At 48.8% G+C, this 288358-nt stretch overlaps 1 protein-coding gene and 1 long non-coding RNA gene across 7 annotated transcripts; both read left to right on the top strand.

The window, feature by feature from the left end:
* The first annotated feature begins 70945 nt into the window (after positions 1 to 70945).
* Positions 70946 to 74844, top strand: LOC140404285 (uncharacterized). Its single transcript, XR_011938487.1, has 2 exons — positions 70946 to 71027; positions 72402 to 74844. It is a non-coding gene; the product is annotated as an uncharacterized lncRNA (long non-coding RNA).
* Positions 74845 to 98159: 23315 nt separating this feature from the next.
* slc12a1 (solute carrier family 12 member 1) lies at positions 98160 to 278495 on the top strand. Of its 6 annotated transcripts, none has more exons than XM_072493016.1 (27): positions 98160 to 98210; positions 138550 to 138675; positions 142214 to 142289; positions 155149 to 155244; positions 156117 to 156212; positions 170372 to 170511; positions 170608 to 170718; positions 170889 to 171000; positions 171116 to 171243; positions 171326 to 171410; positions 174738 to 174889; positions 179541 to 179648; positions 186408 to 186531; positions 191859 to 191960; positions 192194 to 192349; positions 204202 to 204301; positions 205686 to 205797; positions 212627 to 212767; positions 219385 to 219491; positions 224268 to 224350; positions 232478 to 232627; positions 244658 to 244780; positions 245945 to 246056; positions 269911 to 269997; positions 276573 to 276708; positions 276820 to 276887; positions 277517 to 278495. In XM_072493016.1, the coding sequence occupies exons 1-27, from the start codon at positions 98175 to 98177 to the stop codon at positions 277650 to 277652; spliced, it is 3003 nt and encodes a 1000-aa protein (XP_072349117.1). In that variant the 5' UTR covers positions 98160 to 98174; the 3' UTR covers positions 277653 to 278495. The 6 variants fall into 6 exon arrangements, with proteins under 6 accessions (XP_072349117.1, XP_072349112.1, XP_072349113.1 ...); XM_072493011.1 differs by lacking the exon at positions 98160 to 98210 and adding an exon at positions 101106 to 101483; XM_072493012.1 differs by lacking the exons at positions 98160 to 98210; positions 155149 to 155244 and adding an exon at positions 101106 to 101483.
* The last annotated feature ends 9863 nt before the right edge of the window (positions 278496 to 288358 follow it).

The raw sequence follows: 288358 nt of genomic DNA, 5'->3' as shown, positions 1-288358 counted from the left end.
CGGCGCCCACGGGTCGCACGTGGGGGGTACAGGGACAATAGCGGCGATCGAGCGGGCCTGGCACACAGCAGCGAAATGGTCTTTCTTCCCGCAGGCCTTGCAGAGCGCGCTCCGCGCCGGGCAGCGCTGCTGGGGGTGTTTTGTCTGTCCGCAGAAGTAGCACTTGGGTCCCCCGGGGTTGGTTGGCTGATGCGCGGCGCAGGCCTGGGGTTGGCTGGGGGAGGTCACTGATGGGGTCCACGATGGGGTGTTCGCTGGCGGGTCCACGATGCGCAGGAGGGGTGGGCCGTGCAGTCGGGGGCATACGCCTGTATATTGCGTGAGGCGACTGTGAGCGAGAGCGCTAGTTTCTTGGTCACTGCGAGGTCGAGGGTAGCCCCTACTAAGAGGCGCTGGCGGATGTAGGCCGACCCTATGCCCATAATGAACGCGTCTCTCATTAGCAGGTTCGAATGTTCAACGGCCGAAATGGCCTGGCAATCGCAGTCTCTCACCAGGACGTGCGGGGCACGCCAGAAATCTTCCACAGACTCACCGGGGAGTTGGTGCCGCGTGGACAGGAGGTGCCTGGCGTAGATCTTGTTGGTCTGCCGAGTGTAGTTCTCCTTCAGTAGTGCCATGGCCTCAGCGTAGGTCGCCGCGTCCCGGACGAGGGGAAAGATATCGGAGCTCAGCCGCGTGTAGAGGATCTGGAGCTTCTGTGCCTCTGAGGGTGGGTTTGTCGCAGATCCGATGTATCCTTCAAAGCAAGCTAGCCAATGTGCAAAGGCCGACTTGGCATTGTCTGCTTGAGGGTGCAGCTGCAGGCGATCAGGCTTGATGCAGAGATCCATCGTTGTAAAATCTCTGCGTATTAAATTGATGCGCAATCAATTACGACGAGACGAGAGTAGAGAGTAATCGAGGCTTTATTACGCAGAGATGTGGAGCCTCCCGCAGCTGCTGCCGAAATGGCTGCTGCTCGGAGAGCCCACACATTTATACTCCGCCTACTGGGCGGAGCCAGCAGGCAGGGATCTACCCCCGTACATGTAGTACAGGAGCCTTACCGTAATACCCCTCGTATGCGGTATATACAATACAACAGTGGTGACTACCACATAGAGTTTGCACTTTCTCCCCGTGGATTTCCTCCTGGTGCTCCGGTTTCCTCCCACAGTCCAAAAGTGGACAGGTTAGGTGGATTGGCCATGATCAATTGACCCTTAGTGTCCAAAGATGTGAGGGTTAGGTGGGGCTACGGGGATAGGGCGGCGGGGGGTGGGGGGGTGGGAGCATAGGTCAGGTGCTCCTTCAGAGGGTTGGTGCAGACACGATGGGCTGAATGTCCTCCTGCTGCACTATAGGAATTCCTCTGCTTTAAAAACAATCTTAACTTCTTCCTTTGTTTCTTTAGCAATGATTTACTAATTAAAATAGTGGAGATCATTCCAAACTGTTTTAGGATAAGTATTGTTCATTCATTCCAGGATTTATTTTGTTTATTACTCTTTCATCTTGCATTACAACAGTAACTACATTTCAAAGATATTTAATTGGCTGTGAAGATGTCCTGGGACAGCTGCAAGCTATGAAATGTGCTCAATAAATGCAAGACTCTCTCTCTTTCCACCTGGGCGGTACATGTGTAATGAGGGATTTTAATTACCCAGTTATTGAGGAATCTAATGATGGGCAGCCAAGTATGACTGTGGGAGAGAAATCTTTTGTTAGACTCATTCCTTAACAATTACCCTGAGATAGTATCAGACCTCCGTGTGGAGAAACATCTGTGCAATTGTAATTAAAACCATTCAACATTTAAGTTGATTAGCCAACTTACCGCTACATATAACTCATTGCTCATGGCAGATGTTAAGACAGAGAAACTAATAACATTGGATCTGGGCAAGGATGATAGGACGCAGGCACTAGAGATATCTGCAGTACAGATTACACATAGAGCATTTTGAAGGCTTTATTGAGAAAGTAACCATTTCTGTCTTTCAGAGTAAACAGCCTTTAGATTCTTTGGTAACTGGGTAATAAAAATGCTCCATTATATGGGTAGCACGGTGGCACAGTGGTTAGCACTGTTGCCTCACAGCGACTGGGACCCAGGTTCAATTCCGACCTCGGGTGACTGTCTGTGTGGAGTTTGCACATCCTCCCCGTGTCTGGGTGCGTTTCCTCCGGGTGCTCCGGTTTCCTCCCACAGTCCAAAGATGTGCCGGTTAGGTGGATTGCCTCTTGGTGTCCAAAGGTTAGATGGGGTTACGGGGATAGGGTGGGGTTTTGAGCCTAGGCAGGGTGCTCTTTCGAAGGGTCGGTGCAAACGCAATGGGCCGAATGGTCTCCTCCTGTAGGGATTCTATGATTCTAAACCAAAATGATTTAACGGCGATAAACAACAGCGAATTAATCCTGAGCAAAATTATTTGACCAGTTTTTCTTCCCATTCATTCAAGGGATGTGTCGCCTATCCCTAATTGCCCTTGAGGAGCTGGTGGTGAGCTGCCTTCTTGAACCGCTGCAGTCCATGTGATGTAGGTACACCCACAGTGCTGTTAGGGAGGGAGTTCTGGAAATTTGACCTAGCGACAGTGAAGGAGCGTCTGATATATTTCTAAATCAGGATGGTGATTGGCTACAAGAAAATAACTTGCCAAGTGATTAGAGTAGATATAAGATTCAACTGGTGGCCGCAAAAGATTGTGGCAGTAATAACAAGGCTGTCCTCTGGTGGCGCGAAGAGTCACAGACCGAACAAGGCTTTGCGAGATCCCACAGGACACATTTAAGGAAAGTCCCACGGAATTGTCAAAGTGTTTCAGAGTTGTTTTTCACTGCTGAAGTAGATGGCGAGTTGCCAGAGCTGATAGAGAGGGTGTGAGGCTGAAATTGGGCAAATGGATGAATGCCTTGGATTTAAATTCTTAAGGCGGATAGAGCTGCTGGTCCTGACCAAATTAAATGGCGGCCAACAAGCCACGTCCTTACAAGCTGAGGTTTGGGATTCTCTTGATGGACTGAAGGGAAGCCCATGACACTGTTAGAAATGCAGTTCCATAGGGCAGCACGGTGGCACAGTGGTTAGCACTACTGCCTCAGGGTGCCGAGGTCCCAGGTTCGATCCCGGCCCTGGGTCACTGTCCGTGTGGAGTTTGCACATTCTCCCCGTGTCTGCGTGGGTTTCACCCCCACAACCCAAAGATGCGCAGGGTAGGTGGATTGGCCACGCTAAATTGCCCCTTAATTGGAAAAATGTATTGGGTACTCTAAATTTATTTTTAACAAACTAAGAATTTAAGGATATGGAATGTGGATAAATCGTGATTTTCCGGGCCCGCACTGGCAGACCGAGTCCAGTGACTTTTCGCAGGTCCAGAAAATTCCGGTGGCGGGCACGGCTAGAAGGTCCCCGCCACCAGATTCTAACCCTAAAGAGATCAATTGGGTACTCCAAATGAAAAAAAAAAAGCAAAAAAAAGAAATGCAGTTCCATGTCAAAGTCAATATATTCCCGCTTCTGTGGTAGAAAAATTCAACACACTCGTTAAGACCGAATAACAAGCTTTATTTTCGAAAACAACTGCCTGTAGTAATGGCTGAAACTTGAAGTCAGAGGGCAGTCAACAAAACTGCTCCGTCTTTCACAAGTTCCGCGCTTTCGCAGAGAATTAGCTCAATATTTATACATTAACTTGATCAAGATTATGTGACAACAGTATGGTCAGGAGTTTGATCGGAAATACAAACGGAAGCAAAGACCAGACCATGTTTGGTCATATCACTCATACCATTATTTAGTCCTCGGAGGGAGTATTGAAAGGTCGGAATAGACTTGTTTCTTCCTGAATTATCTTTGTTTTAAATTCCTACGGCCCTGGGTTATGACGAGTTAGTTTTATCAGGAGTTGCCGAGGTCCGGTGTTTTGGAATGGCTCAACCTTCGCTGATCTTTTCAGACTTCAAGTTATGCAGAGTTGGCCCACGGCCATACAGCTCTGAAAATGGTTAGGGCAGCATTCTTTACCTGGGCCTGGGGAGCTGGAATGAGTAGTTTCAGCCTTTCTTATATTGTATCAAACCTTTTGACCAGTCTTCCCATTGACCAGTTTTCCCATCATGCCATTACTTAATTCGTACCATATCACATCCATTTAAGAATGAACTAGGGGTGGAATTTTGCGGCCGATCCCACTGGCCGGATCGTCCAGTCCCACCGAAGGCGACCACTCTGTGCAGGATTCCCCAGCGATGGGAGGGGTGTGCCACACAAAACGCTGGAGACACGACAGGGCTGAAAGGTCCAGCTCATTTTAAAAAGAGTTTCAGGTGGCGCAGTGGTTAGCACTGCTGCCTCACGGCTCTGAGGACTCGGGTTCGATCCTGGCCCCGGGTCACTGTCCGTGTGGAGTTTGCACATTCTCCCTGTGTCTGCGTGGGTCTCAGCACCACAACCCAAAGAGGTAGGTGGATTACACCTGATCTCATGCTTGATCCTTCGCTTGATCTTAACTTCCTCCGCTGCCGTAAAACAGGCCCCGGGGACTGAAACATCCCAGCCCAGGTCTTGCTTCAGAGAGAGTTGAGAGCAGGTGACGCTCATTGAAGCTTGTATTTAAGAGCTGAGCTTTTCCCCAGTGAGGGAGTTGATCCCAGGAGAGGGTGAGGATCCAGAGAATAGAGAGGAGCAGACACCGTTCCTCAAGTGTTCACTAAAACCATCAGAATGTCGTCTGCTGCCTAACCAGGGACACGGATATTCACCTGTGTAAAGTTGTGCCATTGTTCAAGGGGAGGCTCAAATCACAAAGTTAGTTCCATGTTTTAAGAGGTCCCAGAGTTGGTGGATGTTGGTAGCCCATGCACATGCACTTTTTTAAAGTAAGATTGCATCCTGCATAGTGGTTGAATCTGAAGCTAGATTGCAAAAGCCGATTGCATTCGGGAATGGTTATCAGGGGCGAAATTCTCCGTAATCGGCGCGATGTCCGCCGACCGGCGCCAAAAACGGCGCAAGTCAGTCCGGCATTGCGCTGCCCCAAAGATGCGGAATCCTCCGCATCTTGAGCGGCCGAGCCCTAACCTTGAGGGGCTAGGCCCGCGCCGGACTGATTTCCGCCCCGCCAGCTGGCGGGAAAGGCCTTTGGTGCCCCGCCAGCTGGCGCAGAAATGATATTGCCGGGCGGCACATGCGCGGGAGCGTCAGCGGCCGCTCACGGCATTTCCGCGCATGCGCAGTGGAGGGGGTCTCTTCCGCCTCCGCCATGGTCTCCATCATGGCGAAGGCGGAAGGAAAAGAGTGCCCCCACGGCACAGGCCCGCCCGCGGATCGGTGGGCCCCGATCGCAGCCCAGGCCACCCTGGGGGCACCCCCCGGGGCCAGATCCCCCAGGACCCCGGAGTCCGCCCGCGCCGCCTTGTCCCGCCGGTAAGAGAGGTGGTTTAATCCACGCCGGCAGGACAGGCATTCTAGCAGCAGGACTTCGGCCCATCCGGGCCGGAGAATCGCCAGGGGGGGCCCGCCAACCGGCGCGGCGCGATTCCCGCCCCCGCCGAATCTCCGGTGCCGGAGAATTCGACAACCGGCGGGGGCGGGATTCACGCCAGCCCCCGGCGATTCTCCGACCCGGCCGGGGGGGGGGGGGGGTCGGAGAATCTCGCCCGTGCCGTTAGGTGAATTGGACATTCTGAATTCTCCCTCCGTGTACCCGAACAGGCGCCGGAATATGGCAACTAGGGGATTTTCACAGTAACTTCATTGCAGTGCTAATGTAAGCCTACTCGTGGCACTAATAAAGATGATTATTATTATGTTGACTAAAGGTATCAAAATGCAATACAGTAGTTTGCTGATGGCTCAAAGGCCTGGGCGGGAGTCAGAGGACTCCAACCAAAAGAAATTGTCGAATTGAAATCCAACTTGGCCAAATGTGCTCAGTGTCCTTCAATGTGGAGCAAGGCAGCTCGATTCCATGGGGTGTATTTTACGTTGCTTGGTGGTGGGTGGGAATCTGACCCAGAAGTGGATGGATCACCAATTCCTGGTCCCACCTTTGGGAATTCCAATTCTCTTCCCGCACCGAGCGGTGCACAAAGGCAGAATTTTGTCCATTTCCATAGCAAGTGATTCCCGGAACAAGTTGCTCGTCTGTCATCAGGGGCTTATAGCTTTAGGGGTGCCACTCCACATCAAGCGAGGCTGACCAGGAGTCTCTCCCGCTCTTACTGCCAGTCATTGGCGTGCTTGGAAGGATTTAGCAGGTTGCCGCCCAACCTGATCAGCCGGGTTACGAACTCACCTTCCTTGGCCGTCAAGTCCTGGGGTGGGACCCCAACCCGGAGTTTCTGGCTCGGAGGCAGGGGCGCTTAACCCACTGCACCACAAGCCTCTGTCACCTTGGAAAGGTGCCCGATAGTCTGTCTTTCATCCATTGACAGCTAATTGGCAGGACACTGGCCAACCAGCAGCAAGCGATGGCGGGCAACACGCCAATCAGGGATGGGAAATCAGGGCAGACCATGAACTGGAAATCGCTCACATAGATACATACATAGAAGATAGGGGCAGGAGGAGGCCTTTTGGCCCTTCGAGCCTGCTCAGCCATTCATCACGATCATGGCTGATCATCCAACTCAATAGCCTAATCCTGCTTTCTCCCCATAGCCTTTGGTCCCATTCTCCCCAAGTGCTATATCCAGCCGCCTCTTGGATATATTCAAAGTTTTTGCATCCACTACTTCCTGTGGCAATGAATTCCACAGGCCCACCACTCTGTGTGGAGAAGTGTCTCCTTATCCCTGTCCGAAATGGTTTACCCTGAATCCTCAGGCTGTGACCCCTGGTTCTGGACACGTCCATCATGGCCTCCCATTTATTGACACCCCGCCACTGTGGCAGCTGCACTACAAATCTTAACGCACAGCCTGAAACGTTTTACGTGAATCAATTGAGCTATTGCAGTGGGTAAGAGCTTGATTTTAAACGTGGATGATTTTGGTACTCATGGTGACTCATTCAGAACCTCAGCCAGGGAAGAAGTTTGAATACAGCTGACCCATTCCCTTCTGAAAAAGTGTTTGTGAAACGACTCAAATGTAGCCCTTTCACTCTCTGTCTCTCCGCTAATGGAGGACAGAATGGAGCCAACAGCTGATCAAAGGTCCAAACCCAGGAGGGTCCCACAGTTTGAGGCTGACTCCCTGTGAGTCCTCCTCCAGGATGTGTGTGCTCATCCGGAGGTCTTCATGCCCGAAGATGAGAAGATGGGCTTCTCAGTCAGACAAGAGCAGCTTGGGGAGAGGTCGCAGCCGAGGTCAGCAGCCATGGTGTCACCAGGCAAAGTTGATAGTTAATTAAAACCTATCTTTTACTCTGACACGAGTCCTTGAGTGAATTGATGGTCGCATCAATTTAATTAACCATCTGAACAAAATTCCCGTACCAGCCTCCCCGAACAGGCGCCGGAATGTGGCGACTAGGGGCTTTTCACAGTAACTTCATTTGAAGCCTACTTGTGACAATAAGCGATTTTCATTTCATTTTCAAAAACGATTATGGAGTCAGCCCTCAAACCTGACAGACTGGAGCTCGATCCACAGGCCACGGAGGCGAAGGAAATGTTTTCACACTGGCTGCGCTGTTTCAAGGCCGACCTTGCCGCGTCGTCGACGCCATCCATCACGGATTAACAAAAATTGAGTCTCCTCCACGCACGGGTGAGTCACCGCATTTCCGTGCAACTCGAAGAGGCCACCTCATATACCGCCGCTCTCGCAATCCTCGCGCGCATCTACGTGCGGCCTGTGAACGAGGTCTATGTGTGATATATTCTCACTACTCGACGCCAGCGCCCCGGGGAGACGCTCGGCGACTATCTGCGCGACCTCAAAGCCCTCGCGCGCAACTGCAACTATCAGGCCGTTACGGCCACTCAGCACATGGAGCTCGCCGTCCGAGACGTCTTTGTTGCGGGGGTCAGATCAAATTACGTGCGGCAGCGACTGCTCGAGAAAGGGGCCTAGGACCTGGACGAGACGGTGAAACTGGCGACTTCACTGGAGGTCGCTTTCCAGAGCCTCACTGCATTTCCGGCCGAACACTCAACCCCCTCGTGGGCCCCCGACCAGAGACTACCCCAGGCCTGTGCTGCGCGCCCACCCACTCATCATGGGGGGTTGCCTTGTTATTTTTGCGGCCACTCTCGGCAGTACTGCCCGGCCCGCAACGCGCACTGCAACAGTTGTGGCCGAGAAGGGCACTTCGCCAAGGTCTGCCTCGCCAAGCCTCAGCACGCGAACTCTCCGACCCGGACTACCGGCTCTCAGGCCCGCAGGCCTCGCAATGTGGCAGCGTTCCTGCCGACTCCGCACAGCACGTGCGACTCACGGGGGCCGCCATTTTGGCCATCCTCTCCCACGCGGCCGGCCACGTGCGATCCATGGGAGCCGCCATCTTGGACGCCATCTTCCTCGCGCCCGCCTCGCTTGATCAACGGGGACCTGCTCGGACAGTCACCGGGGGGCCGCCCCTGCACAACTGACCACGCCGCCGGTTACCTTCAACTCAGCGCAGTCACCTTGGACCAGTCGCGACCCAAGCACCTCAAGAGCTCCATGATGGCCGTCCGGGTTAACGGGTACGGGACACCTTGCCTGTTCGACTCCGGGAACACCGAGAGTTTCATCCACCCGGATCTGGTAAGCCGCTGCTCGCTCCCGATATTCCCGGCGCAACAAAAAATTGCACTCGGTACAAATCCGAGGGTGCACTACGGTGACCTTAGCGGTACAGGGCGCTGAGTACACTAATTTCCAGCTGTACGTGCTCCCAGACCCCTGCGCCCCCCCCCTCCTTTTAGGGCTCGATTTTCAATGTGATCTCAAGAGCCTGATGCTTCGCTTTGCCGGACCCCTGCCCCCACTCACCCTGTGTGCAGCCTAGCCACTCTGAAAGTCGACCCTCCTTCCCCCTTCGCTAATCTCACCGCTGATTGCAAGCCAGTAGCCACTCGCAGCAGGCGATATAACATGCAGGACAGAATATTTACTAGGTCTGAGGTCCTGCGTCTCTTGCGGGAAGGAGTCATAGAGGCCAGCAATAGCCCCTGGAGAGCTCAGGTGGTGGTCGTCAAGACCGGGGAGAAGCTCCGGATGGTGGCCGATTACAGCCAGACCATTAACCGGTTTACGCAACTTGATGCGTACCCCCTTCCCCGGATTGCAGACATGGTCAATCAGATCGCTCACTACCGCGTGTTCTCCACGGTGGATCTGAAGTCTGCATACGACCAGCTCCCAATCCGTCCGGAGGATCGCCACTACACGGCGTTTGAGGAAGACGGCCGCCCTTTTCATTTCCTCCGGGTACCTTTTGGCGTCACGAACAGGGTTTCGGTGTTCCAACGAGCAATGGACCGAATGGTGGACTAGTACGGGCTGCGGGCCAAGTTTCCGTACTTGGACAATGTCACCATCTGCGGCCATGATCAGCAGGACCACGACGCCAACCTCCACCGATTTCTCCAAACCGCCCAAAAACTTAATCTCACCTATAATAAGGAGAAATGCGTTTTCCGCACCACCAGGCTAGCCCTCCTCGGCTACGTCCTAGGACCCGACCCTGACCGTCTGCGCCCACTCCTACAACTCCCTCTCCCTCACTGTCCCAAGGCCCTCAAGAGGTGCCTTGGATTTTTTTCCTACGAGGCCCAGTGGGTCCCCCAGTATGCGGACAAAGCCCGTCCACTATTTAAGGCCACCCTTTTCCCTCTGGCAGCCGAGGCCCGCCAGGCCTTCAACTGCATCAAGGCGGACATCGCCAAAGCCACGATGCGCGCGGTGGACGAGTCTGTCCCCTTTCAGGTGGAGAGCGACGCATCAGAGGTCGCTCTCGCCGCCACTCTCAATCAAGCAGGCAGACCGGTTGGTTTTTTTTCCCGCACCCTCACCGCCTCTGAACTTCGACACTCCTCGGTCGAAAAAGAGGCTCAAGCCATCATGGAAGCCGTGCGGCACTGGAGGCACTACCTCACTGACCAACGATCGGTTGCCTTCATGTTCAACAATACACAGCGGGCAAAATCAAGAACGATAAGATCTTGAGGTGGAGAATCGAACTCTCCACCTATAATTACGATATCGTGTATCGTCCCCAGATGCCCTGTCCCGCGGCACATGCGCCAGTGCTCAAGAGGACCGACTACGGGCTATCCACTATGACCTCTGCCACCCGGGGGTCACCCGGCTCGCCCATTATATCAAGGCCCACAACCTGCCCTACTCCACCGAGGAGGTCAGAGCTGTAACCAGGGACTGCCCAATCTGTGCGGAGTGTAAACCGCACTTCTATCGACCAGATAAGGCCCACCTGGTGAAGGCGTCCCGGCCCTTTGAACGCCTTAGTATCGATTTCAAAGGGCCCCTCCCCTCGAATAATCGCAATACCTGCTTTCTCAATATTATTGATGAGTTCTCCCGTTTCCCGTTTGCCATCCCGTGCCCCGATATGACCACCCCCACTGTTATCAGAGCCCTGCACAGTGTCTTCACCCGGTTTGGTTTCCCCAACTACGTCCACAGCGACAGGGGCTCGTCGTTCATGAGCGACGAACTGGGTCAGTACCTGCTCAGTAAAGGCATCGCCTCGAGCAGGACGACCAGTTACAATCCCCGGGGAAACGGACAGGTGGAGAGGGAGAACGCGACGGTCTGGAAGACCGTCCTACTGACCCTACGGTCCAGGAATCTCTCGGGTTCCCACTGGCAGGAGGTCCTCCCCGATGCGCTCCATGCAAAAAGGTCCCTCCTTTGCACAGCCACAAACCAGACTCCTCATGATCGCTTGTTTATTTTCACTAGGGGGACTACCTCAGGGGCCTCGCTGATGACACCGGGCCCGGTTCTCCTCCGGAAACACGTTCGGACCCATAAGACCGATCCCCTGGTAGAGAGGGTCCAGCTCCTGCACTCAAACCCGCACTACGCATATGTTGAGCACTCCGATGGTCGACAGGATACCGTCTCCCTCCGAGACCTTGCGCCCGCAGGCTCCGCCACCACTATGTCCACAGTAACCCCCGCGCTGTACCCCGCTCTTTCTCCCATGCCCAGCGCCCCCGCGCCCATCTGGCTCCCGCGCTCCCTTCCACCCGGCACACCAGTCCGCAGGAATGAAGCTCAGGAAGAGCCGCTCCCGGAGTCCACCCCTGGGGCTGCACCGGACCCACTTTCCCAGCCACCTGAAGCGGCTGCAACACCAGCGCTTCGGCGGTCGCAGCGCACGATCCGGGCGCCGGACCGGCTGAGCTTGTGACCCATCACCCCCGCCGGACTTTATTTTTTTACAGGGGGTAAATGTGGTGAATGTAAATACAGTTCATAGAGTTCATAGAATTTACAGAGCAGAAGGAGGTCATCCGGCCCATCGAGTCTGCACCGGCTCTTGGAAAGAGCACCCTACCCAAGGTCAACACCTCCATCCTATCCCCATAACCCAGCAACCCCACCCAACACTAAGGGCAATTTTGGACACTAAGGGCAATTTAGCATGGCCAATCCACCTAACCTGCACATCTTTGGACTATTTAGCACGGTAGCATTGTGGATAGCACAATTGCTTCACAGCTCCAGGGTCCCAGGTTCGATTCCGGCTTGGGTCACTGACTGTGCGGCGTCTGCACGTCCTCCCCGTGTCTGCGTGGGTTTCCTCCGGGTGCTCCGGTTTCCTCCCACAATCCAAAGATGTGCAGGTTAGGTGAATTGGCCAATGATAAATTGCCCTTAATGTCCAAATTGCCCTTGGTGTTGGGTGAAGGTGTTGAGTTTGGGTAGGGTGCTCTTTCCAAGAGCCGGTGCAGACTCAAAGGGCCGAATGGCCTCCTTCTGCACTGTAAATTCAATGATAATCAATGATTAATCTAGGACAAAGGTTCGGCACAACATCGTGGGCCGAAGGGCCTGTTCTGTGCTGTATTTTCTATGTTCTATTAATTCACCAGTTATGTTCTATGTTATTAACCCTGTGGGTTTTATCTGTGGGCCATTGTATGGCTTCTCCCACAGGGGGAGACGTTGGAGGATGTTGGAGCATGTCCGGGCTCAGCCCATGGCTCCGCCCCTTTGAAGGAGTATAAGAGTAGCTGGCCTGTGGGACTGTCCTCAGCATCACTGCCCAAGAGTAGAAGGCAGCGGACTTCAGGTTGCGGCTATGCCTAGGTAGGTCGCACGTTCGGCAGCTCCCGCCGAGAACGGACTTTTGGGCTCACTAGAGGGGCCCCAACGGCAATTGTTCGACGGCTTCCAGTGTGGGAAGGTGACAGCAGGGTCCCCCCGGCAGTATATGGATTGGACCAGGAGTGGAGCTGTGAAAAAAGTGATTTTGGAGCAGCGGAAAGTGAGAGGGGGAAAAAGCAAGATGGCGGCGGGTGGAGACCAAGCAGCATGGGCGCAGTGGTCGCAGGAGCAGCAGGGGTTTCTGAGACGCTGCTTTGAGGAGCTGAAGACAGAAATGCTGGCGCCAATGAAGGCGGCGATTGAGAAGCTAGTGGAGACCCAGAAGGCCCAAGGGGCGGCGATCCGGGAGGTGCGGCAAAAAGCCTCGGAGAACGAGGATGAGATCTTGGGCCTGGCGGTGAAGGTGGAGGCACACGAGGCGCTGCACAAGAGGTGGGCCGAAAGATTTGAGGACCTGGAAAATAGGTCGAGGAGGAAGAATCTTCGAATTCTGGGTCTCCCTGAAGGAGTTGAGGGGTCCGATGCCGGGGCATATGTGAGCACGATGCTCAATTCGCTGATGGGCGCGGGAGCCTTCCCGAGCCCCCTGGAGCTAGATGGGGCTCACCGGGTCCTGGCGAGGAGACCCAAGGCCAACGAGCCGCCAAGGGATGTAGTGGTGAGGTTTCACCGCTGCATGGACAGAGAGTGTGTCCTGAGATGGGCCAAGAATGAGCGGAGCAGCAGGTGGGAGAACACGGAGATCCGAATCTACCAGGACTGGAGTGCGGAGGTGGCCAAGAAGAGAGCTGGCTTTAACTGGGCTAAGGCGGTGCTACATCGGAAGGGGGTGAAGTTCGGTATGCTGCAGCCAGCGCGATTGTGGGTCACATTCCAAGATCGGCACCGCTATTTTGAAATGCCCGAGGAGGCTTGGAGCTTCATACAGGCAGAAAAGTTGGACTCAAATTGAGAGACTGGGGTTGTGGGTGGATGTCTGCTGTATATATGGTTTTAACTGCGTGTGGGAATGTTCGGTTGGTTGGGTGCTGGATGGGGATGGGTGAAGGGATTTGATGGAGAGGCTGTGGGGGAATGTGGGCGCCGGTGGTGGAGGGAGGGGAGGCCCAGGGATGGGGGAATTGGGATAAGGCCGCAAAAAGATCTGCGCCAGAGGGGGCGGGGCCGGCTCAGAAAACGCGGGCTTTTTCCCGCGCTAGGGAAGGACGGCGGTGGGGGTCGGAGGAGCGCACACTGACTGAGGGGGAGGGGGGATTCCCACACTGGGGGGGTCGATGGAAAGGCGGGAGAGGCCGGGGTCAGCAGGAGTCAGCTGACTTACGCGAGTGTTATGGGGGGAGCGAAGAGCTAGATACTGATCTAGCGGGGGGGGGGGGGGGGGGTTATCCAAGTTATCCAAGCTGATAACTTGGAATGTGAGGGGCCTGAATGGGCCGATCAAGAGGGCCCGGGTGTTCGCGCACTTAAATGGACTGAAGGCAGATGTGGTCATGCTCCAGGAGACACATTTGAAGGTGGCAGATCAGGTTAGGCTGAGAAAGGGATGGGTAGGACAGGTATTCCATTCGGGGCTGGATGCGAAGAATAGAGGGGTGGCAATACTGGTGCAGAAGCGGGTGTCGTTTGAGGCCAAGAATATTGTAGTGGATAATGGAGGTCGATATGTGATGGTGAGTGGTAGGTTGCAGGTGGTTTGGGTGGTACTGGTGAACGTATATGCCCCGAATTGGGATGATGCCGGATTTATGAAGCGCATGCTGGGTCGGATTCCGGACCTGGAGGTAGGAAGCTTGATAATGGGGGGGGATTTCAACACGGTGCTGGATCCAGCATTAGATCGCTCCAGATCTAGGACGGGGAAGAGGCTGGCTGCAGCCAAGGTGCTTAGAGGGCTTATGGACCAGATGGGGGGAGTGGATCCGTGGAGGTTTGCTAGACCCCTGGCCAGGGAATTCTCATTCTTTTCCCATGTACAAAGAGCTTACTCCCGGATAGATTTTTTTGTTTTGAATAGGGCGCTAATCCCGAAAGTGGAAGGAACGGATTATTTGGCCATAGCCATCTCGGACCATGCCCCGCACTGGGCGGAGCTAGAGTTAGGAGAAGAGAGGGACCAACGTCTGGATGTGGGATTACTGGCGGATGAGGAGGTGTGCGGGAGGGTGCGGAGGTGCATTGAGAGATACTTGGAGGCCAATGACAACGGAGAGGTGCAAGTAGGGGTAGTCTGGGAGTCGTTGAAGGCGGTGGTCAGGGGAGAGTTAATCTCCATTAGGGCCCACAGGGAGAAGAGAGAGGGCAGGGAGAGGGAGAGGCTGATGGGGGAGATCTTAAGAGTGGACAGGAGATATGCAGAGGCCCCCGAGGAGGGGCTACTTAGGGAGCGGCGAAGCCTCCAGACGGAGTTTGATCTGTTGACCACAGGGAAAGCAGAGGCATAGTGGAGGAAAGCACAGGGGCGGCGTACGAGTATGGAGAGAAGGCGAGCCGGATGCTGGCACACCAGCTTCGTAAGAGGGTGGCAGCGAGGGAGATAGGTGGAGTTAAGGATGGCAGGGGAAATACGGTGCGGAGTGCGGCGAGAGTGAATGAGGTATTTAAGGACTTCTATGAGGAGCTGGATAGATCTGAGCCCCCAGTGGGGGAAGAGGGGATGCAACGATTTTTGGATCAACTGAGGTTCCCGAGGGGGGAGGAGCAGGAGGTGGCTGGTTTGGGGGTGCCAATTGGGTCGGAAGAGCTGATTAAAGGATTGAGGAACATGCAGGCGGGGAAGGCCCCGGGACCTGGTGTATTCCCGGTTGAGTTTTATAGGAAGTATGTGGACCTGCTAGGCACGTTGTTAGTAAGGACTTTCAATGAGGCAAGGTAGGGAAGGACCCTGCCCCCGACAATGTCCGAGGCGCTTATCTCGCTGATTTTGAAGAGGGAGAAGGACCCACTGCAATGTGGGTCGTATAGACCGATCTCGCTCCTCATCGTGGATGCTCAATTGCTGGCAAAAGTGCTGGCTATGAGAATTGAGGACTGTGTCCCTGGAGTGATCCATGAGGACCAGACAGGATTTGTAAAGGGCAGGCAGCTAAACACCAATGTGCGGAGGCTCCTCACCGTGATTATGATGCTATCGGTGGAGGGAGAGGCGGAGGTAGTGGCAGCTATGGCCTTCGACCGGGTGGAGTGGGAGTATCTGTGGGAAGTGTTGCGGAGGTTTGGGTTCGGGGAGGGGTTTATCAGGTGGGTCAGGCTCCTATATAGAGCCCCGGTGGCAAGTGTGGCTACAAATCGGCGGAGGTCGGAGTACTTTCGGCTATACCGAGGGACGAGGCAGGGGTGCCCCTGTCCCCCTTGTTGTTCGCGTTGGCAATCGAGCCTTTGACCATGGCACTAAGGGAGTCCAGGAAATGGAGGGGGTTGGTTCGAGAGGGTGAGGAACACCGGGTGTCGCTGTATGCGGACGACCTGTTGCTGTACGTGGCAGATCCAGTGGGGATGGTGGAGGTCATGCGGATCCGAAGGGAGTTTGGGGACTTTTTGGGCAATAAGCTTAACATAGGGAAAAGTGAACTCTTTGTGGTGCACCCAGGGGACCAGGGAAGGGGGATAGATGACCCACCATTGAAGAGGGCAGAAAGGAACTTTCGGTACCTAGGGATTCAGGTGGCGGGGAGCTGGGGGGCCCTGCACAAGCTCAATTTGACGCGGTTGGTGGAGCAGATGGAGGAGGATTTCAAAAGATGGGATGTGCTGCCACTCTCGTTAGCGGGCAGGGTATAGTCGGTTAAAATGATGGTCCTCCCGAGGTTTCTTTTTGTGTTCCAGTGCCTTCCTATTATGATCACCAAGGCCTTTTTTAAACAGGTAGGTAGGAGCATCATGGGTTTCGTGTGGGCAAATAAGACCCCAAGGGTAAAGAGGGTGTTTCTGGAGCGTAGTAGGGATAGAGGAGGGCTGGCGCTGCCGAATCTGTGTGGCTACTACTGGGCAGCCAACGTGGCAATGATCCGTAAGTGGGTAACGGAGGGAGAGGGGGGAGGCGTGGAAGAGGTTGGAGATGGCGTCCTGCAGGGGCACGAGCCTGAGGGTGCTGGTGACGGCACCGCTGCCGCTCTCGCCGACAAGGTACACCACGAACCCGGTGGTGGCGAGAACGTTGAAGATCTGGGGGCAGTGGAGACGACACAGGGGCGAGATGGGAGCCTCAGCCTGGTCCCCGATTAGGGAGAACCATCGGTTCGTCCCGGGAAAGATGGATGGGGGGTTTCGGAGCTGGCATAGGGCAGGGATCAGAAAAATGGGGGACCTGTTTATAGACGGGATGTTTGCGAGCCTAGGGGCGCTGGAGGAGAAGTTTGGGTTACCCCCGGGAAATGCGTTCAGGTACATGCAAGTGAGGGCATTTGTGAGGCGGCAGGTGAGGGTATTCCCGTTGCTTCCGGCACAGAGGATTCAGGACAGGGTGATTACGGGTGTATGGGTTGGAGAGGGCAGGGTCTCGGCGATCTACCAGGAGCTGAAAGAAGAGGAGGAGGCCGCGGTAGAGGAGTTAAAGGGCAAGTGGGAGGAGAAGCTTGGGGAGGAGATAGATGAGGGTCTGTGGGCTGATGCCCTGAGTAGGGTTAATTCTTCCTCCTCTTGCGCCAGGCTCAGCCTAATACAATTTAAGGTTACTCACAGAGCGCATATGACAGGGGCGAGGATGAGTAGGTTCTTTGGGGTGGAGGACAGATGTGGGAGGTGCTCGGGGTGTCCGGCAAATCACGTCCACATGTTCTGGTCGTGCCCGGCACTGGATGGGTTTTGGAGGGGTTTCGCGAGGACTATGTCCAAGGTGGTGAAAGTCCAGGTCAAGCCGAGTTGGGGGTTGGCACTATTTGGGGTAATGGACGAGCCGGGAGTGCAGGAGGCGAAAGAGGCCGGTATCCTGGCCTTTGCGTCCCTGGTAGCCCGGCGGAGGAGCTTGCTATTATGGAAGGACGTGAAGCCCCCCAGTGTGGAAGCCTGGATAAATGACATGGCAGAGTTCATTAAACTGGAGAGGATAAAGTTTGCCTTGCGAGGGTCTGCGCAGGGGTTCTTCAGGCGGTGGCAACCGTTCCTAGACTATCTCGCGGAGCGTTAGGAGGAGGTCAGCAGCAGCAGCAGCCCAAGGGGAGAAGGGGGGGTGCCTCTTTCGAGGGGGTATTTGGGCAGGGGGGGGGGGGTTATTTTTGAATGTGGGGTTTGTGTTCTTTCTTCCTTTTGTTATGGGTGGGGGGGGGGGGTTGTTTGTTATTAAAAATTGTTGGAAACATTTGAATAAAAATATATTTTTAAAAAGAGTAGAAGGCAGCATTGAGCAGATATGCTACTGTCATGGCAACAGGGGTTTGTGGGAAGGAGGGGGTGGGGAAAGATGGTACTGTAGCACCTGTTAGCTGGCAAATCGCTTAGGAAATGTCAGTTCCTGACAAAGTACATTCTGGCCACACATTCGATTGCAGCCCAGCATAGTCGTTCCAATGTCCTTTATTATTTCCAGGAGACGGCAGCGTACAATGAAAGTGAAGGGATCAGAACCGGAGGTGGCCTGCTCAACCTGCCCATCCTCATCCCGCCAGAGGAGGGCGTCCCAGAGCTGGCTGCCCAGGGCTGGAACCATTCCATTAGCCAAGTTTCCAAGGGTGCATAGCTCCACATCTGGAGTACTGTGTACATTATCGGTCTCCTTATTTCAGGAAGGATGTGAACGCGTTGGAAGTGAGCAGCATGGTGGCACAGTGGTTAGCACCGCCACCTCCCAGCGCTGAGGACCGGGTTCAAACCCTGGCCCTGGGTCACCGTCCGTGTGGAGTTTGCACATTCTCCCCGAGTCTGCGTGGGTCTCACCCCCACAACCCAAAGATGTGCAGGGTAGGTGGATTGGCCACGCTAAATTGCCCTTTAAATGGGAAAAAAAAAAGAATTGTGTACTCTAAAAGTATTTTCTTTTAAAAACGCGTTGCAAGTAGTTTACAGAATGTTTATAAGACTAATGTCTGGAATGGGTGAATTGCCATATAAGGAAAGCTTGGAGAGGTTAAACTTGTATCTGCCGCAGTTTAGAAGAGTAAGAGGCAACTTGATTGAAACACACAAGATCCTGAGGGGTATTGACAGGGTGGATGTGGAGAGGATGTTTCCTCTTGTGGGAGAATCTAGAACTAGGGGTCACTGTTTAAAGATAAGGGGCGAGATTCTCGACCCCCCGCCGGGTCGGAGAATCACCGGGGGCAGGCGTGAATCCCGCCCCCGCCGGTTGCCGAATTCTCCAGCACCGGATATTCGGCGGGGGCGGGAATCGCCCCCCCGCGATTCTCCGGCCCGATTGGGCCGAAGTCCCGCTGCTAGAATGCCTGTCCCGTCGGCGTAGATTAAACCACCGACCTTACCGGCGGGACAAGGCGGCGCGGGCGGGCTCCGGGGTCCTGGGGTGGGGCGCGGGGCGATCTGGCCCCGGGGGGTGCCCCCACGGTGGCCTGGCCCGCGATCGGGGCCCACCGATCCGCGGGCGGGCCTGTGCCGTGGGGGCACTCTTTTCCTTCCGCCTTTGCCACGGTCTCCACCATGGCGGAGGCGGAAGAGACTCCCTCCACTGCGCAGGCGCGGGGATGCCGTGAGCGGCCGCTGACGCTCCCGCGCACGCGCCGCCCGGAGATGTCATTTCCGCGCCAGCTGGCGGGGCACCAAAGGCCTTTCCCGCCAGCTGGTGGGGCGGAAATCAGTCCAGCGCCGACCTAGCCCCTTAAGGTTGGGGCTCGGTCCCCCAAGGTGCGGAGGATTCCGCACCTTTGGGGCGGCGCGATGCCCGACTGATTTGCGCCGTTTTGGGCGCCAGTCGGCGGACATCGCGCCGATACCGGAGAATTTTGCCCAGGAGGTTTTCCTTTAAAACAATGACGAGGAACATTTTTTCGTGGATGGGCGAGATGGTGTGAAAGGAGATTCTGTTCTTTGCAGCAACATTTGTTGACTCCATGTAACTCTGAACAGTTGCAGCCTCGGGATTGAAGACTGGATGATTGGACTAGAAAGTATCAAAGGCCAAGAGAGTATTGTTCTGTCGCAAAAGCATTGCTCATGGTAGAATCCTCTCATTGTCAGTGACTCTCTTGTCTCCCTGGCACCCAGTTCCTCCTGTGTATTGGCATGCTCACTTGGTTGACATCGCTCATCCTCCTCTTCAGCAAAGGAAGGGGCTCTCTCCATCAAACTGTCCTCTGCCAGAACTTCGCCCTCTGCAGGACCAGATTATTCAATGCACAGCATTCCACAAAAATAAGTGACGATCTCGCAGGTGCACACTGCAGAGCACCACCTGGTGTCAAGACATCGGAACAGCGGTTAGAGGAGGGCAGTGGTTTGCTCAATGAGTGGATTAATGGCTTTTATTGTACCTCCTCTCAGGCTCTGTCTGCGGACTGCGTACTGGTGTCATCTCCGAAGGAGATATCGGTGTCACAGTGGTTATAATAATAATCTTTATTATTGTCACAAGTAGGCTTACATTAACACTGCAATGAAGTTACTGTCAAAATCCCCTCGTTGCCACATTCCGGCGCCTGTCTGGGTACACAGAGGGAGAGTTCAGAATGTCCAAATTACCTAACAGTCTTTCGGGACTTGTGGGAGGAAACCGGAGCACCCGGAGGAAACCCACGCAGACACGGGGAGAACGTGCAGACTCCGCACAGACTGTGACCTCAGCCGGGAATCGAACCTGGGACCCTGGAGCTGTGAAGTAACAGTGCTAACCACTGTGCTACCATGCCGCCCATAGCACTGGTTAGCACTGCTGCCTCACAGCGCCAGGGACCCGGGTTCGATCCAACCTTGGGTGATTGGCTTTAAACAGGACAATGGAAGTTTCACCTTAGCAAAGCAAAGGAATCCTGGGAAAAGTTAGTAACTTTGAGAAAGGAACATTTCGAAACAAATTGGACTTTAAATTTAAGACTACTATAAACAAGGCTCTCATAGTGTTCAGTTAAAGAGAGGGATAACCTTTCTGTTGTTCAGTGTATTGCCAACTAAGTGGTGTTTATTTGATGTAGATTTCAGTTGGTTTGTTACAGTAAAAGTCTTAAAATGTGGAATCTTGTTGTGCAGTTCCTTGCATAGGTCACTGAGGATATCACAATTAACTGTCCCTCCAGGGGCCACAACACCTCTTACAGTTCTAGCATTTAAAAAGCTTGTTGCCATATTATCGTGCCTACAGATATCTTCATCCCAGCCTCTTAAAATGTGATTCCGACAGTTCCTGTCGGAGGGAGTACAGTCAGAAACCCAGTTGGTTCTCCTGTTTTCTCCCCTCCTTTCCTTTGGGTGGTTGGCATCACAGTGGGGTCAAACTGCTTTGTATAGGTTCAGCAAAACCTCTTGGCTTTTGTAGGTCTTTATCTATAAAACCCATCACAAGCGAAGGTGTCCGGATGATGCACTCTGTGATGATAGGCATAAGCAATCATGTAAATGGTAATGTATACAACCTCCAACCAGCAGGTGGCAGTAGAGAGCAACCACGTGCCTCTGTTACCTCGAGGAATCTGGAGATAGTTGGTGTAGTGCATACTCGTAGCTCTTGGAAGCTGCTTACGGACCGGTGCAAATGTGGCAGAAAAATATGATGAACATCAAAACGAAAAGAAAAACCTGAAACAATAATTAATTAACAAGACCCTGAATCACTCACTTATTCCCACTGCAATAAAATAGGGCGCCGAATGTGATAATAGTTAGTAGTTTCTGAGAATTCACTCATGTTTATCTAACCATGTATTTATTTAATAATAAACATTGAACTAGTCAAAGAACTAGATGTTCTCTAGTGCATGATTCCTACCGGCCAAGCACCAGAATGTAACAGACTCCATGCCCTTGCCATACAATTACACACAACTTGGTCATTCATTTGTTACACTTGCCATTCTCCGTGTATCTTTAATATTTGGGGTTTGGATTGCCGTGTTGATCACTTTAGGGTTAGAACCTGGTGGCCGGGACCTTCTAGCCGTGCCTGCCACCGGAATTTTCTGGACCTGCCGAAAGTCACTGGACTCGGTCTGCCAGTGCGGGCCGTAAAATCACAATTTATCTGTGGTGATATACATCATTGTAAGTACACAAAGGGCTAATGTACATACACTACACCTAGCTAGACACTAGAGGGAACACCAGAGACATGACACACAGGCAGTCAACCAATAGGTCAGTAAGATAGGACACGACCAATGGGCAGTCACGATACACACAGAGGTGACACTACCACAGGAGGGCATTATGCCAATCCATATAAAAGAACATATCACACATGCTCAGTCTCTTTCCAGTGGAGACTCTCAGTGAGTACAGACACGGGGTTGATTGAAACACATTACTCCCACCACGTGGATTGTAGCAGACTGGTTCGTCAGTCTGAGTAGCTATAGAAGGATTAACAGTAGTGTTGAATCCAAGTAGGAGAATTGTTAAAAGTTTAATAAACGTGTTAAAGCTATCTCCAAGTCTGAACCTTCCTTTGTCAGAGTGCACATCAAGGAAGCAGCTTCTGCTACGTCAAGAGCATAACAAAACATATCCACATTCCATATCCTTAACTTCTTAGGTTTTTAAAAAATAAATTTAGTGTACACAATTCATTTTTCCAATTAAGGGACAATTTAGCATGGCCAATCCACCTACCCTGCACATCTTTGTGCTGTGGGGGTGAAATGTGGGGGTAAATTCAATGATAATCTATGATTAATCTAGGACAAAGGTTCGGCACAACATCGTGGGCCGAAGGGCCTGTTCTGTGCTGTATTTTTTTATGTTCTATGGTCTCTGTTCTAAACACGGGAGAATGTGCAAACTCCACACAGACAGTGACCCAGAGCCAGGATCGAACCTCGGTGTCGTGAGGCAGCAGTGCTAACCACTGTGCCGCCGTGCTGCCCCTTTAAATTCTTAGTTAATCGACATCCTATGCAATACCTCTTTCGTTTGCCCCCCGCCAGAGCAGTGTGAAATAATTCCACCCGAAGTGAGATTTGTTTTCTCATATATCCTCCTTTCCTCATTCTCTTGACGTTGTCCACTTTGAAAATTATACTTGCGCGCAATTCCTCCCAATCCTGGACCCCATAATCCTGCTGCCTCATGAATAAACCTGCACGCTCCACATTCGTCGCCCTATTTTATTGCAGTGAGAATAAGTGAGTCATTCAGGGTCTTGTTAATTAATTATTGTTTCAGGTTTTTATTTTATTTTTGATGTTCATCGTATTTTTCTGCCACATTTGCACCGGTCCGTAAACAGCTTCCAGTGTGCAATGGGCATGAAATGGATTTATATTCCCTGGTAGCCTTTTTAAAAACAATTTTCAGCCTCCCATTGATTTTTATGCTGTTTACTAATAAAAGGCAATTACTTTTTAGTATCATTCTCCTGATAGATTATCAATTTTACAGTATTTACAGCGACCATTCAAAATAACTATGAACAAATCTGTCCTGCGGGGGGCTGCCTGATGAACAGTAGGCTATTGAATGAATGAATGATTACACACACACATGGATAGATTCAGGAGGTATTTCCATTGACCACGCGCACCAGAACTTGTCCCCCGCTGGTAAATAGGCGATACTGAACAATTCCAGTCAGTAGGTGGGTCAGCAGCATTGCAAACCATCTTATTCTGTTGCAAAGTGTGATTTGAAAAGCGACACTGAGTCTAGGTAATAAAAATGCGAATCAATTCCTATTCTAATTCTAAATGAAACGTCTGACATTATTTACGGGTGGCATGTTTAGCACACTCTGCTAAATCGCTGGCTTTTAAAGCAGACCAAGGCAGCCCAGCAGCCGTACCGGCCTCCCCGAACAGGCACCGGAATGTGGCGACTAGGGGCTTTTCACAGTAACTTCATTGAAGCCTACTTGTGACAATAAGCGATTTTCATTTCTGGGTAACACGGATCTGTACTCATAGGCTCAACTTTCTTTTTGCAAGTCCCAACTTTGACTTTATTCAAAATGAACAATTTGGATACAAGATATCACATGGTTGCCATATCCTGAAGGACAGCAGACGTTAAATCATAAAAACTGTCAGTCCTTTTCTTAGTGATTATTTTTCCCCCCAATTAACGGACAATTTAGTGTGTCCAATCCACCTACCCTGAACATCTGCAGGTTGTGAGCGTGAGACCCACGCAGACATGGGGAGAATGTGCAAACTCCACACGGACAGTGACCCGGTCACCCAGTGAGGCAGCAGTGCTAACCACTGCTCCACCATGCCGCCGCCCCCCGAGTGATTATTTTTTGCTTTGAACCTTTGGTGCTCCCTTTTGCTGTCATTGTGTTTCTCGGGAACTTTGAATCAACTCGTCCTTTCTCAAGGGTTCAAACCGATGATTAATAACTGGGCTTTTTGAGCCAATTACTGTGCCAATTACTGGACTGATTGTGGTTGGTCTGATTCTAGGATTTGGCCATGACGCTTAGACTGATCTCCTGAGCCCCTCTCCTTCACTACCAGCACCCAATTTTGAAGCTCGTCAAAAAACCCACTCAAAATGTGTTTAACTACGAGTATGGGAAGAAGTGGTTACACCTCAACTGCTGTGACATGTTGGGAACAGCATGTACATATACAAATTGTAGTCTGCAATACTGACATGATTGAGGTCATTCCGGAATTCTGGGGCAAGATTACAAGGACATAATCTGAGGGACTCGGCCACCTCACTAACCACACAAACTCAAGCTACTTGGAATGTCCATTTGATTTACGTTAGGCCTGTCATTAAATTTATAAACTTCTTTCCTCTGTCGGCAGCACGGTGGGGCAGTGGTTAGCACTGCTGTCTCACGGCGCCGAGGTCCCAGGTTCGATCCCAGCCCCGGGTCACTGTCTGTGTGGAGTTTTGCACGTTCTCCCCGTGTCTGCGTGAGTTTCGCCCCCACAACCCAAAGATGTGCAGGGTGGGTGGATTGGCCGCGCTAAATTGCCCCTTAATTGCGAAAATAAATAATTGCGTACTCTACATTTATCAAAAGAAACCTCTTTCATCTATGTAAAACATGTAAATTTCCCATGGCGCTGCTCCAGGATAAATCTAGAACCTGGACTGGCAAATGTTGGCCGCCTACTGCAATCCTTCTTCAGCCAATTGCCATCGGAGGTGCTTTTTGACGTGTGGTGTCTGAGGTCATGTGTTCAAGAGATGAGGCTTTTGGCCAGGTACATGGCAATAAGTGGTGAACAAGGTGCAAGTTTCTATAGGATATAGGTATCACTGACTAGGCCAGCTTTTATTGCCCATCCCTAATTGCCCCTGAGGAGGTGATGACGAGCCATTTTCTTCGACTGCTACAGTCCATTATTAAGGTTGTTAGTGTTGCTGCAAAGAACATGCAGACTTTGTACTTAATCAATGTCAATTTATTTACACTACGCTATCACAGTAATTTCATTGCCGTGTTAATGTAAGCCTACTGGTGACAATGATGCGCAATCAATTACACTCAAGACCAAGTGATTCCATAACTGAAGGCTTTAATCTGCTAGAACCTTTTCCCCAGCAGCTTCGATACAGGAAGTGAAGGCTGCTGGGACGGCACCATCTCTTATACCCCGCCTTCAGGGCGGAGCTACGTAATACAGCCAATGGTAGACTCCTGGGTCTAACCAATAGTCATCAGCCTCTCAGGTACCGCAATACCTGGTACTACCACATTCACCCCCTGTTAGAAAAGAGCCCGGCGGGGGTGGTGGCCAGCCTTAATAGTCGCCTTTAGCATGGTATGACCAGGTATGGAGGTACCGTGATGTCGAGGATCTGTACAAAGTGTTCATCGTGCAGCAATCAGTCGATCGGGCGGCCTGGTCATCCTTCTAGAGCATCTGGGCTTCGGCAGTGATTCTGACGAGGGTCCCGGCGGTTGTGACTCCGGGAGCGTGGCGTTGTCCTCCTTGGCAGCTTCATCACCCCTAGGCGGCGGTGTAGGGGCAAAAGATTGACAGGGAGGGGGGCGCCTGTAGGGGGCGCCATTGGGTGGTCGGGCCTAGGCAGGAGCGCCAGCAGTACTGACCCTCCAGTGAGATGCTGTGGGGGAGGTGGGGGTGGGGGCAATGGTTCGGGTGCGCGTGGGGTTCCGGCTGGCGCCAGGTCCTGAAGAGAGACCATGTCTTGCCGGCCGTCAGGGAACGCCACGTAGGCGTACTGGAGGTTAGCGTGCAGCATGTGGACCCTCGCGACCAACGGGTCCAACTTGTGCACCCGCACGTGCTTCCGAAGCAGGATGGGTCCGGGTGTCGCTAGCCAGGTTGGGAGCGAGGTCCCGGAGGTGGACTTTCTGGGGAAAACAAGGAGACGTTCATGAGGTGCCTGATTTGTGGTTGTACAGAGCAGCGACCGGATGGCGTGGAGGGCCATCGGGAGGACCTCGTGCCAGCGGGAGACTGGGAGATTCCTGGACCGTAGGGCCAGTAGAACAGTCTTCCAGACCGTTCCGTTCTCCCTCTCTACCTGCCCGTTTCCCCGGGGGTTGTAACTGGTCGTCCTGCTCGAGGCGATGCCCTTGCTGAGCAGGAATTGAAGCAGTTCGTCGCTCATAAAGGAGGACCCCCTATTACTGTGAATAGTATGCGGGGAAACCGAACAATGTAAAGATACCCTGGAGATTTAAAAAGATCGCGGCCTAGTTTCGGGAGCCGTTTGGAGGAGGAGAGAGTCCGGTCTCTGTCCGGGAGAGAACCTGAGAACATCTGAGACCCTCAGAAGGTAAGAAGGTGCTATCGTGCAGGGCGCAGAGGTTGCTGAGTGAGTGCTTGCTGAAAAGGGGAGTGAATAACAGGTAAGCTCGTTCTTTCTTTTTCTTTTTTTATCCAGAGGGGATGGCAGGGAAGGTAGCGCAATGTTCCTCCTGCAGGATGTTTGAGGTGAGGGACGCCGTCAGTGTCCCTGCTGATTTCATCTGTGGGAAGTGCACCCATCTACAGCTCCTCAGAAACCACGCTAGAGAACTGGAGCTGGAGCTGGATGAACTTCGGATCATTCGGGAGGCAGAGGTGGTCATAGATAGAAGCTTCAGGGATGTAGTCACTCCGAAGAATAAAGATAGATGGGTGACGGTGAGAGGGGCTGGGAGGAAGCAGTCAGTACAGGGATCCCTTGTGGTCGTTCCCCTTAGTAACAAGTATACCGCTTTGGATACTGTTGGGGGGGGGGGACTTACCAGAGGTAAGCCCCCCCCCAGGTCTCTGGCACAGAGTCTGTTCCTGTTGCTCAGAAGGGAAGGGGGGAGAGGAGTAGAGCATTAGTCATTGGAGACTTCATAGTTAGGGGGATAGATAGGAGATTCTGTGGGAACGAGAGAGACTCACGGTTGGTGTGTTGCCTCCCAGGTGCCAGGGTGCGTGATGTCTCGTATCGTGTTTTCGGGATCCTTAAGCGGGAGGGGGAGCAGCCCCAAGTCGTGGTCCACATAGGTACCAATGACATAGGTAGGAAAAGGGATAGGGATGTAAGGCAGGAATTCAGGGAGCTAGGGTGGAAACTTAGATCGAGGACAAACAGAGTTATTATCTCTGGGTTGTTACCCGTGCCACGTGATAGCGAGACGAGGAATAGGGAAAGAGGGGAGTTGAACACGTGGCTACAGGGATGGTGCAGGAGGGAGGGTTTCAGATTCCTGGATAATTGGGGCTCATTCTGGGGTCGATGGGACCTCTACAAACGGGATGGTCTACACCTGGACCAGAGGGGTACCAATATACTGGGGGGGAAATTTGCTAATGCTCTTCGGGAGGGTTTAAACTAGTTCAGCAGGGGCTTGGGAACCTGAATTGTAGCTCCAGTATATAGGAGGTTGAGGGTAGTGAGGTCATGAGTAAGGTTTCAAAGTTGCAGGAGTGTACCGGCAGGCAGGAAGGTGATTTAAAGTGTGTCTTCTTCTATGGCAGGAGCATGCGGAATAAGGTGGGTGAACTTGCGGCATGGGTTGGTACCTGGGACTTCGATGTTGTGGCCATTTTGGAGACATGGATAGAGCAGGGACAAGAATGGTTGTTGCAGGTGCCGGGGTTTAGATATTTCAATAAGCTCAGGGAAGGTGGTAAAAGAGGGGGAGGGGTGGCATTGTTAGTCAAGGACAGTATTACGGTGGCAGAAAGGACGTTTGATGAGGACTCGTCTACTGAGGTAGTATGGGCTGAGGTTAGAAACAGGAAGGGAGAGGTCACCCTGTTAGGGGTTTTCTATAGGCCTCCGAAAAGTTCCAGAGTTGTAGAGCAAAGGATTGCAAAGATGATTCTGGATAGGAGCGAAAGCAACAGGGTAGTTGTTATGGGGGACTTTAACTTCCCAAATATTGACTAGAAACACTATAGTTCGAGTACTTTAGATGGGTCCGTTTTTGTCCAATGTGTGCAGGAGGGTTTCCTGACACAGTATGTAGATAGGCCAACGGGAGGCGAGGCCGTATTGGATTTGGTACTGGGTAATGAACCAGGACAGGTGTTAGATTTGGAGGTAGGTGAGCACTTTGGTGATAGTGACCACAATTCAATTACGTTTACTTTAGTGATGGAAAGGGATAGGTATATACCGCAGGGCAAGAGTTATATCTGGGGCAAAGGCAATTATGATGCGATGAGGCAGGACTTAGGATGCATCGGATGGAGAGGAAAACTGCAGGGGATGGGCACAATGGAAATGTGGAGCTTGTTCAAGGAACAGCTACTGCGTGTCCTTGATAAGTATGTACCTGTCAGGCAGGGAGGAAGTGGCCGAGTGAGGGAACCGTGGTTTACTAAAGCAGTCGAAACACTTGTCAAGAGGAAGAAGGAGGCTTATGTAAAGCTGAGACATGAAAGTTCAATTAGGGCGCTCGAGAGTTACAAGTTAGCTAGGAAGGACCTAAAGAGAGAGCTAAGAAGAGCCAGGAGAGGACATGAGAAGTCTTTGGCAGGTAGGATCAAGGATAACCCTAAAGCTTTCTATAGATATGTCAGGAATAAAAGAATGACTCGGGTAAGAGTAGGGCCAGTCAAGGACAGTAGTGGGAAGTTGTGCTTGGAGTCCGAGGAGATAGGAGATGTGCTAAATGAATATTTTTCGTCAGTATTCACACAGGAAAAAGACAATGTTGGCGAGGAGAATACTGAGATTCAGGCTACTAGACTAGAAGGGCTTGAGGTTCATAAGGAGGAGGTGTTAACAATTCTGGAAAGTGTGAAAATAGATAAGTCCCCTGGGCTGGATGGGATTTATCCTAGGATTCTCTGGGAAGCTAGGGAAGAGATTTCTGAGCCTTTGGCTTTGATCTTTAAGTCATCTTTCTCTACAGGAATAGTGCCAGAAGACTGGAGGATAGCAAATGTTGTCCCCTTGTTCAAGAACGGGAGTAGAGACAACCCCGGTAACTATAGGCCAGTGAGCTTTCTTCTGTTGTGGGCAAAATCTTGGAAAGGTTTATAAGAGATAGGGGGTATAATCATCTGGAAAGGAATAATTTGATTAGACATAGTCAACACAGTTTTGTGAAGGGTAGGTCGTGCCTCACAAACCTTATTGAGTTCTTTGAGAAGGTGAGCAAACATGTGGATGAGGGTAAAGCAGTTGATGTGGTGTATATGGATTTCAGTAAAGCGTTTGATAAGGTTCCCCACGGTAGGCTACTGCAGAAAATACGGAAGCATGGGATTCAGGGAGATTTAGCAGTTTGGATCAGAAATTGGCTAGCTGGAAGAAGACAAAGGGTGGTGGTTGATAGGAAGTGTTCAGACTGGAGTCCAGTTACTAGTGGTGTACCACAAGGATCTGTTTTGGGGCCACTGCTGTTTGTCATTTTTATAAATGACCTGGAGGAGGGCGTAGAAGGATGGGTGAGTAAATTTGCAGGTGAGTTGTGGACAGTGCGGAAGGTTGTTACAAGTTACAGAGGGACATAGATAAGCTGCAGCGCTGGGCTGAGAGGTGGCAAATGGAGTTTAATGCAGAAAAGTGTGAGGTGATTCATTTTGGAAGGAATAACAGGAAGACAGAGTACTGGGCTAATGGTAAGATTCTTGGCAGTGTGGATGAGCAGAGAGATCTCGGTGTCCATGTACATAGATCCCTGAAAGTTGCCACTCAGGTTGAGAGGGTTGTTAAGAAGGTGTACGGTGTGTTAGCTTTTATTGGTAGAGGGATTGAGTTTCGGAGCCATGAGGTCATGTTGCAACTGTACAAAACTCTGGTGCGGCCGCATTTGGAGTATTGCGTGCAATTCTGGTCGCCGCATTATAGGAAGGATGTGGAAGCATTGGAAAGGGTGCAGAGGAAATTTACCAGAATGTTGCCTGGTTTGGAGGGAAGATCTTATGAGGGAAGGCTGAGGGACTTGAGGCTGTTTTCGTTAGAGAGAAGAAGGTTAAGAGGTGACTTGATTGAGGCATACAAGATGATCAGAGGATTGGATAGGGTGGACAGTGAGAGCCTTTTTCCTTGGATGGTGATGTCTAGCACTAGGGGACATAGCTTTAAATTGAGGTGAGATAGATATGGGACAGATGTCAGAGGTAGGTTCTTTACTCGGAGAGTAGTAAGGGAGTGGAATGCCCTGCCTGCAACAGAAGTGGACTCGCCAACACTAAGGGCATTCAAATGATCATTGGATAGACATATGGACGATAAGGGAATACTGTAGATGGGCTTTCGAGTCGTTTCACAGGTCGGCGCAACATCGAGGGCCGAAGGGCCTGTACTGCGCTGTAATATTCTATGTTCTATGTTCTATGGAGGGCCTTGATGACGATGGTTGTGGTCATGTCTGGGCAGGGGATGGCGAATGGGAACTGGGAGTACTCATCAATCACGTTCAGGAAGTACGTGTTGTGGTCGGTGGAGGGGAGGGGGCCTTTGAAATCCATGCTGAGGCGTTCAAAGGGACGGGAAGCCTTTATCAGGTGCGCCCTCTCTGGCCGGTAGAAGTGCGGTTTGCACTCCACACAGATTTGGCAGTCCATGGTGACTGTCCTGACCTCCTCGATGGAGTAGGGCAGCTTGCGGGTCTTGACGAAATGGAAAAAACGAGTGACCCCTAGGTGGCAGAGGTCCTTGTGGAGGGCTCGGAGGCGGTCCACTTGTGCAGTGGCACAAGTGTCGCGGGACAGGGCGGTACAAGATCTCGTAGTTGAAGGTGGAGAGTTCTATCCTCCACCGCAAGATCTTGTCGTTTTTAATCTCGCCCCGCTGTGCATTATTGAACATGAAGGCAACTGACCGTTGGTCCGTGAGGAGAGCGAATCTCCTGCCGGCCAGGTAATGCCTCCAATGTCTCACAGCTTCGACTATGGCTTGTGCTTCCTTTTCGACCGAGGAGTGGCGAATTTCGGAAGCATGGAGGGTTCGGGAGAAGAAAGCCACAGGCCTGCCCGCTTGGTTGAGTGTGGCGGCCACAGCTACACCGGACGCATCGCTCTCGACCTGGAAGGGGAGTGACTCGTCGATGGCACGCATCGTGGCCTTTGCGATGTCTGCTTTGATGCGGCTGAAGACCTGGTGGGCCTCCGTCGACAGGGGGAAGGTTGAGTACTGGATCAGGGGTCGGGCTTTGTCTGTGTAATTGGGGACCCACTGTGCGTAATAGCTGAAGAACCCGAGGCAGCGCTTCAGGGCCTTGGGGCAGTGAGGGAGGGGGAACTCCATGAGGGGGCACATGCGCTCAGGGTCGGGGCCTATGATCCCACTTCGCACTACGTAGCCTAGAATGGCTAGACGGTCGGTGCTAAACACGTATTTATCCTTATTGTATGCCAGATTAAGGATTTTCGCGGTCTGGAGGAAGTTGCAGAGGTTGGTGTCGTGGTCCTGCTGGTCATGACCGCAGGTGGTGACGCTATCCAGATACGGGAACGTTGCGTGTAAGCCGTACCGGTCAACCATTCGGTCCACCTCTCGCTGGAAGACCGAGACCCCATTAGTGACACCAAAGGGAACTCTTAAAAATTGATAGAGCCACCCATCTGCTTCGAAGGCAGTGTACTTGCGGTCACTAGTGCGGAGGGGTAGCTGGTGGTCGGCGGACTTGAGGTCCACCGTGGAGAAGACCTTGTATTGTGCGATCCTGTTTACCTGATCGGATATGCGGGGGAGAGGGTACGCATCCAGCTGCGTAAACCTGTTGATGGTCTGACTGTAGTCAATGACCATCCTATGTTTCTCCCCGGTCTTTACCACCATTACCTGAGCCCTCCAGGGACTGTTGCTCGCTTCGATGACCCCTTCCCCCAGCAGCCTTTGGACCTCTGACCTGATGAAGGTCCAGTCCTGGGCACTGTACCGTCTGCGACGGGTTTGCAATCCGGGGTGAGGTTCGCAAACAAGGAAGGCGGGTCGACCTTAAGGGTCGCGAGGCTGCAGACAGTAAGGGGAGGGATAGGGCCGCCGAATTTAAAAGTCAGGCTTTGCAAGTTACATTGGAAGTCCAGTCCCAGGAGGGTAGCCGCGCAGAGGTGCGGCAGGACATACAGGCGGAAATTGTTGAATTTCCTACCTTGGACAGTGAGGTTTGCTAGGCAGAACCCCTGTATCTCCACCGAGTGTGACCCGGAGGTCAGGGAGATCCTTTGATTTACAGGGTGTGTGACAAGTGAACAGCGCCTTACCGTATCGGGGTGAACAGCTTTCCGTGCTCCCAGAGTCAATCAGGCACGACGTCTCGTGGCCGTTGATGAGGACCGTCGTTGTAGCCGTTGCGAGTGTCCGGGGTCGACGCCAGATGAAGCAATTGCGAGTTCTGGTCGGGCAGCGTGTAGCCGGACGTGCTGGGGGCCTGGGGCCTCATCCAAGATGGCGTCACCCATGGGTCACACATGGTGTACGGGGATGAAGAAGATGGCGGCGGCGATGGACAAAATGGCGGCGCCCACCCGCCCAGCGTGGAGTCCGGGGGGCAAGGTGGCCATGCCCGTGTGTCCATAAGACCATAAGACCATAAGACATAGGAGCGGAAGTAAGGCCATTCGGCCCATCGAGTCCGCTCCACCATTCAATCATGGCTGATTTCAACTCCATTTACCCGCTCTCTCTCCATAGCCCTTAATTCCTCGAGAAATCAAGAATTTATCAACTTCTGTCTTAAAGACACTCAACGTCCCGGCCTCCACCGCCCTCTGTGGCAATGAATTCCACAGACCCACCACTCTCTGGCTGAAGACATTTCTCCTCATCTCTGTTCTAAAGTGACTCCCTTTTATTCTAAGGCTGTGCCCCCGGGTCCTAGTCTCCCCTGCTAATGGAAACAACTTCCATACGTCCACCCTATCTAAGCCATTCATTATCTTGTAAGTTTCTATTAGATCTCCCCTCAACCTCCTAAACTCCAATGAATATAATCCCAGGATCCTCAGACGTTCATCGTATGTTAGGCCTACCATTCCTGGGATCATCCGTGTGAATCTCCCCTGGACCCGCTCCAGTATGTCCTTCCTGAGGTGTGGGGCCCAAAATTGCTCACAGTATTCTAAATGGGGGCTAACTAATGTTTTATAAAGCTTCAGAAGTACATCCCTGCTTTTATATTCCAAACCTCTTGAGATGAATGACAACATTGCATTTGCTTTCTTAATTACGGACTCAACCTGCAAGTTTACCTTTAGAGAATCCTGGACTAGGACTCCCAAGTACCTTTGCACTTCAGCATTATGAATTTTGTCACTGTTTAGAAAATAGTCCTATTCTTTTTTCCAAAGTGCAAGACCTCACACTTGCCCACGTTGAATTTCATCAGCCATTTCTTGGACCACTCCCCTAAACTGTCTAAATCTTTCTGCAGCCTCCCCACCTCCTCCATACTACCTGCCCCTCCACCTATCTTTGTATCATCGGCAAACTTAACCAGAATGCCCCCAGTCCCGTCATCTAGATCGTTAATATATAAAGAGAACAGCTGTGGCCCCAACACTGAACCCTGCGGGACACCACTCGTCACCGGTTGCCATTCCGAAAAATAACCTTTTATCCCAACTCTCTGCCTTCTGCCTGACAGCCAATCGTCAATCCATGTTAGTACCTTGCCTCGAATACCATGGGCCCTTATTTTACTCATCAGTCTCCTGTGAGGCACCTTATCAAAGGGTCGCACGTGGCGCTAGGATCAGGGGGTGGCGGTGAGCGCTGGCCGGTCGGGGCCTGAAGAGGGGGTTGCCGCGGCGGTCCATAGTCGCTGGAGACCGCGGCCACGGAGTGGGCCTGGCAGACGCCCACAAAGTGGCCCTTCTTGCTGCACCCTTTGCAGGCGGTGGTGCGGGCCGGGCAGCGCGGGCGGGGATGGTTCGCCTGCCCGCAGAAGAAACAGCGGGGCCCAGGGGCATTAGCGGGCCGTCTCGATGCGGGAAGGTCTGAGGGGCTGCCGCTGCGGGATGGCCGCCGTGCGATCAGGTGCAAAAGACAGCGCATTTTTGTAGGCAACGTCCATGGACCCTGCCAGGGCCCGTGCCTCTGTAAGTCCCAGAGTGTCCCTTTCTAGGAGTCTTTGGTGGATATCGGGGGAGCTCATACCTGCAACGGAGGCATCCCTGATTAAAAGTTCCATATGCTCGCTCCCCGAAACTTGCGGGCAGCCACAGCTTCGGCCCAGGACCAGTAGCGCCCGGTATAAATCTTCCAACGTTTCCGCGGGGCTTTGTCGCCTAGTCGCAAGCAGGTGACGAGCGTAGACCTGGTTTACAGGGCGGATGTAATGTCCTTCTCGCAGTTCGATAGCGGCAGCATAGTTCTCCGCCTCCTCGATAAGGGGATAGATCCCAGGGCTGACCCGGTAGCGCAGGAGATGCAACTTCTGTCCTTCCGTGGGGGTGCCTACGGCCGTGTCGAGGTAGCCCTTAAAGCACGGCAGCCAGTGTTTAAAAATAGCAGCAGAGTTATCCGCGTGGGGGCTGAGCTGGAGGCACTCCGGTTTGATTCAGAGATCCATCCTTCCAACTTAAATTGTAGCAGATTAAATTGATGTGCAATCAATTACACTGAAGACGAAGTGATTCCATAACTGACGGCTTTAATCTGCTAGAACCTTTTCCCCAGCAGCTTTGATACAGAAAGTGAAGGCTGCTGGGACGGCACCATCTCTTATACCCCGCCTTCAGGGCGGAGCTACGGATTATAGCCAGTGGTAGACTCCTGGGTCTAACCAATGGTCATCAGCCTCTCAGGTACCGCAATACCTGGTACTACCACAGACAATAAAGATTATTATTCTAACTCCCCTGCTGAGCCCCTTAACTCATACAGGTCATACAGGTCACCCAACCAAGCCGCTACCCGCGGTGGCGATGCCGACCGCCACTCTAGCAAAATTTGGCGCCGTGCAATCAGAGAGACGAAGGCCACGACATCGGCCTTCCTCCACCCCATGAGCTCCGGCTTCTCTGAAACACCAAATATCGCCACCAATTAGAAAACCACCTTAATGTGGTCATTCAGCCAACACAGACACAGGGGTTATTTGGAGTTAAAGTGAGAAACAAAATAGAGACATCTGAATTTGTCTCTGAGCAAGCCTATCCCACTGGCACTATAGCTGTGAGGTGGACACGTAAATGGATCCCTGATGTACTGTTTGCATGATGAAATAAAGAAGCCACAAAATTGAGGGGAAAGCAGCCTTGCATTGAAACATCAGGAACAAGTCAATCAATTTCTGTTCCAACATTCAATTAGATCCACTGCATTGAGCTTGTCTCGGTTTCATATCCCTTGATGTCCTTGGCCCACACACAATCTATCAACTTCAGCCTCACGATAGATTTTCTTCTTTCAAATCCAGTTTTTTTTTTTAAAGTTTCCACAAGTAAACAATTACCATTAACTAATCATGGAATTGGCTTCTCATTTGACATTAAGAGATCTTTCTCCTTCACATCAAGCAGTGGCCCCATGAAGGGCACGGGAAGGTTTGAGGTTATTCGGTGTAATAAGCCAGCATGTTAGCTTTATAATGAGGCTACTTGTGTGTTTGAAATGGAATGTTTCTAATAGCAATGTTCAAGGTGTGCACTTATGATCGTAAAACCAACCCACAAGTTTTTTGGTGAGATCCAATTAGAGACTAATAACGTTTTGGGTTAAAGTAGAAAGTTTAAGATCCAGGACTGCTGTTCTGTGAATAAAGCCAGAAGAATCCATGGATTTTCAAGAAACAAATAATAAACTTCACTGTACAAGGTCGTATTTATCCTATACTCTTAATATGAGGTACATCAGAATGAACAGGTGATCATACCATACTGTATAACACTTTAAAAAAATATATCTTCATGAAAAAATTTTCATAACAAACACAACATCAACATCAAACAGCCCAGGGGCGGCACGGCGGTGCAGTGGTTAGCACTGCTGCCTCACAGCACTGAGGACCCAGGTTCGATCCCGGCCCCGGGCACGGTCCGTGTGGAGTTTGCACATTCTCCCTGTCTCTGCGTGGATCTCACCCCCACAATCCAAAGCTGTGCCGGGTAGGGGGATTGGCCGCGCTAAATTGCCCCTTAATTGGAAAAAAAGAATTAGGTACTCTAAATTTTTACAGGCTGGTTTAGCTCAGTGGGCTAGATAGCTGATTTGTGATGCAGAACAAAGCCAGCAGCGCGGGTTGAATTCCCGTACCAGCTGACCCGAACAGGCGCCAGAATGTGCGACTAGGGGCTTTTCACAGTAACTTCATACTTGTGACAATAAGAGGGTATTATTATTATTATTAAATTTATATTAAAAAAAACATCAAACAGCCCAGAAAGCGGCTCCGACATAGTACAGTGTCATAATAACAGTATATAGTTTTAAAAACCAACAATAAAAAACCCAACCGATCTTGTAACTCCCACTAGCCCAACGAAAGTTACCCACCCCCAACAATAATAATATCCACCGCCTCCCGCTCCCTCCCCCCTTCTAACAGCTGATGGTGACTAATTATTTTTTCAAGATCAAAACATGTATTGACAAGAATTTTACAACCACTGTAGTTTTAACTATTATACACAGGGTGAATGTCCTCGACCCACAGGGCCTGTCATTCAAGGTTCAAAGGTTGAGGGTCACAAGGTGATTGAGACAAATACTGGCCGTGGCCCAGAGTATGTCCACTCGGTCATGTAGGGGGGCCAGGGAGGCCCTGTGAGTGGGAGCCCCCGGTGGTCGGCCGTCGCCACTGTGCGGTCTGCCCCCCGCCCTCGTTACTGCACTTAACCATGCGGGGGGGGGGGATTGGGGGGGGGGTGCTTTCGTTCTTTTGTTGACCTTTGTCTCCTGAGGGTCTCCACTTTCCTACTTGCCCTGCATTTTCCCTTGGTGCTTTTATCCCCTCATACACCCCCCACCTTGCCTTGTCCCCCTCCTTACGAACAGGTCTTGGAAAAAGTTGGTGAATCAAGCGCTCCTGGTCTGTCCTATATGTGACTTCCAGGCCCTCAGCAATGTGGTTGACTCGTAACTGTCCTTTGAAATGGCCTAACCTGCCACTCAGCTCAAGGGCAATCAGGGATGGGCGATTAATGCTGGCCCACGAATAAAAAGAAAATTGGGACCATTGGCAGTTCCCGGGTCTGCATGGGTGGGCATCGGGGCCACAGCGGCAATCCTCCTGGAGGCAGCCTCTTAATTGCCCACCACTGGGCCCGCTGTCCAATGGAGAGACAGCGACCTGGCTCTCTGACGCATGATCAATTACACAAAGACAAGAGTTGAATGCAACTGAGGCTTTATTACACTAAGATGTGTGGCCTCCTACAGCAGCTGACGAAATGGCTGCTGTATGGGGAGCACACATATTTATACTCTGCCTACTGGGCGGAGCCAGCAGGCAGGGAACTACCCCCGTACTGTAGTACAGGGCCTTACCACAAATCACTTAATATATACATCAGTGGTGACTACCACATTCACCCCCTGTTAAAATTGAGTCCAGTGGGGGTGGTGGAGAACTATATACAAGTACATGTTTTAACTACAGAGAAAAAATGGAGTCCCGATCAAGTTGCAAGTTCAGTCAGTCCGGAGCCTTGATCTGCCGTTGGGAGCGCCGCAGTGGTGGTGGCGATTCCGGTGTTGGTCTGGTCCTCGGTGACTCTGGGAGCGTGCCGAAATCCTCGTCATCCTCGGGCGTGGGCAGGGGGAGGATGGATTGTCCTGGGGCGGGGTCTGCGGTGGGGCGTGCCGGGCAAGGGGAGGGTGGCACTGGGTTGGAGGGGTGTGTGTGTGTGGAACCAGCTGGTGCCAGGTCCCTGAGGGAGACAGTATCTTGCCGGCCGTCAGGGTACGCTACGTAGGTGTACTGCGGAGTATCTGTACCCTTTCAACCAACGGGTCCGCCTTGTGGAGTCGTACGTGCCGACGGAGGAGTATGGGTCCTGGAGCTGCGAGCCAAGTCGGGAGCGACACCCCGGAAGTGGACTTCCTCGGGAAGGCAAAGAGACGTTCATGGGGTGTGTCATTAGTCGTAGTGCATAGGAGCGACCAAATGGAGTGCAGTGCGTCGGGGAGGATCTTCTGCCAATGGGAGGCTGGGAGATTTCTGGACCGTAGGGCCAGCTGGACAGCCCTCCAGACCGTCCCATTCTCCTTCTCCACCTGCCCGTTTCCCCGGGAGTTATATCTGGTCGTCCTGCTCGAGGCGATACCCTTGCTGAGCAGGAACTGATGCAGCTCATCGCTTATGAATGAGGATCCCCTGTCGCTGTGGACATAGGCGGGGAAGCCAAACAGAGCGAACATGGTGTTGAGGGCTATGATGATGGTGGCAGACATCATGTCGGGGCATGGGATGGCAAAGGGGGATCTGGAGTACTCATCGACCACACTGAGGAAGTACGTGTTACGGTTGGTGGAGGGGAGGGGCCCTTTGAAGTCCACGCTGAGGCGTTCAAAGGGGCGGGAGGCCTTCACCAGGCGCGCACGGTCTGGCTGGTAGAAGTGCGGTTTGCACTCCGCACAGACCTGGCAGTCTCTGGTGACAGCCCTGACTTCCTCGATGGAGTAGGGTAGATTGCGGGCCTTGATGAAGTGGTACAAACGTGTGACTCCCGGGTGACAAAGGTTTGCATGCAGCTGGCACATGCACCTCGGGATAGGGCATCGGGGGGCCCGTTACAAAATTTCGTAGTTGTAGGTGGAGAGCTCGATCCTCCACCTCAAGATTTTATCGTTTTTAATCTTGCCCCGCTGTGTGTTGTTAAACATGAAAGCTACCGACCGTTGGTCAGTGAGGAGAGTGAATCTCCTGCCGGCCAGGTAATGCCTCCAATGCCGCACAGCTTCAACGATGACTTGGGCCTCTTTTTCGACGGAGGAGTACCGAATTTCGGAGGCATGAAGAGTTTGTGAAAAGAATGCCACGGGCCCGCCTGCCTGGTTGAGGGTGGCGGCCAGAGCAATGTCCGATGCGTCGCTCTCGACTTGGAAGGGGAGCGTCTCGACGACTGCGTGCATCGTGGCCTTGGCGATGTCGGCCTTAATACTGTTGAAGGCCTGGTGAGCCTCGGCCATTAGGGGAAAAAGAGTGGATTGGATGAGTGGGCGGGCCTTGTCTGCATAATTTGGGACCCACTGAGCGTAGTAAGAAAAGAACCCCAGGCAACGTTTGAGGGCCTTGGGGCAGTGGGGGAGGGGGAGTTCCATGAGGGGGCGCATGCGGTCGGGATCGGGCCCCAGAACTCCGTTCTGAACCACATATCTGAGGATGGCTAAGCGGTTCTTGCTGAACACATACTTCTCCTTGTTGTAAGTGAGGTTGAGGAGAGTGGCGGTGCGGAGAAATTTGGCGAGGTTGGCGTCATGGTCCTGCTGATCGTGACCGCAGATGGTGACATTGTCCAGGTACGGGAAAGTGGCCCGCAGCCCGTACCGGTCGACCATTCGGTCCATTTCCTGTTGGAAAACCGAGACTCCATTGGTGACGCCGAAAGGAACCCTGAGAAAGTGGTAAAGGCGGCCATCTGCCTCGAAGGCAGTGCATGGGTGGTCCGCCTTATGGATGGGGAGGTGGTGGTAGGCAGATTTCAGGTCCACAGTTGAGAAGACCCGGTACTGTGCAATCTGATTGACCATATCAGATATGCGTCGGCGGGGGTACGCGTCGAGCTGCTTGTACCGATTGATGGTCAGGCTGTAGTCCACGTCCATTCTGTGTTTCTCCCCAGTTTTCACCACTAACACTTGGACTCTCCGGGAGCTGTTGCTGGACTCGATGATGCCTTCCCGAAGCAGTCGCTGGACTTCAGACCTGATGAAGGTCCTGTCCTGGGCGCTGTACCGTCAGCTCCTGGTGGCGACGGGTTTGCAATCTGGGGTTAAGTTTGCAAATAGGGAAGGTGGGTCGACCTTTAGGGTCGCGAGGCCGCACACAGTAAGGGGTGGTAGGGGCCCGCCGAATTTCAATGTTAGGCTCTGGAGGTTGCACTGGAAGTCCAGGCCGGGTAGTGAGGCAGCGCAGAGGTTGGGGAGGACGTAGCGGCGGAAGCCGGTAAACCCCACGCCCTGGACAGTGAGAGTGGCTATGCAATACCCCCGGATCGCCACGGAGTGGGACCCAGAGGCCAGGGTGATTCTCTGAGTGGCGGGGAGTACCGCGAGGGAGCAACGCCTTACCGTATCGGGATGAATGAAGCTCTCGGTGCTCCCGGAGTCCAGCAGGCAGGAGATCTCGTGCCCATTGATTTTCACATTTGTAGAGGCGGTTGCTAGGTTGTGTGGGCGAGACTGGTCAATCGTGACCGAGGCGAGACGCAGCTGATCGTCGATGGCGGCAGACGATGGGGTGCCCGGGGGGCATGGGTCCTGGTAAGATGGCGGCGCCCACGGGCCGCACGTGCCGTGGGGGAGACAAGATGGCGGCGCTTGATGTTCCTGGGAGGACACGATGGCGGCGCCCACTGGCCACACGTGGTGGGGGTTGAACAAGATGGCGGCACCCATGGGCCGCACGTGGTCCGAGGAGGGGAAGATGGCGGCCCCCACTGACCGTGCGTGGTCCGAGGAGGGGAAGATGGCGGCGCCTACTGGCCGTACGGGGGGGGGGGGGGGTCGGAACAATAGCGCCGACTGAACGAGCCTGGCACACCGCAGCAAAGTGCCCCTTCTTGCCGCAGGCCTTGCAAAGGGCGCTCCGGGCCGGGCAGCGTTATCAGGGGTGCTTTGGCTGCCCACAGAAGTAACGTTTGGGGCCCCCGGGGTTGGTTGGCTGCCGCGCGGCACAGGCGTGGGGTTGGCTGAGTGGGGTCCCCGATGGAGCGGCCATCTGTGGAGTCCACAATGCGTAGGAGGGGTTGGCCGCGCGGCCGGGGGTGTAGGTCTGGATGTTGCGCGAGGCGACCGTCAGCGAGAGCGCAAGCATTTTGGTTGCCGCGAGGTCGAGCGTGGCCCCTTCTAAAAGACGTTGGCAGATGTAATCTGACCCTATCCCCGTAACAAAAGCGTCTCTCATAAGCAAGTTCGAGTGTTCCGTGGCCGTGACGGCCTGACAGTCACAGTCTCTGACTAGGGGAATTAGAGCACGCCAGAAATCTTCCACTGACTCACCAGGGAGTTGACTGCTCGTGGAGAGGATGTGCCTGGCGTAAAATGTGTTAGTCCGCTGAGCGTAGTTTTCCTTCAGTAGCGCCATGTCTTCGTCATAGTTCGGCGTGTCCTGGATAAGCGGAAAGACGTTGGAGCTCAGCCGCGTGTAGAGGATCTGAATCTTCTGAGCTTCCGGAATTGGGTCTGGTGCAGACCTGATGTAAGCTTCGAAACAGGCTAGCCAGTGTTCAAAGTCCTTTTTGGCGTTGCCTGATTGCGGATCCAGCTGCAGGCGATCCGGCTTGATGCGGAGGTCCATCATCTGAAAACTTTAGTGTAATAAATTGATGCACGATCAATTACACAAAGATGAGAGTTGAATGCAACTGAGCCTTTATTACACTAAGATCTGTGGCCTCCTACAGCAGCTGGCGAAATGGCTGCTGTATGGGGAGCACACATATTTATACTCCGCCTACTGGGCGGAGCCAGCAGGCTCGGACTACCCCCGTACCTGTAGTACAGGGGCCTTACCACAAATCACCTAATATATACATCAGTGGTGATTACCACACTCTCCTCGCTGTTGGCCCAATCAGAGAGCTTGCAGCTCTGCAACCTCGGCCGCACCACTGAGAGGAGTGGCCCCTGCTGAGGTCCCAAGGCGAATGACAGGGTGCCTCCTAACTGAGGCATCCTGGCAGCAGAGCTTTTCTCTGGCGTTGTGGGTTCCAATCCCACTCCTGGAAGTTGGTTAAATTCAATTAACCAAATCAAGAATGTAAAACTAGGTTTAGCAATGGCGCCCACGGTACTGTCACCGGTTGTTGTACAATTCCATCAGGTTCACGAGAAGGGCATCTGCCGTCCTTACCCGGTCTGGCAAGGACGCGTGACTCCAGACCCACAGCAGTGTGGTTGACTCTTAACTGCCTTCTGTCGGGCGGCACCAGGGCGCAGTGGTTAGCACTGCTGCCCCACGGTGCCAAGGGCCCGGGTCACTGTCCGTGTGGAGTTTGCACATTCTCCCGGTGCCTGGGTGGGTCCCAAAAAGGTGTCAGGGTAGGTGGATTGGACGCTAAATTGCCCCTTAATTGGTAATTTCTGTTAGAAATTGCCCTCTGAAGTGGCCGAGCAAGTGACTCAGTTCAAGGGCATTTAGGGATGGGCCCAGCCCAGCGACGCCCACATCCTATAAAAGAATAAAAAGAAAAAAGTCACCCCAATACATCTCCTCAGCATTTGCCCAGCCCTCCACCCCCCCCCCCCCCCACCCCCCCAACGACCCTGGCTTCCCCACCCCACCGCTCCTGCCCCCTTAGCTCGCCGCCGGTAAAATTCCCCCTGCTCCGAATGTTTGTCCACCCTCACTGTTACTCTTTCAGCGCAGTCAATCAGGTTGGCTCAGCGTGACTCTCCTTTTTGAAATCAGGACTGACATCTCGATTACATTTCAGCTTCGAGATGTATTTCTGTTATACCTTGACAGTAAGAATTCCATTATCTTTCCTATCACGGAAGTGAAGCTAATTGGCCTATAGATCCATGTATTTGCTCCATCTAAGTACAAGAATCCCATTAATGGGCAGCACGGTAGCATTGTGGTTAGCACAATTGCTTCACAGCTCCAGGGTCCCAGGTTCGATTCCAGCTTGGGTCACCGTCTGTGCGGAGTCTGCACATTCTCCCCGTGTGTGCGTGGGTTTCCTCCGGGTGCTCCGGTTTGCTCCCACAGTCCAAAGATGTTCAGGTTAGGTGTTAAATTGCCCCTTGGTGTCCAAAATTGCCCTTAGTGTTGGGTAGGGTTACTGGGTTGTGCGGGTAGGGTGGAGGTGTTGACCTTGGGTAGGGTGCTCTTTCCAAGAGCCGGTGCAGACTCGATGGGCCGAATGGCCTCCTTCTGCACTGTAAATTCTATGAAATTACAGTCCACAGTCCTCTAGCGCTAGTCGCCTCTTTAGTAAATACTGGGGCAAAAGAATTCTCTCGGAGTCTGTTGATCATTGTTTTACATTGCCGATGAGTTGGGTGCAGTAGCACAGTGGTTACCTCAACAACAATAGTTTATATTTATCTAGTACATTTCGAATCATAGAAAAGTTTTGATGCTGAAAGAGGCCATTCTGCCCATCGTGTCTGTGCTGGCCAAGAAAGAAGAAATCAGCCGTTGATTTTAATCCCACTTTGCAGCACCTGGTGCGTGGCCTTCCAAGCTACAGCACTTCAGATGTTGGAATGATTTGAGCGTTTCAACCAGCAGCTTAGGTAGTCAATTCCAGAACCTACCAGCCTCTGGTGCAAAACCTTTCCCTCATGCCGCCTCTATCCTTTCACCAATCACAGTAAATCTTTGCCCCCCTCGTAATTAATCTCTCCGTTAGGGAAACCAAGCTTTTCCTGCCCGCCCTGTCTAAGCCCCTCATAATTTTGTGCACTTCAGTTAGGCCATGTTTGACCTCCTCTTAACCTTTCCAATCTCTCCTCATTGCTGCAATTTTCAAGCCCTGGCAGCATTGTAGTAAATCTCCTCGGCACTCTCTCCGGAGTCATTATGTCCTTGTTGTAATGTGGTGACCAGAACTGTACACAAAACTCCAGCTATCTAACATAATAAAATGCCCCAACACGGAAGCTTTACAAAACAAAGTATAACACCAAGCCAAAACCAAGTTTGACCGCCCATTTAAATATTGTGACTACCAGAGCAGGTCCGCGGCTGGGAATCCTGTGGCGAGGAGCTCACTTCCTGACCCCCAAAGCCTGTCCACCATCTACAAGTCAGGTGTATGATTGAATACTCTTCACTTGCCTGGATGAATGCAGCTCCAACAACACTCAAGAAGCTCAAACCATCCAGAACAAAGCAACCCACTTGATTGGCACCCCTTTCACAAACATTCACTCCACCACAAATGAACAGTGGCAGCCGTGTGTACCATCTACAAGATGCACTGCAGGAACTCACCGAGGCTCCTTAGGCAGCACCTTCCAAACTCATGACCTCAACATCTAGAAGGACAAGAGCAGCAGATACATGGGAACCCCACCACCTGGAGGCTCCCCTCCAAGCCACTCAACACCCTGACTTGGAAATATATCTCCGGTCCTTCACTGTCATTGGGTCAAACTTCCTCTCTAACAGCACCAACGGTGTATCTACACCACAAGGACTTCAGCAGTTCCAGAAGGCAGCACACCTCATACGTTTCAAGGACAATTAGGGATTGGCAATAAATGCTGGCTCAGCCTGGGATGGCCTCATCCCATAAATGAATAAATGAAAAGGTCAGATGACCAGAAGATTTGTCAAAGAGGAAGGCTTGAAGAGGTGTGGTGAAAGAAGGAAAGTGAGGTAGAGAGGGACAGGGAGGGGATCCTGGATGTTGAGGTCCAGGCCACTGAAGGTACAGTCACCACTAGTGGAACAATTCCAACTGGGAATGCACAAGTGGCCCGATTTCGAGGAGCACGGATATCTTGGAGGATTGTGGGACTGGCAGAGAAGGGGGGGGGGGGGGGGGGGAGGGCAAGGCCATGGAGGGATTTGAGAACGAAGGTGAGAATTTTAGTCACAAGACGTTGTTTGACAGTGAGGCAATTAAGATTACGCGCACAGGGGAACAGGACAGTGCAAGTTAAGACACCGGCAGCAGAGTTTTCAGAGGGTAGAATGTGAGAGTGTGTTGGAATAGCCAAGACTAAAAGGAAGACATGGGTGAGGGCTTCAGCAGCAGATGAACTGAGGCAGGGGTGACACTGGGCGTTGTTACAGAAATTGTTACAGGAAATTACTAATTCAGATTATTCAGACAATTAATCCTGAGATTGTTGAATTCATGGCAGTTTGTGAATTTGAATCCAGTTTAAAACGAGAACCAGGCTTCCTTTGGATTGACATATAAACACCAGCAGGTTCAGAAATATCCTTCCAATGTGGTTGTCCTTATATAACACCAGCCCCACACCAAAGGGTGGCACAGCAGCAGTGGTTAGTACTGTTGCTTCACAGCGCCAGGGACCCGGGTTCAATTCCCTGCTTGGGTCACTGTCTGTGCGGAGTCTGCACATTCTCCCCGTGTCTGCGTGGGTTTCCTCCGGGTGCTCCGGTTTCCTCCCACAAGTCCCTAAAGACGTGCTTATTAGGTGAATTGGGCATTCTGAATTCTCCCTCTGTGTACTATCATGTGAGAGCACCTTTAAGAAATGGGTGTTTAAGAAATGTACCTTTAAGAAATGGGTGTTTATCAGTGATGTCAGAGTGTGGGTGGAGCTGGGCTGTCTGTCAGCTTTTTACTTTCATTTTAGGCTGTTTGCTGCAGTGTGTGTTTTAGTTTCGTTTTCAGAGCTGGATAGCTGCAGTCACAGCCAGAAAGTGTGTTAGAGTCTCTCTGTAATCTAAAGACTGTAAATCGACCCTTTGGTGATTTAAAACTAGTAACTGCTCTCAGTAGTTACTTTAACCTGATGTGCTTTTGTTAAAAAAACGTTTTTTAAGTCTTATGGATGTTAAAAGGACAGCTTAAGGATTACTTAGTGTTGTATTCTTTGGGGGTTGTATTTGAATTGATGGTTGCTAAGATGTTCACTGTATGTTTTAAAAAGGTTAACTTGAGTTCATAGAATAAACATTGTTTTGCTTTAAAAAAAACTTTCCATTTCTGTTGTACCACACCTGTAGAGTGGGCCGTGTGCTCCCCATACCACAATCTATTAAAAGTTGTGGGTCAGGTGAACTCCATGATACACTTTGAGGTTCTCTAAACCCTGGCCCATAACAGTACCCAAACAGGCGCCGGAGTGTGGCGACTAGGGGATTTTCACAGTAACTTCATTGCAGTGTTAATGTAAGCCTACTTCTGACAATAATAAAGATTATTAAGTGGCTGGCGATTAACCGAGCAAACTTTTGATTCATATCAACCTATTTCAGAAAGTGGACAAAGCTGAACAGTCCACTTGGCTTTGATTGAGACATCCATTTTGATGTTTTATGTCTCTAAGCCATGGAGATTGCAAACATCGTTGGGTAATGGGGGTGATCACTGACCCTCTAACAGTGCTGTAGGTATTTAATAATTATTGCACGGGATGTGGGCGTTGCTGGCTGGGCCTGCATTTATTGCCCTTGGAGTGAGTGGTCACTGGGACATTTCAGAGGGCATTATAAGAGTCAACTGCATCGCTGTGGGTCTGAAGTCACGTGTAGGCCAGACCGGGTAAGGACGGCAGATTTCCTTCCCAGCTGTTGTGGTGGGGCCTGAACCTGGGTCCCCCAGAGCCTGGTCTTGGGTTTCTGGATGACTAGAACGGTGACAAGACCATTACTCCATCTCCTCCCCCATTGGACGCGGGGGACTTCATTTGGACTGTACATTCTGCTCGATTGCATGGAAATTATTTTTCATCTTGTCTGTGAGGAAAAGAGTTTGATTCAATCATACCCAAGCAGCCGTCCATCTTTATTCTGAGTTCAATCGGTCAGCGTGCCTCAGAGTGGAATAGTTGACGCTAAATAAAGAATGTTTCAAAGCCGGAATTCCAAATTTTAATTGAATAGAGGCTGACTGGGCCGCCTCCTCAATAAACCTCCTGTAACTGCGCAATTATTGAGGATCACTCTTCAACCTCTCAGAAAAGGATCATTGGTTTTATTTTGTACCCAGCAGATTATAAACAGTGATATACAATCAAAACACCTCAGATGTTGGGGATCGGAAGTGAAAATAGAAAGCGCTGGAAAAGCTCAGCAGGTCAGGCAGCATCTGCGGAGAGAGGAACAGGGTTAATGTGATGTGTTGTGCTGCCAGCTGTTTGATTCTGCATTATCGAGAGAGTTTGCAGCATTTTCGTTTGATGCGAATGTCGTTGGAACGTTGCTGCAGCTCCCTGAGGCAGCCTGCAGGGGGCTCGCTGGAAAGGGCCACCTATACCGTCACTTGCCTCAGCGCCCTCCCCGGCAACGCTCGGTCTTTCAGAGCGTGTGTTTCACTCTGGTTGGCCGTTAATGAGCCAGCTGGCGCGAAATCGCACTTCAAATGTATTTTATTCCGAACATCTGTGAAAAGTTACAACACATAAACAATTCGGAAAACAAACTTCCCAACACACAACAAATTTGTACAAATGTTTCCCCTTTTTCGCCTTCCCCTCCCCCCCCCCCCCCTCACCCCCTCACGATGAACAACTCCTCAAACATGGTCACGAACATCCCCCACCTTGCCTCGAACCCCTTAACTCGTATTTAATCTTTTCCAGCCAAAGAATGCCATATAAGTCACCCAGGCAGGCTGCCACCCCCCAGCTGCTCCAATAAGATTGGTCGCCGGGTAATCAGAGAGGCGAAGGCCACAACATCGGCATTCCTCCCCTCCATCAGCTCCGGCTTCACCAATACTCCAAATATCGCCCACTATCCTTGCTAGCGCCGCGAACACTCCCGCTAAGAATCTCTCCAGCTTTTCGCAGCCCCAGAACATGTGCGCGTGATTCACTGGTCCCCGCCCACACCCCTCACACTCATCTGCCACCCCCTGAAAGAACCCACTCATTCATGCCCACGTCATGTGCACCCTGTGTGTCACCTTGAACTCTCATCCTTGCGCACATGGTGGCCGCATTTACCCTTTGTCGCGCCTCCCTCCCAGCTCCCCTTCCCCTTTCTGAAATCGCACGCCAGGGCCGATTGCAGCCAGAAGCCTGTTTCGGGCCCTCCCGCAGACCCTGCAATCCAAAGCTATCAGGGGGGGGTGGGGGTTACAACAAAGCTCTCTGATTGTCCCAAACTGGTTTGAGAAAAGGGAAGCTGCCATCTTTATTCTGCAAATAATTCCAGGCCCACGCTCTGGGTGACTGGTACCTGCCCTGTGAAATGGCGCAGTGAGCTATTCAGCTGTCTCAAGCCTGCTGGGATAAAGAATAAAACCAGATGGCCCACTTGGCTGTGACCAAATTCAGACATGATGGAGGCACACCCCAGCCCAGTCGCCTTGTAACGTCTCATTCTTGGGAAACGTTTTAGCAGCTACATGACATCCTTTTCAAGGAGTTGCTTTTTTCTATCTGTATAGGTCAACGAGTGATTGGATCGAGGGGAATCTCATTCAGTCTAGATAACGACTGCAATCCCTATGTAGCAGGTGAACAATAAGCAAAAGAGGCCTTGGTCACAATTCAGGTGGCCCACCACTTTCAAAAAGGACAAACTCAATGACAGGGTCACGCTCGACTGAAGGTTGCACATTCCGTTCTGTGCTCCCTTCCGACTTCCTCCTGTGTTGTCTCTGGGTCAGTGTACTGTTCGCAACGCACTTGCAAATGATTCAACCCCGTCTGGTGATGTGGGTAGAAAGGGCGAGGAGAAAATGGTGAGAAAATGAGGGTGACGAATCACAGAAAGCTGGCACACAGTGCAGCAGATAATCGGGAAGGCCAATGGAATGTTGGCCCTTATTTCAAGGGGGTTGGAGTATAAGAATCGGGAAGTCTTGCTGCAACTGTACCAGGTACGGGCGGGATTCTCCGCGAACCGGCGGGGTGGGCCACTCCAGTGCCAAGGAGTGGCGTGAACCACTCCGGCGTCGCGTCGCCCTGGAGGTGCGGAATCCGGTGCCGGAGTGTTTGGCGCCGCGCCAGCTGGCGCGGAAGGGCTTGGCGTCACGCCAACCGGCACCGAAGGGCCTCCGCCGGCGAGTTGGCGAATACGCGGGAGCGCCAGCATGTGCCAGCGTCATACCAGCGCATGCGCAGGGGGGTTCTTCTCCGCAACGGGCATGGCGGAAGTTGACAGTGGCCGTTGCGGAGGGAAAGAGTGCCCCCATGGCACAGGCCCGCCCACAGATCGGTGGGCCCCGATCGCGGGCCAGGCCACCTTGGGGGCATCCCCCCCGGGGCCAGATCCCCCCCCCCCCCCCCCCGTGCCCCCCCGAGGACTCTGCAGGCCGCCCGTGGAGCCAGGTCCCGCCGGTAAGGACCTGTTGCGATTTACGATTTACGCCGGCGGGAGCGGCCGAAAACGGGCGGTCACTCGGCCCATCGCGGGCCGGAGAATCGCCGCGTGATTCCCGCCCCCGACAAAACCCGGGCGCCAGAGAATTCGGCAGCCGGCGGGGGCGGGATTCAGGCCGCCCCCCCGGCGATTCTCCAACCCGGCGGGGCGGGGGCGGAGGGGGGGTGGGGTGGAGAATCCCGCCCCTCTGGAGCACTGTGAGCAGTTTTGGCCCCCTTATTTAAGGAACAATATTATTTCATTCAAGATGGTCAGAGAAGGGTCACTAGGATGATCCCCGGTTTGGAGGGTGAGTCTTTTGAGCAAAGGTCAAACAGGTTGGGGCTTTACTCATTGGAATTTAGAAGAATGAGAGGTGATCTCATTGAAACATGTAGGATCGGTACGGAGTTTGACAGGGTAAATGCTGAGAGGAAGTTTCCCCCCAATGGAAGAGTCTAGGACCAGAGGGCAGAGTCTCAGAATAAAGGAGTGCCAATTTATAACTGAGATGCGGAGGAATTTCTTCCCTCAGAGGGTTGTGAGTCTTTGGAACTCCTTGCCTCAGAGTCCTTGGGCAAGATCGATCGGCCTCCTCGCGCCCAACTCGGTGACACGACAGGGGGGCCGTTAAATCTTGTGAGAGGCCTCTTCTGAGACTTGCGACTCTCGGACGCCCTCGCGAGGCCCAGCAAAATCTCCCAAGACATAGTGATCTGGATCTCGCCCCCGCTGGGAAATTACCCTGCGGCCCGAGGTCGAACGGCCAACGCCTGGGAGACCTCGCCATGCAGGGCACCACCACAGCGGCCGAGGCGCCGGAACCGCATTTTCAGCTGTCCGATGCACCGCTCAATGACAGATGGGTGGTCACATGGGCCTCCTTGTACGTGGTCTCCACATCGGTCAACGGCTTCCATGCTGGCGTCAATAGCCAGGTCCTCAGTAGATACCCCATATCCCCCGAAAGCCAATGAAAAAATGAAAAATGAAATGAAAATCGCTAATTGTCACAAGTAGGCTTCAAATGAAGTTACTGTGAAAAGCCCCTCGTCGCCACATTCCGGCGCCTGTTCGGGGAGGCTGGTATGGGAATTGAACCGTGCTGCTGGCCTGCCTTGATCTGCTTTCAAAGCCAGCGATTTAACCCTGTGCTAAACAGCCCCTAACCCTAACCCAATTGGCCATCCTGGGATAGCCCTCGAAGAGTCCGGGGAGGTCTGATTACCCCAGGATGTCATTGTCGTGCACACTCCCCGGGAAGAGTGCACACACGTGTATGGCCCTCAAGTTTTGGTCACACACGAGCTGGATGTTTAGGGATATCCTGTTGGTGTAGGGCACTCCCTTATGGCCTGGTGCGCGCAAGGCAACATGCGTGTCATTTATTACCCACTGGACCTGGGGCATCCTGTCGATGGCGGAGAATCCTGCTGCCTGATCACCTTGAGGGGCCTGGTCTATGTCAAAGTTGATATAGTTTGCTGCCCGGGCCAACGGGAGCAGGCCAGGTAGATCGTAATCCGATCGCCATTTGCCACGGTTCTCAATCTTGGCCTCTCCCACAATCTAACGGTCGTGTTGCGCTTTTGCTCAAGCGAGATGCAGTCGTAAAATCGCACCCAAGGAATTATTTTCATCACTGGGGAGCTGAACTCGCTGGCCGGACGGAACTCGCTGGCCGGACGGAACGCGCTGGCCGGACGGAACTCGCTGGCCGGACGGAACGCGCTGGCCGGACGGAACGCGCTGGCCGGACGGAACTCGCTGGCCGGACGGAACGCGCTGGCCGGACGGAACTCGCTGCCCGGACGGAACTCGCTGCCCGGACGGAACTCGCTGCCCGGACGGAACGCGCTGGCCGGACGGAACGCGCTGGCCGGACGGAACGCGCTGGCCGGACGGAACGCGCTGGCCGGACGGAACTCGCTGCCCGGACGGAACTCGCTGCCCGGACGGAACTCGCCGGCTGGACGGAACTCGCTGCCCGGACGGAACCCGCTGACCGGACGGAACTCGCTGCCCGGACGGAACTCGCTGCCCGGACGGAGCGCGCTGCCCGGACGGAACCCGCTGCCCGGACGGAACTCGCTGGCCGGACGGAACGCGCTGGCCGGACGGAACTCGCTGCCCGGACGGAGCGCGCGGCCCGGACGGAACTCGCTGCCCGGACGGAACTCGCTGCCCGGACGGAACGCGCTGCCCGGACGGAACTCGCTGGCCGGACGCAACTCGCTGGCCGGACGCAACGCGCTGGCCGGACGGAACCCGCTGCCCGGATGGAACTCGCCGGCCGGACGGAACGCGCTGGCCGGACGGAACCCGCTGGCCGGACGGAACGCGCTGCCCGGACGGAACCCGCTGGCCGGACGGAACCCGCTGCCCGGATGGAACTCGCCGGCCGGACGGAACTCGCTGCCCGGACGGAACGCGCTGCCCGGACGGATCTCGCTGGCCGGACGGAACTCGCTGCCCGGACGGAACCCGCTGCCCGGACGGAACTCGCTGCCCGGACGGAACTCGCTGCCCGGACGGAACGCGCTGCCCGGACGGATCTCGCTGGCCGGACGGAACTCGCTGCCCGGACGGAACCCGCTGGCCGGACGGAACCCGCTGCCCGGATGGAACTCGCCGGCCGGACGGAACGCGCTGGCCGGACGGAACCCGCTGGCCGGACGGAACTCGCTGCCCGGACGGAACTCGCTGCCCGGACGGAACTCGCTGGCCGGACGGCTCCACAGAAATCAGTCCCCCATTTGGAAATGACGCCCAATCTCTGAGTGAGCTTGAGTGGGCCCCACACCCCCTCCAGGTGAGGACACCCTGCTATGGGGTCCCTGAGGGTCATCATCCTCTTCAGCCCCCACCCCCACACCCCCTTACAGGCCCCTTTCCAGGAACCCAACCCTTCACCCCCCCCGACATTCCAAAGGCCCCGACTTAACTGCCCTACACCCCCCCCACCCTTCATACCTCCCCTCACTCTCCTTTCATGGGCATGGCCCCCCCCCTCAGGCCCTGATCCATGGCAGTGCCACCATGGCACCCGGGCACCCTGATACAGCCACCCTGGCAGTGCTCCTGCTGGATTTGCAGTGCCAGAGTGGCAGTGCCAAGTTGCCAGTGTTTCAATGGGAGAGCTAGGGGGCCACCCTGCCCTATCCCTGACAAACCAGGAGGACCCCTGAGTGCCAGTCCATCTGGTCCATGTTTGTATGGACCAGCACTGAATGGCATCCAGCTGAGGCATCCCTGGGGAGGCCGGTGGATCTCAGGTCAAAACACATAATTAGGTTTAAAACCTACTTAAGCGCGTACGGCCTGGTGCCGTCCATCGTGGGTGGGATTCTGGTTGAGCCACCTCGCTGGACTTAGGTAGATCCTGTGAGGCTTTGCGGCTGTCGGGAAACCCGTGGGAGGCTTCACCCGGCTTCCATCGGCCACGCCGCACTCCTGGTCGGGCGCGACGTGGTTGGTAGATCACGCCCTATACATCTGCCAAAGCCGTGACTAAGGGGTTAACAGCTAGGCAGGTTGGATGTTACTCATGGGAGGGACTGGGTCTGTTTTTAGTTTCGTTTTCAGCCCTGCCCTGTGACTGTGTTTAGTTTCATATTGAGAGTTCTGCTCTGGGTTCTGAGGTTCTGAGTTGTGTTTCTCAGACTGACCTCTGAAAGCTTCCCTCAGAGGACTTTGTGAATAAATCTGTAAGCCACTTAGTGTTAACTTTATTAATAAGGGGCATTTGAGCCTTGTGCGCGGATTTTGCTTAATTGAAACTTTAGAAGTAGATGGGAAAGTAAGCTCAAAGACCTTTTTTTTAAAAGAACTGTTTAACATTCAAGGCTATGGGCCAAGTGCTGGCCAATGGGATTGGGTCGGCAGCTCAGGTTTCTTGCATGTGTCGGTGCAGACTCGATGGGCTGAAGGGCCTCTTCTCTGCTGTATTATTCTCTGATTCTGTGAACTGTTCTTTGAAAAGCTGTTTCTCCCTTGGATGTTAATGGGGTTAATCCTGTGTTAATGATGAAGTTTGTTTTAATACAACAAATTCCTATTTGCCAGTGGAATTACTCCTGGGGGTGAAGTATCCTTTCCTCACAGTTTAGAAATTGAAAAATTGTTGGGGTCTCTCGTCTGGTGTCCTGATATAAATTGGGGGTCTGGCCAGTACTGTAACAGTATTCACCTGCCTCCGTGTTTTGCCCACAAGATTCTTTAAGCCTAATTGTGACAGAGGAAAATCTCCATTTGGAGTATTGTGAGCAGTTTTGAGCCCCATATCTAAGGAAGGATGTGCTGGCCTTGGAAAGGGTCCAGAGGAGGTTCACAAGAATGATCCCTGGAATGAAGAGCTTGTCATATGAGGAACGGTTGAGGACTCTGGGTCTGTACTCGTTTAGGAGTTTAGAAGGATGAGCATGGATATTATTGAAACTTAGAGGATACTGCGAGGCCTGGATAGAGTGGACTTGGAGAGGATGTTTCCACTAGTAGGAGAAACTGGAACCAGAGGGCACAGTCTCAGACTGAAGGGGCGAGCCTTTAAAACAGAGATGAGGAGAACCTTCTTCAGCCAGAGGGTGGTGAATCTGTGGAACTCTTTGCCGCAGCAAGCGGTGGAGGTCGAATTACTGAGTGTCTTTAAGACAGAGATAGAAGGGAAGCACAGTGGCTAGCACTGTTGCCTCATGGCACCGAGTTCCCAGGTTCGATCCCGGCTCTGGGTCACTGTCCGTGTGGAGTTTGTACATTCTCCCCGTGTTTGCATGGGTTTCAACCCAAAGATGTGCAGGGTAGGTGGATTGGCCACGCTAAATTGCCCCTTAATTGGAAAAATGAATTGGGTACTCTAAACTTATTTTTAAAAAGACAGAGATGGATAGGCCCTTGATTAATAAGGGGATCAGGCGTTATGGGGAGAAGGCAGGAGAATGGGGATGAGAAACATATCAGCCATGATTGAATGGCGGAGCAGACTCGATGGGCCGAGTGGCCTAATTCTGCTCCTATGTCTTGTGGTCTTATGCCCTCTATTACCTCCGACACATACAAGAAAAACGTGTTTGATGGACAGAAAGCTTGCTGATGCATTCTGGACATGAATTCGGTTAATGTCAGAGAATGAATACGTTGAAGGCCACCTCACTAATGAGCTTAGTGACATCCTCCAAGAAGCCTGTGTTTACACTTCAAAAGGTCAAATTGCTTCACTCAAAAGGTAGAGCCCTTATTACCAAACAGATATGACATTTCAAGGATAAATCTAATATTTATTCTTCAAATTTGGAGAACACTTGTCTGCCAGTTTTTATTTCCCATGCCTAATTGTCCTGAAAACGCTAAGAGTCAACGCTGTCGCGAGGTGGTCTTACATAGATACATAGAAGATAAGAGCAGGAGGAGACCTTTTGGCCCTTCGAACCTGCTCCGACATTCATCACTTTTGATCCCATTCTCCCCAAGTGCTATATCCAGCCGCCTCTTGAATATATTCAAAGTTTTAGCATCAACTACTTCCTGTGGTAATGAATTCCACAGGCTCACCCTCTTTGTGTGAAGAAGTGTCTCCTCATCTCTGTCCGAAATGGTTTACCCTGAATCCTCAGGCTGTGACCCCTGGTTCTGGACACACCTATCATTGGTAACATCTTCCCTGCATCTACCCTGTCTAGTCCTGTTAGAATTTTATAAGTCTCTTTGAGATTCCCCCTCATTCTTCTGAACTCCAGCGTGAACAATCCCAACCTAGTCAATCTCCTCATATGACAGTTCCGCCATCCCTGGAATCAGTCTGGTAAACCTTCGCTGCACTCCCTCGAGAGCAAGAACATCCTTCCTCAGAGAAGGAGACCAAAACTGCACACAATACTCCAGGTGTGGCCTCACCAAGGCCCTGTACAATTGCAGCAACACATTCCTGCTTCTATACTCGAAACCTCTCGCAATGAAGGCCAACATACCATTAGCCTTCTTTACCGCCTGTTGCACCTGCATGCTTACCTTCAGCGAATGGTGCACAAGGACACCCAGGTCCCGCTGCTCACTCCCCTCTCCCAATTTACAACCATTCAGGTAGTAATCTGCCTTCCTGTTTTTGCTTCCAAAATGAATAACCTCACACTTATCCAAATTATACTGCATCTGCCATTGGTTTGCCCACTCGCCCAACCTGTCCAGATCTTGCTGTAGGATCCCTGCATCCTCGTCACAATTCACCCTACCACCTAATTTGGTATCATCTGCAAACTTTGAGATGTTACATTTTGTTCCCTCGTCCAAATCATTAATATATATTGTGAATAGCTGGGGTCTCAGCACCGATCCCTGTGGTACCCCACTGGTTACTGCCTGCCAATTTGAAAAGGACCCATTAATCCCTACTCTTTGTTTTCTCTCTGCCAACCAGTTTTCTATCCACCTCAACACATTTCCCCCAATCCCATGCGCTTTAATTTTACACAATAATCTCTTATGTGGGACTTTGTCAAACGCTTTCTGAAAGTCCAAATATACCACATCGACTGGCTCCCCCTTGTCGACTGTACTGTACTGGTTACCTCTTCAAAGAATTCCAACAGATTTGTCAAGCATGATTTTCCCTTCATAAATCCATGCTGACTGACTGATCCTGCCACTGCTTTCTCAATGTTCCGCTATAAAGTCCTTGATAATGGATTCAAGCATTTTCCCCACTACCGATGTTAGGCTTACTGGTCTATAATTCCATGCTTTCTCTCTACCCCCTTTTTGAAAATTGGAGTAACGTGAGCTACCCTCCAATCTGCAGGGACAGTTCCAGAGAATCCCGCCCCCGCCGGTTGCAGAATTCTCTGGCACCGGATATTCAGCAGGGGCGGGAATCGCGTCGCGCCGGTTGGTGGCCCCCCCCCCCTGCGATTCTCCGGCCCGCATGGGCCGAAGTCCCGCCGCTAAAATGCCTGTCCCGCCGGCGTAGATTAAACCACCTACCTTACCGGCGGGACAAGGTGGCGCGGGCGGGCTCCGGGGTCCTGGGGGGGCGTGGGGCGATCTGGCCCCGGGGGGTGCCCCCACGGTGGCCTGGCCCGCGATCGGGGCCCACCGATCCGCGGGCGGGCCTGTGCCGTGGGGGCACTCTTTCCCTTCCGCCCTTGCCACTGTCTCCACCATGGCCGAGGCGGAAGAGACTCCCTCCACTGCGCATGCGCGGGAATGCCGTCAGCGGCCGCTAACGCTCCCGCGCATGCGCCGCCCGGAGATGTCATTTCCGCGCCCGCTGGCGGGGCACCAAAGGCCTTTTCCGCCAGCTGGCGGGGAGGAAATTCGTCCGGCGCGGGCCTAGCCCCTTAAGGTTGGGGTTCGGCCCCCCAAGATGTGGAGGATTCCCCACCTTTGGGGCGGCGCGATGCCCGGCTGATTTGCGCCATTTTGGGAGAATTTCGCCCCTGATTTCTGTCCTCATTTGTGAAGCCAGAACCAAAGTATGTATTTAATTGCTCAGCCAATTCTTTGTCCCTTATTATGCATTCCCCTGTTTCTATCTGCAGTGGGCCTACATTTCTCTTTACCAATCTCTTTCTCTTCACATATCTGTAGAAACTCTTAGTGTCAGTCTTTATGTTCCCTCCAAGCTTCCTTTCGTACTGTACTTTCTCCTTCTTAATCAATCCCTTTGTCCTTCTTTGCTGAATTCTAAACTGCTCCCAATTCACAGACCTATTATTTTTCTTGGCCAATCTGTATGCTTCTTCCTTGGATCGGATACTATTTCTAATTTCCTTTGTAAGCCATGGATTGGCCCTCTTACCCCCTTTGCTTTTGTGCCAGACAGGAATGAACAGTTGCTATAGTTCCCCCATGCGTTCCTTGAATGTTTGCCATTGTCTATCCACCGTCATCCCTTTAAGTAACTCTCCCAAATCTATCAAGACCAACTCACGCCTCATATCTTCATAGTTCCCTTTATTAAGATTCAGCACCATAGTCTCCGAATCAACTACTTCACTCTCCATCTGGATAAAAAATTCTATCATGTTATGGTCGCTCATCCCCAAGGGGTCTCGTACAGCCAGATTGGCAATGATTCCCTTCTCATTACACAGTACCCAGTCTAAGATGGTCTGCTCTCTAGTTGGTTCCTCCACATATTGGTCAAGAAAACCATCCCGTAGACACTCCAGGAATTCCTCCTCGACGGCATTGTGGCTAATTTGATTTGCCCAATCTATGTGAAGATTAAAATCACCCATGATCACCGATATTCCCTTATTACATGCATCACTAATTTCTTGTTTAATGCCATTCCCAACCTCACCAGTGCAGTTTGGGGGTCTATATATGACGCCCACTAATGTTTTTTGTCCCTTGGTATTTCTCAACTCTACCCATACAGATTCCACACTGTCAGAGCTAATATCCTTTCTCACTGTTGTGTTAATTTCCTCTTTACCCAGCAGTGCCACACCACTACCCTTTCTCTTATGCCTGTCCTTCCTAAATACTGAGAACCCTGGGACATCCCATCCCTGTTCACCCTGCAGCCATGTCTCCGTAATCCCAATTATATCATAACCATGTATATCCATCTGCGCGATTAGTTCATCCACTTTATTGCAAATGCTCCGTGCATTAAGGCACCGAGCCTTTAAGTTTGTCTTTTTCACAATGCTTGTCTTGCTCCCAATATTTTTCTCTCCGGCCCTGTTTGAATTTTGTCCTTGGTTTCTCCACCTGTCACTTTTTTAATTCACTTTTCTACCTTTTGCATTCGTCCTTGCTCCCTCTTTCTCTGACTCCTTGCGTAGGTTCCCATCCCCCTGGAATTTTAGTTTAAACCCTCCCCAACCGCTCTAGCAAATACACAGTACCAGTCCTGCCCAGGTGTTACCCGTCCAGTTTGTACAGGTCCCGCCTCCCCAGAACCGGTCCCAATGCCCCAGGAATCTGAAACCCTCCCCCGACACCATCCCTTCAACCATGTATTCATCCGATATATCCTGTCATTTCTACTCTGACTAGCACGTGGCACTGGTAGTAATCCTGAGATCACTACCTTTGAGGTCCGATTTCTTAACTTCCTTCCTCGCTCCCTGTACTCTGCCTTTAGGACCTCATCCCCTTTTTTACCGATGTCGTTTGTACCGATGTGTACCACGACCACTGGCTGTTCACCCTCCCCCTCCAGAATGTCCTGTACCCGCTCCGAGACGCCCTTGACCCCAGCACCAGGGAGGCAACATACCATCCTGGAGTCTCGTTTGCGGCCACAGAAATGCCTGTCTTGTGGCGCAGTGGGTAACGTCCCTGCCTCTGAGCCCCGAGCTCTGAGTTCGAGTCCCACTCCAGGGTTTGTTGGCCCATCAGAGCCCATGCAAGATGGGGCCAAACGGATCGACTGTCAATCTGCAAATCTTTCCAGTACATCCACGGCAGGCGGTTAGAGCAGGAGCGACCTTTGATCAGCCGTTCCTGATGCTCAGTGGCACATTCCAAAGGGATAGCCTCCACAGGCAGGCCATCTATTCCAGGAGAAACACGTTACGGAAGCAAACTCAAGCATGTCCTTGATCTGCCTTGTGCGTCATTTGATGCAGAAAGCGTCAAAGTCAACATTGTCGTGTGGGACTGGAGTCACATGTAGGCTAGGCTGGATGGAGATAGCAGGTTCCAATTCCAGAAGGATATTAGTGAACCAGTTAGATTTCTCTGGTAATCTATCAGTTTTTACGGTCATTTTATGGTGCGGTTTTACCAGATTTATTGAATTTAATTTCACAATGTGGCAAGGTACGAATTTAACTCAACCTCTGGGTTATTAGTCCAGTAGTACAGGTTAATCATTAACATAATAATAATCTTTATTATTGTCACAAGTAGGCTTACATTAACACTGCAATGAAGTTCCTGTGAAAAGCCCCTAGTTGCCACATTCCGGCGCCTGTTCGGGCACACTGAGGGAGAATTCAGAATGTCCAATTTCACCTAATGAATGTGACATTGAATGTTAGTTACGTTGTAAATGTATACCAGGCTCGTCCATACCCAGGCCGCAGGCCAGGTGTGACGTACTAAGTCGCCCTCACTGCCCCGCACCAACACATATTCACACCCACCCTCACAGTGGCTGAGTGTGAGTAAGTGAGCACAATGAGACGGGGGGTCAGCTGGACACACTGACCCTCTCACACTCTAACAATCACCTTTGCTCATTTCTCTTTCTTAAAAAGTATCAATTTATTGCTTTGACATTGCTTTATTTTTCCTCAGCAAGTTGTTTCTTTTCTTCGTGTTTAAATATCGCGCCAAGCCGTATCTTTTCAAAATCTGCCCATTGGCCTCTTGGGTGAGAAAATGTAACACCCCCCTCCCCCACACATGAAACGTTGAACAAGCCTAATGTATAGAAAGCTCTAAAGTACTTACTCAGGCTTTGTATAAATGCAGCGTTAGTAATTCAGTGTGGCTAGCTTTTCATGTTGTCTAATAATATGTTGAAAACACACAAGTGGACCTTCCAATTCATTTGTTGGAGCAGTAATGCTGAGAATTTCCGTGTTTTACTTTTAAGCAGAGCAATAACATCACTCTCTGCACTGAAGGACACTTGGGTGGAATTTAAAGCTCCTCCCTATCATCCCCCCCCCCCCTGAATTACATGTCCAGTCTTTTGGGTGGTCTGATTGTCCGTGTTGACCTTCTCAGCTCCGGCGGTGGTGTGGCGGACACGGTCGTCTTCAGTGGGGGTATATCCGGGAGCACGGTGGTCTGAACCTTTGCCCGTGTTGGAGCAGGGGGAGGGTGTCCGGGGTGACTAGGGTGATTGGTGCCGGCGCCAGCGGGGGGGGGGGGGGAAGGGGGCGCTGGGTGGGTGCTGTCGGGGTCAGCAGCAGGTGCAGGGAGGGGAGCGTCGGTAGAAGGGGGGCGTCAGTGGGCGAGCCAGCGGGTGCCAGGTCTCGTACGGAAACTGTGTCTTGCCTTCCATCGAGGTGCTCGGCGTAGGCGTATTGAGGGTTTGCATGCAGCAGCTGGACCCTCTCAACTAGAGGGTCCGTCTTATGGCTCCTCGCGTGCCTCCGGAGTAGAACTGGTCCCGGAGTCGTCAGCCAATGTGGAAGCGAGACCCCAGAGGTGGACTTCCAGGGGACAACAAACAAACGATTGTGAGGGGTCTCGTTCGTGGCCGTGCAGAGGAGCGACCTAATGGAGTGTAGGGCATCGGGTCGGACCCCCTGCCAGCGGGCAGTTGGGAGACTTCTTGACCGTAGGGCTAGAAGGACAGCCTTCCAAACTGTCGCGTTCTCCCTCTCCACCTGCCCATTTCCTCGTGGGTTATAGCTGGTCGTTCTGCTCGAGGCGATGCCCTTGTTGAGCAGGTACCGATGCAGCTCATTGTTCAGGAATGATGTACCCCGGTCGCTGTGGATATAAGCGGGGAAACCAAACAGCGTGAAGATGCTGTGCAGTGCCTTGATTACGGTGGCTGAGGTCATATCGGGGCAGGGGACAGCACAGATCTGGCAAACCTTGATCATGGCCTTGACCTCCTCGCTGGAGTAAGGTAGGTTGCGAGACTTGATGAAATGAGCAAGCCGGGTGACCCCCGGGTAACAGGTCATCGTGAATGACCCGCAGACGGTCTTTCTGCGCGTTGACATACGTGCCGCGGGACAGGGCATCTGGGGACTCATTGAGCTTCTCCGGACGATATGTAATGTCATACGTATAGGTGGAGAGTGCGATCCTCCACCTCAAAATGTTATCATTTTTTATTTTGCCCCGTTGTGCGTTATCAAACATGAAGGCTACCGACCATTGGTCGATGACGAGGGCGAACCTCCTACCGGCTAGGTAGTGCCTCCAGTGCCGCACGGCCTCCACAATGACTTGTGCCTCCTTCTCGACTGCAGAGTGCCGAATTTCTGAGGCGGTGAGGGTTCGGGAGAAAAAGGTTACTGGCCTGCCTGCCTAGTTGAGGGTAGCAGCCAGGGCGACGTCTGATGCATCGCATTCTACCTGGAAGGGGATGGTCCACCGCGTGCATGGCGACCTTGACAATATCGGCCTTGATACGACTGAAGGCCGTCTGAGCCTCAGCCCTCAGGGGAAAAACCGTGATCTTAATGAGTGGTTAGGCTTTATCCGCATATCTGGGGACCCACTGGGCATAATAGGAAAAGAGCCCCAAGCAATGTTTGAGTGCCTTGAGGCAACGGGGGAGGGGAAGTTCCTTTAGGGGGCGCATACGGTCGGGGTCTGGGCCTAGGACCCAGTTTTCCACGACGTAGCCGAGGATGGCTAGTCGGGTTGTGTGGAAAACGCATTTCTCTTTGTTGTCAGATTGAGGGCCCGGGCAGTCTGGAGGAACTTCCTCAGGTTTGCGTCGTGGTCCTGCTGGTCATGGCCGCAGATGGTGACATTGTCCAAGTACGGGTATGTAGCCAGTAAGCAGTACTGGTCCACCATTTGATCCATCGCCCTTTGAAAAACGGAGACCCCATTTGTGGCGCCAAAAGGGACCCTGAGGAAGTGAAAAAGCCGGACGGCTGCTTCAAAGGCAGTATAGGGGCGGTCCTCCGGGCGGATAGGGAGCTGATGATAGGCGGATTTTAGATCAATCGTGGAGAATACCCGGTACTGGGCGATCTGGTTAACCATTTCTGCTATGCGGGGAAGGGGGTACGCATCGAGTTGCGTAAAACGGTTTATAGAACATAGAACGATACAGCGCAGTACAGGCCCTTCGGCCCACGATGTTGCACCGAAACAAAAGCCATCTAACCTACACTATGCCATTATCATCCATATGCTTATCCAATAAACTTTTAAATGCCCTCAATGTTGGTTTATGGTCTGACTATAGTCCACCACCATTCGTTGCTTTTCCCCAGACCGGACTACCAATACTTGTGCTCTCCAGGGGCTGTTGCTGGCCTCTATGACCCCTTCTTTCAGTAACCGCTGAACCCCTGACTTGATGAAAGTCATATCTTGGGCACTGTACCGCCGACTCCTGGTGGCGACGGGCTTACAGTCGGGAGTGAGGTTTGCGAAGAGGGGGGTGGTGCAACTTTAAGTGTCGCCAGGCTACATACTGTGAGTGGGGGCAGGGGTCCGCCGAACTTCAGTGTCTGGCTTCAGTGGCTACACTGAAAGTCCAGACCGAGTAGCAGGGGGGCACAGAGGTGAGGGAGGATATAAAGTTTTAAATGGGTGTATTCGGCGCCCTGGATCGCGAGGTTCACGACACAATACCCCGTGATTTGGACCAAGTGGGACCCAGATGCAAGGGCGATAGTTTGGGAGGTGGGATAGGTGCGAAAGGAGCAGCGTCTTACCGTTTCTGGGTGAATAAAGCTCTCCGTGCTCCCAGAGTCGAAAAGGCAGGGGGTGTCGAGCCAGTTGATTTGGACCTGCATCATGGAGTTCCACAGGTGCTTTGGCCGTGATTGATCGAGAGTGATCGCTCCCAGTTGCGGGTAGTCAGAGTCCTCAGTTGAGTCGGACTCACAAAATGGCCACCCGGAGTCACAAAATGGCCACCGCCGTCGGTTGCACGTGTCGGATTTTGAAGATGGCCGCCGCCAAGATGGCTGCCCCATGACTCGCATGAGGCCGATGATGCGTCAGAAGGGGGCGTGTCCAGCTGGCGCGCAGCCGCGTTGCAGGGCCTGTGGGCCTGGGAGCTCGATTTTTGGTTCCAATGAGATTTTTGTTTCTGGACTTCGGGCCCAGCTAGGCCGACCTTCGCGAAATGTCCCTTCTTTCTGCAGTCGTTGCAGATAGTGGAGCGGGCTGGGCAACGCTGACGTGGGTGCTGGCCTTGCCCACAGAAATAGCATGCTGTGCCCTCGGTGTGAGCGGGTCGCCGCGCGGCGCAGGCCTGCGTGGCCGAGTCTGGAGGGGATCGAGAGGGGTTCGCAAGGTCCAGGGAGTACGTGCGGAGATTATGGTGGGCCGTTTCCAGAGAAGAGGCGAGCGTTACCGTGCCTTGGAGGTCCTTTGCTCCGTCTTTGAGGAGTGGCTGCCTGATGTATGTGGATCGTATACCGGACACGAAAGCATCTCGAATGTGCAAGTTCATATGAACTTCTGCTGTCACCTCCTTGTAGTCGCAGTTCCTAGCGAGCGCGGTGAGTCTCTCCATGTACTCGTCCAACGTTTCCCCGGAGCGCTGCCAGCAGGTCGAGAGCAAATGCCGGGCGTGTACCTTGTTTATTGGCTTAACGAAACGCTTCTGCAGGATTGCGACCGCCTTTTCGTACGTGGTGGCCTTTTCGATCACGGAGGAGAGTCTGTGGCTCACCCGGGCATGTAGCAAGCTCAGCTTGCGAGGTCTGTCGACTGGAGTGTCTGAGGAGTTCAGGTAGGACTCAAAACACCAGAGCCAGTATTTAAAAATTTCAACAGCCTCCGGCGACCGAGCGTCCAAATTGAGCTTCTCCAGCTTTAGACCGCTGTCCATCTTGAAGTAATCTGCTAATTAAATTGAGATACCCTCAATTACAACTCGAGAGAGATGATTGGTAATACAAAGGCTTTAATTAGCAGAGAACCAGACAGCTGCCGAGAAGTGTGCTCACTGCACACTGCCCACTGAACATGACCTTATATATGGCTCCCTGGGGGGGCGGAGCTGGAGGCGGAGTCCCCCAGGGTTCCAAACCCGGTCTTAAAGGGATCATGACATTAAAGGTACAGTTATCATTCATCACAGTCACTGTCTGTGCGGAGTCTGTACGCTCTCCCCGTGTGTACGTGGGTTTCCTCCGGGTGCTCCGGTTTCCTCCCACAGTCCAAAGATGTGCACGTTGGGTGAATTGACCACGCTAAATTGCCCTTAGTGTTCAAAAAGGTTAGGTGGGGTTACGGGGATAAAGGGGATAGGGTGGAGGTGTGGGGCTTAAGTGGGGTGCTCTTTCCAAGAGCCGGTGCAGACTCGATGGGCCGAATGGCCTCCTTCTGCACTGTAAATTCTATGATTCTATGAGACTCCAATCTACCGCAAACGTGCCTGCTGCAATCTCTATGGTCTCATGGTGTGTGCCCTGCCCTCGAGAGAGGTATAATCAGATTCCCACAATGCAGTCGGGAGGCTGATTTAAATGTAACCCTCTTGGTAAAAGCTGGCAGCCAATTGAGATGCAGGGGTAGCTGGAACAAGCAGTTTTTATGAATGCTGTTTTTATTGCACTGCTTGTGAGCCTGGAGGAGCTGGAGTGCACCCAAAGGCCCCTCAAGCAAATCGTCCGCCGCAGTCTCTCCCCCCACCCCCCTCCCTTGGTGTCAGGACGGCTCTCACCCAATTGCTTGGGACCGTCCTCCTTGGTCCTGGCTCTGATGTCTTGACCAGGCTGCCAGTCTGGCTGCCTATGAGGAAATGGGGCCTTAAATAAAATGCCCCAAAAAAGTCCTGCCATTAAATTTACCAGAAAATCCACGTTTACGGGATTTCTGGATTATTTTCCGGAACAGTTATATTTCTGACCTTTGAACTGTGTCAGCCTGGTTCAGGTAGTGGCACATTTGCTTCTGAATCACAAGGTTTTGGGTTCAATTCCCAATCTAGGGTCAAAACCATTCATGCTGACACTCCACAGCAGTACTGAGAGAGTGCTGTAACTTTGGGGATGTTCAGTCAAGATGTTAAACCAGTGACGGACAACCTGGGCCAGTGAGTGGGCCACAAGAGTGACCCTCCTTCATCTCAGTGGGCCGCAAGATTGAGATCGGGGCTTGTTCACTGACCATGACCCCAAGGATAAGATTAAATTTAATATATGCCGAATATTTCATTACGAGTTATAGAAAATGCTTAATTATTTATACATTAATAAAACTGTCATCAACTTCACACAGTAAAAACAAAAGGAATATTTTGTTTGGACGCAGAGGGAGCGCCCGGCTCTCACAGTCAATGTTGTGGGCGCTCGTGAGCACACCCCTCACTTCACTCGCCCTCGCTTTACGTGCGAATCACTTCAGTCGCACCGGTAGGGAAACAAACCACACGGACGGGAATCAGCGGAATGTGGCGACCCCGCCCATGGGCAACAGTCAACAAAATGTCTGGTGGGGGCCGCACTCAGAACCCAGATGGGTCGCAGGTTTCCCACCGCTGTGTTAAAGTGAGGCTCTATCTGCCTGCTCGGGGCGGATGTAAAAGATCCCACGGCACCGTTTCGAAAAAGAGGAGCGGAGTTTTCCGCAGCGTCTCGGCCAATATTTATCCCCCAATCAACATGACAAAAAAAACAGTTGAACTAGTTATTGTCACATAACTGATTGTGGAGATTTTGCTGTGTGCAAATTGAATGCTGCATTTCAAACACTACAATAGTGTTGACACTTCAATCAGTATGGATGGCACGGTAGCACAGTGGTTAACACTGTTGCTTCACAGCGCGAGGGACCCGGGTTCGATCCCCCACTTGGGTCCCATGTGTGTATGGGTTTCCTCCGGTTTCCTCCTGAAAGACGGGCTTGTTAGGTGAATTGGAGATTCAGAATTCTCCCTCTGTGTATCTGAACAGGCGCTGGAATGGGACGACTGGGGGCTTTTCACAGTAACTTCATTGCGGTGTTAATGTAAACTTACTTGTGACACAACTGTAGCGCACAAAGACTCCGTGAGACGAATAGAGTGAAGTCGATGAGGCTTTATTAAGCGTGTCTGTTCCCCCGCAGCTCGATAGTAGAATGGCCTGCGGGGGAGGACTCCGGCTTCTTATACTCCGCCTTCAGGGCGGAGCTAGAGGTCAATGGCCAACCAGGACCCGGGATCTGTCAGCCAATGACATTAGGGCTTCCAGTCCCACATGACCCCTAATACATACTACCACATTCACCCCTTGTCAAAAATGAACCCGGCGGGGTGATGCTTCGCATGGTGGTAAGGGTTTACAGGGCTGGTCCTGGGAGGAAAACATTCACATGGCAATACAGTATGTACAATTTTGTCCTGTTTCAGCTATTTACAGAAGGTATCGGGAGAAAAGCAAAATGTTCTTGTGAAAAGTCCATATATTGATTTAGATCGACGCCACGAGTCGGTCGGGCGGTCTGGTCGTCCGTGTCGATCGCCTCGGCCCCGGTGGTGGTGGTGGGCTTGTACCGGTGTTGTCGTCTCCGGGAGCCTTACGGTTTCAGCTTGGGCTTTATTCTTGGTCGGGCCTGAGGGGAGGGGAACCGATCCTCCTGGGAAGGGGGCGGTCGCGGGGTGCAGCGATGGCAGGAAGGGGGGGGGGTTGGGTGAATGGTGTCGGGGGGGTGTGTGTGTTGCCGGCGGGCGCCAGATCCCGCAGGGAGACCGTGTCCTGTCGGCCGTCGGGGTACTCCACGTAAGCGTACTGCGGGTTCGCGTGGAGGAGGTGAACCCTTTCGACCAACGGGTCCGCCTTGTGTGCCCGCACGTGCTTTCGGAGCAAGATGGGTCCTGGGGCCGCCAGCTAGGTCGGCAGCGACGTTCCAGAGGAGGACCTCCTAGGGAAGACAAGGAGACGCTCATGAGGCGTTTGATTAGTGCTCGTACATAATAGCGACCGGATGGAGTGGAGAGCGTCCGGGAGGACCTCCTGCCACCGTGAAACTGGGAGGTCCCTGGACCGTGCCGTTCTCCCTCTCTACTTGCCCGTTCCCCCGGGGGTTGTAGCTGGTCGTCCTGCTTGAGGCTATGCCCTTGCTGAGCAGGAACTGGCGCAGCTCGTCACTCATGAAAGAGGACCCCCTGTCACTGTGGACGTATGCGGGGCAACCGAACAGTGTGAAGATGGTGTTCAGGGCTTTAATGACTGTGGCCGCGGTCATGTCAGAGCAGGGAATGGCGAATGGGAAGCGGGAGTATTCGTCCACCACATTAAGAAAGTATGTGTTGCGGTCGGTGGAGGGGAGGGGCCCTTTGAAATCCAGACTAAGGCGTTCAAAGTGGCGGGAAGCCTTAATCAGGTGCGCACCATCCGGCCTGAAAAAATGCGGTTTGCATTCCGCGCAGATGTGGCAGTCCCTTGTGACTGTACGGACCTCCTCTAAAGAGTATGGGAGATTGCGGGACTTGATAAAGTGGAAAAACCGAGTGACCCCCGGGTGGCAGAGGTCCTCGTGGAGGGCTTGGAGACGGTCTATTTGTGCGTTGGCACATGTGCCGCAGGATAGGGCATCGGATGGCTCGTTCAGCTTTCCGGGACGATACAAAATCTCGTAGTTGAAGTTGGAGAGCTCGATCCTCCACCTTAAGATCTTGTCATTTTTGATTTTGCCCCGCAGTGCATTATCGAACATGAAGGCTACCGACCGTTGGTCGGTGAGGAGAGTGAATCTCCTGCCGGCCAGGTAATGCCTCCAATGTCGCACAGCTTCCACTATGGCTTGGGCTTCCTTTTCCACTGAGGAGTGGCGGATTTCTGAAGCGTGGAGGGTCCGGGAGAAAAAGGCCACGGGTCTGCCCGCTTGGTTAAGGGTGGCCACTAGAGCTACGTCGGAGGCGTCGCTCTCGACCTGGAAGGGGAGGGACTCGTCGATGGCGCGCATCGTGGCCTTTGCGATATCCGCTTTGATGCGGCTGAAGGCCTGGCAAGCCTCTGTCGACAGAGGGAAGGTCGTGGTCTGTATTAGGGGGCGGGCCTTGTCTGCGTACTGGGGGACCCACTGGGCGTAGTATGAAAAAAACCCCAGGCAGCGTTTCAGGGCTTTTGAGCAGTGCGGGAGGGGAAATTCCATGAGGGCGCGCATACGTTCGGGGTCGGGGCCTATTATCCCATTGTGCACTACGTAGCCCAGAATGGCTAGCCGGTTGGTGCTAAAAACGCACTTGTCCTCGTTGTACATGAGGTTCAAGGCTTTGGCGGTCTGGAGGAATTTTTGGAGGTTGGCGTTGTGGTCCTGCTGGTCGTGGCCGCAGATGGTTACATTGTCGAGATACGGGAACGTGGCCCGCAACCCATGTTGATCAACCATTCGGTCCATCTCCCGTTGGAAGACCGAGACCCCGTTTGTGACGCCAAATGGGACCCTTAGGAAATGGTATAATCGCCCGTCTGCCTTGAAGGCTGTGTACTTGCGGTCACTTGGGCGGATGGGGAGCTGATGGTAGGCGGACTTGAGGTCCACGGTGGAGAAGACTTTATATTGGGCAATCCGATTGACCATGTCGGATATGCGGGGGAGAGGGTACGCGTCTAGCTGTGTGTACCTGTTGATGGTCTGGCTATAGTCTATGACCATCCTTTGTTTCTCCCCTGTCTTCACTACTACCACCTGTGCTCTCCAGGGACTATTGCTGGCCTGGATTATGCCTTCCTTTAGTAGCTGCTGGACTTAGGGCTGAATGAAGGTCCAGTCCTGGGCGCTGTACCGTCTGCTCCTAGTGGCGACGGGTTTGCAATCCGGGGTGAGGTTCGCAAACAAGGACGGGGGTTGCACCTTGAGGGTTGCGAGGCCGCAGATAGTGAGTGGGGGTATTGGGCCGCCGAATTTGAACGTAAGGCTCTGTAGATTGCACTGGAAATCTAATCCCAGTAAAGTGGGGGCGCAGAGTTGGGGAAGGACGTGTAGTTTGTAGTTTTTGAACACCCTCCCCTGCACCGTTAGGGTAACTATGCAGAAACCTTGGATCTGTACGGAGTGGGATCCTGCAGCTAGGGGAATCTTTTGTGCGCTGGGATAGGTGGTCAAGAAACAGCGTCTTACCGTGTCGGGGTGGATAAAGCTCTCCGTGCTCCTGGAGTCGACTAGGCATGGTGTCTCGTGGCCGTTTATTAGCACCGTTGTCGTCGTCGTCTGGAGTGTCCGGGGCCGAGCTTGATCGAGCGTAATTGAAGCGAGACGTGGTTGTAGTAGTGGAGTGGGGTCCGTTGTTGCCGTCCAAGATGGCGTCGGGGATGGACAAAATGGCCGCCCCCATACATCGCACATGGCTGGGGGGTCACAAGATGGCGGCGGGGGTGGACAAAATGGCCACCCCCACGCGTCGTACAGGTCTGGGGTGGTCCAAGATGATGGCGCCCTTCCTCCCCTCGTGGTGGCCGGGACCCAAAATGGCGGCGTCTGCGGGTCGCACATGGGGCGCTGGGGGGGGGTTGGGGAGCGTTAGGACCGCGCGGGGCTCCCTCATCTCTGGGGACCGCGGTGGTCGGGACCCAAGTTGGTAGCGCCGGCGGGTCAGACGTGGGGCGCGGGGGGGGGTTTGGGGGGCGTTAGAGATGCGCAGAACTCCCTCTTCTCCGGGGAGAGCGGTGGTTGGGACCCAAAGTGGTAGCGCCGGCGGGTCATACATCGGGCGCGGGGGGGGGGGGGTTGGGGAGCGTAAGCGGCGTGCAGGGCTCCCTGTTCTCCCGGGACCGCAGTGGTCGGGACCCAGAGCGGCTGCGCCTGCGGGTCGTACATGGGGCACTGGGGGGGTTGGGGAGCGTAAACGGCTTGCAGGGCTCCCTGTTCTCCCGGGACAGCGGCGACCTCGCGGGAACGGCACACAACCGCGAAATGGCCCTTTTTCCCGCAGCTCTTGCAGATTGCTGTGCGGGCCGGGCAGCACTGCCGGGGGTGTTTCGCCTGGCTGCAGAAATAGCAGCGGGCGCCCCCGGTGCGACTTGGCGTTTGGACCGCGCAAGCCTGTGGGGTGTCCGGGGGGGGTGGGTTTGTCGCGACGGGTACGTATGGAGCCCAATGGGCTGCCGCGCGGTCGGGGCCGTAGGCGCGGGTATTACGCGCGGCCACGTCTAGGGAGGCTGCTAGGGCCCGTGCCTCTGAGAGTCCTAGCGACTCTCTTTCTAGAAGTCTTTGGCGGATTTGGGAGGAATTCATACCTGCCACAAAAGCATCGCGCATTAACATGTCCGTGTGTTCATTTGCGTTCACCGAAGGGTGAAGGCTCGTCCCAAAATCAGCAGCGCGGCGTATAATTCGTCCATCGATTCTCCGGGACCTTGCCGTCTCGTCGCGAGCTGGTAACGAGTAGATTTGGTTAACTGGGCGGACATAGAGACTTTTCAGTGCTGCGAACGCCGTCTGGAAATCCTCCGCGTCTTTGATGAGGGAGAAAATCTCCGTGCTTACCCTCGAGTGCAGGAACTGTAGTTTTTGGTCTTCTGTGACCCGGCTGGTGGCCGTTCTGAGGTAGGCCTCGAAACAAGTCTGCCAGTGCTTGAAGGCTGCTGCCGCGTTCACTGCGTGGGGGCTGATCCCCAGGCATTCCGGAATGATCCTGAGCTCCATAGTCCTTTTTAGGCACGCTTAATAAATTGTAGCGCACAAAGACTCCGTGAGACAAATAGAGTGAAGTCGATGAGGCTTTATTAAGCGTGTCTGTTCCCCCGCAGCTCGATAGTAGAATGGCCTGCGGGGGAGGACTCCGGCTTCTTATATTCCGCCTTCAGGGCGGAGCTAGAGGTCAACGGCCAACCAGGACCCGGGATCTGTCAGCCAATGACATTAGGGCTTCCAGTCCCACATGACCCCTAATACATACTACCACAACGACTAAAGATTATTATCACTTAATTGGCAGTAATGTGCTTTTGAGACTATATTAATGCAAGTCTTTTTTTTAAATTCTCTAGAGCAAACATTTATAAATGTACCTGGTGCGAATACATGTCAACCTAGATTGTGACTGCACTGTAATACTTTTCAAACTTGCTAGTCAAAAGTGCAATTACTCAGTCTAAGTGTTGCCAGATTGTTTGTTCCATTATTTACAAAGAACCAAAGTTAGTCCAGTAGCTCATCTCAGTTATGCCTTTTACGCCGGTGTGTGTTTATACTGCAACAATGCTATTTTTTACACTGAAAACCTCTTGTATAAAGGATTTTTATTTATTTAAATATAAATTTAGAGTACCCAACTCATTTTTCCAATTAAGGGGCAATTTAGTGTGGCCAATCCACCTACCCTGCGCATCTTTGGGTTATGGGGGCGAAAACCACGCAAACACGGGGAAAATGTATAAACTCCACACGGACAATGACCCAGGGCCAGGATCGAACCCGGGACCTCGGCGCCGTGAGACAGCGATGCTAACCACTGCGCCACTGTGCTGCCCCGCAGATTTTTATTTATGCGTGCTGGTGCATGTGTTGTAATGGTGCTTGAAGAACAGCTATTTCTTAAAAAATAGATCCAAAATCCCTCTGTGAATAATAAAATACACATTAAGGGCTTAATGAACAGGAACCAAACCGGTCATAGGATTAACAGCACTCTCCCAAACAAAACTATTAACCTGTCAAACACGAATAAACAGCAAGGAACTGAAATCTCAAATAAATCTGCTGGAATGCAGAACATGTTCGTTAGGTTGTGTAAGGAGAAAAGGTAGTTACAAGAGATTTTCAATGTAAAAAGTAGCGGCGCAAAAGGCGTTAGAACAGAATGAGGTTGAGGAAGCACTGATAGCCCTTGTGAACCACATGGAGAAAGAGATAAGTATTAAAGAACTCCATGGGAGGTGTCCTCCCAACGGAGAAAGAGGTACGTGGGAATTGCAAGGCGCGGAGAAGGGTAGTGATGGAGTTTGGCGAAAGGATAACCGGGTGATAAGCCCCCAAATGTATTCAACATACATTATTGGAGCTCTACCACGGGCTTGGACACTCAGGCAGGGAAGCCATGATAGGGAGCCTGGGAAGGGAGTGGGGCGAGATGTTGCACAATTCTGTCATCGGTGCGTCACCTGTGCCCAGCATAATCCGGGGAGACCCATAAAAGTCAGAATGGGAAACCAACCCAGACCGCGGGCACCATGGGAACACTGGCAGATAGGTTTTACAGATCCCCTGCCACCATCACATGGCAAAACATACTGCCGAGTGATTATCGATCAATTCGCCCGATGGGTGGAGGCTTTCCCAACGCGGAATTGTATCGCTTTGACAGTCGCCAGAGTCTTAGCTGAAGACGTAATTCCCTGATGGGGAGTGCCTATTCAAATAGACTCAGACCACGGAGCCCATTTTACTGCAAGTGTATAAAAACGGTGTGCCGATTAATAGGAATAAAGCAGAAATTCCACATTCCCTATCATCCCCAAAGCTCGGGAATGGTGGAGCGGATGAATCGACCTCTTAAAAATGCGCTAGCAAAGGCAATACAGACATCAGGAAAAACCTGGACCGAAGTATTGCCTGTTATCTTAATGAAACTGCGGGCCACGGGAAACCGAACCACAGGCTTAAACACTTCTGAACTAATGACAGGAAGAGCGATACATTTACTAGAGGGCATCATAACAGGCGGGGCCGATGTGGGTCCCCGAAAAGACAGATTAAAACGGTACGTTCTGGAAATGAGTACACAACTCAAAACGATGCGATTGTTCGTGACAATCAGGAAAATAAGGACCGGGCACAAGAGCTCGCGATGGCGGCTTACGTTTCCCCGGCGGGTAGTACGGTCATGGTAAAATCCCTGCCCAGTAAACCAGGGTTCGCCCCAAAATGGAGCGGGCCTTACGAGATTATAATTAGTGGAGACACCTGTGCCTGCCTGCACATAAGGGGAAACGAAGTGTGGAAACATTGGACACAATTAAAATTATATGAGGAAAAGACGACCTCATAGGGCTTCTCTCATTCATACCGGCTATGCGCAGATGAAAAGTTGGACGCGGTTGCTTAAGTCTAAATCAGATAACCAAGCTACGAAGTAATGGATGAAGAACTGATGCTTGCTTTTGTATTTATCTTCCAGATCGTTCAATTTATGATTATGTCATTTGTATCTATCGGGATCCTTGTATTGTTCTCGTTGCTTGCCTTCGGGATAAGCTAAGGGAGTGAATAGCGATAAGGATGGGAAGCAAGATGATGTGCTTCCCCAGTCTTCTAAGGAAGGTAGTTGCGTTAATATGTATTGTCACGGGTGTAAGGGTGATGGAATTGGAAGACAATCTTTTTTATAAAACTCATATACGATTGTACGCAAAGCAGTTTGTGTGTTACCCGTTGGCCAAGTCTGTACAGGCCTCGTTTGTGGCCAATCTGTACAGGTCACGTTTGTGGCCAATCTGTACAGGCCTCGTTTGTGGCCAATCTGTACAGGCCTCGTTTGTGGCCAATCTGTACAGGCCTCGTTTGTGGCCAATCTGTACAGGCCTCGTTTGTGGCCAATCTGTACAGGCCTTGTTTGTGGCCAATCTGTACAGGCCTCGTTTGTGGCCAATCTGTACAGGCTTCGTTTGTGGCCAATCTGTGCAGGCCTCGTTTATGGCCAATCTGTACAGGCCTTGTTTGTGGTTACCCCGAGTTGGACCCCCCTCCAACTATACACTGCAGACACGTCAGGTAGACCCTGTGTGGGACAGATGGGCAGCTACAGTAGGAGCATACAAGAAAGATGCGTGAAACTAATAAACTCCATGCATCCCACTTGCCAGGGAATACAGGGGACTGGAGGGACAAGATGTTCAGAGAAGACGGAGTATCCCCTATGTTTTACGGGGCAGGGGTGGGGATGTGTCTATGCCCTTGTCCCCCACAATTCCACATGTGTACAGAAACAGTGTGCTCACCAACATTGTCGAGTACATCGGGGCCAGTTCGTCTGTACTTGCGATAAGGAAAGATGCTTTAACAATTTATTTGCGGCCACTGTAACGGAACCCATGTAACATCCGCTGCCTGGGCGTACCCATTCGTTCTTACCAATTGATCGGTTCTAATGGGAAATCAGACAACCCCCGCAATTGGTGGTATGCACAGTCTGTACAGACCAATAACCGAGCCGTTAAATGTTCCAAGCCAAAGAGGGATTTATGTTCCTCCTCAATGGTACGTTCACCACGGCGACACCTACCCTCCCGGTCCTTTTTGCGGTGGGAGCAATAGGGCCGCTTACCGTCCCATTCCCTCAAGCGGATCATATCCTTAGGAGAATAGTGACTCGGGCAATTGGCACGGAATTCTGCGCTGATTGGAGAGATCCTGTTATTTCAGGCTCATCACTCGGCTACGGGCTCCTTAGTTCCATATCGTTGGGAGGATCGGTGGGGGTGATCAGTGTGAAAAATAGGAATTATCTTATTTGCGGCCTGACCATCCTGGGCGATAATACTCGAAAGGGATTAGAGGCCATTAACCGGGAGTTGGCTGAGTTGAGATTGTACATCAAGCAAACCCTTTATGCAGTAGACTAGCCCAGCAAGGGGGAGTATGTACCATTGTGGGGAATAAATGTATGACCCATGTTACAGATGGGTCTTACAATATCACAGAAGCTATCGACGCAATAAAAAAACAACTCAATGACTTTAAGCAAGGCCCAGGGGGGGGGGCTCCATTGGCCTTTTGGAACATGGATCATGCATTCGCTGATTTGCCTTTTTTGCTGACTTATAAGCATAGTAAAGCTATGTTGCGCTAAGATAATGGGACAGGTCCTACCAGTCACGCCCGTGCAGAACAAGAATGCCTACGATGAATTACTACTGCAGAGAGACCCCTCCGACGAGCCCGTCCCCCGACATCCCGGACGGGGAAATATCGAGATGGATGTGAAGAGCCCAACTGGAGATGTGGTCAGCTTGGGACATCGGGATGTCCAAGGACCAACAGGGGGGGAGTGAGGAGGTAGAATTCCGAACGGACTACAGAAGATACAAAATGGATGCCGCCTGATATAAAATGGACTCTGTCAATGTTCTTGACCCCTATGTTATTATCAGTGTCTGCTGCTGAAGTAAAGCTTTGTGCAAAACAAGTGATCCCCAGTTGGCAACCTTTGCCCAACGTCTGTATTTTTAGCTATTTGTAACTGACAAAGGGGCCCCAAATTAAGGAACTAGCAAGGAATGAGGAAGGACATGTTTCAACGTGCTGGACTATTGACCCCATGACTTTATGTAACCGTCATCTATGTAATTAATTAATTGGGTAATGCAAACTGCCAATTAGAGGCTATAGGAGCTAACTTGTAGCCATTTATGGCATTGAAGATGCATGTTATGAATTGTGACGCGAACAGAATTGATTGGGCATATGTAAATGCGAATGCATACTAGTTCCGCTTTCCTTCTGTATATTAACTCAGTGCGACCTCAGCTCAGGCGAGAAAAGGTGCTGCACAGACCGTGGGGGTCATAGGCCTTTCTCCCAGAGCTCTGAAAATTAATAAATTGCTTCTTTACTCACTCAAAGGTCTATTCGTGAATATTTTCACCTACAGGTACACTGAGGGAAAATTCAGAATGTCCAATTCACCTAACAAGCACGTCGTTCAGGACTGTGGGAGGAAACCGGAGCACCCGGAGGAAACCCACACAGAGACGCGGGGAGAACGTGCCGACTCCGCACAAACCGTGACCCAAGCCGGGAATCGAACCTGGGACCCTGCAGCTGTGAAACAACAGTGCTAACCACTGTGCTACTGTGCCGCCCATAACCCGGCTACACGGAGGCAAAGGGATGCCCTTTATCCCCGTTACTGTTTGCTCTGGCAATTGAGCCACTAGCAATAGCTCTCAGAGTGGCGACGGCTGGAGAGTGTCCAAAGGGGAGTCAGAAAGCTTAGAGTCTCGCTATATGTGGATGACCTTCTCCTCTACATCTTGAACCCGCACCACCGCATCAAAGGCACCTGACCTGCCAGTCCTAATCCCATTGGCCAGCACTTGGCCCATAGCCACGAATGTCGTGACCTGCCAAGTGCTCATCCAGCTACTTTTTAAAGGATGTGAGGCAACCCGCCTCTACCCCCCTCCCAGGCAGCGCGTCCCAGACCGTCTCCACCCTCTGGGAAAAAGGTTTGTCCTCAAATCCCCCTTGAACCTCCTGCCCCTCAGCTTGAACTTGTGTCCCCTCGTAACCGACCCTTCCAAAAATAACCTTTGTAAGAGCAAAATCTTCCCTGTAAACCCCAGGGGGAGGAGCAGAGCTGGAGAGACTGCCGGTCAAACTGGCCCAGACCAAATTCTGATAGCCGGGATCCAAATAGCCGATGACTGCACACTGATCCACAAATAGAACCTGCCGGGTCTGGTGGAAGAGGTAAGAAATGACCTGCAGAGTCACTCACTCTTCCCGATGTTTAAGATAAACATACTCCCCAGGTTCCTCTTGCTGTTCAGACCCCTCCCAATTAGGACTGGTTTAGCACAGTGGGCTAAACAGCTGGCTTGTGAAGCCTGTAATGCAGAACAAGGCCAGCAGTGCGGGTTCAATTCCTGTACCGGCCTCCCCGAATAGACACCGGAATGTGGCAACTAGGGGCTTTTCACAATAACTTCAATGAAACCTACTTGTGACAGTAAGCGATTATTATTATCTTCATTCCCAACACCTTTTTCACCAAATCGATGAACTAATTGTGACCTTTGTTTTTGTTGAAAGGGGGGGGGGGGAGTCTGAGGATCAGGAAGAAGATCCTACGAAGAAGGATAAACGTGGGAGGCCTGTCCTCCCAAACCTCCAGCTCTGCACCTGGGTGGCCACCGCTGAAAGGGTACGGGGATGGGTCACGGAACCGAGAGCAGAATGGAGCAGGGTTCCTGCACAGGGACATCCCTCCAATCACGGGCCACGACCACACTCCCATTCCACCCCCCCCCCCCCCCAACCAAATGCTCAAAAAAACCAGTGGTAGTTGCCACATTCGAATGTGGAACCAAATGCGACACCACTTTGGTCTGGCTGAGATGTCCACCATGGTCCCCGTCTGCAGAAACCACAAGTTCACCCCCGCGAACAATGGACGCCTCCTACAAAAGGTGGAGATGGGGGGGAGGGGGGATAAAAGCACCAAGGGAAAACGCAAGGCAAGTAGGAAAGGGGAGAACCCAAACACCACCAGCTCCGAATACTTTCGGCTGCACAGAGGAACGAGGCAGAGATGCCCACTATCCCCGCTCCTGTTTGCACTAGCAATGGAGCTATTGCCCTTCGATTGGCAGATTGGTGGATATGCATCTGAGGAGGGGACAAAGAGCATGGAGTTTCACTCTACGCAGATTACCTACTCCTCTATGTGAGGAACCCCCTAGGCAGCATGGGAAAGATAACCGGCCTCCTCAAGGAGTTCAGCCCCTTCTCATGTTACAAACTCAACCTGGATAACAGTAAAATCTTCCCATAAACCCCTGAGAGGGAGGAGCGGAGCTGCAAGAACTGCCGTTTAAAGTGACCCAAACCAAGTTCAGGTACCTGGGGATACAAGTGGCCCACACCTGGAAGAGGCTCCACAAGGGAACCTCGCCAGCTGCAAAGATGGGACTCACTCCCTCTTTCGCTGGCAGTGAACAAAGAACAAAGAACAAAGAAAAGTACAGCACAGGAACAGGCCCTTCGGCCCTCCAAGCCCGTGCCGACCGTGCTGCCCGACTAAACTACAAACTTCTACACTTACTGGGTCCATATCCTTCTATTCCCATCCTATTCATGTATTTGTCAAGATGCCCCTTAAACGTCACTATCGGCTCTGCTTCCACCACCTCCTCCGGCAGCGAGTTCCAGGCACCCACTACCCTCTGTGTAAAAAAACTTGCCTCGTACATCTCCTCTAAACCTTGCCCCTCGCACCTAAACCTATGCCCCCTAGTAATTGACCCCTCTACCTGGGGAAAAGCTTCTGACTATCCATTCTGTCTATGCCACTCATAATTTTGTAGACCTCTATCAGGTCGCCCCTCAACCTCCGTCGTTCCAGTGAGATCAAACCGAGTTTATTCAACCTCTCCTCATAGCTAATGCCATCCATACCAGGCAACATCCTGGTAAATCTCTTCTGCACCCTCTCTAAAGCCTCCACGTCCTTCTGGTAGTGTGGTGACCAGAATTGAACACTATACTTACTCCAAGTGTGGCCTAACTAAGATTCTATACAGCTGCAACATGACTTGCCAATTCTTATACTCAATGCCCCAGCCAATGAAGGCAAGCATGCCATATGCCTTCTTGACTACCTTCTCCACATGTGTTGCCCCTTTCAGTGACCTGTGGACCTGTACACCTAGACCTCTCTGACTTTCAATACTCTTGAGGGTTCTACCATTCACTGTATATTCCCTACCTGCATTAGACCTTCCAAAATGCATTACCTCACATTTGTCCGGATTAAACTCCATCTGCCATCTCTCCGCCCAAGTCTCCAGACAATCTAAATCCTGCTGTATCCTCCGACAGTCCTCATCGCTATCCGCAATTCCACCAACCTTTGTGTCGTCTGCAAACTTACTAATCAGACCAGTTACATTTTCCTCCAAATCATTTATATATACTACAAACAGCAAAGGTCCCAGCACTGATCCCTGCAGAACATCACTAGTCACAGCCCTCCAATCAGAAAAGCACCCTTCCATTGCTACTCTCTGCCTTCTATGAGCGAGCCAGTTCTGTATCCACCTTGCCAGCTCACCCCTGATCCCGTGTGACTTCACAGACGGTCAAAATGAACATGCTACCTCGGTTCCTCTTCATTTTTAGATTGCTCCCGATCTTTATTCCCAAATCCTTCTTCACCAAGGTTGGCAAACTACTCACAGAGGGTAGCATAGAACATAGAACATAGAAAAATACAGCACAGAACAGGCCCTTCGGCCCACGATGTTGTGCTGAACCTTTGTCCTAGATTAATCATAGATTATCATAGAATTTACAGTGCAGAAGGAGGCCTTTCGGCCCATTGAGTCTGCACCGGCTCTTGGAAAGAGCACCCCACCCAAGGTCAACACCTCCACCCAACACTAAGGGCAATTTTGGACACTAAGGGCAATTTATCATGGCCAATCCACCTAACCTGCACATCTTTGGACTGTGGGAGGAAACCGGAGCACCCAGAGGAAACCCACGCACACACGGGGAGGATGTGCAGACTCCGCACAGACAGTAACCCAAGCCGGAATCGAACCTGGGACCCTGGAGCTGTGAAGCAATTGTGCTATCCACAATGCTACCGTGCTGCCCTTAAGAACAAATTAATCTACATTATATCATTCTACCGTAATCCATGTACCTATCCGATAGCTGCTTGAAGGTCCCTAATGTTTCCGACTCAACTACTTCCACAGGCAGTGCATTCCATGCCCCCACTACTCTCTGTGTAAAGAACCTACCTCTGACATCCCCCCTATATCTTCCACCATTCACCTTAAATTTATGTCCCCTTGTAATGGTTTGTTCCACCCGGGGTAAAAGTCTCTGACTGTCTACTCTATCTATTCCCCTGATCATCTTATGAACCTCTATCAAGTCGCCCCTCATCCTTCTCCGTTCTAATGAGAAAAGGCCTAGCACCCTCAACCTTTCCTCGTAAGACCTACTCTCCATTCCAGGCAACATCCTGGTAAATCTCCTTTGCACCTTTTCCAAAGCTTCCACATCCTTCCTAAAATGAGGCGACCAGAACTGTAAACAGTCCTCCAAAAGTGGCCTTACCAAAGTTTTGCACAGCTGCATCATCACCTCACGGCTCTTAAATTCAATCCCTCTGTTAATGAACGCTAGCACACCATAGGCCTTCTTCACAGCTCTATCCACTTGAGTGGCAACTTTCAAAGATGTATGAACATAGACCCCAAGATCTCTCTGCTCCTACACATTGCCAAGAACTCTACCGTTAACCCTGTATTCCGCATTCATATTTGTCCTTCCAAAATGGACAACCTCACACTTTTCAGGGTTAAACTCCATCTGCCACTTCTCAGCCCAGCTCTGCATCCTATCTATGTCTCTTTGCAGCTGACAACAGCCCTCCTCACTATCCACAACTCCACCAATCTTCATATCATCTGCAAATTTACTGACCCACCCTTCAACTCCCTCATCCAAGTCATTAATGAAAATCACAAACAGCAGAGGACCCAGAACTGATCCCTGCGGTACACCACCGGTAACTGAGATCCAGGCTGAATATTTGCCATCCACCACCACTCTCTGACTTCTATCGGTTAGCCAGTTCGTTATCCAACTGGCCAAATTTCCCACTATCCCATGCCTCCTTATTTTAAGCATAAGCCTACCATGGAGAACCTTATCAAATGCCTTACTAAAATCCATGTACACTACATCCACTGCTTTACTTTCATCCACATGCTTGGTCACCTCCTCAAAGAATTCAATAAGACTTGTAAGGCAAGACCTACCCCTCACAAATCCATGCTGACTATCCCTAATCAAACAGTGTCTTTCCAGATGCTCAGAAATCCTATCCTTCAGTACCCTTTCCATGACTTTGCCTACCACCGAAGTAAGACTAACTGGCCTGTAATTCCCAGGGTTATCCCTAGTCCCTTTTTTGAACAGGGGCACGACAGTCGCCACTCTCCAATCCCCTGGTACCACCCCTGTGGACAGTGAGGACAAAAAGATCATTGCCAACGGCTCTGCAATTTCATCTCTTGCTTCCCATAGAATCCTTGGCTATATCCCGTCAGGCCCGGGGGACTTGTCTATCCTCAAGTTTTTCAAAATGCCCATGTGGGGGACCTGGCCTACTAAATCTTCTGTTCTCCCACTGGGCAGAGAGGATGAGGGGGTGGCTAAGGGAGTTGGAGGCGATTGTGTCCGAATGGAGGAGGCCTCCTGCACGGGGACCTCTCACCGAGCACTGGCCACTGCACCACTCCCGGCCCTCCTACACACACTCCGGGAGCTCGGTGCTAGTGGCCACTCTTAGGACGTGGAACCAGTTTGGACGCTATTTTGAACCGGGGTCCTCATCTGCAGTGACCACAAGGTCGCACCGGCAGGGATGGACGCTACCTTTGGGACGTGGGGAGAGGACGGAGGAACACTGACGGTAGAGGACATGTATGTGGCTGACAGACTGGTGACCCTGGGGGAACTCACAGAGAAACTCCAACTCTCGAAAGGGAACAAGCTCAGATATCTGCAGCTACTTAACTTTCTCCGCAAGGAGATGAAAGAATTCCCCCAAAGACCCGCGCACAACTCCTGGTGGGATGAGACTGGGTAGGGAATGACAAGTCTGGTGACACTTACAGGAGGCTCATGGGAAAGATTAGGACCCCACGGATGAGACCAGACGAAAGTCGGAGATAGGGGAGGGCTCTGGCTCAGGCACTCGAGGCACTGCACAGAGACAACTCCACCTCCTCCTGCACCGGGCTAAGCCTAATGCAGCTCAAGGTGGTGCACAGAGCATACCTCACCAAGACATACCTGAGCAGTTTCTTCCTGGAGATGGAGGACAAGTGTGAAAGGTGCCGGGGGGGGGGGGGGCGCTCCGGTCAACCACACCCACATGTTCTGGACGTGCCCCTGACTCAGGGAATTCTGGATGGCCTTCTTCGAGGCTATGTCCAAGGTGGTGGGGGTCAAGATGGTGCTGTGCCCGTTTGTGGCAGTCTTTGAGATATCAGAGCACCCAGAGCTCTGGACAGGAAAAGAGGCAGACACCTTGGCCTTCGCCTCACTGATCGCCAGGCGGAGGTTTCTGCTAGGTTGGAAGCTGGCAGCACCGCCCCAGGCCTCAGGATGGCTCTCGGACCTGGCCAAATTCCCGAGGCTGGAAAAAAGATCAAATTTGAAATAAGAAGGTCCGAACCGAGGTTCCACGCCACGTGGGGCAGATTCACGAACTTATTCACAGACCTTTGCAATCAACAGCCAGTCAGGGGTGAGGGTGTGGGGGTGGTAGGGGGATGGGTGCTAGCTAGGGGGGGGGGAGGGGAAGTAGGGAGGGGAAGAGGGATCAGAAAGGGGGGATAGGGATAGCTGCCCACAGAGAGAAGAACTAGAGAAGAATAGGGAAGGAAGGAAGAGAAAGGCCCTCGACTGGAGGGAGCACAGGCCTCTCCTATATGGGGAGAAACAGGGGTAATAATAATAATCTTTATTGTCACAATTAGGCTTACATTAACACTGCAATGAAGTTACTGTGAAAATCCCCTTGTCACCACACTCTGGCGCCTGTTCGGGTACACGGAGGGAGAATTCAGAATGTCCAAATTACCTAACAGCACATCTTTCGGGACTTGAGAGAGGAAACCGGAGCACCCGGAGGAAACCCACGCAGACACGGGGAGAACGTGCCGACTCCGTACAGACAGTGACCCAAGCCAGGAATCAAACCTGGGACCCTGGCGCTGTGAAGCAACAGTGCTAACCACTGTGCTACCATGCCGGCCCACGGTAACAAGCAGATCCCCCCTGTCGTGTTGGGTGTTCCGATACACAAACGAACCAACACGGTTGTAGATGGTACAACTCTGTTTTATTATTCTGTACAATAATAACTATTAACTTCTGACTGTGGTTCGTACTTCACCAGCTAACCTGTGGACCCAGCCCTGCACTATCTTAGAGAGGCACTCAGCACATGGTGTATGTCTGAGTGGCGCGCTGTGAGCTCTGTGCTCTGAGCTATCTCTTGGTAGAATGAGCGGGAACTGTGGTGTTCCCTGTTTTACAGTGCGTGTGCTCTCACTGATGATTGGCTGCGATGTTGTGTGTGTGTTGGTTGGTCCAACTACCTGTCCATCAGTGTGTGTGTGTGATTGCGCCATGATATGTTAATATGGATATCATGATGACGAATGTGATATAAAATAGTTACTTTAGAGTTACTAGTTAATGTAATGTAGAAATAAGCCACTTTGATTTTTGCAGTTAGGGACAAAGGAATTTGAGACCGCATGGAAAAAGCAGGAAGAGGTGTGTCTATGAGGGTGATGCTTCATTGATAGGGGCCAGAGAAAGGGATTGGAAGTGAGCCAATCAGAATAGATCGAACAGGTCAGGAGGGACATAGGCTGACCTATGTCCGTCGAGTATGTGAAACTTGATACCATTTGAACTGATTTTGCAGAGATCCCTTTGTCTGTTAGTTCAGTCGTTTTCTGGAATGAAAGAGGCTGGATGTCTCTTACATTTCTGTAAGATGATTAAGCTTGCAAGCTAAATAAATAACTTCTGTTTACGTGCGAATCCGTCTCAACTTTTATTGAGGCCAGACTGACAGAGAAAGAAATTTGGAGATCAACATTTGGTGCCGAAAACCGGGATTTCTCTGGGCGATCCTGTTCCAACTGCGAAATCAGAATTAGACTGATTATGAACAGGAGGACGGGAACAAAGGGCCCTCAATGTAGAAATGGAAAACGACCAGCATTGATTGTTCCCCTCTTCTTATCGTCTGATTAGTCTGGTCACTCGCGGTTGGCACAGAAAGACCGCCTCGACGAAATCACAGGTCAGTCTGGGGATTAGCACTTTAATTGATGGGATTTCATATTGTTGTTTCGGCTTGGGTTAGGGTTTTGGGCTGATGTGACTTTAAATAATAAAGGTTCAGTCTATTATCGGGGTTCAGAGGCTGATGTGACTTAAATAATAAAGGTTCAGTCTATTATCGGGGTTCAGAGGCTGATGTGACTTAAATAATAAAGGTTCAGTCTATTATTAGGGTTCAGAGGCTGATGGGACTTTAAATAATAAAGGTTCAGTCTATTATATGGGTTCAGGGGCTGATGGGACTTCAATAGATGGGGGTTCAGTCCAGTATAACTGTTTTTAAATCTGAAGATGGTTCAACTCTATGTGTGAGTGTTTTAAATATACAGTTGATTAAGCTAAAATTGTCTCCTTGGACTGTAAAGTTCCGAGGTCTAGTTGAGATTGTGAGGTTGAAGCAGAAGTCTCTCAAAGGGTTAACAGCAGCAGGCGGAGTTGAAAACAGACAGTGCTTCTCACTCAGGCCTTGAGATAACAGTCTGCAGTGTAATCGGATACCTTTCCTTTGAGTCAGTGAACACCAGCAAAGTTACGTTTTGAATTAATTAAAGGAAACCAGTGGGTTTCTCCACCTCTTTGATAAAAGTTATTATTTTCGAAAGCAATTGATTGAAATTGCCAGAATCTTAAATTTTACTTACTTGAAATAAGGTTTATCTCATTTTATCTGGAGATTAATAGAAACTTAAAGAAGATCATGGACACCATTTTAAAAAGTGTCAATCTGAAGATGATAATTGATTTTGCTAATACTTATGATAGTTGATTTTGCTAATACTTATGTGTATGTAACAGAAAAAAAACTTGTTAAAAGAAAAAATTGTTAAGATAAAGAAATAATTAAGTTGTAAATGTTATACAAGTTTGTGTTAAGCAAATTGTAAATTTAGTTCTGAGTTGAGATCAGAGCTAAGCTTGCAAGTTGCAGTAATTCAATTTGAATTTTCAAACATTTTTAAGTTTTAAAAAAAAAGAGAGCAAATAGAGAAAAGAAGGACACAGATCTTGAATGCGTTGAATAGCACATTTCAAAGGCCCATAAATCTTTCTGTTATCTTAGACCTAAAACCTAGGAAGATTGATGAGCGATAGGAATGTCTGGGGCGTTTTAATGAAATCTACCGGGGGCAGTCAGGCGATTTGCTGTATCAAAATGGTCAGAATTCCCCTCAATACTGTGCTATGTTAATGCATTGCCTACCACCTTCTGTGGTTACTGCTGTGAAATGTAATAACATGAATTGGACAGAGAACGACCCTTCCCAGATGGCAAGGGCAGTCAGATTTTACTGGAAGGAGGGTGTAGGCCAAGAAGGAGGCTCAGTTACAAAGGTTAAGACTGAGTATGTAATGAAAAAGGATGATCTGCGATCCCAACAAGCGGCAGAAATGGTAGTTTACCAGCAGGAGCTCCAATATAGTGACTTTGGGTGGGTGGATCAGCGAAGAGGAGGATGAGACAACAGTGCTATATTTCTATCACCCCCCCAGTGGTGGACGTTAGACATTGAACAGCCACTATCACTGCATCACGTTACCCTGGCCTATGACAGAACTGGACGAAACAGGGAGTTGGAGGACAAATACTGGCCATCACTTGAGACCGAATGGCCAGTCAAGGTTACAGCCACAGTCACGGGAAAAGAAGGTACAGCCGATTTTGTTACAATATCACCACATTTATGGCCACAGTCAGCTTCGGTAAGCCCTCATATTACACGTCAGGTCCATGACCAGTACCATGCCAGGGATATGGGGCGAATGGTCAGCATCTTACCGCAGCTCGTCAGAATAGGTATGAGATATACCTTTTGAACAATCCACGTCTGACATTTAAATACTGTACCACTATCAATCCAGCCTGTTTTCTTAGTGGTCCCCCTGTCCATGAAGACGCACCTGGCCACGACTGTTTAGCCTTGATTCAGGAAACTACCACAATAAGGGGCGATTTGAGTGACATTTCGTCAGAACAACCTGACATGATTATGTGTGGTCAAATATCCCACCGGGGTTTAGTTAATGACCTACTGCAGGCCCTCCTTCTGCCAGCGCAGATTTCCGTTATTAAATGTGCTGCCCACACGAATGGTAAGACCCCAGTTGACGTTGGTAATGAACGAGCAGATTGTGCAGCGCGGACAGCCGCACAAATTCAGCAAGTGATGGTGCCTAAAATGTTAAGTCAGACTAAACGATCTACTATGAATGTGTCTGCTTCTGACAAGCCAATGCCAACCATCCAAGACGTCATAAGGTTACAGGAGGACGCTCCTGAGAGTGATAAACAAATGTGGAAACGGTTAGGTTGTACATATGATTCTGTTTCCTCTTTATGGACCACGCCTGCACATCAGACTTGTATGTCTGATGTACTGGCTTTATGGGTCATCGAATGTGTACACTTTGCAACTCATTGTGGGGCTCGGGGGACTAGTGATTTGTTGCTGGACACTTGGTGGCACCCTAAAATGCAGGGGTTGGCCCAAAGTATCAGTAATCGGTGTTTGATTTGTCAGCAATATAACACCGGAAAAGGTATCCCTTGTGGGAAGGGGCAAACCCCGTTGCCCAGTGGTCCCTTTGAGACGCTCCAAATGGATTACATTGAGTTGGAAAGGTGTCAATGTTATAAATATGTTTTGGTCATTGTGGATGTGTTCAGCAGATGGGTTGAGGCGTATCCGACTATCTATAGTAAAGCTGCTACTGTGGTTAAAGTCTTGATGAGGGAAATCATTCCCCGGTGCGGTATACCAGCTCAGTTAAGTTCTGATAATGGGCCTCATTTTATTGGACAAATTAACAAGGAGTTTTGCTCCCAGTTGGGCATACGCCAGCAGTTACACTGTGCTTACAGACCACAGGCAGCCGGGGTGGTTGAAAGACACAATCAGACCCTCAAAACTAAATTGGCTAAATTAAGAGCAGACACGGGACTGACATGGCTTAAGTTGCTCCCCGTTGCCCTCTTCCAGCTGCGGGTTACACCTGCGGGACCGGCCCGGCTCTCTCCCGCCGAGATTCTCTATGGCAGGCCTCTTAGAACTCCCTGGAGCCTGCAGGTTCCCAGACGGGTTCAGTTTCATCAGATGACTGAGGAAATGACCACCTATGTTCTAGCCCTTACGCAAGTGCTCAAGGAACTCCATGGCCAAGTCCGCGCGGCTCACGAGCCATTGCCCAGTACCTAGCTCACTTTCAGTCCAGCCCGGTAGTTATGTAATGGTCAAAAAATTGGACTAGGAAGGGGTCGGAGCCGCGATGGGACGGGCCCTTCCAAGTTCTCCTTACCACCCCCACAGCAGTTAAAGTGGAGGGGCGAAGTGCTTGGGTCCACCTACATCACTGTAAATTGAGCCCATCTCCACTACTGTAAAAGGTCGGATACTAACCTGCCTCCCTTCTCCAGTGCTATTTTACAGGTGTGGAGCATGATGGAGTGGCTACGCATCGTCTGTCTGATATTTGGCCTCACTTCGCTTGGCGTGTTATTGGCGATGGACATGGAAAAGGGGAATATTATGTATCTGTGTAGCCCCAACCAATCTACAAGGATACATCACCTATGCACAGGTGATGTTCTTCACTGCCCCCATATACGAGGACATGGTATCGACTCATGGAAGGTCATCAAAGTTAAGGAGAATGCGGGAGTCATGAAGCAGCTGCACCGGCCCCGGCGATGGGAAGGGAACATTATATGGACATTGCCTTGTTTTTGGAATACATGTAAATTTGATTTTGGATGTGTTAAAAGTGGTACAATAAAGGTAACATCAGGCTGTCAGAAGAGTGTAGGAAGAGACCATGAGAAAGAGAAAGGGACTAGAGAGAGGACGGGGCGTGTGAGAAGGGAAGTACAGCTAGAACGTAGGTTACCGGGAGATGCACTTAAGTTAATTAAAGGCCAAACTGAGGAAAACCCGGGTAGTATGAATCTCTTCTACCAGATTTACCACCGTCTGTATGGCCAGGGACGGGTTGTCTGCTACCCAAACCCCGCAGCGGTGTCTAGGTTATTTTCTGTTTCACCGCTTTGGGGCACTCCCCAAACGGTGGTTCATTGTCAGCGTTCCGAGCCATTGCCCGAGCAAGTCACTCTTCCTTACGATCCGGATTCAGCACCACCGGCTATTTGCCTTCCCCTCCCTCGGGATAATTCCCATTCACAGTACGATAGGCTGCGACGGTGGAGGGCGTACATACCTAGCCACTTCACTCCCAATAGGGATTCCCGGTCGTACGAGAATTGCTTCAGCAGTGAAGGATATGGCTGTTTGCTGGTAGAGGTGGACACAAATATAACATGTCTGTTTCCCACCTGTACGGACAGGAGGTGCCATATCACCCAGGCATCTGGCCAATGCGTTTGTTATAGCACCACTTGCGTTCCATTGAACGCTGGCCTCCAGCTCCTTTGTGGCTGGGCGAATGTCTCTCATATCACTGTTGGGAATAGGGCTTTCTGCATTGCTGGGCGGCCCGAATGGGCATTTCAAAATTGGATAAACTGGGCTACTGGGAGGTCCTTACGCAACCGGTATGCTCTTGACTATCTTCTGGCCCGTGAGGGTGGGGTATGCGCCATAGTACAGGGCAAGTGTATTATGGGGATTCAGGACTTGACTGCTAACATTACTAAATTTATGGATCGCATACGGGATCACTTGGACGGGATGCAGGATCCTGACTCTTGGGGTAACTGGGGATTTGGAGGATGGAAGGACTGGTTGATAAATATGGCCATGTATCTGGTGGTAGCTATCGGCTGCATCTTTGTGGGCCTGGCCATCCTTAAATGTGTGATGGGTAGAATGCTGGGTGCACTGGATCAGATCACCGCCCCAATCACCGAGAAAAAAATTTAACTGTTAAAATCCATGAGGGTGAAGCAGATGAAGGGGGGCTAAGACAGGAATTGGAAATGCAGCGACGAATCTTTTTAGATGAGGAACCGTAGCTATAGATTGGATAGTTCGGTTATCATGGAATGATAAAAGGAGGGAATGACGAATGTGATATAAAATAGTTACTTTAGAGTTACTAGTTAATGTAATGTAGAAATAAGCCACTTTGATTTTTGCAGTTAGGGACAAAGGAATTTGAGACCGCATGGAAAAAGCAGGAAGAGGTGTGTCTATGAGGGTGATGCTTCATTGATAGGGGCCAGAGAAAGGGATTGGAAGTGAGCCAATCAGAATAGATCGAACAGGTCAGGAGGGACATAGGCTGACCTATGTCCGTCGAGTATGTGAAACTTGATACCATTTGAACTGATTTTGCAGAGATCCCTTTGTCTGTTAGTTCAGTCGTTTTCTGGAATGAAAGAGGCTGGATGTCTCTTACATTTCTGTAAGATGATTAAGCTTGCAAGCTAAATAAATAACTTCTGTTTACGTGCGAATCCGTCTCAACTTTTATTGAGGCCAGACTGACAGAGAAAGAAATTTGGAGATCAACAATGACAGCCCCCCTTTTCACAAGGATATGTGCTTACGTGGTAATAAATATTGGTGTGTACTGAGTGCATCTGAGTATGTGTGTGCAATATTTACAACATGTACATGAGGCTAAACTATATACATAGGAAGGTGTCAGGTGCAACAGAGCAACGAGGTTGTACCACAAACAAAACAAGTGCAATCATCAAATATCGAAAGAGAACTTCTGGAAAGACAAGAAAGAAACACGTTAACATTAATGCACAACAAATCAGTGAGTCCAATGTGCAAACAGGCTCATAAGTCCAGTCTATTAGGTGGGCGACGAATTTGGGTTGACCGTTAGGGTGGCACACCATTCATCGCCCGGATTAATGCTGTGCACTGGCAACGGCTGGTGGGTCCTACTTGGGGACATCCGGTTCCTGTCTATTACCGCAACGCGGAAGGGTTCCCGGTCGTTGGTATCACCTGTCTGCACGTCGTCAGGGTATGACTCAGTGTATGTGGGCTGAATGGCCCGCACGTCCCTGCGAGGCTGGCGGAATTGCAGGGTTGGCAGGTTGAGCTGCTCGACAGCAGGCAGCGTAGTGGCCCACCCTGCCACAGCGGAGGCATTGTCGCGTTTCGTGCCCCTGTTCAAAAATAAAAATATTTTTAAAAATAAAAAATAAACAACTTGATCACTTCTTTTTCACAGACACACCCTAGAGGATAGTTCTTGAATATTATGATATGCAGTACACACTTGTCTCCGCTTTCATTAGTGCCGACATCTTTGTCAGATCATTGAAGCCTTCCACATGACATAGAGTCATGACTACGCAGGTTGCCACCTCCTTCCCAACTGACTTAATTCCCCCACCCTGTGCCTACATTTTTCCGGGTTTTCCAGGGATGCTGTCTATGTCCTGCCCAGCTTTATCCAAATGTCCCAGAATTCCTTGACAACACCTGCGTGCTGCCCAGAGCATCATGGGGCTCAAAGATTTTGAGGCCATTATGTAAAGCAATGGATTTGAACATCCCCTCTTGTAACTTTTTCTTATAATCAAACACTAAGATAACATATCATTTATTAAAACATTCTCTTTTCAAACTTGTTCTTGAGTAAGCAATCTCCCATGGTGTCTCATCTCGGGCTTTCTGGTCAATCAGAAAGCAAAATTGACTCTTATCTCTGCTTCTTAGCCACGATTTCATGGCCAATTTCAACTTAATGAAGCAGCTTAATCCAGTATTCTAGCAGAGGCGACTGGCGCCTGTTTTTGTTTTTATAACCTATGATTCGAAACTCGAGGTACATTTATGTTGCCACTTTGTGACCTCTATTTGAAAAGGCGAATCAGTGATGTGAAGGAGGTGGGGTTGCTGACTCACAGGGAACTGGTTTTAACCAGTGCCTCCAGGGAGCTGTCCACTTTCAATGTCATTATAACCAGATTGCGGAGTCATGATCAGGGGCTGTGTGATCTGGTCTCTGGCACATTGAGCAACCGTGCCTATTTGAACCAGTCACTTTGCAGTCTGGAATTCATGCAACTGTAATTAAATGTGGCCCATATTTTATAGAAACCGCCTCAGCATCTGCCTGCATTGTCAAAAGGAGCATTGCACACCTGATTCAGGGGCAATTCTTAAAGATAAAGTGCTCGAAGGGAACTGCGCCGAGAAACACACGGTAATTCAACGCAATTTGCATTGTATAAGGGGCCTCAGCGGGGAATGCGCAGCCGAGGCTGCACCAGCCACAGTTTGTACACTGAGGATCTCCGCTCCCTGGAACTCCTCAGTATAGTGAGAGATCCGAACGCCATTTTTAAATGACATCCCAATCTCTGAGGCCCCCGAAGCGATCCTCGACCCTTCGCCTCAGCGCACTATGTGGGCACTGCACAGGGCAAACTTCACTTCCCCATGCACAGGGCTGAGCCTAATGAAGCTAAAGGTGGTGCACAGGGTGCACTTGACAAGAACATGCATGAGCGGGTCCTTCCTGAAGGGGAGGACAAATGCGAATGGTGCCAGGCAGCCTGGCCAACCTCGTCCACATGTTCTGGTCCTGTCCCAGACTTGTTGGGTATTGGACCGCCTTCTTCGAGGCCATGTCCAGGGTTGTGGGTGTGAGGGTGGAGCCGTGCCCAAAAGTGGCGGTCTTCAGGGTATCAGAGCTCATCACAGGGAGAGGGGCGGACTCCCTAACCTTTGCCTCCCTAGTCACCCGCCGGAGAATTGTGTTCAATTGGAGATCATCAGCCGCGGACTGGCTGTCCGATCTAGCAGAATTCCTCAAATTGGAAAAAAATAAAATTCGCCATCAGAGGATCGGAAGAGGGTTTCCACTAAACGTGGAAACAATTTACCAACTTGTTTGAGGACCTGTTCGTAACCAGCAAACAATAGGGAAGGGGGGGAAGGACCAAAATAGACAAAGAAGGAGGGGGGAGGAGGGAGCGGGGGGGTGATCTAAGAAGGGGGGAAGGAGATATAACCCAGAGTACAGGGGAAGTAGGGCAGAGCGGCCAAAATGGCACGGAGGAAAGGAGGACAGCCCAGGAAGGATGCCCAGAACAGCAAGAGGTAGGGAACATCTGGGAACCGCAAGCATGCCCCTGGTATGTATCAATACCAGGGAGCCACACATAAATTGTAGAACAGAGAGGTCGGGTACCTGACCATCAGAGCCTAAAGCAAACAGCACCCCCCCCCCCCCCCAAAACCTGCACATATGTCATCCAGGTATTGGCAACAAAATACGTTAACTCCCAGCTTGCACTGTAGTTTGTACTAAACACTTGTCATGTTGGGTGTTCTGATGCACAAATGATCCAGCACGGCTGTAGATGGTACAACTCTGTTTTATTGTCTAAACAACGGTAACAACTAACTGCTGGCTTGGGTACGTGCTTCACCAGCTAACCTGTGGACCCAGCCCGAGCACTATCTGGGTGAGGCACTCAGCACATGGTGTATGTCTGAGTGGCGCGCTGTGAGCTCTGTGCTCTGAGCTATCTCCTGGTAGAATGAGCGGGAACTGTGGTGTTCCCTGTTTTATAGTGCGTGTGCTCTCACTGGTGATTGGCTGCAATGTTATGTGTGTGTTGGTTGGTCCAACTGCCTGTCCATCAGTGTGTGCATGATTGCACCATGATATGCTGATGTGGATATCATGACAACACTCTCAATACCTTGTTACTTGTACTTGCTTCTTGTATGTTTGTAGTTGTCAAGATGCCCCTTAAATGTCACTATCGTCCCTACTTCCACCACCTCTTCCGGCAGCGAGTTCCAGATACCCACTACCCTCTGCGTAAAATCTTACCTCGTACATCTCCTCTAAACCTTGCCCCTCGCACCTTAAACCTATGCCCCCTAGTAATTGACCCCTCTACCCTGCGAAAAAGTCTCTGACTATCCACTCTATCTATGCTCCTCATAATTGTGTAGACCTCTATCAGGTCGCCCCTCAACCTCCTTCGTTCCAGTGAGAATAAACCAAGTTTATTCAACCAATAAACACGGAGGGAGAATTCAGAATGTCCAAATGACCTAACAAGCACATCTTTCGGGACTTGTGGGAGGAAACCGGAGCACCCGGAAGAAACCCACGCAGCCACGGGGAGAACATGCAGACTCCACACAGACAGTGACCCAAGCCGGGAATCGATCCTGGGACCTGCCGCTGTGAAGCAACAGTGCTAACCACAGAGGGACAATTCAGTTTAGTGAAGGTGAACTGAGAAGGTTTCTAAAGAAACACAGCCAGAGATTCTCATTATTCTGACAGGGTATCAGGTTGTTTTCTTTAAGCAGTCTCAAAAGATCTCTCTTTCTGAAAGTGCAGTATGCAAGACATCTCTTTGCAGTGAGTATTCCTGAGTGTTAATTGTATTTAAAAGTGGATTGGGACCTGAGGTGGGTTTTTTGTTGTTGTTTGAGTGGAAGTAAAGATAGCAGTTAAGGGTTATTGTGTCACCCTATTGAGTAGCATTGTTTAAAGGGTATTTGTATGTTATTTTCTTGTGTGATGTGAAAGATATTTTAATGCTCTGTGAACAATGAAGTTTGTTTGAATATATCACATCCTCATTTTGTGTGAAATCACTCCTGGAGCGAAGTATCCTTTCCTCACACTCTTATGAAATTAAAATAAAATATTGGGGTTTCTGTCCAGTATTCTCGCCATTTTTGGAGTCTGGTCCAGGATCGTAATACTCAAACTTAGTTCAATATACTCTATTAGGAATTTAGGAACATTGCATCAAGAGTAGGCCCATTTTTTAAAAATATAATCTTTATTGTCACAAGTAGGCTTACATTAACACTGCAATGAAAATCCCCTGGTCGCCACATTCCGGCATCTGTTCGGGTACAAAGAACAAAGAAAAGTACAGCACTGGAACAGGCCCTTCGGCCCTCCAAGCCTGCACTGACCATGCTGCCCGACTAAACTACAATCTTCTACATTTCCTGGGTCCGTATCCCTCTATTCCCATCCTATTCATGTATTTGTCAAAATGCCCCTTAAATGCCACTATCGTCCCTGCTTCCACCACCTCCTCCGGCAGCGGGTTCCAGGCACCCACTACCCTCTGTGTAAAAACTTGCCTCGTACATCTCCTCTAAACCTTGCCCCTCTCACCTTAAACCTATGCCCCCAAGTAATTGACCCCTCTACCCCGGGGAAAAAGCCTCTGACTATCCACTCTGTCTATGCCCCTCAGAATTTTGTAGACCTCTATCAGGTCGCCCCTCAACCTCCGTCGTTCCAGTGAGAACAAACCGAGTTTATTCAACCAATAAACACAGGGGGAGAATTCAGAATGTCCAAATTACCTAACTAGCACGTCTTTCGGGACTTGTGGGAGGAAACCGGAGCACCCGGAGGAAACTCACGCAGACACAGGGAGAACATGCAGACTCCACACAGACAGTGACCCAAGCCGGGAATCGATCCTGGGACCCTGCCGCTGTGAAGCAACAGTGCTAACCACTGTGCTACCGTGCCGCCCACTCGAGCCTGCTCTGCCATTTAAACAGATCATGGCTGATTCACTGCCTGTATGCCATTTTCCATTCTACACCCTTATCCCTTGATGTCTCACTCCAATATGTAGATTTGCCAAAAGGTGATCCTGCCCACAATGGATAGATTCATACTGTGACGTCTCATGAGGTTGCGTTAGATCTCGTGAGGCGCAGTGAGCCATCACCCGGCTCCTGGTCGCAGGGCGCTGCGCCATACCACGCTGCCTTTCTGGTGCAACGCAGCTGGTAGATCTCGCCCTACATCTATCAACCCATCGCTCATGTTAATAATATCATCTATGGGCACTTTCTCTACTAGATTCACTACATCATCTTCAACATCACAGTTTTTATCATTTACATTTCATGATCTGAAAATTGTCTCTGTCCATCAGCTGGATTAATGACATTACGTTGTTGTGGGGGAGGGGTGCACTGTTTGGGGAGAGTGGCGGGGCTGTCACTGGTTAGTGGAAGAGCAATAAACCACTTAGAGGGGTCAAATGTGGTTCTGTGTTGCCATTGGGTCGGCAGGGGCTACCTGCTGTATATTAAAGTGAATTGTTAATACAGAATGTCTGGGATTCCATGCCAATCCTTTACGTAACTCAAATTTGCACCACAGGGTGCACTTTATTATCAGTGCAAAGCGATTTACAACTTGTACAAAAGTTGATCCTAAATCCTGAATTAGGACTTGGATCTAGAGAAGGGAATGGGTGAAAACTCCTTACTTGTGTCCATCTTTTTGCTGTCTGACCTTGCATTGCAAATTCTGAATTGTGTTAATGTCAAGTATGGGAACTGAAGTAAGGTGTGTGTGTGTGTGTGTTTGGGGGGAGGGGGGGTGGCGGGGCGGGGGGGGGGGGGGGGGGGGGGGTTGCCCTGGCATGGACTCCTCATCACGGATCAGCCTTAGTTCTTAGTTCAGTGATAGCAGTCTTGTTTCCGAGTCTGAAGGTTCGATCCCAGAGACTGGAATGCAGGATCTAGGCTGACACTTCAGTGCAGTCCTGGGAGAGCCTTCTTTCAGATGAGGTATTAATCCAAGATCCATTGGGTGGACATAAAATATTATTTTGTTGGAGGAGCGGTTTCCGATGTGTCATCAATATTTATCCCTCAAACAATGTCTCAAACAACCAACCTGGCTATTAACTCATTTGTTTGTGGGAATTGGCTGTGTGTTTATTGCTGCTGTCATTTCTTCATAACAAGACAAATGTTATCTCTATCAAGAGAAATTAATTGGCCATAAAGTACTTTTGCAAAGGTCCTGATGTTGTGTCGATGGTGGAGGGAATGAATGTTTGTGTAAGGGGTGCCAATCAAGTGGGTTGCTTTGTCCTGGATGCTGTTGAGCTTCTTGAGTGTTGTTGGAGCTGCGCTCATTCAGGCAAGTGGAGAGTATTCCATCACACTCCTGACTTGTAGATGGTGGGCAGGCTTTGGGGAGTCAGGAGGTGAATTACTCACCACATGATTCCTAGCCTCTGAATTGCTCTTGTAGCCATAGTATTTATATGGCTAGTCCAGTTCAGTTTCTGGTCAATGGTAATCCCCAGGTTGTTGACAGTGTGGGATTCAGTGATGGTTAGGGGCGATGGATAGATTCTCTCTTGTTGGAGATGGTCATTGCCTGGCATTTGTGTGGTGCGAGTCAGGACTGGTCTTTTATACATCAAAGTTGCAATAATGGGGGTCCACAGCTCGCTATTGTAAATAGCTGCTTCATTTTAAAATGTTGACTGGGACCCATATCCAAATTGTGTGAAGATGTAGGGGTGGAGTGGCATTAAATATTTCACACTTAGAACATACAACATAGAACATTACAACGCAGTACAGGCCCTTTGGCCCTCGATGTTGCGCCGACCTGTGAAATTTGACAAGTAGTGCACTCCCTGCCTGAAACTGACTTCGTTCCCAGTGCAATTAACGAGCAATTTGATGCAGTTGGACAAATGCACACTATAGGGGTATCAATATATGTAGAAAGTGGGTGAGGGATGAATGCTGGAGTCGGGCAATTTATATTGATTTTTTTAACATATATATGTCAGACTGTTTGTCTAACCTGAAATGTATATTGTAAACATCAAGAGAATTAGAATATCATTGCGGCATCTATGAGTGGAACATACTGTTTGGAGCCAAGTCAAATATTACTGCATTTTACCAATGCACAAAATAGGAACAGCAGGAGGCCATTCGGCCCCTCAAGCCTGCTTGCCATTCAATAAGATCACGGCTGATTTGATTGTGTTCTATATTCCCATCCAAGTTCTACACTTACATCTAACCTCCCTGTAATCTTTTGATTCATTTGTTTAAAAAGAATCTATCTACCTCCGTCTCAAAAATATTCAGTGACCCCCACCCCCACCTCCAGAGGCAGCGTTCCAAAGCCACACAACCATAGAATAGTGCAGAAGGAGGCCATTTGGCCCATTGAGTCTGCACCAACCCTACCTAGGCCCACTTCCTCCACCTTATCCCCGTAACCCCACTTAATCTACGCATCTTTGGACACTAAGGGACAATTTTAGCATGGCCAGTCCACCTAACCCTGAACATTTTTGGACTGTGGGAGGAAACCGGAGCACTTGGAGGAAACCCATGCAGACACTATCCTATCCTATCCCCGTAACCCAGCAACCCCACCAAACTTTTCGACACCACTGGGCAATTTAGCGCGACCAATCGGCCTAACCTGCACATCTTTGGACTATGGGTGGAAAACGGAGCACCCGGAGGAAACCCACGCAGACACGGGGAGAACTCCGCACAGACAGTGACCCAAGCCAGGAATCAAACCTGAGTTCCTGGTGCTGTGAAGCAACAATGCTAACCACTGTGCTATCATGCTGCCCTCATTGAAATGTTTTGCAATGTACTTTTACAATTGTTATGAATAAAGTATACTTTTGGGGGAAAAGTGTTTTACTTCAAAACTTAACTCAGTTGAGTTGAAGTGATTGGGCCTGGGCATTGAGTATTTTGTTTTGGAATTTCCCAAACTCTCAGAACGAGGTTAGGGGCCATGGGGGTCAGGATTGAAAGAACAGTGTGTGTGAAATTTAAATGTATATGTCAAGTTAATAGCATACTAATGGCCTGAGTCAGAACGCCGGAGGAACTGTAAACCCGTGATTTGAGTTCAGTTTTACCCTCCCCACTCTCAAATTACCCCACGACATTCCAAGAATTCAGCCACAAATGGAAAAGAGACGTGTTCACCCATTGGAAATTCACTTCCCGGTGAAATGTAAATAAGCAATGATTCCGATGTTAAATCTTTGCAGGGCGCTGTAATAACAGTACCCGTGATGGGGGTGCACATTTAAAAGAAAAAAGAAAATCGAAGTATCGATTTTTGTGTTTTTAAACTCCCTTGGCGGCCTATTTTCGCCTGCAAATAATTGGAAGCGAGATCAGTAGAGAACACTCGAACACACTGCTGGTTGATACTGCAACAACCCACAAACTTTTATCTCAAACACTCAAATAGGGTCATGTTGGGCTCGAAACTTGTTTCTCTCTCCACAGAGGGATTTCAGTGCAACTGTGCTCAGCGTTTGCATTTCTGGGGATATTAACATTTCCTAGAAATTGCTACTAAATGACACAATAGAAATTGGCCGGGCATTGTTACACATTGTCATCTTGGTTCCCAGTGGATGAGAGACAAAAGCGGTGTTAATTTTAAAAAAAAGAAACATTGGAAACACAAACAGAAAATACTGGACAATCTCAGCAGGGCTGACAGCATCTGTGGGGAGAGAAGGGAGCTGACGTTTCGAGTCTGGGTGACTCTCAACGCATTGGAAACACAACTTGATTGGGTTTGATATTGAGTCGCCATCTCTCCCTCTCCCGATCGATCTCATTCCTCGTCTACTTTTGTCAAACTTCCCATTTCTGACAATAAGTTGGTAATTTTTTACATTGTCAGAATGTGCCCGAGTTGTACTGGAGTTAATTCATTCAAGTTACAACTTTCTGCTCAAATTCCTCTCCATCTTTCCCTCTTCTCTCCCCAAAATGCACAAATGATTTTGCTAAACTTCACGCCAACGCTATCTCTCAGCTGAATTTTCTCAATAAAACCCCGTCGATGGTTATTATATATTAGATTACATGATCATATCAGTCCCTGGTCTATATTGCGTCGCGTACCCCATTCATCACTCGGTTTGTACATCTTTAAAATTTATTTTGATGATATTCCGCCTGTCATTTGGGATCTCTCCAAAGCAGCGTTACCGAACATGCCCGGTCAAACAGAGCAGAATATCTTTTAAAGTTTGCAGACCAGATTAATAACACATCTGCAGCTGAAAGTGGACTTTTGAGTAGCGAGAGAGCTACTCTCAGCGTGTTCCACTCCAGAACAGGCTTCCAAGGTTTAGATTTCCTTTCCAAAAAAGTAAATATGTGCTGACATAATAACAGTCACAAAAATGAGAGAAAACTAAATAAACGCCTCATGGAAAGCAGGTGTATTTGTGTATATAACAATAGTTTATATCCACGTATTCGTTGTTTTGTACATAATGAGCATTTCTCATAGGCGGCAACTGGGATAAGTTACCAGGTGTGGTTGAGGAACGGGTTTTGGGTTAGTCGAAGTTTGTTTTGTCCGAGGAATTGCGAATTAATGCCCACAGTCATTTGAGATTTGAGCAGTTTTAGTGAATGCGCTGTGGAGTTGTCAGGGAATTTGAATTTAATCAGACAATCCCTTGACTGTTTTCTTGCTGATTATGCACTTGGATTGAGAGATCATTAAAGGATTGTGTCCATGGATGGGACGTAGACCTTGGATTTCCTCTACAAAAACAGTAGGTTATATCTTCCATTTAAGTGTGTTTTGAAACCGCTGCTTTGACTGAACAGTAAACATTTACATTATTGTTCTTGTAGATCTGCGGGGTTTATATATCAGATGTTAAACATCAAGAGACAGAGAAGTTGAAACAACACTCACATTATTACCCCCTGTCTCCGAATTAAAAGGTTTTTTTTTACGGGAAGTACTCAAGTTTTTTAGAGTCAAACATAACGGCAATTAATGTATTGTGCGTCTTAAAATTTTAAGGCTGAGGGTATTAATCAAACTGTATTAAAGGTGTCAGATACAATGGATCTTAATGTTTAAAATGCTCGGTTAAATTGCAATACAAGAGAATGCACGACTTTGTATAGGCGGCTGAAGTTGCAAATGAATTTCACATAAATCGTCTTTGGAAAGTAAAATCAACCTCGCGTTTTAATATGCGTCCAGATCGGTAGATGGGGCATTTAGACTCGAAACGTTAACCCCTTTTCTCTCCACAGACTTGTGGAGTTTCTGTTTTTACTTTAATATGTCATTTGCACATAGACAAGATACAATGAGAACCCATTTTCTATTTGATTCCTTGGTTGTGTTTGGTTCTGCCCCAATATCATTCATTGTCTCATTACTTTAGTCAAGAATGGCAAAATATATCCGCAAGATATTAAATCACATTTTGTTTAGCGATACCAGAATTGCAACTTTACATCACAGCCTCCCCGAAAAGGCGCCGGAATGTGGCGACTTGGGGCTTTTCACAGTAACTTCATTTGAAGCCTACTTGTGACAATAAGCGATTTTCATTTTCATTACATGTGGCGGGAGAGATAATTAAAGGTTAGTCCTCCAACGCTTTCGAAAAAGGATTAACACTCTTGTACGTTGAGCTTATGCTATCAAAATAAAGTTTAATTGTTAGGATTCCAACACTCTGCCTCAACGGTGGAAGCAGATTCAATAGTAACTTTCAAATGGGAGTTGGCCAAATTCTCGAAATGAAACATTTGCAGAAGGATTGGGTGGATGGTTGGTGGGGCGAGTGGGAGGGTGGGATAGTTCTTTCAAAGCGCTGGCATATAGATGATGGGCCGAATGGGCTCCTGTTGTGCTGTATGCAGTTTTCAAATAGTTTCCCCAACATTTCATCCGGTAAATATCAGCAATTCAGTATTTTTAAAATACCTCTTGACTTGAGTATATCAATGCTTTGGAAAAGCATTCGGATGTTGTTAAATGATAGGCAGGCATATTTCGGAAATGAAACCATTTGATTGGAGATAAAAGGAATTTACTGCAGGTGCTGGAATCTGAAGCAAAAACAGAAAATACTGGGCAATCTCAGCAGGTCTGACAGCATCTGTGGAGTGGGAAGGGAGCTGACCCGAGAGTCTGGGTAACTCTTCCTCAAAGCCCGATAGAAGTCTACAGAACTACGAGGGACAGAGTGGATAGTCAGAAGCTTTTTCCCAGGGTGTAAGAGTCAATTTCTAGGGGACATAGGTTTAAGGTGCAAGGGGCAAAGTTTAGAGATGTGCGAGGGAAGATTTTTTACATAGTGGGTGCCTAGAACTCACTGCCGTAGGAGGTGGTGGAAGCCGCTGTGATAGTGACGTTTAAGGGGTGACATGAATAGGGTGGGAGTAGAGGATACGGACCCCGGAAGTGTAGAAGGTCTGGATAGAGTGGTCGTGGAGAGGATGTTTCCACTTGTAGGAAAAACTAGAACCAGAGAACACAATCTGAGACTAAAGGGACGATCGTTAAAACAGAGATGAGGAGGAATTTCTTCTGCCAGAGGGTGGGATCATAGAATTTACAGTGCAGAAGGTGAACATTCAGTCCATTGAGTCTGCACCGGCCCTTGGAAAGAGCATCCCATTCAAGCCTCACTCCTCTGCCCTTTATCCTCACCTATCCTTTTTGGACACTAAGGGCAATTTAGAATGGCTAATCCACCTAACCTGCACATCTTTGGTGGAATGTGGGAGGAAACTGGAGCACCCGGAGGAAACCCACGCACACGTGGGGAGAACGTGCAGCCTCCACGCAGATAGTGACCCAAACCGGGAATCGAACCTGGGACCCTGGAGCTGTGAAGCAATTGTGCTAACCACTGTGCTATCGTGCTGCCCATGAATCCGTGGTGAATCTGTGGAACTCTTTGCTTCAGAAGGCTGAGGAGGGCAAATCACTGAGTGTCTTTAAGACAGAGATAGATAGGTTCTTGATTAATAAGAGGATCAAGGGTTATGGGTAGAAGTCAGGAGAATGGGGATGAGAAAAATAACAGCCGTGATTGAATGGCGGAGCAGGATCGATTGTCCGAGTGACCCAATTCTACTTCTATGTCTTATGGTCTTTAGGTTGGCCGGGCAGCATGGTTGGCACTGGCTTGGAGGGCCCAAAGGCCTATTCCTGTGCTGTACTTTTTTTTTGTTCTTGGTCCCTTGTCCCTCCCCCCCCCCCCCCCCCCCACCACCTCTCTGAAATGGATCAGCAAGCCACTCAGTTCAAGGGCAATTGGGGGATGGGCATCAAAGGGTGGCCCAGCCAGCCAGCCAGATTGCCAGTCAGTCATGCGCATTGCACTGGGCGCTTTCGGCCAATCACGGGGCGCCGGATGACGCGCATGCGCGAACCGGACCCGGCGCTTATAAAATGAGCGGGAAAGCGCCCAAAGCGCTTATTCGCCGTTGGACGCGGCTGAGGGAAGGTGTGTGCGCGCGGGGGGAGCGTCGCTAACACCACACATCAGCAATAACAGCGGCAGCAACGTCAACAACGAGGGGGTCCGGGTCGGCGGGCAGTGGTATTAGTGAGAGTGCCGGGGACCCGGAGGCGGTTGCCAGGAGCGACGAGCGCGAGGCCCGGCCGCCATTTTGCCCCCCCCCCCCCCCCTCGGGCAGCGGGGACGATGGAGAGAGATTTCAACCCGAGCGGGGCGGACGAGGCCGGCACCCCGTGCAGCCGCTTCCACGTGAGGCTGGTGGACGAGCCGCCCGAGTACGCCCCTTCCTCGGCCTTCGGGGGCACCGAGGACGGCGTGAGCCGCCTCCAGCGCTTCGAATTCAGCTTCCAGAACCGCGGCGGCGACTCCCTCCGAGCCGACGGCATCTTCCAGTCGTGTGACACCCTCAGCAACTCCTACCTGAAGACCTTTGGGCACAACACCGTGGACAGGGTGCCCAGGATCGACTTCTACCGCAACACCAGCAGCTTCAGCGGCGTCAAGGTCAACCGACCCTCCCTGGCCGATCTTCATGAAGACCTAAAGAGGGTGAGGGCAAGTTTTCCCCACTCCACTTATTTTACAAATTTGTCTTTGGGGATGTGGGCATTGTTGTTGCCCATCCCTGATTGCCCTTGAACTAAGTAACTTGCTGGGCCACTTCAGCAGGGGCTAGTTAAGTCAACTGCATGGCTGTGTGGATCTGGAGTCACACGTAGGCCAGACCGGGTAAGGACCGCAGATTTCCTTCCCTGAAGGACATTAGTGAACCAGATGGGTTTTTACCACAATCGGCAATCGTTCCATGGTCATCGTTAGACTTTTAATTCCAGATTTGTTTATTACTGAACTCTAATTTTGCCATCTGCCATGGTGATTTCAAACCTAGGACCCCAGAGCATTACCCTGGGTCTCTGGATTACTAGTCCAGTGACAACACCATAACGCCACCATGGGGGATGGTAATGTTAGTGTTTGCATCTAGAACAAGGGGGCCCTCACACTTTTGAAGACTTGAGCGCCTAGCCTCACTCAACTTGCCTTCCCAATGTGTGCCGGTTCTGACTTGGTGCCACTCTTGAGTCACCAGCTTTGTAGGCTCAAACTCCGGAGAATCACAAAACCAAGGCTGACACCCAGGGTGTCGTACTGAGGGACGATGCTAGCTTTCAGATAAGGCACTGAACTAAAACCCCTCATCTAGGCATTGAAGGAATTACGGAACTATTTTGAAGACGAGCAGTGTCCTGGCCGTATTGGATGGCACGGCGGCAGAGTGGTTAGCACTGCTGCTTCACCCGGGTTCAATTCCGGCCTTGTCCACTTGAATTTGTACGTTCTTGTGTCTGCGTGGGTTTCCTCCAGGTGCTCAGGTTTCCTCACGCAGTCCAAAGATGTGCAGGTTAGGTGGATTGGCCATGCTACATTGCCCTTTTGTGTCCAAGGATGTGCAGATTGGGTGGGGTTGCAGACATGATGGGCCGAATTGCCTCCTTCTGCATTGTAGGGATTCTATGATTTATACCTCGACCAATATCACTGAAATAGATTAACTGCTCTTTGCTGGCAAGTTTGTTATTACACTTTAATCTTTATTATTGTCACAAGTAGGCTTATATTAACACTCCAATGAAGTTACTTGGAAAATCCCCTAGTTGCCACGCTCCCTGTTACAGGGATGGGACCTGGGTGGAGAGCTCTTTCAGAGGGTTGGTGCAGATGCAATGGGCTGAATGGTTTTCTGTAGGGAATCTATATTCTTTATTCATGTAAAGGGTGACACGGTAGCACTGTTGGTTCATAGCACCAGGGACCCGGGTTTGATTTCCGGCTTGGGTCACTGTGCGGAGTCTGCACGTTCTCCCCGTGTCTGCGTGGGCTTCCTCCGGGTGCTCTGGTTTCCACCCACAGTCCAAAGATGTGAAGGTTAGGATAGGTCGCACTAAATTGCCCCGTAGTATCCAGGTTAGGTTTAGTTACAAGGATAGGGTGGAGATGTGGGCTTAGGTAGGGAGGCCAGTGTAGACTCGATGGGCGAACGGCCTCCTTCTGCATTGTCAATTCTATGATTCATTGAGAAACCTTCCGGTGGTAAAAGGTAGTGCCTATATAAAAACGCAAGTTTTCTTTCCCTTCAAGGATGTCTGGGTACTGTAATTTCTGTTCCATCTCTGATTGAAATATTTAGCAACTTAGTAAACATTTAAAGGTATAACCCTTGTAGCAATCCTGCCATCTGCTCTAATGCAAGTACCATGCAGAAGGCTGTGTGTGACTTGGAACAACACTTGATCAGCACTGTGAAGATTGGCTCTTCACCTATTCTGAAAGATGATTTGCAAGCATTGGCAATTAATTATATATTAAGTAGTTGTCTTTTAGAGAGGAATTTTTCTGATACTCTTCTTTCCACTGTTATAGTAAAATGTTTTAGATATGCTGTAGCAATGCACAGCTGTTGGTGTTTCCTTTTCTTGAGGTTTTGGCACTTATTTGTTTGCTAGATTAATCTTCTGCCTAATACCCCGAGTCCACACACATGCACACACTCTTGTCCCATTGTTGTAAATTGGGTTCCTTGCAGAAAGCCATTTCTGTAACCTAGGGCGAGATTCTCCGACCCCCCCGCCGGGTCGTAGAATCGCCGGGGGCTGGCGTGTATCCTGCCCCTGCCGGTTGCCGAATTCTCTGGCACCGGAGATTCGGCGGGGGCGGGAATCGCGCTGCGTTGGTTGGCACCCCCCCCCCCCCTGCGATTCTCCGGCCCGGATGGGCCGAAGTCCTGCTACTAGGATGCCTGTCCCGCCGGCATGGATTAAACTCTTACAGGCGGGACACGGCGGCGCGGGCGGGCTCCTGGGGTGGCGTGGGGCAATCTGGCCCCGGGGGGGTTCCCCCACGGTGGCCTGGCCCGCGATCTCCACCATGGCGGAAGAGACTCCCTCCACAGTGCGTGCGCGGGGATGCCGTGAGCGGCCGTTAACGCTCCCGTGCATGCGCCGCCCGGCAATGTCATTTCCGCGCCAGCTGGCGGGGCACCAAAGGCCTTTTCCGCCAGCTGGAGGGGCGGAAATCAGTCCTGCGCGGGCCTAGCCCCTCGAGGTTAGGGCTGGGCCCCCCAAGATGCGGAGGATTCCGCACCTTTGGGGCGGCGCGATGCCGGACTGATTAGCGCCGGTCGGCGGACATCGCGCCGATACCAGAGAATTTTGCCCCAATTGTAGTAGCAGTCGAGAATTATGCCAGAAAGGAGAAATCTGCTACATCTTCAACTAGGCATCCAAACTGCACAAAGGTCATTGAAGCTGTTCAGACATACACTATAGATTCATCACACTACCAAGGATGAAAGATTGCAATTACAAGAGATGTGAGAAACTGGGACTATTTCCACTGGAGCAGAGAAGATTGAGGAGATTTATTCAAGATTTTTAAAATTATGAAAGCATTTACACAATCTGACAGTACAGTCCATTAAACATATCGTACACATTTATGGTTGTTTTAACAGAAGCAGATATTGAATATATAAAACTGATGTGAAAAATTCAATTTTCTACATAATGGTGGGCAGCCTATAATCATTTGGGGCACAAAATATGCTGGCCAGATTTAGGTGGAATGCTGTACTTGTATTTTATATTTATTTTAGGAAAACATACATTTTCAGCTCTTGGGGAGCAGGAGTGCAGTATAAGTGGATCAGTGCTGGTTACACGTGGGTATTTTGGGTCACTGCTATGCAACTCTAGATGCTTTTTAATTCCTTATATCCTCTTTTTGGGACTGTTTGTTGCAGATCTTCGTAATTACATATATGCTTCTTTCATTAACAATATTGTGTGTTGTTGCAGTCGTTCTGTTATGCCGATGTGGGACATGCAGATTGGCAATATCAAACTATCTAAATTCTGGAATTGACTAGATTTGACTTCCTAAAACAATTCTGCCTGCCAAAAGTATGTATTTTTGCCTCTTTCTTTTGGAGTCCAGGAATTCCATAGACATTTTGTTGCTCTATATATTTATCTCCGTGAACCACAAGCCTTTCCCTTATATCGATCAAATGACAACACAACCAGCTAGTTAGTTCAAAAGATGGTTTATTTACATACACAAGAGTTATCTCAACATGCAAACACAATATCTACTACTGCACCTATCGGCTACAATAACCTATACTTAACTTCAGGGTGACTGGCACTGTGCAAATGGATAAGGCCTTTATCTGGATTTCACTTGGCTGGTTCGAAGAAAGTGGCTCTGTCTCAGCTGGGCTCATCTGTAAGGTAGCGATCGTTGGTCTTGAATTTAACTGGCTGTTCCTGCTGCAATTGGGTGGCACAGACCGGATCCACGAGAGACAGAACACATGGCTGTGCTCTCTTTTATCCCCCTGGGATTTTGCGCTCTTTAGGGCGGTCCTTAACCTTAAGACCGAATAGTTCGACAGGACTCTGAACATTCTCTTCGATTTCGGCCAATAAAGGGGCAGGTGCCTTGGTAGTTGGGCGGGTCCTGAGCGGTCATTGACCTTGGCAGTTGTGCTTTCTGAGCAAGGGAGTGGTGCCGATCAGTCTGTGGCGGTACCGGTTGCTTGATTGGAGTTCTATTGTCCTGGGAAAATGGGCCATTAAAATGTAAACAAGCGGGGGTTTCGGTCAGGTCTGGTTACCTGTGTTTTGGATACACATAGGCTGTGTATCTGTCCTGAGTCCTGGGTTGGCCATACTTCCCATGGTTCTTTGCAGGTGGCCATCTTAGATAGCTACAATTTCATTGCTATCTTTGCAATGGGTTGGTCATGTCTCCTGGAAGCTAAACTTGACTTGCTTCTTTCCCATAAAACATTTGTGAGACTGCAGTTTGCACATTCTCCCCGTGTCAGTGTGGGTCTCCCCCCACAACTCAAAAGATGTGTAGGTAGGTGGATTAGCCACACTGCAATTGCCTCTTAATTAGAAAAAAAAGAATTGGGTACTTTAAATTTATTTTAAAAACACATTTGTGGTACCTTTGGTTGAGCACTTCCACAATTATTGGTAACTGCATGCAGTTTTAATAATCAATGGTCATTGGGGAATGCAACCCTGTTAATCCGCTTCTTCAGCTAGCCTTGTATACCAGGTTGTGATGGAAAATGTTATTTTTTGCCAGTGTCATACAAAGGTTGACCGTATGCAATTGACTTCTCGTGGCTTTGTCTGAGTTCTCTTCATGACCTCTAGGCATTATTTGACTGGTGGACACCACCGGGAGTGGAGTGTATTGAACATGGGGGAAGTAATGTTTTATTGTCAACTTCCCTTCCCCTTTCTGAGGATTTATTAATTGTAGTGCTCTTTTTTATTTAAAAAAAGCCCCATTTTTTAATTGATCTATTTTGAGTTGATCCAGTGTCGTCATGTAGGTTAAGTTTACCAATTGATTTAATTGTCTTCTATTGTTGCCCATTAGCACCCTGAAGGAGATAACTACAATAGCTCCTTTTATTTGACACCGAGTGTGTCATCTTGCTTCCTCCTGCTATGAGACCCCAAATTTACTTCCCATAGCTGATACTGGACTTGGATATAGCTGTTGAGATGCAGACTCTTTCCACATTGCTTTTTGATGACGTCAGGTAAGTGATCCATTGGCACTGGGTAGCAGGTGAAGAATGCTAATCTGGATAGTGCCTTTCACATTTTAAGAATGGCTATCAAGTGTTTTGGGACAATGAATTATCATTGAGGTATAGGCAATGTTATGTCGGTAAGCACAATAGTCCATTTTCTTTCAGCAATGAGCACTATTTAACACATTAATTTCTTTTGGTGATATTAATAATGAAGAAATTTCCAAAATTGTTTACGTCAGGGGTGTCCAGACTTTAGTGACTTGAGATCTACTTTTTCAACAGTTATCCTAACACGATCTACCAGCCTGGTCTTCCCACTCTCCCCCACCGGGACATTCAAACATGTTGCACAATACAGGCCTTACACAGCCTGCCTATGGATAAAAAGAGGAAAAATACACCAAGAATGCTCCTGCAGATTTCCTCCCCCTATAGGGCATTAGTGAAGCATGTGGAGTTTTACAACAATCTGGTACTTTTTTGTGGTCAACAATTCAGAATTGTAACCTAGTTTAATTCATTGAATTTGAATTCTTCAACTGCGTGATGGGATTTAAACTCTTGTCCTCCGGATCAATAATTCAGGCATCTGGCTTACAAATCCTGTGACATGGCCTATGCTTCTGTACCCTAACTTGCAAAGGTTTAATGTGTAATATTCAGTTGGCACTGGGCCCAGGTTGTATTTTATTTTAAAAATGAATGCCACGGAGGTCAGTTTTGCACTGTCAATCCTTGCCCACTAGGAATTGGGGTGGGACCCAAGGATAAAATCTTACAATAATGCAGTAAAGTCTACTTGTATTGCATAATACTTTTGCAGTCAACAGTGGTAGGTGGGAGTTATATTTCATCAGCCTGGGCAAAACAATAAGTATCTAATTTAGTTTCTTTTGTGTCGTATGAATTTCACTCTTCCATTGAGAAAGCGGGTGCAGAAAGTACACAACGAGCATGTGCTGGCTCTGTACATAGTATAAAGTGCTCAGAATTGCGGGCGCTGGGAAATGAGCTCCCGGACGATTGTGATCAATGTTTTAAGCACCTCTGGCCATCCACTTGAACAGGCTGGAGTTTTGGCTTAACATCTCTTCTAAAAGATGGCATCTCTGACAACGTAGTATTCCCTAATACTGCACCAAAAGGACAGCCTTTATTTGTATGGCCAAGCCCTTGAGTGAAGCTTCAGATTCCGAGGCGAAGCTTCTTACTACTGAATTAGGCTGATGGGATTGATTGCATTGTCTTTGAGCTCCTGAATCAGGATCTCTTTCTCATAGCTAGTATTGCCTGACTTTTTTTTAATAAACATTTTATTGAGGTATTTTTTGGCATTGTAACAGCAGCACTATAAACAATGTACATGAAAATATAAACATAGTGCAAATACCACCTCCCTCCCCAACAGGTCCCACCATTAATTAATCCCCTAATCTAACCCCCCTGCTGACGATTAATTCTCCGCGAAGAAGTCGATGAATGGTTGTCATCTCCGGGCGAACCCTAACAGTGACCCTTTCAAGGCAAACTTAATTTTCTCCAGACAGAGAAAACTAGCCATGTCCGATAGCCAGGTCTCCGACTTCGGGGGCCTGGAGTCCCTCCATGCTAGTAATATCCACATCCAGGCTACCAGGGAAGCAAAGGCCAGACGTCTGCCTCTTTCTCCTGGATTCCCCAATCCTGCAACACCCAGAAAATCGCCACCTCTGGACTCAAAGCCACCCTTGATTTTAACACCTTGGACATGACGTCCGCAAACCCCTGCCAGAATCCCCTCAGCTTTGAACATGCCCAGAACATGTGGACGTGGTTCGCTGGTCCTTCCGCACATTTTGCGCACCTATCTTCCACCCCAAAGAATCTGCTCATCCAGGCCACTGTCATGTGAGCCCGGTGAACGAGCTTGGATTGAATCTGGCTGAGTCTGGCACAAGTTGCGGATGCGTTGACTCCACTCAATGCGTCTGCCCAAAGGCCTTCCTTTATCTCTCCCCCCAGCGTCTCCTCACACTTTCGCTTCAGCTCCTCAGTCTGCGTCTCCTCTGATCCCATAAGCTCCTTATAAATGTCAGAAACGCTCCCCTCATCTATCCATCCTCTGGAAACTATCCTGTCCTGAATCCCCCTTAGCGGCAGGAGTGGGAAAGTTTGTACCTGCCTCCGCAGAAAGTCCCGCACCTGCAGATATCGAAATTCGTTTCCCCCCGCCAATGCAAACTTCTCTTCCAGCGCCCTCATATTCGTAGTATTGTCTGACTTAAGGAGACATTTATGCTTCACTGAAAGACTTTATCAGATGGGTTGCATCCCAGGTTGCTGAGCAAAGCAAAGGTCCAATAAGAGAAACTGACCACACACTCAAACCTCCTTGTAAACGGGAGAGGGCTGGAGGAATGCTTTGCACGTGGTATCTAAATAATCTGCGCTTGGTCATGGGAGTATAATTTTAAAGCTTGTGGATGATACAAAATTGGAAACATAGTAAATATGAGAAAGATAGCATAATTCAGAAGCACGTACTCTGAGCAGATGTAACTTATGGCTAAGTGTGAAATAATGCACTTTGGGAGAAACAACGTGGAGACGTAATATAATTTTTTTTCTTGGGGGAGGTGGGGAAGTGCACATTGAGAGGTTTGAAGGTGGCAGGGAAGGTTGACAAGGTCAATGAGAACGCATTTGGATATTGGGCTTTGTAAATAGGGGCATTGAATACAAATTAAGTAAGAACATAAGAACTAGGAGCAGGAGTAGGCCATCTGGCCCCTCGAGCCTGCTCCACCATTCAATGAGATCATGGCTGATCTTTTGTGGACTCAGCTCCACTTTCCGGCCCGAACACCATAACCCTTTAATCCCTTTATTCTTCAAAAAACTATCTATCTTTATCTTAAAAACATTTAATGAAGGAGCCTCTACTGCTTCACTGGGCAAGGAATTCCATAGATTCACAACCCTTTGGGTGAAAAAGTTCCTCCTAAACTCAGTCCTAAATCTACTTCCCCTTATTTTGAGGCTATGTCCCCTAGTTCTGCTTTCACCCGCCAGTGGAAACAACCTGCCCGCATCTATCCTATCTATTCCCTTCATAATCTTATATGTTTCTATAAGATCCCCCCTCATCCTTCTAAATTCCAACGAGTACAGTCCCAGTCTACTCAACCTCCTCGTAATCCAACCCCTTCAGCTCTGGGATTAACCTAGTGAATCTCCTCTGCACACCCTCCAGTGCCAGTACGTCCTTTCTCAAGTAAGGAGACCAAAACTGAACACAATACTCCAGGTGTGGCCTCACTAACACCTTATACAATTGCATCAGAACCTCTCTAGTCTTAAACTCCATCCCTCTAGCAATGAAGGACAAAATTCCATTTGCCTTCTTAATCACCTGTTGCACCTGAAAACCAACTTTTTGCGACTCATGCACTAGCACACCCAGGTCTCTCTGCACAGCAGCATGTTTTAATATTTAATCATTTAAATAATAATCCCTTTTGCTGTTATTCCTACCAAAATGGATAACCTCTGAATGTGCACTTCCCCACCTCCCCCAAGAAAAAAACCAATTTGTCAACATTGTATTCCATCTGCCAGACCCTAGCCCATTCACTTAGCCTATCCAAATCCCGCTGCAGACTTCCAGTATCCTCAGCACTTTTTGCTTTACCACTTATCTTAGTGTCGTCTGCAAACTTGGACACATTGCCCTTGGTCCCAACTCCAAATCATCTATGTAAATTGTGAACAGTTGTGGGCCCAACACTGATCCCTGAGGGACACCACTAGCTACTGATTGCCAACCAGAGAAACAACCCATTAATCCCCATTCTTTGCTTTCTATTAATTAACCAATCCTCTATCCATGCTACTACTTTCCCCTTAATGCCATGCATCTTTATCTTATGCAACAACCTTTTGTGTGGCACCTTGTCAAAGGCTTTCTGGAAATCCAGATATACCACATCCATTGGCTCCCCGCACTGTTAATGTCCTCAAAAAATTCCACTAAATTAGTTAGGCACGACCTGCCCTTCATGAACCCATGCTGCGTCTGTCCAATGGGACAATTTCCATCCAGATGCCTCGCTATTTCTTCCTTGATGATAGATTCCAGCATCTTCCCTACTACCGAAGTTAAGCTCACTGGCCTATAATTACCCGCTTTCTGCCTACCTCCTTTTTTAAACAGTGGTGTCACGTTTGCTAATTTCCAATCCGCCAGGACCACCCTAGAGTCTAGTGAATTTTTGTAAATTATCACTAGTGCATTTGCAATTTCCCTAGCCATCTCTTTTTAAAAAAAAAAAAAAATATTTTATTGAAAATTTTTGGCCAACCATGACAGTACATTGTGTATCCTTTACACAGTAATATAACAATATAAATAACAATGGCCAGTTTTATAAACAAGAAATAAATAATATATAAACAAAAACAAAACTAAATGGCAACTGCCTTGTCCCAGATAAATATTCTCCAAAAATATGTTTTAACAGTCCAATATACAATTATCTATAACAACAACCTATACATATGATACTTATATATTAACATCCCTGAGAATCCCTCTGGTCTCTCCCCCCCAGGCTGCTGCTGCTGTCTTCTTCTTTTCCATTCCCGCTATCTTCCTGTGAGGTATTCGACGAACGGTTGCCACCGCCTTGAGCCGATCCCCTTAGGACGAACTTAATCCGTTCCAGCTTTATAAACCCTGCCATGTCATTTATCCAGGTCTCCACACCCGGGGGCTTGGCTTCCTTCCACATCAACAGTATCCTGCGCCGGGCTACTAGGGACGCAAAGGCCAAAACATCAGCCTCTCTCGCCTCCTGCACTCCCGGCTCTTCTGCAACCCCAAATATAGCCAACCCCCAGCTTGGTTCGACCTGGACCCCCACTACCTTTGAAAGCACCTTTGTCACCCCCACCCAAAACCCCTGTAGTGCCGGACATGACCAGAACATGTGGGTGTGATTCGCTGGGCTTTTCGAGCATCTCGCACACCTATCCTCTACTCCAAAAAATTTGCTAAGCCGTGTTCCAGTCATATGCGCCCTGTGTAACACCTTAAATTGTATCAGGCTTCGCCTGGCACACGAGGACGATGAGTTTACCCTACTTATGGCATCAGCCCACAGCCCCTCCTCAATCTCCTCCCCCAGCTCTTCCCATTTCCCTTTCAGCTCGTCTACCATAATCTCCCCCTCGTCTCTCATCTCCCTATATATGTCTGACACCTTACCGTCCCCCACCCATGTCTTTGAGATCACTCTGTCCTGCACCTCCTGCGCCGATAGCTGCGGGAATTCCCTCACCTGTTGCCCCGTAAAAGCCCTCAGTTGCATATACCGGAATGCATTCCCTTGGGGCAACCCATATTTTTCGGTCAGCGCTCCCAGACTTGCAAACGTCCCATCTACAAACAGATCTCTCAATTGTGTTACTCCTGTTCTTTGCCATGTTCCAAATCCCCCATCCATTCTCCCCGGAGCAAACCTATGATTATTTCCTATCGGGGACCACACCGAGGCTCCAGTCTTTCCCCTATGCCGTCTCCATTGCCCCCAAATTTTCAGAGTAGCCACCACCACCGGGCTTGTGGTGTATTTCTTCGGTGAGAACGGCAACGGCGCTGTCACCATGGCTTGTAGGCAAGTCCCCCTACAGGACGCCTTCTTCAATCTCTTCCACGCCGCTCCCTCCTCTTCTCCCATCCACTTACATACCATTGAGATGTTGGCGGCCCAGTAGTACTCACTCAGGCTCGGTAGCGCCAGCCCCCCCCCCCCCCCCCCCCCCCCCCCCCCCCCCTATCCCTACTACGCTGCAAAAATCCCTTCCTCACTCTCGGGGTCTTCCCGGCCCACACAAAACTCATGATACTCTTCTCAATCCTTTTGAAAAAAGCCTTCGTGATCACCACCGGGAGGCACTGAAACACAAAGAGGAATCTCGGGAGGACCACCATTTTAACCGCTTGTACCCTCCCTGCCAGTGACAGGGATACCATGTCCCATCTCTTGAAGTCCTCCTCCATCTGTTCCACCAACCGCGTTAAGTTTAACCTATGCAATGTACCCCAATTCTTGACTATCTGGATCCCCAAGTAGCGAAAGTCCCTTGTTACCTTCCTCAGCGGTAAGTCCTCTATTTCTCTGCTCTGCTCCCCTGGATGCACCACAAACAGCTCACATTTCCCCATGTTCAGCTTATATCCTGAAAATTCTCCAAACTCCCCAAGTATCCGCATTATCTCTGGCATCCCCTCCGCCGGGTCCGCCACATACACCAATAAATCGTCCGTGTAAAGAGATACCCGGTGTTCCTCTCCTCCCCTGAGTACTCCCCTCCACTTCCTGGAACCCCTCAATGCTATTGCCAGGGGCTCAATCGGACAGAGGACATCCCTGCCTCGTCCCTCTATGGAGCCGAAAATACGCAGACCCCCGTCCATTCGTGACCACGCTCGCCATCGGGGCCCTATACAGCAACTGTACCCACCTGATACACCCGGCCCCAAAGCCAAATCTCCTCAACACCTCCCACAAATAATCCCACTCCACTCTATCAAATGCTTTCTCGGCATCCATCGCCACCTCTATCTCCGCTTCCCCCTCTGGTGGGGGCATCATCATTACCCCTAGCAGCCTCCGTATATTCGTATTCAGCTGTCTCCCCTTCACAAACCCAGTTTGGTCCTCATGGACTACCCCCGGGGCACAATCCTCTATCCTCATTGCCATTACCTTGGCCAGAATCTTAGCGTCTACATTTAGGAGGGAAATAGGTCTATAGGACCCGCATTGCAGCGGGTCTTTTTCTTTCTTTAGGAGAAGCGATATTGTTGCCTCCGACATAGTCGGGGGCAGCTGTCCCCTTTCCTTCGCCTCATTAAAGGTTCTCATCAGTATCGGGGCAAGCAAGTCCACATATTTCCTATAAAATTCGACTGGAAATACATCCGGTCCCGGAGCCTTCCCCGCCTGCATACTCCTAATTCCTTTCACTACTTCCTCTATCTCGATCTGTGCTCCCAGTCCCACCCTCTCCTGCTCCTCCACCTTAGGAAATTCCAGCCGGTCCAGGAAGCACATCATTCTCTCCTTCCCATCCGGGGGCCGAGCTTCGTATAATCTTTTATAGAATGCCTTGAACACTCCATTCACTCTCTCCGCTCCCCGCTCTATCTCTCCTTCCTCATCCCTCACTCCCCCTATTTCCCTCGCTGCTCCCCTTTTCCTCAATTGATGGGCCAGCAACCTACTCGCCTTCTCCCCATACTCATACCTGTGCCTTCCTCCACTGTGCTTCTGCAGTACCTGTTGTCAGCAAGTCAAATTCTACGTGTAACCTTTGCCTTTCCCTGTACAGTCCCTCCTCCGGTGCCTCCGCATATTGCCTGTCCACCCTCAGAAGTTCTTGCAGCAACCGCTCCCGTTCCCTACTCTCCTTTCCTTTATGTGCCCTTATTGATATCAGCTCCCCTCTAACCACTGCCTTCAGCGCCTCCCAGACCACTCCCACCTGGACCTCCCCGTTATCATTGAGTTCCAAGTATTTTTCAATGCACCCCCTCACCCTTAGACACACCCCTTCATCTGCCATTAGTCCCATGTCCATTCTCCAGGATGGACGCCCTTCTGTTTCCTCCCCTATCTCCAAGTCTACACAATGTGGAGCGTGATCCGAAATGGCTATAGCCGTATACTCCGTCCCCCTCACCTTCGGGATCAACGCCCTTCCCAAAACACAAAAGTCTATTCGCGAATAAACTTTGTGGACATAGGAGAAAAACGAAAACTCCTTACTCCTAGGTCTGCTAAATCTCCACTGGTCTACTCCCACCTGCTCCATAAAATCTTTAAGCACCTTGGCTGCAGCCGGCCTCCTTCCAGTCCTGGATCTCGACCTGTCCAGCCCTGGCTCCAGCACCGTATTAAAATCTCCCCCCATTACCAACTTTCCCACCTCTAGGTCCGGGATGTGTCCTAGCATGCACCTCATAAAATTGGCATCATCCCAGTTCGGGGCATATACGTTTACCAAGACCACCGCCTCCCCCTGTAATTTGCCACTCACCATCACGTATCTGCCCCCGCTATCCGCCACTATGGTCTTTGCCTCAAACATAACCCGCTTCCCCACTAGTATAGCCACCCCCCTGTTTTTCGCATCTAGCCCCGAATGAAACACCTGCCCCACCCATCCTTTGCGTAGTCTAACCTGGAACCTGGTCTATAAGTTTCAAGTGCCTCTCTTGTAACATAACCACGTCTGCCTTAATTTTCTTAAGGTGTGCGAGTACTCGTGCCATCTTTATCGGCCCGTTCAGCCCTCTCACATTCCACGTGATCAACCGGGTTGGGGGGCTTTTTACCCCCCCCCCCCCCCTTCCCCCCCCCCCCCCCCCCCCCCCCCCTTGTCGATGAGCCATCCCCTTTTTCCAGCTCCTCACCCGGTTCCCACGCAGCTGTGTCCCCCCCAGGCAGTGCCCCCCCCGCCCACCCCACCCCATTCCGGCTCTCCCCTCTCCCCAGCAGCAGCAACCCAGTAACTCCCCCCCCCCCCCCCCCCCCCCCCACCCCTCCCGCTAGATCCCCCACTAGCGTAGTTACACCCCCCATGTTGCTCCCAGAAGTCAGCAAACTCTGGCCGACCTCGGCTTCCCCCCGTTACCTCGGCTCGCACCGTGCGACGCCCCCTCCTTCCTGCTTCCCTATTCCCGCCATGATTATCATAGCGCGGGAACAAAGCCCGCGCTTCCCTTTTGGCCCCTCCCCCCATGGCCAACGCCCCATCTCCTCCACCTCCCCTCCTCCCTCCACCACCACCTGTGGAAGAGAGAAAAGTTACCGCATCGCAGGATTAATAACATAAAACTCATCTTTTTCCCCCCCCTTTTTCCCCCCTCTTCGCCCCCCATACTCGCCCCACCACTTTGTTTCAAACGTTCTTTTTTAATAACCCGCTTAGTCCAGTTTTTCTTACACAATAAAAGTCCACGCCTCATCCAACGTCTCAAAGTAGTGGTGCCTCCCTTGATATGTGACCCACAGTCTTGCCGGTTGCAGCATTCCAAATTTTATCTTCTTTTTGTGAAGCACCGCCTTGGCCCGATTAAAGCTCGCCCTCCTTCTCGCCACCTCCGCACTCCAGTCTTGATATACGCGGATCACCGTGTTCTCCCACCTACTGCTCCGAGTTTTCTTTGCCCATCTAAGGACCATCTCTTTGTCCTTAAAACGGAGGAATCTCACCACTATGGCTCTAGGAATTTCTCCTGCTCTCGGTCCTCGCGCCATCACTCTGTATGCTCCCTCCACCTCCAGCGGACCCGCCGGGGCCTCCGCTCCCATTAACGAGTGCAGCATCGTGCTCACATGTGCCCCGACGTCTGCTCCTTCTGCACCTTCAGGAAGACCAAGAATCCTCAGGTTGTTCCTCCTTGCGTTATTCTCCAGCCAATCCAGTCTTTCCACACATCGTTTATGGTGTGCCTCGTGCATCTCCGTCTTCACCACCAGGCCCTGTATATCGTCCTCATTCTCGGCAGCCTTTGCCTTCACGACCCGAAACTCCCGCTCCTGGGTCTTTTGCTCATCCTTTAGCCCTTCGATCGCATGTAATATTGGGGCCAGCAGCTCCTTCTTCATTTCCTTTTTAAGTTCTTCCACGCAACATTTCAAAAACTCTTGTTGTTCAGGGCCCCATGTTAAACTGCCACCTTCCGTCGCCATCTTGGTTCTTGCTTGCCTTCCTTGCCGCTGCTCCAAAGGATCCACTGCAATCTGGCCACTTCCCTCCTTTTTCCATCCGTTTCCAGGGGGGATTCCCTTCTGGTTTACCGCACAGTGCTTCTAGCCGTTAAAATTGCCGTTGGGGCTCTTATTAAGAGCCCAAAAGTCCGTTCCACCTGGAGCTGCCGAAACGTGCGACTTAGCTGGTCATCGCCGCACCCGGACGTCCCTAGCCATCTCTTTTAGCACTCTGGGATGCATTCCATCAGGGCCAGGAGACTTGTCTACCTTTAGCCCCATTAGCTTGCCCATCACTACCTCCTTGGTGATAACAATCCTCTCAAGGTCCTCACCTGTCATAGCCTCATTTCCATCAGTCACTGGCATGCTATTTGTGTCTTCTACTGTGAAGACCGACCCAAAAAACCTGTTCAGTTCCTCAGCCACTTCCTCATCTCCCATTATTAAATCTCCCTTCTCATCCTCTAAAGGACCAATTACCGTAGCCACTCTTTTTTTTGTTTTATGTATTTGTAGAAACAAAATGAATATTGCTCATTGTTGCAAGAAGGCTTCAAATGAAGTTACTGTGAAAAGCCCCTAGTCACCACATTCTGGTGCCTGTTCGGGGAGGCTGGCACAGGAATTGAACCGTGCTGCTGGCCTTCCTTAGTCTGCTTTCAAAGTCAGCAATTTAGCCCAGTGTGCTAAAGCAGCCCCCTTACAAAGACTTACAAACCATTATCATAATCTTTATTGGCACAAGTAGGCATACATTAACACTGCAAAGAAGTTACTGTGAAAAGCCCCTAGTCGCCACATTCCAGCGCCTGTTCGGGTACACTGAGGGAGAATTCAGAATGTCTAAATTACCTAACCGCATGGGCGGGATTCTCCTTTCCGGGGACTAAGTCCCCACGTTGGCTGGAAAATCGGCGCCAACCACTCCGGTGGCAACAGCCCCCGAAAATGCGGAATTCTACGCACTTCTGGGGGCTAGGTGGACGGTGGAGGGGTTGGCACCGCGCCATCTGGCACTGAAGGGACTGCGCGAGTTTGCACATGCGCGGAACTGCCGGCGTATTTTGGCGCATGCGCGGGGGTTCTCTTCTCCGCGTCGGCCATGGCGGAGCCCTTCAGGGGCCGGTGTGGATGGAAGAAGTGCCCCCACGGCACAGACCTGCCTGCAGATCGGTGGGCCCCGATCACGTGCCAGACCACCGCTGCCGATGTCCCCTGACCGGCGTGGCGTGAAACCTGCACAAAAAATGGCGCCGGAGAATACAGCAGCCGGCGGCAGGGCAGGATTCGCGTCCCCTCCCCGGGGATTCTCCGACCCGGCGGGGTTTGGAGAATCCTGCTGCATGTCTTTCGGGACTTGTGGGAGGAAACCGGAGCACCCGGAGGAAACCCACGCAGACACGGGGAGAGCGTGCAAACTCTGCACAGTCAGTGACCCAAGCTGGGAATCGTACCTGGGACCCTGGTGCTGTGAAGCAACCGTGCTAACCACCGTGCTGCCATGCCGCCCCTAATTCATTGGTTGGGAACAGTTATGGGCGCAGCACTTGGAAGATGTTTTAATCTTGAAGTGACTACGTATCAGATTTGTTAGGAAGATAGGGATGTGTAACTTTAGTTATGTAAAGTGATTGGGGAAACTTGGATTGTTCTTGGAGAATGGAAGTAAAGGAGAGAAGGAGTGATTCAAAACAGTGATTTGATGTAGCGATAAGGGAGGAACCGTTTCCTGCAGAAACTGTTTCTAGAGTTACTAACTAGAAGCTATAAATTTAACATAATTGACAAAAGAACTAGAAAGGAAATGAGGAATAGTTTTCAGTGTATTCTAGCTCTTAATACTATTTGAAAGTATGGTAGAGTCAAATTCTGTAAACTTTGAAAAGGCAGTTGCAGATCTACAATAATTTGCAGGGTTATGGGGAAAATGCTGGGGTGCTATTTCCAACAACTGACACTGGCTGAATGACCTTCTGTGCTCTTAGGATTCTGTAGGGAAGCTTCCGGTTGCTGCGATGTCCAGCTAAGCCGCACGTTTCGGCGGCTCCAGCTCAAACGGACCTTCGGGCTCTTTTAAGAGCCCCAGCGGGGAATTTTTTCAGGACGAAACCCGGTGTGGGGTGAGACAACAGGGAGTGTGTCCCCCCCCAACGAAAGAGAAAATTATCGGCGGCGGCGGCCAGATCGCGAAGAATCCTCGAAGATAGGGACAGGAGAAAAAAGGAGCAAGATGGCGTCGGAGAAAGCCCATGGGGGCCGGGCCAAGACGAATTTTTAAGACGGTGTCTGGAGCTGCTTAAGAAGGAGGTGCTGACCCCGATGCTACAGGCAATTGAGGGACTTAAGGAGGCACAAAAGACCCAGGAGATGGAGCTCCGCGTGGTGGAGCAGAAGGTGACGGACAACGAAGACGAGATCCTGGGCCTGGCGGTCAAAACGCAGACGCACGAGGCGCTCCACAAAAAGTGCATTGAAAGGATTGAAGCCCTAGAAAACAGAGCACGGAGAAAGAACCTTCGGATCCTGGGTCTCCCCGAGGGAGTGGAAGGAGCGGACTGCGGGGCTTACGTGCGCACGATGCTAAGCTCGCTAATGGGAGCTGAGGCCCCCTCGGGCCCCTTGGAAGTGGAACATAGAACATAGAACATAGAAAATACAGTGCAGAAGGAGGCCATTCGGCCCATCGAGTCTGCACCGACCCACTTAAGCCCTCACTTCCACCCTATCCCCGTAACCCAATAACCCCTCCTAACCTTTTGGGTCACTAAGGGCAATTTATAATGGCCAATCCACCTAACCTGCACGTCTTTGGACTGTGGGAGGAAACCGGAGCACCCGGAGGAAACCCACGCAGACACGGGGAGAACGTGCAGACTCCGCACAGACAGTGACCCAAGCCGGGAATCGAACCTGGGACCCTGGCGCTGTGAAGCCACAGTGCTATCCACTTGTGCTACTGTGCTGCCCTCAAGGAAGGGGCTCATCGGGTCCCTGCGAGGAGACCAAAGGCGGGAGAACCACCTAGGGCGACGATCGTGCGATTTCATCGCTTCAATGACAGAGAAGTGGTTCTGAGATGGGCCAAAAAGGTACGAAGTAGTAGATGGGAGAATGCGGTGGTACGGGTGTACCAGGATTGGAGTGCGGAGGTGGCGAGAAGGAGGGCGAGTTTTAATCGAGCCAAGGAGGTGCTACACAAGAAGAAGGTGAAGTTCTGGATGCTGCAGCCGGTGTGACTGTGGGTCACGTACCAGGAGAGACATCACTACTTCGAAACAGCGGAAGAAGCATGGACCTTTATTAAAAACGAGAAACTGGATCGGAACTGAGGGACTGATGTTAGAGGGGAAATGACAATGCCGATGTAAATTGGGAAGGGGGGACACTAAGAAATGTGGGCGCCGGTGGGGGGGGAAAGAAGAGACATAGGCGGGGGATGGGGAATGGGAGTGGGGCGGTAGAGGGAGCTGCGCCACAAGGGGTGGGACAACTATAGAGAATACGGGGCTTACTGTCCTTGTTCCCGTGCCAGAAAGGTGATGGCGGGAAGATAGGCGCAAGGTAGATGGGAGTTCCCCACACGGGGGGGGGGGTGTCAAGGAGCGAGCGGGAGAAGCCGGGGTCAGTTGAAGTCAGCTGACTTTCGGAAGTAATATGGGGGGAGCAATCATGCTAGATGGGGATCTAGCGGGCGGGGGGTGGGGGGTGGGAGAGGATAACTGGGTTGCTGCTGCAGAAATCAAAGAGGAACTGGTTAAAGAAAGGGTGGTCGGGGCTGGAATGCGCCACCTGGGGAACGGGTGGGAGCGCGGAACCGGGATGTGGGACTGGCCTAGAGAGGGTGATGGCTAGTCGACACGGGAAGGGGGCAGGTAGCCCCCCAGTGCGGCTGATCACGTGGAACGTGAGAGGCCTAAATGGGCCGATTAAAAGGGCCCGAGTGTTCGCGCACTTGAAAGGACTGAGGGCAGACGGGGCTATGCTTCTGAAGGTGGCGGACCAAGTTAGGTTAAGGAAAGGATGGGTGGGACAGGTGTTCCACTCAGGGCTGGATGCAAAGAACAGAGGGGTGGCCATGCTGGTGGGGAAACGGGTATCATTCGAGGCTAGGAGCATTGTAGCAGATAGCGGAGGCAGACATGTGATGGTGAGTGGCAGACTGGAGGGAACGGAGGTCGCGTTGGTTAACGTATATGCCCCGAATTGCGATGATGCGGGATTCATGAAGCGGATGTTGGGACGTATCCCGGACCTGGAGGTAGGAAACCTGATAATGGGGGGAGACTTCAACACCGTGTTGGGCCCAGGGTTCGATAGATCTAGATCTAGGACCGGAAGAAGGCCGACAGCGGCCAAGGTGCTTAAGGGGTTTATGGACCAAATGGGGGGAGTGATCCATGGCGATTTGTCAGGCCGAAGGCCAAAGAGTTCTCCTTCTCCCATGTTCACAAAGTGTATTCCCGGATAGATTTCTTTGTTTTGGGAAGGTCGCTGATCTCGAGGGTGGAAGAAACTTGAGTATTCAGCCATAGCTGTCTCAGATCATGCCCCACATTGGGTGGACCTGGAACTAGGAGAGGAGAGGGAGCAGCGTGCACTCTGGCGATTAGATGTGGGATTGCTGGCGGACGAGGGAGTCTGTGGAAGGGTGCGGGGATGTATCGAGAGATACCTGGAGGCCAATGACGACGGGGAGGTCCGAGTGGGAGTAGTATGGGAAGCACTAAAGGCGGTGGTCAGAGGAGAGCTGATCTCCATCAGGGCCCACAAAGGGAAAATAGAGGCCAAGGAAAGGGAAAGATTACTGGGGGAGATTTTAAAGGTAGATAAAGAATACGCGGAGGCCCCGGAGGAAGGACTATACAGGGAGAGACGACGACTCCAGACGGAGTTCGACCTTTTGACCACTAGGAGGGCGGAGGCGCAGTGGAGGAAGGCACAGGGGATGAGATATGAATATGGGGAAAAGGCGAGTCGCCTGTTGGCCCATCAGCTGCGAAAGAGGACAGCGGCGAGGGAGATGGGGGGGAATTAGAGATGAAAAGGGAGCTACGGTGCGGAGAGCAGGGAAGATAAACGAGGTGTTTAAGACCTTTTACGAAAGACTTTATAGGTCCGAACCCCCGGAGGGAAAAGAGGAGATGTGGCAGTTTTTGGACCAATTAAGGTTCCCAAGGGTGGAGGAGCAGGAGGTGGAAGGTCTGGGGGCACCAATTGGGGTGGACGAGGTTACCAAGGGGCTGGGAACATGCAGGCAGGGAAGGCCCCGGGACCAGATGGGTTCCCGGTGGAATTTTATAGAAAATATGTGGACTTGCTGGCCCCGCTGTTGGTAAGGACTTTTAACGAGGCCAGAGAAGGGGGGACCCTACCCCCGACAATGTCGGAGGCGACGATATCGCTAATTTTGAAGCAGGCGGGATAAAGATCCGCTGCAGTGCGGGTCCTATAGGCCTATCTCACTGCTAAATGTGGACGCCAAGTTGCTAGCAAAGGTGCTGGCAACGAGGATAGAGGATTGTGTCCCGGGGGTGGTGCACGAAGACCAGACAGGATTCGTAAAGGGGAGACAACTAAATGTCAACGTGCGACGGCTATTAGGGGTGATAATGATGCCCCCAGTAGAGGGGGAGGCAGAGATAGTGGCGGCAATGGATGCAGAGAAGGCATTTGATAGGGTGGAGTGGGAGTATCTATGGGAGGTGCTGAGGAGGTTCGGGGACGGGTTTGTTAGCTGGGTCAAACTCCTTTATGGGGCCCCAACGGCAAGTGTGGTCACTGGTCGGCAAAGGTCGGAGTATTTTCGACTATACAGGGGAACAAGACAGGGATGCCCGCTATCCCCATTACTGTTCGCGTTGACAATTGAACCACTGGCCATAGCGCTGAGAGACTCCAGAAAATGGAGAGGGGTGATTAGAGGGGGAGAGGAACACAGTGTCACTCTACGCAGATGACCTACTGCTGTATGTGGCGGACCCAGTGGGGGGGATGACAGAGGTCATGCAGATATTGGGGGAGTTCGGAGATTTCTCGGGATATAGGCTTAGCATGGGAAAGAGTGAACTTTTTGTGATACACCCTGGGGACCAGAGTAGAGGGATAGATGGCCTACCGCTAAGGAGAGTGGAAAGAAACGTTCGATACCTGGGGATTCAGATAGCCAGGAGCTGGGGAACCTTACACAGACTTAATCTGACACGACTGGTGGAACAAATGGAAGAGGATTTCAAAAGGTGGGACATGCAGCCGCTGTCACTGGCGGGCAGAGTGCAGGCAATTAAGATGATGGTCCTCCCGAGGTTCCTACTTGTGTTCCAATGTCTCCCTATACTGATCACTAAGGCCTTTTTAAAAAAAAAAAAAATAGACAGGAGCATCACGAGCTTCGTGTGGGCAGGGAAATTCCCGAGGGTAAGGAGGGGGTTCTTAGAACGTAGTAGAGACAGAGGGGGACTGGCGCTGCCGAAATTGGGCGACTACTACTGGGCCGCCAATGTGGCGATGATTCGTAAATGGATGATAGAGGGAGAGGGAGCGGCGTGGAAAAGACTAGAGATGAAGTCCTGTAAAGGGACGAGTCTAGAAGCGCTGGTGACGGCGCCACTACCGCTCTCACCAAAATAATTTACCACAAACCCAGTGGTGGTGGCAACATTAAGTATCTGGGGGCAATGGAGGCGACAGAGAGGTGTGTTGGGAGCCTTGGTGGGGTCCCCAATTAGGAACAACCATAGGTGTGCCCCAGGGGGGCTGGATGGAGGATTCCAGAGCTGGCACCAGTTGGGAATCAGGAGAGTGGGAGATTTATTTATAGACTGGACGTTTGGGAGCGCTGGAGGAAAAGTATAAGCTGCCCCGGGGAAATTTCTTTAGGTATATGCAGGTGAGGGCATTCACAAGACAACAGGTGAGGGAATTTCCGCTGCTCCCGACACGGGGGATCCAGGATAGAGTGCTTTCGGGGGTGTGGGTCGGGGAGGGCAAGGTGTCAGAGATATACCGGGAGATAGAGAAGAGGGGGAGGAGCTGGTGGGCGAACTGAAAGGAAAATGGGAAGAAGAGCTCGGGGAGGAGATTGAGGAGGGTTTGTGGGTTGATGCCCTAAGCAGGATAAATTCCTCTTCCTCGTGTGCCAGGCTTAGCCTGATCCAATTTAAGGTGCTGCATAGAGCACACATAACGGGAGCAAGGTTGAGCAGGTTCTTCGGAGTGGAGGACAAGTGTGGGAGGTGCGGCGGAAGCCCGGCAAACCACACACACATGTTTTGGTTGTGCCCGGCACTGGAGGGGAGTGACGGGAGTGATCTCGAAGGTGGTGAAGGTCCGGGTCAAACCAGGCTGGGGGTTAGCTTTATTTGGAGTTGCGGATGAGCCGGGAGTGCAGGAGGCGAAAGAGGCCGATGTCGTGGCCTTTGCGTCCCTAGTAGCCCGGCGTAGGATTTTACTCATGTGGAAGGAAGCGAAACCCCCCGGACTGGAGGCCTGGATAAACGATATGGCGGGGTTCATAAAACTGGAGCAGATTAAGTTTGCACTGAGAGGATCGGCTCAAGGGTTCACCAGGCGGTGGCAACCGTTCCTCGACTACCTAGCGGAACGTTAGAGGGAAGATAGATGACCAGCAGCAGCAACCCGGGGGGGGGGGGTGTAAGATGGTAAGATGTTTGGGTTCTTGGGGGGGGGGGGGGGGGGGGGGGATTTCACTTTATGTTATTTGGTTAGTTTACCATGTTAGTTAGTTACTGAATGTTAGATTGCAGTTATCATGTTACTTGTACTTTTAATTTCTCTTTTTTGATTTGTAAGGGGGAAAAAATTGTGATTGAAAAACTTTAATAAAATATATCTTTAAAAAAAATTTAAAAAAAATTCTGTAGGGACAATGCTGCAATTTTAAGGCTATTCACTAGGGCTAATGATGAGGGAACAAAGAACAAAAGAAAAGTACAGCACAGGAACAGGCCCTTCGGCCCACCAAGACCGTGCCGACCATGCTGCCCGACTAAACTACAATCTTCTACATTTCCTGGGTCCGTATCCCTCTATTCCCATCCTATTCATGTATTTGTCAAGATGCCCCTTAAATGTCACTATCGTCCCTGCTTCCACCACCTCCTCCGGCAGCGAATTCCAGGCACCCACTACCCTCTGTGTTTTAAAAAAAAAAAAAAACTTGCCACGTACATCTACTCTAAACCTTGCCCCTCGCACCTTAAACCTATGCCCCCTAGTAATTTACCCCTCTACCCTGGGGAAAAGCCTCTGACTATCCACTCTGTCTATGTCCCTCATAATTTTGTGGACCTCTATCAGGCCGCCCCTCAACCTCCGTTGTTCCAGTGAGAACAAACCGAGTTTATTCAACCGCTCCTCATAGCTAATGCCCTCCATACCAGGCAACATCCTGGTAAATCTCTCTAAAGCCTCCACATCCTTCTGGTAGTGTGGCGACCAGAATTGAACACTATACTCCAAGTGTGGCCTAACTAAGGTTCTATACAGCTGCAACATGACTTGCCAATTCTTACACTCAATGTCCCAGCCAATGATGGCAAGCATGCCGTTTGCCTTCTTGACTACCTTCTCCACCTGTGTTGCCCCTTTCCGTGACCTGTGGACCTGTACACCTAGATCTCTCTGACTTTCAATACTCTTGAGGGTTCTACCATTCACTGTATATTCCCTACCTGCATTAGATCTTCCAAAATGCACTACCTCACTTTTGTCCGGATTAAACTCCATCTGCCATCTCTCCGCCCAAGTCTCCAAACGATCTAAATCCTGCTGTATCCTCTGACAGTCCTCATTGCTATCCGCATTTCCACCAACCGTTGTGTCGTCTGCAAACTTACTAATCAGACCAGTTACATTTTCCTCCAAATCATTTATATATACTACGAACTGCAACGGTCCCAGCACTGATCCCTGCGGAACACCACTAGTCACAGCCCTCCAATTAGAAAAGCACCCTTCCATTGCTACTCTTTGTCTTCTATAACCTAGCCAGTTCTGTATCTACCTTGCCAGCTTACCCCTGATCCGGTGTGACTTCACCTTTTGTACCAGTCTACCATGAGGGACCTTGTCAAAGGCTTTACTGAAGTCCATTTGGACAACATCCACTGCCCTACCTGCATCAATCATCTTTGTGACCTCTTCGAAAAACTCTATCAAGTTAGTGAGACACGACCTCCCCTTCACAAAACCATGCTGCCTCTCACTAATGTGTCCATTTGCTTCCAAATGGGAGTAGATCCTGTCTCGAAGAATTCTCTCCAGTAATTTCCCTACCACTGACGTCAGGCTCACGGGCCTGTAGTTCCCTGGATTATTATATATTTTTTTTCATTATCCTTGCTACCCTTCTTAAACAAAGGAACAACATTGGCTATTCTCCAGTCCTCCGGGACATCACCTCAGGACAGTGGGGATCCAAAGATTTCTGTCAAGGCCTCAGCAATTTCCTCTCTAGCCTCCTTCAGTATTCTGGGGTAGATCCCATCAGGCCCTGGGGACTTATCTACCTCAATATTTTTCACGACGCCCAACACCTCGTCTTTTTGGATCTCAATGTGACCCAGGCTATCTACACACCCTTCTCCAGACTCAACATCCACCAATTCCTTCTCTTTGGTGAATACTGATGCAAAGTATTCATTTAGTACCTCACCCATTTCATCTGGCTCCACACATAGATTCCTTTGCCTATCCTTCAGTGGGCCAATCCTTTCCCTGGCTACCCTCTTGCTTTTTATGTATGTGTAAAAAGCCTGGGATTTTCCTTAACCCTATTTGCCAATGACTTTTCGTGACATCTTGTAGCCCTCCTGACTTAAGTTCCTTCCTTCCTTGTATTCCACACAGGCTTTGTCGGTTCCCAGCCTTCTAGCCCTGACAAATGGGTCCTTTTTCTTTTTGACGAGGCCTACAATATATCTCGTTATCCATTTGCTGTATTTATCCTCCTTCCTCACAGGAACATGCCGGTCCTGAATTCCTTTCAACTGACACTTGAAAGCCTCCCACATGTCAGATGTTGATTTGCCCTCAAACATCCGCCCCCAATCTAGGTTCTTCAGTTCCTGCCTAATATTGTTATAATTAGCCTTCCCCCCCAATTTAGCACATTCGTACATTGTGGTCACTGTTCTCGAAATGCTCCCCTACTGAAACTTCTACCACCTGGCCGGGCTCATCCCTAATACCAGGTCCAGTGCAGCTCCTTCCCTAGTTGGACTGTGTACATATTGTTTTAAGAAGCCCCTCCTGGATGCTCCTTACAAACTCTGCCCCGTCTTAAGTGCTGAATTTGGTGCATTTGAGTGCTATAGTGAGAGTTTGGTGACTGAGGGAGTGCTGAATTTGGTGCATTTGAGTGCTATAGTGAGAGTCTGGTGACTGAGGGAGTTAGGTGAGGAGGGTGTAAGGTGCTCCTTTCATTTTGTTTCCTATATTTCCGCAAAGAGCGAGAAGGGAGCTCGGAGTTTACAGAGAGTGCAGCTGACTGGGAGCAGAGTCGGAGAGCGGAGGTCTAGTTGGTCCACAGGGCAGCTATATTCTGTAAGGTAAGGGGATGGAGGCTCGGCCAGTTGCATGCTCCTCCTGTAGGATGTGGGTGGTGAGGGATACCACCGGTGTCCCCGCTGACTATACCTGCGGGAAGTGCATCCAACTCCAGCTCCTCCGAGACCGTGTTCGGGAACTTGAGCTGGATGAACTTCGGATCATCCGGGAGGCAGAGGGGGTGATGGAGAAGAGTTACAGGGAGGTAACCACACCCAAGGTACAGGACAAGAGTAGCTGGGTTACAGTCAGGGGAAAGAAAACAAACAGGCAGACCGTGCAGGGATCCCTCATGGCCGTTCCTCTTCAAAACAAGTATACCGTTTTGGATGTTGTTGGGGGGGGCGGGGGGTGACCTATCTGGAGAAGGCCCTAGCGACCAGGTCTCTGGCACTGAGTCTGGCTCTGGGGCTCAGAAGGGAAGGAGGATAGAAAAGCAATAGTAGTAGGAGATTCAATGGTTAGGGGAATAGATAGGAGATTCTGTGGTCGCGTGCGAGACTCCCGGAAGGTATGTTGCCTCCCGGGTGCCAGGGCCAGGGATGTCTCGGATCGTGTCTTCAGGATCCTTGAGGGGGAGGGGGAGCAGCCAGAAGTTGTGGTGCACATTGGTACCAACGACGTAGGTAGGAAAAGGGGTGTGGAGGTAATAAACTAGTTTAGGGAGTTAGGCTTGAAGTTAAAAGCCAGGACAGACCGAGTTGTTATCTCTGGTTTGTTGCCGGTGCCACGTGATAGCGAGGCTAGGAATAGGGAGAGAGTGCAGTTGAACACGTGGCTGCAGGAATGGTGTAGGAGGGAGGGCTTCAGGTATTTGGATAATTGGAGCGCATTCTGGGGAAGGTGGGACCTGTACAAGCAGGACGGGTTGCAGCTGAACCAGAGGGGCACCAATATCCTGGGAGGGAGGTTTTCTAGTACTCTTCGGGGGGGTTTAAACTAATTTGGCAGGGGAATGGGAACCGGATATGTAGTCCAGCAACTAAGGTAGCCGATATTCAGGACGCCAAAGCGTGTAATGAGGCAGTGGGGAAGGGAACACTTGACAAAGGAGAGTACTTGCAGGCACGGAGCTGGGTTGAAGTGTGTATACTTCAATGCAAGAAGCATCAGGAATAAGGTGGGTGAACTTAAGGCATGGATCGGTACTTGGGACTACGATGTGCTGGCCATCACGGAAACTTGGATAGAAGAGGGGCAGAAATGGTTGTTGGAGGTCCCTGGTTATAGATGTTTCAATAAGATTAGGGAGGGTGATAAAAGAGGTGGGGGGGGGGGTGGCATTGTTAATTAGAGATAGTATAACAGCTGCAGAAAGGCAGTTCGAGGAGTATCTGCCGACTGAGGTAGTATGGGTTGAAGTCAGAAATAGGAAAGGAGCAGTCACCTTGTTAGGAGTTTTCTATAGGCCCCCCAATAGTAGCAGAGACGTGGAGGAACAGATTGGGAAACCGATTTTGGAAAGGTGCAGAAGTCATAGGGTAGTAGTCATGGGCGACTTTAACTTCCCAAATATTGAGTGGAAACTCTTTAGATCAAATAGTTTGGATGGGGTGGTGTTTGTGCAGTGTGTCCAGGAAGCTTTTCTCACACAGTATGTAGATTGTCTGACCAGAGGGGAGGCCATATTGGATTTGGTACTTGGTAATGAACCAGGCAAGTGATAGATTTGTTATTGGGGGAGCATTTTGGAGATAGTGACCACAATTCTGTGACTTTCACTTTAGTAATGGAGAGGGATAGGTGCGTGCAACAGGGCAAGGTTTACAATTGGGGGAAGGGTAAATACGATGTTGTCAGACAAGAATTGAAGTGCATAAGTTAGGAACATAGGCTGTCAGGGAAGGACACAAGTGAAATGTGGAACTTGTTCAAGGAACAGGTACTACGTGTCCTTGATATGTATGTCCCTGTCAGGCAGGGAAGAGATGGTTGAGTGAGGGAACCACGGTTGACAAGAGAGGTTGAATGTCTTGTTAAGAGGAAGAAGGAGACTTGTTTAAGGCTGAGGAAACGAGGTTCAGCCAGGGCGCTGGAGGGATATAACATAGCCAGAAGGGAACTGAAGAAAGAGATTAGGAGAGCTAAGAGAGGGCATGAACAATCTTTGGCGAGTAGGATCAAGGAAAACCCCAAGGCCTTTTACACATGTGAGAAATATGAGAATGACTAGAGCGAGGGTAGGTCCGATCAAGGACAGTAGCGGGAGATTGTGTATTGAGTCTGAAGAGGTAGGAGAGGTCTTGAACGAGTACTTTTCTTCTGTATTTACAAATGAGATGGGCCATATTGTTGGAGAGGACAGTGTGAAACAGATTGGTAAGCTCGAGGAAATACTTGTTAGGAAGAAGATGTGTTGGGCATTTTGAAAAACTTGAGGATAGACAAGTCCCCCGGGCCTGACGGGATATATCCAAGGATTCTATGGGAAGCAAGAGATGAAATTGCAGAGCCGTTGGCAATGATTTTTTCGTCCTCACTGTCCACAGGGGTGGTACCAGGGGATTGGAGAGTGGTGAATGTCGTGCCCCTGTTCAAAAAAGGGGCAAGGGATAACCCTGGGAATTACAGGCCAGTTAGTTTTACTTTGGTGGTAGACAAAGTAATGGAAAGGGTACTGAAGGATAGGATTTCTGAGCATTTGGAAAGACACTGCTTGATTAGGGATAGTCAGCACGGATTTATGAGGGGTAGGTCTTGCCTTACAAGTCTTATTGAATTCTTCGAGGAAGTGACCAAGCATGTGGATGAAGGCAAAGCTGTGGATGTAGTGTACATGGATTTTAGTAAGGCATTTGATAAGGTTCCCCATGGTAGGCTTATGCAGAAAGTAAGGAGGCATGGGATAGTGGGAAATTTGGCCAGTTGGATAACGAACTGGCTAACCGATAGAAGTCAGAGAAGTGGTGGATGGCAAATATTCAGCTTGGATCCCAGTTACCAGTGGCGTACCGCAGGGATCAGTTCTGGGTCCTCTGCTGTTTGTGATTTTCATTAATGACTTGGATGAGGGAGTTGAAGGGTGGGGCAGTAAATTTGCAGACGATACGAAGATTGGTGGAGTTGTGGATAGTGAGGAGGGCTGTTGTCGGCTGCAAAGAGACATAGATGGGATGCAGAGCTGGGCTGAGAAGTGGCAGATGGAGTTTAACCCTGAAAAGTGTGAGGTTGTCCATTTTGGAAGGACAAATAGGAATGCGGAATACAGGGTTAACGGTAGAGTTCTTGGCAATGTGGAGGAGCAGAGAGATCTTCGGGTCTATGTTCATACATCTTTGAAAGTTGCCACTCAAGTGAATAGTGCTGTGAAGAAGGCCTTTGGTGTGCTAGCGTTCATTAACAGAGGGATTGAATTCAAGAGCCGAGAGGTGATGATGCAGCTGTACAAAACTTTGGTAAGGCCACATTTGGAGTACTGTGTACAGTTCTGGTCGCCTCATTTTAGGAAGGATATGGAAGCTTTGGAAAAGGTGCAAAGAAGATTTTCCAGGATGTTGCCTGGAATGGAGAGTAGGTCTTACGAGGAAAGGTTGAGGGTGCTAGGCCTTTTCTCATTAGAACGGAGAAGAATGAGGGGCGACTTGATAGAGGTTTATAAGATGATCAGGGGAGTAAATAAGAGTAGACAGTCAGAGACTTTTTCCCCAGGTGGAACAAAGCGTTACAAGGGGACATAAATTTAAGGTGACTGGTGGAAGATCTAGGGGGGATGTCAGAGGTAGTTTCTTTAACCAGAGAGTAGTGGGGGCATGGAATGCACTGCCTGTGGAAGTAGTTGAGTCGGAAACATAAGAACTAGGAACAGGAGTAGGCCATCTGGCCCCTCGAGCCTGCTCCGCCATTTAATGAGATCATGGCTGATCTTTGTGGACTCAGCTCCACTCTCCGACCCGTACACCATATCCCCGAATCCCTTTATTCTTTAGAAAGGCATCTATCTTTTTCTTAAAAATGTTTAAAGAAGGAGCCTCAACTGCTTCACTGGGCAAGGAATTCCAGAGATTCACAACCCTTTGGGTGAAGAAGTTCCTCCTACACTCCGTCCTAAATCTACCTCCCCTTATTTTGAGGCTATGCCCCCTAGTTCTGCTTTCCCCGACCAGTGGAAACAATCTGCCCGCATCTATCCTATCTATTCCCTTCATAATTCTATATGCCTCAATAAGATCCCCCCGCATCCTTCTAAACTCCAATGAGTACAGTCCCAGTCTACTCAACCTCTCGTCATAATCTAATCCCCTCAACTCTGGGATCAACGTAGTAAATCTCCTCTGCACTCCCTCCCGTGCCAATATGTCCTTTCTCAGGTAAGGAGACCAAAACTGAACACCATACACTAGATGCGGCCTCACCAACACCCTATACAATTGCAGCATAACCTCACTAGTCTTGAACTCCATCCCTCTAGCAATGAAAGACAAAACTCGATTAGCCTTCTTAATAACCTGTTGCACCTGCACACCAACATTTTGCGACTCGTGCACCAGCACACCCAGGTCCCTCTGCACAGCAGCATGTTTTAACATCTTACCGTTTAAATAATAATCCATTCTGCTGTTATTCCTCCCAAAATGGATAGCCTCACACTTGGCAACATTGAATTCCATCTGCCAGACCCTAGCCCATTCACCTAACCTATCCAAATCCTTCTGCAGACTTCCAGTATCCCCTGCCCTTTTTGCTTTACCGCTCATCTTAGTGTCGTCTGCAAACTTTGACACATTGCACTTGGTCCCCAACTCCAAATCGTCTATGTAAATTGTGAACAACTGCGGACCCAACACTGATCCTTGAGGGACCCCACTAGTTACAGGTTGCCAACCAGAGAAACACCCATTTATCCCCACTCTCTGCCTTCTGTTAGTTAACCAATCCTCTACCCATGCTACCACTTTACCCTCAATGCCATGCATCTTTAGTTTATGCAGCAACCTTTTGTGTGGCACCTTGTCAAAAGCTTTCTGGAAATCCAGATATACCACATCCATTGGCTCCCTGTTATCTACTGCACTGGTAACGTCCTCACAAAATTCTACCAAATTAGTCAGACACAACCTACCCTTTGTGAACCCATGCTGTGTCTGCCCAATGGGACAATTTCCCTCCAGGTGTCCCGCTATTTCCTCCTTAATGATAGATTCCAGCATTTTCCCTACAACCAAAGTTAAGCTTACCGGCCTATAATTACCTGCTTTCTGCCGACCTTTTTTAAACAGGTGTCACGTTTGCTACTTTCCAATCCTCTGGGACCACCCTAGAGTCTAGTGAATTTTGATAAATTATCACTAGTGCGTTTACAATTTCCCTAGCCATCTCTTTTAACACTCTGGGATGCATCCCATCAGGGCCAGGAGACTTGTCTACCTTTAGCCCCATTAGCTTGCCCAATACTGCCTCCTTAGTGATTATAATCATCTCAAGGTCCTCACCTATCATATCCTTATTTCCATTAGTCACTGGCATGTTATTTGTGTCTTCCACTGTGAAGACTGACCCAAAATACCTGTTCAGCTCCTCAGCCATTTCCCCGTCTCCCATTATGAAATCTCCCTTCTCATCTTCCAAAGGACCAATATTTACCTTAGCCACTCTTTTTTTGTCTTGTATATTTGTACTATCTGCTTTTATGTTCTGAGCCAGTTTACTTTCATAGTCTACCTTACCCTTCTTTATGGCTTTTTTAGTAGCTTTCTGTTGTCCCTTAAAGACTTCCCAGTCCTCTAGTCTCCCACTAATTTTTGCCTCTTTGTATGTTTTTTCCTTCAATTTGATACTCTCCCTCACCTCCTTAGATATCCACGGTCGATTTTTCCCCTTTCTACCGTCTTTCTTTTTTGTCGGTATGAACCTTTTCTGAACACTGTGAAAGATCGCTCAGAAGGTTCTCCACTGTTCCTCAACTGCTTCACCATGAAGTCTTTGCTCCCAGTCTACCTTAGCTAGTTCTTCTCTCATCCCATTGTAACCGCCTTTGTTTAAGCACAAAACACTAGTGTTTGATTTTATCTTATCATCCTCCAACTGTATTTTAAATTCCACCATATTGTGGTCGCTCCTTCCAAGAGGATCCCGAACTATGAGATCATTAATCAATCCTGCCTCATTACACAGGACCAGATCTAGGACCACTTGTTCCCTTGTAGGTTCCATTACATACTGTTCCAGGAAATTATCCCGGGCACATTCTATAAACTCCTCCTCAAGGCTGCCTTTACCAACCTGGTTAAACCAATCGATATGCAGATTAAAATCTCCCATGATAACCGCTGTACCATTTCTACATGCATCCGTTATTTCTTTGCTTATTGCCTGCCCTACCATCCTGTTACTAATTGGTGGCCTATAGACTACTCCTATCAGTGACCTTTTGGCCTTACTATTCCGGATTTCCACCCAAATTGATTCAACCTTGTCCTCCATAGCACCAATATCATCCCTTACTATTGCCCGGATGCCATCCTTAAACAACAAAGCTACACCACCGCCCCTGCCGTCCATTCTATCCTTTCGTATAGTCTGATACCCTTGGATATTTAACTCCCAGTCGTGACCATCTTTTAACTATGTTTCAGTAATGGCCACTAAATCATAGTCATTCACGATGATTTGCGCCATCGACTCATTTACCTTATTTCGTATACTACGAGCATTCAGGTAAAGTACACTTATGCTGTTTTTTATGTCTTTGTTATGAATCCTAACACCTTGATCAGTAATTTTTCGCAATTTATTTTTCCTCTTACCCTTTCTCCTAATTTTCCTTGTCTTTGAACCCATATCTCTACATAATAACCTGTCACGTAACCTGCTGCCTTGATCTCCATTAACCATTATACTGTCCATAGCTTTACACTTCCCTTCCCCCCCCAACTTGCTAGTTTAAAGTCCTTGTGACCAACCTATTTATCCTATTCGCTAGAACACTGGTCCCAGAATGGTTCAGGTGAAGACCGTCCCAACGGTACAGGTCCCTCCTGCCCCAGTACTGATGCCAATGCCCCATGAAATGGAATCCCTCTTTCCTGCACCACTCCTTTAGCCACGTGTTAACTTCTCTAATTTTCTCAACCCTATGCTAATTGGCACGTGGCTCGGGTAGTAATCCAGAGATTATAACCCTGGAGGACCTGCTCTTTAATTTAGTCCCTAGTGTTTGATAATCCCCAAACAGGTCCTCTTTCCTAGTCTTACCTATGTTGTTAGTCCCAATGTGGACCACAAAAACTGGATCCTCCCCCTCCCTCTCCAAAATCCTTTCAAGCCGATCAGAGATGTCCCTCACCCTGGCACCGGGCAGGCAACATACCATGTGGGACTCTCGATCTGGTTTACAAAGGATGCCATCAATCCCCCTAATTATAGAATCCCCTACAACTACCACTTGTCTTTTTGCTCCCCTCCTCTTGAATGGCTTCCTGTACCACGGTGCAGTGGTCAGTCAATGCATCCTCCCTACAGCCCTCTTCCTCATCCACACAGGGAGCAAGTACCTCATACCTGTTGGACAAGGGCTGAGGCTCCTCCACTCCTAAACTCAGGATCCCCCTACCTGCCTCCCTTGCAGTCACACCACTCTGTCCCTGATCACTGTCCGAATTAATAGTACTTATTCTACCGGGTGTGACTGCCTCCTGAAACAAAGCGTCCAGGTAATTTTCCCCCTCCCTGATGTGCCGCAGTGTGTGCAGCTCGGTCTCCAGCTCATCGATTCTGAGCCGAAGTTCCTCAAGCAGCCAACACTTGCTGCAGATGTGGTCACTGACGGTCTCAATGGGATCCACCAGTTCCATCATCATACAGCAACAGCACATCACCTGTCCAGCCATATTCAACTAGTTAATTAATTTAAGAAAATTTTTTAAAACATTTTTTTTGATATAACCTCAAAGATAAACCCGAACACCAACAAAAACACAGCCCTCTCTGGCCACTCACCCGAACTCAGTCACTCATCTAAACTCAGATGCACTCTGTTCCAATCAGCACTCCGTGACTAAAGGCACTCCTGCCACACCTTTTGTGCACTCACCTCTCCCAGCGCTGTCCCGGCTCTCTCCTCCCGCGCTTTTTAAATCTCCCGGCTCTCTCCTCCGGCGCTGTTTTCGCTGTCCTAGCTCTCTCTGCTCCCGCGCTGTTTTCGCTGTCCTAGCTCTCTCTGCTCCCGCGCTGTTTTCGCTGTCCCGGCTCTCTCCTCCGGCGCTGTTTTCGCTGTACCGGCTCTCTCTGCTCCCGCGCTGTTTTCGCTGTCCTGGCTCTCTCCTCCCGCGCTTTTTAAATCTCCCGGCTCTCTCCTCCGGCGCTGTTTTCGCTGTCCCGACTCTCTCTGCTCCCGCGCTGTTTTCGCTCATTAGGGACCTTCAAGCAGCTATTGGATAGATACATGGATTACGGTAGAATGCTATAATGTAGATTAATTTGTTCTTAAGGGCAGCACGGTAGCATTGTGGATAGCACAATTGCTTCACAGCTCCAGGGTCCCAGGTTCGATTCCGGCTTGGATCACTGTCTGTGCGGAGTCTGCACATCCTCCCTGTGTGTGCGTGGGTTTCCTCCGGGTGCTCCGGTTTCCTCCCACAGTTCAAAGATGTGCAGGTTAGGTGGATTGGCCATGATAAATTGCCCTTAGTGTCCAAAATTGCCCTTAGTGTTGGGTGAGGTTACTGGGTTATGGGGATAGGGTGGAGGTGTTGTCCTTGGGTAGGGTGCTCTTTCCAGGGGCCGGTGCAGACTCAGTGTGCCAAATGACCTCCTTCTGCACTGCAAATTCTATGATAATCTATGATTAATCTAGGACAAAGGTTCGGCTCAACATCGTGGGCCGAAGGGCCTGTTCTGTGCTATATGTTTTATGTAAGCCCCTGGCATTAAAAATCTGTCTACCTATCTGCTCCTCTATCTCCCGCTGGCTGTTGGGAGGCCTGTAGTAAACCCCCAACATTGTGACTTCACCTTTCTTATTCCTGATCTGTACCCATATAGTCTCACTGCCCTCTGAGGTGTCCTCCCGCAGTACAGCTGTGATATTCTCCCTAACCAGTAGTACAACTGCGCCACGACTTTTACATCCCCCTCAATTCTGCCTGAAACATCTAAATCCTGGAACCTTTAGCTGTCAAACCTGTTCTTCCCTCAACCAGGTCTCTGTAATGGCAACAACATCATAGTTCCAAGTACTAATCCAAGCTTTAAGTTCATCTGCCTTACCCGTAATACTTCTTGCATTAAAACATATATACTTCAGGCAACCAGACCCGCTGTGTTCAGCAACCTCTCCCTGTCTGCTCTGCCTCAAAGCCATACTGGCCCTATTCCCTAGTTCTCCCTCAATGCTTTCACCTTCTGACCTATTGCTCCGGTGCCCACCCCCCTGCCATACAAGTTTAAACCCTCCCGTGTGACACAAGCAAACCTCACGGCCAGGATAACTATGCCTCTCCAGTTTAGATGTAACCTGTCCTTCTTGTACAGGTCACACCTGCCCCGGAAGAGCTCCCAGTGGTCCAGTAACGGAAACCCTCCCTCCCACACCAGCTGTTTAGCCACATGTTTAGCTGCTCTATCTTCCTATTTCTAGCCTCACTTGCACAAGGCACAGGGAGTAATTTCGAAATTACAACCCTAGAGGTCCTGTCTTTTAACTTTCTGTCTAGCTCGCTGAACTCCTGCTGTAGGATCTCCTGCCCCTTCCTGCCTATGTCGTTAGTACCAATATGTACAACGACCTGTGCCTGTTTGCCCTCTCCCTTCAGCATGCCCGCTATCCGTTCGGAGACATCCTGGACCCTGGCACCAGGGAGGCAACATACCATCCTGGAGTCTCTTTCATGTCCACAGAAGCGCCTATCTGTGCCCCTGACTATAGAGTCCCCTATGACTATTGCTCTTCTGTGCTTTGACCCTCCCTTCTGAACATCTGAGCCAGCCGTGGTGCCACTGCTCTGACTGCTGCTGTTTTCCCCTGATGGGCTATCCCCCCCGACAGTATCCAAAGGGGTATACCTGTTTGAGAGGGGGACAACCACAGGGGATTCCTGCACTGATTGTCTGCCCTTTCTGGTGGTCACCCATTTCTCTGCCTGCACTGTGGGTTCTTTCTGTGAATAATTCACAGAAAACTGGGACTGTGCGAATGTCAATGTTTAGAGCATTATTCAAAGTGGGGAGGGGGGCTGGGGCAGTGGAGTTAAACTACTCTAGTTCTGACTATAGGTCATTGAGCTGAAACTGTTCTTTCCACAGATGCTGCCTGACCTGCTGAGTATCTTCTGTTTTTATTTTAAATATGTTCAGTGGTTTAGTTTGTTACAATGAGTCTGGTGTGACTAATATCTTAAATGTTTTCTGAAGTGATGAGAGATTCTATTAGTTTCGGTTAACAATGCGCAGATGAGGTTACATTTTAAGTGAATGGTAGTTGGCCTCTGGAGACCCTCTGTACATTGAGCTGGAGAAAATGTCTGAAACGTGCTCAAGTTATAAATGTTAATTCAAACGGATCATGGTTCCAAACTGTAACAGATGTGAAGAGCTTCTTCACATGGAGAGCAACGAGTGCTAGGAAAACACATCCAGATGTAATTTTTAATTGGAATATGCCAACTATTGGCTAGTTCTTGATAAAGGAATCCCAACTGAGGCTGCCAGCAACAAACATTTATATAGTGCCATCAATGCAATAAGTGTCGCAAGGCTCTTCTCTGGGAGTGCTACCAAACAAATTTGACACCGAGACACTAAGGAGTTACTGGAGCCGGATGAGCAAAAGCTTGATCAAAGATGCATTTTAAGGAGCATCTTGGAAGAAAGCATCGCAGAGGAGGGGATGGATTTAGGACCCAGCCGCTAAAAATATGGCTGGCGGTGGCGGAGTGATTAAAATGGGGGTGTATGCAAGCAGCCTGAATTAGAGGGATGTATGGTGGGTATAGTGGAATTGGAAGGAAAGGGATTTAACATTTGAGCTATTGCCTAACAAACAGCCATGTATTTCAGCAATCGTGGAAGTGTTGGATGAACAGGACGTTTTCTGCCCGTTTCTTGGCTTACAGAGTGTTTGGATATCCTTAACTTTATGGAGGGTGGAGGTTGGGATGTTGGCTAGGCGTGTGTTAAAGTAGTCAAGTCTAGACATAACAAAAGGCATGGATGAGGGTTTCAGCAGCTGGTGATAGACAAGAATGGAGTCAGATGTTATTGCAGATGTTGAAATAGGTGGTCTGAGTGGATTTGTGGTTGGAAGCTTATCTCTGTCTTAAGTACCATACCAAGATTGTGCACTGTCTGATTTGGCCTCTGACTGTTGTCCAGGAGATGGATTGTTCTAGTAGCAAGGGAACAGAGTCTGTGATCCCTTTGTTATTATCCATAAATGTTATTTCCAGAAATTGGGGGACCCTGGTTGATCTCCCCTAAATACCTTATCCCCCAGTCCCTTTCTTAAGGTTGTGTCACAAAAGGTGAAATATTTGTCCATTGATACTTTCTATCTCTGAATTAATATTTTCCGTTTTATATTATTTGTTTTGTCATTCCAAACTTCTTAGTAAGATTTTTAAATTGATGGAAAACAAGATCTGTCTCATGGATAAGTCAACAGTGGATGAAAGTTTCCTTCCTAACATTCTTTTAATGGGATATAATATTTAGTTGAATATTAATTTTATTTTAGGATATCCTATCTGTTCCTGGCACTGTGGATGGTGTTGCTAATGGCGATGGTGCACAAGAAGGAGGAAGAAAACCTTCAGAAAATAAGGATGAATTAGTGAGATTTGGATGGATCAAGGGTGTGCTGGTAAGGAAATGCTGCTGGATCTACATCATGCTTATTTGTATCAATGTTAAAATAAAAAGAAAAGTTGCACTGTATTCCAAATAATTTGTTATTTTTAAATTTTAAAGTGGGAATAGTTAAATTGGACAGCTTTATTTTGTGTTATTTTTAATCTGCGAGCTCCGTTTTAAAACACTTACTAAAGTGAGGGTTTTGTGTATTTGTATCTTTGGAAAAATGGTACAATTGCAACAGGAGTCTGATATGCTTGCGAAACTCAGAACACAATGTCTGACAGTAGATATGATTCTGTAATTGGACAACTTTTGCTAAATAATCTTTGGTGTGCTAAAAATTACACTGTGAACCACTTAGATTGTCAGTCAGGCTCTGTGTCATTTGCGTGTACTGGAAGTGATGTATATTAATATACCGGGCTCTGTTCTTTGCAGATGGAAAGAACCAGTATAAATGCTGCATGTTTCAGCTAAGCACAATAAGTGCTAGCCATTTGCTAGTTCATTACTTAGGGCAATGCCATGACCACCAATCGGAGTCCAGTTGCCTGGTTTAAATTTTTAAACATTGCTTGGTAGTTAGCTGTCAGTCACCATTAAACTGGTACATTCGCCATGGCAACGCCTCTACCAATCAGAGTCCACCTGCCAACCTATCCGCACTCTTGCCTCAATGGTATAACATTTTTGATTTCCCTGATTTTGATATTCTTGCGTTTGCCCTGGCAAATTCAAGACAACAAGCTTTGATGAAATGTATTTTTTCAGCAATGTCAAGTTCCGTAGTACCAAACGACAGTCTGATTGACCAATCCCTCCAGAGTTCCATTCTTCTTTCCTGCGGGCTAAGGTTCAGTCATGAGCCTGAATTTACGTTGGCAGTTTGCATTGCTAAACTGAAATGGTGGTGTTTTTCCCATTCATTCGTGGGATTTAGGCTTCGCTTCTAGGCCAGCATTTATTGCCCATCCCTAAAAGCCCTTGAGAAGGTGGTGAGTTGCTGCCTTGAACCGCTGCAGACCATGAGGTGTGGGTACACCCACAGTGCTTTCAGGGAGGGCATTCCAGGATTTTGACTCCGTGACTGAAGGAATGGCAATATATTTCTCAGGATGGTGGGTGGCTTGGAGGGGAACTTCCAGGTGGTGGTGTTCCTCTGTGTCTGCTGCCCTTGTCCTTCTAGCTGGTAGCAGCAATGAGTTTGGAAGGTGCTGAGAAGTGCTGGTGAGTTCCCACAATGCACCTTTTAGACGGTGCACACTGTGCATTGGTGGTGGAGAGAATGAATGTTTGTAGATGGAGTAGCAATCGGGAGGCTGCTTTGTGCTGGATGGTGTAAAGCTTCTTTAATGTTGGAGCCCCACTTATCCAGGCAAGTAGAGAGTATTCAATGTGTCTTGTAGATTGTGGACAGGTTTTGGGGAGCCTGCCTTTGTAGCCACAGTATTTATGTTCAGTTTCTGGCCAATGGTCACCCCCAGGATGTTGACCGTGGGGGATTCGGTAATGAATGTAAAGGGGTGATGGTTAAATTCTCCCTTGTTGGAAATTGCCCAGCACTTGTATGTTATGAATGTTATTTGCCACTGTTTCAGCATCTGGCGTGTCGCCAATAGTGCTGAACATTGTGTAATCATAAGTAAACATCCACAGTTCTGACCTTACGATGGAATGAAGGTCATTCATGAAGTAGCTGAAGATGGCCGGGCTTAGGATGGTACTGAGTTCATAAGATATATAGCCATTTGGCCCATTGAGTCTGCCCCACAATTCGATGATGGCTTATCTCATCCTGACCTTAACTCCACCGTTCTGCCCGTTCTCCATAACCCTTCAACTTATTCCCAATTTATAAACCTGTCTAACTCCTCCTAAATTTACTCACTGTCCCAGCATCCACTGGACTCCGGGGCAGTGAATTCCACAGATTCACAGCCCTTTGGGAGAAGTAGTTTTTCCTCCAGATGTGCAAAGTCCAAAGATGTGCCGGTTAGGTGGATTGGTCATGATAAATTGCCCTTGGTGTCCAAAATTGCCCTTAGTGGTGGGTGGGGTTACTGGGTTATGGGGATAGGGTGGAGGTGTTGACCTTGGGTAGGGTGCTCTTTCCAAGAGCCGGTGCAGACTCGATGGGCCGAATGGCCTCCTTCTGCACTGTAAATTCTATGTAAATTCAATTGGTTCTGCCTCTTTCCCTAAGACTATGACCTCTTGTTCTTCAATGCCCACAAGAGGAAGCATCCACTCCATGTCTACTTTATCCATAGCCGTTATCATCTTGTTTACCTCAATTTTATCTCCCCTCATTCTTCTAAACTCTAGAGAGTATAGGCCGAAACTGTTCAATCTCTCTTCATATGACAAAATCCTCATCTCTAGAATCAATCTAGTGAACCGCCTCTGAGCTGCCTCCAATGCCACTACATCTTTCCTCAAATAAGGGGACCAAAATGTGCACAATACTCCAGGTGCGGTCTCACCAATGCCTTTTATAGTTGCAACAACACTTCCTTACCTTTATACTCTATTCCTTTAGCTATAAATGCCAACATTCCATTTGATTTGTTTATTAGTGTAGGGCAGCACGGTAGCATAGTGGTTAGCACAATTGCTTCACAGCTCCAGGGTCCCAGGTTCGATTCCCAGCTTGGATCACTGTCTGTGCGGAGTCTGCATGTTTTCCCAGTGTGTGCGTGGGTTTCCTCCGGGTGCTCCGGTTTCCTCCCACAGTCCAAAGATGTAGGTAGATTGGCCATGCTAAATTGCTCTTAGTGTTGGGTGGGGTTACTGGGTTATGGGGATAGGGTGGGGGTGTGGGCTTGGGTAGGGTTCTCTTTCCAAGAGCCGGTGCAGACTTGATGGGCCGAATGGCCTCCTTCTGCTCTAAATTCTATGATTATCTGCTGTACCTGAATGCTGAGGAACTCCTGCAGTGATGTCCTTGGTCTGAGATGATTAGCGTCCAACAACCACAACATCTTATTTTGTGCTGGGTATGACTCCAACCAGCAGAGGGTTTTCCACTGGATTCCCATTGACTCCCAGTTTTGCAAGGACTCCTTGATGCCACACTTGGTCAAATGCTGCCTTGATGTCAAGGGCAGCCACTCTCAAAAATATGCATTGTAAATTTACCTTTATGTGATTAGATTAAGTACCCACGTTTTTAAGCTTAATGACCAGTTACTTATCCACCGTGGCACTGTGTGGTTCTGTGCCTCAGTGGAATTTCTGTCAAAATCTGTTATTTGTGGCAGTTTTTCATGTGCCATTGTAGAAAGTGAAGGTTAAATAAGCTGGAAATCTTAAGAGTGGACATTTAATTACTTTTTCATTTGTATCTTAAATAGTTAATTATTAGTGCAGCTTACATGCCAGAAGAGATCCAAAATAGTCCCTAGCTATGAGGAAGGATAGGATTTGCAAAACCGTTTTCTAATGCAGTTGGTAGCAGGCAACTATTAAGTCTTGGGTTTTTCTTCAACATTGTGTTTGGAAAAACTATTTCAGCTTCAAAGTTAATTGAATACTTTCTATTCTAGGTACGATGTATGTTGAATATATGGGGTGTGATGCTTTTCATTCGACTTTCATGGATAGTTGGTCAAGCTGGAATAGGTAGGCTTGCATCACTTTTAATAATTAATAATTAATGCTATAAAATTTTAAGACCTAAAAAGGGGCTTTCTATAGAGTAATCATATAGTGCCTTTAATGTGATTAAACATCCCAAGGAGCTTCAGAAGTTCATTATAAAACAAAACCCGAGAATGAGCCACGTAAGGACATAGCAGGTCAGATGATTTGGTCAAAGAAGTAGGGCGGGATTCTCCGACCCCCGCCGGGCCGGAGAATTGCCGGGGGCGGCATGAATCCCGCCCCGACGCCGGCTGTCTGGTTTTTCGGAAGGGGCGGGAATCGCGTTGCGCCGGTCGGGGGCCGTTTTCGGCCAGTCCTGCTGGTGTAAATGAAACAAGGTCCTTATCGGCGGAACCTGCCTCTGCGGGCGGCCCTGGAGGGGGGCATGTGGGGGGATCTGGCCCCGGGGGGGGCCCCCACGGTGGCCTAGCCAGCGATCGGGGCCCACCGATCTGTGGGCGGGCATGTGCCGTGGGGGCACTCTTTCTCTCCGCGCCGGCCGCTGTAATGGTCCGCCATGACCGGCGCGGAGAAGAACCCCCCCCCCCCCCCCCCCCGCGCATGCGCTGGGATCACGCCAGAACACGCTGGCGCTCCCGTGCTGGCCGGCTGGCGTGGCGCCAACCCCGCTGGGCCGGCCTAGCCCCTGAAGGTGCGGAGGATTCCGCACCTTCCGGGCGTCCGGTGTGGCCCGACGCCGGAGTGGTTCACGCCACTCCTCTGCTCCGGTTCGGCCTTCCCCGCTGGATAGTGCAGAATCCTGGCCGTAGTGTTTCTTTTAATTATCTTAACAGAAGAAAGTGAGGCGGAAAGGTATGGGGGATAAAATTTAGGAGCTTTTGCTCCAAGGCAACTGCAGGCACAGCCACCATTGATGAAATTATTTAAAATTGGGAATGTTCGAGGGCAGAATTAGATAAGTTCAGGTAATGGAGTTGTGGAACTGGAGGACATTATGGAGTGGGACTGGCACAGTGGTTTGAAAACAAAAGATGAGAATTTAAAAATCATGTCGTTGTTTCTCTGGGAGTCAGTGGAAGTCCGCCTTTATAGGGGTGTTGGATGAACTGGACTTAGTGGATGATAAGTCACAGGCAGCAACATTTTAGATGACCTCCGGTTTATGGAGGGTGGAATGTGGGAGACAGCCAAATGTGCTTTGGAATATTCTTGTCTAGAGGTAATCAGCAGAAGATGAGCGAAGACCAGTATGGGGGTGGAGGCGGGTGGTTTTGGTGAAGGCACGGGTATTTAGTCAGAATCTCGCCTCTGGGTCGAGGTTGTCAACAGACTGATAATCTCGAACCGTTGCCAGTAAAAAGGATGGAATTGGTAGCTAGGAATGGAGTTTGGAGTAGGGACTGAACACAATAACTTGAGTCTTCCCAATGTTTAATTAGTGGAAATTTCTGATCACCCAGTCTGGATGTCAGATAAACAATCTCACAATTCAGCAACGATGAAAGAGTTGAGAGTGATGGTGGTAAAGTAGAGCTGAGTATACTTGTGAAATCTAAAGCCATGCTTTTGGAAGATGTTCCTGAGGGACAACGACAGATGAGAATTGGGTGTGGGGTGGACCTTGGTGACAATGAAGTCCATGAACTCCTTGCACCTCTTGTTGGAGGAGACATGGGAGAGGGGTTTGAGAAGGTGGTTTGCAGTGGGGAAAAGGAGCCGAGAGTAACCTTTGCATTCCAGAAAGAACTAAGCTGAATAAAGGATATCTGTGATGAGCATATCAAGAAGATCTGTTTGTATGTCAAGAAAGATTACCTCTGGCTAAAAAAACATTTACGTTGCTTCTAATTTCGCTTTTTTTCCTTGGTGAAAGCTCCCATGTTAGTTTCAAAAATCAATATTCTTATCTTTGACCTTTTTATTTGCTTCCATTATTGAATTTTTTAAGTCAATCCTGACCTTGGAGTAAATATTTTATATAATGGAGTAAAATGCCTATAGATATTGTGGAAGAATGTAGGCAGTGAAAACATACATTTGTTTATTCTAAAGTTGCCCTGTGCTGCCAAAATGCCATTAGTATTTTCTGTGGAGCATGTCTAATTTTAAGTTTGTGCCTTACTGGTTGTTGATCTGTTTTAAGTGTAAAGATTTAGTTGCATGATTTGTCTTTGTCATTAGGCTTCCATGCCCCATTAACTGTTAAGGGTTATTTTGCTCACCTTTCTTTTAGCTTCATAATTTACTTGTGTATAACAGAGAGTTACTCCTTTTCTTGGCAAAGTCGATACATTTTTGACTCTACATAATTATAGCACGGTTGGTCTATCTTTTGTTCGCTAATTATAGAAAAAAAGATGCGGACATTAAGTGATCATGTAAAATAAACATCCAATTTTCTTTCTGGCCAGGTCTTATTCCACTTTTGCCACCATGATAGCTATGGAAAACGTTATGAATGTTACTTTGGCTTGCTTGCAATTTTATTTACAATATATTTATATATGAAGTAAATCTTTTAGTAAAAAAATATTTAATTGCAAACTTTGTCTGAGTATAGTGGTTGTGGAAAAATTCCTCTTCAGAGACCAATTTATTAATACTCTTACTGTTCCCTTTTTTCATCATTGTCATCAGTATTCTACCTCTTCAGTGTTCCTCACTTAACCGCATGAAAGTTCTCACTATTTCATTCAGCTAGAAAGATGCGACAGGATAATCTAGGTTACTGATTTCATAGTGGCTTGTTCCAGTACACTAATTCATCAGTAATCAACGGAAGGTGGATAGGTAGTATGCTGCAATGGAAAATTATTTCCATTTCATCAACACTGATAAAATCCATTCAGTAACTTTACTCTTCCCTTCTGACATTGACCATCAGGGCAGCAAGGTAGCATAGTGGTTAGCACAGTTGCTTCACAGCTCCAGGGTCCCAGGTTCGAGTCCCGGCTGGGTCACTGTCTGTGCGGAGTCTGCACGTTTTCCCTGTGTCTGCGTGGGTTTCTTCCGGTTTCCTCCCGCAGTCCAAAGATGTGCGGGTTAGGTGGATTGGCCATGCTAAATTGCTCTTAAGTGTCCAAAACATGTTAAGTGGGGGTTATGGGGATAGGATAGATACGTGGACTTCAGTGGAGTGCTCTTTGTAAGGGCCGGTTCAGACTCAATGGGCCGAATGGCCTCCTTCTGCACTGTAAATTCTAGGATTCTATCACCTGTAATCTTCTCTCAATCGCTCCTCATTTTGGAGTAGTAAATAGAGAAAAATGTATTCTGAGGGACAGCCTGTGTACAAATATTGCTGCCCCGAAAAGACAATCATTCACTTGTTTAACGATGGTATTATGCAAAGTGGTACATCATGCTTGTCCTGTCACCAGTAGCATCCAGCAAGGCTGTCTATTGGTTCTGGTGACCATCTGCTTCTCAGCCATGTTCTAGTGTGCATTCTTGATACGGGAATACGCATTCAATTTGGGACAGGCTTCAACCTCTTCAACTTTCAAAGATCGAGCCTCACATAAAGATTTCTCGAGTGTCAGCTGTGGCTCATTTGGTGCACTGAACTATAAATCGCAAAGTTCAGGGTTCAAGTTCCACTTCATGGTTTCTGAACAAATGTCAAGGCTGATACTCCACAGCAGAGTATGATGGAGCTCTGCATTGCCCGAGGAACTATGTCTGACCAGAGGACTGGAGAATTGCAAATGTTACACTCCTGTTCAAAAAAGGGTGCAAGGATAAGCCCAAGTGACATGGACAAATGTGGGTTAATTATGAAAATCCAGCATTTGTTTCGTCAAGGAAAGCTCTCTTTAACTTGCTGGAGTTCTTTGAAAAGGTATCCGAGAGAATTGATGAGGATAATGCTGCTGTTATGGTGTACAAAGACTTCCAAAAAACATTTGATAAAGTGCCATATTTGTGACACCTTCCCCTGAGGTATGTTAATGACCTAGACCTTGGTGTACAGAGAATAATTTCTAAATGCAGATGGAACAAAACTTGAAAAGTGTTGTGAACTGTGAGAAGGATAGTGCAGAAATTCAAAAAGACATCTGGTAGACAGTTGGTGGAGTGTAAAAACATGAAGTGATTCATTTTGGTAGGAAGAATGTAGGGAGACAATATGAGAGAAAGGATGCAACTCTAAAGGGTGTGCAGGAGCAATATGTGACAAAAATCATTCAAGGTGGCAGGACAAGTTGAGAGGGCAGTTAATAAAGCATACAGCTGGAGTATTGTGTTCAGTTCTGGATGCTGCACTTTGGGAAGGATGTGAAGGCATTGGAAAGAGTGAAGACTCAAGAATGGTTCCAGGGATGAGAAACTTCCATTATGAAAATAGATTGGAGAAGTTGAAGAGGATCTGACAGTTATTTATGATGGATCTGGACAAAGTAGATGGGGAGAAACTGTTCCCATTCTGAAAGGATCAAGAACGGGTAGGCACAGATTTAAAGTAATTGGGAAAAGAAACACAAGCAAAATGAGAAAAAGCTTTTTCGTACAGCGAGTGGTTAAGGTCTGGAATGCACTGCTTGAATGTGTGATGGAGGTGGATTCAATTAAGCATTCAAAAGTGAATCAGATTTATCTGAAAAGGGTAGAACATGAAGGACAACAGGGAGAAGACTGGGGAATGGCATTTAGCGAATTGTTCTTTCGGAGAGCCAGTACAGACACAGGTGGGCCAAGTGGCCGCCTCCTGAGCTGTAACAATGATATGATTCTGTGAGCTCTTGTTCATGAATGACTGTGCTTTTTTAGCATGTACCCCAGAAGACATTCAGTTAGTTGCTTGTTAATCACTTTGCAATTGCCTCAGAACACTTTGGCTAGACAAAATCTCTGTCGTCTTCAGACTTGTTGCATCAACCACCCCTGGCCATGTCCTCCAAAACAAGTGTTCCGAACAGAAATGTTGTTATCTTGGGAGTATCCTCTCCCATGACACTACACAGGATCATTCACTCGACCATCGCTCAGCAAAAGCAAGCATGGCGTTTGACAGGCTCATTCACAGACTTTTTGAAGTTTGTGGAGTTTGTTTCAGGACAAAGACCAAAGTCAGTGGTTCTTGCATCATGTCTTTCTGGGTGTGTGTCTTGGACAACCTACTGACAAAAAGAAAAGGAACCTGAAGCATCTTTGCTGCCTGAGATCTGACAAAGATAATCTGTGGCTAAAATCAGATCAGCCATGGTATTGAATGACGAAGCAGGCTGAAGTGAGCGAGGGGCCTAATCCTGCTCCATTCATATGTTTGTAAGTCTGCCATCAAGCGATTTTGACATTTGAGGAGAACAGAGTTGAGTGCCTTCAAGACAAACGAGTGTGTCACAAAGCCAATGCCTCCAATGCTGACTTCAGGAGCGGTATTTGCAGTCAGTGAGGCAAATTGAGATTTGGTCTAATGTCACAACATGAGATAACATCATTCTAGAGTGTAAACCAGTGAATTTATAATTCTTTGCAGAACACTCGTACTTGAAGTGATGGGAGAATCCATTGCCACCACCAATCTTCCCCCAAAAACTGAACCGGAATTCTTCCACCAAGCAACTGTCAGTTCCCTTTAAGTCTTGCCATATCTAAGGAGGATCAAGGTGGCATGGTGCATGCTGCCACTCCATTCCCCTACATTGTCAACCACATAATTACCAACACTATGGTCGGTTTCTCTATTCCAGAGTATAATTGCTTCTGCCAGCAGAGAATTGGTACTGATTCCTGCTGGTGTGAGGAGCTTCTCCCAGGTGCTATTCCCATATATCTGCCATGCAGATTTATCGCTGATGACAAGCGCGGCATTTCCTGTTTCCTTCCTGGTCTTGGACCACCACTTTGATCGGGCTCCCTGATTCCAGCAGCAGCCCCCCCCCCCCCCCCCAAATAATTACCAACACTACTGCTTTTTAAACTGTTAGAGCCTTCCTAACAAGCTCTGAACACTTGAAAAGGCTTGAAATCCCCTGAGGTCCTTTAAAATGCAAGCATCCATTCAATTTCACAGAGCTTTCACTAGATTAAACAGCTTAATGGTTCAGTCACAGCTGTTAGACGGTTTGTTTCTTTATCTTTCCTTTGATTTCAAGTATCCTCCGTTGATCCTAACCCAATGTTTATAAACGCTTATTATAATTGACAGCTCCTGAGGGGCGGCACTGTGGCGCAATGGTTGGCACTGCTGTCTCACGACGCTGAGGACCCGGGTTCGATCCCAGCCCCGGGTCACAGTCCATGTGGAGTTTGCGCATTCTCCCCGTGTCTGCATGGGTTTCACCCCCACAAGACATGAAGGGTAGGTGGATTGGCAATGCAAATTTTTCCCTTGATTCGAAAAAAAAAAAATTGGGTACCTTTATAAAAAAAAAAAAAAAAAATTTTTTTAAATCAATTTTTTTTTTAATGATTGACAGCTCCTGACCAGTTCAAAGCAGCTAAATTGGCAGCTCTGACACCTCCTCTTTTAAAACCGCAGAAAGTGCTTGGCATTGTTGAGATTTCTACTGAAACAAATAGACCAAAAGCAACATCGACTAAACATTACTTAATCGGTCACTACCTGTAATTCTCTTAAAATATCGAAAAGGTAACCCTTATTAATGTCTTGACACAGCCACTAACCCCATGCCACATATACTCTGGTGATTTCTTCTCTTGCTCTTGTCAAGGCAAATCTTCCAGTATCCTTGTATCACTATGGGTTCCTTTGACCTGTGGACAAGTTCTAGCCAACCACCTGCAGACTCCAGAAACTGTTTGTCTTTGTCTCTAGATGGAATCTTGTGGAGGCGATGGGGGCCTCAGCCACTGGCTGGAGAGCCATTGAAACCCCTGTATGCTCTTTTGAGAAAGGCCTGGATTTTGTGCAACTCGTGTACCAGTGGTAGGCTGTCCCCTGGGATAAAGGACATGAGAAGTGGAAGTGTATTCCGAGGCGGCACCTTTCCTGCACTCGGGAGCACCATAGAAGCAGTAGTTACTGCTGGTATGACACCCACCCTAGGCATATTGAGAGGGGGGGGGGGGGGGGTCAGCAGGACGAACAGGCAGTTTGGTCCTCAGTGGGTCTCTTCCTTCCTGATGCGGAGTGCTTTTGACTGAGAGTCCTCTCCCATGAGCCCACAAAGAAACCATGCTTGGGGTTTGCTTGTGCTCCCTGCCCATTGCGGGGTTAAACCCGCTTAAGTGGGTATTAATTTACCACTTAAATGGTCCCAATTGGAAGGTCGGGAAAGCGATCAATGGGTTTCCCATCTTGGACTTAAACATGGTGAAGATGGGAAGACAGTGGAATCCCCACTCATTTGCTTGATTAAATACTCACCGCCACTAAACGTGCCACCTGGGAGGACACTCAGTTCTGCACACAGCAACTTTTGCTTCTGTCTTTGGTTTTAGGTGCTCATGCATGTGCATTTCAATAAAGCACAACCTGGCCCCTTGTACTCCATGGTAACCAAACCACATAGGTTTTTTGTCAGGCAGAACGCGTACTAGATCTCATCACTCTTCACTATTGATTTTACCTTTAAATTCAAAGATATGTAATCAGCTTTTAAAATCTTGCACTTTATCAGCTGTGGCTTAGGTGGTGGCATATTCGCCTCTGAATCACAATGTTTTGGGTTTAAGTCCCATTCAAGGGTTCAGAATTGTAACAGCAACAGGAAACTGACTGTAAAATCTAATTACGACTTCAGCTGCCCACAGACATATTGAACTGTTTATAAAAAAAAAAGGCCTGTTTTGAAACCAAATACGAAAAGATTATTGAAAATGGCTGCCATGAGTCACCTGATGTCTGATACTATTAAGTTGACGACGTCTCTGGAAAGTTTGTATGTGCATTACACTGCAAACGTGTTGCATGGAATTCCACATCTGGGGGGCTGTCAAGGTTCACTTCAAACGGGGGCTCTCTTGAAAGCAAAACATTAATAATGCAAAGTGCAAACTTTGATTAGCTATAGTTTTATCAAGACAATGGGAATTCTAACCAGCCCAATGCATTCAAAATCCCTTGTGGGGGATGAAATCACCACATCTCCAGTTGATTTCAATGTTGAAATGTGTCAAAAGTTTGGGAGATGGAAAGATTTGTTAAAAATGGAATTATGTTTTCTGTGACTATGACTGCAAGACATGTTAACAGAATTCCTTTCTAGGAAAATGCAGACAGGAGTTTTAAAAACTAGTTCCGCCAAACTAAATCAGAAGCTGGATAAAGAAGCATCACAGTCATCTGAAAACACTGTGCTCTTGCTCTCCCTGAAGCAGAGAGTATGTTGAACACTGACGATATCGAGCACTGTTGTTGCAGAAGAAGACAATATCTGTTTGTACACTTGAAATGGTGCTGAGGTATTCTGGACAGATGCCCATCTCTCAGAAGTGATCTTTATTTTATCCGTTCATCATCACTTGGGGCTGGGGTCAGGGGCTGGTTTAGCACAGGGCTAAATCGCTGGCTTTGAAGGCAGGCCAGCAGCATGGTTCGATTCCCGTACCAGCCCCCCCAAACAGGTGCTGGAATGTGGTGACTAGGGGCTTTTCACAGTAACTTCATTTGAAGCCTACTTGTGACAATAAGCGATTTTCATTTCATTTCATTTCACTTGAGGGACCACATTTTAATCTTTTCCCCGCCTGGCTTTGCATGTTCTTCCGCCTAATGCACCCCCCCCCCCCCCCAAACCTCTCTTTGCAGTTTCTCTGGCCTACACCTCCCTCGCTTCTCTAGCCTGCAGTCCTTTTAGGTACTGAGCCTATTGGCAGCAGATGCAGGAAGAAAATAACCTGTGATCAGATGAGTAGCTCTACAGCAATTTTCTAATCTACTTGATTGTTCTTTGTGTATCTTGGACAATGCTTGACAGGCCACATACATAATTATGGCAAGATGGATTGTGGCCTGTGTGCTGCCTGTCGTACAATCTGCTGCAGAGTTTTCTGTCACTTTTTCTAGGCTGTTCTGCAAGCTTTAAACTACTCTCAATGCCTCATCATCTTAACTATGTGAAAATGGCCTCAAATACCTTTTTAAATTAGATTGATGTTCCTGAATAATTACACTTTTGAAAACTGGACACCTGTAATCTGGATCCCATGGCTCCTTAATTCTCCTCCATGGAGAACTATCACTCATCTGCTTTCTCTTCTAGGTCACTATTCTTACTGTTCGGTGCTCCATCCAGTGATGGACCTTCTGCCTAAACACTCGCAAGTGGGTGTCTGTCAGTTCTTCAATTAAAATGCAGCACAGATAAGAATATGGCAACTGTAGATCTAAAAGCTCCTGGGCAGTTATCAGGATGGCACCTTGTATGATGCGAAATACAGAAAAGCTTGTTTAACGCTACATATATTGCCTTTGTGTGTTGTGGGGAGGAAATAGCAGATAACTGTATGAATGTTGTCATACTTTTAAAAGCTGAAACTAAATATGATTATATTTGCCCAGATTTTACCACCATTTTCTTGGCAGCCTGTCTTTTCTTAAGCCTCTTTGGACCATCTGCTTATGAAATTGAATGCCTCCTCTTTTTGCAGACTCTTAAGTGATGGACCGCATCCAATTGTCCATTGCCACAGGTTGAATGTACATTTGGAGGGAATGAATGCAATGTTACAAGCCAGAGTGTCATGGCATTTTGCCATATATGGGATCATAAATGCCAAGTGTTATTGTGGACTAGAAGAAATCCATTCGAAAGGCAAAATGAATTGATCGTGGCTTTGAACGAGAGTGTTTGCAGAGGTTATCGTTGTCTGAGCTGCTGAGAAAATATATGATGGTGAAGAGGGGGGTGAAATTATACAAGTGGTAGAGGGTGTATAGTGCCTCACTCAGATCCTTTTGATGTACCTGGTGTCATGAGAATGTCACTTTAAGAAATGTTTGAATGCTCATGTTACTGCAGTGATGTCAGAGTGTGGGTGGAGCTAAGCTCTGGCTTTGCTTTTTAGTTTAACTTTGAGAAAATCTTGGGTGCGTCTGTTTTTTTTGGTTTCAGTGTTGGAGCTGAAGCCAGACAAAGCAGGTGTACTGCTGTTCTCTCTGCCATGAAAAGACTATCTCTTGATCATTTGGTGAATTCAGCATTATAAATGTTTTCAGGAGTGAATGTAAACCTGATGTGCTTCTGTTAAAAGCTGTTTCTTTTGTCGTCTTGATGTTGTATGGGAAGTTATTAAGGATTACTTAGAGTTGTATTCTTTGGGGGTTGTATTTGAATTGATGGTTGCTAAGATGTGCACTGTATGTTTTAAAAAGGTTAACTTGAGTTCATTGAATAAACATTGTTTTGCTTTAAAAAATACTTTTCCATTTCTGCTGTACCACACCTGTAGAGTGGGCCGTGTGCTCCCCATACCACAACCTATTAAAAGTTGTGGGTCAGGTGAACTCCATGCTACACTTTGGGGTTCTCTAAACCCTGGCCCATAACACTGGCCACCCTGTGAAATCGTTTAACTCCCTCCATTATGTGGCAGTTCTTTGGATGGTGACTACCTCAACCACGTCCCTCCAGGGACACTGTACATCTGCAGGGCGTCCTGTCCTTGGTGTCCATGACGAAGGTTCCTCCTGACTTTCGTTTCTATCTACAGATATGTTGGAACATCTGGTGTTCCCCGCAGCTGCAAATGTTGATGTTGAAGAGAAACTCAATTTGAGGAAAGGGAAAGCAGTGGATGTATGAAGACTACAGTTAGTTTGGGACTACAGAAAATCCTTAATGTATCATTTAAGAGCCAAGTCATATTGCCTTTTTGTAGTTCCAGTTGGGTATCTTGCCAATGTTTTTTTAACCAATTTTTTTTTTAACCCCTCTCTACTGCTTCAATTAAGGGCAAGCACATTTTGAAAGACTCCAGTATGAATAGATGATCTTTTCTAAATGTTGTCTTTATTTCAGTCTTGTAGCTATTATTCATTCCTATATCGCACATATCACTTGTTTGTGCAATCGCCCAGAGCTGCTGTTGGTATTATTTTGTTGACCAATCTTTTTTCTTCACTTTCTCTGGGTGAACTCTGTTTCAAAGTAATCCAGTGGAAATTGCTTTGTTGGCAGATGGCGTCACAGTTTTTTAGTCCAGCATATTGGTTTGATTTGCCACTGGTCTTCTAACCAAAGTAATTCTCATCTATTGTGGATTGCATGCATTCCTGTTTTACATGGAGACCGGAATGCTGTAGATGAACTGCTTTTATGTTGACAGATAATGCGTTGCACCCGCATTAGGAAGATATTTGCATGAGAATTCTTTGCACCCCCTTGTTTTTAGATTCATTGAAGTAGTGATTGGCATAGGTCTGTGTAAACCAACATTCAGCTGTACACTGATGACACTCGGTGATGCACCTCTCTCATTTTTTGAGACTATTCCTCGGTCTGTTGGGCTGCTTGTCTGATATCTAGTTTTTTCATGAACCACAATTTGATGGGAATGACAATGGGAAGACCAGCAATTGTCTTTACCTATCACATAATACTTGCCCTTGCCACATACACACACTATCATCCTGACTGGTCATTTTCCCAGCCTGAACAAGACCATTTGCTGTCACTGTTGTATTTTGGCCTGACAGTGCCGTAGGAGTATCGTGATCACCAGGATTCCAGGGTTCAAGAAGGCCGTCTCGAGGGAATTTGAGGAAGGGAAATAATTGCTGGCCTTGCTCACCATGCCAACCTCGGGAAAAATAATTTAACAAAAACAAACCACCTAATCTGGCAACTACTTCTTCCAGCTTTTGTAACATTGCATGCATCTCAGCCCATCTGCCACTGAAAAACTCATCCATGCATTTGTCATGATAGATTCCACTGTCTCCTGACACCAGATGTATTTACAAAGGAAAATATTTCAATTAATCTCTTGAGGGAATAGGTTGTCCTACAGTCAATACTGTGATTTCCCTAGAAATTGTTACCATAGTCTCTTCAACTGTTACTGTCATCTGGCTCTCCAGAGTGGCAGCATTGTCTCTACAATTTTTCTGCTGGGCAAATGGAGCAGGTGCTGCTGTTGCAGTTCAGCAGGCATGGGCCATTTGCCCGAGCTACTTACTGATTTATAATGGGGACAACTTCTGTTACCAGGAAAAATATAGCTTCTGGGAGGTGACCTGGTGGCAGTGTGACATGGTAAAACCTGCTCATTACTACAGCGTGCACACGATAAGTTCTCTTACAAATTATGTCATATTTCCCAAGAGGGTGGAAACCATTTCACGTGGAAAGTTGCACAGTGACCGTAGCAGAGGGCTGGCTATAGGTTTCCTGTTTAATGGCCTAGATGTGGATTAACTAATAAAGAAGATAGGAAAGCATTTTTATAAAACCTTTTATCCTTGAGAAATTGGTTTTATCTCTTTGTTCTAGTTGATGAATATTATTTTGTTTATTACATCAAATGAACTTCCCAAAAAGATTTATGTTTTCTATTGCCTTTATTTACATTTATCACCATCTGAGAAGGGACTTGAAACTTTGGTGAAGGTAATCTCTGTGGTACAGGATTTTGTTCTTTTAGAGGTTGTACAAACAGTATATGGATTTGTATTGCTGTGTGAGACTACTGGTAAAATATTTGTCCAAATGGTTGAATATAGATTCTTAATCTTTCTCACATCTGTTGCAAAAGCACTGTAAATCTTTAAACATTTAAATCCCAGTTTTAATGTTTTTGTTTATTTATATGAGGAAGTTAGATTTTCCACATTTGAAATGTCTAGATGTAGCAAACAACCAGCAGGTTTCAGTTTACTGGTTGTTTCAGTTAAGGCAACGTTTAAAGAGCACAAAACACAAGTTGACGTCTCAGATGGTGTAACTGTATTTAAATTCATTGTCGACAGGTCTTGGAATTGTTATTATCCTTCTGGCTACCGTAGTAACATCAATTACTGGGTTGTCAACCTCTGCTATATCGACAAATGGATGTGTTCGTGGAGGTAATGATTTTAGCTATACTTGGGTCACCAAAACATGGAACTGATTATGGTAGGTGTATAGTCTCATGGCAGGATTATCCTCTGTCTTGCTATCTATGATGTGGAGATGCCGGCGTTGGACTGGGGTGAGCACAGTAAGACGTCTTACAACACCAGGTTAAAGTCCAACAGGTTTGTTTCGATGTCACTAGCTTTCGGAGCGCTGCTCCTTCCTCTGGTGAATCTATTCCTCAGGCTATCTATGCGCATTTGAGTTAAATCGCTTTGTGAAGACTGGTCAATGTTGCCAAGATGACAATTGGGTAAAGGTAATGATATTTGGTATTTTTCATCTACTCTTCAAGGATTTCAGCTTTTCTGCTTAACGATGAGAGCATCAAGGATCCCTTTTGTATTTTTGGTACATTTCAGGTATTCTGTTCCAAGGATAAGAGCATCAGGATTGATTCCTTTCTCATTTTTGGTACATTTCAGGTATTCTGTTCAAGGACGAGAGCACAAGGATTGATTCCTTTCTCATTTTTGGTACATTTCAGGTATTCTGTTCAAGGACGAGAGCACAAGGATTGATTCCTTTCTCATTTTTGGTACATTTCAGGTATTCTGTTCAAGGACGAGAGCATCAAGATTGATTCCTTTCTCATTTTTGGTACATTTCAGGTATTCCGTTCAAGGACGAGAGCACAAGGATTGATTCCTTTCTCATTTTTGGTACATTTCAGTTATCTGTTCAAGGATGAAAGCAGCAAAGATTCCTTTATAGTTTTTGGTACATTTCAGGTTCCAGCTATCTATAATAACTGACTGGTTGAATTTCTGCATTGATGATTACATGAGAAACATACTTAAGATACATCTGGAATTCTTTACAGGTCTTGGCGTCATCGTCATTTGCCTGAGTACGGTGGTAACTGTTTTAACAGGTATCTCTATGTCAGCCATTTGTACCAATGGAGTTGTTCGAGGAGGTAATGTAAAACAAATTCTTGTACCGTTCAGAATGTTTGTGTCAAATACAGTAGGTTTAATGGGAAAATAGAACCCATCGTGGCTAATGCATGTGTGAAAGCTGTGTTCACATCACCACCAATTTAAAAAAATAAAGAATTGACAGTTTACCCAGATTTTAAAAAGACTTATTCTAAAATGTACTTTTCAATCTGTCAATTGCAATTTGTGTTGCATTAAAAGGTTATACGTGGATGTTCTTTTCCCTTCATTAAATTAATCAACAAATACAATTGGGGGCTACCTGAATGCAAATATTAATATAAACATTTTTGTTCCAAATATTCCCACAAAATATTGCAGGATTTTAACACTTTCTAAATATGTTAAATGCTATTTTGGACAATTATTAGCCGTATCATTTTAGTTGTACAAATGGACTACAGTATTGTACCTCCAAACTCAAAATTGGGATCCAGTATTTCCATGTAAACTACAAGCCACTATTAGTACATTTTCTTTTATCCTAATGAATTTAAATTCCGGATTTCAAGGGGAAGATGAAGGGGGAGATAGAAGCATTTCTAATATTAAGGTACTCATTGTCCCGTCATAAGTTTGTGTTCCAAATAAGTCATATTTGACCCTCTTTCCACCCCCCCCCCCCCCAAACAAAAAACCGGTGCAGCGCCCGCTATTCCCGGTGAAAAGTGGGAGATTCCCCCAAACGGGGTTTGCGCTGAGCACCAAACTGATCAGGATGCTTCCGACCTGCAGCGCCAGGCATGATCACGGTCTCGCTTCATGTAAATCAGACTCCTATTTAAATGAGTCTTAAACTGTTCGGGGTCAGAGTCTCCCGACTCCTGGGATTCAGCGGCCCCACAGGTGCAACGTGAGATCGGTGTGAATCAGTACTGGTCTCCATCAGCGGCCATTGGAGCTCCTGTGCGGTCGGGACAGGGCACTGCCTCTGGCACCTGAGCAGTGCCAACATGGCAACTGTGGCACCCTAAATGCCAATCTTTACCAACTACCCGTTGCAACATATAATCCCTGGAGCAAATGTTGCAACTCCAAGAAAGAATACATCTGGTCACCACTCTTGTTCCCTCCCCATCTCTTCTGAAAATATTATAACCAGAAATATTAATTTCTCTTTATTAGCTACTATATCATGTAACTCCAGAGGTACACTCTACTTATTTTCTATTGACTCCAGAATAAATAATCACTGGGAATATGCTATTTTCCAATATGATCCCATTTTAATGCTTGAAAATTAACATGATCCCAGAAGCCAACAAAAGTAGAACAGCAGCATTGCAACACCCAGTTCTTAATTGCTAACATTGAGTAATGATTGATACCCCAGCCATGACCGTCAACATCCACTTCCTCCTCTACCGTCTCACGGTGGTAGCAGTGTGTTCCATCTACAAAATACATTGCAGAAACTTGCCAAGACTCCTTTGACAACACCTTCCCAAGCCCTTGACTTCTACTACCTAGAAGGACGAAGGCAGCAGATCCATGGGAATACCACCAGCTGCAAATTCCCCTCTAGTCACACACCATCCTGACTTGGAAATATATTGTTGTTCCTTCAATGTTGCTGGATCAAAATCTTGGAACTCTTTCCCTAACAGCACTTGTGGGTGTACCTGCACCACATGGACTGCAGCGGTTCAAGAAGCCAGCTCACCACCACCTTTCCGTCAGCAATTAGGGATGGGAAGTAAATGCTGGTCTAGCCAGCGACACCCACAGCCCATGAAATAATTTTTTAAAACTGTATAACGAGAAACAAGCTTACATATGAAAATCTGTGTTTTTTCAAGTACTTTGTGGAAATGTTTTACGTACTCACTGGGCCTAATGAGACATTAATATGCATGTTGTGACAGTTTCTCACGCTGTGGTGACTGCTGCATATCTAATATAATAATCTTTTTTGTCATAAGTAGGCTTACATTAACACTGCAATGAAGTTACTGTGAAAACCCCTAGTTGCCACATTCTGGCGCCTGTTCGGGTACACCGAGGGAGAATTCAGAATGCCCAAATTACCTAACAGCAAGTTTTCCGGGGCTTGTGGGAGGAAACTGGAGCACCCGGAGAAAACCCACGCAGATACGGGGAGAACATGCAGACCGTGACCCAAGCCTGAAATCGAACCTGGGACCCTGGAGCTGTGAAGCAACAGTGCTACTGTGAATCCTGGGTTGTGTGCTGCATCCAGTTTCATAGAATTATTGTATCCCTACAGGAAGAAGGAGACCATTCAGCCCATTGAGTCTACACTGACCCTCTGAAAGAGCACCCCACCTAGGTCCACTCCCACGCCCTATCCCCACGACGCCACCTAACCTGCACATTTTTGGACATGCAAGGGAAAATTTAGCATGGCCAGTTCACCTAACCATCACATCTTTGGTCAGTGGGAGGAAACCCACTAGGAGAACGTGCAAACAGTTACCCAAGGCTGTAGTCAAACCTGGGTCCCTGGTGCTATGAGGCAGCAGTGCTAACTACTGTGCCACCCATAAAGTGACATCTGTCACTTTCAATGCATGTAGTGTGATGTCTGGATAGCCAACCTCCACACATGGGCACGGACTGCTTCAGTATCTGGGGGTTAGCGAATGGTGGTGCACATTGTGCAATCATCAGTGAGCATCCCCACTTGTGTGAGGCTTCTTTGCATATACAATCCGATATCTCACTCGAGATTTTTTTGAACTTGTTTCGAAATAGTCAAGGGCCTCTTAAACTACGCGCTGCGGCGCCAGGACCTCTTTTTGACATACGAGCGTGGTTTCCGAACACATTCCTTGTGCAAGGCTTCATGTTTTCACTAGATAGCACTTGGAGACAAATGAGGTATGTTGGCTTTTCTTTAGATTTGGAAAAGCATTCGTGAAATCGAGGAAAGCCTCCAATGTGTTTCTGAACATATTCCATCCCTGTGGGGATCCGTTAACCAAACTTACCGAACGATTCACAAATGAAGAAATTATCGAACAAGATTTAACTTTGTAACTTTTACTTTAATACGATGATCAACGCAAATTAAATCTAAATTAACAGGCAAATCACAGTTGGAAAGAGCATAAATTATACATGGAATAGCAGATAGCAGCACGGAGACCATCTCATGGAGTTTCTAGGTGGTCCTCTCCACCTTGTTTACCAAATATTTTCAGCCACAAAGTTCTTCGAAACTCTAATCTTAAGGCAGATTTACAGTCTCTTCCTTCAAGCACTTGACTGATTTCTTTGCAGGCAGCAGCGTCTGCATAAACAGGGTTCCGCTTGAGCTGTCTCTCATGATGGTGCTCTTTTTGAAACCTTCTCCACTGTCAGCTCTCGTCAGTTCATAGTATTTACAGTGCAGAAGGAGGCCATGCTGCCCATCGTGTCTGCACTGGCCCTCGGAAAGAGCACCCTACCCAATCTTTTTGGAAACTTAAGGGCAATTTATCATGGCCAATCCACCTAACCTGCATATCTTTGGACTGAGGAAACCGGAGCACCCAGAGGAAACCCGCGCAGACACTGGGAGAGCGTGCAGACTCCGCACAGACAGTGACCCAAGCCGGGAATCGAACCTGGGACCCTGGAGTTGTGAAGTAACTATGCGCTAACCACTGTGCTACTGTGCTGTTGTGGTAGAGCGGGTCTACCAGAACCACTGTTACCTCTGCATTGCATACTTGATTCTAGACATTCAGTCAGGAACGAAAGAAAAAAACTGCAACAGTTCTAACTGTGCCTTCCAACAGCCCAGAAATCCAGCTCTCTGAATTTACTTACTGAATGCCTCCTCTTTCCAGCTTTTGCCTCTATTCTTGTGTCTGCCACATGACCTCCATATTTGACTTCTGTCCTTCCAGGTCAATGGTGTCTGGTCACATGGACCAGTATTTCTTCTCATCCAAAAATTATAATTGGTCACTTTACAAGTGATACAAACCCTTAAGTCCTTTTAAAACATTTTCAAAAGCAATTACAGATTTTCCTTACTTTGTTACTGGTCACAGACCATCATAACTTGTTTTCATTTGCAACGGAGTCAAACGTGTTCATATACGATGGTGCATCGCAGCAAAGGACAGTTAGCAGTCTCTGGGCTTTAGATCTGTTGCAGTTTACTGATCTTGCAGTTTTGAAGCTGGTCTTGGGCATTTTTAAGCTTTTTCATGGGATGTGAGAGTCTCTGGTATGGCCATCCCAAGTTGCCCTTGAGAAGGTGATGATGAGCTGCTTCCTTGAACCCCTGCAATTCATCTGGTGTAGGTACACCCACAGTGCTGTTAAGAAGGGAGTTCCAGGATTTTGATCTAGCGGTATTGAATGAATGGTGATTATAGTTCCAGGTCAGGATTTTGGATGATTTGGAAAACCTGCATGTGGTGGTAGAGGTAACTAGTTTGAAAGGTGCTGTTGAAGGAGCCTTGCTGAACTGCCGCTGTGCACCTTGCATACGGTATGTGCTGCTGCTAGTTTGCACTGGCGGTGGAGAGAGTTAATGTTAGGAGGTGATTTTGGGGTGCTAATCAAGCCAGCAGCTTTATCATCGATGGTGTCTAGCTTGTGTTGCTGGAGCTGCACAAGCAAGTGGCCAGTATTCTTCTCACTCCTGACTTGTACCTTGCAGCTGGTGTACAGGCTTTGGAGAGTCAGGAGGCAAGTTATTCTCCATTGAATTTCCAGCATTTGATCTGCTGTTGCAGCCACAATATTTATGAAGCAGGTCCAGTAGATTCCTGGTCAACCGCAACCCCCAGGATGTTGGTGGTGGTTCAGCGATGGTAGTGCCATTGTGTGTGCTGGGGAGATGGTTAGATTCTCTGGCACTGTGGTACGAATGTTTCTTGTCACTTGTCAGCCCACGTCTGAATGTTGTCCGGGTCTTCTGTATATGGGAAAAGACTGCTTCAGCATCTGAGTGTAATGATATGTATATTGACTGGGATGTAGAGTTAACAAGTTAATTATAATGTTTCTTACCACTAGAGGGAACCATAGAACAGTTATAAATTTATCATGTGATTTGGGGATTCTAAGAGTTAGGAGTTAGAAGAGTGTCAGGCACAGAGAGCAGTTGTGTACTTGAGAGTTCTGCAGTTAGAGATAGCATAGCTTAATATAGAAACCTTCTACTTTAGGAATGTGAACGAATCTTAGTAGTGTAAATAAATTTATAGTTTTGTTTAACAAAGCTGTGTGTTCTTTATTCGACACTACGCATCCAAGCCACCCAGGTAAAGCAAAATAGAGAACACAACACTGAGGAGTTGTGACCAGTACTGAACACTGCAATCTTCAATGAACATCCCCGCTTTAACCTTATGATGGACAGAAGGTAATTGATGAAGCAGCTGAATGAAGATGGTTGAGCCTAGGACAGTGCCCTGAACTTCTGCAGTGATATCCTGGGGGTGAGATGATCGGCGCCCAACAACAACAACCATAACCATCTTCCTTTGCGCTCAACATGACTCCAACCAGTGGCGAGTTTCCCCCCAATTCCCATTGGCTTCAATTTTGACGAGGCTCTCTTGATACTACACCGAATGTTGTCTTGATGTAAAGGGCAGTCAGTCTTGCCTCTCCTCTTGAATTTTACTCTTTGTCTTTCTTTGAACCAAAGTCCAGAACTGAGGGGCATGAGTAGGGCATAAAGTCGTCCTGAAGAGGAGTTCTTGGATGTAGCAGGACTGAATAAGGCACCTTTGAACAGAAGTCTAGTTGAAGTTTTGATGGGGCAAGGACTCACTGTTCGTGTGACTGAATGATCCTACTGGTGTGGACGGCAGAAGATCCTGCCCATTACAGCTGTTGCGCATCATGGATGTTCTCAAAGTGAGCAATTATCATAATGATAATGGCAGGGATTCTATGGCCTGCTACGGGTTCCACCACAGCCGATGCAGCGAGCCATTCGAATGTCCATTGACTTCGGCAGTGCCAGAAGATCCTGCAGGCATGAAGGACCAGAAAAACCTGCCCATTGTCAGATGTGTCTGATGTAAACCTTTGACAAATAAGATTCGACAGATTGTGCAACTCCATTGTGGCATTTACAAGTGTTGCAGTATTTACAGCTACAAGGCTGGTCCAGCATTAGTCTTCTCTTTAATTCTGGGATTTAAATTAAGGCAATATCATTACTGGTGCTCCCTTATATGTAATCTCTCTCTGGAAGGCGAGGGTTGTTGGAGTTGCTCTTTTGCTACTCGAAAGGATCAGACACAAGACAAATGAGCTGAAGATTTCATTTCTTAAAATAATCTGGGGCCTTTGCTAATGTGAAATTAGTTGCTCTGTAATGCTATTGACGCATCAAGGGAACTTTTGCTAGAAATGTTTAGATTGGGAGGCGTTTTTCTAGCATAAACGAGGAAAAATTGTTTTGGCTGGCAGGAGGTTCAGTAACCCAATAACCTGGTAACAGCAACTTATATATAGGGTGCGATCTTCCCAAAAGGGAACACAGTCTCCTAGCGAGCGTGTTTAGCCTTGTGTTTCCCGGCACGCATTGCCATTCAATGCTACTAGTGTTGAACAAGGGGCCTGAATGGGGAACACGTGTCCGAGGCTCCGCTTGCCAGAACTGTCCGTTGCAGAGAGAGAGATTGGGAAGCCATTTTTAAATGGAGCCCCGATCTCCGAGGCCCACAAATAACATCCCCAACCTCCTCCTTCCCCAACCCCCCCAAGCCCGAACTCAACATGGGAGAGTACCCCCCCCCCCCCCCACAACACCCACGATGGGAAACCCCAGTCCAATCGTGCTTGTGCATAAAATGCCAGCTTGGCACCATGGCAGTGCCACCTGGGCACCTTGGGCAGTGCCAGGATGGAATTATTGTTTAATTCACTTTTGTATTGGGACCCTGGGGCCTGTGGGGCTGGAATCGACCGCGCACTAGCCCAGGGTGCTGTAGCAACGTGACTGGAGTTGAGTGTGCAGAGCGAGGTTCCCCTGCATAGCTGGCACGTTGGATGGCACTCGGAAGATGGGACACGTAAGGGTGGGGGAATCTTGGGGTATTTGCGCGTCTTTGAGTAGAAGTCCTAGCTGATTGTCAGTCTCTCTCCTTCAATCCCTCACAGACACCACAATGGATGGTGTTGTAGACCCCCCAGTGGTTGCCCTCTGCATGCTAGTGGGCCCAGAGGAGGTGGCAGCAGTGACAACGCAGGCTTGACTGGGCCGCTGCACACCTTACGGACCTGGCTCGTCCATCAGGCCAGGGTGGGACCTAGAGGAGGACACCGGTGATAGCCCAAGTTGTACAAGCGTTACTGGCCGTTTGAGGAGATGACAGACAACATGTGCCACAGGAAGCTCCGTCTCGACAAGGAGACAGTGAGGCATCTGTGCCATGTCCTTGCGGACTTGGCACCCCGTAGAGAAGGATGCCCACTCCTGGTGGCCGTGTAGGTTGCCGCAGCCTTGAGCTACTTTACCACTGGTTGATTCCAGGGCTCGAGCGGGGACTTGTGCGGCATATCCAAAGACACAGTCCACGTGTGCTTCCCTGTATGCCCGGGCAGAAGATTGTGTAAATTTTGAGCTGGTCCAAACCCATCAAGATGCCCGGCCTGCAGGATTCTCCACCATCGCCAGGATGCCCCAGGTCCAAGGGGTAATGGATGGCACACTTGTCACCTTAAGGACACCAGGGTATCAGGAAGTGCCCTTCATTAACAGGAGGGGGTTCCAACTCGTGTGCCACCTCCGCCTCCGGATCATGCACGTGTGTGCATGCAAGCCAGGGAGTGTGCATGACAGTTACATCCTGGGACACGCCCGACATCTTCGAGGACCATCCCAGGATGATGGGTTGGTCTTGGGGATGTAACGGTTGATGTCAGTGCGGGGGCCGGAGACCGAGGCAGAGACCCGATATAATTAGGTCTATGTTGCCACCTGTGCTGTTCTTTGAGTAGTGCATCGGACTATTAAAAATGTATTTCCGAGGACTTCAGGTGACGCGGGCGGGAGACGGCCGCACAATGGAGGGCTCCCATTCGGGAACGGCATTTTCGGGGCTTTAAGCCTAGTCCCAGGGTCCACAGAGGCGGCAAAAGCAGGGAGGCGGCACAGTGAAGGCACAGTAAAGGAGAATGTCGAGGGTGAGCAAAAAAACGGCCGTAAAAAAAACAGCTGAAGGTCCGTCGGGGAGTGGAAAGGTCACTGCGGGGTCACCAAGGAAAATGGAGGCTGGAGCACCAGGGGAGGCCGAATTGCTTACGGCTGAAGAAATAACTAAGGTGATGGCTGCGGAATTCGAAAGGCAGTTTACAAAATACATGGAGACAATGAGGACGGAGATGAGTGAGGTTTTGAGTGTGCTGGTGGAGTAGGCGATTTCCCCGGTGACGACGGCGCTGTGGCGGAGGTGCGAGAGCAAGGGGAGGTGCTGAAGGAAGTGGAGGAGACGTTATTGCAGCACTGTGATCAACTTACCTCGATGGGGAAGGAGATGCAGAAGGTGATGGAGATTAACAAGGATCTGCGAGGTTAAATGGAAGACCTGGAAAACAGAACCAGGCGACAGAATTTGAGGATTGTGGGGCTTCCCGAAGGAATTGAAGGACCGAGGCCGACTGATTATTTTGCCACGATGCCTGCGAAACTATTTGAGGGAGGGGGAGGATTCCTCCCGGTATGAACTGGATTGGGATCATCGGTTGTGGAGGCCTGTACCAAAGGCGAGTGAGCCGCCAAGGGTAGTGACTCTGATTCCGTAGCTACAGTGTGAAGGAGAAGGTCCTGTGCTGGGCCAAGCAGAAGCGGGTGGTGCAGTGGGCTGGAGCTGGTATCCATGTATACCAGGACTTTACGGTGGAGCTGGCGAGGAGGCGGGCTGCCTTCAACCGGGTGAAGAGGGCACTGTACATTAGCAAGGTGCAGTGCGGCATTGTATATCCAGCGAAGCTGCGGGTGACTTACAAGCTCGAGGACTTTTATTTTGGAACGGCGGAAGCAGCGGAGGAGTTTGCGAAGGCAGAAGAACTATGGCAGAATTGAGAAATGGCCATGTGCCGATGTAACCTCATGACTATATTTCTTTTTTGTTTCATTGCGTGTGGGTGTATGGGCTAAAGGAGCCAATGTTGTATATATTTGGACAAGGGAAGTGATGGGACTTTCACTCGAAATGAGGGCTCTTTGGGGTGTAGGTGGATATGTGGGGTTTATGTGCTAAAAAGGGGATTTCTGGGCTTTCCTAGGGCCGGGCAAGGGGAAAAGGGACCCGGGCGGGGGCCTCCACGCTGGCTGGTTTAAGCCGGCCAGTGAACGGGAGTGAGGTGGGGAGAGGGGCTACGGCCATCGGAGCTTGGCAGAACAGGGTCCGAGTGGTTTAGCCGGGGTGGAAAGTTGGGGGGGAAGGAACCAAGGTTGGGGGGAGGAGTTTTACAAGAGGCAGTTTGGGGGGGGGGGGTTTACAACTCTTGGGTATCATGTACGGCACTCTTTCAGAGGTTGGAGGGTGTTGAGGAGGTGGGGGGGGGAGGAAGAAGAAGAGTGGACTCTAGGTTAATGGTGACCATGGGCGGTCCTGGACTCCTTTTTCTTTTTCTCCTTTGTTTTTTGTTTCCACCGTGGGAGGGTTTGTTTTATTGGATGCATATATTGACAGGTGGGCCGTTGTTTGGAGTGGTGGGAGGAAGGGATCGTTGTTATTGTTAAGGGGATTGATTTTGTGTTTGTTACTGTTTACTGTCTGTGGGTGGGCTGTAAATTTTGACGGAAAACGTGAAAATGGAGAATAAATACATTTTTTAAAAAATGCATTTCCGATACCTAGACCGTTCTGGCGGTGCACTGCAGTCTCCGGATGTAACTGTCGTGCACACCACTTTGTGGTGGTTTGCTGTGCCCTCCACAACCTGCCACAGCAGCGGGGGGACATGCGGCCTCGCCTGAGGAGGAAGAGCCTGACCAGGAGGGGCTGAAGGATGAGCCCAGGGAGGACTTGTGAGACCAGCTGGAGGGCAGGGGGCGGTGAGGGTTTGGCACGGCGTGAGGGTTTGGCACGCCCGGAGTGCCTGGGAGGCCCTAATCCCCTCCCACCTCTCGTAGAACGAGGCTTCGTCTGTCAGCTCACCCCCTGTTCCCACCCACCCTCAAGCAGGAGTGGTGATAACCCACTGTTTAACGGGTGCTCCTAGATCTGCGCTGAACGCAATGCGGTGTTTAAATCATCGCCCTAGATCGCTTTCATTCTGGTGAAACTGCGCTGCCTCGAAGGCCAATGTAAGACTTGGTGTCCAGAACTGTACATAGTACATTGGTAGAATTTAGTGCAACATTTTGGGGAGATAGTGTAGCGGTATTGTCACTGGGCTAGTTATCCTGAGACCTAGGACTCATAGAAGATGGGGAAATTTGAATTCAATACAAATCTCTGATTAAATGTCTAATGATGACCATGCAACTGTTGATTGACCTAAAACCCCATCTTGTTCACTGATATCCTTTAAGGAAGGAAATCTGCCATCCGAACCTGGTCTGGCCTACATGAGATTCCAGATACACAACAATATGGTTGACTCTTAAAAATACCATCAGTTCAAGGACAATTTGGAATGGGCAATAAATGCTGGCCCTGTCGAGGATGGGCCATCAAATCGGGTGTGAAATGATAGCTGTAATAAACTGCTGACGGGAAGGTGGCAAACCCCACATCAATGCTGCAGGAAGTCAATTGAGATAATTAAGAAGGTTTTTATGGGTAATTTGCATGCTGGTGAATGGGATTAAACATACATTTGGAGATTGAGTAGCAATGGGCCATCACATCCCCAACAAGTGTTAAAGCTGATGTTGAAGTAATAATAATAATAATTATTGTCACAAGTAGGCTTACGTTAACACCGCAATGAAATGAAGTGTAAGGTCAGCCATTTCACAGTTACCTTCCACAGGAGGACTGAAAGAATTAACAGTGGGACAGCCTGAGGGGCACACTTCAGATCGTGGGCCAGAAGCCAGTGACACCTTTTGTCAACTTGCATTCCATACATCATGAACTCTGTCATTGGAGTCCAGATTGTGTGAAATATGATGGCACAAAAATGATCCAAGAACAGCGCAACTTGGAATTATAGAGTATAATAGTCTATCATTTATTATGAGTAATCTTGCAACTCCTTTGCATGGAACATGATTAATGCTGTCCCATCTACGATTAGTTTCACTTGCCCTCCTTCAGTTTTTAATGGAGATCACAATTTTGGATGTATGAATGGAGCAACTGAGAAACAACATTCAGTGCGATCAGCGAAAGGGTCTGTCCTAGCCACATAATTGGCCAAGTTCCCCATGTTGCCATCTCTATATTGGCCATCTGCCACGTGATTGCAATCAGTTGGCTCCATACCACCCACTCGAGAATCTTGCCAAATTGTTGTATAGCTGTAGCAACACCCCCCCCCCCCCCCCCGCCTCATATTCTGACTTCTAAATATAAAATCTGGCATTGCATTGGGAATATTGATAACAGAGTTGATAGCCATCCTTTACAAACAAAATGGAAACAGCTGATTATAAAACAATTATTTTGATGAATCTGGACACAACATGCTCAAGTATTTTTTAAAAAAATATATTTTTTATTCTCCTTTTTCACATTTTCTCCCATATTTACACCCAACAACAAACAATAATCGGTAACGAATGTAATGTCAATCCCCATATCAATAACAACGATCCCATCCTCCACCAAACCCCAAACAGTGGCCCGCATGTTAACATAAACAAATGACAAAAAGGAATCACCCGTAATCACCATTAACACATACAGTCCCCCTCCCCCCAACCCCCATATGTTCGATGTGATCCAATTCTCGAAAGTGCACAATGAATAACGCCCATGAATTGTAGAATCCCTCCATCCTTCCCCTCAGTTCAAATTTGACCTTTTCAAGCGTTAAGAATTCCAGCAGGTCCCCCTCGCATGCCAGGGCACAGGGTGGAGAGGTTGATCTCCACCCTAACAGGGATCTGCCTTTGGGCGATCAACGAGGCGAAGTCTACAACATCTGCCTCCGCACCCGTTTCCAACCCTGGCTGGTCCGACACCCCGAATATGGCCTCCCGGGGGCCCGGGTTCAGTTTCCCGTGCACCACTTTAGAAATTACCCTAAATCCTCCTTCCAGTAATCCTCTAGCTTTGGACAGGACCAAAACATATGAATGTGATTAGCCCCCCCCCCCCAAAACGTTCACACACATCTTCTACTCCTTCAAAGAATCTGCTCATCCTTGCCCTCGTGAGGTGTGCTCTGTATACCACCTTCAGCTGTATCAGCCCCAACCTCGCACATGAGCTGGAGGTGTTCATCCTCCGGAGCACCTCACACCAGAACCCCCTCTCCATATCCTCTCCCAACTCTTCCTCCCACTTTGCCTTGATCCCTTCTAGTGGCGCTTTCTCCTCCTCCAACATAGCTCCGTAAACTGCCGACACTATCCCCTTCTCCAGTCCCCCTGTCGTCAGCACCTCCTCCAGCAATGTGGAAGCAAGGACTACTGGGAAACTCTATCTCCTTTCTGACAAAGTCTCGAAACTGCATGTATATTTCCCCCTGCTCCAGCCCATACTTCACTCCCAGCTCCTTCAATCCCACAAAACGACCCCAAGAAATAAATCTTTTAGTGTCCTAATTCCTTTCTCCTCCCATCTCTGAAAATTTGCATCCCACTTCCCTGGCTCAAATCTATGGTTCCCCTGAATTGGCATTTCCCTTGACACTGCTCCCAATCTGAAGAATGTCGAAACTGCCTCCAAATTCTAAACAAAGCTATTACTACCGAACTCCTTGAGTATCTCCCCGGAGCCGTCGGGAGTGGCGCTGTCGCTAGAGCCTTCAATCCCACCCCCCTACACAAACTCTCCTCCATTCTTACCCATTGGGAGTCAACCCCTCTGACCCAGCTCCATACCTTCTCCACATTCGCCGCCCAGTAGTAATACATCAGGTTCGGAAGACCCCAATCCCCTGCCTGCCTTCCCTCTGTGGCAGCACCTTTCTAACTCTGGCCACCTTCCCTCCCCATATGAACGATGTAATTATCCCTTCAATCTTTCTGAAAAATGCCTTTGGCAGGAAAATCGGCAGGCATTGGAAAATAAACAGGAATCGCGGCAGCATATCCATTTTAACCGTCTGTACCCGACCCGCCAGTGACAGAGGGAGACCATCCCACCTTGCCAGATCAGCTTTCACCCGCCCCACCAAACTAGAAATGTACCTACGGAGCCCCCCCGCCAATCTCGAGCAACTGCACCCCCAGGTATCTAAAGTGAGTCCCTGCCTTACGAAATGGCAGCCGCCCCCACCCCTGGCCGAGATACCACAAAATATTCACTCTTGTCTAGATTTAATTTGTACCCTGAGAAAGACCCAAACACGCGAAGCAGCTCCAGTATTCCCCCTATTGACACACTTGGTTCCGACACGTAAATAACAAGTCATCGACATATATCATGCTCCAGTATTTAACTAAGTTCCAAATGTTTCTCAACATCATTTCAAATCTGGTACTCCTGTTGTGTACAACATATTATTTCTCAGATTTATATCTTGATTGGTAAATGTGTTACTGACAGGAGGTTTGTGCATTTCTATCGAAGTGATTGGGCTAAAGGTAACATTTCACGCACTCTCCTGACTGGTAGAGGGGAAGTATCATCACTTCTCTGCACTGTAGTCCATTTTATTTGTCCAACTCAGCAAAAATGCCATTATCAGGATCTTCATGATACTGTTAACTGTCTAACAGCATTAAGGAGCTTGTGCCCCTTTTTACTGATTGGTGCTGAGACACATCTATGCTGGAGTTTTGTGTATTTGAAAATCCTTATTGCAATTAAAATCATCACCAAAACAAAAAACAAATTAATTTGTTTAATTGAATATAAAATATTATTCAAAGATTTTTGACTATTCGCCAAGCTGACATTAATAAGCAGCATTTTCAATGTCCAATTCACTAGAAAGTTAAATGGCCAATTCCTGCATTTTAGCTGAGTTAAACATGTATTGTCATAACCTCAAGGAGCTCCTTCCTTCATTTGTAATAATTTGGCATAAACTTATGCTAGCATGTGATTTTAATTTTAATTTATAATTGACTATCTTCTGACCTAAACAGGTGGTGCTTACTATCTCATATCCAGAAGTCTGGGGCCGGAGTTTGGTGGATCAATTGGTTTAATCTTTTCCTTTGCCAATGCTGTGGCTGTGGCCATGTATGTCGTTGGGTTTTCAGAAACTGTAGTGGATATCTTGAAGGTAATCCATAATTTCAGTTTGTTATAAAGTATATAGCCATGTCATCTTTAATTTATATTGAAATATCTTTGGCAATAATTTGTCATCCCTTTTCAGGACAATAATGCACTCATGGTGGACCCAATGAGTGATATACGAATAGTAGGTTGCATTACAGTAGTAGTACTACTTGGTATAACTGTAGCTGGCATGGAGTGGGAAACAAAGGTAAGGTTTTAGCTGCATTTTGAAAATGTTTATCAGTACAGCTTAAGTAAAAGTTACTTTAATGAAGTGTCTTGTCTTTAAATAGAACCCAAACTATATTTTGTCAGTTACTTTGATAGTAAGTGCGGTGCATTGATGCAAATTAAGCAGCTACTTTTATCTTTTAACAGGCTCAAGTTATTCTTCTGATAATTCTTCTTATCGGTATTGTTAACTTTTTTATTGGAACTGTCATTCCAAGTACCATTGATAAAAGAAGTAAAGGTTTCTTTAACTACCAAGGCAAGTTTTGTATTTTCTTATAGAAAGATTTGATGAGAGGGTTTAAGGCTTGCAGTCCAGTTATATTTGAGTGCTGTATTTAGCAGTATCCTATAATTATTTTTAATCTGTGCAGCTAACCTATTCGCAGAGAATTTTGGGCCATCTTTCAGGGACGGAGAGGGTTTCTTTTCTGTCTTTGCCATCTTTTTCCCAGCTGCTACTGGCATTCTTGCTGGTGCCAACATCTCAGGTGATCTAAAGGTATGTTCCTATTGAATATATTTTACGCTAAGCTTGCTTGCTTGTATGATAACGGTTTCTGATTCAAAACTTTACATTTCAGGATCCACAAGTAGCAATCCCTAAAGGAACTATGTTGGCAATCTTCATAACAACTTTGACTTATATAGGTGTTGCCATCTGTATAGGTAAGGTATATAACTTGTTCTTGAATAATAATTGTTTAGAGACTGAAACAGAGCATTGGAGATTGCAGCTAAATATTATTGTAAAGGTACGGCTGATAGTAAAAGGCAGTTACCCAAATCCCAAAGGGAAACTTGAAACAGCTGCTGCTGCCAAAATGATTTTTGCAATTTGTGTATTATGAGGAGGTTTTCTGAAATCAGGAAATCATGTTCCCGACTAATGTGATGATTTTATATTGAAGTAGATATATATTAATAATAAAGGCAATAAAAAGTAATACACTTAAAACACAAGAATAGCTTCACAAAGTTACAGTAAGTTCCAAAAAGGTCCTAGCTTAAACGACACTGAGCTAACCTCCTTTATGATCTCAATCGATAGAATTCCAGTAACTTTACCACACCAATTCCCTGTTGTTCTTGGGGTGTTCTCCGATGGTGATAGCAAACTGGTTCTGCAGGTCTGGTCTTTCTTCAAAATCTCCAATGGTGACGGTAAACTGGTTCTGCAGGTCTGGTCTTTTTTAAAAATATAGAATTCCTACAGTGCAGAAGGAGGCCATTCGGCCCATTGAGTCTGCATTGACCCTCCAAAAGAGCACCCTACATAGGCCCACTCCCCCACCCTATCCCCCGTAACCCCATCTAACTTGCACATCTTTGGACAGTGGGAGGAAACCCATGCAGACTCTGGAAGAATGTGCAAATTCCACACAGTCCCCCAAGATTGGAATTGAGCTCTGGTCCCCGGCGCTGAGGCAGCAGTGATAACTACTGTGCCACCATTACCACATTTCCTCTTTTAGCTATTACCAGCCACCGCATTATTTACTTGGAGATACCGCACTGTCTTTGGGGAGATCTAAGCGACTACCCCTTCAGACATGCTTCAGTGTTTTCTTAAATGCTATGTGTTCCATCCCTGTGATCTTTCTATCCTCTATTGTTTCTCAAAAGTTCCCTATTCCCAGAAATGATCAAACTCTTTCTTTATTTTATAGCTCCTATATTTTAAAAGGTAAAATTATCCTACCTTTGCCTTAATAACGTACAATTTTACGCTTTGTATATTTTCCCCTTTGAACGAAAACAACCTACTTCAAAACTACTAGTTTCATTGCCTTGCTTAAATTCTTATTGAAGTTCCTCATGGTTCGTTAACATAGCGAAACCACTTCTTACTGATGATTCGGCCCTTGCAGGCTCTCTGTCGCTTAAATCTAATTGCATCAATCACACCCCCGCCAGCCTGTTTTTCAGTACATAAGAAAAATGACGGGTGATATTACCAAAAGAAAAATATTACAATTCCTCGGATTCCTGACAATAAACATACAGAATACTTACATTTGTTAGCTCAGGTTATGTGGAATGAGTGGTAATCATAGCTGATAGACGTAAACGTGGAACATTTGTTTTTGCATTCCGTATACAAATACCGGATTTATTTTCACGGATTAAACAGCATTTTAAGATAAACATATTGAGATAGATGCGTTAACCCTAAAGTGCTGAAAGGTTTAGTAAAGCTATTGGCCCTCAGTTTGTGGGGAGAGAATGGATACATCTTTGCAGGGAGTAGAACATTGGAACGCAAAGGGCCTGCTGAATTTCAAGACAGAATCTTTTATCATTTAAAAAAAATATATATATTTTGCCTCCCAGGCAAAAGGTCTCAATCAATGGACTGGTGAAAGGTCGTCTGCCTGAAATGTTAACTCTTTTTTTCCCCTGTCCACAGCTACTGTCCGGCATGCTGAGTGTTTCCAGCAGCTTTTAATTTCAGATTTGCAGCATTGACTATTGAGATTATTTTTTGATATTTAACTGGTATACTGAAGAAAGGGTGTTGTTGTATATTATAAAGCACATAGTAATTTATAGGACAAAAAATTAGCACTACTGCTTAAAGGATGAACTGTTTTCTTACAGCTGTTATTCCTAAATTATACTGTACTGCCACCCTACATTGATCGGTGCAGACAAATATGTGTTAGTACTGCACTCGCGATGCTTCCTTCAGTGTTTTAATTTTAGGTTTTACTTCCTGCATTATAATTTCCTTGTTTCCGATTAATGGGATTCTTTAGCAAATTATGTTTATCTATTTAATCATTACATAATCGACAGTCTACAAGTTTTGGCAATGTGTGTAAATTTGGCCATAACTTAAAAATGCCGATCTTATACTTTTGGATATTGCAGCCGGGTTGTTGTGCGCGGTCATATGTTATAGAATTCTATTAACAAAGACTAATAGATATCTGGGAATAATGCAATCAGAAGATTAAGACAAAGTTGGACCAGAACAATGGGGCATGGGCATGAATAATTTATATCTTGTCAACTGAACCACTCTTGTACATACCAACATACAAATTAGGATTAGGAGTAGTCCATTCGGCCCCTCGAGCCTGCTCTGCCATTTGATAAAATCATGGTTGACCTGATTGTGAAAAGTGGTTACTTTCTTGTCTACACCCACAACCTTTGACTCACTTGTTGGTCAAGAATTTGCTGAATTCAGCCTTAAAAATATTCAACGATCCTATTTCCACTGCTTTCCAGGGAAGAATCGTTATTATGTGCCATGAAGGTGGATGTTTTCTGGGTTTTGCAGAAAAGGTATCCAGGATCCGGAAGATGTAACCAGACCACCTAGCCTTTATGACCCTGATGCTGCATCCTAACATTCTATTTCCTTTATTCATCTATTGATTCAATTGCAAAAAAATTAAAGTTTGTGTCACCTTTGTGCATGAATATTTTCATTTCTACAAACACTGCATGCATGGCTATAACTCCGTCTTCGTTCAATGATATAAATTTTCCCCCTGACTCAGAAGATTGTGGTTTCAAACATCGCTGAGCACAGTCTCAGCTGGAGTTTCAACTGCAGATGATAGAACCATAGTGTTACAGCGCATAGAGGCCATTCAATCCATTGTGGCTGCGCCAACCAAAATGAGAAAAACAAAGCGTGGGATTCTCCCGCCGAGCCCACACGGTGACTGGAAATTCCCGCCCAAGGTAAATGGACCGTTACATGGTCCGCGTCCCGCCTGTGGCGAACTTGCAGTGGGCGGGACAGAAGAATCCAGTCCAAAGAAACCAGCCACTCATTAAACTTGGGGCAGCTCTGCACAGGCAGGTGCCATTTTCTGGGTGAGATGCTCAACCCTTGGTCACATTAGAAGAGCAAAGTGATTTTTATGCTGCTGTGGCCAACACTTAACCTCTGGGATAACCTCTATTGGCTAAACTCTATTTATCTGAGAATAAAGCTGCATATCTATAGTAAAGTCTTTTTGCTTGCTTTCCTTGCAGGTGCTACCGTTGTACGTGATGCTACTGGAAGTATCAATGATACTATCAGTTCTTCGCTACGCTGTAATGGTTCAGCAGCCTGTATTCTGGGCTATGATTTCTCTGTCTGTAATACACAGTCCTGCCGGTTTGGTTTAATGAATAACTTCCAGGTAATAAATAACTTCCAGGTAATAATTATGTGGTCAATTGAATTGAGATGATGGCAATTTTCAACTTTATATAGAGTATAGAATTGGCATTAAAAGTCTGGTGTCTATTACAGAAAACAGTCCAAATTTCCTTCCTAGTGGAATCAATTATAGGCAGGCAGTCTAAATTTCAGATCGACGCAGTTTACTTTGGAATTTTTTTCAGATTTAAGAAAATTAATTTTGATTTGATCAGTAATAGCCACTTTTGGAAGGAATAACTAATCTTTGACTTAGGCCTCTCGGGATTAGAAGAGTCATGGGAATCCTCAATTAATGTTTGTTAATTTAAGCATAAAACCTGATCCTTATCCTGGGCTTGTTCTACACATTGATTATTTTATTCAGACTTGGGGCTTGGTTTATTTGATCACTTGAACATGTGTTGATTGATATGCACATTAAAGATGCCAGAGTACGACTTGAGCAGTGAGTTTTCTCGGCATTATGGTTAACATTCCAAGTAGTGCTGAAGGCACTGGAGAGTCTGAGGTCTACAGCACAGACAAGGCCATTCGGCTCAATGCGTCTGTGCTGGTCAGAAACAACCATCAAGTACTCTAATCGGGGCAAGGCCAATTTTGATGGCATCAGACAGGAACTTTCAGAGGTAGATTGGGGGAGACTGTTGGCAGGCAAAGGGACGGCTGTTAAATGGGAGGCTTTTAAAAATGTGTTAACCAGGGTGCAGGGTAAGCACATTCCCTTTAGAGTGAAGGGCAAGGCTGGTAGAAGTAGGGAACCCTGGATGACTCGAGATATTGAGACTCTGGTCAAAAAGAAGAAGGAGGCATATGACGTACATAAGCAACTGGGATCAAGTGGATCCCTTGAAGAGTATAGAGATTGTCGAAATAGAGTTAAGAGGGAAATCAGGAGGGCAAAAAGGGGACATGAAATTGCTTTGGCAAATAATGCAAGGGAGAATCCAAAGAGATTCTACAGATACATAAAGGGGAAAAGAGTAACTAGGGACAGAGTAGGGCCTCTTGAGGATCAACAAGGACATCTATGTGCAGAGCCACAAGAGTTGGGTGAGATCCTGAATGAATATTTCTCATCGGTATTCACGGTGGAGAAAGGCATGGATGTTAGGAAACTAAGGGAAATAAATAGTGATGTCTTGAGAAGTGTGCATATTACAGAGGAGGAGGTGCTGGAAGTCTTAAAGCGCATCAAGGTAGATAAAACCCCGGGACCTGATGAAATGTATCCCAGAATGTTGTGGGAGGCTAGGGAGGAAATTGCGGGTCCCCTAACAGAGATATTTGAATCATCGGCAACCACAGGTGAGGTGCCTGAAGATTGGAGAGTGGCGAATGTTGTGCCCTTGTTTAAGAAGGGCAGCAGGGAAAAGCCTGGGAACTACAGACCTGTGAGCCTAACGTCTGTAGTAGGTAAGTTGCTAGAAGGTATTCTGAGAGACAGGATCTACAAGCATTTAGAGAGGCAAGGACTGATTCGGGGCAGTCAGCATGGCTTTGTGCGTGGAAAATCATGTCTTCTCAAATTTGATTGAGTTTTTTGAGGGGGTGACCAAGAAGGTAGATGAGGCAGTGCAGTAGACGTTGTCTACATGGACTTTAGCAAAGCCTTTGACAAGGTACCGCATGGTAGGTTGTTGCAGAAGGTTAAAGCTCACGGGATCCAGGGTGAGGTTGCTAATTGGATTCAAAATTGGCTCGACGACAGAAGGCAGAGGGTGGTTGTAGAGGGTTGTTTTTCAAACTGGAGGCCTGTGACCAGTGGTGTGCCTCCGGGATCGGTGCTGGGTCCACTGTTATTTGTGATTTATATTAATGATTTGGATGAGAATTTAGGAGGCATGGTTAGTAAGTTTGCAGATGACACCAAGATTGGTGGCACAGTGGATAGTGAAGAAGGTTATCTAGGATTGCAACGGGATCTTGATCAATTAGGCCAGTGGGCCGACGAATGGCAGATGGGAGTTTAATTTAGATAAATGTGAGGTGATGCATTTTGGCAGATCGAATCAGGCCAGGACCTACTCAGTTAATGGTATGGCGTTGGGGAGAGTTATAGAACAAAGAGATCTAGGAGTACAGGTTCATAGCTCCTTGAAGGTGGAGTCGCAGGTGGACAGGGTGGTGAAGAAGGCATTCGGCATGCTTGGTTTCATTGGTCAGAACATTGAATACAGGAGTTGGGACGTATTGTTGAAGTTGTACAAGACATTGGTACGGCCACACTTGGAATACTGTGTGCAGTTCTGGTCACCCTATTATAGAAAGGATATTATTAAACTAGAAAGAGTGCAGAAAAGATTTACTAGGATGTTGCCGGGACTTGATGGGTTTGAGTTATAAGGAGAGGCTGGATAGACTGGGACTTTTTTCCCTGGAGCGTAGGAGGCTTAGGGGTGATCTTATAAGAGGTCTATAAAATAATGAGGGGCATAGATAAGGTAGATAGTCAACATCTTTTCCCAAAGGTAGGGGAGTCTAAAACTAGAGGGCATAGGTTTAAGGTGAGAGGGGAGAGATTCAGAAGGGCCCAGAGGGGCAATTTCTTCACTCAGAGGGTAGTGAGTGTCTGGAATGGGCTGCCAGAGGTAGTAGTAGAGGCGGGTACAATTGTGTCTTTTAAAAAGCATTTAGATAGTTACATGGGTAAGATGGGTATAGAGGGTTATGGGCCAAGTGCGGGCAACTGGGACTAGCTTAATGGTAACAACTGGGCGGCATGGACTGGTTGGGCCGAAGGGCCTGTTTCCATGCTGTAAACTTCTATGATTCTATAATCCCATCTTCTAGCGCCTGGGCCCATTGCCTTGTATGCCTTGGAATCGCAAGTGCACATCTAAATACTTCAATGTTATGAGGGTCTCTGCCTCCACCTCCCTTTCGGGCAGTGCTTCCAGATTCCTACCAGCCTCTGGGTGAAAGGGTTTCTCCCCCCCCCCCCCCCCCCCCCCCCCCCCCCCCCCCCCCATCCACTCTAAACCTTCTGTCCTTTACCTTAAATCTATGCCCCCTGGTCAGTGATCCCTCCACCAAGGAGAAGTTTACAACACTGATTGATTCCTGTGGTACTCCACTGGACACAGGCTTCCAGTCAGAAAAATACCGCATGAACATCACCCTCTGCTACCTGCCGCTCAGCTAATTCTGGATCCAATGTGCCAAATTGCCTTGGATCCCATGGGCTCTTGGCCTCACTATCAGCCTCCCATGTGGGACCTTATCAAAAGCCTTGCTGATGTTCGATTAGACTAGGTCAAATACATTGCAAATACATTTCCACACTTGAATACATCTTTGAAAAGTTCAATCAAGTTGGTCATACATGACCTCCACTTAACAAAACCAAACTGATTGTTCTTGATTGATCCATGCCTCTCCAAATGCAGATTAATTCTGTGTCTCCAAATTGCTTCCAATAGTTTCCCCACCACTGAGATTAGACTGAATGGCCTGCAGTTTCATGGTTTATCCCTTCTCCCTTCTTGAATAATGGTACCACATTGGCTATCCTCCAGTACCTCTGGCACCTCTCCTGTGACCAGAGAGGAATTGCCAGTGCCACTGCTATTTCCTCCTTTGTCTCACTCAACAACCTGGGTTACATTTTATCTGGCCCTGACGATTTGTCCACTTCTAAGCCTGCCAGACCACTCGGAGTTTCCTCTCTGTCTGTTAATTTGTTTAATTTTATCACAATCCTAAACAAACTGGGCAGCACGGTAGCACAGTGGTTAGCACTGTTGCTTCACCGCTCCAGGGTCCCAGGTTCGATTCTCGGCTTGGGTCACTGTCTGTGCGGAGTCTGCACGTTCTCCCTGTGTCTGCGTGGGTTTCCTCCAGATGTTCCGGTTTTCTCCCACAGTCCAAAGATGTTCAGGTTACGTGGATTGGCCATGATAAATTGTCCTTAGTTTCCAAAAAAGGTTAGATAGAGTGACTGGGTTACGGGGATAGGGATAGGGTGGAAGTAGGGTGCTCTTTCCAAGGGCTGCTGCAGACTCGATGGGCCAAATGGCCTCCTTCTACACTATAAATTCTGTAAATTAGGTGACAGCCACCCCTGACTCATTCCCCAGGGCAATAGCTTGGCCAATCCGAGTCAACCTGCTTGGTTTGAATTTAAACACAGCTTGGCAGTTAACTGTCATTTATCAATTAACTTGCGCATTCTCCATGGTAACACCTCCAATCCGTCCATTTGCCAACTCTCTTATGTCGTGTAAATAGTTGTTTTCTTCACAATTTGGCATTCTTGTGAATGCCCTGATGAGTTCAAGACACACAGTTTCAACAACCGGTCTTTTCTTGGCAATTCTCTTCCGGACTACCAAATGAGTACTTTTTATTTTCTTGGTTACAGAATTGATTAAAACGTTGGCAGTTGGGCTTTGGTATTGCATACTGCAAGAATTGTAACCACCTTGTCACGTTTAACACTAACCAAATGAACCAGTAAAGGAAATTTGGTTTAAAAGATGCATGAAATAAAGAAAATATTTTTATAAAGAAATAAAACAAATATTTCTGTGAAAGGATCTACTTGTGAAGCTATATGATACCAGTTTATCGATTATGATACCAGTTTATCGAGTAGAAGAGCAATGAGGCATTATTTCCTTATTTTGTAGGTTATGAGTATGGTGTCTGGTTTTGGTCCCCTCATCACCGCAGGAATATTTTCAGCCACTCTTTCATCTGCCCTGGCCTCATTGGTCAGTGCGCCCAAAATTTTCCAGGTAGGAAAGAATATATGTTAATTTTCAGTAATAAAATAAAATTGTCTTTCTTGTTGCGTATTAAATCTTTCTGAACATGGAAGTCGTTGGTTCTTGTAAATTGTGACCTGAGAATGCACCTTTTTATTTATAGCAACAGCTTAATTATGACAAATAAGACGTTAGACAATGAGATTTCTATTCATAATAGGCACATGGTAAATCATTGACTAAGGTAAATGGAATTACATTTTGTGTACTTTATATGATCCAAAATATAACATGGGATATGCCTGTTATTTCACATTTGTGGAATACAAGAAAGTTGTTGCCAATTTAAAAATGAAATTGTTGTGTGCACGCTTGTCGTCATTGAGTTTCACTTACATTCATATAAAGGGTCCCTTACTGTAACTCCCATGTTTGCTGTGCTGAATCTTGGTTTTTTTCCCCCCCGCCAATGAGACCAACTTTCTTGGCTTACCTGTGACACTGTTATTGTGAGTTTTATCCTGAAGGGAAGGTTTAGTTACAACCTAGGTACATTCCATAAGGGGGAAGGGAGGGTAGTCAAATCCCCAGCTGAGTTGTTAGGTTTGGCGAATAGGGTGTTACAGAAAAAGGGGTCATGCGTAATATATATTGCAAAGAAATGTACAAGAACAGATTGATGGCTAACGTAAAGAGAATCCTAGAATATTCTGTAGACTTATTAGCAGTTGTTAAAGGACTGATTGGGCCAAATATGGACCAAAATGGACGTTTTTTTTGGTAGATTTAGAAAGCATGGCTGAGATGCTTGTTAGGGACAGGGTTGGAACCCTTGTACCCTTGCCTTTGACTTTTATAATTAGTGTGGTTTTTGGAGAGGAAAATGTGGGCTTATGAGGCCCCACAGTATGTGGTCAATTTAACTTGCAGCAAGCTTTGAGTATATATTACATATTATAGTGATGTATGTTATGTTGGATAAATTGTTATGTATTATAGTGGTGTATGTTATCTTGGGGCATTGTCCCTTTAAGAGGTGAGTCATGTGAGCACTGGTGACATCATCAGTCCAGGTGCACAAGCTTTAGGGCCAGCCTTGTATTTAAGCCTGCGCAAGTGCACAGCATGAAATAATAAAACCCTACCTGTTGAGTTACAGCAATCCACAAGTTATAGGTTCTAACTGCGGCATAGTAAATGGCCCAGTACAGAATATAAATAAAGAGGATTATTTATTCACACATCCACCCTGAAAGTCTAAATGCTATGTCAATCACCCAGTGCTCAAGAAGAAAAATATGGTCCGAGAGAATAGTATAGTTTTACAAGTTGTACACAAGAGTAGTTCGCAGTCCATGTATCAGACTTGTCACAGGAGAATATCCGTTGCAAGCCCAGTAAAGAAACAAGTCTTTTCCATGCATGAATTTTAATTTAGATGAGTACAAATAGCTGAAGTCCGATATCCGGATTATGTAGAATTCCCTGGAAGAGATTAATGTTTAGTTTGCAAAGCTAGGCACTTGTGGTTTACGTATCAGGAGATTATTTTTCTTTACAGCTGAACTTGGGATTGGGAATGTGTTGGAAGAACTTTAAAGACTTTTATAGCCTCCAGGTTCTTGAAGGCCTTTTCTTGCAGCTTCTGTTTTTTTGCAGTGTTTCCGAAGACTGTCCAGGCCTGTCTTCATCTTTAGGATAATAAAGGATTTTGGTTTTCAAAGCCAGTTTCAGTCTCATGCTGAATTAATATTGTCCACCCAGAATGGCTTAAAGCTGAAAGCAATTGCTATACAACAGATAGATGATGGCTCTCCACACCCATAAGAGTTTTCTGTAGCTCTCCTGTTGAATTGCAAGGTTGGAGGCAGCAGTTCAATGATTTGGAATAACCTACAAACAATACAGACATGAACTTCACAGATGGTAGTGTCCACTCAAGGTGGGAGACCTCACTCAATTCTAATTTGCAAAATTCACCTGACTTTTGACAGCCAGATTAACCACTTGGTTAGTGTCCATGATCGTTTCAGAAGCTTCCATAGGGGCACAATCATTGTTCAAAGTGATAACTAAGACATGCCTTCACTGGTCATAATGTACTCCATTAGTACTTTGCATCAGTGTTCACCAAGGAAGAGGACTTTGAGGGTGGCACGGTGGTGCAATGGTCAGCACTGCTGGCCCTGGGTCACTGTGGAATTTACACATTCTGCCTGTGTCTGTGTGGGTCTCACACCCACAACCCAAAGATGTGCTGGATAGGTGGGTTGACCACCCTAAATTTGCCTTAATGGGGCGGCCTCTACATTGGCAGGGCCTCCATGTTCCGGGGGGGGGGGGGGGCGGCTGTGGACGACATGCCAGCCGCCATGCCAGTACAGGGCGTTGCCAGAGCCACTGCCGCCAGAACGGCGGCCAGACTAATGTGCACCTTCCCCATGCGCTGTCCGCCCTCATTGCCCCTGGACTTGCCCATGGGTGCGAGCCCCCCACAGGGGCAGACTTCCCATCAGCCGGCATACATCGGCGGCAAGGGGCTGGTCAGCACCCTGGCATCCCCCAGTGAGGGCATAGCCATCCAAAGATGGTGCTACCATGAGGGAGGGGTAGTACTGGACGGAGAACGGAGGGTGTGGCGCTACCATGAGGGACGGGTAGTACTGGGCGGAGAATGGAGGGTGTGGGTGGATGTGGCGCATTCAGCAAGCCGGTGCAGACATGTACCCCTGGTCACCTGGCTGTGGAGGGGACCCGCGCCATCCTTAAACATGTTGTATACCCTCACCCCCTGCAGATCAATGTTTGGGCACCAGCCAGCGATGTTGGCTGGCGTGGCGGGAGCTGCTGCCCTGCATGTGGCCCTGTTGGAGCGTCGGTGCATGCAGCAGCGGTTGCAGCAGAGGGTTGGGCTGCAGCAGAGGGACAGGCTGCAGCAGGCCAGGTGGGACCCGCTGAGACTGCAGGGCCGCCTGCCCGACCGGCGCAGGAGGAGGCCAAGGCGGACGTCGAGCAGATCAACGAGGGGTATGCTCGGGATGACGACCCCAACGTGGAGGAGGAGCATGGGGAGCAGATGATGGTGGTGCCAAGGCGGTGGAGGCGCCCCATGAGGCCACGTGTTTACCGGCGCTGCAAGTCCTTTTGAGGACCTGCCGGACAGGGCATGCTGGAGAAGACTCAGGATGAGTTGGGAAACGGTCGCACATATTTGCCACCTTATGGCACACCTGGCACCGTGTGGGACAGGGGGAGAACATGCTCTCCCGGAGGCTGTCAAGGTAACAGTGGTACTTAACTTCTATGCGACAGGGTCATTCCCAGTCCCCGAGTGGGGACCCCTCCGGCATCTCCCAGCCATCGGTGCACCCGTGCGGTGACTGATGCCCTTTACAACATCGCAGACCGCTACATTAAATTCCCAGTGGACCTCGCCCACCAGAATTACTGGGCAGCGGGATTCGCTGCCTTGGCAGGAATACCGAGGGTGCAGGGGGCGATCGATGGGGTGCAGGTCGCTATGCAGCCTCCTGCAGAGAACAGGGACGTCTTCATGAACAGGAAAGGGTCCTACTCGAATGAACATTCAGATGGTCTGTGATTACCGAATGAAGATAATGCACGTCTGTGCACAGTACTCCGGCAGTGTACATGATGCGTTCATAATAGCACAATTGTTCAGTCCGCGCCGCCCCCTGTCAGGCAGCACGGTAGCACAGTGGCTAGCACTGTGGCTTCACAGCGCCAGGGTCCCAGGTTCGATTCACCCCGGGTCACTGTCTGTGCGGAGTCTGCACATTCTCCCAGTGTCTGCGTGGGTTTCCTCCGGGTGCTCCGGTTTCCTCCCACAGCCCAAAGCGTGCAAGTTAGGTGGATTGACCATTCTAAATTGCCCTTAGTGACCAAAAAGGTTAGGAGGGGTTATTGGGTTACGGGATAGGGTGGAAGTGAGGGCTTAAGTGGGTCGGTGCAGACTCGATGGGCCGAAATGGCCTCCTGCACTATGTTCTACGTTGCCCGTTGCGGTCATGGCTGATGATGCCTATACAGTGGCCACGGACCAACGCGGAGACCCGCTACAATGAGGCCCATGCAGCAACCAGGGGGGGTGATCGAGAGGTGCTTTGGGCTGCTGAAGATGCGCTCTGGAGGGGCCCTCCAGTACCATTCGGAGAGGGTCGGCTGCATCGTTCGGTGTCTGCTGCGTCCTCCACAATATTGCCCAGCAGAAGGGCGATGTGCTGGAGGAGGAATGTTAGCAGCAATGGAGCTTGGAGTGGGCGATTCCTGTCTGGGACTGTGCCACCTCCCTCTGTGCTTGAGCGACGCCATCCAGCATCCGATGCTCTCAGCGATGGCCTGCTGAGACTGAGCCATCGCCTGGGCAATGCCACCTATGCTCTCAGTAATGGCCTGCTGTGACTGAGCCATCGCCTGGGCAATGCCACCTATGCTCTCAGCGATGGCCTGCTGAGACTCGGCCAGACTCCATAGAGCGGATGAGATGTCCAGTTGGCTCTGGCACATGGCTGCCTGTGACAGGGCAGCCCTGTCCTGGGCCATGGATGACGCATGCACATGAAGTCCCACGCCTTGCATTACCTGACCCATGACCGAAACTGTTGCACCCACCGCGGACGCCACCCTTGCGGTGTTGGCCTGGGTGACAGCCATGACCGGCACCACTCGCTGCCCCTGGACCCGGATGGACTCCTCCACCTGGATCTGCAATTGCTGGAGGCTGGCCGTCATCTCGTCTAGTCCCTGGATTTGTAACTGCATCGGGTCTATGGGTGGGACTGGAAAGTCCAGGAACCCGGGAACCGTCTGGGCGGCATTTGGTTGCTGGGGCTGGGCTGCTCTCCGGCCATCCGGCCCCTCGGCTGCTCCTACCTCCACCTGCTGTACCGGTACGGCTGTGTGGTGCGTGCCAGTGTGTGTCCCAGAAGCCTCATCACTAAAGTAGCCAACCGAGGTGCGAGTCTCTGCGATGCTGGGGGGGTGTGGGTGAGTGCAGTGACGCCAAGTCAGGGTAGTCATTGGTCCCAGAGTTACGTGGTTCCTGCGTTGACCCCTGGGCCGGTATTCTTTCTTTCGCCCCTATCTGAGGGGCACTGTCAGTCATCTGTGTGTCACTGGCCTGGCTTGATGTCCTCCGTGCGTCACAGTCCTGGCTGTCGTGCGCGTCAGTGTCCATCGTCCCCATTTCGGGGCTGTCGCTGTCCTGGGTGTCCGTCCTGTTCATTACTGTCCTGAATCTCCGTCCTCTGTGTCCGACTGCTCAGTTAGTCGGTACACAGCATCCCGCATAGGTACCGCCTATACGATGGCATGGGAGCACTGGGCACCCGGCCACGGCGGCTCCCAAGCGTGTGCAGCCCATGAGGGTCAAGTTGGAGGATTGGCAACACTCCTGGGGGGGGGGGGGGGGGGGTGCGTGCGTGCAGGTGGGTTTGGTCACAAGTGTGGCTGGTAGGGGTTGGGAGGTGTCAGGGGCACGTCTTGGTGTACTCTCCCTGGCTGCCCTCGTCAGGTCGTGCATCATCTTGCAGCACTGCTCGCCCGTCCGTGGGGTTTGCCCCATTGCGCCACCGCGCTTACTGCAAAGCCCACCTCACGCCAATTCCTCCGCACTGTGCTGGCAGGGTGCCGGTGGCCATGTCGACTGCACAGGATTACCCTCCAATCTTCCACAGCGTCCAGCAGCGTCTTGAGGTCGTAGTCACGGAACCTCGGGGCGGCATGGCGGGGGGCGTCCATCTCGCCGGTCTCGTGACTTTGCAGCGCTCATGCACATTTTAAGTGACTCTTCATCGGGTCGTTGCGCGAATGGCGCCGCTATGGCGCCACGCCCCCCCCCCCCCCCCCGCGCTTTGCGACGCACCCGTGCTGGACCCTTTTGCGGGCCAGAATACGTCGTCAGATCGGGCCCCTGACGCCATCGTAAAATGCGACTGCGTTAACGACGCCGCGAGGACTCTGCCACGGGATGGGAGAATCCCGCCCTAGATGTTCTGTGTGCATCCTTACCACGGCCACAACTCCAAACATAACAAGTGCTGAAACTTACATGCCCATGTAATAGGAGAAGAAAGTATGATGAAATCAAAATAGATGGAGATCTGAACAATAAACCGAAAATACTTATGCTAGGCTGTGGAGAGAGAAACCAAATCAACGCTTCAGGCTTGTAATGTGCACTCATTCTAATGATGGGTCACTGGCCTCTGTTTCTTTCTGTACAGATACTGCCAAACGTGATGAGCATTTCAAACAACTGAATTGCTCAAACAGCAAGATAACCCCTTTTGCCAGCCCTCCAAAAAACAATTATCAGAATGAAAGGAACACTGAGAGAAAGGGCATTAACCTGATTGGGCAGCACAAGTGGATAGCACTGTGGCTTCACAGCGCCAGGGTCCCAGGTTCGATTCCCCGCTGGGTCACTGTCTATGCGGAGTTTGCACGTTCTCCCCGTGTCTGTGGGTTTCCTCCGGGTGCTCCGGTTTCTTCCCATAGTCCAAAGACGTTAGGTGGATTGGCCATGATAAATTGCCCTTAGTGACCAAAACAGGTTAGGAGGGGTTATTGGGTTATGGGGATAGGGTGGAAGTGAGGGCTTAAATGGGTAGGTGCAGACTCGATGGGCCAAATGGCCTCCTTCTGCACTGTATGTTCTAGGTTCTATATATTTTTTCTCTCTCCCCAGATACTGTTGACCTGTTGAACATTTCCAGCATTTTCTCTTTTGGTATTATGTATGAGTGACTGAATTTATTGTTCCTACAGGCTCTCTGCAACGATAATATTTACAAGGGGTTGTATTTCTTTGGCAAGGGATATGGGAAGAATAGTGAACCAATTAGAAGCTACATTTTAACCTTCTTTATTGCCGTTGCATTCATTCTCATTGGTAAGTTTTTTTACATTTTGCTTTTAAAGTTTTTTTTTTAATGTTTGGGAAAACTGGGTGAAATTTCTATCTCTGTTCAGAAAAATATTTTGACCGTTAAACTGACCGTTGACCCTGGGAAGCTCCCGTCTCCCTGAGCCAAATGTCTTTGTCTTTGGCATCCATTCTGTGACTAAAAAAATCCAAACATTCAGATTACTGTTACGTTGAGTACAATTTTTAATAAAATTTAAAAAAAGATTTGACACCGCATATGCTCACTGAATTTTTTTTATATAACCCATCCTCAAAGTGGGGAACACCAATATTTGAATTCAAGACCACCTTCCAAGAATGTTAAAATAAGGCACTTAACAAATGTCATTCTGTTTTGGCTCTAAACAGATTGACAATGAATTCCAACGCCAGTAGTGTGGCATGTCAGTGCTGATCAGCTGTCTGAGCAATCTCTGACCAATGATAATTTACAAAGCAAGTGTCCAGTGCAGATAAAAAATAAGCTCACCAGTCTTGATTCAGTTACAGTGGTGGTTAGACAGCTGTGAACACTGAAGAGAGCACTCTGTACTAGTAGCTGTGACTGTCCCGACAAATTGTTTGAATGGGCATGTGGAGATAGCTCGAGGTCAAGCCAGTTCCTTAGACCGGTCACTCAAATTACTAGGCACTGTTATATTATAACGGTTCTGCTGAATGGGTGGAGTACTGTTGTTACCAGTGGTAGGTGAACCTTTAAAAGCAAGATTTTGTGGCCCTTATCAGATTGAAAGGAAATTAAGTGAGGTGAATTATGTGGTAAAAGCACCAGCTAGAAGGAAGACTCACCGAGTGTGTCATGTGAATATGCTTAAAAGGTACTTTGAAAGCGAAGGAGAGAAAAAGGAGGAGGTTTTAATGATTCTAACTCCGTGACGAACCAAACCCAGATGACTGTGAATTTGACATACCTCAAATTAAATTGGAAAATGAGGATGTTCTTAAAAATTGGGATAAATTGTTAAGTTACCTTCCAGAGGAAAAACGGACTGACCTGAAAGAGTTATTGATATCACATAGGCAAGTTTGTAGAGATAAATTGGGAAGTACTAAAATGGTTATACATGATGTAGATGTGGGAAATGCTGTTCCAATCAAACAACATCCAAACAGACCTAAACCTTTAAAATTGGCACAGGTTAACAAAGAGATTGAGAGTATGCTTGAAAATGGCATAATTGAAGTGGGTTGCAGCCAATGGAGCTCAGCCATAGTGATGGTACCAAAACCAGATGGTACCCAACGGTTGTGTGTGAACTATAGAAAGGTTAATGCAGTTACAAGAACAGATTTTTATCCTGTCCCACGTTTGGAAGATTGCATTGAGAAAGTGGGACAATCAGCTTTTATTTCCAAACTGGATTTACTTAAAGGTTACCGGCAGGAACCTTTATCCGAAAGGGCGAAGGGGATTTCAGCTTTTGTGACTTCAAATGGTATATACCTATTCAAAGTTATGCCATTTGGCATGAAAAACGCCCCAGCCACATTTCAACGGTTAATTAACAAAGTTGTTTCAGAATTACCCAATTGTTCGGTATACATAGACGATCTGGTAATTTCAGCCAGACACGGAAAGTACATTTAAAACATCTGATGGAGTTATTCGATCGACTTCAGGAGGGGGGTTTGGTGGTAAACCTAGTGAAAAGTGAATTTGGAAAAACCCCTGGCCATACATTGGACAGGGTCGAATGGTCACATGGGATGTAAAACCAACAGTTATTGAGGAGTTTCCGATACCCTCAAGACGAAAGGAAATAATGCGATTTTGTGGCATGAGTGGATTTGATCGAACATTTGTGCAAAAGTTGGCGTGATTGCTCCACTGATGGACTTGATGTAGAAACGTCAAATTTCAGTGGACAGCGGACTTTCAACAGGCATTTGACAGCCTGAAAGCTGTGATAACCAATGCTCCCGTGTTGGAGAATTACAAGGGACTCTGTGATCAGATTGAACTAAAGTATCTGACTTTAAAGAGAAATGCCGAGGCGTAGAGAAATGGATGGATCTTGCAGAGACCTTCTTGTTCAAAGAGATTGTCAATCAGGAAGGATTTCAGTTGGAGGAAGAAGAATGAAAAAAAAAAAATGGACTATATTATACCTGTTGTTTTTGAAACAAAGTATGTTTACTGTGTGCATTCCTTAAAGGATAGTGAAAAGGTGAAAAATGAAACCATCTTGAAGTTGATGGTTTATTTTTTTTTCTTGGGGGGAGGTGTCATGTGAGAGTACCTTTAAGAAATGGGTGTTTATAAATGGGTGTATATATAAATATCTGTAGTGAGAGTACCGTTAAGAAATGGGTGTTTACTATTGCAGTGATGTCAGAGAGTGGGTGGAGCTGGGCTCTGTCAGCTTTTTACTTTTGTTTTTGAGCAGGCTGCAGGGTGTGTTTTAGATTCGTTTTCAGTGTTGGAGCTGAAGCAAGACCAAGCCGGTGTACTGCTGTTCTCTCTGCCATCAAAAAGACTATCTCTTGATCATTTGGTGAATTCAGAATTATAAATGTTTTCAGTAGTGACTTTAACCTGATGTACTTCTGATAAAAGGTTTTGTTTTTAAGTCGTATGGATGTTAAAAAGGAAAGCTTAAATGTTTACTTAGTGTTGTAGTCTTTGGGGGTTGTATTCGAATTAATGGTTGATAAGATGTTCACTATGTTTTAAAAAGGTTAACTTGAGTTCATAGAATAAACATTGTTTTGCTTTAAAAAAATACTTTCCCATTTCTGCTGTACCACACCTGTAGAGTGGGCCGTGTGCTCCCCATACCACAATCTATTAAAAGTTGTGGGTCAGGTGAACTCCATGGTACACTTTGGGGTTCTCTAAACCCTGGCCCATAACAATATGCACTTCTAGTGATTTGCATTGACATGTGTGGTCTTGAGCTGTCTACATTTATATGTGAAAGCAACTTTCTGTAACCTTGTAGAGATAACTATCAAACGTTGTGCACAGCATTTCTCGCTCTCTCTCTTTCCTCCCACTCCTCGAACCAGAACAAACCATTTCAGGAAAATAAATGTAATTTTGATTAATGCCAATAAGAATGCTAAAAGCCAACAGGCAATCATTGCACATGACATGGTGATTGCAATGTGTCTTGTGTTCAAGGAAAGATCTGTGGAAAGAATGTAACCATCATTAAATAGTCAAAATGTTGGATAGGTTAATATTGAGCTTTGATTACCTTTTGGGGCCATTTATGCACAGCTATACCTCAGGAGATAAAATAGTTTTCATAGAATTGAAAGATGGATTGTGCCTGTGAAGGAGCAGATTTGGTTGTTTTTTTTCTCATTCTATATACAGATATGTGTACCTCAGTGCAGAAAATTTTAGGCTGCACACTTCATTTTTAAAAAAAAAATGTATTTTATTACCAAGTTGTAGCAAAACAGGTTACAACACTCAAACAGCATCAAACACGGTCACATAAATCCCACACCTTTTCTCAAACCCCTCTGAAGAGCCCCTTTAACTCATACTTTATCTTCTCCAACCACGAAGTCGTACAGGTCACCCAACCAAGCCATTATCCCTGGTGACGATGCCGACCGCAGCTCCAGTAAAATTTGCCACCATGCAATCAGAGGCGAAGGCCACATCAGCCTTCCTCCTCGACATGAGCTCCGGCTTCTCTGAAACACCAAATATCGCCACCAAAGGGTCCGGGTCCACCACCTCTCCACTATCCTGGCTAAGACTGCAAACACTCCCACCCAGAATCTTCCCAATTTTTCGCAATGCCAAAACATGTGTGCGTCATTTGCTGCCACCACCCCCCCCTCACCTCACACTCACCTACCCCCTGAAAGAACCCATTCATTCTCGCCCGAGCCATGTGCACCCTGTGCACCACCTTAAACTGTATCAGGCTCATCCTTGCACAGGAGAAGGTCCCGTTTACCCTACTCAGTGCCTCACTCTGTACTGTCCAATTGATCTCCCATTCCATCTACTCGTCCCATTTCTCCTTTTATTTATGGGATCTTTACCACCCATTTGCCTCCCTGCCCCCCCAGCCACTTGTATATATCCTCAATTCTTCCCTCCCCTTCCACATCCAGAAGCAGCAGTCACTCCAGCAGGGTGTATCCTGGCAACCTAGGAAACCCCCTCCAGACCTTTAGCGCAAAGTCCCTAACCTGCAGATACCTGGGGCGACATTCTCCGACCCCCCCACCGGGTCGGAGAATCGCCGGGGGCTGGCGTGAATCCCGCCCCCGCCGGTTGCCGAAGTCTCCGGCACCGGATATTCGGCGGGGGCGGGAATTGCGCCGCGCCGGTTGGCGGGCCCCCCCGCTCGATTCTCCGGCTCGGATGGGCCGAAGTCCCGCCGATAAATTGCCTGTCCTGCCGGCGTAAATTAAATCACCTACCTTACCGGCGGGACAAGGCGGCGTGGGCGGGCTCCGGGGTCCTGTGGGGGGGGCGCCCACGGTGGCCAGGCCCGCGATCGGGGCCCACCGATCCGCGGGCGGGCCTGTGCCGTGGAGGCACTCTTTCCCTTCCGCCTCCGTCACGGTCTCCACCATGGCGGAGGTGGAAGAGACTCCCTCCACTGCGCATGCGTGGGAAACTGTCAGCGGCCGCTGACGCTCCCGCGCATGCGCCGCCCGGAGATGTCATTTCCACGCCAGCTGGCGGGGCAACAAAGGCCGTTTCTGCCAGCTGGCGGGGCGGAAATTCCTCCGGCGTCGGCCTTGCCCCTCAATGCTGGGGCTTGGCCCCCAAAGATGCGGAGCATTCCGCACCTTTGGGGCGGCGCGATGCCCGTCTGATTGGTGCCGTTTTGGGCGCCAGTCGGCGGACATCGCGCCATTTCTGGAGAATTTCGCCCCTGAACTCACTCCCCCTTGGAGGCTGCACACTTCATATGCACGGAATAAGACATGTAAAAGGTTTTAGAGAAGTAATTTGGGATGCTCAAATCTGATGTATTAGTGGAACTATGATTAGATCACTATTGGTTTTACAAGTTTACTGCAACTGAACTGTAAAGAGCTGACAATCTCTTTAATTATGTGTAGCAAATTTTGAAAACCTGCTCATGATTTACATATGAACTTGACTGTTTTTGAAAACTGGACACAAGTCACATTGTCCCCAAAACACTACCTGTTGGTAAGACTTGGAGATGAAATGAAGGTGAAGAAAAATCTTAGACTTACGATTACATTGCTAGAAATAAAGTGTTATGTTCTTGGTCAGAAATTTGCTGAACGGTATAATGTAAAACAATTAAAATGCAAACATTGACAACTTTCCTTCTTTTTAGCTGAACTGAATACTATTGCTCCTGTTATCTCAAACTTCTTCTTGGCCTCGTATGCACTTATCAACTTTTCATGTTTTCATGCTTCATATTCCAAAACTCCAGGTGCGTATTTTAATGATGGACTGCAACTGAACAGAAATTTACAAGAACCCTCTTGTCACTATGTAGCAACATTTTAGCATTCAAATACTGCAGTGTTCTTTATGAATTATTAATTTTTCAGTTCAGTATATGTTTTATTGTTATATTGTCAGTTTTTAAAGATTTTCCTTCTGTGGTTTAAAATGAGCGTAATGTGAATCACTTACTGATGTCATGCCATTTTGTTTTCCCAGGGTGGCGTCCTGCATTTAGATTTTACAACATGTGGGTGTCGCTGCTTGGGACTGTGTTGTGCTGTGCCGTCATGTTTGTCATCAACTGGTGGGCAGCTGTAATCACAGTTGCAATTATATTATTCCTTAATATTTATGTGATTTACAACAAACCAGGTGGGAGTTTTTAGTTATCTTCAGTGAATATGGACTCAGTAATGAATTGAGAGTACCTTTATAAACCTGCTAAAAGTATTTATTAAACCTAGGTTTCCTGGTTTCACTTTGATTTTTCCAGATAATGTAGGTGTTAGAAATGATGAATAGGTTCATTCCAGTGGCGTGATATTGATAGATGCATGGCTTCATGCCATTTACCCAGTGAGAATAATGGAAACATTAGGCCATCATGTCCACGTGTACTGTCCGTCTGGGGTTTACTTATGAAGGAGTTCATACAGTCATATTCTTTTTTTTAATAAACATTTTATTGAGGTATTTATGGTTTTAAGATAACAACAGAATAAACAATGTACATGAAAATATAAACATAGTGCAAGAGCCGTTTTCCTCCCTTACCGGTCCCACCTTCCCCTACTCTAAACTAAGCTAAACCACAAGGATCTGTTTTGGGGCCACTGCTGTTTGTCATTTTTATAAATGACCTGGAGGAAGGCGTAGAAGGATGGGTGAGTAAATTTGCAGATGACACTAAAGTCGGTGGAGTTGTGGACAGTGCGGAAGGATGTTACAAGTTACAGAGGGACATAGATAAGCTGCATCGCTGGGCTGAGAGGTGGCAAATGGAGTTTAATGCAGAAAAGTGTGAGGTGATTCATTTTGGAAGGAATAACAGGAAGACTGAGTACTGGGCTAATGGTAAGATTCTTGGCAGTGTGGATGAGCAGAGAGATCTCGGTGTCCATGTACATAGATCCCTGAAAGTTGCCACCCAGGTTGAGAGGGTTGTTAAGAAGGCGTACGGTGTGTTAGCTTTTATTGGTAGAGGGATTGAGTTTAGGAGCCATGAGGTCATGTTGCAGCTATACAACACTCTGGTGCGGCCGCATTTGGAGTATTGCGTGCAATTCTGGTCGCCGCATTATAGGAAGGATGTGGAAGCATTGGAAAGGGTGCAGAGGAGATTTACCAGAATGTTGCCTGGTATGGAGGGAAGATCTTATGAGGAAAGGCTGAGGGACTTGAGGCTGTTTTCGTTAGAAGAAGGTTAAGAGGTGACTTAATTGAGGCATACAAGATGATCAGAGGATTGGATAGGGTGGACAGTGAAAGCTTTTTTCCTCTGACGGTGATGTCTAGCACGAGGAGACATAGCTTTAAATTGAGGGGAGATAGATATAGGACAGATGACAGAGGTAGGTTCTTTACTCAAGAGAGTAGTAAGGGCGTGGAATGCCCTGCCTGCAACAGTGGTGGACTCGCCAACACTAAGGGCATTTAAATGGTCATTGGATAGACATATGGACGATAAGGGAATAGTGTAGATGGGCTTTAGAGTGGTTTCACAGGTCGGCGCAACATCGAGGGCCGAAGGGCCTGTACTGCGCTGTTGCGTTCTATGTTTTAAACCCCCCCCCCCCTTTTCTGCTGGTGGTTAATTTTCCCCAAAGAAGTCGACGAACGGCTGCCACCTCCGGGCGAACCCTAACATTGACCCTCTCTTTGGAGAACTTGATTTTCTCCAAACCGAGAAAGCTAGCCATGTCAGTTTGCCAGGTCTCTGTCTTCGGGGGCTTTGGGTCCCTCCAAGCTAATAGTATCCGTCTCCGGGTTACCAGGGAAGCAAAGGCTAGAAGGTCTGCCTCTTTCTCCTCCTGTATTCCCGGGTCTTCCAGCACTCCGAAAATCGCCACCTCTGGACTCGGTGCCACCCATGTTTTCAACACTTTGGACATGGCATCTGCAAACCCCTGCCAGAATCCCCTAAGCTTCGGGCATGCCAAGAACATATGGACATCGTTCGCTGACCCTGCCGCACACCTTGCGCACATATCTTCTACTCCAAAGAACCTGCTCATCCGGGCCAATGTCATGGGAGCCCGGTGAACGACCTTGAACTGTATCAGGCTGAGGCTGGCACATAATGTGGACGCATTGACTCTACTCAATGCGTCCGCCCAGAGACAATCCTCTATCTCTCCTAACTCCTCTTCCCACTTGCGTTTTAACTCCTCGGTCTGCGTCTCCTCTGACCCCATAAGCTCCTTGTAAATGTCAGAAACCCTCCCTTCTCCCACCCACATCCTGGAAACTACCCTGTCCTGTATCCCCCTTGGCGGCAGGAGCGGGAAGGTTGAGACCTGCCTGCGTAGGAAATCCCGCGCCTGCAGGTACCTAAACTAATTTCCGCTCGTCAATCCATATTTCACCTCCAGCTCCCTCAGGCTAGAAAAGCTCCCCTCCATAAACATATCTCCCATCCTCTCAATCCATGCTCTCTGCCATCTCCGGAACCCTCCATCCAGCCTTCCTGGGGCAAACCGGTGATTATTACAGATTGGAGACCAGACTGATGCTCCCTCCGCTCTCACATGTCTCCTCCATTACCCCCAGGTAGCTGCCACCACTACGGCTGGTGGAGTACCGTGCCGGCGGGAACACCAGAGGTGCTGTTACCAATGCCCCCAAACTGGTGCCCTTGCATGATGCCACCTCCACACGCTCCCACACCGACCCTTCCCCCACCATCCACTTCCTAATCATGGCTATATTTGCCGCCCAGTAATAATTACTCAAGTTCGGAAGTGCCAGCCCGCCCTCTCCCTGGCTCCGCTCCAGCATCCCCTTTTTTACTCGCGGGGTCTTACCCGCCCATACAAAGCCAGTGATCACTTTATTGACCTGTTTAAAGAAGGACCACGGAATAAAGATGGGGAGACACTGAAACACAAACAGGAATCTTGGGAGGACTGTCATTTTCACTGTCTGCACCTCCCAGCTAGTGTCAACGGAATGCGTCCCACCTTCAGTAATCATCCTTCATTTGGTCTACTAATCGGGCCAAATTTAACTTGTGTAGCCGTTCCCATTCCCGCACCACCTGAATGTCTAGGTACCGAAAGCTTCCCCCTACCATCCTAAACTGCAGCTCCCCCAATCGCCTTTCCTGTCCCCTTGCCTGGATCGCAAACATCTCACTTTTCCCCATATGCAGTTTATAACCCGAAAACTGACCAAATTCCCCCAGAATCCTCATAATTTCTTCCATCGGTTCTAGTGGGTCCGAAACATATAAGAGCAGAGCGTCTGCGTACAGTGAGACTTTTGAGTCCAGCCCCTTGAGGCTCTCAGCACAATTGTCAGCGGCTCTATGGCCAATGCGAACAGCAGTGGGGAGAGGGGGCATCCCTGTCTCGTCCCCCGATGCAGCCTGAAGTAGTCCGATGTTGACTTGTTGGTCTGTACACTCACGACAGGAGCCTGATACAGCAACCTGACCCAGTCAATGAAGCCAGCCCAAATCCAATCCGCCCCAGTACCTCCCATAGATATTCCCATTCCACCGATCAAATGCCTTCTCTGTGTTCATTGCGACCACTACCTCCAGGTCCCTACCTTCTAGGGGTATCATAATCACATTTAACAACCTTCTTACGTTGGCCGACAACTGCCTACCCTTAACAAATCCCGGTTGGTCCTCCTCGATCACGTCCGGAACACAGTCTTCAATCCTAGAGGACAAGATTTTGGCCAACAGTTTGGCGTCCACATTTAGTAGGGGTATCGCATAGCTCCGGGTCCTTGTCCCGCTTCAGGAACAATGAGATAGTGGCCTGTGACATCGTCGGGGGAAGCCCCCCCATGCTCCCTTGCCTCATTGAATGTCCTCATCAACAGCGAACCCAATATCCCAGAGAACTTTTTATAAAACTCCACTGGGTACCCATCCGGTCCCGGGGCTTTACCCGACTGCATGGCCTTCAGACCCTCTGCTGTTTCCTCCAACCCAATCGGGGCCCTCAGCCTTTCTACCAATCCCCTGTCCACCTTCGGGAACTTCAGCCCCCCCCCTAAAAAATGACTCATCCCCTCCAGCCCAGCTGGGGGTTCTGACTCGTACGACCTGCTGTAAAACTCTTTGAACGTCTTATTAACCTGCTGAATCTCCGACCAGGTTCCCCTCCCTGTCCTTTACTTTCCTTATCTCCCTGTCTGCCTCCCCCTCTCTAAGCTGCTGCGCAAGCATTCTGCTGGCTTTCTCCCCATATTCATAAATCTCCCCCCTCGCCTTCCTCCGCTGTTCCACCCTGTAGTTAACAAGCCAAACTCCGCCTGTATCCTCCCTTAGAAGCCCTGCCTCTGGGGTCTCCGCATACCTCCTGTCGAAGATCCCGTATCGAGATCAGCTCCCCTCTAACCCCTGCCTTTAATGCCTCCCAGACCACCGCCGCCGAAACTTCACCTGTGTCATTAACTTCCAGGTAGTTCTGAATACATTTCCTCAGCCGCCCACACACCTCTTCATCAGCTAAAAGTCCCACTTCCAACCTCCAGTGCGGGCGCTGGCTACGCTCCTTGCTAACCTGTAGGTCAACCCAGTGCGGGGCATGATCCGAGATTATGATCGCCGAATACCCCGTGTCCACTACCCTCGTCAGTAGAGCCCTGTTCAAAATAAAAAGGTCAATCCAGGAGTACACTTTATGCACGCGAGTAGAAGGAGAAATCCAGGTCCGGGATCTTGCCCAACATCCTCTTTATGAACTCCACATCATCCCAATTTGGCGGGTACACAGTCACTAGTACCACCAGCAACCCCTCCAGCTTCCCACTGACCATAATGTACCAGCCTCCCACATCCGCAACTATTCTTCCCGTCTCGAATAACACTCTCTTATTAATCAGGATCACGACCCCTCTAGTGTTAGAGTCCAGCCCCGAGTGAAAAACCTGTCCGACCCATCCCTTCCTTAATCTACTCTGAAGGTGCGTCTCCTGTAACATTACCACGTCTGCCTTCAGTCCCCTCGAATGCGCGAACACGTGTGCCCTCTTAACAAAGTCCCCCCCCCCCCCCCCCCCCCCCCCCCCCCGGCCGATCAGCCATCACCTTTCTTGGGCCAGTCTCCAGCCCGCTACTGCGCATCCGCCGGGCCGCCCCCAGGCAGCCTCCGGCCCCGACCTCCTTTCTGTCCCACAGCAAAAGTCCCTCCCCTGTCAGCAGAACCCCCCCCCCCCCCCCCCCCCAGTAACAGCACTATGTAAACCACCCCTTTCAGCAAGCATAACATCTGCTCACCCCCCACTGCGCTTCCGTGAGCTAGCCCGCCTAGCTAGCCAGACATTCTCCCACCTATTGTTCCCTCCTCCCGCTTGGACACACATATGCAAAAGAAAAACAATCCCGACACAATTGCCCGAAGATAAAACGCAAAAAACAAAAAAGATCAAATCGAAGAACCAACATCTGACAATCACACTTCCGTTCCCCCATCAGTACAAATGTAAACTTTAACTCACTCAGCTCTGCAACTAGCCCCAAATCAATACAGAAGGCAACTCACTCAGCTCTGCAACTAGCCCCAAATCAATACAGAAGGCATTACAGATAACGTCCGAAAAACAAGAAACTTTTTTTTTTAAACATGAGTGCTGCAGCGAAGTTCAAACACCTCAGTCCGCCAGCAGCCCTTTCCTTCTAGCGTAGTCCATCGCTTCCTTGGGCGACTCAAAATAAAAAATGTTGCTCCTCTTACGTGACCCAAAGACGAGCCGGATATAGCAGTCCAAACTTAACCTTGTTCTTGAAAAGGGTCGACTTTATCTGATTGAACCTCGCTCTTCTCCTGGCCACCTCCGCACTCAGATCCTGACAGATCCGCAGGATACTATTCTCCCATTTACAACTCCGTGTCTGCCAGGCCCACCGTAAAATACGCTCCTTGTCCAAGTACAAATAAAGCATATGACCCTGCCAGTCGTGATTGAAACATGTACAGTGCATGAGCACGCAAAAATTCGGTATTCCCAATACAAATCGGCTTAAAATGAGAAACTTGCCTCCCACAAGGCAGAGAGTGTGCAGGCCATCTCCCGGATGCAGCGCCTCCGCATTGAAGACAGCGGCCATCTCGCGTGCTTTTCCCGGACAGAGCCCCACGCATGCGCGATGCAAACGGGATAATGAAGCGGCCGACCCCCACACTGCACAGGTGCAGACGTCTGCCGACCGCACTGCATATGACGTACACCGCGTCATGACGTGCCCGAACTGCGGCAATGCCCACTTAAAGGGACACTGCCCTGCAAGAGGCAGGCGATGTTTAAACTGTGGGAAGCCTGGACACTATGCAGCCTTGTGCAGGTCTGCACCACCAGTCCGAGGCCAGCGCTCCCAATTCCGACTACGGCGCGTCCAGAATGTGCAACGATGATTACAGGATTCTGATCCTGGCAGTACAACGGATCCAGAGGATGAGTGCCTGAAGTCCGCCTACCGAGTGGGCATCATTACTACACGTGAACATGCCATACCTAACTCGTGTCGTATTCAGTCCATCCTCGCTGTGGATTCGGAGGACGAATGGCGTGTGGTGATGCAGGTCAACCGCTGCTCCATCCAGTTCAAGCTGGACACAGGTGCTTCTGCCAACCTCCTCTCACAGGCAGACTTCAAACGCATCAAGAAGCCCCCAAAGGTACTTCACAAGCCTGCCAGCTCCTGGACTATAACAGTAATGCCATCACGGCACTGGGGTCCTGCCATCTACTCTTCTCCAACCGGAGCACCCATGCACGACTAAGGTTTGAAATTGTCAAGCCGGACAGGGCATCCCTACAGGGCACATGCCTGCAAAAAGCTAAACCTGGTGCAACAGGTTTATTCAACGACATCCTCCAACGTGGATCTTCAGGCTGGCATTGACGACATCCTCGCTCAATATCCAAATGTGGTTGACGGGATGGGCACTTTGCCATATCGGTACAAGATCCTACTGCAACCTGATGCCAAGCCAGTGGTCCATGCACCACGCCGGGTCCCGGCTCCGCTGAAGGAGCGTCTGAAGGAACATCTCAAGGAGCTGCAGCAGCAGGGGATGTTTTCCAGGGTAACCAAACCAACTGACTGGGTCAGCTTGATGGTGGGGTTAAAAAACCCTCTGGAGACCTGTGCATCTGCAATGATCCCAAGGATCTCAACCAGAATATAATGCGTGAACACTACCCCATCTGAAGCAGGAGGAACTCACCAGTGAGATGGCACAAGCAAGGTTTTTCACGAAGTTAGATGCGTCACATGGATTCTGGCAAATCCAGCTGGATGAGTCCAGCAGCAGGCTCTGCACCTTCAACACACCGTTTGGCAGGTACTGCTATAACCGTATGCCTTTTGGCATCGTCCCGGCATCGCGGATATTTCATCGCATCATGGAGCAGATGATGGAGGGCATCGAAGGGGTTCGTGTGTACATGGACGACGTCATCATATGATCCACGACCCCCGAGGAGCACGTTTCCCATCTCCAGCAGGTATTCCGCCGTGTCCACGTCAATGGCCTGAAGCTGAACAGGGCCAAATGCTGCTTTGGCATGTCGACACTCAAGTTCCTAGGAGACCAGATCTCTCAGCAGGGCGTGTACCCCGACATGGACACGGTCAAGGTATCGCAGCCATTAAGGACCCTGAAGCCAAGAAGGCGGTATTGCGCTTCCTGGGCATGGTCAATTTTCTGGGCAAGTTCATCCCAAACTGGCCCCTCACACCACGGCCCTACTAAACCTGGTGAAAAAGTCCACTGCCTTCGAGTGGAAGACGGCCCATCAGGCAGAGTGGTTGGAGCTGAAAGCCAAGCTCACCACTGCAGCCGTTTTGGTATTTTTCGACCCAGACAGAGAAACTAAAATCTCAACAGATGCGAGCCAGGATGGCATCGGTGCGGTCCTGCTGCAACGCGATGACACCTCATCCTGGGCACTGGTTGCCTACGCATCAAGGGCAATGACGCCCACCGAACAAAGGTCTGCGCAAATCGAGAAGGAATGCCTGGGCCTTCTCACTGCCATTCTCAAATTTCACGACTATGTCTACGGCCTGCCGACATTCACAGTCGAGACGGATCACAGGCCCCTGGTCCACGTTATCCACAAGGACCTTAATGACATGATGCCTCGGTTGCAGCGCATCCTCCTCAAACTCAGAAGGTACGACTTTGACCTGGTCTACACGCCTGGAAGGAGCTCATCATTGCCGATACACTGTCCCGCTTCATCACTGTGCCTAGTGGACCACTGAACGTCATCTGGCAAATTGAGTCACCGGTTGAGTCATGGGTGCAGCTGTGTGCTAGCACCCTCCCGGCATCTGATGAGAAGGTGATTCTTATCCGTGAGGAGGCAGCCAAAGACCCCCGCTTGCAGCGTGTTATGCAACACCTCGCCAATGGCTGGCAAAAAGGGCAGTGCCTTCAATTTTTCAATGTAAAGGACGACCTGACGGTGGTTGATGGCATCCTCCTCAAACTGGACCGGATTGTAATTCCACGCAGTCTCCAGAGCTTGGTGCTCCGTCAAATCCATGAGGACCACCAGGGTGTGGAAAAGTGCAGACGCAGAGCCAGGCAGGCTGTCTACTGGCCCAGGATCAGCCAGGACATCATGAACATGGTCCTTAACTGTGCAACCTGTCAACGCTTCCAGCCAGCTCTGAGTAAGGAGACACTTCAGCAGCATGAAATCAAAACCTCTCCGTGGTCCAAGGTTGGCAGCGACCTCTTTTTCATGCAAATGGTCGTGATTACGTGTTAATCATTGATTATTTTTCCCATTACCCTGAAGTCGTGAAGCTCTCAGACCTCACATCTCGGACCTTACAATGATGGAGACGTTCTCCAGGCATGGTATCCCACTCGCTGTCATGAGTGACAATGGCCCGTGCTTCAGCAGCCATGAATGGTCTCTGTTTGCCCAGTCGCATCAGTTCAAACACGTCACTTCCAACCCACACTATCCGCAGTCAAACGGAAAAGTTGAGAAATGGATGCACATAGCTCATCTGCAAGGCCACGGATTCTGCGTCTGACATTCACCTTGCGCTGCTTGCGTACAGGGCTGTCCACTGGCATGTCACCGGATCAACTCCTGATGAACAGGGACCTGCGAACGACACTTCCAGCCATAGACGTGCCCAACCTGGATCACCTCCCGGTGCTGCAGATGGTGCAGCAACTCCGAGACCGGCAAAAAACAGGGCTATGATGCTCATGCCACCAATTTGCCCATGTTATCCCCGTCCGATACTGTTCAGGTCAAGGTCCCTGATGGAGGCTGGTCAACTCCAGCTGTCGTTGTTCGACAGGCTGCCCCCCCCTCGTATGTTGTGCGTCTGGCTGATGGTTCTGTTGTGCGATGAAACAGACGGGCACTGCGCAAAGTTGCCTGCCCGCAACCACGTTCTTCTCCGTTTCCTTATGTTGTTTTGCCACCTCCTGATACCTCGACTCACGAGTCCACCAGTCAGGCCTCAATCCCACCATCAAGGCACTGTTGTCCCCACCACCACCTCTCCGGCGGTCGACCAGGATCAGACGCAAGCCACAGAGACTGGACTTATGAACATTTGTTCTGTTTGCTATGTTCTGTGTTCTCACATGAGACCGCTGTTTTCACATGTACATATGTTCACATCCATCCACTGCATGTATATATGTTAATTTTGGCCTATTCCTGTAAATACGTTCACATGTCATCCAAACATAAAAAAGGGGAGATGTCATGATATGCGGACACACGCATAATGATATACAGACAAGCACCTAATGGACACGGAAAACAGGACATGACCAATAAGCAGGCAGGACACTCAGGTGGGATCTGACTATAAAAGACACGAGGCACTCGCACTCCGCCTCTTTCCATTGATTAACATCTAGAGAGTCAGTCAAGGGTGTTGTTACAATCTCACACCTCCACCACGTGTGGCTAAGAGCTAGTCTGGTTCAGTCAGACAGAGTAACCACACTTAAGTTAGCAGAGTTGAACTCACAGAGAACTGTGCTATTAGTTAAATAAACCTGATTGAACTAACTTCAAGGTCTGGAGTATCTTTTTGATCTATGCTGCATCCAGTTGCAGCCAGTGTTATACCAGTGTACCTAACACAACAAAGTCCACAGGAGAATTTTGAACCCACTCTCCGATAAGGCTTTCTTAGGTGAATGATAATGCTATTATAATGGAAGAGGAGTGGAAAATAGGGAAGAGAATTTATGCAACATTTAAGGAACATCCAACAGGCATTTCTCCCAGTGAATATATAGGCACCACTGATCCTATGAGGGTCTGAGTAGATGTGTATTTGATTACACATCACCAAAATATAAATATTGGAGTAATGCTACTTATTGCATGAGAGTGCTCTGTCCAAATTACAACTGACTGTTGCAATAAAGGTTACCAATGCAACAGCTTTAATGATTAGAGTAATTCTGAAAAACATGGGAAATATCCTGAATAAAGTAAAGCAGCCAGAATTATGGTGACTGCCCTGATTCCACATCCCAGCAAGATGGCAAAAAGATTTGGCCCACCAGCTACAGAGCTGACGCGAGACATGCCACCTCCTTTTGGGAAGGCCGCTATGTTGAGCGTCAGTCAGGCACTTCGGTGAGCAGCATCAGGCCTCTGGGATTAAGGACCCAAGGGTGGAAATCCTGAAATCATGAGAGCTGTTGGCCAATTGGAGGCCAGCAGCTGTGCATATCTCTGGGACACCATGGCTCCAAACGTAGTGTCAGCATATTAGTTATCAGTTTGGTGTCGATGTTCAAAAGAGAAATGGGTCTGTAAGAACCACACTCCGTGGGATTTGTGTCTTTTTTCAAAATGAGAGATATAATAGAGGCCTGGGAGAGAGTAGGGGGCAAGGCTTGCAAACTGCTTATAAAATTCGACAGGGGATCCATCGGAGTCGAGGGACCTTATCCGACTGCATAAATCCAATGAACTTCAGTACTTCATCCGAATTCAAATCCCAGTTCCCCTTGCCTTTCTCTTTCCTCCATCGGAAAGGACAACCGGTCTAAGAACGCCGACGTGACCAATCTATTCTCAGGGGACACTGACTCCCTACAGAGTTTCTTGTAAAAGGACTCCCAAGATCGCATTGACTTCATTCGGGGAGGAAACCAAACTGCTGCCTGAATTTTTAATTTATATAATCTTTCGGGAAGCCACCTGTCACCTCAGCTGGTGGGCTAGAAGATGGCTTGCTTTCTCCCCATACTCCTTTTATTAAAAAAAAATTAAATCCCCTTTTGAGTGCCAGAGATGGATGGTCCCAATGGATAGCAAATCAAACTGCTTGCAGCTACTTCCTGTACCCAAGTAACTGGGCTTGCAGCAGCTTCTATTCGCAAGCACCTTCGGGGAAGGGTCAGATGAATATTGTCGATGCATCTCGAGGAGCGCATCCACCAGCAGTTGCGGCTCCGCCCTCACCATCTTATCTAAATGTGCCTTAAAGGAGATTACCGCTTAAGGACTTCCCTCATGTGGAGAGAGAGACAGAGTTGTTCCTATTTAATCTAGTGTACCCCTCAATGCTCCTGGACATGTGCTCACAAAACCCCCTGTCCGTCAGCAGCGCTGTGTCCAGCCTCTACGGTGGGTGCTAACTAGAATCGTTTCCAGGGCCAAGTCGACGAAGTGTTGAACATGGTCCGAGATTACGCTTGCCGAGTATTCTGCTCCCCGCACCCAGGATAGGGACACACCCATTAAGAAGAAGTCTCTCTCTCTCTCTCTTCACCCCCCCCCCCCCCCCCCCCCCCCCCACCCCGGGGTTTACGCCAATGATTTCTCTCAGATCTGGAAATAAGCTGATCCACAAGTTTGGTACAAATGGCTGTCTGGATTATTAGTAGGTATAATTTATCTTCGCACAAACATGGTGCATTAGTGGGAATTCGGGGCCACAGTGATTAACCACAAATGGAAGGCCGATTTCTGTATCATAAATTATTTTGCTTCAATTTTTGATACTGACTCTTTAAAATATTTTTTTTTAACAGAGGTGAACTGGGGCTCTTCAGCGCAGGCCATGTCTTATGTCACTGCCCTTCAAGATGCCCTATCTCTGACTGGGGTCAATGATCATATTAAGAATTTCAGGTATGAAGGGGGGAACGGTGGCTATGGAAAGTATTTTCCTCATCGGTTTTTCAGCATCAGTAACTTTGCTAAATTTTGATATTCTTTGTTTGTTTTTAATTTAATGAATTTTGTTAGTGACCTGGAATTGTTATCACCCTTTAGAATAAATTTGAAAAATCAGTAAGAAATTGAAGGGATTAGCTGTTGAATAAACTGTTCTTTCCTAGTTAAGAAAATCAAAATAACCCATAGAAATATTGAAAACGTTGCCCCAGCAGTTTCTCAGGAATATGACTGCAAATATTGGATAAATTACAAGGTGCAAATAATGCTATTTGATTGTCAAATAAATCACTTGAAGAAAAGTTGCATAAATATTTGGTCAAAGAGAAAAAAGGAAAATAATAAGGGTAAGAATTGGCCGAGGTAAGTATAGGAACACTTTAAAGATCAAGCAGCATCTGCGGTGAAACAGAAAAGCTAACCATTGTAGAATTAATCTCCCATCAGAACTTAACGAGTTAATTGATGATTAAATGTGGTTCTGGAACTGTTTGATGCCAGAGAGCCTTTTATTTGTTGGTGCTGTTAGATGAAACAAATGGTCTTGCAATCTGAAAAAGGATGAAGTTGTGCTGAACAAAATTGATTAGGGGGCTAAGAAGAACACAGATGTGTCATAAGTAGTTTATCATTGAACGTCTGCTACAACTGGGCCTACTGCAAAGATGGAAAAATTAAGGTGGCATACTGGCCTTTCTAAATGTAGGGAAATGCAGTATGAAAATCAGCATGAGATTAAAATGTTCATGATAATCAGTGCTATTCACTTCCTGGTTTACTATCTGAAAATTTGTCAATCTGGCCGCCTGCTCAACTTGTTTGATGACTTCTGTTTCTGGATGCTAGAGATCCCCTATAAGTGGCACCTGAATAAAACCAACATTGTAATAGGGGAAAATTGATGTCATAGAACATGCTAAATCTTTGTGGGCAGCTGCCTTTGAAGCTGTTTCCAGGGCCAAGTCGACGAAGTGTTGAACATGGTCCGAGATTACGCTTGCCGAGTATTCTGCTCCCCGCACCCGAAAATTGATGTCATAGAACATGCTAAATCTTTGTGGGCAGCTGCCTTTGAAGTCACCAGTGAACACTGTCCCTTCGCCTGAACCTTAAAATCTGGGCCATCAGCTATTCTCAAGATGGGTTAATCGCTATAACTTTAAATGTTATAATTGAGTAAATAATATACCATGTAATGCAGTTAATGTACTCAAACATTTTCCAAAAGACAGATGTTTTTAAAGAATCTGTGATTTCATGACTCTTCTCTCTCTCTCTCTCTCTCTCTTCCGCCCCCCCTTTGCCAAATAACATTTATGATTTATTTTTCCTTCTGTAGGCCACAGTGCATTGTATTGACGGGATCACCTATGACCAGGCCAGCCTTGTTGGATTTAACACTTTCTTTCACGAAGAACTTTAGTCTCTGCATCTGTAGTCAAGTATTTATGGTAATTGCTATATGATAGACTTCTGAGTGACAATTTTGATTGCTTTAACTTCTGCAATGCCAAATGGTCATAGTGGCAGTACATCTGAATTTTTGGGGAAATATGGATACATGTTTCTCTTGTGCACAATTATTCTTCAGTACCTCCACATACTGGTAGGATAACTATTGCAGTACAAATCTCTTGGAACTGTGGCTACAGCTGTCTTAATACTGCCACGGGTCACCAAGCTTCTGTCAGGAGGGGATGTCTCCACCAGAGAAACTTGGTCAAAGTGAGGATTGCTTTGTTTGCTCAAATGTTATGCCTGATCCCAAATCCTCTCAAACACAGACCTTTGTCCAAATAACTTTCACACGTGTGTTGGAGAGTGTAAAAGGTCAGTTAACACCTGTCAAGAATTCAGAAGTAGATGGATTCCCTCAGCAAAGCTCGGGTGCAGCCACATCAGTAGACCCCACGTGGGTGGGATTCTCCAGTCCGTCAGCTGCATATTTCTCACATATTTCTTGGCAGCAGGACACTTATCTTCCCATTGATTGTCCATGGGATTTCCCAGTGTACCAACCCCACACCGCCATGAAACCCGCTGGCGGGGGTGCGCTGCGGTGAGAAAATTGAATCGCAACGACCGGAGAATTCCGGCTCTTGTAACAGGAGACAGTTCAAGTCATTTTCAAAAGTGGGACTTCTGAGAGTATAGTACATGCAAGCTTTCCTTCAACTTCCACTATACTATCTGTTAAAGGTCCAGGACACAATGTCCTGTGGCACGGTAGCACAGTGGTTAGCACTGTCACTTCACAGTTCCAGGATCCCAGGTTTGATTCCTGGCTTGGGTCAGGGACACTGTCTGTGCGGAGTCTGCACGTTCTCCCCGTGTGCGTGGGTTTCCTCCGTGTGCTCCGGTTTCTCCCCACAGTCCAGAGATGTGCAGGTTAGGTGGATTGGCCACGCTAAATTGCCCTAAGTGTCCAAAAAAAAAGGTTAGGTGGGGTTACTGGGTTAGGGGGATAGAACAAAGAACAAAGACAACAACAAAAAATTACAGCACAGGAACAGGCCGTTCGGCCCTCCCAGCCTGCGCCAATCCAGATCCTTTATCTAAACCTGTCACCTATTTTCCAAGGATCTACTTCCCTCTGTTGCCTGCCCGTTCATATATCTGTCTAGATGTATCTTAAATGATGCTATTGTGCCTGCCTCTACCACCTCCGCTGGCAAAGCGTTCCAGGCACCCACCACCCTCTGCGTAAAAAAAACTTTCCACGCACATCTCCCTTAAACTTTCCCCCTCTCACCTTGAAATCGTGACCCCTTGTAATTGACACCCCCAATCTTGGAAAAAGCTTGTTGCTATCCACCCTGTCCATACCTATCATAATTTTGTAGACCTCAATCAGGTCCCCCCCCTCAACCTCCGTCTTTCCAACGAAAACAATCCTAATCTACGAAACCTTTCTAAATAGCTAGCACCCTCCATACCAGGCAACATCCTGGTGAACCTCCTCTGCACCCTCTCTAAAGCATCCACATCCTTCTGGTAATGTGGCGACCAGAACTGCACGCAGTATTCCAAATGTGGCCTAACCAAAGTCCTATACAACTGTAACATGACCTGCCGACTCTTGTACTCAATTACCCTGTCCGATGAAGGCAAGCATGCTGTATGCCTTCTTGACCACTCTTATCGACCTGCGTTGCCACCTTCAGGGTACAATGGACCTGAACTCCCAGATCTCTCTGTACATCAATTTTCCCCAGGACTCTTCCATTGACCGTATAGTCGGCTCTTGCATTAGATCTTCCAAAATGCATCACCTCGCATTTGCCTGGATTAAACTCCATCTGCCATTTCTCTGCCCAACTCTCCAATCTATTTATATTTTGCTGTGTTCTGTGACAGTCCTCCTCGCTATCTGCAACTCCACCAATGTTAGTATCATCTGCAAACTTGCTAATCAGACCACCTATACCTTCGTCCAGATCATTTATGTATATCACAAACAACAGTGGTCCGAGCACGGATCCCTGTGGAACACCACTAGTCACCTTTCTCCATTTTGAGACACTCCCTTCCACCACTACTCTCTGTCTCCTGTTGCTCAGCCAGTTCTTTATCCATCTAGCTAGTACACCCTGAACCCCATACGACTTCACTTTTTCCATCAACCTGCCATGGGAAACTTTTATCAAACGCCTTACTGAAGTCCATGTATATGACGTCTACAGCCCTTCCCTCATCAATTAACGTCACTTCCTCAAAAAATTCTATTAGGTTTGTAAGACACGACCTTCCCTGCACAAAACCATGCTGCCTATCACTGATAAGTCTATTTTCTTCCAAATGTGAATAGATCCTATCCCTCAGTATCTTCTCCAACAGTTTGCCTACCACTGATGGCAAGCTCACAGGTCTATAATTCCCTGGATTATCCCTGCTACCCTTCTTAAACAAAGGGACAACATTAGCAATTCTCCAGTCCTCCGGCACCTCACCTGTGCTCAAGGATGCTGCAAAGATATCTGTTAAGGCCCCAGCTATTTCGTCCCTCGCTTCCCTCCGTAACCTGGAATAGATCCCATCCGGACCTGGGGACTTGTCCACCTTAATACCTTTAGAATACCCAAAACTTCCCCCTTCCTTATGCCGACTTGACCTAGAGTATTTAAGCATCCACCCTTAGCCTCAACATCCGTCATGTCCCTTTCCTTGGTGAATACCGATGCAAATACTCATTAAGAATCTCACCCATTTCCTCTGACTTCACGCATAAATTCCCTCTTTTGTCTTTGAGTGGGCCAATCCTTTCTCTAGTTACCCTCTTGCTCCTTCTATACGAATAAAAGGCTTTGGGATTTTCCTTAACTCTGTTAGCCAAAGATATTTCATGACCCCTTTTAGCCCTCTTTATTAGGCGTTTGAGATTTGTCCTACTTTCCCCATATTCCTCCAAAGCTTCATCAGATTTAAGTCGCCGAGATCTTATGTATGCTTCCTTTTTCATCTATGGTTCCCTAATCTTGCCATTTCTATCCCTCATTTTCACAGGGACATGTCTGTCCTGCACTCTAATCAACGTTTCCTTAAAAGACTCCCACGTTTCAAATGTGGATTTACCCTTAAACAGCTGCTCCCAATCCACATTCCCTAGCTCCTGCCGAATTTTGTTATACTTGGCCTTTCCCCAATTTAGCACTTTCTTTAGGACCACTCGTCCTTGTCTATGAGTATTCTAAAACTTACGGAATTGTGATCGCTATTCCCAAAGTAATCACCGACTGAAACTTCAACCACCTAGCCGGGATCATTCCCCAATACCAGGTCCAATATGGCCCTTTCCCGAGTCGGACTATTTTCATACTGCTCTAAAAAAAACTCTCCTGGATGCTCCTTACAAATTCTGCTCCGTCTACGCCTCCAACACTACATGAGTCCCATTCAATGTTGGGGAAGTTACACATCACATCACGACCACCCTATTGCTCTACCCGTATTGCCTCAGTGCTCGAATCCTCCATTGTGCCCTCCTTAATCACGGCTGTGGTATCATCTCTGACCAATAATGCAACTCCTCCACCCCTTTTACCTCCCTCTCTATCCCACCTGAGCATCTACACCCTGGGATATTTAGTGGCCAATCTTGCCCTTCCCTCAACCAAGTCTCCGTAATACCAATAACATCATATTCCCAGGTACTAATCCAAGCCCTAAATTCATCTGCCTTACCTGCTGCACTTCTCGCATTAAAACAAATGCACCTCAGACCACCTGTCCCTTTGCGTTCATCATCTCTTCCCTGTCTACTCTTCCCCTTAGTCACATTGAGTTTATTATCTAGTACCTTACTGGCTTTAGTTGCTGCCTCTTTACTGACCTCTAACTTCCTAATCTGGTTCCCATCCCCCTGCCACATTAGTTTAAAACCTCCCCAACAGTGTTAGCAAAAGCACCCCCTAGGATATTGGTTCCAGTCCTGCCCAGGTGTAGACCATCCGATTTGTAATGGTCCCACCACCCCCAGAACCGGTTCCAATGTCCCAAAAATCTGAACCCCCTCCCACCTGCACCATCTCAAGCCACATATTTATTCTCACTATTCTTGAATTTCTACTCTGACTGTCTCGTGGCACTGGTAGCAATCCTGAGATTACTGCCTTTTGAGGTCCTACTTTTTAACTTGATTCCTAACTCCCTAAATTCTGATTGTAGGACCTCATCCCGTTTTTTACCTATATCGTTGGTGCCTATATGCACCACGACAACTGGCTGTTCACCCTCCCCCTTCAGTATGTCCTGCAGCCGATCTGAGACATCCCTGACCCGTGCACCCGGGAGGCAACATACCATTCGGGAGTCTCGTTTTCGACCACAGAAACTCCTGTCTACTCCCCTTACGATTGAATCCCCAATGACTATAGCCCTGCCAGTCTTTTCCCTGCCCTTCTGTGCAGCAGAGCCAACCACGGTGCCATGAGCCTGGCTACTACTGCCTTCCCCTGGTGAGTCATCTCCCCCAACAGTATCCAAAATGATATACCTGTTTTGGAGGGAGATGACCGCAGGGGACACCTGCACTGCCTTCCTGCTCTTTCTCTGCCTTTTGGTCACCCATTCCCTGTCTCCCTCACCAATCCTAATCTGCGGTGTGACTAACTCACTGAACGTGCTATCCACGACCTCCTCAGCTTCGCGGATGCTCCAAAGTGAGTCCATCCACAGCTCCAGAGCCGTCATGCGGTCTAACAGGAGCTGCAGCTGGACACACTTCCCGCACATGAAGGAGTCTGGGGCATCCGCTGCGCCCTGAACTCCCACATTCAGCACGAGGAGCATAACACGGGTCTGGGATCTCCTCCCATTTTTACACTTTACCTTAACTGATTACAAATATAATATCAAATAATGAAAAGTGAAAGGAAAGGTGGAAGGGTGGGAGACACTACAAGTGTAGTGTCTCGGGTTTAGCAACCGCCCAACTTAAATAGAGGTAAAAATCAAACACTTAAGCACCTACCTGAATCCCAAGCTGCACTCGCTGCACTCCGGCTCCCTCTCTCTCCCGGAAATGAAGGCCGCTGGAACCTGGGGGCAAGTTTAAACACCTACCTGAATCCCAAGCTGCACTCCGGCTCCCTCTCTCTCTCCCGCTCCCGGAAATGAAGGCCGCTGGAACCTGGGGGCAAGTTTAATCACCTATCTGAATCCCAAGCTGCACTCCGGCTCCCTCTCTCCCGCTCCCGGAAATGAAGGCCGCTGGAACCTGGGGGCAAGTTTAAACACCTACCTGGATCCCAAGCTGCACTCGCTGCACGAGTGGTGGAGGTGTAGTCTTAAGTGGGGCGCTCTTTCTGGGGCCGGTGCAGACTCGATGGGCCGAATGGCTTTCTTCTGCACTGCAAATTCTATGATCTGTGATGTGACCTCTTAACAATACTCTGGTGGGAGGGTTCCTGTGATTTTTGTTTTGTTTTTATAATGAGAATTTTTAATGCAATTTAAGAGGAAGAGTTGACTGTGATGCTCATACTGCATGGATCCCTGGATTAACCTGCCTTAACATAGGGTCTGCTGACGATTCCCTCGGTGCCCAGGCCTGTTGATATCACTTCCAGGAATATACACCCTTGTTTCTAGTGTTTGTACATTGATGTGCTTGCACAGAAGGTGCCGGGATTTGGGGGGTTTTGTGGGACTCTAATTTCTTCTGGTGTATCAACAGACAATGAACCAAGGATACAGTGATAGCTCAGTCAGCAGGTTAGCACTTTGGGGAGAGTTACATGACTGAAAGTGTAAAATTTAAAGGAATAATAACAACAACTTGCAACGCATCGTGTGTAAAGTATAAAACATCTGGGACGGGATTCTCCGCTGGCAGGATGCTCCGTTTTGCCGGCGCCCGGGGGTTTCCCGACGGCGTGGGGCTGCCCCACAATGAGAAACCCCATTGACCGGCCGGCGTAACGGAGCATCCCGCCGGTGGGTCGAGGCAGAAATGTGGTGCGGCGGGGCGGAGAATCCGGCCCCTAATGTTGTTCAAAGATAGATAAATGAATTTCTAACCGGGAAGAGAGGGTTATGAGGATTGACTGAAGTTTGGTAAAGAGTTTTGAGGAGGTTTGTAAGATACCTGAAAAAAGTTTCAGGAAATAGGGTCAAGCCAACTGAAGATTTATTTTGAATGCAATTTTGTAAGCAGAATTTTAAAGTTTATTCTTAAGATTTTAATTACATTGCTCTAGGGTTTTTGATGCCAGACAAGGAAACAGATTATTTTCCAGTGAAAGAATTTTTTGTATGGGCAAAATAACAACATTTTGGGAATTACTTATAGTGTCAGTATTATAGCATTACACACCCAAACAGATAGCCGCACGTTTCAATCTTGTAGCATTTGTTGTTGCAGGGGGATGGTTCTTTATTAGCCTTTACAGATGACAGCAATGAGACACAGGAACTGAATCATGCATTGTATCACAGATTCAATCCCTGACCTGTGGTAAATTATTACAATTTCTGGATTAGCAAGATAAAACATTGCTAAACTCTTACTCCTGACAGCGAAGGGGAAAAACTGAAAGTCAGGTGCTGATTTTCAGTGCATTAAAGGCGGTGATGGGCTAAATTTGCTTATTTTCAGCTAGTGGGGAGGGGGCAGAGAGACTGCTAAGTCAGGGCTTCATCTGGGAAGAGTTGACATGTTATCAGGTTTGTGGGAAAGTTCAAGAATGTCCTGTGTTGAAGTAGAAGTAAAGTTTAGCAATGTGTAAAGTAGTCCAGTTAATTTTGTCCATCTGATCATTACGTTGCTGTTTTTTTTATTAGGGTCCACGAAAACAAACCGTAAGTGACATTAACCTGAGCATGGATAAATACCAACAGTGGCTTGCGAAGAACAAAAAAAAAGCCTTCTATGCAGCAGTGGCTGGAGACAACCTGCGTGATGGAGTAAAGTGCCTACTTCAGGTTGTTTCTCTAAACTTATATTATCAAATACTTAAGGCATCAGAGTTAACCGCTGGATGTACTGTCAGTCTAACTACATTTGATTTGGTAAAGTATTTACATTGTTAAAATAAATTTTAATCAATTAGCAGGTACCAACATTTTTAAATGTGTTTCAGATTGTAGAATTTAAGCTGCTTACTAACAGTATTCTTCAAAACAAGTGACTATTACATTATTTAAAAGGGGGTTAATATTTCTTATCAGGAAAACTGGCTGAATTGGAGTCAGCTGTGATTGATTGTTGGTGTTAATAGAATGTGATTCTAAATAGTTCTCAACACTTCAATTCTGAATTTTGGGTGGCACAGTGGTTAGCACTGCTGCCTCACAGCGCCAGGGATCTGGGTTCGATTTCAACCTCGGGTGGCTGTCTTGAGTTTGCACATTCTCTCCGTGTCTGTGTGGGTTTCCTCCGGGTGTTCCGGTTTCCTCCCAGTCCAAAGATGTGCAGGTTAGGTGGATTGGCCAAGCTAAATTGCCTCTTGGTGACCAAAAAAAAGGGGTTACGGGGAAAGGGTGGGATTGTGCTTGGGTAGGGTGGCCTTTCTAAGGGTTGGTGCAGACACAATGGACTAAAGGGCTGCCTCCTGCACTGTAGGGATTCTATTCTATGATGATTGGAATTACACTGAACTTTATAGCACAGAAACACTGAACTTTATAGCACAGAAAAGTCATTCTGCCCAACAGGAGCCGCCTCAGCTCTCTATCAACATATCCTTCAATTCTATTCCTTTATCCCTGATAGACTTATCTAGCTCCTTCATAAATGTATCTATGGTATTCAGTTCAACCACTCCCATGTGGTAGAAAGTTCCACATCGTCGCTCTTCTGAGTAATTGCTGTCAGTTTCATCATTGTATAACATATTTTATCGGGATTGTTTTTGAATAGCAGTAGTAATTTAGAATTTTAAGTCCTCTGGTAGGACAATTAGGAGTATAAAGTGAGGAGATGCAGATTGGCAATCAGAGAGACATAGTATGCTTACTGAAGCTGTTGCCAGATCATTAGGAGAAATTTGATGCTAAGAAAATTGAAAGGAAAGTAACATTATCACCAGTGTGAAACTTGTATCCCTCTGTCCTGTTCAATTCTCATCATCAATAAACTTGCATACTTCTGAAAACTATGGCAGCGAGTGTTTGACAACAAAGACCTCCAAGGCAACAAAAGTCTTTGTGTACAGAGTAGTTGCCTTCATCAGTGTCTCCATTAGATCTTCCAGATTCAATAGGAGGATTGTTGGACAAATGCTAGTATGCTTCATGAAGTCAGCTCCACAAGCATTCAGGCAAAACTCCTGCAAAATCAAACCTGTAGGCTGGGCATATGTGTCCGGATGGACGAAAAGTGCCTCCGCTCCCGAGGTCTTGTTTTCTCAACTCTCAAATGGCCAGGGTTCCAGGGGAGAAGTAAGAAAACACTTCAAAAGACTTGAAGCATGGAAACATTGGCATTAATGACTGGGAGGAGCTTGCTACCAATCATTTATGGCAACAATTTGTGGCTTTGAGTCACAACATCTTACTAATGAGGCAAAGGTCTTTTTCAGACTTGTGTCCGTTTGAATTATTGCATAAATCAAGTATGGTTACTATTGCCCAGATGTTCCTCCTACTTATGCTTCTCTAATCTGCTCTGGTCTACATCCCATTACCAGATCTGGCCTCTCTCGTTGGACTTGCATGCTGGGTTGAAAAGGAGTCCAGTACTAATTGTAGGAAGTCCATCCCTTATCTTTGCTTACTACTGGCTGATTAATTTTGGGGTATTTGAAATCCCCCATAAATTACCCTATGTTTTTCACTAATTTCCCTGATTTGTTTACTATATAATTTTGACATTCTTTTGGCTTTGTTGATTACTGTTCTGCGTTAGTTGGGCAAGGTGAGCATTGAGCCTAATGAGAATTCTGGTCAAGTTCATCTTGTAATTCCAATCTATTTGTGGAGTGCGTTCAATCATCTAATGTATGGAGCAAGACCATTTTGTTTTTAAAAAAAATATGATTAGTGGATATTAGATCACTTCATGTCAAATAGCTTATTTCCCATGCTCTGTCTGATTTTGTTTTCAATTTTTAGAGTTTTCAGCAGCAATAAGGGATAATGGTATCAGCTTGTGCTTCTGATAATCAAAGGGCTCCATTTATCACTGATTAGTTAATTGAATCCTAACATGAGGTTTTTTAAGGATTCACCTTGAAATGAATTTCTCCATTGTTGGAGGTAATATTCTAGCCTGCCTCTGGCCATGAGCCCTACACGATACAATGTCCCCTTTGCAGAATCAGTTGTGCAGCATAAGGGGCTGGTTTAGCACAGTGGGATAAATAGCTGGCTTTTAAAGCAGACCAGCAGCGCGGGTTCAATTCCTGTACCAGCCTCCCCGAACAGGCGCCGGAATGTGGCGACTAGGGGCTTTTCACAGTAACTTCATTTGAAGCTTACTTGTGACAATAAGCAATTTTCATTTCATTTCCTATGTTGGCAGAAAGGGGACTTTGAAAAGGCGATTGAGTTTGGGCTCTTTTCTAATAAAATCAGATGGTGGCTGAAGACCTGGGAATGATTATATTCATACTACTCACTGAACACTGATCTTAGTAACAGCTATCAGTTATTGTTAAATTGGATTGTGTGATTTTTATAATATGAAAATGGGTCTTTCCCACTTTCATGAAGGTCAAACATTTTGACTGGATAACCCTTCAGGTCCTGTGGCTACATGATCCTTCATCCCCATGCCAACATGATCCTTCATCCCCATGCCAACATGATCCTTCATCCCCATGCCATCATGATATCATGATAGGACCAGGAATACTAAAAGAAATAAAACGGGAAGTGAAAACATTAATGGTAAGCGACGCGGCAGGTTGTTACAGGAAGATATGGGTTCGACGACAAGGAAAATTAGGAGAAAGGTTAAGAGGAAATATAACTTGGGAGAGGTTACTGATCGAGGTGTTAAGATTCAAAACAGAGATAAAAAAGCCAACATAAGTGTACTTTACCTGAATGCTCGTAGTATTCGGAATAAGGTAAATGAGTTGATGGCGCAAATCATCGTGAATGACTATGATTTAGTGGCCATTACTGAAACATGGTTAAAGGATGGTCACGACTGGGAGGTAAATATCCGAGGGTATCAAACCTTTCGGAAGGACAGAGTGGATGGTAAGGGAGGCGGTGTAGCTCTGTTATTTAAGGATGACATCCGGGCAACAGTAAGGGATGACATCGGTACTATGGAGGATAAGGTTGAATCCATTTGGGTGGAAATCAGGAATAGTAAGGCGAAAAAGTCACTGATAGGAGTAATCTATAGGCCAGCAAATAGTAACATTATGGTGGGGCAGGCAATAAACAAAGAAATAACAGATGCATGTAGAAATGGTACAGCAGTTATCATGGGGGATTTTAATCTACATGTCGATTGGTTTAACCAGGTCGGTCAAGGCAGCCTTGAGGAGGAGTTTATAGAATGTATCCGCGATAGTTTCCTAGAACAGTAGGTAATGGAACCTACGAGGGAACAAGCGGTCCTAGATCTGGTCCTGTGTAATGAGACAGGATTGATTCAGGATCTCATAGTTAGGGATCCTCTCGGAAGGAGCGATCACAATATGGTGGAATTTAAAATACAGATGGAGGGTGAGAAGGTAAAATCAAGCACTAGAGTTTTGTGCTTAAACAAAGGAGATTACAATGGGATGAGAGAAGAACTAGCTAAGGTAGACTGGGAGCAAAGACTTTATAGTGAAACAGTGGAGAACCTTCCAAGTGATTTTTCACAGTGCTCAGCAAAGGTTTATACCAACAAAAAGGAAGGGTGGTAAAAAGAGGGAAAATCGACCGTGGATATCTAAGGAAATAAGGGAGAGTATCAAATTGAAGGAAAATACATACAAAGTAGCAAAGATCAGTGGGAGACTAGAGGACTGGGAAATCTTTAGGGGGCAACAGAAAGCTACTAAAAAAGCTATAAAGAAGAGTAAGATAGATTATGAGAGTAAACTTGCTCAGAATATAAAAACAGATAGTAAAAGTTTCTACAAATACATAAAACAAAAAAGAGTGGCTAAGGTAAATATTGGTCCTTTACAGGATGAGAAGGGAGTTTTAGTAATGGGAGATGAGGAAATGGCTGAGGAACTGAACAGGTTTTTTGGGTCGGTCTTCACAGTGGAAGACACAAATAACATGCCAGTGACGGATGGAAATGAGGCTATGACAGGTGAGGACCTTGAGAGGATTGTTATCACCAAGGAGGTAGTGATGGGCAAGCTAATGGGGCTAAAGGTAGACAAGTCTCCTGGACCTGATGGAATGCATCCCAGAATGCTAAAAGAGATGGCTAGGGAAATTGCAAATGCACTAGTGATAATTTACCAAAATTCACTAGACTCTGGGGTGGTCCCGGCGGATTGGAAATTAGCAAACGTGACACCACTGTTTAAAAAAGGAGGTAGGCAGAAAGCGGATAATTATAGGCCAGTGAGCTTAACTTCGGTAGTAGGGAAGATGCTGGAATCTATCATCAAGGAAGAAATAGCGAGGTATCTGGATGGAAATTGTCCCATTGGACAGACGCAGCATGGGTTCATAAAGGGCAGGTCGTGCCTAACTAATTTAGTGGAATTTTTTGAGGACATTAACAGTGCGGTAGATAACGGGGAGCCAATGGATGTGGTATATCTGGATTTCCAGAAAGCCTTTGACAAGGTGCCACACAAAAGGTTGTTGCATAAGATAAAAATGCATGGCATTAAGGGTAAAATAGTAGCATGGATAGAGGATTGGTTAATTAATAGAAAGCAAAGAGTGGGGATTAATGGGTGTTTCTCTGGTTGGCAATCAGTAGCTAGTGGTGTCCCTCAGGGATCAGTGTTGGCCCCACAACTGTTCACAATTTACATAGATGATTTGGAGTTGGGGACCAAGGGCAATGTGTCCATGTTTGCAGACGACACTCAGATAAGTGGTAAAGCAAAAAGTGCTGAGGATACTGGAAGTCTGCAGAGGGATTTGGATAGGCTAAGTGAATGGGCTAGGGTCTGGCAGATGGAATACAATGTTGACAAATGTGAGGTTATCCATTTTGGTAGGAATAACAGCAAAAAGGATTATTATTTAAATGATAAAATATTAAAACATGCTGCTGTGCAGAGAGACCTGGGTGTGCTAGTGCATGAGTCGCAAAAAGTTGGTTTTCAGGTACAACAGGTGATTAAGAAGGCAAATGGAATGTTGTCCTTCATTGCTAGAGGGATGGAGTTTAAGACTAGGGAGGTTCTGCTGCAATTGTATAAGGTGTTAGTGAGGCCACACCTGGAGTATTGTGTTCAGTTTTGGTCTCCTTGAGAAAGGACGTACTGGCACTGGAGGGTGTGCAGAGGAGATTCATTAGATTAATCCCAGAGCTGAAGGGGTTGGATTACGAGGAGAGGTTGAGTAGACTGGGACTGTACTCGTTGGAATTTAGAAGGATGAGGGGGGATCTTATAGAAACATATAAGATTATGAAGGGAATAGATAGGATAGATGCGGGCAGGTTGTTTCCACTGGCGGGTGAAAGCAGAACTAGGGGGCATAGCCTCAAAATAAGGGGAAGTAGATTTAGGACTGAGTTTAGGAGGAACTTCTTCACCCAAAGGGTTGTGAATCTATGGGATTCCTTGCCCAGTGAAGCAGTAGAGGCTCATTCATTAAATGTTTTTAAGATAAAGATAGATAGTTTTTTGAAGAATAAAGGGATTAAGGGTTATGGTGTTCGGGCCGGAAAGTGGAGCTGAGTCCACTAAAGATCAGCCATGATCTCATTGAATGGTGGAGCAGGCTCGAGGGGCCAGATGGCCTACTCCTGCTCCTAGTTCTTATGTTCTTATGATCCTTCATCCCCATGGCATCATGATTGTATGGTTATTGGTCAGTTCTCCATGCTTCAATTAAACGACCATATTTTTACACATCAATCTTCATTTATCACCCAGAATTTGTAATCTGTATACTGCTGCTCTATTTCCCCAAGAATTTTGTACCCCACAGTTTCATTGTTTACAGTGTACAATTTATTCTAGTCAAGTGATTGTTGAGTAGATGCATGTGGTTTGCTCGCTCAGTCATACATTAGAGCATACTCAAGGTAATGTACACAATTGCTTCCAGAAAGCAGTGCAGAGACTGACCAAGTATGTATGTTGGCTTAAAGCTGCGTTAAAAGGGCAAATAAGTGAACACCAAATTAACAATGCACCAAGAAGAACTTCATCCTAAATGATAAGTTGTGATAACATCTGCTTAAGTAGCATGAGAAACCCTATTTAGCAATACAAAGAAATGTTTGAACCCTTCTCATCGGATGAGAATCAAACGTGTCATTTATTATCAACATGTTAACTTTTATCTAACTTTTTAATACAAAGCTGTTGGTTTTCATTTGATTCAAATGTAATGCAAGATCTCCTTTGGACAAACTGGAGAAAATGATACTTAGTAAAGTCTGCAAAGCTTTCATAACATTTACCATAAATGTTTGATTGGACATTAATCGACTTGTTTCCCACTAGGCTTCTGGATTGGGTCGAATGAAACCGAATACACTAGTGATTGGATACAAAAAAGACTGGTGTACTGCTAGTTCTCAAGATATTGAAAATTACGTTGGCATTTTGCAGTAGGTAGTTCTTGCTATGTTTGGTTAAAGTGTAATTCTTCAAAGTCATGACTTTTCATCTTAGCACCTCCGATGCATCATAGCATTTGACTAAATCTGTTTAACTCCGATGTAACTGTCTCCGAGCTGCCCAGAAAGATGGATCTAGTGCTCCTGGAAACAAGAGTTGGATTTTCATCATAAGAGGTGGGAATTGGAAGTCCAAGAATTTCCTGGTGTTGTGGTCTTGTCTCTGTCCAGCCATTGCCTACTGGCAGGAGTTTGATCGGGTAGAGGTCTGGATGGCCTGGAGTCGGGCCTGGCACTGGATGGGGAGACAGAAGCAACCTGATGCTGACCAGGTCAAAAGGGCAGATGTGCAGATCATGGGGTGCCTCTTGCCCAGTGTCCACTTTATATATAACTCTGAAGCCATATATTTGGAAAAGCTTGCACTCTCTAGCACAGCTGTGTAAACAAACCCACAGTGTTGAATCCATTAGTGATTTTGAAGGCAGCTAAGCCATCAAATTGATATTCCCCTCCACAACTGTGTAAACAAGCTCTGCAGAGCAGAACTCGTGAGGGACTTTGACGTTAGCCAATTAGCACTTGTTTAAAGCATGAATGAAAGCTTTGGAAACAGTTTAGGTAATTAACTATTGATCTCCAGATTGGTCTATGCTTTCAATATTGTACAATGCAGGATATCATCTTATCCAGTAGATCAGTGTTTTCAAATTTTATTTTTCCTGGGTCTCACTTTTGCCAACTGTTTGATCTTCGGGATCCATGCCACATTCGCTTACCTGTAATGTAACAGATGAGCCTGCTTGGTCCACACAATCTCACTCCAATCAGGTCAACAAGAGGAGAGGGTAGTGCAGAGTTCAGCTGTTTCCTTTGTGCAGTCTTCATCTTCATGAGAACAGAAAATCCAACCTCGCACATGTAGGTCATCGTAAACAGCAACAAAATGTTTGTTTTACTTACCACTGCACACCTGGGAGATGCTAATCCAGAATTCTGACAACCTCCTGGACTTGTGGCGTGTATTTAATGTGCTATCACAGGTCCGGTCTCCTAATTTGGAGTCAGCTTTAAATTAATAACTGACTAAGGGAGCCGGTTTAGCTCCGTGGGCTAGACAGCTGGTTTGTGATGCAGAACAATTCCTGAACCGGCTGAGGTCATTCATGAAGGCTTGCCTTCTCGACCTTGCCCCTCGCCTGAGGTGTGGTGATCCTCAGGTTAAACCACAACCAGTCAGCTCTCCCTCAAAGGAGAAAGCAGCCTCTGGTCATCTGGGACGATGGTGACTTTACCTTTTAATAACTGACTCTAGGGTCTTAAACTCAAAAGGGATTTTTCACCACCTCTTCTCTTTCAAAATCTGAAATTTCTCCTCTGGAAAGTAGTGACAAAAACTGTTGATCAGCGCAGCCAGATGCGACTGAATAAGGCTCGTCAGTCTATTTGCAGTTCTCTTACTAACTCTTTTCTTCAACATGCCATAGCAGTGTGGGGAACATGCAGTAGTTTTTGGTTTTGTACTCTCACTTCCAAAACTTTCAATGATTTTTGGAAAGCATCTATTTCTTCACTGCTGGAAGCAATCATCATACTTTCTTTGCTTTTGAGGTTCAGTTTGTTTGAATTTGGAAAAAAGAAAAACGTCTGCATGGTGAGACCGAGTTAGCATCCAACTTTCATCGCCAAACAAATCAGCCAGTGGAGACTATTTGGCAAGGAGGAAAGTGTGGATATCATAGCTCAGTCGCAAAATCTGCCAAGCACCTGAACCCTTGACAGTCAACACATCTGTGTGGAACAACAAACTTGTGTGCGCAGCCCCTAGATCGGAACACAGAGCCTCAAAATGCCTGGTTGTATTGCGTTTAATGAAATTCCCGACTTTCACAAGTCCTTTCAACACCATCTCCAAGATCATCCTTTTGATGCCAGTGCCTTGCAGTGAATAAAGCAATAATTCCAAACAATGTCCTGACCAGCTGCCTCCTTAATCCTTACATGCCCCATCACTTGTGATTCCTCTGCAACAAACCCAGTCGAGGCCGTACTATCTAACTACGTAAATATTCGATGCTTCAAAGATCTGCGTGCCAATCTTGCTGGTTGGTAATGTCAAGCAGCACTGCAAATGCTCAACAAATTTGTTGTGCCAAACATACTAAAGTAAACTAGCAAGGTTGCACAATCTGAAATGTCTGTACTTTTCATTTAGTTTTATTGCGAACTCCTGGCTAACTTTAAACGAGAAATAAGCTGTAATTCTAAATCATCTAGGACCGTGCAAACCACGTCTACTGCTGTAGGGAGAATTAATCTCTGCAACAGTGTGGGGCATTTTCTCTTTAGTTACATCGTAAGCTACCATGTTAGAGGTTAATTGTGCTTTTCATTCAAACAAACAAAGAACAAAGAAATGTACAGCACAGGAACAGGCCCTTCGGCCCTCCAAGCCCGTGCCGACCATACTGCCCGACTAAACTACAATCTTCTACACTTCCTGGGTCCGTATCCTTCTATTCCCATCCTATTCATATATTTGTCAAGATGCCCCTTAAATGTCCCTATCGTCCCTGCCTCCACTACCTCCTCCGGTAGTGAGTTCCAGGCACCCACTACCCTCTGCGTAAAAAACTTGCCTCGTACATCTACTCTAAACTTTGCCCCTCTCACCTTAAACCTATGCCCCCTAGTAATTGACCCCTCTACCCTGGGGAAAAGCCTCTGACTATCCACTCTGTCTATGCCCCTCATAATTTTGTATACCTCTATCAGGTCGCCCCTCAACCTCCTTCGTTCCAGTGAGAACAAACTGAGTTTATTCAATCGCTCCTCATAGCTTATGCCCTCCATACCAGGCAACATTCTGGTAAATCTCTTCTGCACCCTCTCTAAAGCCTCCACATCCTTCTGGTAGTGTGGCGACCAGAATTGAACACTATACTCCAAGTGTGGCCTAACTAAGGTTCTATACAGCTGCAACATGACTTGCCAATTCTTATACTCAATGCCCCGGCCAATGAAGGCAAGCATGCCGTATGCCTTCTTGACTACCTTCTCCACCTGTGTAGCCCCTTTCAGTGATCTGTGGACCTGTACTCCTAGATCTCTTTGACTTTCAATACTCTTGAGGGTTCTACCATTCACTGTATATTCCCTACCTGCATTAGCCCTTCCAAAATGCATTACCTCACATTTGTCCAGGTTAAACTCCATCTGCCATCTCTCCGCCCAAGTCTCCAGACAATCTAAATCCTGCTGTATCCTCAAACAGTCCTCATCGCTATCCGCAATTCCACCAACCTTTGTGTCGTCTGCAAACTTACTAATCAGGCCAGTTACATTTTCCTCCAAATCATTTATATATACTACAAAGAGCAAAGGTCCCAGCACTGATCCCTGTGGAACACCACTGGTCACAGCCCTCCAATTAGAAAAGCATCCCTCCATTGCTACCCTCTGCCTTCTATGGCCTAGCCAGTTCTGTATCCACCTTGCCAGTTCACCCCTGATCCCGTGTGACTTCACCTTTTGTACTAGTCTACCATGAGGGACCTTGTCAAAGGCCTTACTGAAGTCCATATAGACAACATCTACTGCCCTACCTGCATCAATCATCTTAGTGACCTCCTCGAAAAACTCTATCAAGTTAGTGAGACACGACCTCCCCTTCACAAAACCGTGCTGCCTCTCACTAATACGTCCATTTGCTTCCAAATGGGAGTAGATCCTGTCTCGAAGAATTCTCTCCAGTAATTTCCCTACCACTGAAGTAAGGCTCACCGGCCTGTAGTTCCCGGGATTATCCCTGCCACCCTTCTTAAACAGAGGAACAACATTGGCTATTCTCCAGTCCTCCGGGACATCCCCTGACATCCATTCGATGGTAAATTTTTGCTAAGTACTAAAGCTGACGCCATTTATTTCTCCCACCTGACACCCATGTCCCGAATTGGGACTGCAATTGTTTTCCATAGAGGCTCTTGTTAAGAGACTGCAGCGGTTCAAGAAGGCAGCTTGCCATCTTCTCAAGGGCAACGAGGGATGAGCAATAACTGCTGGCCCAGCCCAGCCAGTGACACTCTCATCCCGTAAATTAATAAAACGAGAAGATTGCCTTTAGACCAGTCTGAATCCACATGCTAAAAATAACCACTTGACGGTTAAATATGGCAAATATAAACAGAAGCACAACTTCAACTAATGGGTAGTGTTTATCCTTAATGACTAAATGTAAAAAGATTCAGTCCACTGGGTGACGTGCAGAATCTGCACAACTTTGGTTTAATGATCGGTTTGATGATGTTAAAAAAAATTAATATGTACCATGCATGTTGGATCAGATATTCCCCACTGAATTGATAATGTCTTGGGACATATTTTCCTCCATCAGCACCTGGTAGCAATGAGATTTAGTTCTGAATTCTGGAACACTGACCCATAATATTATGGGCTGGGTACTGCGGTCATCGGTGTGTGTGTGTGACAGTTGTGTTGAGTTAAATGAGAAATGCAAGTTTTCTATTTGAAATTGGATTCATTTTTAGTCTCGCCACAGAACTTTGAGAGTCCACATCAGAAAATCAGACACAAGCCGTAGGAAATATAAAGCTGTATACGTGGAGTATGTGTTTATAATATCTAGTCTTAAAAACGTAGTTTTGGGATTAACCTTTTTTTGCTTTTTTAAAAAGCACAATTGATTTCGGTGAAATAAAAGCTTATCCATTTTGCTCTTTTGAAGAATGGTGTTTTTCTTGTTTGCAGTGATGCCTTTGATTTTGAATATGGTTTGATCATTCTCCGGATTAGCCAAGGACTTGACATCTCCCGCATACTTCAGATTCAAGGTAGGATAATGCAGCAGCTACAGTAAAGTAGTGAACTACAAATGCTGGAAATCTGAAATATATATATGGAAACTGCTTGGAAACATTCGGTTGGTTGTACAGCGTCTGTGGAGGGAATGAATAAGTTAAATGCTTCGGGTGTAACCCTTCCCCAGAACTGACCACCAAGCTGTAGGACCAAATATTTCAAGATTCCCTTTTCCAAGAGACTCTTAATTAATAGAAATGTGAGTAAATACAATACTGGGGCAGATTTTGACCTTGTGCAACAGTGTGACTAATTTGGAGAGATGTAAAATGGACTGACAGTTTACTGAGAGTCAGGGAGTCATACAACACCATTTCGGCCCATTGAGTCTGCACCGGTCAAAAAACAACCCTAGCTATTCAATCCCATTTTCCAGCATTTGGCCCATAGCCTTGTAAGTTGGATAATGAGGATGTTCTTAAAAATAGGGATAAATTAGTGAGTTACCTTCCCACAGGAAAAATGAACTGACCTAAATGAGTTATTAATATCACATGGGCAAGTTTGTGGAAATAAGTTGGTAAGTACTAAAATGGTTATACATGATGTAGATGTGGGAAATGCTCTTCCAATTAAACAACATCCATATAGACTTAACCCTCTAAAATTGGCACAGATTCAAAACAAAATTGAAAGTATACTTAAAAATGGCATAATTGAAGTGTGTTACAGCCAATGGAGCTCGCCCATAGTGATGAAACCAAACGGTACTTAATGATTGCGTGTGGACTATAGAAAGGTTAATGCAGTTACAAGAACAGACTCTTATCCTATCCCACGGTTGGAGGACTTCATTGAGAAGGTGGGACAATCGGCTTTTATCTCCAAAGTGGATTTACTTGGAGGTTACTGGCAGGTACCTTTATCCGTAAGGACGAAGGAGATTTCAACTTTTGTGACTCCAAATGGTACATACCAATTCAAAGTTATGCCATTTGGCATGAAAGACGCCCCAGCCACATTTCAACAGTTAACTAACAGGATTACCGAATTGTGCGATTATACATAGACGATCTGGCGATTTTTAATCAGACATGGAAAGAACATTTGAAGCATCTGATTGAGTTATTCGATCAACTTCAGGACGTGGGTTTGGTGGTAAACCTAGCCAAGAGTTTGGAAACGCCCACGTCACGTTCCTTGGCCATACAATTGGATATGGACAAATGGTCCCATGGGATGTGAAAACAAAAGTTATTGGGAAGTTTCCAATACCCTCCAAAGGGAAATAATGGAAATTTCTTGGCATGAGTGGTTTTTACCGTAAATTTGTGCCAACATTTAGCAGCGCGGTTGCTCCACTAACGGACTTGCTGAAGAAGCGTAGCAAAATTCAGTGGACAGCGAAGAGTCAACAGGCATTTGAAGACCTGAAGGCTGTGTTAACCAATGCTCCTGTGTTGGAGAATTACAAGAGGCTTTTAAAAAAATATATATTTTTAATTCTACGTTTTCACATTTTCCTTCACAAATTTACACCCGACCCACAAACAGTAAATGGTAACAAATACAAAATCAATCCTCTTAACAATACCAATGATCCCATCCACCCACCACCCCAAACAACGGCCCACCTGTCAATATATGCATCCAATAAACCAAACCCTCCCACGGTGGAAACAAAAAACAAAGGAGAAAAAGAAAAAGGAGTCCGGGACCGCCCATGGTCACCATTGACCTATAGAGTCCACTCTCCCCACCCCCCCCCCCACACACACACACACACACACTCAACGCCATCCAGCCTCTGAAGGAGTACCGTACATGATACCCAAGAGTTGTACACCCCCCTTCAAGTCTCCAGCTCCTCCAATCCACTGCCTCTTGTAAAACTCCTCCTCCAACCTCGGTTCCTTCCACCCTGGCTAGACCACTCGGACCCTGTTCTGCCAGGCTCCGATGGCCGCAGCCCCTCCCTTCACCTCACTCCCGTTCACTGGCCGGCTTAAACTGGCCAGCGTGGAGGCCCCCGCCCGGGCCCCTTTCCCCCTTGCCCGGCCCTAGGAAAGCCCAGAGATCCCCTTTAAGCGCGCACATCCCGCATATCCACCTGCACCCCAAAGAGCCCTCATTTCGAGTGAAAGTCCCGTCCCTTCCCTTGTCCAAATATATACAACATTGGCTCCTTTAGCCTCTACACCCGCGCGCAGTGATACAAAAAAGAAGAAAATACAGTCACGTGGTTACATCGGCACATGGCCATTCCTCAATTTGTCAGTTCTGCCACAGTCCTTCTGCCTTCGCAAACTAGTCCGCTGTTCCAAAATAAAAGTCCCTGAGCTTGTAAGTCATCCTCCGTTTCACTGGATATACAATGCCGCACTGCACCTTGCTAATGTACAGTGCCCTCTTCACCCGGTTGAAGGCAGCCTGCCTCCTCACCAGCTCCACCGTAAAATCCTGGGATACACTTATACCAGCTCCAGCCCACTGCACCACCCGCTTCTGCTTGGCCCAGCTCAGGACCTTCTCCTTCACCCTGTACCTACGGAAGCACAGAGTCACTGCCCTTGGCGGCTCACTCGCCTTTGGTACAGGCCTCCACGACCGATGAGCCCGACCCAGTTCATATTGCCAGCACCGCGGCAAAACACTGTCGGCTTCGGTCCTTCAACTCCTTCGGGCAGCCCCACAATCCTCAAATTCTGTCGCCTGGATCTGTTTTCCAGGTCTTCCATTTTTCCTCGCAGATCCTTGTTAATATCCATCACCTTCTGCATCTCCTTCCCCATTGAGGCAAGTTGATCATCGTGCTGCAATAACGTCTCCTCCACTTCCTTCAGCGCCTCCCCTTGCTCTCGCACCTCCGCCACTGCGCTCGCCACTGCCGTCATCACCGGGGAAATCGCCTCCTCCACTAGCGCACTCAACCTCCCTCATCTCCTTCCTCACCGTCTCCATGCATTTTGCAAACTGCCTTTCGAATTCCGTAGCCATCACCTTAATTATTTCTTCAGCCGTAAGCAATGCGGCCTCCCCTGGTGCTCCAGCCTCCATTTTCTTTACTGACCCCAAGGTGACCTTTCCACTCCCCGACGGACTTTCAGCCGCTTTTTTCACGGCCGTTTTTTTGCTGGTCTTTGACATTCCCCTCCTCTGTGCTGTCTCCCGACTTTTACTGCCTTCGCTGGCCCTAGGACCGGGCGTTAACCCCCGACAATGCCGTTCCCGAACGGGAGCCCTCCAACGCGCGTCTGCCTCCTGCCCGCCGTCACCGGAAGTTCGAATTACAAGAGGCTTTGTGATCGGATTGATCAAACATACCTGACCTTAAAGAGAGATACAGATGCCATAGAGAAATGGATGGATCGTGCAGAGACCTTCTTGTCAATCAAGAGGGATTCCAGTTGCAGGAAGACAAAGAACTGAAATGGACTAACTTATTGAAAATGTTTGCCTGTTTTGTTTTTATTTAAAAACATTGTATGTTTATTGTCAATTGTTATTAATGGGAAAGTGAAAAGGCGAAAAATGAAACCATCCTTGAAGTTGATGGTTTATTTTTTTGTTCTGGGGGTGGGAAAGAGGAATGTGTCATGGGAGTGTCCCTTTAAGAAATGTTTTTGTCTTATCACATGGCTTCAGTGATGTCATTGTGTGGGTGGAGCTGGGCTGTGGCTCTGTGGGTTTTACTTTTGCTTTGAGTTTGGACTGGTTTGCACTGCATTGCAGGTTGAAAGAAGTGTCTCTATCTTAATTTTAAAAGCTGTTTCCAGACTGCTTGGTAACAAAAGAGATAATTGCTTTCTGGAAGGAATTCAAACCTGCTGTTTGGAAAGGGGAACAGAGTATCAATAACAAGTCTTATACCAGTGAGAATGCCGTGTGCTGGGCCACACCTTTGAAAAGGGGTTTTTGGTTTTACTTGGATTTTGTTATTGAATTAGAACAGTTAAGGGGGAATTCACTAAGGGTTATTCATAGATTACTGTAGCTGTGTGAGGTCTTTGTGTTTGTAATTGATGAAAGTTCTTGCTGTGTGTGTTTATACAAATGTTAACTAAGTTCTTAGAATAAAGCTGGGGGGGGGGGGGGGGGGGGGGGGGGGGGGGGGGGGGGTTGATTAAAAGTGCCTAAGAGGTCTGTTGAATAACACCGGAAAGGCAGGCCCTTGCGCTCATCGTAGCCAAAATCAATAGACAGTTATAGATCAGGTAAACTCCAGAATATACTTTGGAGTTTTCTAAACCCTGGCCAATAACAGTCCCCTTGATGCACATCAGAGGTGGAGGAAGCCTGATGCTTTCCGTGTCTTGTGGCTCTTGATGCCCTTGTCCCCTGGAGGGCCTGGAGCCAAAGGGCCCCAGCCAACGTTCCAGTGTCACATGTGTTGCCGTGCCACCCTGTTCTGCCTACTGCCCTTGAGATGCGTCGTGCCAGGAGGGGGTATTGAGAAGGAATGCAGACTGCCTGAGCCTCCTTGGTGGAAGGACCAAGATGGGCTCCAGTGCTTCCACCTCCTTGAGGGCGTCTGTGGGGCACTGCGCGACTCCATGGGACGGAGGGGCAGCTGGGGTGAGCTCCAGAACCCTGGGTCATCTGGCACTGCCAGTCCTGGAGAACCCCCCCCCCCCCATTGTCTGCACCAAGGTGTTGAAGCCCTCAGTGATAATCCTCTGTGACAGGACCACCCTCTGGAGTACCGTGGCAATGTCACTCAGCGAATGGGACATGTCGAGGCCCACAGCCATGGTCATCAGAGCCTGAGCCATGCCTTGGACTCCACCACTCCTGACTTGGATTTTGTGCTCCAGTCTTTCCACTGCAGTCGCCACCCTTGCAGTGTGGCCTGGGTGCCACGCAATGCCAGCACCATCTCCTGCTCCGGATGCCTTTGGGACTCCTCCAATTGGCCTTGCAATCACTTGAATGTTGTTGCCACTCCCTTCTGAATCCCACGGCTGTGGCCTATCATCTGCATCAGCTTTGGGAGAACCTTGCCCAGAGATTCTGCATCTGGCTGAGACCCAGCTGAGTCCTTGGATCCAGCAGACCTCCAACTTCTGTCTCCCTTGGATGTGCCTGCCTCCACCTGATGCACATCAGCTGCTGTGTGGTTCTCACCACTAGTGACCCTGGCCTGACTGTTTAATCACACGCACCGAGGTGAAGATGTTAGTTGTGAGGCTTTGCCGGTGTTCCGGTCTTTTGGGGGTTGGGGATAGGAGGCAGCTACTCGGATGGCCCCGGCATCATCAGATGATGATCCTGCAAGACAGTGGACATGGGTTCAGTGAATACTAGGGAGTCCTGAGGAGCAAGGTTGGATGTTGGGGAGTTGCGAGGTGGCAGCCAGTGGAGGTGGTAGGAGGTTTGGAAATTGATGCGTGTCAGGCAGGACTGATGCCAGGAGAGAGAGATGCTAATATAACCCTTGCAGCTCGCAGGAGGTTGTTCATTCTTCCTACATTGGCCGGCGGTCCTCCTGTCCATGCTGCATGCAGTTCACTGCAGCTGCCACTTGCCTCAGGTGGCATTGCTCACCATGCTGCAGTTCTCCTATCCCGTTCGGGGGTACAGGGTGCACTGCCTCTCATCCACAGTGTTGAGAAGCCTGACCAGTGAAAGTAATTACATGAGGACATATTGGGGACGGTGCAGTGGTACAGTGGTTGGCACTGCTGCCGCACAGAGCCAGGGACCTGGGTTCAATTCACGCCTTGGGTCGCTGTGTGTGTGGAGTTTGCATGTTCTTCCTCGTGTATCATAGAATTTACAGTGCAGAAGGAGGCCATTCGGCCCATCGAGTCTGCGCCGGCTCTTGGAAAGAGCACCCCACCCAAGGTCAGCACCTCCACCCTATCCCCATAACCCAGCAACCCCACCCAACACTAAGGGCAATTTTGGACACTAAGGGCAATTTATCACGGCCAATCCACCTAACCTGCACATCTTTGGACTGTGGGAGGAAACCAGAGCACCCGGAGGAAACCCACGGCACAACACTGGGAGGATGTGCAGACTCCGCACAGACTGTGAACCAAGCCGGAATCGAACCTGGGACCCTGGAGCTGTGAAGTAATTGTGCTATCCACAATGCTACCGTGCTGGCCGTATGCATGGGTTTCCTCTGGGTGCTCCAGTTTCTCCTCTCTCTCTCTTTCCCCCCCCCCCCCCCCCCCCCCCACCCCCACCACCACCACCACCACCACAGTCCAAAGATAGTGGATTGGCCATGATCAATGGGATAGTTGCGAAGGAGTGGGCCTATATACAGTGCTCATTCGGAGGGTGGTACAGACTTGAGGGGCCGAATGGCCTCCTGCACTGCAGATTCTATGATTAATTGAAGCATAAAGGGGACAGGTGAGTGGATTTATTTCATACAGGTGTTTGAATATGAGACTCATTAACATAAACAAATAATAACGTTAAGTCAATCAGGCATTTATAGAGACTTTGTTAAACATTTGAAAGAAAAATTATTAGTGAATACAGAGAAGCAGGGCAGCTCTTGTGGTGGATCTAACAATACAAGCAAAAAAAAAAAGGAACAACAGGTCTGCAGTTTATTGCAGCAGTCTGCCCCAAATTGGGCAAGATATTGGGGAAAAATTGGGCAACCAGGCCTAGCGCCTAATTTTTCTTTTTGTTTTTATGTCTTTCCACCTGATGCACGACCCACCGGGTTTGGGCCCAATAGTGCTCTCCTCGCCACACCATAGTTCCCACAGATTACTCCATGAAAAGTGCCATTGGGCCCCAGATAGTAGCAACATTGGCCCAAATGTAAATTGAAGGAGAGGGTTACCTCATCCCCCTTTAGAACCTCTTACCTGCTGAAAGCCTGTGGACTTAGCTGAAGCTTTCAGTGGAAGATTTGGGTCCAATTTCGGCCTACACCCTGGCCTCCTATCAAGTGAGGTATGTTGCCTTGTTTGGATAATTAAAGTTTGGCATTGTGAGTCCCTGTAATTAATCAGAACAGGCAATTAATTCACCACAAAAGGGATGGGGGGACGACACACAACGTGTAATTTAGTTGCTCTTACTTGCAGTACAAACTCTATGCACCATTACAAAATAAGCTTGACAGCCAAAGACATTAAGCTCAATGCCAGATACAGCCAGACACAGCTGGCTCCAACATGGTTCTTACGTGGCTTCTAATATTGCCATTTCTTCTCTATACCAGGCTTCCCTGTGAGTTATAAATGCAACCGTGTGAACTATTAAGTACATTGGCCAATATTTTAATCAAAGTATAGATTACAAAAACAATTGTGCAATGCAATGGGCAGCACGGTAGCCTTGTGGATAGCACAATTGCTTCACAGCTCCAGGGTCCCAGGTTCGATTCCAGCTTGGGTCACTGTCTGTGCGGAGTCTGCACATCCTCCCCGTGTGTGCGTGGGTTTCCTCCGGGTGCTCCGGTTTCCTCCCACAGTCCAAAGATGTGCAGGTTAGGTGGATTGGCCATGATAAATTGCCCTTAGTGTCCAAAATTGCCCTTAGTGTTGGGTGGGGTTACTGGGTTATGGGGATAGGGTGGCGGTGTTGACCTTGGGTAGGGTGCTCTTTCCAAGAACCGGTGCAGACTTGATGGGCCGAATGGCCTCCTTCTGCACTGTAAATTCTATGATAATCTATGATACACTGGTAAGGGAAGTCCCAGCAGAGTGCTTCACTATCCTGGTTGTCCAATATGGTGAATGTGAGATATAGAATTGGACTTCTCGCCAAGAGACCCGGGTCATTATTGAGAAATATTTATATGGAGGCTAGCTGCTATCCCATGGGAAAGGGAGGAAGGTCAAAGCACTGAAGTTACTCAAAACTGCTCTTGTGTAGCTCCTGGCAAAAAAACAGCAAGAGTGACCAAATTAATTTACTGGATCATTAATAAAATCTCTGGTAATAACTTTACACAATTTTCTGTCCGCAATAAGAAGACTTTTCTGTGGTGGTGAAGAATTAAACCTCCAGGAGTCGTGTTCAACTTTATATTAATTTTGCTTGAATGTGTATCAGTAGACAAAAATTAATGCAACGGTTTAAATGTCTTAGGAAGTGTTTGGTGCTTTGGCTAAATAGATTGCCCAAAAGCTTCTTAATTTGTGTCTAAATTGTGCAAACAGTCATTTTCATTTTTTTCATAGAATTGCAGAGAAAGGAGCAAGAAAAATTAGCATTGGAAGCTGCTAAAAGAGACGAACAAGAGGATGGAAAGCGAGGAATCCGTTCACTGAAATTCTTGAACAAAGCTGTCAAATATAGTAGTAATACACTAGCTGTGAATGCTCAGAAAGGTAAAACCTATTTGTGCACATTAAAAGTAACAGCTACACATTAACATCTAGGCCTTCCAACCTCCCAACATAACTTCAGCGAGAGACGATTGGAATACATTGGGAAGTGGCTGAAAACTGGGGCGAGATTCTCCGACCCCCCCCACCGGGTCGGAGAATCGCCGGGGGCTGGCGTGAATCCCGCCCTCGCTGGTTGCCGAATTCTCCGGCCCGGATGGGCTGAAGTCCCGCTGCTAGAATGCCTGTCCCGCCGGCGTGGATTAAACCACCTACCTTACCGGCGGGACAAGGCGGCGCGGGCGGGCTCCGGGGTCCTGGGGCGGGCGCGGGGCGATCTGGCCCCGGGTGGTGGCCTGGCCCGCGATCGGGGCCCACCGATCCGTGGGCGGGCCTGTGCCGTGGCTGCACTCTTTTCCTTCCGCCTTCGTCATGGTCTCCACCATGGCGGAGGCGGAAGAGACTCCCTCCACAGCGCATGCGCGGGGATGCCGTGAGCGGCTGCTAATGCTCCCGCGCATGCGTCACCTGGCAATGTCATTTCCGCGCCAGCTGGCGGGGCACTTCCGCCAGCTGGCTGGGCGGAAATCAGTCTGCCGCGGGCCTAGCCCCTCACGGTTAGGGCAGGGCCCCCCGAGATGCAGAGGATTCGGCACCTTTGGGGCGGCGCAATGCCCAACTGATTTGCGCCGTTTTTGGCACCGGTCGGCGGACATCATGCCGATACCGGAGAATTTTGCCCCTGATCTTTGCATCATTTAGTCATGAGATGTAAATTTCAGAAGCTCGTTTTTAAAATCTAGTGATAAACTAGTGACATTTTGTAGTAGTGCACATGCTGAATGAAACTAAGCATAGTCATTGGATCAGGTTATTGGGCTGGATATAATTCAACTAAGGTGTGCAAATGTAATTCTTGCCATTGACCTTGAATTAAGTGTCCATTTACTTCAAGGGACACAGGCAGAATTTCAGCTGGAAGATCCCGCATTGGTCCCAGTATATCTCTGCAACGTTCTCTTCCGTGGATAGAAAGGTCAGATCATGTGGTGCCCCACTACTCATTGGGGTGTACTTACGGGTACTGCTAAAGTGGAGCCTTGGACCAAAAGCTTTCCTCACAATTTCCTTCACTCTGGTCTGGAAGGCCCTATTTTTGTTATAATGGGAATACACCAGTTTCCTGGTGCTCTCCTTTTGGGCTGCAGGACACTCCTTTGTGTTTTCTTGTCTGGGGGGTGGGGGGAAACTTATCTATCTTATTTTTCCAATGTGCATGGGAATGGTTTGGAGAGGATCTGCCTGAGTTTCCTGGCCAATGGGTGAGATTATGGCTGGTCTCCAGTAACGGCTGCGTCCTGGGCTGTGAGGATTTTTTGCTCCTCCACATGTGCCCATAGGCTACAGAGTGAGCAGTTTTTAAATCCGTCCAACAGTATGAACTCGTACAATTCCTCACAGACGTGTAGGATCTTTAAGGACCACACTAATCGATCAAATGCAATTTGCTTCAGCCCTTTGAACTCTATGTAGCTTTGTGTTGGCTTCTTGCAAGTGTTTGGGAATTGCTGGTGATCTGTCTCAGAGTTAACTCATAGGTCTTTAGGATGGCAGCCATGATCTGTTCATAATTCATGGACACACCAGACGAAAGCATGGCACAGACTTCTTGAGCTCTCCCTGACAACTGCCCTTGAATTAAAAATGTCCAGATAGGATGGCCATTTTAGCTGTCCTGCTACTTTCTCAAAAGTCAAAAATGACTCCTTAGAATTAGGAAATGAACCTAGCATACTAGATTCGGAGTGGTTCTTGGTTAGGGTGATAGGGAGTATTGCTGGGTAGAGAGATTTTTCCTCGCAGCTCCCAGCTGTATGGCCTGTCTCTCCCTTTAACTGTCTCTCCATTTACAATTTTCCGAACTGGAATTCTCTTTCCCCTGTCCTATTCCTTCGCTCGCTCGCTCTCTCTCTCTGTCTGTCTTTCCCTTTTCTGAAATTCGAACTGCAATCTGAGTTTCTCCAGCTTCAAATTGGAGGGGAGGGGACTCGCCGGGTGAAGCTCATCAAACTGTTCTGTCAGATATGTGAGGTCCAAATGTTCTACCATCAGCTGGATCAGTTCACCAGTCTTTCCTTTACTGGGCAACTTTAACTGTAGCATGCCTTAGTACAGAGCAGCTGAGAGCTGTAGCTAGGGAGGTAATGTTTTCCCATTCTGATCTCCTCCCACACCTGGGCACCTAAAGTTTCCAGTTTCTTGTGTTTGAGAAACGGAATTTGCTGTAGTAAGGCACTGTGTTTAAAATTTGTTCCAGCACCGAGTTTTTTATTCTTTGACTTCCAATTGGCATTCTCAATATTCGATTCGGCTTGTGTCCTAAATTTGAACTCTGGTCAAATTCAAATGGCTTATCCCAGAATTGAGCTCCCAATTTCTGTTATGGACAGGAGAGGGATTATTTTAAATGGCGCTAATTTCTCTTCTCACCATCTGTCGTAAACAAAGGTGTTTTTGGGACTTCCGGGTGCGGCGATGACCAGCTGAGTCGCACGTTTCGGCAGCTCCCTGTGAAACGGACTTTTGGGCTCTTGATAGGAGCCCCAACGGCAATTTTAACGGCTGAAAACACCATGCGGTAAACCAGAAGGGTGTTCCCCCTGGACACGGATGGAAAAAGGAGAGGAAAGTGGCCGGATTGCAGCGGATCCTTTGGAACAACGGCAAGGAAGGCAAGCAGAAACCAAGATGGCGTCGGAAGGTGGCAGTTTCATATGGGGCCCTGAACAACAAGAGTTTTTGAAACGCTGCGTGGAGGAGAATGAAGAAAGAGTTTGTTGGCCCCGATATTACAGGCGATTGAAGGGCTGAAAGAGGGAACAAAAGACCCAGGAGCAGGAGCTTCGGGTCGTGAGGCGAAAGCAGCAGAGAATGAAAACGATATACAGGGCCTGGTGGTGATGTCGGAGATACAGGAGGCACACCAGAAACGATCTGTGGAGAGGTTGGAGGCACTGGAAAATAACGCAAGGAGGAACAACTTGAGGATTCTTGTCCTTCCTGAAGGTGTGGAGGGAGCGGACGTCGGGGCATATGTGAGCACGATGCTGCACTCGTTAATGGGAGTGGAGGCCCCCGACGGGTCCGTTGGAGGTGGAGGGAGCATACCGAGTTATGGTGCGAGGATCGAGAGCAGGAGAAGCTCCCAGAGCCATAGTGGTGAGATTTCTCCGTTTTAAGGATAGAGAAATGGTCCTTAGATGGGCGAAGAAAACTCGGTGTAGTAAATGGGAGAACGCGGTGATCCGCGTTTATCAAGATTGGAGTGCGGAGGTGGCGAGAAGGAGGGCGAGCCAAAGCGGTACTTCACAAAAAAAAAGATAAAGTTTGGAATGCTGCAACCGGCAAGACTGTGGGTCACATATCAAGGGAGGCACCACTACTTTGAGACGGCGGATGAAGCGTGGACTTTTATTGTAGAAGAAAAATTGGAATGATTGGACTACGAAAATGAACGTTTGGACAAAGTGGTGGGACGAGTGGGGGGGGGGGCGAAGAGGGATTGTATGATTAATCCTGCGGTATGGTAACTTTTCTTTCTCCCACAGGTGGTGATGGGGGGAGGTGGGGAGGGAGAGGAGATGGGGCGTTGGCCATGGGAGGCGGGGCCGAGGGAGAGGCGCGGGCTTGGTTCCCGCGCTATGATAATTATGGCGGGAATAGAGAAGCAGGAAGGAGGGGGGCGCCGCACGGGGCGAGCCGTGATCACGGGGGGAAGCCGAGGTCAGCCAGAGTTTGCTGACTTCTGGGAGCAACATGGGGGGGAGTAATTACGCTAGCGGGGGGGGGGGGGGGGATTACTGGGTTGCTGCTGCTGGGGAAAGGGGGGAGTGGGTACGGGGAAAGGATGGGGCGGGGGGGGCAGCCGTCTGGGAGAAAATACAGCTGCGTGGGAACTGGGCGAGAAGCTGGAAAAAGATGATGGCTAACCGGCAAGGGGGGGGGGGGGGTGGGAAGCCCCCCAACTCGGCTGATCACGTGGAACGTGAGGGGGCTTAACGGGCCGGTAAAGAGGGCACGAGTACTCGCACACCTTAAGAAACTTAAAGCAGATGTGGTCATGTTACAGGAAACGCACCTGAAACTGATAGATCAGGTTAGGTTGCGCAAAGGATGGGTAGGGCAGGTGTTCCATTCGGGGCTGGATGCGAAAAACAGGGGGGTGGCTATATTAGTGGGGAAGCGGGTAATGTTCGAGGCAAAGACTATAGTGGCGGATAACGGGGGCAGATACGTGATGGTGAGTGGCAAATTACAGGGAGAGATGGTGGTGTTGGTAAACGTGTATGCCCCGAATTGGGACGATGCCAATTTTATGAGGCGAATGCTAGGACGCATCCCAGACCTAGAGACCTGAAAGCTGATAATGGGGGGAGACTTTAACACGGTGTTGGAACCAAGGCTGGATAGGTCGAAGTCCAGGACTGGTAGGAGGCCGGCAGCAGCCAAGGTGCTTAAGGATTTTATGGAGCAGATGGGAGGGGTGGACCCGTGGAGATTCAGTAGACCTAGGAGTAAGGAGTTCTCGTTTTTCTCCTATGTCCATAAAGTCTATTCACGCATAGACTTTTTTGTGTTGGGTAGGGCATTGATCCCGAGGGTGAGGGGAACGGAATATACGGCTATAGCCATTTCGGATCATGCCCCACACTGGGTAGACTTGGAGATAGGGGAGGAAACAAGAGGGCGTCCACCCTGGAGAATGGACATGGGACTAATGGCGGATGAGGGGGTGTGCTTAAGGGTGAGGGGATGCATTGAAAAGTACTTGGAACTCAATGACAATGGGGAGGTTCAGGTGGGAGTGGTCTGGGAGGCGTTGAAGGCGGTGGTTAGGGGGGAGCTGATATCAATAAGGACACCTAAAGGGAAGCAGGAAAGTAAGGAACGGGAGCGGTTGTTGCAAGAACTTTTGAGGGTGGACAGACAGTATGCGGAAGCACCGGAGGAGGGACTGTATAGGGAAAGGCAAAGGCTGCATGTGGAATTTGACTTGCTGACCACAGGCACTGCAGAGGCACAATGGAGGAAGGCGCAGGGTGTACAGTATGAATATGGAGAGAAGGCGAGCAGATTGCTGGCACACCAATTGAGGAAAAGGGGAGCAGCGAGGGAAATAGGGGGGGTGAGAGACGAAGATGGAGAGACGGAGCGGGGAGCGGAGAGAGTGAATGAAGTGTTCAAGACATTTTATAAAAAATTGTATGAAGCTCAACCCCCGGATGGGAGGGAGAGAATGATGGAGTTTTTGGATCGGCTGGAAATTCCCAAGGTGGAAGAGCAGGAAAGGATGGGATTGGGAGCACAGATCACGGTAGAAGAAGTGGTGAAAGGAATTAGGAACATGCAGACGGGAAAGGCCCCGGGACCGGATGGATTCCCAGTTGAATTTTACAGAAAATATTTGGACTTGCTCGCCCCGCTACTGACGAGGACCTTTAACGAGGCAAAGGAAAGGGGACAACTGCCCCCGACTATGTCAGAAGCAACGATATCGCTTCTTTTAAAGAAGGAAAAGGATCCGCTACAATGCGGGTCCTACAGACCAATCTCCCTCCTCAATGTAGATGCCAAGGTCTTGGCCAAGGTAATGGCAATGAGAATAGAGGAATGTGTCCCGGGGGTGGTTCATGAGGACCAACCTGGGTTTGTGAAGGGGAGACAGCTGAACACGAACATACGGAGGTTGTTAGGGGTAATGATGATGGCCCCACCAGAGGGTGAAACGGAGATAGTAGTGGCGATGGATGCCGAGAAAGCATTTGATAGAGTGGAGTGGGATTATCTGTGGGAGGTGTTGAGGAGATTTGGGTTCGGAGAGGGGTATGTTAGATGGGTGCAGCTGTTGTATAGGGCCCCAGTGGCGAGTGTGGTCACGAATGGACGGGGATCGGCATATTTTCGGCTCCATAGAGGGACAAGGCAGGGATGTCCTCTGTCCCCATTACTGTTTGCACTGGCGATTGAGCCCCTGGCGATAGCGCTGAGAGGTTCCAAGGGATGGAGGGGAATACTTAGGGGAGGAGAAGAACACCGGGTATCTTTATATGCGGATGATCTGCTACTATATGTGGCGGATCCAGCGGAGGGGATGCCAGAAATAATGCGGATACTTGGGGAGTTTGGGGATTTTTCAGGGTATAAATTGAACATGGGGAAGAGTGAGCTGTTTGTGGTGCATCCAGGGGAGCAGAGTAGAGAAATAGAAGACCTACCGTTGAGGAAGGTAACAAGAGACTTTCGTTACCTGGGGATCCAGATAGCTAAGAATTGGGGCACATTGCACAGGCTAAATTTGACGCGGTTGGTGGAACAGATGGAGGAAGATTTCAAGAGATGGGATATGGTAGCATTGTCAATGGCAGGGAGGGTGCAGGCAGTTAAGATGGTGGTCCTCCCGAGATTCCTCTTTGTGTTTCAGTGTCTCCCGGTGGTGATCACGAAGGCTTTTTTCAAAAGGATAGAAAAGAGTATCATGGGTTTTGTTTGGGCCGGTGAAGTCTCCGAGAGTGAGGAAGGGATTCTTACAGCGTAGTAGGGATAGGGGGGGGCTGGCACTACCGAGCCTAAGTGAGTATTATTGGGCCGCTAATATTTCAATGGTGAGTAAGTGGATGGGAGAGGAGGAAGGAGCGGCGTGGAAGAGAGTAGAGAGGGCGTCCTGTAGGGGGACCAGCCTGCAGGCTATGGTGACAGCCCCATTGCCGTTCTCACCAAGGAACTATACCACGAGTCCGGTGGTGGTAGCTACACTGAAGATTTGGGGACAGTGGAGACGACATAGGGGAAAGACCGGAGCACTGGGGGGGTCCCCGATAAGAAACAACCATAGGTTTGCCCCGGGGGTAATGGATGGGGGATATGGAATGTGGCAAAGAGCAGGTATAACGCAATTGAAAGATCTATTTGTGGATGGGAAGTTTGCGAGTCTGGGAGCGCTGACCGAGAAATATGGGTTGCCCCAAGGGAATGCATTCAGGTACATGCAATTGAGGGCTTTTGCGAGGCAACAGGTGAGGGAATTCCCGCAGCTCCCGACACAAGAGGTGCAGGACAGAGTCATCTCAAAGAAATGGGTGGGGGACGGTAAGGTGTCGGATATATATAGGGAAATGAGAGACGAAGGGGAGACTATGCTGGACGAACTAAAAGGGAAATGGGAAGAAGAGCTAGGGGAGGAGATTGAGGAGGGGATGTGGGCAGATGCCCTAAACAGGGTAAACTCGTCGTCCTCGTGCGCCAGGCTAAGCCTGATTCAGTTTAAGGTATTACACAGGGCACATATGACTGGAACACGGCTCAGTAAATTTTTTGGGGTGGAGGATAGGTGTGCGAGGTGCTCGAGAAGCCCAGCGAATCATACCCATATGTTTTGGTCATGCCCGGCACTACAGGGGTTTTGGATGGGGGTGACAAAGGTGCTTTCGAAAGTAGTAGGAGTCCGGGTCGAACCAAGCTGGGGGTTGGCTATATTTGGGGTTGCACAAGAGCCGGGAGTGCAGGAGGCGAAAGAGGCCGATGTTTTGGCCTTTGCGTCCCTAGTAGCCCGGCGCAGAATATTGCTAATGTGGAAAGAAGCCAAGCCCCCGGGGGTGGAGACCTGGATAAATGATATGGCGGGGTTCATAAAGTTAGAGCGGATTAAGTTCGTCCCATGGGGGTCGGCTGAAGGGTTTACTAGGCGGTGGCAACCGTTCGTCGAATATCTTGCGGAAAGATAGATAGGGGAGAACAAAGAAGGCAGCAGCAGCGGCCCAGGACTTGGAGGAGGGGGGGGGGGGGGGGGGGGGGGGAATGGGGGTGGTGGTGTGTGGCCTGAGACAAGGCAGTTGCCAATTAGGGCTAGTTTTTATTTTTTGTTATTTAATATTTATTTATTTGTTGTTGTTTTTGTTTAAATTTAAAAAGGTCATTATTATCTATTGTTACAATGTTGTGTAAAGGATGCACAATGTACTGTGTTGGTTGACCAAAAATTTTCAATAAAATATTATTTTAAAAAAAAACAAAGGTGTTTTTGATCTGTTTCCCCTTTATAAGCAGTGACATATTTCCTAACCTTTTTGGGCTGAGTCGATTTCCTATTAATAAGTCCGCCACAAAATGGAGAGAGAATGACATCAAAGGATTAGTTTATTTGCATGCAACATAGAAAGGATGGCCGCAACGTGGGTGCCGTTGCATTTGAATAGTGAACAGAGGGATAGAGAGAGTGTTTTAACAGTACAGAGACCACAAACAAAATAAATATTGTTTCACGGGGGTTCTAGAGTCCAGAATAAAAGTCCAGTGAGGCATTCCTTTAGTGGTTGGGGAGCTGAAAGCCGATGCTGTATAATTCACTTTTCCGGTTGTGCTGATTCACATGATGAGATGGACATGCAGAGTTTAATCAGCCTTGAGGCGATGGAACATAATTTCCAGCAGAAGCAGTGTAGATGGGCCAGGTGTTCCACCTGGGCAGAGCTCCTTGTCTGTGAGGCTGCTGGTCAGATGATGGAGAGAGGAGACTGCTCTTCAGCTCAGCAAGGCAATTTTTAAAAATCATTTGCGGAATGTGGGAGTTGCTGGTTAGGTCAGCATTCATTGCCCATCCCTAGACTAACATGTTCAACAAGCCAGAGGCCTATGTTACTTAACCCCCAGCCTCTCCACCCAGTCTCCAACAAAAGATGTGTATCCATCGTTGGAATTAGCTGGGTTACGAAGACGGCTCAATGTCTCAGCCATTATGAATTGGAAGAGAAGTTGTTTTGGAACAATTGGAAGCCTTTTTTAGCAGACCATCCGTCTTCTGGCCAGCCTGGGTTATTAGAGGCAGTTGTCCTTTGTATAGTTCTCTTTGAAGTTGGGCTGCAGTCCACAGGTGGCTTCTTTTGTTCAGGAGTTGCAGACAACATAGGGGGTGGGATTCTCCGCGAACCGGCGGGGTGGGTCACTCCGGCGGCGGGGTGGGTCACTCCGGCGCCGAGGTGTGGCATGAACCACTCCGGCGCCGGGCCACTCCAAAGGTGCAGAATCCTCCGCACCTTCAGGGACTAGGCCGGCGCCGGAGTGTTTGGTGCCGCGCCAGCCGGTGCGGAAGGGCTTGGCACCACACCGGCCAGCGCGAGTTGCCGCATGCGCGGGAGCGCCAGCGTGTGCTGGTGTCATCCCAGTGCATGCGCAGGGGGGTTCTTCTCCGCACCGGCCATGGCGGAGTTTGAAAGCGCCCGTTGCGGAGGAAAAGAGTGCCCCCACGGCACAGGCCCGCCTGCAGATCAGTGGGCCCCGATCGTGGGCCAGGCCACCCCCGAGTGCCAGATCCCCCCGAGGACTCTGCAGGCCGCCCGTGGAGCCAGGTCCTGCCGGTAAGGACCTGTTGTGATTTACGCCGGCGGGAGTGGGTGAAAACGGGCCAGAGAATCGCCAGGGGGGCCGCTGCCAATGGCCTCCGACCGGTGCGGGGGCGGGATTCACTCTTTCCCCCGGCGATTCTCCGACATTGGAGAATCACGCCCCAAGTTCACCCATTTTAAGGATCTTGGTCAATTTTAAAATTTCAACATTGCAATATATATATATATATATATATATATATTGTGAAAATATACAGGTGGGGGTCTTGGCCTCTCAAAATTATTAAAAATAAAATATGACGCAGAGAAGGATGGTTTTTTTCAAATGCTCCTCTTGGCATGGGGAGGGGGGAATTGTCTCTTATGATCCCAGTTGATGTTCTAAATAGACCGAAATATTCCAGAATGGAACCCTGGCTTAAAAGACCATGACCGTGATTCTCCGCCTCGCAGCGCCGCGTTCCTGTTTTATCCTGCCAGCGGGATGCTCCATTACACCGGCTGGTCAATGGGGTTCCCATTATGGGGCAGCCCACGCCGTCGGGAAACCCCCGGGCTGCCGGCAAAACGGAGCATCCTGCCGGCGGAGAATCCAGTCCCATAACTTCTACCTTTTCTAAATAAAACATGGAGGAGCAGAGTCTACTAAACATAAAAAATGAGATTTTAATTCAATTACTCCTTTACTCTCCCCTTAGCTTAACAAATACACACCGATTTGAAGATTAACATAGATTACAATGGTCTCATTAACACCCAGTCCCGTGGTCCAATACATTCTCCACTTTGAATCCCAAGTGAATGTGGATGGCTCTTCGCAATCCCCCCAGTTACTTGTCATGTGAGAGATTCTGAACTCAAATCCCGCAACATGCTTCAAAGTCTTCTCTCAATCATGCTTTCCATTCGTGGTTCGCATTCCAAAATCTTGGGGGCCAGTTTAGCTCACTTGGCTAGACAGCTGGTTCGTGATGCAGAGCAATGCCAGCAACGTGGATTAAATCTCCACCATTCAGCTCTACCCCTCAAAGGGGAAAGCAGCCTATGGTCATCTGGGACCTGGCGACTTTACCCAAAGGCCTCTAATGTGGAGTCAGTTGCCTCGGTACTCTGACCTGTGACATTATGAAAGGAGCCTACTGGTGGGTGGCAGGGCATTCTCTAAATAGGTGATGGGCCTCATTGCAATGCAAATCAGGGGCAAAATTCTCCGACCCCGCGTCGCTGGGGGCTGGCATGAATCCCGCCCCCGCCGGTTGCCGAAGTCTCCGGATATTCGGCGGGGGCGGGAATCGCGCCGCGCCGGTTGGCGGGCCCCCTCGCTCGATTCTCCAGCCCGGATGGGCCAAATTCCCGCCGCTAAAATGCCTGTCCCGCCGGCGTAAATTAAACCACCTACCTTACCGGCGGGACAAGGCTGCGTGGGCGGGCTCCGGGGTCCTGGGGGGGGGCGCGGGGTGATCTGGCCCTGGGGGGCTGCCCCCACGGTGGCCTGGCCCGCGATCGGAGCCCACCGATCTGCAGGCAGGCCTGTGCTGTGTCGGCACTGTTTCCCTTCCGCCTCCGCCACGGTCTCCAACATGGCGGAGGCAGAAGAGACTCCCTCCACTGCGCATGCGCGGGAATGCCGTCAGCGGCCGCTGACGCTCCCGCGCATGCGCCGCCCGGAGATGTCATTTCTGCGCCAGCTGGCGGGGCACCAAAGGCCTTTTCCGCCAGCTGGCGGGGCGGAAATTCGTCTGCCGCCGACCTAGCCCCTCAATGTTGGGGCTCGGCCCCCAAAGATGCGGAGCATTCCGCACCTTTGGGGCGGCGCGATGTCCGTCCGATTTGCGCCGTTTTGGGCGCCAGTCGGTGGACATCGCGCCGTTTCCGGAGAATTTCGCCCCAGGACTCTAATGATATACTTGCATTGCATTGTGGAGCCATAAGGAGCAGGTTATTTTAGAGGTCATTGACCAACTAACTGCAGCGGGTTCCCATTTGCTTCTGCAGCACATCTGTCAAGTTTTTTTTTAAAAGTCATAAAATTGCAGCTGCCTCCAACTTGGGAACAGTTAAGGTGCTCCACCTGACAGCATGTCAAAACTCAAGTCGACATAATCAATGAGGTTGCCTTCAAAAATCAATGTTCATCATGGAGACGTGCTTTTATGATGCCGAACAATAGAATGGTTGAAATGTACACCAGTGCATGTTGACTCTTTCAGCTTTTTAGCTTGGATCTAGAGAGTTCCCCAACATCACAAGACTTAGGGAAGCGAGAAAGATTTAGTTCTGAAGCAACTTGGTTTATATATTTTTTTAAATGGTATAGAAAACACATCACTACAAGGTTTAAAAAGTCAAACTAGGACAAGAGATTGAAACTAGGGCACATATGGAACATCACACGCCTCGATATATTGAGGGCACTAACATATCAATGACCTTAGTCTCTGAGATTTGGGATGGTGTTATGGTTGGGATAGATGGGTAGATAGAAATCTTGCCCTAGTACACTTTTGATGTATCGGAACTATCATTAAAGACTTTTTAAAAATTCAGTAACCTAAACTACTGTCAGATTGCAGCACTTCCTTGGCAGCTAATTATTTTGGCTGCACAAATACAATTACTTCTCTTTTATTTTCAGACTTTAAAATCAGCACCGTTCATGCTGCAGATTTCAATCAACACCTACTGGAAGCTAGTACTCAGTTCCAAAAAAATCAGGGGAAAGGCACAATAGATGTGTGGTGGCTGTTTGATGATGGAGGTATGAAGCCTATTATTTTCCAAAAATGTCTAATTTTAATGCCTGTGAATGTAACATTCTATGAGGTGTTCATTAGATTTGCAAATTGATAATACAAGCTTTTGTATTACTGTATGGCCTCCGGATGACTCGAAGCATTTTGCAATGAAGTACTTTTGAAGTGCAGTCGCCGTTTGCACACATCAACCGTCCACAAATTTAAATGAAATAAATTACCAGATCATCTGGTGATTAAGGGAGAAATATTGGCCAGGATACTGGGAAAATTTCCCTGCTCCCCTCAAATCGTGCCATGGGATCCAAGGTGGGTGCCCTGTGACGCTTTTAAGAAAGCCCCGCTGAATTAAGTGCCAATCTTGCAGTTGATAAGCCAGTGTTGGGCCATTCCCAGGATCAGGAAGCCCCGCTTTCTGAGAGCTGCCAACCAATTGGAGGCTGGCAGCAGTCTGTACTTGGCAGTGCTGGCTGCTGCCGATACCACACCCACCTGAGGCTTCAGACCGAAGCGAGATTCCAGCACAGGTGATTGATTGTGGTGGGAGGGGTTTGAGGAGGGAGTTGATTTTTGGCAGTCCCTCCTTTCTCGATGACAGGTCTCTCGAGCAGAGTGCCCCCTCGCCTCCCTTCCCAGGTTTGCAAGTAAAGATGCCAGGGTTTTACCCTGCTCCCTGCATGGCGTTTCCCCCGCCTGCCACTCAGTGGCAGGATAATTGCCGACTTAAGGACTTCAGTTGTTGCCCGGGCCTTCCCTAATCATGGTGGAGTTGGGAAAGTGGCGGAGTCGCCCTCCGCCATTCTCCCACCTGATTAAATCCCTCTTTCCCCAATTCCTAATGTGCCACATGGAAGGGAATTACATTCTGTCCAGTGATTGAGCTTTGATTCAATGTTCGTATCTTGCCTCAGTTGGGTACTATTTTCAAACTGAGATTTCTAGTTGGATGATTAAAAATATTTCGATTATATAAAGGTTAAAAGAGTTCCTGTTGGGTATTGGCAATACCTATTGGGTCCCATGTGTAATTCTAATGTTATCCATGGAATCTAAAACTATTTCCGTCTTTCTTTATTCAATCAATACAAGTTTTTTTTTTTTTTTCATAATGTTGCTTTAAAATTCAACTTGTCAATTATTAACCCCCAATATCATCTCTTCTTCAATAGGTTTGACTATTCTCATTCCCTATCTGTTAACTACACGAAAAAAATGGTGTGGCTGTAAATTGCGTATCTTTATTGGAGGGAAGCTGGACAGTATTAATGAGGAAAAGCGAGCGTAAGTTTATTTAAAAAAAAAAAAAGATCTCTTACACATTTAAATAATTTGGATATTATTAACGCCGTTGAGAAATGAAATGAAAATTGCTTATTGTCACGAGTAGGCTTCAATTAAGTTACTGTGAAAAGCCCCTAGTCACCACATTCTGCCGCCTGTTCGGGGAGGCTGGTACGGGAATTGAACCGTGCTGCTGGCCTGCCTTGGTCTGCTTTAAAAGCCAGCGATTTAGCCCAGTGTGCTAAACCAGCCCGTTGATGAGATGTTTGCACTCTTGGCTTTTTGGGAAACTTTGCAAACCTAGTTTTGTGATGTGAATGTTCGTGAATATTGGTTAAAGTACAAAACTTAGCTGAAACGTTTTAACGTATTGAAAATCGTCTGTTTTTTGAAGAACAAAAGGCAGAAATTCACTACTAAAACCACTGAACTTCCCAACAACAAATGCACCAGTGTCCTTCAAGGTGATGTGTTTGTTCATCCAAATGTACACATGTATATTATAAAGATGCATTTGAATGGGCACATTGACACTAAAGGGACTCTTTAGTATTTCCCTTTGCATCAAATTTGAAGTAACGTAGAATCATGGAGGACAGAAGAAAGTCATTCAGTTCATGCCTGTGCCATCTCTTTGAAAGAGCTGTCCAATTAGTCGCATTCTGGTCTTGCCCCATTACCCTGAATTTTTATCTTTTAGCAATTACCTAAATCTGTAGCCTGTGGTTACTAACCCTCCTGCCAGTTGCTATAGTTTCTCCTTATTTACTCTTCAAAGCCATCCATAATTTGGAACATTTCTGCCAAATCTCTCCTTGATCTTCCCTGCACTAAGGAGAACAATCCCAGCTTCTCTAGTATTTTCGTACAACTAAACACCCCCCCCCCCCCGACCCTCCATTGTCCCTAATTTGTCACTGCTTGTCTGACATTCTGTACTTGATCAGCAAATATGTCCCCAGCTGAATATTGGGAAGACTGAAACCATTGTCTGTCACACTGAGAATGCAGTTCCTGACGGCATTAGCGGCCACTGACGGCATTCCCGCGCATGCGCAGTGGAGGGAGTCTCTTCCGCCTCCGCCATGGTGGAGACCGTGGCGAAGGCGGAAGGGAAAGAGTGTCCCCACGGCATAGGCCCGCCCGCGGATCGGTGGGCCCTGATCGCGGGCCATGCCACCGTGGGGGCACCCCCCGGGGCCAGATCGTCCTGCGCCCGTGCCGCCTTGTCCCGCCGGTAAGGTAGATGGTTTAATCTACGCCGGCGGGACAGGCATTTTAGCGGCGGAGAATCCGGGGGTGGGGGGGGGGGGCACCGCCAACCGGCGCGGCGCGATTCCCGCCCCTGCCGAATATCCGGTGCCGGAGAATTCGGGATTCACGCCAGCCCCCGGCGATTCTCCGACCCGGCGGGGGGTCGGAGAATCTCGCCCCTGGTCTGTGTTGCCTAACCAGCTGTCTGTGTGGGGACCGTTTAGCTGAGTTGGCTGGACAGCTGGTTCGTGATGCAGTGCAGTGCCAACCGTGCAGGTTTTATTCCCATACCGGCTGAAGTTATTAATAAAGGCCCCGCCTTCTCAACCTTGTCTCTCGCCTGAGGTGTGGTGATCCTCGGGTTAAATCACCACCAGTCATCTCTTCTGCCTCACTGGGGAAAGCAGCCTATGGTCATCTGGGACTGTGGCGACCATTGAAACACACCACTGACAAAGTGCATTTCTCAAAATAGTTCTCCAAACGTGGAGACAGAAGGCGCAGAAGTACTCTGCAGCCACAATTGACAACCTCAAATTCAAAAGTTCCTCACTGATGTGCTGCCTGGAGACAAATGTCTGGCAGCTCAACAGTTTGTCAGGCTGATGTTAAATGAGACCCAAAATCAGGAGAGCCTCCAATCTACTTCTTCCAGCACAGATATCGATCCTTTCAACAGGTTTCACCCTCTTACTGGTGCAAAACTATTTCTCGGCTCCTCCGTCTCTGCGTTGCCCATCCTCTTTATTGCCTCTAACCCAAACAAATCTCGAGAGTGGTTTTGCAATTCCACCGCCAAACCTCTACAGTAAGCCCTGCCTTCTTTGTGACCATGACACTGCTCCTCAGCTTCTTACTGTCAGGGATTTAAAGCAGAATATCTGGTGGACACCAAGGCACTTGCTGGAAGTGTTTGGTTACAAGAGATGTGGCAGAAATGTCTCACTTTCTATGAGAAATTATATGAATGAGTACCTGAATGGCTCATCTTGGTAACTTTGGAAACCAGGAAGGTTTAAATATTGATCTATGTCCTGTGCTGAACAAGCTTATCTCAGCAGTTGGAGTAATATAATTAGCCCTGGCTAAGAGAGGAGAAATCTGCCAAGGTTTCTGCTTCAGAACTCGAGTTACTCCTGTTAGAAGTGATTTATTGATTAAGGAACCAGCTTGGTTGTGCGGTGTGCCAGAATCAATAAGCCTCCTGATATTTACTATTGATGGACAGGTGAATAATAAGCGCTAGTGTGGTACAATAGAGTTTCCACAAGAAATCAAAGCTCTGAGGAGAAAAGGAAATTAATGAGGAAAATCTGCTGGTGCAGGTTGTCTACACATGCATCTTATTTATCCCTTACATAGGCAAATGTTAATTATCTTTACGGTATGACATTGCCGGAGGTCTTTTGCTTAACAATGGTGAGCTGTAGAAAACTAGCAAGATAGCATTGTGTGTTATTTGAGACTTCACTTTTGTTTGGATTATCTTTAAAGTTTCAGGAGAAAGAGAGCTGTGATTTTTTTTTTTTTTTTTTTTTTTTTTTTTTGCTTCAAATGTAAAACGGAAGAGAGTTGAAGGTCAAGCTTCATATTAGCTACAACTTTCTTCAATAGGTTCGGTCTTGATCTAACTTCAGCTACTAATAATGTCTCGAAGGCCAGCATGTCAAGTCATGTGGCGTTTACCAACAAATAATGTGAACAACTGTTAAGAAAGCTATGTGTATGCAATCAAAATAATATCCACACAGTAATTAACATGCAGTTGTCTATTACTCAGGCAATATTTGTTGCTGTGTTCTGCTTAACCCATTGTGTTTCCACCATGAAGAATGTACACTCTCACGGATCAACCTGCATATAAATTATATAAAATCATGAACCCCTGCTCTAACTTTGAAAGACGAGCTTTGGTTATCCAAAAGAAGCTGCCACTGCCAATGCAGAGAATCCCTGTTTGCATTACAAGTATAGAATGGAAATAATCGATTAATAAATCATTAACGTTTCAAAAACTTAGGATCCCTCTGACTGTTCAGCATTTCTGGAAAACCAAATCTGACCATTGGGAACTTCTTTTTTAGATCCTAGTTTGAAAACCTGTGGTCAAACAAAAGAATGCATAAAACTTTAAAAGCAGCTAGCACTTCGATTTGGAAGACTGTTTCTAGCCATTTTACATGTAGAAAAAGATCCTTAATGGGAGGGTACTCCTGTTGACGAAATGCTAGGTCAAAGTGATATATTTTGAGAGACTTTTAAAGGAAGGCATCAAAGGCTGTTACATCAGGCAGAGGGCAAGAAGGGACTTCAGCATAGAAAGGTCTATTGATAAGAGATGGGATACGGAGCACTGGGAGGAACCCCATGCAGTCACTGGGAGAAAGTGTAAACTCCACACAGTCACCCAAGGCCAGAATTGAACCTGAATTCCTGGCACTGCGAGGCAGCAGTGTTAGCCACCGTGCCGTTTGGAGGAAACTAGCACAATTGAAGTGCTCCAGTTTAGAAATGATGAAAGTATGGATAGGATTTTGGTGGTAGTGTGATTTAAACTAGGGACTATTGTGACAATATTGCACAGTTTAAAGTAAGTATCCTAATAGTGGATAGACCATAGGATGACTTCGTTTCAGGCAGTCTGGCTGCATGGAGATAATTGAGGTCAAGGGAAATGTAGTGAAGAGGTACAACTGGGAAACCACACGGAAGCTAACCTGTGTTTAAGGATTAATTGAAGGGATGAAGAATGGTTCTCTGGGGACTCTGTGGTATTTGCTTAAGAGTTGTAGGAGAAGCCATTGCTGGAAATGTGTTCATTGCATTGTAAGAAAGGAACCATAGAAAGGCAGTCCCACTTAGATAAACCATGGGGAAGGATGACACTGATTGACAATGTCTGGTGCTGCAGAGAAGTCAGGGAACGATGATGCATCTGGGTTGCAGTGACAGCAGATATCAGCAGTGACTTGTAGTAGTTGGTGCTCTGGGCAAACAGAAGCGATTCAAACGGGGGCAGTAGGTGAGCACACATCCAGGAGGCAACCACACGTTTAGACATTGGACAGCAGTTAGAGGGAGCAGATCATTTTTGATGGGTTTTTTTTTTTTATAAATGTTTTTTATTGGATTTTTGAACAGAGTATATTTTGCCGTTATGTACACTGGATATGATATATCTATATATGTAAGTAGGCATCCGTTCGTGCCGGCGAGCACTTCCGGAGGGCAATCCTCGAGTGGGTCTGGTGCCGGTGTTGCCCCTCTCTTCTCCCGGTCGGATTTTGCCGCCGTTGTCTTCTCGTGCACACTGCCGCTTCATCCGGCCCTCCCTTCCTTCGCCTGTGTTCTCCTTTTTCTCTGTTCCTGTGGATGTCAGGTTGGTTAACGTTTCCCTGCCTCCCCTCCCCTCTCCCTCTATCCCCCCCACTTCCAAAGAACAAAGAAATGTACAGCACAGGAACAGGCCCTTCGGCCCTCCAAGCCCGTGCCGACCATGCTGCCCGACTAAACTACAATCTTCTACACTTCCTGGGTCCGTATCCCTCTATTCCCATCCTATTCATGTATTTGTCAAGATGCCCCTTAAATGTCACTATCGACCTATGCCCCCTAGTAATTGACCCCTCTCCCCTGGGGAAAAGCCTCTGACTATCCACTCTCTATGCCCCTCATAATTTTGTATACCTCTATCAGATCTCCCCTCAACCTCCTTCGTTCCAGTGAGAACAAACCGAGTTTATTCAACCGCTCCTCATAGCTAATGCCCTCCATACCAGGCAACATTCTGGTAAATCTCTTCTGCACCCTCTCTAAAGCCTCCATATCCTTCTGGTAGTGTGGCGACCAGAATTGAACACTATACTCCCAAAAGTGGCCTAACTAAGGTTCTATACAGCTGCAACATGACTTGCCAATTCTTATACTCAATGCCCCGGCCAATGAAGGCAAGCATGCCGTATGCCTTCTTGACTACCTTCTCCACCTGTGTTGCCCCTTTCAATGACCTGTGGACCTGTATTCTTAGATCTCTTTGACTTTCAATACTCTTGAGGGTTCTACCATTCACTGTATATTCCCTACCTGCATTAGACCTTCCAAAATGCATTTGTTTCCCTGGCTCTCCTCTATTGGTCCCTGTCTCTTCCACCCCCCCCCCCCCCCCTTTGTGGTTCGCCTTTCCGTTCCTTTCCTCCTCTCCCCGGGTTCGTTTTTCCTTCCTCTTAGAATGAGCTGCACCCCCCCCCCCCCCCCCCCCCCCCGGGCCCGGTCTATCTCCCCCTCTCATGCTTTGGCTGCTTTCTCCTGGTTCCTGGCTATTCTTCTGCTTGTCTGTTGGCCACAAACAAGTCCCGGAACAATTGGTTGAATGGCTCCCACGTTCTGTGGAAGCCGTCATCTGACCCTCGGATGGCGAATTTAATTTTCTCCATTTGGAGGGATTCCAGGAGGTCGGACAGCCTGTCTGCAGCTTTAGGAGGTGCTGCTGACCGCCAGCCGAACAGGATTCGACGTCGGGCAATCAGGGAGGCAAAGGCAAGGGCGTCTGCCCTCCTCCCCAGAAATAGATCTGGCTGGTCTGAAACCCCGAAGACCGCCACTTTCGGGCTTGGCTCCACCCTCACCCCCACCACTTTGGACATTGCCTCGAAGAAGGCAGTCCAATACTCCACAAGTTTGGGGCAAGACCAGAACATGTGGGCGTGGTTGGCCGGGCCACCTTGGCACCGTTCACATCTATCCTCCACCTCCGGGAAGAACCTACTCATACGGGTTCTTGTTAAGTGGGCTCTATGTACCACTTTTAGTTGCGTCAGGCTGAGCCTCGCGCAGGTGGAGGTGGAGTTGACCCTATGCAGTGCGTCGCTCCAGAGTCCCCACCCTATCTCGATCCCCAGGTCCTCCTCCCATTTCCTTCTTGTTGCGTCCAGTACGGTGTCGGCCCCTTCTACCAGTCGGTCGTACATGTCGCTACAGTTTCTTCTCTCTAATTTGCTTGCGTCCAATAATCTTCCAGTAATGTCGGTCGTGGCGGTTGTGGGTAGGTCCTTGTCTCCTTTCGTAGGATGTTTCTGAGCTGCAGATACCGTAGCTCGTTCCCCCTGGCTAGCTGGAATTTCTCCCTCAGTTCGTCCAGTGTCGCGACCCTGCCGTCCGTGTATAGGTCCCTGACTGTCAGTGTCCCCTCGTCCTGTCTCCACCTTTTGAAGGTGGCGTCGATCAGTGCTGGTGTGAACCTATGGTTGTTCCAGATGGGAGCTTTGTCCGACATTTTGGTGAGGCCAAATTGCTACCGTAGCTGGTTCCAGGACTGGAGGGTGGATATCACCACCGGGCTGCTGGAGTTTGCCCCCCCCCCCCGCCCGCCCCAATACGAACGCCACGATTAGTTTGTCTAATGTTTTGAAAAAGGCCTTGGGGATGTAGATCGGGATGGCTCTAATCATCTGGACTCCCCCCGCAAGGGAGAGTGGGAGTGTGCTCCATCTTTTCAGGTCCTTTTTTACTTCCTCCATCAGACTGGTGAGGTTCCATTTGTGGACCCCTTTCCAGTCGTGGGCTATTTGGATCCCCAGGTAGCGGAATTTGTGTCGGGCTTGTTTAAACGGCAGTCCCGTTAGGGCTGCCCCACCTACTTGCGGGTGTACCGGGAAGATCTCGCTTTTGCTCATGTTGAGTTTGTATCCCGAGAAGGCGCCAAACTCTTTCAGGAGCGCGATGATTCCGTCCATGCTGCTTTGTGGTTCCGAAATGTAGAGGAGCAGGTCATCTGCATAGAGTGAGACCCTGTGCTCTCTGCCGCCCCTTCGGATCATCCTCCAGCTTTTTGCTGCTCTGAGTGCAATTGCTAGTGGCTCAATCGCTAGGGCGAACAGCAGCGGGGACAGTGGGCATCCTTGTTTGGTGCCCCTGTGCAGCTGGGAGTATCGGGAGTTGGTGTTGTTTGTCCGTACGTTCGCCATGGAAACGTTGTATCGGAGTTTTACTCGGTGAATCCCGTTCCAAGCCCGAACCGCTCCAGTACCTCTGAGGTATTTCCATTTGACTCTGTCGAAGGCTTTTTCTGCTTCTAGGGAGACGATCACCTCTGGTGTTCTCTCCCCGGACGGGGTCACTCACGTTCAGCAGGCGCCTGATGTTGGCGGTAAGCTGTCTACCTTTGACAAAGCCCGTCTGGTCTTCTGCGACCACCTCAGGTACATAGTCTTCTAGCCTTTTGGCTAGAATCTTGGCCAGTATTTTGGCATCTGCGTTCAGCAGTGAGATGGGTCTGTATGACCCACATTCTGTTGGGTCTTTATCTTTCTTAGGTATCAGCGAGATATAGGCCTGTACTAGCGTGGGTGACAGTGTGCCCCTAGCTAGCGAGTCTGTGAACATCTCCCGCAGGTGTGGGGCCAGTGATGTTGCAAGTTTTTTTTGTAGAAGTCCGCCGGGAATCCGTCTGGTCCCGGCGCTTTTCCCGCCTGCATGGAGCTTATGCTGTCCATGATCTCTCCCAGTGCTAGTGGTGCTTCCAGGCCCCATTTTCTGCCCTCCCCCACGTCTGGAATGTCCAGTCCATCAAGGAACCGTTTCATCCCGGACTCCCCATTGGGGGCTCTGAGGTCTACAGCCTTTGGTAAAAGGCCCTGAATGTCTTGTTGATCTTTTCTGGCTCTGTTTGTAGTGTGCCTCTAGTATCCCTGATTTGTGCAATTTCTCTGGTGGCTGCCTGCTTTCTTAGCTGGTGTGCCAGCAGGCAGCTGGCTTTGTCTCTGTGTTCGTATAGGGTCCCACGTGCTTGGCGGAGTTGAAGCACTGCTTTCCTGGTGGAGAGCAGATCAAAGTGCCTTTGTAACTCTTTCCTTTCCGCCAGGAGCTCTACGGTCGGGGCCTCGGAGTATTTATGGTCTACCTCCAGTATGGAGTCAATCGGCTGCTGCCTAGCCGCCCTTTCCTCCCTCTCTCTTCGTGCTTTGAAAGCGATGATTTCCCCTCTTAGTACGGCCTTTAGCGCTTCTCAGAACGTGGAGGGTGAGACCTCCCCGTTCTGATTGTTCTCCGTGTATTCTGCTATGGCCCGTCATATCTTCTCGTTGAAGGCCTTGTCAGCTAGTAGGGCGATGTCCAACCTCCATGTGGAGCGTTGGGCCCTGCCCGTTTCCATCCTCACGTCCATGTAGTGTGGAGCTTGGTCTGATATCACAATCGCGGAGTATTCCTCTCTGTCTATCCCCGGAAGCACCATTTTCCCCACCACAAAGAAGTCAATTCTGGTGTATACGTTGTGTACTGGGGAGAAGAAGGAAAACTCCTCCTCCCCTGGGCGGGTGAACCTCAAGGGGTCCACCGCTCCCATCTGTTCCATAAAGTGACCGAGTTCCCTTGCCATGTTTGAGGTTTTCCGATCTGTCAGTCGTTGGGTCCTGTACACAGTTGGAAGTCCGTCCGTCCCCCATGATTAGCCGGTGCATCTCTATGTCAGGGATTTCTGCCATGGTCTTCTTGATGAAGCTCGGGTCGTCCCAGTTGGGCGCGTACATGTTAACTAGTATTACCGGTGCCCCATCCAGTTTCCCGCTAACCATGACGTACCGTCCCCCTGGGTTCGTAACCGTCTTTGTCGCCCTAAACATCGTCCATTTGCTGATCAGTATTGCCACCCTTGTCCCATAACAGGAATGGTAGGTCTGTCCCACCCAGCCCTTTCTTACCCGCAGTCGGTCCTGCTCTCTCAGGTGCGTCTCTTGAAGGAAGATTATGTCTGCCTTCATGTTTCTTAGGTGGTTGAGGACTCTGGATCTTTTCACTGGGCACTTTTTTTGCATGTCCCTGGTGCTAGCTTTCTTGCTAGCGCGGTGACCCCCCTCTAGGGAGTTACTGTTTCGCTTCTCCCCTGCCCAGCCTCTGCGTTTTTTTTGCCCACTCTTCCCCCACCCTACCCTGCGCTCCCCCTGTTTGCTCACCCTTCTCCGCTACTCTCATACCCTTGTGCTGGGGCCTGGTTTCCCACCGATGTCGGTTCATTGGGTAGCGGTTTGCTTTTTGTTCAGGGTGCACTTGCCATGTTGGGGGTGGGGGGCTGAGGCAATGTCAGGCCCCCCCTTCCCCATTGGCGTGTTGTTGCCCCTTACCAGGGGCCCTGTGTTTCTACCCTCGCTGTTGGTTTTCCAGCCCGTGTTCTTCGATAAATTTGTTTGCGTCGGCGGGGGCTGTAAAGAAATACTCTCCTGGTATGTGACCAAGAGTTTCGCTAGGTACAGCATACCAAAGCGCACATTGTTCCTGTGAAGTGCTGCTTTTGCTCTGTTGAATTCGGCCCGTCTCCTGGCGAGGTCTGCCCCAATGTCCTCGTCACTCTAATGAGGTGTCCTTCCCATCTGCAAGTTCTGTTTTGCCTGGCCCAGCGCAGGATTGTTTCCCTGTCTTTGTACCGGTGCAGTTTGGCTATAACTGCCCTCTGGTGTTCCCCCGCCCTGGGTTTCGGGCGCAGCGACCAGTGCGCTCAGTCCATTTCTGGTGGGTTGGGGAAAGTTTCCCTCCCCACTAAGTTGCCCAGCATCTCGGCCACGTAGGCCGTGGCTTTTCTACCCTCGATCCCCTCTGGTAGGCCCACTATCCTGACATTTTGTTGTCTTGAGTGGTTTTCCTGGCCGTTAACCCTGCCCTTCAGGCTCCCCTGCGTTGTGCCCAGTCTCGCCACCTCTTTCTCCAGGGCTGTGATCCGGTCGCTCATGTCAGTCACAGCCCTCTCCAGCTCCTTAATGGTCGCCTTTTGGGTTTCCAGTTTCAACTCCTGGGCTTCCAGTTTATTCGCTGCTCTGCGCAGGGCGAGCTGCACCTCCGCCAGGGCCTTGGCCATTTGCTGTCTGTACTGCGGCCTCTATGTCTGCTTTGGCGGGGGGGTCGGGCTTCGTTGCTGGCTCGGACCCCGCTTTGGCTCAGGCTGCCGCTCCTCCTCTGTCCTCTGCCCCTCTGCCGCTTGCGTTCCGCTGTGCTTGTGGGGGGTGGGGGGGGGGGCTCACAGGCCCGCACTCCGATGTGCTGTCTCCGTTCGGGGGGGCGGCGCGACTCTCTCCGGTCGCTTCCTGGTCTCCGGCCCATGGCTCCTCCCAAGCACCTTTCCTCCCCCCAGGCTGCAGCTTACCACACCGGTCCCTTGCGGCCTCCTCTCCTTCTCCCGGGGGGGGGGGGGCTCCCCTCGTGCTTCCGCTGCCGCTCCCGAGTGCCCTGGTCTCTGGCCCCGCTCCGCCTCGGGAGTCCGGGTCGCTCCCCTTCGTTCTCTCCCGCCGTGCGGGGGCCCAGACGCCCAAGCTTGCGCACCCGGACGCACGTTCTTCATGAGGGGAACGGGACGCAACTATGTTTCTCTCCCCCCCCCCCCCCCCCCCCCCCCCCCCCGAAGCGCCTCTCAAATCAAATTCTTTTGACCACTACTGATTGAACAAGGATTATGAATTGGCAAATACTGGTGGGTATCCGGCTGTGTGTGAGAGAGATGGGGATTACCCTAGTATCTTTGATGGGGTTTTTGATTGTGACTTTGAAAAACCAAGGGATGGTATGTGGATCGAGTGAATAACTGACAATATCGGCACAAGGAACATAACGGGTTAGAACATAGAACAGCACAGAACAGGCCCTTCAGCCCTCGATGTTGTGCCGAGCTTTGTCCGAAACCAAGATCAAGCTATCCCACTCCCTGTCATTCTGGTGTATCCATGTGCCTATCCAATAACCGCTTGAAAGTTCCTAAAGTGTCCGACTCCACTATCACAGCAGGCAGTCCATTCCACACCCTAACCACTCTGAGTAAAGAACCTACCTCGGACATCCCTCCTATATCTCCCACCCTGAACCTTATAGTTATGCCCCCTTGTAACGGCTACATCCACCCGAGGAAATAGTCTCTGAACGTCCACTCTATCTATCCCCCTCATTATCTTATAAACCTCTATTAAGTCGCCTCTCATCCTCCTTTGCTCCAATGAGAAAAGCCCTAGCTCCCTCAACCTTTCCTCATAAGACCTATCCTCCAATCCAGGCAGCATCCTGGTAAATCTCCTTTGCACCCTTTCCAATGCTTGCACATCATTCCTATAATGAGGTGATCAGAACTGCACACAATACTCCAAATGTGGTCTCACCAGGGTCCTGTACAGTTGCAGCATAACCCCACGGCTCTTAAACTCAAGCCTCCTGTTAATAAACGCTAACACGCTATAGGCCGCCTTCACGGCTCTATCCACTTGAGTGGCAACCTTCAGAGATCTGTGGACATGAACCCCAAGATCTCTCTGTTCCTCCACATTCCTCAGAACCCTGCCGTTGACCCTGTAATCCGCAATCAAATTTTTCCAACCAAAATGAATCCCCTCGCACTTATCAGGGTTAAACTCCATCTGCCATTTTGTGGCCCAGCTCTGCATCCTATCAATGTCTCTTTGCAGCCTACAACAGCCCTCCACCTCATTCACTACTCCACCAATCTTGGTGTCATCAGCAAATTTACTGACCCACCCTTCAGCCCCTTCCTCCAAGTCATTGATAAAAATCACAAATAGCAGAGGAGCCAGCACTGATCCCTGTGGTACACCGCTGGTAACTGGTCTCCAGTCTGAAAATTTCCATCCACCACCACTCTCTGTCTTCAATGTGATAGCCAGTTACTTATCCAATTGGCCAAATTTCCCTCTATCCCACACCCCCTTACTTTCTTGTTGAACCGACCATGGGGAATCATGAGGGGACTGGGAGGAATAGAAATAAAATTGAAGGAGCTGTAAGATTGAATATTTATTACACATGCGCGCACACTTTTATCGGCTCTTGGCAGTTTGACCAGTATCAGCTTGGGATCTAGGGTCAGAATTTAATAATCTCCCCCCCCCCCCCAAAAAAAACTTTTCAGGAGAGAGGGTGAAGAGGTGGTACTCTGCTGCCTTCCTGCCTCTGCCCTGATTGGACAACCTTCCCAACTGATGGTCAGTTGAGATCCTTAAGTTGAAAACTAACGTCCATTTAAGGGCCTCGTTCAACTGCCATTGGAAGTGTCTCCACACACGGAGCCCAAAAAGTAAACCCAATTGGTGGGGACAGCGTGGCAATGGTGTCTTTTGTTCAAAGTATTCAGTACCTGGTTGAGAGATCCCAGCATTGAGAAGGAGGGAGGCTCGCTGAAAGCCACTCTCCCTGCCCTTGCTTCCGACCCCCTCCCCCTCTCGTGACCACAGCCAACCCACAGCCTCCTGTCCTGTCCTTATTCACCATTGGCTTGGGGTCTGTTGATCCTAGGCCTCTGAATGCATTACTCGTGTTAGCCTCCAAAAAGTAGACCAGAATCAGTCATTGAATTCTGTCCATATAATTTAATAAAGATTGTAAAACAGCCGGGATGGGTCCAGCTTAACCTCCATGTAAGAAGTCAGACAGAACTCATTTCTGCTTACAGACGCGAGGCCACAAGTTATATACGTTTTTAGACAGTCCTATCACTCCTCTTTGCTCTTTCCACTATTCTGTAGCCCAGCCCTTCCCTAACGAGTAATATTCATTCAAGACCCTCAAGATCTCCATGGTGACGCTATTATCCTTAATACCTGAGGAGTGTCTGTGACCTTTCGAATTGGCTTCTAATTTCTTTTCTCCGATAACGGCTAATGCCAGCAGCTTGGACTCTTATGAAAGCAGAGTTAGTCTCTCTCTCTCTCTCATCACCTATCTGGCCATGAGGCCCCAACTAACTACTTATTGTCAACCTAGAAGCTGCACTGAACCATTTTACTTTTAATACAAAGGATAATATGGTCACCACTCCTAATTCACAGAATATTTTGTATTATCTAGTGTATTAGATTATAATACGAATTATAGAACACAGAACAATACAGTACAGGCCCTTCGGCCCACGATGTTGTGAATTATACTTGAGGTTATACAAAGTGTGTCCTTGATTACCATTTATAAAGGTTATACAGAGTGAATTCTTAACATAAATGCATGGCATTAATCACAGTTTATAATGTGACCTTCTATACCACTCCCTACATATGTTTTTTTACATAGAATTTACAGTGCAGAAGGAGGTCATTCGGCCCATCAAGTCTGCACCGGCTCTTGGAAAGAGCACCCTACCCAAGTCCACACCTCCACCCAGCACTAAGGGCAATTTTGGACACTAAGGGCAATTTAGCATGGCCAATCCACCTAACCTGCACATCTTTGGACTGTGGGAGGAAACCGGAGCACCCGGAGGAAACCCACGCGCACACGGGGAGAATGTGCAGACTCCGCACAGACAGTGACCCAAGCTGGAATCGAACCTGGGATCCGGGAGCTGTGAAGCAATTGTGCTAACCACCATGCTACCCCTAATAGTTTTAGTTAATACAGAGGTGTCAAATAATAATGATAGCTAAAACTTAAGTCATTACAGAGTTGAAAGTAATTACTTCTTTGTAACATTTTTAAGACAGATCATTGTTTAAGTACCTGTGTTTCGACTCCAGGGGCGAAATTCTCCGTTATCGGCGGAAAGTCCGCCGATCGGCGCAAAAAACGGCGCAAATCCCACTTGCGTCACGTCATAAAAATGGGCCGATAGTCTCCGGCCCGAAATGGGCTAGCAGCGACGTGACGGGATCCGCGCTTGCGCAATGGTTCACGCCGTGCAGCGTCATACGCGCTGCACGGCATGACGGCTAATAAGGCCGCGCAGCTCCCCCCCCCCCCCCCCCCCCACCCGACCGGAACACCCGACCGCAACACCCGACTGGATGGCTAGCCGTCGCTCAGCCCCGAGGTTCGAGTCACGCGATGTGGAGGCGCTCCTGGAAGCGTTGGAGCAGAGGAGGGACGCCCTGTATCCCGGGCACGGCCGCAGAGTTGCCCCACGCCACAGCCGGCGTCTGTGGAGGGAAGTGGCAGAGGCCGTCACCGCTGTGGCCCTAACACCACGGACAGGCACCCGGTGCCACAAGAAGGTGAACGACCTCGTCAGAGCAGGCAGGGTGAGCCTCCCCCATATCCCCCCCCTCCCCCATATCCCCCATGTCTCCCCTCCCCCATGTCTCCCCTCCCCCATGTCTCCCCTCCCCATGTCTCCCCTCCCCCATGTCTCCCCTCCCCCATGTCTCCCCTCCCCCATGTCTCCCCTCCCCCATGTCTCCCCTCCCCCATGTCTCCCCTCCCCCATGTCCCCCCTCCCCCATGTCCCCCCTCCCCCATGTCCCCCCTCCCCCATGTCCCCCCTCCCCCATGTCCCCCCTCCCCCATGTCCCCCCTCCCCCATGTCCCCCCTCCCCCATGTCCCCCCTCCCCCATGTCCCCCCTCCCCCATGTCCCCCCTCCCCCATGTCCCCCCTCCCCCATATCCCCCCTCCCCCATATCCCCCCTCCCCCATATCCCCCCTCCCCCATATCCCCCCTCCCCCATATCCCCCCTCCCCCATATCCCCCCTCCCCCATATCCCCCCTCCCCCATATCCCCCCTCCCCCATATCCCCCCTCCCCCATATCCCCCCTCCCCCATATCCCCCCTCCCCCATATCCCCCCTCCCTCATATCCCCCCTCCCTCATATTCCCCCTCCCCCATATCCCCAAGTGAATCCAGCCCTAACCTTAATCTCTGCAATGCAAGCGCAACCGATGGCGTGCATTCATATACCTGCCTAACACTGTTGCCTTTTACCCCTGCCACCACCCCCCCCCCCCACAGGAGAAGCGCGCACACAACAATAGGGAGCAAGTGAGGACTGGAGGAGGGCCCGCTGATGAGAGGCCACTGACCGTACACGAGGAAAGGGCCCTGGAACTGGCTGGCGGACCTGAGGACCGGGAGGTTGCTGATGCAGATGTCGGGGCCCCACGAGCAAGTGAGTCACCAACAGCCCGTCCCCATATCCCCCCTCCCCTATATCCCCCTCCCCCGTATCACCTGATCACTGCCTGATGTCTAACCATGCATGCTTCATTGTGTATCGCAGGACCAAACGTCCAGGCACCCATCCCCGCAGATGCACACCGCCCGCAGGATACCCCTTGGAGACCACAGGAGACGGAGAGACCCGGACCCTCCAGCATGCGACGCCTGCAGGATGCCCCTCGCACACCACGGGAGACGGAGAGACCTGGAGCAACAGGGAGACGACACCCCCGTCACGTGCGGGAGCGACCACCCAGCGATGAGGGGGGCAGCCACAGGCCCCTGTCACATCCGAGCCAGGACAGCCCTACCCGGGACAGCCCTACCCGGGACAGCCCTACCCGGGACAGCCCTACCCGGGACAGCCCTACCCGGGACAGCCCTACCCGGGACAGCCCTACCCGGGACAGCCCTACCCGGGACAGCCCTACCCGGGACGACAAAATACCGGACAGTGACTCAGAGTGGATGGGTGGAGACGAACCCCCACCCCAAAGTGCCATGGACTCAGAGTGGGACGAAGAGCACGACACAACGCCACTGCTGTCACCAACACCCTCCACCATCGCAGAAACACTCACCACGGTTGGGCACTTTAGTGATGAGGCGTCTGGTACACTCACTGGTGCGCACAACACAGCCGTCCCGGTACAGCAGGTGGAGGTAGGAGCAGCAGAGGGACCGGGCGGTCGGAGGGCAGCCCAGGCCAAGCGAACATCTGCCGCCCAGATGGATCCCGGGTTCCTGCAGTTACCACACCCACACATAGATCCGATGCAACCACCGACACGGAGAAGAGCGAATAGGGTGACGGGTGGCTTGCGGCGGCTGCGGTCGCAGGTGGAGGAGTCCACCCGCGTCCAGGAGCTGGGAGTGGTCCCGGTCATGCGTGCCACCCAGGCTGACACCGCACGGGTGGCGTCCGCGGTGGAGGCAATGGGTGCGACGGTATCAGACATGGGGAACGGTTTGCGAGGCCTGGGGCCTTCCGTGCAGGCGGCGTCTGTGGCCCAGGAAATGGCTGCCCTCTCACAGGAGGCCATGAGCCAGTGCCAGTGCCAGATGGCAGAGGCGCTCAACGCCATAGCCCAGTCTCAGCAGGCCATGGCCCAGTCTCAGCAGGCCATGGCCCAGTCTCAGCAGGCCATGGCCCAGTCTCTGCAGGCCATGGCCCAGTCTCTGCAGGCCATGGCCCAGTCTCTGCAGGCCATGGCCCAGTCTCTGCAGGCCATGGCCCAGTCTCTGCAGGCCATGGCCCAGTCTCTGCAGGCCATGGCCCAGTCTCTGCAGGCCATCGCCCAGTCTCTGCAGGCCATCGCCCAGTCTCAGCAGGCCATCGCTGAGGGCATCGGCGCCAGTGGCCATGTGCGAGCCGGCGTCGCACTGTCACAGACCGGGTTCGACAACCCCCTGGGCTCCATGGCTGCAAACCTGCAGACCCCTGTCGATACCAGCACGGGCCTCCAGGACTGGCAGCGCCAGATGTCGGGGGCGCGTCGGATGGCCAGTCCGTTCGCATCCCCCACCCATGTAGAGGCCTGGGGGCCATCGGGCACCCCGAGGGAGGAGGAGGTGGTGTGGTCCGTCCCGGCTCCCTCTGTAGGGGAGGTCCCGGTACACCGCGACACCTCGGACCCCCCCCCCCCACCTTCCGTCCCAGGTGCATCGGGTGGGCAACGGGCAGGACAGGCTGGCAGCTCGCCATCCCAGTCGCCCGGGCCGCAGCCTGGCCCATCTAGGCCAGGACGCCCCAGGAAACGGCCGCCAAAGGGATCCAGTGTCAGAGGGCAGGAATCACAGGAGTCCACCTCCAGTTCTGCTGTACCGTCTGGGGAACCACGTAGACGTAGTCAAAGGGCCCGTAAGGCCAAACAATTAGACACTGAGTAAGTTGGCACAGGTGCAGGGCACAGATGAGTTTTAGGGGCTAGGGCACGTGCATGAACTCCTTTGGTTATTAAAGTCAATGTTACACCTACCGAAGCTGCCTTTGTGCTCTGTCCAAAGTGTGCGGGCGTGTCATGTACGTTGAGCGCAAGTGTGTGTGTGACGGGTGGTCTTACCTCAGCCCCAGGTGAGTCTGCCCCCTTCCCCCTGGGCCGCCATCAACATCCCCCGGGCAGAGGACGGGACCGTGCGCTGCAGTGTCACAGCCGCATGCAGGGATGGTCCGGGTGGATGGTGGTACTGTGGCCATGGGTCAGACATAGTCCAACGATGTAGAGCCAGGAGCTCATCGGAGGCGGGTTGTCATCATCCTCCATGGCCTGCGATAGACACGCGTCCACCCGCAACTGGGTGAGCCCGGCCCGTTGTGCCGCCGGTGGATCGGCAATTGGGGGGGGGGTGGTGTGCGTGCAGGTTGGGTGTGTGGGGTTGGGGAGGGGGGTGAGGGTGCTGGGTGGGTGGATGGGTGGGGGTGTGGGTGGTCGGCTGTTGTCATGGTGTGCGGTCTGTGGCCATACTACCCGATTCCCACGCCCATCTAGTCAGTGAAGCGGGCGTCTATCAGTCTGTCCCGTGCCCGCTGGGCCAGCCGGTAACGGTGGACAGCCACCCGCCTGTGTCTATCCCGTCTGCCCTGACTATTGCCCCCATCCCCCTCATCTGGGGAGGACTGGGCCTCTTCCTGCTGCTCCTCCACTCCGCCCTCCTCTGCCTGCGGCACATCGCCCCTCTGCTGGGCTATGTTGTGCAGGACGCAGCACACCACAATGATGCGGCCGACCCTATCTGACCGATACTGGAGGGCGCCCCCAGAGAGGTCCAGGCACCTGAAACGCATCTTCAGCACGCCAAAGCACCTCTCGATCACTCCCCTTGTCGCTACATGGGCATCATTGTAACGGTTCTCCGCCTCATTGCGTGGCCTCCGTATAGGCGTCATCAGCCACGATCGCAATGGGTAGCCCCTGTCGCCCAGCAACCAGCCCCTCAGCCGGGGATGGCGTCCCTCGTACATGCCGGGGATGGATGACCGCGACAACACGAATGAGTCGTGTACACTGCCTGGGTGACGGGCGCAGACGTGCAGGATCATCATGCGGTGGTCGCAGACCACTGTACGTTCATTGAATAGGTCCCCTTCCTATTAGTGAACACGGCCCTGTTATCTGCAGGTGGCCGCACGGCGACGTGCATCCCATCGATCGCGCCCTGGACCATGGGGAACCCGGCAACGGCAGAGAAGCCCACGGCCCGGGCATCTTGGCTGGCCTGGTCCACGGGGAAGCGGATGTAGCGGTGCGCCATGGCATAAAGGGCATCTGTCACTGCCCGGATGCACCGATGCACCGATGTCTGCGATATGCCGGACAGGTCCCCACTCGGTGCCTGGAATGACCCCGTTGCATAAAAGTTCAGGGCCACCGTAACCTTGACGGACACGGGGAGAGGGTGTCCCCCGCCAGTGCCATGCGGTGACAGGTGTGCCAGCAGGTGGCAGATGTGTGCCACGGTTTCCCGGCTCATCCGGAGTCTCCTCCTGCATTCCCGGTCCGTGAGGTCCTGGTATGACTGCCGGGGCCGGTACACACGGGGCGCCCTCGGGTGCCTCCGTTGCCGTGGGGCCGCGACGTCCTCCTCGTCCTGTCCCTCCAGCCTGGGCGGCTGCTGCCTGCCCCTCTGCGGCAGCCTGCGCCGCCTCTCTGGCACGCTCCTCCTCCTCCTCCTCATCCAGGGCAACATAGACATGAGCGGCTGCCACCACGGCGGCCAACATCGCTGGATGGTCTGAAAACATGACGGCCTGGTGGGGGGGGAGGGGAACGACGACATGTCATCATTGCCCATATCCCCTCCTCCCCCCAGCCAGGTGGCATGGACCGCATGGGTCCAACTGTTGGAGGCTGGCACCTGGCCAGGTGGACCAACTCATTTGCCCTCCCATCACCCACCCCGGCACGGAGCCCCTCCCCAACCCCCAACCTCCACCCCACCCCAGCACGGACCCCCCCGCCAACCTCCACCCCGGCACGGACCCCCCCCCAACCTCCACCCCAGCACGGACCCCCCCCCCCCCCCCCCAACCTCCACCCCAGCACGGACCCCCCCCCCAACCTCCACCCCAGCACGGACCCCAACCTCCACCCTGGCACGGACCCCCCCCCCCCAACCTCCACCCCAGCACGGACCCCCCCCCCCTCCCCAACCTCCACCCCAGCACGGACCCCCCCCCTCCCCAACCTCCACCCCGGCACGGACCCCCTCCCCAACCTCCACCCCGGCACGGACCCCCTCCCCAACCTCCACCCCAGCACGGACCCCCCCCAACCTCCACCCCAGCACGGACCCCCCCCCCCCCAACCTCCACCCCAGCACGGACCCCAACCTCCACCCTGGCACGGACCCCCCCCCCAACCTCCACCCCAGCACGGACCCCCCCCCCCCCCTCCCCAACCTCCACCCCGGCACGGACCCCCTCCCCAACCTCCACCCCGGCACGGACCCCCTCCCCAACCTCCACCCCAGCACGGACCCCCCCCAACCTCCACCCCAGCACGGACCCCCCCAACCTCCACCCCGGCACGGACCCCCTCCTGGCACTCCCCCGGAGCCCAGCCTACTCTAACCACCCCCCGCCGCACACACACACAAGCCGAGACACACCTCTCCTCACGCAATCAGTCTGCGGCCACGCCATTTCCTGCCCAGAGCCAACCCCCAAGGCCGTCACTCACCTCCTCGCTGGTCGGCGTGAGCCTGGAGCACCGGGTCACGCCGATGAAAAGGAGGTTTGATTGACGTCGACGTGAACGGTCATCACGTCGACGGGACTTCGGCCCATCCGGAAGGGAGAATATCGGCAGGCCGAAAATTGGCTGCCTTGCGCAGACCCGTGACATTCTCCGCGGCAGCGGCGCCATTAACGCCCCGCCGACTTTTCTCCCTTCGGAGACTTCGGCGGGGGCGGGATTCACGGCGGCCAACGGCCATTCTCTGACCCGGCGGGGGGTCGGAGAATGACGCCCCAGGTCTCTGATATCACAGTCCTCCACTAATTACTGTTTCTGTTGATAGCAAAAGCGGGTCAGTCCAGCTGCCTTGACGGATTAACACTCCTGTGCTAAGTGTCTGTCCTTCGATTGCCTGGTCTCGGGCCTTGAATCAGTGGGTATCATAACCAGCCTTTTGGTTTAATGAAAGCCTCAATCAGTTACGCCATCTGGATAACACTTATCCTACAAAGGCTACAGGTTCTTTTATCTCAAGCACAGGCCCCTGCCTGTTACCTCTTTAAGTTATCTCCACCGGCCAACCAGACAGATGTTGCTGAGGCAAAAGTTAATGAAGTTTCTGTCAGCAAGCCACAAGTTATTTCTGAAGGCCAATAGAACAACACCTGTTTAATGAGCAGGAACCAGCGTCATTTGGCACTGAGCTACTCCTGGGAGTGAGCAGAGCAGATGAGGGGCCAGCCTCCTGAGGTTATGTCTGGTTTGTATGTTTTGTCCAAAATGAAGTTCAGCTGAATTAACAGATGGTCTGTTCTGACCAACACAAAATGGAAGAATAATCCAAAATGGAGGAAACCCCAACTTCCGAATCCTTCACTGGCAGCTGCCACTGCCCCTTGTGCCCTTAATCCTGGGGAATGCCTGCCATTGGTCACTTAACTGCCACCAGCTGGTGGCTGCTCTGCCTCAAACATTAGTCCGCCGTAGATGTGTAATCCAGTTATGCGGCATTGCTCTGGTGATGCGCTTTGTCACGTATTTACCAGTTTACAGGGTAGGTAATCAGAAAATGCAGTTATGTTTTCAATGTTTGTGTTAGTACAGCAAAATCCATATGTGTAATCTGCTATAAATGAGCACTCCTGTGCCAATTTGCAAAATCAAACTTGCATTTTAATACTCATTGATGTTATTCGTTCTTAATATGCACATTGACTCCATTTCCACAGTTCCTCAGTTAACACGGGCAGCACAGTGGCACAAGTGGATAGCACTGTGGCTTCACAGCACCAGGGTCCCAGGTTTGATTCCCCGCTGGGTCACTGTCTGTGCAGAGTCTGCATGTTCTCCCCGCATGTTACTTAAGAGGTAACAGGCAGGGGCCTCCGCTGGGTTTCCTCCAGGTGCACCAGTTTCCTCCCACAGTCCAAAGACGTGCAGGTTAGGTGGATTGGCCATGCTAAATTGCCCCGTGTACAAGAAGGTTAGGAGGGGTTATTGAGGGGCAGCACCATGGCGCAGTGGGTTAGCCCTGTTGCCTCACTGCGCCGAGGTCCCTGGTTCGATCCCGGCTTTGGGTCACTGTCCGTGTGGAGTTTGTACATTCTCCCCGTGTTTGCGTGGGTTTCGCCCCCACAACCCAAAGATGTGCAGGGTAGGTGGATTGAACATGCTAAATTGCCCCTTAATTGGAAAAAAGAGGAGGGGTTTTGGGGGTTATGGGGATAGGGTGGAAGTGAGGGCTGAAGTGGGTCGGTGCAGACTCGATGGGCCGAATGGCCTCCTTCTGCACCGTATGTTCTAACACTAAAGCTACCTTCAGGAAATCTCCACAATATTTAGATTAAAAGAGAAATATAGTGATCTGTTGCAAAGAACATTTAATGAATAAGCAAAGTTTCAATAAATTGTGACAGCTGCTCTCTTCAGATACTATAATGCAAACCGGTTTACTGCCACTGTGCCAGCAACTCTCACCTGCTTGTCATTCACAGACTTTTTCAAATAATCTTTGCATTAAAATTTCAATTTCTATTGCCAAATAGATAAGTGAGGGATTGATTAGCAGTGGGGAATTTTCACGGGAGGCGCCCCATAGGTGCCTCAGCATTCCGATGGCAACGAGGGGAGAAGTATGAAGGAGATTTATTTGTATTGAGAATGATGTGGAGATGCCGGCGTTGGACTGGGGTGAGCACAGTAAGAAGTCTTACAACACCAGGTTAAAGTCCAACAGGTTTGTTTCAAACTCTAGCTTTCGGAGCACTGCTCCTCACCTGAGGGAAGGAGCAGTGCTCCGAAGGCTAGTGTTTGAAACAAACCTGTTGGACTTTAAGAAGTCTGACAACACCAGGTTACTGTATTGAGAATTGAAGGGTATGAAGATGGGGAGACGATGGGAAATCTGATGTTAAAAACTGGGTCGGAGTGAAAGAATAGAAAGTGGAATGAAGGAAGGTTTCTCGAGTGTGGTTGCAGGTGGGTGATAGTGGACGGGATTTACCCACCACCCCGCCACGTGTTTTTCGGCAGGCGAGGCAGCTCGCCAGTGGGATCTACCAGTCCCGCCGTTGTCGACGGGATTTCCGTTGACAGCTGCCCTCCTCGCTGGGAAACCCATGCGCCGGCGCAGGACCGGAATTTCCTGCTGCCGTAAATCCTGCCCTGTGTCCACTGTCCAGGGACAGTCTCTATTCACTGTGTCCACCACTGATCTAGACATTGGGTTGGAGGGGTGAAGTTAAGATTGACGATAGCACTAAAATTGGAGACATTGTGGTTCACCAGACTAATCCCCGAGATGGGGGGATTGGCTTGTGAGAAGAAATTGAGGAAACTGGGCCTATATTCTCTTAGCGTTCATAAGAATGAGAGCTGATCTCATTGAAACAATTCTTACAGGGCATGACAGGGAAAATGTGGACAGGATGGTTCTCCAGCTGGTGAGTGTAGAACCAGGGTACACGGTCTCAGAATAAGGGACAGGCCATTTAACACTGAGGTGAGGAGGAATTTCTTCACTGAGGGTGGTGCAACTCGGAATCTTTTACCCCAGAGGACTGTGGCAGATCATTGAGCATGTTCAAGATCAATAGATTTTTGGATACTATTGACAAGAGATATAGAGGTAGTGGGAAAACTACATGAGTGGTAGATGATCAGCCATGATCTGAATGAAGGAGCAGGCTCCATTGGCCTACCCTTGCTCAAGTGACTATAGTGGTTTAAAAATAGAGGGCATATGCAAATCAAAGTTATGATCTGGAAATTGTAGATGTTATTTACTTTCCACTCTGAATAAAACCCTGAATGGAAATATAGAGCAGTACGGTTGTCTATTCACATGTCGCCTATCCCCATTGCAGTTTCTGGAGTCGGTCAGTGCAGGAAGTGCTCCCTCGTGTGTTCATACAGCATACTTTGAGTGATGTGAAAGAGTTGAGGGATTTAATACTTCAGATTCAAAATGTGGAGATGCCGGCGTTGGACTGGGGTGAGCACAGTAAGAAGTCTGACAACACCAGGTTAAAGTCCAACAGGTTTGTTTCAAACACTAGCTTTCGGAGCACTGCTCCTTCCTCAGGTGAGGAGCAGTGCTCCGAAAGCTAGTGTTTGAAACAAACCTGTTGGACTTTAACCTGGTGTTGTCAGACTTCTTACTGTGCTCAGATTCAAAAGATATTAAAAGCAGCGCCTCTAGTGGACAAGACCATGAGAAAAGTTAACAGAATACTTTATGTAAAGATATAGAATATGAAAGTTAAGATATATTGGCAAACTTCTATAAACCCTCAATAATGAGTTTAGATACATGTATTTTAGGAAGGATGTTGAAACGATAGTGAGTGTATAGTGCAGGCATGTAGAATGAGAACGACTACTTGTATGGAGGATAAACACCTACAGTGCAGTTTGATTGAACTGTGATTCTGCCATCGTGTATCTGGTCCAGAAACGATAATGTTTTAAATGCAGTAAAACATTTTATTGTGTATCGTTCCAATTACTTCTTTACAGAATGGCTGCACTTCTAGGCAAATTCCGGATTCAATGCGCTGACATCAAGGTCATCGGCGACATTAACATGAAACCAAGCAAAGCGAGGTAGGCAGTCTGAATTGTTTTTTTTTCTGTAACCTATAACTGTCCAAGGGGGATTTCGGTACATTGCTGCAACCTGCAGAAGCGCAGAACAGCAGTGTTGATGTTTGTGAATCATGGATGGGGGTAGTGGGTTCTTGTCATTAATCCCACAAACACCGACTTAGCTAGTGGCTTGTTTCAAAAATGATCTTGGCGTATTCCAGGATAGGTCTTGCTCTCCATTTGCAGTGAATGATGTTGCAGACAGCTTCTAAATCTTTATTAAAACACAAGGGGCGGGATTCTCCGACCCCCCCCGCCGGGTCGGAGAATTGCCGGGGGGGCGGCGTGAATCCCGCCCCCGCCGGCCGCCGAATTCTCCGGCACCGGAAATTCGGCGGGGGCGGGAATCGTGCCGGTCGGCGGCCCACAATGGGCCGAAGTCCCGCTGCTGTCATGCCAGTCCCGCCGGCGCGAATCAAACCACCTACCTTAACGGCGGGACTAGCGGCGTGGAGCGATCTAGCCCCAGGGGTGCCCCCACGGTGGCCTGGCCCGCAATCGGGGCCCACTGATCCACGGGCGGGCCTGTGCCGTGGGGGCACTCTTTTCCTTCCGCCTTGGCCATAGCCTCCGCGATGGCCGATGCGGAAGTGACCCCCCACTGCGCATGCACGGGGATGACGTCAGCAGCCGCTGACGCTCCCGCGCATGCACGGACTTCCGCCAACTGGTGGAGTCCCTTCGGCCCCGACTGGCGTGGCGCCAAAGGCCTCTCCTGCCGGCGGCGCGCCAACCACTCCGGCGCGGGCCTAGCCCCTCAAGGTGAGTGCTTGGCCCCTAAAGGTGCGGAGAAATCCGCACCTTTGGGGTGGCCCGACGCCGGAGTGGTTCACGCCATTCCCTCCCGCCGGGACCCCCCGTCCCTCCGGGTAGGGGATAATCCGGCCTAGATTACGAGGGGGTTTAACTGGGTAAATGCTGAGAGAATGTTTGCCCTTGTGGGGGAATCTAGACCTTGGGGACACAGTTTAAAAATAAAGAGGTCTCCTATTTAATACCGATGAGGAGCAGTTTTGTCTCTCAGAAGATCATTAATCTTTAGAATCCTCGACCCCGGAGAGTAGTGGAAGCTGAGCCATTGAATATATTCAGGGTTAAGTTATAGACAGATTTTTGATCAATAAGGGAGTCAAGGACTATGGAAGGAGGGGAGGGGGGCAAGCAGGAAAGTGGTGTTACGGCAACTATCAGATCAGCCATTATCTTATTGAATGGCAAAGCAGGCTCGAGGGGCTGAAATTTGTGGAACGGAAATAAAGGACGGTTTTGTCTGAGGAAGAACTCATTCCTATTATTCCGGAGTGTGTTCTCCATATCCATCTCCGTCTAGGTCAAACTTTGCTCCAGATGTAAAACAGAAAGAAAGCCAGTTATGTGCATGAGGACACCTGACCTCATTGAGGAATAGTGCAGAGGCATGAGGGATAGGTGAAGAATGGAAAATATAAACTCAAATGTGGAACTTGTTCAAGGAACAGGTACTACGTGTCCTTGATATGTATGTCCCTGCCAGGCAGGGAAGAGATGGTCGAGTGAGGGAACCATGGTTGACAAGAGAGGTTGAATGTCTTGTTAAGAGGAAAAAGGAGACTTGTGTAAGGCTGAGGAAACGAGGTTCAGACAGGGCGCTGGAGGGATATAACATAGCCAGGAGGGAACTGAAGAAAGGGATTAGGAGAGCTAAGAGAGGGCATGAACAATCTTTGGCGGGTAGGATCAAGGAAAACCCCAAGGCCTTTTACACACATGTGAGGAATACTAGAATGACTAGTGCGAGGGTAGGTCCGATCAAGGACAGTAGCGGGAGATTGTGTATTGAGTCTGAAGAGATAGGAGAGGTCTTGAACGAGTACTTTTCTTCTGTATTTACAAATGAGAGGAGCCATATTGTTGGAGAGGACAGTGTGAAACAGACTGGTAAGCTCGAGGAAGTACTTGTTAGGAAGGAAGATGTGTTGGGCATTTTGAAAAACTTCAGGATAGACAAGTCCCCCGGGCCTGACTGGATATATCCAAGGATTCTATGGGCAGCAAGAGATGAAATTGCAGAGTCGTTAGCAATGATCTTTTCGTCCTCACTGTCAACAGGGGTGGTATCAGGGGATTGGAGAGTGGCGAATGTCGTGCCCCTGTTCAAAAAAGGGAATAGGGATAACCCTGGGAATTACAGGCCAGTTAGTCTTTCTTCGGTGGTAGACAAGTAATGGAAAGGGTACTGAAGGATAGGATTTCTGAGCATCTGGAAAGACACTGCTTGAACATAGAACATAGAAAATACAGCACAGAACAGGCCCTTCGGCCCACGATGTTGTGCCGAACCTTTGTCCTAGATTAATCATAGATTATCATCGAATTTACAGTGCAGGAGGCCATTCGGCCCATTGAGTCTGCACCGGCTCTTGGAAAGAGCGCCCTACCCAAAGTCACCACCTCCACCCAACACGAAGGGCAATTTTGGACACTAAGGGCAATTTATCATGGCCAATCCACCTAACCTGCACATCTTTGGACTGTGGGAGGAAACCAGAGCACCCGGAGGAACCCACACAGACACTGGGAGGATGTGCAGACTCCGTACAGACAGTGACCCAAGCCGGAATCGAACCTGGGACCCTGGAGCTGTGAAGCAATTGTGCTATCCACAATGCTACCGTGCTGCCCTTGAGAACAAATAAATCTACACTATATCATTTTACCTTAATCCATGTACCTATCCAATAGCTGCTTGAAGGTCCCTAATGTTCCCGACTCAACTACTTCCACAGGCAGTGCATTCCATGCCCCCACTACTCTCTGGGTAAAGAACCTACCTCTGATATCCCTCCTATATCTTCCACCTTTCACCTTAAATTTATGTCCCCTTGTAATGGTTTGTTCCACCCGGGGAAAAATTCTCTGACTGTCTACTCTATCTATTCCCTTGATTAGGGATAGTCAGCACGGATTTGTGATGGGTAGGTCTTGCCTTACAAGTCTTATTGAATTCTTTTGAGGAGGTGACCAAGCATGTGGATGAAGGTAAAGCAGTGGATGTAGTGTACATGAATTTTAGTAAGGCATTTGATAAGGTTCCCCATGGTAAGCTTCTGCAGAAAGTAAGGAAGCATGGGATAGTGGGAAATTTGGCCAGTTGGATAACGAACTGGTTAACCGATAGAAGTCAGAGAGTGGTGGTGGATGGCAAATATTCAGCCTGGATCCCAGTTACCAGTGGCGTACCGCAGGGATCAGTTCTGGGTCCTCTGCTGTTTGTGATTTTCATCAATGACTTGGATGAGGGAGTTGAAAGGTGGGTCAGTAAATTTGCAGACGATACGAAGATTGGTGGAGTTGTGGATAGTGAGGAGGGCTGTTGTCGGCTGCAAAGAGACATAGATAGGATGCAGAGCTGGGCTGAGAAGTGGCAGATGGAGTTTAACCCTGGAAAGTGTGAGGTTGTCCATTTTGGAAGGACGAATATGAATGCGGAATACAGGGTTAACGGTAGAGTTCTTGGCAATGTGGAGGAGCAGAGAGATCTTGGGGTCTATGTTCATACAGTGTCCATGTACATCGATCCCTGAAAGTTGCCACCCAGGTTGAGAGGGTTGTTACGAAGGCGTACGGTGTGTTAGCTTTTATTGGTAGAGGGATTGAGTTTAGGAGCCATGAGGTCATGTTGCAGCTATACAACACTCTGGTGCGGCCGCATTTGGAGTATTGCGAGCAATTCTGGTGCATTCTAGAAAGGATGTGGAAGCAGTGGAAAGGGTGCAGAGGAGATTTACCAGAATGTTGCCTGGTATGGAGGGAAGATCTTATGAGGAAAGGCTGAGGGACTTGAGGCTGTTTTCGTTAGAGAGAAGAAGGTTAAGAGGTGACTTAATTGAGGCATACAAGAGGATCAGAGGATTGGATAGGGTGGACAGTGAGAGCCTTTTTCCTCGGATGGTGATGTCTAGCACGAGGGGACATACCTTTAAATTGAAGGGAGATAGATATAAGACAGATGTCAGAGGTAGGTTCTTTACTCCGATAGTAAGGGCGTGGAATGCCCTGCCTGCAACAGTAGTGGACGCGCCAACACTAAGGGCATTCAAATGGTCATTGGATAGACATAAGGACGATAAGGAATAGTGTAGATGGGCTTTAGAGTGGTTTCACAGGTCGGCGCAACATCGAGGGCCGAAGGGCCTGTACTGCGCTGTTATGTTCTATGATGATCTTTGAAAGTTGCCACTCAAGTGGATAGAGCTGTGAAGAAGGCCTATGGTGTGCTAGCGTTTATTAACAGAGGGATTGCATTTAAGAGCCGTGAGGTGATGATGCAGCTGTACAAAACTTTGGTAAGGCCACATTTGGAGTACTGTGTACAGTTCTGGTCGCCTCATTTTAGGAAGGATGTGGAAGCTTTGGAAAAGGTGCAAAGGAGATTTACCAGGATGTTGCCTGGAATGGAGAGTAGGTCTTGCGAGGAAAGGTTGAGGGTGCTAGGCCTTTTCTCATTAGAACGGAGAAGGATGAGGGGCGACTTGATAGAGGTTTATAAGATGATCAGGGGAATAGATAGAGTAGACAGTCAGAGACTTTTTCCCCTGGTGGAACAAACCATTACAAGCGGACATAAATTTAAGGTAAATGGTGTATAGGGGGGATGTCAGAGGTAGGTTCTTTACCCAGAGAGTAGTGGGGGCATGGAATGCACTGCCTGTGGAAGTAGTTGAGTCGGAAACATTAGGGACCTTCAAGCAGCTATTGGATAGGTACATGGAGTATGGTAAAATGATATAGTGTAGATTAATTTGTTCTTAAGGGCAGCACGGTAGCATTGTGGATAGCACAATTGCTTCACAGCTCCAGGGTCCCAGGTTTGATTCCGGCTTGGGTCACTGTCTGTACGGAGTCTGCACATCCTCCCCGTGTCTGTGTGGGTTCCTCCGGGTGCTCTGGTTTCCTCCCACAGTCCAAAGATGTGCAGGTTAGGTGGATTGGCCATGATAAATTGCCCTTAGTGTCCAAAATTGCCCTTCGTGTTGGGTGGAGGTGCTTTGGGTAGGGCGCTCTTTCCAAGAGCCGGTGCAGACTCAATGGGCCGAATGGCCTCCTGCACTGTAAATTCGATGATAATCTATGATTAATCTAGGACAAAGGTTCGGCACAACATCGTGGGCCGAAGGGCCTGTTCTGTGCTGTATTTTTCTATGTTCTATTTTTTTTCTTTTTAAAAAAATAAATAACATAAACAAAAATAAGGTAAACCCCCCCCCCACCCCCCGAGCTGCTGCTGCCATTGACCAATGTCTATCGTTCTGCCAGAATGTCTAAGAACGGTTGCCACCGCCTAAAGAACCCTTGTACCGACCCACTCAAGGCGAATTTCACCCTCTCAAATTTAATGAACCCTGCCATATCGCTGATCCAGGATTCCACACTTGGGGGACTTGTATCTTTCCACTGAAGGAGAATCCTCTGCTGGGCTACCAGGGACGCAAAGGCCAGAATTCTAGCCTTTTTCGCCTCCTGCACTCCCGGCTCCTCTGCCACCCCAAATATTGTGAGCCCCAAGCCCGGTTTGACCCTGGATCCTACCACCCTCGACACCGTCCTCGCTACGCCCTTCCAAAATTCCTCCAGCGCTGGGCATGCCCAGAACATATGGGTGTGATTTGCTGGGCTCCCTGAGCACCTAACACACCTGTCCTCACCCCCAAAGAACCTGCTCATCCTTGTCCCGGTCATGTGTGCCCTGTGCAGCACCTTAAACTGTATGAGGCTGAGCCTCGCGCACGAAGAGGAAGAGTTCACCCTCCCTAGGGCATCTGCCCACGTCCCCTCTTCAATCTCCTCTCCCAACTCCTCCTCCCACTAACCTTTCAACTCCACCACCGAGGCCTCCTCCTCCTCCTCCTGCATCACCTGGTAAGTTTCCGAGATCTTCCCCACTCCCACCCACCCCCCCGAGAGCACCCTGTCCTGTACTGTGTGTGGCAGTAGCCGTGGGAATTCCACCACCTGCCGTCTGGCAAACGCCCTTACCTGTAAGTACCTGAAGGTGTTCCCCGGGGGGGGGAGCCCGTACTTCTCCTCCAGCTCACCCAGGCTCACGAACTTCCCATCCACAAACAGGTCCCCTAACTTTCGTATGCCTGCCCTGTTCCCCCCCCCCCCCCCCCCCCCCCCCAAAAACCCTCCACTTGTTCTTCCTGGTTTTCTATGTTCTATGTCTAGCTTATAGAATTTTACATGAATCCGCTGCTAAACATGAGATTAAACTCCCGATTCAAATATATACCCAAAACATTTTTTTTTAAAGTTTGGGGAAGCCAAATATGCTGAGAAGACAAATGCAAGCTGTCTTAAGGGTGCTGTCCAGTGTTCGATATCTGCAGTAACAGATGACAAACAGCACTGGGCCAATTTGAAGACTTGTTTTAATGTGATCAGATTATTGGTCTTGTAATTGCACCATTTTACAGAACAGACATGGAAATCTATCATAACTTATGGAATTATTTCTGCCTGCTTTGACTGCTAATTGTAATGACTGATTACAGCTGGAAAACATTTGAGGAATTGATTGAACCATACCAACTGCATGAGGGTTCCAAGGACCCTGCAACTGCAGAGATACTGCAGAAAGAATATCCATGGAAAATTACTGATGCTGAGCTGGAGAGATTTAAAGACAAGGTGGGCAGAAAATAGGTTCAAATTATATACATTTTGCCCCTCAATTATTTATGATTCATGGTCATCATAAATGTACATGTAATTACAGTGACTTTTTGTTTTAAATTAAAGACATACCGCCAGGTCAGACTGAACGAACTTCTGCAGGAGAACTCCCGATCTGCCAATATTATCGTTGTGTAAGTGCATCCTATGGACATTACACCTAAATCAACTAATTAGGCACTGATTAGAACAGGAAACAGTAAGGATTGTTCTTGGTGTTTTAGATAACATTACATTATAGATTCAAAAGTATATTTTGCTCTCCTATTTTTAGTGGAGAAAGTAGGTATGATTATAGCCTATACATTAGGAAAGAAATTGCTATGGGCATGGTATAACCAAATGGGAACTGTGTCCCATAGCGAATGCATTTCACCGCGTGTATCCCGGCACTCGGAGTACCGAGAAACACAACGCTATCTAACGGGACTCTGGTTAGATACTGGGCCTCAGCGGGGAAAGCACAGCCGAGGCTGCACTTAGTCCCGTTTCCTGCACTGAGGAGTCCCACTCGCCGGAGCTCCTCAGTGTAGTGGGAGATCGGAACGGCATTTTTAAATGGGGTCCCGATCTCTTGAGCCCCCCGAACAACCCCCTCCACGTTACGCCATGGCACGCTGCTTTTCGGCTGCAGTGTTGCTGGTAGATTGCGCCGTGTAAATTATATTTTGGTATTCTTCGGAATATAGTGGCTTGTATTAGCCGCACGTGCAATATCAGAATCTTTTTTAAACTTAACCTTTCATTTTCTTTCACACACTAGGAGTTTGCCAATCGCAAGGAAGGAAGCTGTATCAAGTTACCTTTATATGGCTTGGTTGGAGATTCTTTCCAGAAACCTGCCTCCTGTCATAATGATCCGAGGAAATCAAAAGAATGTTCTGACCTTCTACTCCTAACAGAAAATTTCATGTTGAGGCTACAGCAAATGCCACATTCACTGCAACAATTATTTATCGCACAGCACATTTGCTTAAAAAGGGCAACATTTGATTGAAGTAGCAAACAAACTTTATTCTAGTTCCTGATTTCCTGCTCCATTTCACAAATAATGTCACGAGTTAGTCTTCTAAAATCACATCGTCATGTTTGGTCACCATGTCATGGAACTAGTCTGATTAATAGTACCTTGCATTTTAAAACATTATTCTCCAATTACTAATTTTACAAAGATGGAATAACATTCCCCTTGTGCAGCCATTATATTAAAGGAATAATATACTCATTGCAGGTCATTATGTGGATCCTAAATTGTTCAGCTTCAAGATCTTCCAAGGGGTTTCTGCTGCATTGTTACGGTTTGATATTTCCATTAACTCCGTTTAAATCAGGGTTTTATTAGAGGTTTTGACTCAATTATGTAACTTAATGAGCATACACACAAGAAGGAACGGTTGAGAAAAGTCTGTTACGGATGTCTGACGAGCACAAATTCAAAACTTAACTAAATGTGAGAAAAGAGAATGTGTTTAACCAGACGGTGCACAACAGATAGTGAAATTAAGGAAGAAGTATGTGCAGAGATCGAGCAGAATGGAATGAAAAGAGGATGGTGTGAAATTCCATAGAAAGGAGAGGCACAAAAAAATCAGTTGTATTTGGGGGAATTTCTTGCAATATGATACAAATGTTCATGTTGCTGACATTCATTGACTGACTTGTGTAAGTAACAATGTAATCTGCAAAACATAAATGGTATTCTTGTATCTGGTGAGGTTTGAATAAATGGTAGTAGAATTTAACCTTGTTACCCTCTAACTTCTTCCACATAGTGAAATTTACAAAAGATCTCTTAGTGTTTTCTAAATGTTTCTGTTAATTAAATGACTGGATCATTACAACATGTTGGACGCAATTTAACGGCGGTGTTGCGCCCGGTGCGGATCCATGTGCACCGGTTTAAATTGTGGGAGAGGTGGAAATTGGGATCTGCGCCAGGTGCCGATTGCCTTGCGATCTAACCGGCCCGCTCCCATTGGCGGATTACGTATCCTGCCCAGACGTGGAGAGACACCAAGTAAGGGCAATCTACATCTCATTAATGAGATGGTCGCCCTATCTAATGGCCACCCGGGGAACAAACCAGCTCCCCAATGAGAGGTCACACAGGCGACATTTAGCACTCCTATTTAAAAACGGGAACCTGATGGCTGCTGAGGGGATCGGAGGAGGTTCAGTAGCCATCTTAATTTTTGTCCAGTATTTGTGTAAGGCTCTATATAAATGCAAGGCTTTTTATTTTCTTGCGATGGAACAGTAAGCAGAAGCTTTGGCTGTCTGTTCAAATGGGTATCCCATGGCATTTCTTTTGAATAAAAGTTTGGTGTTCAGCCCATGTCCCTGCCAACGTTCATTGTTCAGCCAAGCAAGATTAATTGATCAGTCTTGGTGCTGTTTCTGAGATCTTGGGCGTTGCGAGTTGGCATTCTTTTCTACAATACCATAGCAAAATAGTTCATGGATTGCAGGACACTTTGGGACACTGAGGATTTGGAAGTGCTATATAATTTCAGATTCTTTACATTTATTTTTTTTAAAATTCACATTTTGCTGATGATGACAATGGCATTCTGAGAATGTCATCTCTGTTTTGCTGATAATCTGAAATATGCACAAATGTTTGTCGCAAGCATCCGAGAAGAACAATGCTTACACTCTTCCTGAATCCATAATAATGTCTTTTTTTTTTTTTGTTGTCTGTGCACTTTTCTGTTTGGTTGGTGAGTTCATTTGGTGGGCAGAGTCTAGCTTATGTGGGGGCACATGGGGCACACAGATCTGGAGCCCATGAGACGCGTGGGCTACCAACAGTTGGAATCCAACAATGTCTTGAGCTTTGTTTTAAAAATTGTGTTATCATTAATCTGCACTGCTGGGTAAAGGGGGTAACCGCAATCCCTGGCACATTGGCACCTGAAAGTGTCCCTATCAGGGTGCTTGGGTGGCAGTGCCAAGGTGCAAGACTGGTGGTGCTCTGGTGCCAGCAGGAGTGCCAGGGTATCGCCCTGACCACCCAGGGGTCTCTAATGGCCTGGGAGAGCCCCCAGGTGCCGTTACGCCTGGTTCACATTTGTGCTAAATGGCATCCTGGCGAGGTCTCCCAGGTGAGGCGGTTTTGTGCCCGGTGAATACTAATGGCTCACTTCAATAAGTTAATCTGGATCTCACTCAGCGAGGGTGAGATCCTGATCTCGACGCCTCATGAGATCTCGTTAAATCTCGCAAAGTGTTTCGAGCATAACGAGTCTCGCGACAGCCCTCTTGAGATTCAATGGGCTCGTCACATCAAGTCAGCACCCTAGAAATCTATCTATTTCCACCTAAATGCATTGTGATTTGGCGTCCACAGCCTTCTGTAGTAGAAAATTCCACAGGTTCACCACCTTCAGTGAAGAAATGTCTCCTCACTCCAGTCCTAAATGGCCTACCCTGCATCCTCAGACCCCACCCCAGCCAGACGAAACATCATCCCTGCGTCCAGTCCTGCCTGAATTTTCTACGTTTCAATGAGATCCTTTCTCGTTCTTCTAAATTCCAGTGAATGCAGGCCCAGTCAACCCAATCTCTCCTCTCACGACAATCCTGCTACCCCAGGAAATCAATCTTTGCTGCACTCCTTTGATGGCAAGTATAATCCCTTTCTTAGATGAGGAGATCAAAACCGCGCACACTACCACAAGATGGCTGCAGTAAGACATCCTTGCTCCTGTTACTAACTTTTTCCACACAATAACAACCTTGACTGTGGTTGCAGAATAATTTGCCCACGGTGCAATTATTTTCACATTAATCAGCCAAGCCATTTCTTTGTGCTGGTTCAAATACTTGCTCATTAGTCACTTTTCATTAATTTTCATTGATTGCCCATAACTCAAACTCCCTCACTTGTCATACTTCAAGATTAGAGGTCCAGTTTTCATAATACACCACTTAATTTCTCCTTATAGGATTTTAAAAACTCCTTGATGCTTTTTAAATATCTCGTACAATTACCTTTTTGGCTTCCTTGCTTTGATATTCTGAAAGAATTAGACTAGCTGTGTAAATTTATCATCTGAATTCCCCCATTTCTATTGTTCAGTTTTAGGGCACCCTTTTTCTCCGATTACTGTTGACTGCATTCATTTTCAATCCATGTTCAGAACTGATCTGACCTCCACTCACCAGCATCTGTTCTAACCTCTCTTTTGCATCTGCAATCAGTATAGTGCCACTTAATAACTTTGGCTTCTCATCAATTTGCATTGATCTCACACCTAATTCCGGCACCGTGGTTAGCACTGTTCCTTCACAGCTCCAGGGTTCCAAGTTTGATTCCCGGCTTGGGTCACCGTCTGTGCGGAGTCTGCACATTCTCCCCGTGTCTGCGTGGGTTTCCTCCGGGTGCTCCGGTTTCCTCCTGCAAGTCCCAAAAGGCGTACATGTTAGGTAATTTGCACATTCCAAATTCTCCCTCTTGTGTATCCGAACAGGTGCCGGAATGTGGCGACTAGGGGCTTTGCACAGGAACTTCATAGCAGTGTTAATGTAAGCTTACTTGTGACCAAGATTATTATTAATTCCTAAATCGTGCTCACAATGCACGTTACATTTTAACCCCCCGCCCATCCCCCAACTTAGTGAACCAGGTGGGAGAGCCAAAAAATGGAATGTCTCGCCTTTCCCACCCAATCCAGCCGCTCCAGGTCATACATCCTAGAAACAGCAGTCGGAGACAGACGAGGCCCAACAGAATGTGGTTTCCCTATAGACCTTGGCAACCATTAATATCGCCTGAACAATTTTCTCAAACCCCAGGTTCAGTCAATATCAACATCAACAACAAAAACATGATGCTAGGGGGAACAAAAAAAATTATGTACAAGACCAGTCATTGTTGGAAATGCTGACAAAAATGTTTCTGCATAACATGTTGCTCTGTGATTTGGGACTTCAGTATCTAATTTCAATATATCACGGGTGGCACAGTGATTTAGCACTGCTGCCTCACGGTGCTGAGGAACCGGGTTCGAACCTAGCCCAGGGTCACTGTCCGTGTGGAGTTTGCACATTCTCCCCCTGTCTGTGTTGGTCTCAGCCCCACAATCCAAAAGATGTGCAGGGTGGGTGGATTGGCTGCGCTAAATTGCCCCCTTAATTGGAGACAAAAAAAGAATTGGGTACTCTAAATTTATAGGGAGAAAAAATATCACTTGGGTATTGAATGCTCTGAGGGATTCAACAAATGCTTTGCGAGGCGTGCGACTAGAGTTTCGGTTCATCTTCATCCTGTCCGCTGCAATGCTTAGAACGCACCATAGCAAATAGATTTACAAATAGCAATGGTGAAGTAGAAAAAGAAATCCAGATAGAAAGGAGTTTGCTTCCTGTCCATTTTAAAACGGTAAATAAAACTTCAGAGCTAACGGTGTTTTGTGTAACCTTTTTTGTTATGACCGAGGGGCTCTGATCGTGAGGTCGTGGCCTGGTCAGCCAAGCTAACTACACATCATGGTGAATTACTCTCTTCAAATTGTTTGATCATTGCATAGATATCAGTCATTATTTATGTTTAAAAAGATACTGGAAAAGAGAGTGCAATCAAAAACATTCACAAAAATTACACGGAATTACATGTAAATGGCCAAGGATCAGGTTTTTTTTTTGGGGGGGGGGGGGAGAAGGAAGAGAGAAAGAGAGCTACATTACATTTCAAATAAGTTTTTGAGAGAAAAATAAATTAAAAATATTTGTGGTTTGTCTCGGTATCAGTAATATTTAGTATTTTTATAATTTGCTGTATTGAGAAATCTCTTATATTTAGGCTCCAGCAAAGTAAACATAAATGATACCCAAAGGATTCATCAGATACTTCTCCAGGTCTCAGACTCTCTGTAAATAAAATCATAGAATCCCTACAGTGTAGGAGGCCTTTTGGCCCATCGAGTGCACCAACCCTAAAGCTAATCCCTATCCCCATAACCCCACCCAATCTTTTGACACTAAGGGGTAATTTAGCCTGGCCAATCCACCTCACCTGCACGCCTTTGGACTAGGGGAGGAAAGCCACGCAGACACTGGGAGAACAAGCAAACTTCCCACAGCCACCCAAGATCAGAATCAAACTCGGGCCCCCGATGTGAGGTAGCAGTGCTAGCCACTACACCACGATGAACGTTGAGAGAACCACTTGCTAACATATATAAAATCTATATATAAAAGAACAAAGAAAAGTACAGCACAGGAACAGGCCCTTCGGCCCTCCAAGCCTGCGCCGACCATGCTGCCCATCTAAATCCTCTGCTCCTTACCTTAAATCTGCTCCCAGGTATTGACACCTCCATTAAGGGGAACCGTTCCTTCACTACCCTGTCTAATGTCCCTCATAATTTTCTATTTCATCTCAATCTGAGAAACACCAAGGGGCAAAAAAAGTGCTAGTGGCCGTTGTACATAGATCCCCAAACTGTCGTGGTGATGTTGGGGATGACATTAAAAAGGAAATTAGACACATGTGATAAAGGACAATCTGCATCTCAGTGCAGGAGGCCATTCTACCCATTGGGTCTGCACCGACCCTCTCAAAGGGCATCCCACCTAGGCTCAATCCGCCACCTGTTTCTCAACAGTGGGATAAAATTTTGGAATCTTTTTTCCTGATCAAGGTGGGTCGAGCTACCCAACAGCCAATGTCAGGAACCCCACTTTCATGAATTAGCGTCTCATGCATCCTCATTAAAAGGCCACCTCTCCAGAATTAAGTATCCCCTCCAAGCTAGGTTCCCTGCCAGCAGGGTGGCACAGTGGTTAGCACTGCTGCCTCACGGCGCCGAGGACCTGGATTTGATCCCGGGTCACTGTCCGAATGCAGTTTGCACATTCTCCCTGTGTCTGCTTGGGTTTCACCCCCACAACCCAAAGATGTGCAGGGGAGGTGGATTGGCAACGCTAAATTGCCCCTTAATTTAGGTTTAGCACACTGGGCTAAATCGCTGGCTTTTAAAGCAGACCGAGGCAGGCCAGCAGCACGGTTCAATTCCCGTAACAGCCTCCCCGAACAGGCGCCGGAATGTGGCGACTAGGGGCTTTTCACAGTAACTTCATTTGAAACCTACTTGTGACAATAAGCGATTTTCATTTCATTTAATTTCAATTGGAAAAAGAGAGTTCCCCGCCAGCAAAAATTTAGAACGTTGAGTTTAATGACTACAGCTGGCATGCACCTGGCCGCTTCACCTCTTCCATGAGTTTGAGGCCCACAGATACCGCTTTCACCTTCTTGGAGAACCTTGCCTAACTTCACTCATATCTAGTGACCAGGCTAGATACGGGAAGCAGGCTGGAAGGTGACATACCATTTTCCAAATCGGACCTTGACCACATGGTCAGTGAGATCCCGCGAGGTGGGAAGCGGGTGAATGGAGTTCTAGGTCAGCACAAGTGGTGAACGAAAAGGGAACCCTAATAATGATCAGGCAATTGGATGTTAAAGATGCTCAATTGTAATAATAATAATAATCTTTATTGTCACAAGTAGGCTTACATTAACGCTGCATGAAGTTACTGTGAATGTCACCTAGTCGCCACACTCCGGTGTCTGTTCGGGTACACAGAGGGAGAATTCAGAATGTCCAATTCACCTAACAGCACGTCTTTCGGGACTTGTGGGAGGAAACCGGAGCACCCGGAGGAAACCCACGCAGACACGGGGAGAACATGCAGACTCCGCACAGACAGTGACCCAAGCCGGGAATCGAACCTGGGACCCTGGCACTGTGAAGCAACAGTGCTAACCACTGTGCTACTGTGCCACCCTCCTCTCGATGATGAAGCTCACACGGTAGTGGACCTGTGCCCGACTCATGCGCCTCATAACATCGAGATCCCAGCAAGCTGTGGAGCTGCCGTTTAGTGTGTGCCAATTGCCATTGGTGGCTGGTCAGAGGCAGGGATGGAGCGAGGGAGGGAGGAACGGAGATAGATGCCTCCAAGGGGCCAGACTGGTGACAGCAGCCAAATCCTGACTCCAATCTCCATCCTCCAGGGCAAATGGTCATAGCTAACGAGGGCTCATGGAGTTGGTCTTTTTTTTTAAAAATCTTTTTATTCTCCAAATTTTCAACATTTTCATTAATAAATAACCAAAGCAAAAAAACAAACAAATACAATAACAATCCCCGCACACAAACCGCATCCCGCTCAATATTCAGACCAAAACATCCTCCTGTACATACCAGGTAAAAAAACACAAATTAACAATCAATCCGTAAACAGTGTAACCAAAAACAACAATACCCCTCCTATCCACCATCATCATAACTCCACGCCCTGCCCACTGGGCTTGGCCTGCCCTGTCCCCATTGATACCATCGAGCCCCCCCCCCCTCCCAGAATGCCTTCATCATACACTTCCTCTCGAAAACACCTCACCCAGTATCGTCCTCTCCCCCGGAATTTCACACCTCCTAGGCCCATCAAAACCTGTTCTATCAGGCTCTGAGGGCTGCAGCCTCCCCCCCCCCCCCCTCCACACACTGCCGTTCATTAGCCAGCTTGAACTAGCCAGTGTGGAGGCCCCTGCCCAGGCCTCACTCCCCTCCAATCCCCTCCCCCCTGCCCGGTCCCAGGAAAACAAAGAAATCCCCTTCAACACAGAGCTCCAATCCCTTGGACAGCACGGTGGCACAATGGCTTCACAGCGCCAGGGTCCCAGGTTTGATTCCCGCTTGGGTCACTGTCTGTGTGGAGTCTGCACGTTTTCCCTGTGTGTGCGTGGGTTTCCTCCGGGGGGCTCCGGTTTCCTCCCACAGTCCAAAAATGTGCAGGTTAGGTGGATTGGCCATGATAAAGTGCCCTTAGGTTAGATGGGGTTGCTGGGTTACAGAGATAGGGTGGAGATGTGGGATTAAGTAGGGTGCTCTTTCCAGGAGCCGATGCAGACACGATGGGCCGAATGGCCTCATTCTCCACTGTAAATTCTATGAAATTCTATAAACACACAAACCCCAAAGAACAATCATTGCAAAAGAAAATCCCAACTCCTACCTTGTCCAAATAGACAACTTTAACTCATTTAACACAAAAAACATGCAGTAAAAAATAGAGCTACATACACTCCTCCACCCCCCCTACCCTCAGTCCAAGACCAAGCCTCAGTCCCATTTCTCACTTCTGTCCCAGTCCTTCTGCCGTCACAAACGTCTCTGCCGCTTCCACCGTCTCGAAATAAAAGTATTTGGAGTTGTAGGTCACCTTTAACTTAGCTGGGTACATTATGCCGAACCGTACACTGCTGTTATACAGTGACGTCTTCACTCGGCCGAAGGCCGCCCGCCTCCTCGCCAACTCCACAGTAAAGTCCTGGATACGTATACCAACTCCAGCCCACTGCACCTCCCGCTTCTGCTTTGCCCAACACAGGACCTTCTCCTTCACGCGGTACCTGCGGAAACAAATAATCACTGCTCTTGGCGGCTCATTCGCCTTTGGTTTAGGTCTCCACGCCCTATGAGCCCTATCCAGTTCGTCCCGGGAGGGATCTTCCCCCTTCCCCAACAGCTCCACCAACATCTTGGAAAGTACTCCGTCGGTCTTGGGCCCTCCACCCTTTCAGGCAGCCCCACGATCCTCAGATTTTGCCACCTAGATCTGTTTCCAGGTCCCCCACTTTGGCTCGCAGCCCCTTGTTGGCCTACACCACCCTCTGCAGCTCCCCACCCATCGAGGCGAGTTGATCGCTGTGTTGCGACGAGGCCTCCTCCTCTTCAGTTTCTCACCCTGCTCCCGCACATCGACCAATGTCTTCGACACCGCCGCCTTCACCGGAGCAATCACCTCCTCCACCAGCACCTTCATTGCCGCCTTCACCTCCTTCCTCATCACCTCCATGTGCTTTGCAAACTGTTTTCAAATTCCAAAGCCATCTTTTCTGCCGTGAACAGTGTAGCCTCACGCAGCGACTCAGCCTCTGCCATCCTTCCAGTTGCCGAGCCGACCCTTCCACTCAACGGCGAACCTTCACTCGCCCCCTTCTACATGGCGGATTTCCTTTGGGTTTTGGACATCCTCTTTATGTCTTCCTGCACTTATTTAACAAATATAAGCCCCTGGGACCGGGCGTTAAATTCTAAAAAATCAAACCCTGAGCAGACCTCTTCCTACATGCCGCCACCGGAAGCCCCGTAGTTGGTCTTTCTGTGCTGTCAAGGCAATGGGTTCTCTACAGCAAAGAGACACAGCTCCATGTGCAGTCATGTATGAACAGGAGGAACACCCAACTCTGGTCCTCTGGAATGTCCTTTTACACTGACCGGCTGGCTTTGGGATGGAGGGAACCTGTAAAAGACATACTCACAAAATGTACCACTCACAGATCCACTGAGCTGTCGATAATGCCGGCTGCAGGCAACCCTGCCTTGGACTCTCATCCAGATGAGGGGAATGAGGGCCCCTTGCAGGTTGGCACAGTGCCAGGAGGGGGGAGGGCCTGAGCAGCCAGATAAGGTGGGTAGGGTGCTCTTTCGGAGGATCGGGGCAGACACGATGGGCCGAATGGCCCCCTTCTGCACTGCAGGAATTCTATGGATTCCTAAACAAAACTTAAAATGCAAAATATGATTAAATTAAGAAATACAACATTTATAATAACATACAATATTTAGGGCAGCACGGTAGCATTGTGGATAGCACAATTGCTTCACAGCTCCAGGGTCCCAGGTTCAATTCCGGCTTGGGTCACTGTCTGTGCGGAGTCTGCACATCCTCCCCGTGTCTGCATGGGTTTCCTCCGGTTTCCTCCCACAGTCCAAAGATGTGCAGGTTAGGTGGATTGGCCATGATAAATTGCCCTTAGTGTCCAAAATTGCCCTTAGTGTTGGGTGGGGTTACTGGGTTATGGGGATAGGGTGGAGGTGTTGACCTTGGGTAGGGTGCTCTTTCCAAGAGCCGGTGCACACTCGACGGGCCGAATGGCCTCCTTCTGCACTGTACATTCTATGATCTATGATGATAAGTCAAAATGATCAGACTGTGAGCAAGTTTCAGCAATAAAAATCAGGGTTGGGAAGAACAATATTGTTTGAAATCAAATTGTTTCCAAAAATCTTGAAACAATAAACACACAATTGGAAACAATGAGCTACGTATTCTATTGAGCCAAGTGGATCAGTTAACTTTGTATCTGAATTAATTATGAATGAGCTGTGTATAGCTAACGATGTATATTTAATTAACTCTGCTGCTGATCTATGAATACAAGTTAACTTTGTATACTAATGAACTTTGTTTATTGATGAACTATGTATGCTAATCATAATCATAGAATTTAGTGCAGAAATAGGCCATTCGGCCCATCGAGTCTACACAGGCCCTTAGAAAGAGCGCCCTACTTAAGCCCACGCCTCCACCCTATCACCAGAGGCAATTTAACATGGCCAATCCACCTAACCTGCACATGTTTGGAGAAAACCGGAGCACTCAGAGGAAACCCATAGTCACCCGACAGCCAGAATTGAACCCCAGGTCCCTGTAGCTGTGAGGTAGCAGTGCTAACCGCTGTGCCACCATGCTGCCCATGATTACAAGTTAACTTTGTATATTAAATAATTTTGTTTATTGATGAACTATG

The sequence above is a fragment of the Scyliorhinus torazame genome, chromosome 30 (genome assembly GCF_047496885.1).
Source record: "Scyliorhinus torazame isolate Kashiwa2021f chromosome 30, sScyTor2.1, whole genome shotgun sequence".
In the NCBI taxonomy this organism is placed as follows: domain Eukaryota; kingdom Metazoa; phylum Chordata; class Chondrichthyes; order Carcharhiniformes; family Scyliorhinidae; genus Scyliorhinus; species Scyliorhinus torazame.
This window is presented reverse-complemented; position numbering and strand designations above follow the sequence as displayed.

Bases quoted from the DNA above. Each gene is read 5' to 3' on its own strand.
- slc12a1 (XM_072493011.1), top strand. From the start codon at position 101,121: ATGGAGAGAGATTTCAACCCGAGCGGGGCGGACGAGGCCGGCACCCCG. The intron at 179,649-186,407 runs GTAGGAAAGAAT...TTGTTCCTACAG, and splicing joins GTGCGCCCAAAATTTTCCAG to GCTCTCTGCAACGATAATAT. The intron at 276,709-276,819 runs GTGGGCAGAAAA...TTTAAATTAAAG, and splicing joins TGGAGAGATTTAAAGACAAG to ACATACCGCCAGGTCAGACT.